Here is a 286,890-nt window from a genome sequence, read left to right on the forward strand (position 1 = left end):
CTTAATCACTCTGAGTGTAAAAGATGTTACTGAAGACCCATTTTAGTTTGTTTACATTTGCCTAAATGACTTTGGTAACGCTACAACAAACCAAAGATTATCACAAAGTACAAAGCTGGAGATTTGTTTCCTTTTTACAGTTAAAGAGAAAATCTGCTCTTTTGTAGCTCAAGTTTAAAAACACAGACACGCACAAGAACGAGGCATGAAGACAGTCGCAGGTATTTTTGTAAGGAAACTTTTTATGTGTGCTTTGTGAAACTCACTTATCATTAGAGACAGAAGGCGTTGCAGTTTCCAGTACAGCAGATAAGGTTTGATATTAAAGAGTACAAAAAAGGAAAAAAAAAAAAAAAGAAACAAAATCACAATTCCAGAGTTCATTTCTTTACAACCTCGCAGGGAAAAAAAGAATGAAAAAGAGAAACAAGCTTTTGGTCCGAGTCTTCTCTTCCCGCTTCCTTCCCGTCATCTCCCCCTCCTCTCCCACGAAGACGGGAGAAATCACTTGTCCTCCGTTTAATTTTGACAGGAAACTCAGGCGGGACCTGGTTTGATGACCACAGCTTTCCCCAGATATTGAGCGCACAATATGATTGCATAGTTCTTTTACATAACAATTTTCCTTTTTTTAAAAAGTTTTTCTTCGTTTTGCGTACAATGGAATGTTTACACAGAGTCTCCCCAAACGTTCCCCTCCCTCCTTCCTTAGCAGTGATTTTTTTGTACTTCTCTTCAGAAACAAGTGAGGGGAAGGAGGGGGGAGAAAGTGAGGGGGAGAGAGATAGAGGAGGGAACAGGGCTGTAGCCACCAACAGGCACGCTTATCTATTAAATACTTTCACCTTCCCCCTCACGAACCTTCATTCGGCCAATCAAACGGATCAGTGACATCCCGCGTATGTATGCCAGGTAGATGAAACTCGACTAACTTTGAGTAATACAGTATAAACTTTTATATAAATGTGAGGTTTTCGTACTTAAACAAGCACCCGATGCCTAACAGAGGAATAATTTCACAGAAGCAGATATTTGTAATTATTATGCTGTTGCTCATCATGGATTTTATACAGGAGAAGGCCTTTAGGTCAACTTTTCCATGGTTAGTTTGGCCAAAATTAAAAAGTAAAACCTGAAGAAAAGACTTCTGGAAGCTCAAACCTATCCACTGGTGAAACTGCTTTTAAATTTCTCTGTTTTCTTGTTTCATTTTCTTTATTATCTTTTTAATAATAAATGTCTACTTTGCCCTACTGAAAGGCCTGCGGTTGATTACTCTCAACGGCTGGGACTCTGTGTGTGTCATTCTTCAGACTGAAAAAATAAGTATGTACAGCGCTAAGCCCCGCCCACCCCCACCTCCCACCACCCACCTGGTCCAGAAAACGAATGAGAAAGGAGAAAAAAAAAAAAAAAAAAAAAAAGAGGGGAAAAAAAGAAACGCAGACAGGAAGAGGAAAAGAGCTGAGGTTAGACAGGTCACCTTATCCAGCAACGTGGGAATTATGGGTGAATAGGTCATTTTATCTGTGGTTGGTCAACTCCCCCGCCCCTCCATCCCACCCTTCTGACCCTTGACCCCGCAGCATAAATCTCTCCAGGATCTAATACATAAACTTGCCAGTCGCCACATCAAACCCCCCCCCCCCAACACACACGGCCTGGACCCCCGCCCGGCAAGAAGAAGAAAAATTATAATAAAATAAACAAAAATTAGCATAAGTATCAGATTAGCTTGTGCCCCCCCATAATCCTAACCCCCGTCCCTCCCCGTTTAAACCACATGAAGGCAGAGAGGGTGAAGCTAAGGACCCGCACTACAGAGCAACTCTGCCCCCCGTCCCACAGACGCCCCCAGATGTGCCCGTTCAAATAAACCTTTATGACAAACTGATGCTGAACATCCTTTTGTGACAGTGGGGCTGGAGGCCAAACCACGAGAACTACAGCTCAATCAGCAAGCTCTTAACGATTTCTAAACCGGCACTCGCAGGGGCACATCGTGACCACCACTCAAAATTCTTCCCAGCGCTCGACTCATGGCGTCTCCTCTACCTCCCTCTCCCTCCCCTCATCTGTCCAGCCCTCCTCCTCGTCTCGCCTCCTCTACAGGTCACTCTCTCCATACAGGGCGGTGGAGAAGGACATGTAGTCGAGGGCTCCGGGGACAGCGTCGGGCCCCGTGTAGGGTGCCATGCGGGCGATGCAGTACTCCGCCTGGTCTGGAGGGAGCTCCCGCCTCAGCTCATCAGCTGTGATGTAGTTCTGGTGGAAACAGGAGGCAAAGAGTTCACTGCTAAAGCACTAAATGACAGACGGCTTAATAGAGATGAAAAACTTATGTTATTGATCTTCTAAGACAACAGAGGATCGTATTATTGGCTGAATATCATTATTTTGTTCCAAACTCATGTTTGATGGATCATTTCAGATCACAAGTTCAAGTCTGGAGATTGAATATCTTGGGATCTTTAAACCGAGTTAGTTTGGACCTGTGCGTCCCAGTTACTCGTCCATTTTTCCTGAGGACACACTCTCACAGCAGACTGTTAAGAGGACACTTTTCCTCAGGGCTGCACAGCCCACTTTGAGGACCACTGCTCTAAAGCACCGTGCAGGTCCAAGATACAACTGAAGTCCTATAAAACTTCTCCAAATGTCAGGCTGTGTGCGCCTGAGGAGCTGATGTCATAGAAGTCACTAAGATTTTCCAAAGCTTTAATCACTCAGTGTTTTAGGGGCCAGTGCTTAAATGAACCATAACACAGACAATCTGGGCTGCTGATGCAGCTTAAAGCCAAAGTGCTCATGCTTGTTATTATTATTATAAATCCTAATATCAACCTGTGAGGCGTCTCTAACAAAAAGGAATATTCTGCACAGATTCAACCTCAAGCTTGTGTTGACTTGTAGTTGTGAACACAAATACTCCCTCTGCTGGTGGTCAGCGTCCTGCTGCACATTTCTTTCTCCAGTATTTTTCTTGTCCAATCAAAAATGAGCACTGATGTCGTTCTGCACTCACCTTATCAGCAGCCAGGATCTTGAAGGAGGCGATGACCTGGTCCGCGGTGTCCCTGTCGGTCGTTTCCGTGGACATGAAGTCGATAAAGGCCTGGAAGGTGACGGCGCCGCTGCCGTTGGGGTCCACTATACCCATGATGCGATTAAATTCGGCTTCGCCCTGGCATCAACAAATTACAGGTTAACCCAGAAGAGACTGCGCTTTGAACTCAGGGAACAGACGCACAGTTACAGGAGCAAACTGAAGAGGCATTAGCCACAGCCAGAGGTTAGTCTGTGGTCATTTTATTTCATATTTAAGTCAGTTTTTATTCAAATGGCCAAAAAGGGACAGAAAAGTGAATAGATTTCTGTAAAATGAGGGGACAGCCTCACCGTTTGGAATTGTCTGGGAATCAGAAAGAGTACTAAAACCCCTGCAGTTTGTAAGCATGTAAAATATAGGGACTACCATTAAGTCCTAATGGGAGTCCCAATATGTGGTTGGGATGGAGGGAAAAAAAACAGACAAATGATGACACGAAGAGAAAACAGTGAAGAGTAATTTGGATGGTCTACATGAAAAACATCAGCTTCCTTCAGTTAGTACTGATCATCAAGGATGTTAAAGTGACACATGTGACAAAAAAGGACAGGAAGTGAGAGCATCAGAGGGAGAGCACAGGGTGTCTGCAGGTATCAGGTCACATGCAAATCCACAAAATATCCAAACAGAAAATATTAGTAATAGTTAGAAATACTGAGCAATAATTTGCCTGCCTGGGTCCATTTGTTTGAATTAAGAGTTTCACTTCCTGGTTTAAATGTTATAAAAATATGAACAGGACTGATTTTGGCTAAACCTCCCGCAGGGGACAAAGCCCGACTTGGACGAGAATATAATGGAATAAATCAAAAAGTTCTAGCTTCCATATCCATATCCTGTCCCTCTGATTCAGGTAAAAGCAAAAACACAGAGCATCCTTAATTGCTTCTTTTGGGTGCTTCAAAGCTTGTGACTAATTAAACTGCATTAGGATATTTCTGGACCTGCAGACACCCTGAAAGAGCTTCATGCCAGCAGCAGTACCAGGCTGTTTCCTGTAGAAATGAGTAGAGCCCGGAAATCATCTGACATCATCTGTCCTGATCGCTTCTGCAGGCCGCCACAGCACAGGATAGGTCGGAGGGAGGAGGTGGTGAGTAGACAAAGACGGAGTCAGAGAGATACGAGGGACAGAGAGAAAGCAGCAGAGTGAAGGATGGACAGAAATATTGAGATCAAACAGTGAGTGAGTGAGAAAAAAGCCATAAAAAGCACAAACAGTTAACAGAAAGTCTCGCAGCAAAGTAAAAACCTGACGGGCAGACAGACAGCTGAGGGGTGGGGTCCGTTCAGAGAGTGAGCTGAAGCAGCACAAAACAACAGAGACCCCCGGTGGACAAACAGGGACGCAACACCTCCATGAACCTCCATGCCGATGGACGGAACCCTGCCTGAACACAGAGCACGGCAGCAGGCTCTGAGCAGGAGCACCGACTGATCACTGACCAGTTTCACTTCATCACGCCACAGAGTATCAAAAATAGAAACCTCATTTAGTTGACCTAATTATTAATACTGTAATTGTTCAACCTGCTTATCCAATTTTATTTTATGCAATTATGTCGAAATAGTTTCTTTTCATTTTTGTCTATTTCAGGCTGTTTCTGGTTACTTTTTTTTATTTGCAATGCAAATTTTTATGGCTTCAAAACATCAACCATTTGTAGCCGGTGTGGAAAAAATAAAATCAATTAAGCTACAAATGTTGCTAGATGCTGAATTGTCTGACTTCTATATGTCAGTGTATAAAATCAGTAAAAGAAACATCGATTGTGATTGGCTGAATGTGGCTGTGATCTCTGCGCTCCTGCTCAGAGGCCGATGACGCCGGCTCTCCCTCCGTCCAATCCTTGAGCTCCTACCTGCTTGTCCTTCTCCACATCGTAGCCCAGACTGATCAAACAGGCCTTGAACTCCTCGGCCATCAGGGCCCCGCTGTGGTCCTGAGATCAGCCAAACACCCAATGACAGAGCACCGCATCGTGAGGATGAACCAATCGTAACACAGGGATGGTGGCGGTGGAGGACAGTGACCATGAGATCCACAGCATGCAGGGAGACGATGAAGACATGGAGGACGAAGGGACACACATTTATGGATGTTTAGACAATGTCGCCACACACACACAAACCCCCACACCCACTCAAGAGCTGTGATGTTCACAAACTGTCACTTTTTAATCTCCACCAATCACGAGCGTGAGTGAATAACAAAGACAGATGATCCCGGTCCTCTTCAGTCCAGAGCAGCTTGCATTCATGGACACAGCAATGAACTGTTGTGGTTTCACAAAAGACTTTCACTCAGAGATCCACTGTTTTAATGCAGTTGTTACCTTTTTATGCTTATTTTTTATGCATTAAATTATGATACATGTTAAGGCCTCAAAAATTTAAAAATTAATCTATATTTAAGGGAGAACAAACCTCAGTTTCAAAAACTGTGGTGTCGTCTCTGCAGCATTTTTAAATGTATATAGTTCAGAATTTAAATAATTAGCAAATCACTGCATTCAGTTTTTATTGAAAACTGACACAATGTTCCCAAATTTAGAGAAAAGTATCCATGCAAAGACTGAAATGGGGTCAGAGGGTTGCTACAAGCGCTTTCTTTGTACTGAGTGCGAAGAATAGTTCCAGTGTTGTGTCGTCAAGAAATAAACACACTGATGTGACGAACAAAAAGACTGACGGGTGAGTGACCACCGTGTCAGATAGTGGCATGAATGAGTGACACACACAGAGCGGCATGAGATGGTGAACGATGGCGGTGTCGTCCTCCTCTCTGACAGCTGAGAGCTTTCAATCATCACGTTTAACCACCGCAAAACACAAAAAATGACATCTGGTAGGTTTAGTTTAGTTTTTTTAAATGCAGAAAACAGCGTTCCAAAGGGATGACAGACATCTGCAGGTTTGCATGTCCAGTGAGGGGAAAAAGACCAAGTGCAACCCAAAAATAACACATTTCAAACCAAATGTAGCATTTCTTAGCCGATTTAAAACAAGTAGCCTTTTGCTAACTGGATGTTTCCTCACTCTTCACCCTCCTGGTAAAAGCCAGTCACCATCCGTGCCTTTTTTTAAATTTCACCAACACCGCCTGTGCTTGCGAGTGAAACATCAGGATGAGTACTTACATGTCTGGCTCCTCTCTCACCCCCATTTAAGGTCTAAACATCCAGTCAGTCACATTATAAATAAACAGGAAAAACAGAGGCCAAATCCTCACACTGAAAACTGTTCAGGAAGTCCAATTAACCACAACTAACCCACTGCTAACGACTATACTCTACACAGACAAATACATAAGATGCTTGGTGCATCATAGCTGGTCTACACCATCATGTATTGTATATGTAATGGTAAAAATCATTAAACGCTTCATATTTATAATTTTTAGATCAACACATGAAACAAAAACAGGGTTTCTCCTCAGGTTTCACTGCCAACCTAAACGCCCAATACTCTGTAATACTGTGAGGTTTGATAACAGGGTAACAGAACAGGTGTAATAAATAACCCGTGAGCGCAGAGCTCGGGCCCTGACCTTGTCAAAGTGGTTGAAGGAGGCGCGGTACTCGTACAGCTGCTCCTGGCTGATGCCCTTGGCGTCACGCGTCAGGATCTGGTTCTCGACCTCGTTGATGGTTCTGGCGATGGTGGTGAGCAGCTGCTCCCAGCCCACCCGGAGGTGCTGCAGTGATGGGGCGGGGTTGACAGGAGAGGTTAAGAACTGAGATGCGAGAGAGGACTCGGGTTTGACAGTGTCCTCAAAGGTTAACACAAAGCATGAGCTCGTTTTGTTACAGAGCTCATGCACACATTATGTCAACACAGCTGTCCTACTTTCAAACATTTTCATTTGGGAAGTGAAAAAGACTTCATTCATTCATTGCTGAAGGTTTTGTGCGCGTTTGCGTTACCTCCATCGTGTAGGAAGTGTACTGGTTGTCGAAGATGAGCGCCTCCTGGATGTGTTGGTGGTATCCCTCCAGCTTGTTAATTTCGGGTGTGTATGATATGATGCTCTTCTGGTATTCCTTCAGGTTGGTCAGCTGGTCCTCCAGGGTGCCGTTCATTTCAATGGATATCCTGCCAATTTCCTGCCAACACAAACACACAAACACCTGAAACGCTGACACTCGAACATATTTATAAAAACAAAAAACACTTTTCTAAATAAACTTTTCCAAATGACTGTAAGATTTTTTTTTCTGTAAGGATGCTGAAGAGTTATCATTTACGGTTCCTGAACTATGAATAGACGAAGTACATTTCATTCCTCCTGCTCTCAGCAACGCAGTGTGCATGCACAGTGACGATCTAATCTAAACACAAAGCTCATGGATACAACATCTACAAACTGAAGAGCTCTTCAGGCTGTGGGTAAATCCTGCACCCTGTCTTACATTTGCTCTGTGAGTCCGTGTTTCACAAAGTGTCTGCAAAGTGACAAACTGCACACAGCTGAGCAAACGTGAAAATCTCGACATAATGCTGAGCACGTTGTGACTGTGGGGGCTGATCAGTTACCTCCATTTTGGCCTGGATGTAAGCGCCAACCGTGTTGGCCTGAGTGGCGAACGTGGCTCTCAGAGTGTCGTTGGAGTTCTGCTTGTTCAGCTCTTCCTGCAGGGCGTTGTCACGCAGTGGCACCATAGCCATCGCCTGCAAATGCACACAAAGAAGAATTAGAAACAACTGCACCCACACAAACGCACAAACATGAAGCACCAGCTGCAGAAAAACATTCAGTCACTCAGCCTGTAGAGGGCAGCGTTTTTAACACACTGGACAAAAGGTTCTTCTTCTATGTAGGGTTCACCGGGGAAAAAGCTTTTAAGAGGAAAAATCTGCGCTGCGTCATTAAAGCAGCAGACAGCATTAATAGTTTACTGCTCTGGCATGAATGAGCTACACGTTTATTGCCTTAAAACGATTAACGTCAGCCTTCGTTAAACAGCAGCTCACCTGTTCCCACTTGCTGTTGATGCTCTCAGGTGTGATGGAGGTGTACGGGTTTCCGCTGCTCAGCTTGATGCCGTTGCTCTGGGCGATCTTCTGCACCTCGGACTGGATGGACTGGATAGCCTCGCGCTCCTTGTTGGCCTCGGGCAGGGTGGACTTGAACTGCTCGTGGGCTGTGATCAGACCCTGAGAGAAGGAGGAAAGAAACACGTTTGCTGGGTTTTCCGTTTTTGTGGGATAAACGCAGCTCTGTGGCTTTAAATAGTAAACACTGGAACGTTTCTTTGGCTCAGTGCTGGACCTCCGCTGTATGTTTCATATGCTGCACTTGTTTATTCACCACTTGACTTCCCAGTTCCCAGATACCTGGATCTCCTCAATGTTGTGGACGATGAACATGTCCTGCAGGTCCTCCATAGCTCCCTCCATCCAGTTGTTGAAAGGTGCCGCTCTCTTGGCGTACTCCAGGTACAGCTCATCTATCGACTCCAGCTGCTTCTCTGTCCTCTGTCGGCAGGAAAACAGAAGACGGCCTTATTAAAATACATTTCAATACATTTTAAAATACATTTGATATTTCATTGTGTCAAATGATGATCCTGTCAAAATCCTTTTAAAGCTCAAAAGGTGCTGCACAAACAGGCCGAATCGTACCTCCAGTGACTCTTTGCGTTTGTGGGTGAGGGCTCCCAGGACGTCCCACTGATCGCAGATCTTCTGACAGCGAGCGTTGACACTGGCGGCATCGTAGTAGTCCAGTTCACTGGAAAAGGAAGAAAAGAAAAAGGGGTTTTCCTTTGTCGAGCACTTCTCATGATCAGATTCACTTTCAGACGCACTTCTTTCTGTTAATCGACACCATCTGACTGTGAGGTCAGATTTTGGACGTCAAGTCTGGTTTAAAATTTTAGAGAGGGGAAAGGCATCAGGCGACTGCTCTGAGTCTGTGTCGATCAAACCAAAGTGACCTGACAGAAGCCTCAAAGCTGCTTCTTTATTCTGAAAAAATGCACAGGCGTCTCCAAAGAACACCGGAGCTGCTTCTTCACCACTTTGCTCTGTAGTTTTGTCCATTTCTGACTGAAATGTGAATTTAATGCAACTCGAGACGATGTTAAAGGAAGTTGTGAAAATAATGTGAGTGTTGGAAGAAAAAGAAGAAAGAACTGAAGTTAAAGTTGTTTGCCCCACGGGCGGTACATCTAAGAATTCAAATGAGAACAAAACGAATAATACTCCAACTGTGAAAAATGATCTGCTGGAACAGATTATTACACACCAGCAGCTTCGGGCAGCAGCACAAACCATCAGTAAGTTTCAAAATTTAAACTTGTGCATATTTAGCAGCTTCATTACTCAGAATAAATGAACCCTGACGTGGAGACGAGAGCCATCGGGAGCTAGCAGCAAATGATGCTGCGTGTTTCACCTCACAGCGAGGCGCAGGTACTATGCTGACCACAAACCCACGTGAAAGGAAAGAATTATCACAAACTGTGAAGAATAGAGCTGCCCGACCTGCTTTGTGCGTTTATGCATGAAAGAAGCCACGAGGAACATTCAGGAACCGATGCTAATGAAGTCAGAGATGTTAGCGGCTCCACTCTTACTTGAGCTCCTGCGCGATGGCGGCGATCTGCTCCACTCTGTCCTGGTGGGCGGCCAGGTCGCTCTCAAAGGCCTCGTGTTTCCGGAGCAGCGCCTTGACTTCTGACAGGGTGCACGTCTCATAGTCTTTCTGGGTAAGCATGGCCTCCTTACCTGCATGCATAAAAGCCTCACTTATTCAGAGACGAGCATTCTGGCGTCGTGAAGACGTTTGCTTCACCGCGATGGAATTTACATACCGTCGGTCCAGGATTCATGGATGGCGCACTTCTGGTGGAACTTGACGGCCAGATGCTCCAGTCTCTCCAGACGCCTGATCTCGCTGAGGATCCACTCCTCGTAGCCTTTCTCTGCTCCTTCCAGATTGTGCCACGCTTTGTTGATGTCCTGAGAGCAAACAGCAAGAGTTACTGTAGAGCAGAAACTCCAAACACAGTAAAACATCTCATACGTGCAGAAAAGTGTGAAAGAGGTGGTGTGAAACTGCTGTAATATTTACAAGGGAACTTAAAGCTGGATTGTTTGTTAAAAAAACACAGAAAAGTAACTTAACACTGACTGTGTTAAACTCACTAAGCTATAACTGAATCAGTTTTTACACCAATCTTTAGAAATCCTCTGTTAGCGTGCGACAGGCTGCTTTGCGACTGATGATAATGAAGTTGTGTCGCGCAGCTTCAAGTGTGGTGTAACTTTTCCCATCGACTGTGTGCGAGTTTCATACCGACACCATGCGTCCTTCTGACGGCATGAAGGCAGGTCTGTTGCTGAGTCTCAGTTTAGTCTGCAGAGTGTTGAAGCTGATCTCCAGCTGGCATTTCTCTTGGACCTGCAGACAGGAACATCTCAGTGTCACTGGACACATTCAGCAGAGGAAAACCAACATTCATATGTGAGAGGGCACAGCGCTCTTATATGGCGATGCCACCAGGACAGATACAAAGGTTCCAGCGATTAAGAGCATAAACTCTTCAAAATGTTATCTGAAGTCAGAGCAAAGAAGCCGAAGAGCTGTTCATCTGTACGGGTTAAATGGACAAGACAACCCCTGCTGGTCACTGGAAAGAATGCAGGTTTAGAGAACCTGTGCATTTTCAGACATAAAATCAGAGCATTATAAGCTAAATGCATAGAATAAGGTCTTGGGAAAAGGGCTCGTGCTGCCACGCAGTGTGGGATTAACACACTATAATAACTGGTTCATGTGAATACACAGTATACAACTCTGCCTCAATTTAAATGCTTATAATAAAAGGCTGAAGAAGCTCTGTGCAGAGAGAGGTCAGAGTAACATGTGAGAAAATATTTGCAGAAACATTTTCCAGCAGACTCTGAGCCATTTCTCCTTGTTTCCTCTCCAGAGGGACACAATTATAACAAAAATGAACAAACACTGATGAACCTCAGTGGACCTCAGGGACACAAGCAACCACTCTGCAGAAGCTACACCATGAATGAGTTTAAAAAAACCCAGATTTTAAATGTCAAGAAGAATAATATTATTTTGGAAGAAAACAAATATTGAACACTGAGTAAGATTAATGAGATTAAACTTTCCACTACAAAGATTTGGGTCTGGCAGGCGATCCAGGAGTTTGTGAGCCTTTTTTCTTTGTTTAGAAATGCTGAGAACAGTTCACGCGAGGTTTTCTATACCTTGGGTGGTTTGTGCACACAGCGGTAGTCTCTGAAGTCCTCCTGTTTCACCTGCATGTCATTTACAGTCTTCTCTTGGGTTCGGTTCTCCAGCCAGGGGATGGTCCGACGGATCCACTCCAGGAGCTGGAGGCAGAGAGGACAGTGGTGAAAACAGGACAGACGAACGGGTCGTCCTCCTTTCTCCAAAGTCTGCCGTGCAAGTAAAAGATGGCATGTTTCGATACTCACATCACTGGCCAGTTTCTCGTAGTCCTCCATCATTTGCTCGTTCTCCTGGTTGACAGCCAGCACTTTGCAGATTCGATTTGCGGCTGTCTCAGCCTATTAGGAGGGAGAGTGATGAGTGGAGCTGGACATGACTGGATAAAACTCCATCAGAGTCTACTCTCTGAGCTCAAAGCTTCATAATAAAGTCACTAAACTGAGCTTCAAAATAAGTGTCTACCGCTGCTTATTAGTACCTCAGCCTGGCCTTTCATTGCAGCTGTGACAAACGCATTTTTGCTTTTCAAATCTGTGCGCACACTCCACACGCAGGCAGTGAGGGAGGAATGTCGAGCCAAGTTTAGGCACGTGTTATTTAAAATAAGGCAAAAACGCCAATGTAGGTCAAACCAGGGCTTAATATGACTGCTACAAACATGCTCCAGCTCTCGATGGTTAGTTCAATGTGCCAAAGTCATTCTGTGTGTATTTAAAACTTCATGCATCTCCCTTCAAAACCTGGGAATCAGTGCTTCTAGTTACAGTTCATGTAGCGCTGCAGTCCACGTCAGTGCGTCTGCCTAGGATATTACACTACTGTACCACTGAAATATAAAACACAGAATTTGATAAGCTGATTCAAGGTCATACCTACTGTACAACAAAACATCTGCATTTATGCTGCTCGTCCAATAAGCTTACAGGCTATGCTTTCACCAGAATATAAGACACAAGTCATATCATGTAAAACATTTAGAATAGTTTGAAAAGTGTTAATAGCTGAAAAGAAACTTGAGACATCAGCTAATGTTTCCCACAGTAATGAATCCAGACCGGTCTGGTTTCTCTAAACCACATCAGCAGCATGACCACCGGCGGTTTGCCGCTTTCCCGGAGGAAGAATCCTCGTCAATATAAAGTGTTTCATGTTCCAGCTGAGATATCCATAAATCGAAATCTGTGCATGATCTCAGTGGAAAAGAAGAAATTTAAACGTCAAAATCACCCACAGAAGCATGCATGGAAAGCAATCAGTGCAGGTGACCGCCGAGTTTAAGTCCAGCCCATAAAGTCTGGAGCATTTTGAGGGAAACAGCTGATGTCCAAAGAGCCGAGACAGAAGCACCAAAAGTTCCCATCATGCTCCTGCTCCGTTTCCTGTTCTGCAGATAATATTTGACTGAATTTGTATAAAACCATAAGTGCAGCTGAACTGTTGGATCGAGCGAGGAGAAACGCAAAGCAGCTCAAACTTCCATCTAATAAACGCTGGGCTGGAATTCCAGCATGTTGCTGTGATTTCACCTCTGATCTTTTCACACTCTAAAAACTTTAAATAACAAATGTGTTTTACCAACGATGGAAACTTTGGTGCATTTCAGGGTTTTTCTTCGCAGCGCTGAGTGTTAATGTGAGTCTGACGGGTGAGGAGCTCACCTTCTGTGCGCCAGAGAAGGCGTGATAGAAGCAGGAAACATAGGTCATTATGGCCTTCTCATCCGGCCTCAGCGTACCCACGATGTCTACGCATCACCCAGCAGAACAGAGGGAGAGAGAGAGACAGAGTGAAGCCAAAGCTACCCAAAGCTACACTTTGATTGCCCCCTGCAGGATGTGAGAGAACGCTGAGTCAGGTGGGGGCGACGTTGAGCGCCCCCTCGTTAGTGCCACAGCTTGGAGCGCCTCCTGTCACCAGGAAGTGAGGGCCACCAGAGGAGTCCTCTGGAAGGGAATCGTGGGACGCTGGAGCCACAAGTTCAAGTGTGGGACACAAACAGGCATGAACTGCTTAATCCAGTCACTCAAAGCGGTTCATTCACCATCTGATGGAGGTCACTGGGTTCACTCAGCAGGGCAATGATGTCAGCACACTGACTGACTAATTCTTCTTCATCTTCAGAGTTCTATTCTCGTACTCAACTACAGCGTCTTCATCAACTGCAGGTGGAAAAATATTCTCAAATAACCAAGTGAACAAAATGAGAACGCAACACAGCGACTGGTGAATGAAAACGCTTCCTGTGAACTGGAGCGGGCGCGATTTGTGTGACGTTGTTGAATAAATTACGATGCTGGCAAGAGCAGTAAATGTGGACGTTTCAGAGTTTGTGTTTGGTACAAACGCAGCGGTCAGAGAGCTAACGCACATAACTCACCAGCTAAAAACAAAACCTGAACTCGTGCCCATTTCTGACACACACACACACACACACACACACACACACACACACACACACACACACACACACACACACACCTCGTGAGACTGCAGAGGAACAAACAAGTTCTGAATGAGCCAGAAAATTAATTAGAGGAAGACGAGCAAACAAGAGACGCATCGATTGGCTTCCTGTCATGGGCCCAGAGGGAGGGGGGGGGAGGAGGAAAAACAGGAGGGTAACGAGAGGACAGGGACGAAGATGATTTAATAAAATTTATGACAGACCCACTATGAATCTTTAACATCATATTTACTTGACTTTATCAGAGACATGCATGATTTGAAACCAAACTTTCTCCACAATAAGAGTTTTTACTTATAGATTTGTCTCGTGCACATTATGTTAAAAGTCTAAATTTCACTTTGAGCTGCAGGAATTTGATTCTGGAATTTTGAATTTAGCAGTTTATGAAAGTGTACAGAGTAAAGTGGTTTCTGGTCTTTGTGTTTGTAAAGACTGAGCTCGTGAGCCTTCCTGTAACATCTAAAGTTTATCGACTGATATCATCCGACTAGCTCCTTTGATTTTTTGCACGTATATTTTTATCTCGGTACATATCGTTCATTTCATTCTGCACATAATGCAGATTTTATTCTGTCTGTGTTATTCATCGTTATTAGTTCCTGCCTTTGTTTCAGCCCCGACTCTGCAGGATGGTACTCCAGTTTTGCCGTACTATTGTACAGACGTGCTAAAGGTAAAGCAGAAAGCGATACGCATCTAAAGCTTTTCAAATAACAGTTCGATAAGGTCACAACCTGCAGTGCCAGATGGGCCAAAAAGCCCGAGAGCTGCTCTAAAAAGGAGGAACTCCATCATTTAACGGGGCGGGTTCACTTCTTTGCATGCCATGTTCTCTGAATATTAGGAAGTGACAGTTTTTCCAAGCCAAATCTTAACAATAGCAGCCAACATGAACTGGAACTACCTTTTCTTCCTACATGTACATGAAAAAAAAAAAATCTGCAAACAGTTATAATGAACAACAAATAGGAATGAAGTTGTGCTTCTGCATTTAGACGCTTTGTGGATGTAAAGGTTCGGTCTAACTTCCTCCCAGCAGTGAAAAACTGCCAAAAGCAGTCTGATGCTAAATGTGTTTAAATTTGGTATAAGAGAAGATGTTGCATAGATCCTAATATGCTTCAACTCAGTGAATACACAGCTCAGATTAAAGCAACGTAGCTGGTGCATAACTGAATATTCTCATTTTGAGTTTGGGTTTCATTTGGCTGAGGGAACTGTTCCCTCTGGATCTGTGGAGAAAGTTTTTGGATCATGGTCAGAGTGGCAGAAGAAAATGAACCCTGATGAACCTCAGTGTGATACATGCTAAAAAGCTAACAGGGTCTCCTTTAAGAGGAAGTGAAAGCAGTGAGATTATCCTGAGGAGAGCGCCTCAGACCTGGATGCTTTTAGTGGTGGGAGAAAACAGAAACGTCCTAACGGTGATCGTATATTTCAGCATTTTGTTTGCTGGCCTTGTCCTTTTGTTTCCTGGAAGGACTTTATTTTAAAGGATGGGGACTTCCACATGTTGAATCAGAGGTTTCTGTTCATTTTGTTTTGATTTTTAGTTTTTTTTTCAACCACAACTGTTCAAAAATGTAAAAATATCCATGGGAAAAGTTCCATCTGACAGATTTTAGCTAAAAATAAAACTAAACGCAGCTTTAGTCCACAAACTCATTTCTGTACGGCAAACATTTACCGCTTTCACCAGCATGCTAATGTTGAAATCGTTTGCGTGTTTGTGTCCCCACAAACCCAGCGTCCCAACAAACCCAGCGTCCTGGCTGTCGAGACAGAGCGTGGCCATGCTGGACAGGAAGCAGCACCTTGTTAGTAAAAGGAGGTTAAAGGTTGACGTTGGCTCAGAGGGTACCTTCTGTGCTCCAGAGAAGGCATGGTAGAAACTGGACACATAAGTCATTATGGCTTTCTCATCTGGGCGAGCAGTGTTCACAATGTCTACAAGTCGGGGGGAGACCATGGTTATGAAGACGCACACATACAGGCAAGACACAGGACAAGTGATTACACAATTACAACAAGACGCACACAAACTCATTTAACGAGCTGCTGTAGCTGCCAACAGCCTGACATGCAAACAACAAATACAACGACACACACACACACACACACGTAGACACACACAGCTCAGGTACAGTTAATACACAACTTGGATTTCTTTCTGTAGAGTTTGAAGCAAAAAGAAAAAGTGGCTTGTTATGACAAGAATGGATCCTGTGAAGGAAACGTGGATGTTCAACATGGTCACACATACAGATGAACACAGGAGGAGGAGCAACGTCGATCCTGAAGATGCCTCGCGTGTCCTGTCACCGAGAACCCGAACACGCTTTGGAGATCGGGCACATTTACATGCACACAACGCGGCGACAAACCCCGTGCAGGTCAGCGTGGAGCTACAGTCACATGTACGTGCTGCAAAGACGGACTCCCAGGAAAAGTCACGTAAACTCCTATTTGATGTTACAGACTGGTCAGAAATGACAAACTGTGTCACTGTTTTAAAAAAGAACACCTGGTTCACTTTTGTCACACCACTTCCACATCTTACGTTATGAACAGTCACTTTGTTCTGTGCACGTAAACAAGCCCGTGATGTTTTAACACACGCATTGACAGATCCGGCAGAGACGCACAGATCAACAGCCGACTTATTACCTTCTGCGTCCAACATCTTGGGGATGTCCAGGTGCTTCTCAGCCACCTCAAAGGCGTTGTTCAGGTTGGTTACAGGATCATCCTAAACAGCAAATCACAGACGGCAAACAAGCCAGTGAGTCGCTTCAGGCATTTGTAACACAACTTAACAACAGATATGAAAGCATTTCGATTCACCATGTTTGACCCAAAAACTGAAATATTTGAAGAGAGTGGAGGAGTGTGAAGCTGTTCACCTTTCTGAGGCTGTCGTAGTCGATGAGATCAGGTCTGTGTCTGTGGATCAGAGCGTTGAAGGCAAGACCGTCCTTCCAGCTGTTGGAGAGAAAAGACGAGTTCGGGGTGAGGGTGGAGGTGACGCTCACACATTTGCTGCATTACAAGTCGACATTATCGGCGCCGTGAACAAAAACTGTCCCGATCTGCCGCCGGGACCAAGATCCACATCTCCACTGTGACACTGAACTTAATTTATGAACTGATCTGAAACTAAATGAACTTCATTAACATTCTTTTCGAGCTGAATTTGGGTGAAAGATGGTTTGATTGATTATATCTGGACGTGTTGCATGTGATACATCATCATCAGCTGCTTCTGAATTCCTTCTCACAGTTTTTCATATTGAAACAGAGAGCAAATAATCACATTTGTCTATTTACAGCACAGTTGTGCCATGTTGCACTCTCTCCATCAGGGGGCGCCCTTTCTACACAACAGCAGCAGATTTGAGGTTTCATGTAAGCGTTGAACACCTGAGCTGAATCCAGAAAGGTTCAGGGAAGTATCTGCGTGCGCCTGTGTGTGCGCCAACTCAACTTTTATGCTGAGTTTAAGAAACTCTCAGATCAGTATTTTTCATATAAAGGAAAAAAAAAAAAAAAAAAGAACACTGGACAGCTGCTCACATACCACACTTAACCACAAACACATTTCATCAATGCCACTGGAGAGTTTCACTGTATCCGCAGGATTCCTCAACTGGATTCTCTCAAGGTTTTGTTGGTCTTTACAACACAATATTACTGTGTGTGAACTGCTTTCATCTGACAATAGAAGCCTTTAAAAACGAGTCCAACGTAAAGCCCTGTGTGTACGTTACCTAATGTGGAAGTTCTGCACATTGACATTCTTGTAGGGAGCCGTCTTCCTCTGGCACCACAAGAGTAGACCCTCTTTGGCAGAGGTCTCTGCAGAGAGAGGAGAGGAGGAGACAAGAGACGTGATCAGTCTGAGCACACGGGGGGAAATGTCTCTGCATCACATTCATTCAGCTGCTTTGACCGTTTGAGTCGATTAGCCTTGTGCAAGCAGACCAAGAAATACCCGAGGCCGTTTTCAGCGTGCTAAATATAAACGGCCACGGTGCTCATGAGCAGAATTGAAAATATGAGGATGTTTGTGTTTGCTTTAGATTCCTCCACACACACTGACAAAATATCCGCCGCTAATATGGAGAATTACTCCAATGACTTCTAGCAGCCCACACCCACCGCAGCTAATTCAACTCAGACTCTTTTAATTAGCCTGCAGAGTCAGTTGTGCTCAGAGAGGAGAAATGAACCTCACCTCCACATTTATCAACACAAAGCTAACGCACACGTTAATGCACAAATGAGTCATCGGCTGGTTTTACTGTCAGAAAGTTCATCAGGACAGATTTGGGCTGTTGGGTTGACTCTGTGGGACTAAACTCGAATAATTAACTCATCAGTATTTAAACTATTTACTTCTAAACCTGCTCTGATAACATGTAAACAGCACATAACCAGGCAGAGTTAGAACTGTGCTGCTAGCAATATGTAGTTTAACGTGATCGGTCTTGTTTCAGGCACACCCGTTTCATCTTGGCTTTATTTCATCGTGTGTGTGTGTGTGTGTGTGTGTGTGTGTGTGTGTGTGTGTGTTTCCACTTCCTACATGCATATCAAGCCCGTACATCTGTAACTGCAGCAACCTTCAGGGCTTAAAAATGAAGCCAGTGCAGAAGTGCCAGAATCTGCAGTTCCTCTAACTTTAGGTCGGCTCTGAAAGAGAGTCGATCCCCACAGACTCCCATGATGCTCGAGTCCAGCCATGAAAATAACATTTTTACAGCCTGCTACAAAAACACTTCTGTGCTCTTTAGCTCAATCTCCCCCTAAAAACAGATGCACAGCGGGTGAATTTTTAAACTGCTCGTTCTTAAAGTGTTTCTAGTGTAATAAAGCTCTGAGTCACAGGTGAATGCCAACAAAGGAGCCACTACCTTAGGCTAGGCCTCAGCCTTGCCAATGAAGTCCCTAAATTAGAGCTCTGGAACCTGATTTTGGATGTTGGTGCCTTTCTGAGAATTAAAACGATGAAATTATCTGGTAAATATAAACTGCTGCAGGTTTACTGCACTCAGGCTGCCCAAGATGTCGGTGCTCTACTTATTTGTAGGTAACTTGTAGCCTCAGTTGTCAGTTATCTGCATTTCTGGCTGCAGCCACAAGAAAGTGCAACTTTTCCAAGTGGTCTATAAAAGCCTGCTGCAGGTCTTTGTCAGTCAGCTGGCCTGAAAAACCTGGCTGGGAGCTGAACTTTAGAGAGTTTGATTTTTTTGGTTTTTATTTAAGTGATGGATAAAAAAAACGAAGAAAGAAGAGAGCGAGGTGCGACAGTTTTCATGGATATGAATAACAGGAAGCTGCACCTTCTACAGAGATGTCCTGGATGGCGAAGCGGAGGATGATGGTCCAGATCATTCCCAGGGTCATCTTGGCGTTTCCATCCACGATTTCTATGACACACAGACACACACACAACTTAATCAATCACTGTGTTTCTCTGTTACACCCCAAGAACCGTAGTTCTTGTCCATCACTGCTGTTTTTACAATCCTACATCTGCTGTTCCATTTAATAATGCCAGCACACCCACTCACAACTACGCTTAATGTGTAACGGCTGCTGAGTCTCTGCTAATTCCAGGGAAAGTGTGATGCTCAAACAAAGATTTCTTTCATAAAAATCAGTGAAATCTGGGGAAAGATGACTTTTTACTGGCAAAGGCACATAATGACTGTTTAACGTGTCGTGTTGGTTAAACAGGGAGGATTAAATTGATGAGGAGGGCAGATTATGTGAGTATTGTGTGGATAATTTACATCAGAACTTCATCTAACAAATAAATTCATTGTTAATGTGAATAAATGTAAATCCTGGCAGCATCGAAACTGGAACATTCTCCAATACGGTTTTCAGAGTTTGGCCGGTGAACGATGACGGTTACGTTAATGAGCAGATTCCACTCTTTGTTCTCAGACATTCTTAGAGGTTTTATCAGTCCTGTCATGCTTTCTCACAGACACACACTCAACTTGGAATTTGTGCTTTTATTGTAGGTTCACATTCTTTGTGGTTAATTTCGTATCCACCTTCAGCTGTCAGCAGATTTAAATAGTAAATTACAATTAAAGCGATGAGGCTCCGCCTTTTCCCTTCTTACAATAAAGGTGTATTCACACCTGCACTTCAGGTTCAGGTAAATCACACTTGGCTGGTTGTGATTCATTTGGCTGCTCAGGTGCAAAACAAACAGCAGCGGTGAAACCGTTCAGAGGAGGATCAGTCCGATCCTGGTGTGAACAGGGACGCGAGGCGCACTCAGAGTTTCAGCTAATCTTGTAGCAGCAGCAGCTAGCTAGAAAATGACGTGCTTCAAGTTTAAAACCCTGGGAAACAACTTTTCAATTTGAAGAATCTGACCAGGGAAAGTGTGCACTGAGCATCCTGACAGAGGGTTTTTCCCTCTTCCATCTGCTACGTTTGCATTTTCCTCTCAGTTTCCAGCCGACGACCTTTAACGGGCTGCTGCTTTCACAGAAGGCCGGAGTGTGTTTACAGCGCGCAGTGTGCGCGCCATACTTTGTGTTCAGTGGTCACCAGTATCAGCAGCGTCATGCTACAGGAATGTCATGGTTGCTCTGATAGTAGGAGAAAGGTCAGCGTCCTGCAGCCGACCGACACACACACACACACACACACCTCTACGCCGCCCTCAGTCAGCAGGATGAAGATCGGTTTGACACACATGTATCTTACCAGAGTTTCTTAGCAGAGGTTCTATCAGCAGAAGCTTAACGATGAAACGTCTCATTAGAAAAGCGTGTAAAGGAATCAGGGTGACATGTAGGAAATGAGAAGGAGTTGACACAATGCAGTGTGTGTGAAGTGACCCTGTAGTGTTATTGTGCCGACACTCACAACTTCAGCTGTGAACTGAAGCATGTTTTCAGCACTTTGTGGAATTAGCATTTGGGGGGAAAGACATGACCACTGAAGCCAGCCTTCAAGCCCCTCCCCCAGTTTAGCAGACAAAACAACTGCCAGGTGGTGTCACCAAGATGGCTGCTGAGTGGAAAGACCTGCTTCTGCGAGGACTTGGTAAAAGTGTCACTGCGCATCAAATCAATCGCATGTGAAAGTTCACAGCTGACCACGTCACCTGTTACGGAACGACTTAAATGTCTTATCAGGGAAATTATGGAGAGCCAGGAGTGACAAAATGAATTAACTAAATACACTTAAATACACCATTAAATAATTAATTAAATGCTCGTTCATTACATTTAAAACATTTAATAAATTATTTAACGGCATATTTAATTCATTTTGGCCCTCCTGGCCCTCCTTAGAAAATACAGTGTCTTTAAATAAATACAACTCAACTCTTTGGATTGAGGGAAATTTTGGAGCGTGAGTACCAACAAACCGTACCTACACCTCATAGTCTGAGCCCTGTTTGTCCGGAGCTCCCTGACACTGTTGCATACCACAGCACAGTGAGCACAGCTTTGATAGAAAATAAGGAAAAAAGGAAAATCTGCGTCTACATTAAAAGGCCTTATTAGTTTTAACGTCTTCCTGCTTTGAATCGCTTTCACTCACATTACAGCTGCAATTAGTGGCTCCCATTTAAGGACCATTAATGAGCCGAAGCTCACCACTAAGTATAAAATCACCACGAATGTTCACTTTCAGCCACGCTTTCAAACATTTAAGCGAACCGCTCCGATTAGATCTGCAGTTAGTGAGAGTTTTAACTTCACACTCGTGCCGGCAGTGACGTGAATGAAGGCTTACCCTCTGCTCCAATAGACACCAGCTTGACTCCCTTGCTGGCAATGAAGTCCAGGGCTTTGTTTACATTGTTGATCTTGTGGACCCTCATCTTGCCTCTTTCAGGTTTGGGTAACCGTTCGCCTGCAAACACACAGGAACAGAGAAAAGAGCCACTTAGCTGAGGTTGAGCATGTTTCCACGGGCAACATTCAGGGAGGTTTAAGTTACAGCAGCGACGCCGGCTTCACTTGAAACTGGAGTGAGTTTGAAAAGGAAGCCACATCTGAGCCCAAACGTCATTAGTGAATGACAGCAGCGCTAACACAAACAGCTCCACTGCTACAAACCCAAACCCACTGCTGTGTCTTTAAATGCCTGCGATTAATACTGATGTCGGAAACTGGGCGACGACACCCCGGAGATGCTGTGCATCGTCAACATCTGAAAATATTTTTCCCTCTCATTGAGACCCACAAGTTTTTCTGCGGCTTCTGTGTGACTCACTCCAGAAACACTTCATTATTGCAGACGTTTAATTAAAAACTTGTACACCCGCCCTAATTTTCTGACGACTCCGGCTCTCTGAGGTCGGACGGTGACTCACCGGAGATGACCTCGAGCAGCAGCATGAGTTTGAGCCCATCCCTGAAGTCCTCCTCGATGTTTTCGATCTGCGTGCCGGCCTTCCGCAGGTGGGAGTTGCACCACGCCGTGAACGTCTGCGCGAGAGCAAAGGAGGGAGAAAAAAAAAGACAATTGGGGTTATTTGCAGCCCGGGTCAAAATATTTGTGTAGCTTTTATAATAATAAACCACTTTGAATAGTGAATGAAAGAAAATGAAATTCAATGGGCAGGAAGGGAGGTCAGGGAGACACTTTGATAAGACAGGAAGTGCAGGGAGAAACACGACGTGAAAGTTTAACTACATGTCACACACGAAGATGTGGAGTTGGCATTTCAGTAGCAAAACACTTCATGCATAGTTACCCTACAAAGTCGTTTAAGCTAAAAAGACAGAAAACTAACCAACCCAGCCCCATCTTGGCTCTCAGTGTCTGACGCTGCTGTCATTAAAAGGTCAGCACACAATGCCAACGATCTACTTTATTATTTTTACTTGCAATCAGACGGACATCTGAGTAAATCAGCAAATCATGCACATCCACCGCTGCTTGGAAACCGTGTATTGGTTTTTCTGGTTAGCCGTCATTCTTTAAAAACACATTAGAGGTAGGCACGCGACTGCAGATCCTGCAGCACTTTTTTTAAACAAAATTTTGTCACATCACTCTCCAAACATCTCAATTGCAGCACAACATCAGACTGTCTAACACACTTGGACGCATTCATCTGTTACATGACTCATTATGCAAGTTGGGGAAAGTGCGTAAAAATGCCAAGAGACTAAAATACATGGAGGTCGAGCATGCACACTTTCAGCAATGGTGCAAGCAGAGATTGAGGTCAGTATTTTTTGTCATTGTTCAAAACAGAAAAACTGTAATTTATGTACTTGAGAGATTAAAGAGGCAGTTTTAAGCAACACGAAAGCTCTGGAGATGAAATGTAGGTGTAGCTTTACGAGGAACTGTCCAGTAGGAGAAGTGACGGTGACAGGGAAGACCTTCCAGCAGGAAGGGTTTGACAATAAAGACATAAGGTAAAACAAAAGGAAGCACAGCAACAACCTGTATGTTAGTGTTGAATAAAGTTTAACAATAAAAATAACTGAATCTAGCTTAAAGTCAACCCATCTCCAGAACAGGCCTCACTTAACTCATACTGACTCATACCTTCTTCTGATTGGCTGACACATGCAAACAGCAGGTTTTTTTAAAGTGGGTGGAGCTTCTATGCTCACAGTCAGAGTTGTGTGCCCACATGACCTACATGTTATCCCCCTTTACCAAGCAAGAGCCAAGACAGGCCATGTTTAGTGTGAGCACCCATCAGTCTAGCAGTGTTTGTATCTATGTGCAAGATCATTAAAATGGCAAGTGCTCGTTAAATGAGAAATATTGGGAAGTTTATTTTTGTAATATGCTGAAAATGTCCCAAAGCTCAGAGAAATAACTGGTGCACATGTTTGTTTAAAAACTAAATAACCTAAACATCTAAGCATGAAGCAGTCTAATCCAAGTATGTGCATCAGCGCACTTGGAAGGCAGCACAAAATCCAGAATGTAAACTGAGACTCAGACGGGACACACAACAGACACACAACAGACAACTTTGATAACTTCCCAGCTTTAAAAAGGGACTTGTGCTCATTTCCAGTATGTCTGTTTTCAGCCTTGTGTCTGTCTACAGTAGCTTTGCATGATTCACAGCACAAACTCATTCTGATTTGTCTCAGACCATCTTGCACTCTTCCTGAAATGAGCTGTTAAGCTCCTCCCCTCTGACGAGCCAGCTTTCTTCTGATTGGCTGCCCCTCGTACAAAGAGGGTTTAAACATCAGCTCACAAGGATTACGTCAACAAATGGTGATATCAATTTTCAATCTGTGGTCATATTTAATGAGCCTCCACCAGAGTTAACAGTTTGTATTTAAAGTCTATCAGCCCACTTCACCCACCCACACTTCCTTTACTCCACGTCTCCTGAGCTGTGTGTTCATAAACATTATGACAGGGTGCTGCTCGCCGCCCTGCCCCTTTACCCGCTATCCCACTGTGGATACTGGCACAAAGCACCCATTGAGCCTCTTGGATAATGGCACCCTTCAGCCCCCTGTACACTCCCTCAGCCCGCTCCCTCTGCCTCTCCCTGACCCTCCCCCAGACCGCCCGATACCAACCCCCTCCACCCGACACACACAATTACACAGAATGAGGCCGAGGACAGAGAGGAAGGAGGAGGAGGAGGAGATACATTTCACATAAACAAACGGACATACAAACAAGGTTGGTGGGCAGGAGGGGGAAGAGTGACAAAAGACAATGCCCTCGCTAACACACAATGCAGGAGGAAGTGGCACTGCAACGACAGGAAGTTACAGCTCGGTTTAACACAGAGCAGACAATCAGAGCAAAGATGCATTCATCACTGGACGCGGCTGTCAGCTGTCACCAAGACGCCGCACCGGAGCCACGAAGCCGGCAAACTGTCGTCATCCAAACATATCAACAGTTTACTCATTTTCTAATCTTTCTCTGCAACACAGTCCAGCTTTTGAGAGCATATTTCACCTCGCGCTCACTCAACGTTTCACAGTTTGAAAATACTTTACACAATGCGCCTTGCAAAGCCCATTTCCCATCATTCATACAGGGCTGATGTCTGGCATTCCTTACAGAGTCCAAGTGGTGCACACAACATCTACAAGCGCACACCTGTGCTTTGCAAAGTAAAAGAAAAAAAATGGAGAGTCTCCATTTTCAACCATTTCTACAAACGTATTATTCAGTCCACCTTAAACTTAACAAATGTACTTCTGGGCACCCGAGTAAGTGCAGTGCCATGTTAGAGGCCACATTCAGGCTACGAGCTGTTCTCTCTGCTCCACTCTGTAAAGTTACTGTATAGTTGACTGAAACTAAACCAAATCCAAGTGTAGAGAAAAAAATACACTTTTAAACCAAAACTAAAAGACTTTAGAAATAACAGAAATCGAGCTGCTGTGCATGTGTCGTGTGATGGTCTGAGACGCGTTTGTACTGAAATAACTGCTCTATGTTCTCACTGCGGACAAACAGCACCTATAACAGCAGTGAAAAGGAACAAGAATGCAATACCGAACTGAGCTTGTACTAAAAAGAAACCAGGAAGCCCATAAAAGACACTATATGATCTTTCTCAGTTCTAAATTTAAAATAAGAACTAATTAAAAACACCACACACACACACACACACACACACACACACACACACACACACGTCTGAATGGCTGATTCTGTGAGGACGTTTTACGTGAATGTGTTCTCTATTCTCAGTGCCTTAACGAAACCCGAATCTGAGCCTAAACTGAGTTCAAAACCTGAAACAGTTTTCTGAAAGAAGTTGAAAATAATAAAAAATAAGAGCTGTACAAACAGTTCAGACGTTTCTAAAGTTCATGACTGTCTAATGAGTTTCTCAAACACATCTGGGCACGCTGATGTTTCATTTGTTTTAATCGGCTTTGGTTTCCTGTTACAAATGACTTCCATCTCTAGTGAGTTGAGAAACGGTAACCCGGGACGTTTGATTCTCGTTTTTCATTGGTTAGCATGTGTGAGATGCACCTGGGCAGGTGGAGAAAAATGGCGTCTGTGTTGAAGCAAACTGAAAGGCAGTGATGGTCTTCTCCTCTATATGCACACTAAAAAAAAATAAAAGAGCTCCATTGACAGTAAAGTCTATTTTGCTGATGTCATCATTCTTGTGATAGCAATCACTCTACTGGCAAAGTAGCATTCGTGGCCTTCCTCCAGGGTCAAAGGTCAGACCTCAACAAAGCATTGAAGGACTCTTCAGCCTGCTTTATCTGAATTTAAAACAGCCCTCCAGGCTGGTCCATCAGGCTGTTGCGTGTCTGTCATAGTTCAGGTCTTGTTTTGTTTTTTTATAGTGGACACACAAAGCCTGCCTCTGGCTACGCGAGGCCATTCACTGACAGCAAGGAGTGGAGCTGCTGAGAGGATCTTACAGGCCGATGTGAACCACGCTGAGAGGACACTATGCAAGAAAAAGCAGCTACAAGAGCTTTGCCGTCCATTCACCAGCAGGCTGATGAAAGTCCACTGAACCTAACCAGACATGTATCGTCTAACTCTTGGATGACATTTAAATGAGCGTTTAAAATGCAAAATGTCAAAAGCGGCTTGCACATTTGCGTCTTTTATCCCCACAGTTGGGCGTCTTTCATGCCAGCGGAGCTGGGTGTAGTGTACTTGAAGGACTGGCTAAATTTAAAGGTAACAGAGTGCCAGCGAAGCCTGTTAAACCTGTCTGTGTTGCCACACACAGCAGATCAGATCAGAGGATTTCTGACCTGAGCCGAGGACACGGATAACCAGCTGACCGCCATGCAGGTCTGAGATGAGTAATGCTGGATCTCCGTGGTAAGACGGTTTACTTTTAAAGGCATGAGGGCTCTTATCCTCTACCATCTATTACATAACTTTAGCAGTATGTGTTGGCTTACTGCCACTCTCACCTTTACATGTTACCAGAGTAACAGAACTATGAAACTATGTAACAATATAGATTTTTCTTCGTCCCATTTATTCCGCATTTTAGCCCAGAAACAAAAATATCCGTTAGTGAGTGTTACCATCAGTCGTTTATCCTTCTACCACACCATCTTTAATGAACGGTAACTTCTTTATTCATTTAATTAAAACTGATGGGACATTGCAGACAAATACTGTCATCAGCTGTAGGGATTCATCGACCCCACTGAGTCGCCACTCTATTTTTCCTGAACCAACAACTCCAGTGTCTGATTTTGGTGTGTGTGTGCGTGCAGCCGAGTCATCAGTGTAACCCTCAACAGTCTCTCATGTGCGAGGCTACAGGGTCAGAGGACAAAGCAGAAATTCATGCATGTGAGACAAGTGAAAGCATGCAAGCTGTGCACAGCGATGCTGTCCATCACCCTCGTTTACATGCACCACTCCTTGGACAGGAATGTTTTTAAGAGACCAGAATTCAATATCCATCTGCATCACCTACACACACAAAAATTCCAGTTTTGCTGCCGACTTCAACTCAACTTCAAGCGTGCGCGCACACACACACACACAGCAATTATCTCCACACCCTTCTTCTAATGAACGTGCAACTTTCTGACTACATACCACACACACAGCAGTGTGTGTGTGTGTGTGTGTGTGTGTTCTCTATATCACACACCCTTTTTCTTCCCAAAACTGATGAGCTCACTATTAAAGCAACCACACACACACACACACACACACTCTCCATCAGTCTCGTACCTGCTGGGGTCTCATGATTCATGTATTTCACATCTCACACTCTCATGATTAAGACCCCTCCTCTCGAAACACACACACAGTTTATAAATATACACGGAGAGCCTATGCAGAGGTGGTGAAACCACACACACTCCATGTCAGTTAGATTTTCTCACACCCTCCTCCTGTACCGGCAGCAGTCAGCGAGTAAAACAGGCTTCCAGCCGGGCAGGCTCGGACATGCAGTGAGGTGAGCTCAGAGGAGGAAACAGAGCTGTTTGGTGGCAGAAACGCTGAGCTGATGTGCAGTTAACCATCCGATAACACGACTGTTACGTCTAGAGCCAAGCATGCGTTGAAGTGTGAGGCTCAAACATCAACAGATGGTTCTTTGCTTTCCGTGACTTCACAGATAGTTTTACACCTTTTGTAGCAGCGGCGTTCACCTGCTGCACCGTTTCTCCTGCACAAATCTATGCCCAAAATCAAAAATCACTATTATTTAACTCACTGATTTAATACAATACAAATCAACTTTTTAAATTAAAAAGGGGCTGAATTTAAAACCTGCTAAAGCCCGGGGAGGGTTTGGACTTCTAAGCCTGCGTTTGCAACCTAAAAGTCAAATAAATAATAATAATTATTATTTTTATTATTAGAATAATTCTCGTTTTAGTATGGATGGAGGCCAAAATGGTAACTAAATGTAACTGCTCATTGCTCATTTTTGCATCAACAGCTCTGTTCATTAAAACCCTGAAAAGAGGAAATGAAAAAAAGCCAGCACGACTTGGAGAGATGAGAAAGTGACTCAGCAGTACAGCGATCAGCTGTGTCAGCGTGAGAATTGCTAAAATATTGCATGCTGTTGCATCCGGTTTGCAATGATAGTTAAGGTAAAGATGCTCTTCCTTATTTTCTGAGTCATGTATAAACTGCAGCAACTGCAGATCTGAAATATGGAGCAAAGATTTAAGTAACGGGGGTGGGGGTATGTACGAGTATCCTCCTGAGCCACAAGCGCCGGCTTCAGGCTGCTCTAGATGTTTTTCTTCCAAACCGTTCAGCTCATCTCAGGCGGCGGCTGAACCGAGGGGCTGCACAAAGGCCCAGTGTGAGACAAACGGCGCTTATTTTTTAACTGCGAATCATGCAAAGTACTCCAGCAGAGTCCAAGAATAAAAATAAAGAGAAACGAGCAGAATAGGTCCACTTTAAAGGGGTTATACGTGGACCTGCTGGCAGGAGGTACGACCTCAAGGAACTTGGACGGCCCCATAGAAGTCTGGACCGGCTGTACCAGACTCTGCTGGGCCAAAACCATGCTGGCCTGGCCCTGTGAATAAAGCTCAGTAACTAGTCTGGCCTGGCCTGACACAAGGCCTCCTATTCTTAGATGCACACCAATTAAAAAAGGGCTGTGGCGTGTGACACAGCAGTGCTGCTACTGCTGCACACACTTCCTCCACTTTGTCCGTGTGACAGTTTGCTTTGTGTGTGAACTCAATGAGTAAACAATCTGAATGTACATGTTTATTCTGTCAACACATACGGACCAAAAACAACAAAGCCTTCATTTAAGAACATCAGGACAGCCGTGCTACAGTCAGAGTGGGAAACTGTGCCGTCCCACAGGAGCCACGGTCGGAGGAACCTGGGAGTGTTCCTAGTTTGAGGACTAAGACAAGTGAGAAGGAGGAACCAGCCTGAAGCTAAACGAGTGAACAGCTGTTTGCAGATCAACACTTTCCTGAGGCTGATAGAAACATTCAGACAACTGGCAGCATCTCCGACTGTGAAACAACAAACGATAAAGATCAAGTGGGATGCAGTGCCAAAGCCAGGTGTAACGCTTCTACAGGCAGAAGGAAAGCCGGCCGAGATGCTCGTAAATACGCGCGGTCATCGGACTTCTGCTAATCGTGACAGCGAAGCAGAGCAAGAACAGAAGGACGACGGAGCGGAGCCCTGCTGCAGAGGTTCCTCCGGTCTCATTATCCTCTCAAGTCTGGACAGGTGATCATTAACATGTGTGCACACACACAAACACACACAGACTGAGGCAGCCTCCCTCGTGTGCTGACAGGTAGTCAGTAATGTAAGGACAATCTTTCACCACGGCGCACACACACCTCCCAGAGGGAGACGACAAACATGTAATTGCCGTGCGCTTCTTGGCCGGCCTAATGCCCCCTCAGATATGCCATTATGTGAGTCAACAGCTCAACGCCAACTGTTTTCAACAAGCACCATCGCTTACGTTCAGTCAGACACACAGACTCTCTGGAGGGGCCTTAATATAGCAGCTAACAGAAACAAAGGAAAGGGAGGATTAAGGAGAGGAGGTTAGGAGGGGAGGGCAGAGGAAATGGAGAGGAGGGGGGTGCAGGCAAAGATCAAGAACGGGAGGAGGAATAAAGAGGCAATAAAAATGTGGGAAAAGATGGAAAAATGTTGCTAAAAAACAGAAGACAGACAATCTTTTATCTGATTTTGCCCACAAGAGGCTGAAACAAAACCAACTCAGAGCTTCAGATGGTGCCACTTTATCCATCCATCCCCAGATTTAAAAAAAGCACACAAAAAATAAATTAAAAAAAAAAACACCCTTAATTAAAAAGTAAAGTAACTTTACCATTACAGTGAGAAGCTAAATGAGGGTCACAGATGGGTGAATGTGGGATAAGAGGTTTTTAAAAAAAAAAAAAAAAAAAAAAAAAAGCAATCTGGTGGGATGAAAGCTGAAGAGGACGATCAACAGATATTTATGAGAAACAAATGAATAGAAAATTAAAGGATGCAAGAAAAGCAAATAAATGAATAAAACGTTTTATTTGAAGTTTCCCCCTCCTCTTCAGGAAGCACAAAAGTCCCGCCCGGGCCTTCGTGGACCTGAGATCTCTGCCGCCGCAGGACAGAGGCTGAGATCATCGTCATTAACCAACCGGAGCAGACTGAGGAGACTCTCCCTCCACAGGGAAATGCACACTTACAGTTTTAATCTCTTACATGGAACGAGCATGTTTCCCTGAAACAATCAGATGTGCCACGCACGCCAACAAACAATCTACTTCAAACGAATTTTGTTTTACACCAGACGACGTCTTCGATTTACAGGCCAGATTCCCCTCAGTCCTCCAGCAAGCTGTGCAGGAATCTGTCCACTTAAAAAACACGCTGCATTATTAATGACCACTTAGTCTGATTGGCTGGAAGTCTGGATGCGGGTTAATCTCATGGAAAAAAACCCAATAATAAGAAAAAGTAACAATGAGGAATTATTATTGGATCCTTTTTGGAAAGGATTTTCAAAAGCTGAATTTGTTTCTGCAAAGGTGCCACACAACTCCCTTCATAACGACTCTGCAGGGTCTTTGTGTGTGACTGGCTAATGTTAGCCGTCTGGCTCAGCTCGCTTTCACTAATTCAAGTCACAGGAGCAGGTCGTCTCCTCTTGTGCTTGTGCAGTTGGTGCAATTTGGAACATTTCTGGAGTCATTTGACAATAATATGACCTGCTGTCACAGCTGTGCTACAGTTTTTTGGAACGAAATTCTATTATTTTATTAGTATTTATCAGCCAAATCGGCATTAATTTGCAGGTGTTTCACGTCTAGCTAATAAGATAACTTTCTGGCCCAAATGCAGTCAGTGGTCCAAAGAACCAACATCTGGGCGACTGAAATGCTAAGCAGAGTCCTGAGATCCACAGATTGAGTCATGCATGCTCCATCAAAAGTGTGAGTGAAAAGAGTAAGATGCTGCTCGTCTCCCTGCAAATAACATTTTACCCCCCAACAAAAGCAAACCACATGTAAATGTCACTTCTTTGCAGCTATGTAAACAATGATGAGTAACACAGCTTGTGCTTGGCTGCAATGCAAACTCAAACTACACAAGTTGCATACAGCATAACGTATAGCAGGGTGCAGTCAAGCTTCTGAGTATGCATCATCTGACATTCTGTTATGCAACAGTTTCTTTTACAGTAAAGGGACTTAACGTCACTCTGATCCAAACTACAATTCCAGTTTAAATTCCAAGATAAATGACGACATGTTCATTTATCTGCAGCAGGAAGTTTTCCAGCAGCTGCGTGGAGGCTTTCAGTGTTCTGCTGCTGTTTTATGAGAGGAAACTTTCAAGGTAAAGAGAAAGGAAAGGAGACAGGAAATAAGGAAGAAAAGGGAGGGAAGGGGACAAAGTGTCAAACGATGTGGCTATTTATTCATTTATTACGTCTCTTCCTGTCTTTGTTACTCAGAGTCCTTCCACGGGTCAGGTTGCACTCACACACAGCCTCCCCGACCTATTTTAGGATCAGTTGGGTCCCCTTACGATAACAGGGCCGCATTTTTATACACAACAGGAACAACATTAAAATATTCATGCAGTAAATAACTGTAGCTCAGGATTTTCCAGCTGGTCTCTGACTCCATGTTGTGAAAGATGTTGGTTTTATTTCTCGCTGACAGAACGGAAAAAAAAGGAGAAGTTGATCAATCCAGAATTTTTATTTGCAGTCATTCCAACTTGAACCATCGCATCACTCGGCACACACATGGCATAATACCACACTCCCATTTTAATGGTCTCTTGCCCACTGCGTCTGCATATTTACACATTATATGAGGCAATACTGTCCAGCTGTGTGTCAATAAAGACTGCTGGTGACTTGGGCAACGAATCACACAGGCCATCGTTGCACAAAGACATGGTGACACAGCAGCGGCCTGCAAAGAGAATATGGGGCTGATGTGGTTGGCATTTACGTTTCAGGGCTTTGGCTGACGCATTAGGTCGCCATATAAAAGTTTGGGGTCTTAAAATGCTTTTGAGCCATGGAGACTTTTTCCAAACCTCCTGCGATTCTTTGAGCAACTCCTTCATTTTGTTCCGCCCACACTGCAGGAACTACAAACTACTCTGGAACCTGGTTTTTGGGGACTATTTCAGGTCCTACTTTAGGACCGTTACACTCTGGCACATTGGTCGAAATCGGATACTGCCAAAGACTTGATGGCCGAGTGCCAGTTTATTAACCTGACGTAACATTTAGGACCACAAATCCAGATATTAAAAAACACACTCCGTTAGCATTCATCAACATCAGCTGTGTAAGTAACAAGTAGATCTACTGAAGTCCATTAGGCCCATAAGCATCAGAGGAAACGCATCCTTTTGACTCCACATCAGTTTTTACATCATAGGAAAGTTAAGCTAAAGTCCACACCAACCTGTAGCTGCTTCACCTGGGCCACACAATTATCGCAATACTGTTACAGCGGGTGGAGCGAACATTCAATGTGAACCCGTCACAGCGTTGGGTTTAACCAGTCTTCTGGTTCAAACTCTGCTGTCAACATGAAACCCACAAGAAGCACCAAACCCTCAACGGTTAGCAGGCTGTCACATTAGTGATCGTACTGACAGTGTAAACGCACAATAGCAGAAGTTTAAAGCAAAAAAATTAAATATAAACGGCTTCTTAAAAAGACAGCAATTCGTTTTTTAGAGAACTTTTCTTCTTGTCTTCTAAATTTAAAACTAATAACAATCCAAAGTCTGTGCCATCACTGTGGCGCTTAAAAGGCTACGATAAAACAACTACTGGTACTTAGACGGAAACGGCTGAGTAACTTGCAGTGAAGCAATAAGCTGGTGGAGTAGTCGAGGGTAAACACCACCCAGTTTGTTAACAATAGGCATCAATGATTAACGGAAAAATGGAAAACCATTCGATTAATATCCAACTTCCATCCGGTCCAGAAAGTTACACATTATTAAGTTCCACCACGTAAGCAAGATTTTTCCAAGTTCATCCCACAAGGAGTGTCAACGGAGACGAGCTGAAGACGAGCGAGCAGAGAATCATGTTCTGTTTGTTCAAATAAACCAGTTTGTGTCACAGACTTTAATTCTTTGGTGACAGCTCATAGCAGGAGGCGGCCGCGCGGGGCGACATCTAATGAGGCTCTTCCTGGGTTTAAATGAAGGGACGAGCGGCGATGAGAGACAAAAGGCTCCCAGAGTGGGCTTTGATCTGCTCTCCAGAACAGGAGACCAACCAAACTGGATGAACCAAGCACACAAAGCACGAGTGTTTTATAGCAACTGAGCACACAAAGAAAACGAACAGATTTATTTGCACCAAATGTTGTGCGTTATTGCTTTCCAGATGTGTCTGACTTTTTCCCCCCGTTTGCAGCAGGAGATAAAATTATCCAGATAGGAGAGGGAGGAGGAAAAAAATACATTTTTGTTGTCTCAACTTTGCAGCACTCGCTCCAGCAACTCCACCCTCTTCAGCTGGCAAAACAAACCACAAGCATCTCTGCAAATTTGCTTTTTTTCATGCCTGAGACTGCAGAGTGGTGACAGGATGACGGGTAAAGGTAAGGAGCGGGCTGAGAGAGGCACGCTGAATCAAAGGCGACTGTCAGCTCTGCTGCACACGACAGATGTCAGGAATGCCTGCTATGTTCTTCCTCCCTCAAACTCCCTTTCTAACAAATCTTCACTCTCTCCCCGTCTCCTTCCTCCTTTCACCATCATTCTGGTTCATGTCAGCTTGTTCCTGTACACACAAATCACTTGACAGTGAGAAAAGCTCTTGTAATGCATCCTTAAGAAATCTCGGTTGTGCAAGTAGCTGTTTGGCAACACAGCATCGCTCAGATTTAAATGGAGGACATAAAAGTGGGCTATTAAACATGATCACATAAACAGTTCAGTCCAAACAGAGAGTCAGTGGCCGAGATGATCACAAGGTGGAGCTGGGGCTGCGGTTTCTTTACGTTCCTGTAATTATCAAAGTGAAGGACCTCTCCAGCAAGCAAACGAATGCAAACACTCCTTCACAAATACGTTAACAGAAACTCATGAATGGAAAACAAGATCAAGGCAGACCTTACAACCTAGGCGAAAAGTAACAATTTTTTTTTTTAATGTAACATTTTGGTTTTTTTATTAATGTTTTAATGATAAAAGATTCAGGCCAGTAATCGAAACATTTTTTGGTATTCATCCATTCTTACAGAAAATTAAGACGTGAAACTAAACCATGGATTTCTTACAGATCTTCATAAAAAGGATAAACGTGGAATAAACCCAAATGTGCAAAAGATGATCATCATCTTGAAACATTGTGCTTGTTTACACCGATTTAAGAGGACCTTCAGAGCTGCCACAACAAAATAAGAGCATCTGTGCTGAATCTGGCACAGAGCAATGACCACAGTGACACACACACACACACACACACACACACACACACACACACATCATGAGTCAGAGGATCTCTGCAGCTGAAAGGAACAACATGGACGTGTGTGATCAGCTCACAGAAGCGCTGAGAGGAGATAAATGGCATGAGACAACAATCAGATTCACAGAGAGCGACTCAGCCTTACTTGGCATCAGTATTTCCCCCTAATTGTGTGTCTGTTTTTCTCATATCACACCATCACTTCTTTTTCTCCTCAGCCAATCAGCAGCCAGCTAATCCACTTCCTGTCTTTAGAGGCGCAGCACAGGAAACGGGGGGTGGAGGATGTCCATGCTAATTCTCCAGGAATGCAGCAGAAGAATCCAAGCGTGCAAATGTAAAACATTAACCGGAGAGCTCGTCAAATCGAGCATCTGAAGTCGCGTCCTTCTGCCCACTGACGCATCTGAAGGAGGGTGAGCTCGATGAGAAGGACGCTCGGGAAGTTGTAAAGGCCGCGATGAGTCAAAAGGAGCGGCCCGGCTCACGTAGAGAGTGAACTCACTGAGAAAGAGGCGACTGGGCTGCATTCAACAGATCTCTGGGACGCTGAATCCCAGAATCCCTTAAAGAAAGTTAAAAGACGCCCAAGAGCTGCCACCGAATGACTCAGCCAACCTCTTTATCCTGCAGTGCATGACCTGAGGAAGTTTGACTTTATGATGTCAGGAAACATTTCAGAAGCGTGACACATCCAGCAAACACCTTGGCCAAAGTTTCTATAGTTTCCGTATCTTCAAGACTAAATACGCAGAGCTGAAAACGAGCACAATAGACTCAACGAGAGCTGCTTTCTTATCCTGTAGCAGATACGGATCCCGTTCAGGCGCCTGCTCAGACCAAGGCGGGGTTTGTGGATACACCTGAAATCTATCGTACCTCCACACGTTCAACTGGAACCTCGTGGAAAGGTGACCGAGAGGAGTTTAAACACTTTTATGCTCAAGGGAAGTGACCTTTACCCTTTCTTTCCACTAAATCTGACACCTTATGTTCCTCCTTCAAGTTTCAAGACAAATAATGACCCTTGTACAGCAACACGCTGCTCAACCTGGCTGCAGATCAACTAAAATTATCACAAGTCAATAGAAGGGAAGGGAAAGAAGAAAGCACTCAGGCCTGTAACTGTTTAACAAAAGTTTCCTTTGACCTTGGAGTTGATTTTTTTTGTCTTGTAGCGTAAACCTGTGGGTGCTCCCCCCCCCCCGCTATTTTCCACACGTCCAGCTGTTCTGCAGGAGCTGGTTTGAGCTGCCAAAGTGGTGTTCCCCTTCGTTCACCATTATAAAACCCGAGTGCTCCAATCACTGAATGAGCTGAGGTCATTATTATTACACACCCACTTTTCTCTTTGTGTGTCTGTGTGTTTTTACACAGTCCAAAATCAGGGGTTTGGCAGGCCTGACAGCAGTTGGCAGGGCGAAGCGTCAGCTGTTTGTGTCGGCCTTTTATTAAAACCGCTGGCTGAATCTTTCCAGAGCCCCTCTGACAGTTCTGCGGTTCTGTTGTTGATCAGTTCAGGCAGGAGGAAACTGAATCGGTCCACCAAACATGGCTTTGTTAGAAAGCATGCTGCACAGCCAAACTTACTCAGGTGTCAGTTTCTCCACATTTACAGTTTTGGAACATGTAAATGAGAAAATTAATCAGGCTAATACTTAAAAAATGCCTTCAAAGCAAAGAAAAAGCATTTTCTGAAAATCTATCTGCAGTTGTTACTCAGGAGGCAGAGCAGGTCATCCATTAGGCAGGCACTGAACACCACACTCCTGCTGGGGGACAATCTGAAGGCTCTTTGTTAAAGAAAGAAATATCACATTTATGTGACAGAGGCGTCTGCTGATAATGGTGGTGTGAGGTGCAGGAGAGCACACGTCTCACTCACATCGAGTCAGTGTTGATCAAATCATCAGCAAATACCAAATAATTTAACTCATTGGGGTTTTTACTAACGTGATGAGATGTTTATCGCCTCCTGGCTCTTACTGCCTGAAAGCTGAATTTCTAGGAACACATGGAAGTTATTTATTGTTTATATCTACAAGGGAAGGTGACTAATAGCCCATAATACTAGGTGTGTACCTATAAATCTGTGAGTAACTATAATGTGCCGCTCTTACAGCCGTGATAGGGAATGATGATCTGCCGGTTCATATAGCAGCGTTTACATTTGTACAACCACTCAGAGCAGCTTGGACGAGCACATAAGGAGTGTTCCCACATGCACGTGCAGCCAGGCACTGTTCTGCATGCAGTGCTCTTTATTGAAAGGTGTGCATTCACTGGTCAAAGTTTGCAACATTTGTCTGTCTGTCACACTAGCAACTATATTTTTTTGGAACTTGTCACACCTCTGACCACACATAACACCAAATTCTTCCTCATGCATCAACACTCTTCCTCCTATTAGCCGAACAAGCCCCGCCATGTAGCCAAAGACAGCAACCACAATGACTACGACCATCGTGAGTGCAAACACCTTCATTACCTGAAGGCACGAAAAGCACTCAGAAGCAAAAGTTAGGGAGTGCATGATTCGAAGCCCAGTGTTTGAATTATTGATAATATTTATTTATCCATCTTTTATCCAATTTAGGGTTGCTGGGTGGGGGCGGCTGCATGTCTGCATGTCTCAGGACTGTGAGAGGAAGTGACAGGACACAGGAAGCGCATGCAGGGAGAACAGTCCCAGGTGGATTCAAACCCAGGACCTTCTTGCTGTGCAGCAACAGTGCATATATACATGATATATACATGGAGCAATCATCAGCTGCCTTTCCAGGCAGTTCCTCGTGTCGTAGACTGACTCCAGCTCCACCGATGAATTGTAGGTCGCGACATAAACCAGCTTGTCAGTTGGAGAAACAGTCTGCAGAGCTGCTGAATGACATTCAACAATCATTGATGAGTTTAAAATCATCTTAAGAGTCTTAAAATATATATATTTAATTAGCTGTTAATGTACCTCAGCAGCTCATCCGAGTAAGTACGGGGCTGTGTGGGGAAACACTGAGTAACCAACAGCTTATTTCTCACTTGAAAAATGTTGACCAACATTGGTTGCATTAACGAGCGTGCAATCCGTTTTGTTTTTCTCTTCACACCACAGAACCTGCAGAGTGTAATTGTAACAATGACTGAAAAAAGACAACCTGAAACCAGCTGAAGCCTGTTAGAGGAAGTTATTGGTCAGAGAAGAGAAATAATATGTGTGAGAACCAAACTTCACCTTCCTGCTTTTAGAGCTCTTGGTAATGAACTTCAAACACAATTATGCCATCACAGTTATCTCACACTTCAGTTTTATTTCTTTTTTTGACACATGTGAAATGAGTAAGCTCTAAACTCTGTGACAAGACAGTTACTCAGTGCTGGGTTATTTTAATCATTAAGGCAGAAAAAAAAACTACAAAGCAGTCAGCTCCCTCCATCAGCTACAATCAGACAATCGAGCAATAAAGCAGAGGTCGTGGCAGGATAACCGCCCGGGACGTTGAGCAAACGGGGAGCAGAGCGATGAGCAAAGAAGGGAAATGATGGTGTGTGTGAGGAAAGTCTGCAGACGCTTGATGTCAGAGTGTAATCTGTGCATGTGTGGTATGAGAAGCATGGCATTTCCACACCTATAAATCTTCATAGTTAGCATTTTTATGTTGCTCGTGTGCTGCTGATCTCATCCAAAGACAACTCAGTGACGGCAGCCTTCACCTAAACACACACAAACACACCTCAGACGGGCAACGAACAGAAACGCAAATATTTCTTCTAGCAACAGAAGAAAATATTAAAAGGTGAATCATGTAGCTCGACAGAGATGAAGGACGAATAAAGGAACTTGTGTGTGTGTGTGTGTGTGTGTGTGTGTGTGTGTGTGTGTGTGTGAGAGAGAGAGTGAGAATGTGGCCAAACAGGAGTTTGAGGCCAGCCCAGTTGCCCAGCAGCAGACAGCATTGTCACACTAAAATGCTCTTCCTGCCCCTCCTCCTGCTCACTACATGCTGTGCGCTTTTACCTTATAAGGAAACGCATTTAACTGCCTGTCACCACGACAATGGTGATGTAAGAGGGCAGCAAGGTGCACCCCCCGCCGACACTCACAGGCAAAGAATGGACCTGCATGAAGAGATTTAAAATAAATGATATCACACACAGGCGTGCACTTTCCATTTGCAGCTACCTGTGTGTGTGTGTGTGTGTGTGTGTGTGTGTGTGTGTGTGTGTGTGTGTGTGTACGACTGCAGGAATGTGAAACATGGAGCCACAGTCCACCTTCTTGTCTCCTCCCTTTGCTTCCTAAGAAGCAACAGAAACAAACAGAAGATAACGAGCAGAAAGACGGGCGCTTAAAGCCGCGGGACGAGAACGAGTTTGGTTGGAGACGTTAAAAAGTTTGCTCCCAACATCCTACCAGTGACAGCAGGCCTGGGTCAACGAGCATGGGTGGCTAAGGGAGTGCACACATGTCCTTAAATAGCCTCGACTCCCACGAACGTTCCTGAGTTTAATATTTAACTTCTTGTTCACTTTTTTTGCTCCTCTGTTAGTTTCAATAAACCTCATCATGAAGAAACACTGAGCTTAGAAAGGAGATATCTGACTAATATGGCAGCCAACGGAACAAAAGAAAAAGCTGGTTACTCGTTAACAAAACAAGGAACACACTCACACTGTCAAACCTGAGCACAATCTAAAGGAAGCGATTAAACACTGTCCTCACAAACATCTGTTAATCAAAGCTAACGTGACAGTGTGTGTGTCATTAGCACCGCTAGAAGCAGTGGCCCTTGTTTCTTGGGAGGCTGATGTTCACACAGCTGTGGGAAATGTGATGATGTGTGGCGGCTGAATGCAAACTTTAAATGTGTCGTGGGCTGTGTTAATCTATGGCATCCAGTCAATCAGTGGCCGACATCACTCTAATCAATGACAGTTCTTTGTCTTCTTTCTACAGCGGCGCAGAGTCGACGCTCTGGTGTGGTTAAATCACTAACGCCATCTCACTGACGCTGATAGAGTTCAGCTGTGTTACTGCAGCAGGCAGGAAAAAGGATGTGACAGCTACTGATAACTTAATAACTTTAGCACTAACAAAGGAAGTGACGGTACCAAAGATGCAGGAAATACTGGAGCTGAAACCAACACATGGATCATTTGCTGTAAGAGCCATTTAGTGTTTATGTGAGGTGATATATAGTAAACTGAACTCTGACCAAACTGAAACCAAACAGAACAGCTCAAAGTTATAAAAGTCAGCGTGTTATAAAAGAGACGAAGAATGGAAACGTAGATTTGGGAGGCTGTTCTATAAGAAAAACCAAAATAAAACAGGAAATTCATTTTAATAAATTCAGAAAGAGTTAAATAAAAATCAGATCTCAAAATGTTCAACATGAAATGAGTTATTTTTATGCACCGTCCCCACAGACTGTAGGAACTTCCTGATGCTGAGCTCAGAGGGTCCAAACCTGCACCCAGAGCAGCACATTGTTTGTTCCTCCGAGTTTCCGCTTGTTGATGACCCTACAAGCCACCCACACACACACACACACACACACCCACACGGTCCCGCTCAGTCACACATTCCTGAGCTCACCCTGCCCTTTATAGCTTTGTGAATCACCAGCACTGTGACTCTGACACACACACACACACACACACACACACACACACACACACACACACACACACACACACACACACACACACACACACACACAAAGCTGATCCTGAAGCAAATCAGCATGTAAATGGACATTACTGTAAGGAGCCTTTGATCAGAAACACGTGCTTTAACTCGCACATTAAACAAATATGTCCGTCTGCCTTCTTTCATCTGCCTCCGAGTGATGCTGAAAACGAGTCTGTGCATCTGTTGCTTCTGGGCTCGGCTGCTGTATTATCAGGCCGCTCTAACAGCTCCCAGAAAAGCCTTCAGCTGAGCGTCAAAGGTGCTAACAGGGACTAGAAGGAGCGGCCATATTGCTTCCACAGCAATACAAAAACCCGAACGATCAGGCTCCTTCATGAGGTGACCTGAAACATCCCACAGTTCTGCTCCAAGGGTTTGATTTTGCTATAAAAATAAAACTATACACACAATTTAATTCGATCAGTCTCCACGTCAGACACAGAGGCAGCTTAAGAGACAACTGTGTGTGCAACCAGCAGTTAACTTGATAATTACCTATATTAACCGATTCATTTAAATCTAGAAACTATTGTGAGAGAAAGTTCGGCTCCTCCTTCTCTGGATTTATGTCTTTGCCCAGTTCAACATCTTGTAAACCCAAAATGGTTGCACAGTGGTGATCATGAATCCACACACACTCCTCCCACACTAACCTAAAACCTTAAGTTGATTTAATGCAGTGATCCTCATGCCCCAGATACACTCGTGAGGCTGAGCTCTTAAAAAACACACCAGCACACAGTAGACGCAGCACCCCCCTCTGAGCCCCTCAGGGTGCAGGGCTCAGTCAAGGCAGCTACCACTGTGCACAGGTCGGGTCTGTTGGGAGGGGGCTCCGAAAACTCAATGTAATCCTTTTAAAATGACTTTCATATTACAGCATCCCCCACTTGTCCTGCAGCTATGGAGCAGCCAGGATGTGCAGACAGTGAATCAGTGACAGTCTGATCCTCTCGACCACTTTCTCTGTCTGCAGACAAAAGCTGCTTGATTAGAACTGTGTACAAAATCAACACTCACTCATTCAAATTAGGATTATGTTGTATGCAAAAATCAGACGCCTCTTTTAAAACAAACTCAGTTTTTACAAAACGCATTTGAGTCAAATCTGTTAACAGTGGATTATTCTGTGGAGCCGGACACGAGCGACAACCTTCTGAGAAATGAATGATGTGCCAGAAACTGCAGTTCCTCTACTGTCCACTTGAGTCAGTCCCCAAAGACTCCCGTATTAAAACTTTACAGTGAAAATAAACACATTTACAGCCTGCTACAACAACCCGGTTTGGTTTCTATGGAGACCATCTTCCTAACAACAGTCAGCTGTTTAACTAGAATTAAAACTAAAAGATTATTATGGGTGTAGTTGCTTTGACTGAGAGGTGGTGCTGATAAGGCTGCTGGACATCTGCTAGGCTTCATCTTGGCAACTTCAAAGCACTGAACTGGAGCTCCGGGCTGTGTTTGTGGTGCTGGAGCCTTTGGAAACATGCAATGAAACAAACGATACGAAACGATTTGGTGACTGAAGTTCTATGATTTAAATTTTATGCAGCACAAATGTCTGTGGATGCAGCTTTCCAGCATTAGCTGATAATCTAAATGTGATCACGTCTGGCTTTATCAACACATACGCTGCTGAAAATCACAGCACCAAAAGATAAATAATAAAAAAAACAAAATCACAGTTCAAACTGACGACTACGCCCATCTTTCATATAGCCTCCATGGCCAGATCCTTCAGTTACACAGACATTCAAACTGTAACATCTCTTTAGCCTGTGGGGAAAATAGTATTTAACACAGCGTTCATATCAAAGCTCCGAGCAGGATGCTCCGATGGTGCTGCACGTCCAAGCTGCCTGGGATGAAAACGCTAGAAGAGCCAGATGCTGAACTTCCTCTTGAACGTTTGCACCTCAGCTGTGTTAGCGTTTATCTGGTTTCCTCCGCTTCACTTGTAAGAACTAAGCCTTGCGTCTCTCTGTGGCTTCTCAGATTTGAACGACCTTTGACACAGATCAAAAATAATCACATCTAAATTTTTGTACTTATGGGCGGCTGCAGCTGAAATCACAATTTACTCTTAATGTTGCCATATTTCATGGATTTTTTAGGTCTGCAACACATTTATTTGTACAGTAATGAAGTCTGAGTGTGTGGGAGGCTGAAGGTGAGAAAGCTGTTTGTAAGATGATGTAAGATTTTTATACTCGAGGTTTTTTTAGCCTTCGTGCCCCCTTTGGGAGTGAGATGCTGCTGGTGCAGACTAAGTGGCATCACAGCTGCTGATAAGCTAGTTTCTTTAAAACCTGTTATAAAATTCAATAAAGAAATCCTGATACATACTTTGGTCATGCAGCTTACCACGGTCGCCATATTAGCACCACAGCTCTGCTTAAGGGCTGTTGCTAAGCAACACAAGAGTACAGCATCTTATTTTTAGAAGGTTTAAAACGCATCTCAGGACCTGATGTCCAAAGAAAAACTATTCTGCTCTTTAAATATCTGCACTTCTGTCCTCCTGTCGTTTTACAAAGCAGAACATCTGGAAATTTGCACCGCTCCATGTTTGCATGGCTGCCAGACTGAAAGTAAAAATAACGCTTCAGCTTCAGAAAGGCGCTAAAATGTCAGCAGAGAAGCTGTGATACTGCGGTCGTGAGTTCAGCAGGAAATGCTGCGGCTTAAGAATCGAGCCCTCGTGTCTCCACAGCTCTCACACACACACACACACACACCAGATATAAAGCTATGCCACTATGAAGCTACTCCAGAGTATCCTGATGTGTGTTAACTGCACGTGCATGCTGCTGTGTGCTCCCACAGCACTGTGACTCAGAGGAGAGCCAACAGAGGGATCTTTGTTAACTGGGGGGGGAACGGTAGCTAAAATAATCCCCTGCAGGCCAGCTTTGATTGGATCAGACAGGATAGTAAGCTCGTGGCCGATGGCGCAGAGGACTTCCCTGACCCACATTGAGACCAGCGGCGAGTGGCGAGTGGTGTGACTGTGCACTGCAGCAGCTGGATTCATATGTTAACTGACAGCTGAAAATACTTTAAGAACAAAGTGATGAGAAAAAGACGGCCCCCTGCTGATTTAGCGTCGCTCTAACTACTTAATTGCTTCTGTTTTCTGTATGTAATAATTGTAAGCGTGCATGAAGACAAGTGTGCGTTATTCACAAACGTTTAACGCTGCTAATGTGACAGCTCAGATAAAAACTGGAGGCCAATTATTCCCTGTTGTGTGCTTCCATTCAGCGTACAGTCGGCCTGATCTGCAGGCATTCCCTCCGCTCTTTGCCCGCCATCTGGTCCATTAACGCAGGGGTGACACACAGACACAGTATCTGTCTGTCTCTCTGGCCTGACTCAGAGGACTCGTCTGACTGTTTGCGTGTGCAGTGACTTTATATTTAAAAACCACACAAACCTCAGAGCCTTCCTTCCCCTTTATTCACTACTACGACTCCCGAGAAGTGAACTCTGAGCTGCAGTTCCATCGTCTTTGCTCTTTACAGCTGAGGCCTTTACATCGATAACTGCATTTTTAAGTTCAATGAACAGATTATTTCTCCATGCTTATGCTATTAAAAGGAGACTTGGACTCTAGAGTAGCTTTGCATGATTCACAGATCAAAATAATCCTCATTTAGAACTCCAGTCTGAAACGAGGCATCTTAACTCCTTGTCTTTCAAGCAGGCTTCTTTCTGATTGGCTGTCCATCATAAAAAGGTTTAAACAGCAGGTGGGTGGGGTTTTAAGACTGCCTGAGATGACCATATAAGGATTTTCTGCAGTCTGTGACATCAGATGAAACTGACTGAAGTCTCACTATTTAATACGAGCATCGTCACCACAGAAACTGAGGAAAAAGACCATTTCTGAGCACATGTTGGGTCATATCTGACTGAAAAAAAATAATATTTCTTTCCAAAAATCGTCTTTATTAAGTTGCAGCAGAAAAAGTAAAGAAGATTAACCGTTTCCCACTTTTCAGTTCAGGCCCTGAGGCCCAAAGCAGCAGCATGTTTGGAGCCTCGACTTCTCAGCTGCATAAACTGACAATGAACCTGCAGTAGATGTTTATCAGCCATCTGTCTTTAGCTCTTTGCATTTCGCTGCCTGCGAGTCTAAATCCAGTCTTACACTAACAGGCTGACATAATCCTTTAAAATACATGATTTCCTGCTTCCATCTTCACTTCTGCTCCTGTTCTCTGCAGAACAATCAGGAACCAATTTAAAGCCTTCATTTCAGTTAAACCCCACTGCACAGACCACTTTTGTTCATTCCAGTCATCCAAAGCTTTAGCCTCAGATTCTCGGCGGGACCCTCCTCATGAACAGGCTGAAGCTGCGATCAGGCCCCGGGCTGGTCTTGAAGATGCCTGAGCAAAAGCATACCCCCACACTGCCCACTGCTACAATCACATCGATGCAAAATAACACATTTAGAAGAGCCATTGGCCAAAAGGCCTAAAAATAGCAGCAATGTCTCTCCTTTTGTCTGATTCTGTTGCCTTAACGACACTGGCTAAGACAGAAGGGGAAAAAAGAGAAATAAATTCAGAGAATCACAGTGCAGAGGAAAAGTGCTGCGCGGGATTATCAGGGGAACCGAGCACCCGCGCTTTAAATGAGCACACCACAACCTGAAGGCCAGGCACAATCAGTAAATATTTAATGCGCCTTTTATGTGCCCTGAAACCAACACAGGGTCCACTGATACCCCGCTGAAAGGTTTCTGCTTCAGGTGTACAAGCAGTCCCAAATTTACCTTAAAATTCTGCGCCAAGCATAACAAAGGCCTGACAGTCATTTCCATGTGCCTGTCTAATCGCTATGCATTCGCTACAATGAGAAATTAAAAACACTATATGGATGCTTTACGTGAGTCTGGGTGGACTGGCATGGCGGTTTGTCAGAATTAGCAGCAGAAAAATGATACTGATCCCAGCAGAGTCAACTCTTTGTACATTTCTTGGAAAGCAAGACACTTCTGTGTGTGTGTGTGTGTGTGTGTGTGTGTGTGTGTGTGTGTGTGTCCGTCCCTGCAGGGTTCTCCTCTTCACCTCTTCGCCCAGTGTCCCAGTTTGAAAGCTGTTAAATAAAACAACAGGAGCTCTCGGAGGAAATCGGAGACAAGCGCGCAGGAAACAAACACGCGCATGCACAATTAGATTGAATCATGCTCTGTTTGCCTCATCGTCACTCCTCTTACTGAGTTTTTAAAGTCATAGATCAAGGCACTGGTCTCGACACCACAACAAAGACTAACCGATGTCTGCAGAGCTTCATCGGGTGATTCCCCATCAGGGTCGAGTTCGGTTCAGAGTTTCCACAAAAAAAAGGCAACAAATACAAGAAAACATCCATGATTCAGTTCACTCATCACTGATTAGGATGCCTCAGGTGTATTAATGACTCTGCAAAAATATGTAACTTTTTTACCATTTCATTTTTTCATGTTTGACAATCTACTCTCTACAACTAACCAGGCTAGTGCCGAGCCTTCCTTGTGCTTCTATAATGGGACTCTAACAGAGCGTGGTGCAGGTGTGCCATGTCACTAAGATCAACGTCTAGCCCACAATCTCTCAGGTAGCCGAGCAGCACTGACCGATGTTGGCGAGGACAACAAAGGTTTAAATCAAAGTAAACAAAATTTCCCAGCTGCCCATCTCATCCAGCTTAACCGTGCTTAGTTTCTTAGTTTAAATCTCTGGATGCTTTATTGTCATTCATGTCCAGGTGACAGCAGCGGTTTCTTTAAAGCCGGTCTAATTGTGTCAGAGCTCTGCAGCCGTCAGACTGTGAGGCAGTGGAAACTCCAAATCCAGCTAAACATGCTATCCAGATGTGTGTCTAAGACCCAGATGTAGCGCGAGGCTTTACCATCCCAGCTCGCGTTCTGTTACTACACTAGTACTGTGTGTGTTTGTGTGCGTTTTCTTATCTCGCTCACACACCCAGACCGGAGGGAGAATAACCTGTTTAGGTGTGGCTAAACATTCAGCTCTCCATCAGGTATTATTCTACAGAACAAAAATATTATTGGAAGACCTGTTTTCTCTTTAAGGTTATGATCTGAAAGCAGCAAAGATGATCAGCTGTGCACAGCTGCTCTAGTTCAAGTCCCCATGAAATCCATCCGAGCGTAAACAAAGGTGATTGGAGCAGTTTAAAACGTATTTGTTAGCATTCTGTCTCATTTAAAACACCCTCGTTCATATTCGTTCAACCTAAATCACAGCCAATCTGGACTATCATGTGCCTATTAATCCCTCTCCCCACCTATCTGTCAGATTTGGGTATAAGCTTGTCATCGGAGCCTGGATGTAATCTCTGAGCGGGCAACAGCAGCTGCAAACAGATGTTGCCATACGACCACACGGGCCTCCAGGAGACGACCTGAAAAATACAAATTTAACCCATTTCCATACAAACATTTCGGACAATTTCAGGAGAATCTGGCTCGCATACTCTGCATAGTTTTCCCTTCTCACATGCAGTGAACAGCAGGAAATAATCTGCTTTAAACAGTCACATTACTGTCTGTGAAGGTTCTGTGTTCTGTGAAGTCACATTACTGGAAACTCTCCACCCAGCTCAGGTGAGTGAACACGAAGGAAGGCACCCAGTCGTTGACTTTCTGTACTGGGACCTAACCTCTGCTCTGACATTTGCACTTCCACGGGCACCTCAGTCAAGAAATGTGTAGAAAAGTTCAGAGCTGCAGTGCAAGTGCGAAAACTGCTTCAGCCAACACTTATGTCTGCAAGTGCTGACACGCTGAGGTCTGATCTGCACCGAAATATCACCCATTTCACAAGAATCACACCTACTCTTTAAAAACAACCTGCTAATTTGAGTCACGGGCAGGTGAGCGACACAGATCTCACCAATAAACAGACAAATAAAAAGAAGGCTGTTTTTTAGCTGATGACGCATCTGTAGAGTCCCTGCAATGTCAGGTTTGCTGAAATAAACTAATAGGAAGAAAAAGGAGGAAGCTTTTTAAGCATATTTGTTTAGTTCTGCAATTCTTTGCACTGACAAAGCAACACCAACCATATACACATGCATTGTTTCACACTGAAAATGGCACCTTAAAAGTGCCTCTTAAGACACATCCAACTATAGCCTCCAACGTAAGAAACAAAACCACGCGTCGGCCGCTCCGTGGCTGCAGACGGCAGTCTGAAATAGCAACAGTGAGAACAAGGTTTTGCTTCATGCTCCTCAATTTCTTTTATCAAATTTTCATCAAATTCCGACTCTCTCGCTCCCTCACCGGTGCAGGATGATGGCAGAGCTCTGAAGTGCTGTTTCCAAAAATAAAGAGGCTGCAGAGCGCTGTGCAGCCTCGCAGATACGGCAGCGTATGACTGCTTCCTGCACTCTGCAGCCATGGAGACAGGCGAGAGATGCTGGAGCAAGGGCAGGTATTGGAAGATACGTTTTCAGGGTCACCCAGCACCAACTAACTTGATCCTGCTGCTGTTTTGGTGATGCATGTTTGGTTTTTTATTATTAACTGCTGGCTTGACTGCAGATTTTGTCTGATGCCGAATCTCAATCAGGCGCATTCAGAGGTGATGCGAGCTAAGATTACTGTGGTCTTGAACACAGATGCAGTGTTTGAGGAACTTTTTCCAACACCACACTGTTCTCGGTTTGTTCCTCAGTTCATGCCCCCGGTTCCTGAACGCACCATGCAGAGCCGCTGTGCAGTGGGGGCGAGCACATCAGGAACTAGTGTTTAACTGTGCAGTGTTTACCAGCAGCCTCAAACAGACAAGCCCACAGCTATGGGGCTCTGCTGGTAATGGGGGGGGGGGGGGGGGGGGGGGGAACCTCACTTTTTAACTGCTCCCAACCCCCTGCACCAAGACCCACAATATAATGACGCCCCCACCCTTCACACACACACACCTAAACACACATTCCTTTCTTCTGCTGCTTTCCTCCAAACAACCCCCCCCCCCACCGGGTCTGCATTAGAACACACACATTGAAACAGAGGAAAGGCACATCCAGTGTTACTCTGTGCAAAACTTATGACATGAGGAGTGACGACCCTAAACCAAGGATCCGCTCAACATGAACCCCATTCATCAAAAATCATCAATTAATTGTTGCAGAATTGTTATTTGTACAAAAAGAACACGACTCATTTTGGTCGTGTCCCACCGTCAAATCACCGTCATCGACTGCAGATGATGAAATTAAGTGGGTTATGTGCATCTACATCAAGTTCATCAGACTGCAGAGAAAAAGGAGGACCACCACCAGCTGTAGTCCAAGATGGTGGAGTCTGAGTTCATCCACAGGACTGGAGACTTGAGATCGATTATCTTCAACAGTTTGGTTCACTAACAAAATGCAAGTTAAAAATCTAATTAAATCCACAGCCCTAATCAAAGTACTTCCCCAAAACAAATGTTCCAACTGGGTAGTATTTAATAATTCCACCATTTACACGCCCACAAGCTCAGTGATCTCCACCACTGAGGCTTTTCAGCTCCACTCTTTACTCAAATGAACTTTAGTCTTGCGAAATGAAACATTTAAGAGTGTTTTAACTAGACACCAACTGTCAGAAGCTAAATGAGCACAGGTCACATCGCAAGACAGTTGACATTTCTAGCACACATTTGGTTTGGGTTTCAGAAAGTCACACCCCGATCACAGCCTGAAGTTTCCATTAACTGATTCATTTAAAAAGGAAGAAAACGATAGTAGCACCCAAAGCTGAGGGGGGCTCGTCAAATACAGAACTGAAACAGCAAGGCTGAAATCTGCAGAGGTTTTGCATGTGCTCTTGATAAGTGGCTAAACAGCACCTCACAGCTATCAGATTGTAGTGTAGAGAAAACTTTACCATGATGCAAAGCATTAGATTCGATTAGATGTCAATAGAAATATTGGACCTTGAACTGCTAACAGCTTAACACAACGGAAAGTGGATAAAAGAACTTGCAGAGAACCAGTGCGTTCCCCTCAAATCCCATTGTAAAGGATGCACTTAAGGGGGTCCTAAGCTCCGAGTTAAAGACCATCAACATGCAAACTGGCAGGAAACCAAACGGAAATTCTTAGTCTCCATTGTTGCCAATTTCAATTCATCACTGGGAAATGCTATTTACTAATCCTCATAACTATGCGCAATAGCCAAGAAGCAAGCTTGTGAACAGCCACAATTAGTAAGAGAGCCGAGGTTATGTCAGCCAGAAACTGAACCCGGGGATTTGTGGTCTCCACAACATTCAGACAAACTCGAGTCCCGAAACACAAAGACTGTGGGAGGCAAACGGACCGTAAAGAGATCTCTTTGTAAGACAGACACATTAGGCTCCACCGCCTCTACACACAGGCCTACAGCTGACCAACATCAATAGCAGCCCTGGGCTTCACGGGTGCTATGATCTCACAGCTGATTGGATGATGTGACGGCCAATGACTGATCTGCACTTTGAACTTGACTGCTGCTCTAGAAAGAAACTAAATGGTTCCAAAGTGCAGCCAATGAAGTTAAAACAGTTTCTACAAAAAATATTTTTTGGCGCCATGACTTCCGCCACATCGTAACTGCCTTCAACCCCACCCCACCGAACCCCCACCCCCTCGAGCAAGTACCCTTTGCCCCCAAGGAAAGTTCTCTTTTCCACCACACCGACCACATCTGCAATCCCCCCCAATCCCAGGCAAAAACAGGCCACCCCGCCCCCCTTTAGTCCAAAACCCCCTCCCACTGGCCTAACAGGCTATAACAGGCCACCAAAGGAATGTTTCCCCCTGCGTGCTCTCTCACCGCCGCCAATGGCAGAACAGAGAGGAAGACAAAGGGGGAAACGGAGAGGGGTACATTCCTCGCTGCTCGCTCTGACTGTCTGCGTGACTGACTGGTTTGTTGTTCAGGTTCACAAGCTGATTCTGGGTCACGGTCAGCTGTGGCACAGGCCTTTCCCACAGCTGACCTGGAAGCAGCTGGTAGCAAGAGAATAACTGAAAACTGCATTTCCATCACCTCCCATCGAAAAGGTCAACTGGATGTACGATTAAAACAAGAGGGCACAAATTTACAGCCTCAACTAATCCATCTGCTTCAAGCACACGGAGCACTGAAACTACACCAGGACCATCACGACGAGGCCTCACTAATCATTATTTTATTGCTACCCACCTTAAGTGCTGCTTACTTTTACAGGCCAATGACTGTTTACGCTTTAAATAAGAAATAAATAAATTTTAAAAAAGATAAAGATGCCCTTTACAAGTCCGCAGAGCTCATAATCTCTTTAAATATTATAACGCGAATGGCAGCAAACTCCAGCCTGCTCTCATTCACAGGGCGTCGAATCCTGACATTTTGTAAAACCTGCTGCTGTTTCACTGATAAGCACAGAGTGGCCTTTGGTGCCACAATGCAAACTGTCATAAAAGGAGGGCGCAAAGGTTACCCTCTCATATAGTTAGTAAGTGCAGTTTTTAACATTCAAGGTTAATGATGATAATAATAAAAGTTAACCAGGAAACTTTTAATCCCTAAACTTTCCAGGTGACGGGAAGCAAATGTGAAAGCAAACAAACATAAAAAAAGTTGTAAACAACAACTTTCCAACGGGGACATGAACATGGACTCTTCTGATGCACCTACAGCGTGCCGTCTTTAAAAAGACCGCCAACATCTCTCTGGTCCAAAAGCAACGTAGTCATTTGTGAAGACACTGACGCCAAAAGACAGTTTCTATGCGTCTCTCTGCAAAGGGAACGTGTTGCCTAGTTTAAAGATTTTGTCCATTGAATGTGTGTTAACAATGAAATTCCAACAAAAACTGAAGTTCTGTCGGGCGCTGGGGGGGGTGGAACAGCGCCGTTTTAACTAGAGACCAAAACAAGGAAGAGGTTTTGTGCCACCAGAGACAAGCAACCTCACTAACCTGTGTCATCATGTCGAGCAAGATCATCCACTGAAATCTAAAGTCGTAGATTCATAAAACAGGCAGCAAACTATTGTATCAGCTCCTTCACACGTAAAGAAATGAGCTTTTCTACATTTACTGTGAGCAAATACGAGACGTCTAACATCCAAACCAGGCTGGACCTTCTTTGTTTTGTTTTTTGTAATAGTTTCCATTCTTGGCCAAAAAATATATATATAACAAAGGATTACTCTCAAGGGACTTCCTGATTAAACAAAAGCTTTAACAAATATTGACAGCTATGAACACTGTCCATATTTATGTTTTCTGCCAATATCCCACAGCTATAATTCAATCAATTCTTCCATGTAAGAAACATAATTGCACCCAGTGTCCAAAAACTTAGACTCGAAGACTCGGACTGGCCAATAAAATCCCTTCTTCCCTGATACCACACGTACAGCTACAGTGCATCTGTGTCAGATAAGATATTCCGCTCCTGATTGGTTCACTGTGGTTTTATAGTTGGACAGCGTAACCAGCTGCCCACCTCCAACATAGTAACAGAGACAACAACACAGTACAGTCTAATTGTTTTGGTTTCGTTTTTACTGCATAAGATCATGGTTTGATTTCAGATCAGAACACTTTCTGATCCCTGACCTACTTGATGGCACAGGGATAGCTCAGTAGGTAAGAGTGGTGACCCCATGATCGGAAGGTCGGGGGTTCGAATCCACTGAACGGCTACCCTGAGGTACCGTCCCTACACACTGATCCCCGGGGGCCCAATGGCTGCCCACTGCTTCACTGAGTGAATGGGTTAAATACAGAGAGGAATTTCCCAACAGTATACATAATTATACTTTATAATAAATTGGATCTTATATACACTTGGTTTATTCTGAACTCTGAAAACCCTAAACATGAAAAACACATTTTTGGTGGTGACATCTTATAAAGCAGCTTTAATTGATCTCTACTTGAACACACGAGCTTCCTCCGATATCCGCCACACCCCAGGCCGATGGTTCCTTTTATTGTCTCCATACTGAGACAATGGTCACCATACTAGTGACCACGGCTGTTTAACAAACAGGCTTTTTAGCCAGACTCCTTCAGACATTTTCAGCTCCCTTCATTCCTTTAAATGTTGTTTTGAAGCAGGAAGGCAGGCTGGGAGAGGGGGGGGGGGAAAAGCAGCCTGGCAGCCTTTGCATGCAGTGTGGTGCAGGATGCATTGTTCGGTCCATTTGTCCTGACAAAAATGCCACTCACAGTTTGTCCTGAGCCAAAACCGGGCCATCTGAACTTTCTTCTCCTTCTTCCAGCCACACAGTCTCCACAGAAAGCATGCGAAAGTGGGCGGCAAAAGAACAAACTATCATTGTGCCCAGCTGCCCACCTTGCCAGCAATGGAAGAAAACTCAGTGTGCGTTTTGTGTTGTTAATGTGAGCACTTGTGTGTGTGTGGCGGGGGGGGATGGCTCACTGTAAACAAATTGCACTGCAGAACACATCTGCACCGAAACACATCAACTCTGATTGTAAAGGACTGTTTGTCTAAGAAATAAAAAGCATAATTAACACAGGTATAAAATCACCCCAATGAGCCACCTGACAGGTACTGTAAAATGGAAATGATTCCCCATCTACTGCCCACAACCCTTCAGTCAGTTACAAAGTCTGCATCCATATCACAATCAGTTCAGTACAAATTGGCTGTGAGATTGAAACGGCTGTCAGTGTAGGAAAATAAGCTCCGATAACCATCAGAGTCGGTGACCACAGCTGATTTACGAGAGGAAACATTTCCCAATCACTGCTCCGAGCTCCTGACAGGAGATGAGGGAAGAAAGGAAACTCTGGCATGTAGGTTTCTTTATTTTTGTCTCTTTGCAAAGAAGAAATCTTCACCTCGGCTCTTTCACTTGAAAAACATTTATCAGCTGCTGTTGTCCTTTTTGTGTGAACTATCCCAAAGCTAGTGGTGGGGCAAGTTTCCATTAACCTCAAAGTAGTATCACTTCGATAAATAAGAACAGCCCCTCTCTGGTGATGCCAAGTACTTTACTACTTTCCTCGTTAGCTCATCCACCCACCTGGCCCTGCCTCCTCCCTGCCACGTGACACAAAAAAGTATGCGCAGCCTAACTGTCGCTGAGGAGCTGGATTTGCATGAGCAGTCTGCCACAGCGGCAATAAAAAAAGCCTTCGGTGGCGTCACTGCGTACTTTGGCGTGTTTGGACGTGCGACCGAGCAGCGAGAAAGACTTAATTGCACGTTTGTCAGGCGAGGAGCTTCGTCTGTAACAAACTGCAATTTACTGGACTTGCGTGGGCTCGGTCCAGCTACTCTGGGGTGTTGAGAAATGTACGAAACGGACAACTACAAGGACAAACGCTGCTTCTGCCAAAGAGCTGAAATGACTCTCACAGGAGTCCTGAAACAAGTTATTCTGGTGCAGCATAAAGCCAAATGTCTTCTTTTCAAGCACCTCCTGCATTCGTTTCTCTTTTCTGGATTACTGAAAAGTTTCAGTGTTTGAGTGTCCTCGTGACTCGATGAGGTAGAGCTGCTCTGTGTCCCCAAAATAAAATAAAAAAAGGCCAAACTAATAAAAACCCAGCTGATTTTCCATTCTTATATCACTCAACACTGTCAATGGGCTGCAGGCAGCAGGATGGAAAATGTTGCTTGTGACACACTGCTCCTGTTTTTGACCTTTCAGACTCACTCCTCACACACACAGGGAGGACAAGCCATTCCCACACTCATTATAGCCATTTGTCTCGATATGCTTGCGGGAGGCATATCTACATTTTTGAGTAGTAACTGGCACAGTGAGTTTGAATGAATACACCACAGGAATTTGCCCTTGTACCCCTCCCTACCTCCATCACTCTGGCTAAATGTTTGGCAAGGGGACGCGTCCCCAATCAACCAAATACCCATCAGCCTCCACTGCAGGACCCAACCTCAGCACAGGTCTGTACTGCAGGCCTCCGCTCTGTTAATGATTGTAGGAGAGGTTTTCCTTTACAAGAAACTTTGACCCGTGCGATGTGTGGGCAAACACGCAGAGCGCGCACAGAGTCGCCTAACCTCAGGTGGAGGGAGCGTGATGTCAGCAATGACTAAAATGCTGAGCGGCCTAACAGCAATGCAGGAGTCGAGGCTCGGCATGCCGTCACACCAACAAAAAGTATGTCAGTCATCCAGCCAGTCAATGAAAGAGATACTCTTAATCATTCCTCACTTCAAATTATCTTCCATTAGACCGCCTCGCCGCTCCCTTCTGAAGATTTAGAAGGTAAAGCATTTGATGTGGGAGCGGTTTAGTGGTGTGGTAAGAGCACGGGTGCATCACAGGGCGGGGTAATTAATCGGAAAGTATAAAGTGATTAGTTTGTCTGCATTCTTCTTCCCTACAAAGACCTAATTTGGGTTATTTTACACATCAAGTGCATCCGCTGAACTTCTTCACATCTGCTAGTCTGGACGCAGCAGCAGCTGTCACCCTCAACACCTTCTCATCTGAATTATATCCAAGTTTGGGAGGGCAATCGTACATCATTATAAGACTAAGTTTATGATTAATCATGTTACATAACCAAAATAATTGTATTTTTTCCATATTCAAGCAGCTCTAGTGTAACATCATTTATAACCACTTTGCAGAATATCAAGCAGTTCAAGAATAAAAAAGCTAGCTCAGCCATTGCTGAGGAGGAAGAAGAGAAAGATGAGTGGACAGGAAGGGGACCACGTTTCAGATTATTGAAAAGACTCAAAATGTTCTTATTGGGGTCAGAGTGTTGGTGATCTGTGAAGCTGAATAGCCAGATGCACTCACGGTGCCAACTGAGTGGTTTCATGTTATTTGGCTTCTCCACATTTTTGCTGAATAATCCTAAAGCTGGTTTAAATCTGCAGCTCAGGAAGTGGGCGTCCAGAGCTGAGAGAACCACTGTCACACCAGAGAGAAGTGCTCTGCTCGTACAGCATTACTGCTGACAGCTCATCTTTATTTCATTTTAACACCTTAGCACTGTGGCTTGGGATTAAATAACCTCGATCATCACGGGATCTACAAATCACTATGTAATCATTTGTAACCGATCTCAGAATAGCTGCAATGACCAAAGCACTCTGAAGGATAGAAGAGAAAAAGTTAACCGCGAAAGAATTTCAGTTGCCCGCATATCACCCGAAGCATCTCTCGAAATGCTTGAGAATCCTCAACTTGAAATTCTCTGAATATCGGCCTTTAACGCCACAGTATCGGTCGGATCTTCCAACAATTTTATCGGCCTCCAACCAACCACACAAGCAGGCGTGCCAGGGAGGCGAGCCGCCTGCACGAAGCCTTCGTAAAGTCCGCTGTGCGGTTATCGTGAGGCTGAGCTGTCTGCACAATCACAGCGTGGATTTTTCTGCAACAATGTGGCGCCTTGTTTCCACTCAGGAGGGGGGAAAAAAAATCACATCTGAAGGAGTGAAAGCTGCAGCTAATATCACACACACACACACTCAGGACTTTTCATTCAGTGATTTAGAGAGGAGGAAACCAGCTTATGTGGGGGGGCTTTGCACCGAGGAGTAGAGCTCGGAGGACCCCCGGGCTGAGGAGAGAGAAGGCGAATAGCACTGGGAGTAAATGCGGGGTTTGTGAAGCTACACCGAGGCCCACACTCGGTCTCTGACCTCCCCATCGCATCCTTCCTCCACTGCCATTTTTCTTTCTGCCCGCCTCCTCCGAGCCCGGCTCCACTCGGCCCAGCTGGGCCCCGAGACTTCGGCTGCCTTACCTTCCTCTGCTGCTTCTCCCAGGCCGGGTCCAGCAGCAGATCTCGGTCCCAGTCGTTCTCCTGCTCCATGTACGTTTGCGCCCCGCCGACGGTCGACTGGTTATTGGCAGCGTGATAATCTACCATGTCAGCAAAAGAAACCTGAGTGCGCCACGGAGAAACTGTCACAGGCAAAAATATACAAAAATAAAAAATAAAAATGGGGGGGGGGAGAGCAAAGACGACCCAAATCAGAGAGGCGGGACGGGGAGGGATAACCGAGCCAGGAAAGAGTCCTTCTTCTCTCGCCGCTTCCAGCCGTGAGTGTTTTTAATGAGATGAATATCCGGTGTGTGCCGCTGCTGCTGTGTGAAGAAAAGCTCTGCTTCTAAACGGTGTGGCTGCTGGGAGGAACCGGCCGCTCCTACACACCGACACCGGCAAGCACGACCCACCGAGAAGACGCACTTCCGGTGAAGCCTTTCAAAATAAATCAGATGCGCGTCACCGTTCCTCTGATTACTTTCTTTAAAATTAATTATACGTTATTACTATTTCCTGTTGCACTGATTGCAAATCAGGGGCGCCACCAATGGGGAAATAGTGGGGGCACTGGCCTCCCCACAAAATTTGTTGGCAAGACCACTCTATGTTGGTAATAATTTCAATACATTTAATAAAGAGAAAGACACCCTACAATGAGTTGAAACGTTACCTTGTTATTAATCCTGCAATTTCATTCATTTGTATTGTGTCCCTTTGTATGTCCCCTCACTATTTCCTGTCCTGGGCCACCTTGATATTTTTAGTGGTGCCACCCAAAATTCTGGAGGCGTTCATGTTGCAAATCCCTGTGTTTAAAAGTACTTCATATGCTTTTTGACTGAATTAAAGAGTAATCGTTTTTCTCCGGGGGGTTGTTGTTGTTGTTTAAGTGCACTAGGTAGATTTCCTCTTTCCCTAAAAGTCTAGTTATTCTTTTTAAATTAGTCTGTTAAGTCTGTGAAGGTTCTCACTCATCCAGGTCTTGGTAATCTGTGAAGCTTAGAAGGAAGAGCGACCGGACATCTTTAAGATTCTTTTCATTTCACCTCTCATTCCAGAAGCTTCATCAGTTCTAAGACCAAATGGTGAAGAGTCCCAGCTATATAAGCCCTAGTGGGAGTTGTCTCTTAAGAGAGTCGTCGACTCACTATTGAAGTCCAGTCGCTTTTCTTTCCAAGCTCCTTAGATTATTCCAGTTAACCAAAACAGCTTTTTTCTCCTATTTTTTGTAAGAATTCACTTTTAGTGTGCACCTTGCTCTAAACTTTTTCATTTGTAAATATAAAACACAGTTAAGTTATTTTTAAAGTTTTGAGTCAATTGAAAGTAATGAATGTGTTACTTGAAGATTCTGCAATCTTGTCTGTGAAGGTTTTCAGTCATCCAGGTCATCGTAGTCAAAGGAGCTTGCAAAGAAAAACGTCTGGACTTCTTTAAGTTACTTGAAGACGTTGCACCTCTCATCCGAGAAGCTTCTTCAGTTCTAAGGGCCAAATGGTGGAGAGTCCCAGATTTAAACCCAGTGGGAGTAACCCCCCACAGAGGGACAAAAGGACCCCCGATGATCCTCTAATCGCCTGAGCCAAGGTGTGAAACTGGGTGTGGGTCCCAATCAGCCAGAGTTTCGGGTGAGTTCATTGTGAAACCTGGCCCCACCTTATCATGCGAATTCCTGAGATCAGATGGCCCAGGATGTGATCTTGTAAATTTTGGAGATTTTCTTTGCTGAAAACTGTCAGGCCACTTTGGGACTTAAGGGTGCTAAAATGTATTTGCTGTGTTTAAAATGACTTAAAAACCTTCCAAGATTAGCTCAAGCTATTAAGATAATGTGAAGAAACAACTGCTATGACTTTATTTCATAAACATCTTTGTTTTGTGTTTTTGATATTAAAGGAAGTTGGTATAAGCTAGGCTACACATTAGTGTAATACAAATTGATACCACTAGGGGTGCAGAAAGTCAGCGTGACCTTTATTTAAGCAGGTAAGTCAAGTTTTGTTGTTAACAGACACTAAATCAGCACAGAAGCCAGAAATGTTTATATTTCAAATTAAGTTTCATTTGGCTTCACATTTATGCTGTAAAAAGCTCTCGATTTTGTTTTCCAAACAGGTTTAACTTCAATTTTTGAAGTGGTATATGTCAATAAAACCCCAAACCCTGTGAACTGTGTGTAACTGAGAAAACACATATAAATAGGGAATCTTACCAAAAACAGAAAAAAAAGTCTCACCTACTTTCCACTGGTAGTGAAGTATTACAGTAGTACAATCCCGTTAATGCAGGTAGAAAAACCCTCCAGTGTTCATTCAAACTTTTACAGCTAGAGATTAATTTAAATGGAATCTAAATAAAGTCCAAAAGCCAGCGTGATCTTTCTTTCTATAGCTATTTTATTTTATTTTGAAAGTACCATCGCCGGTTTCCCGCTATGAATCTGCAGAGACCTGACACACTTGTCCTCCAATAGGCCAAGACAACTCTCATGAATATTCAATACAGCATTTGAACGTGAGCTGCTGAAACAATGAAGCTTTATAAATTTGAAATATCCGAAGTATTTACAAGCGAAAGCAAAAAAAAAAAACAGATCCTCGCCATGATGGGATCTGTGACTGATGGTCCTTTATCACGACTGCTTCGCCCACATTTCGGATTCACAATATAAATTTAGACACTTTAAATTATTGGGTTTTGGGTGGGGTTTTTTTGTTTTGTTTGTTTGTTTGTTTGTTTGTTTGTTTGTTTGTTTTTTAAGAGCAGGAATAAGTGTGTGATTGTATTTGGATCACACAATCAAAATCAACAGGGTCACCACAGTCAGGACATTGCATTTTATTTGATTTTATTTAGAAGCCAAACTCATGCTCATGATACAGAATCCATCATTTCACAATCATACTGGGGGCTATGGGCACCCCTGGGGGTCCAGGGCTGTCACAGGTTCCCCTCAGGTGACTCCTACTGACTTTTACAACTGTAATTCAAATAAGTAATATTGTCCTGGCAATATATCACTGGGATCACAACCAAGCTCGGTGTAATGATACTGTTAGCAGTAACTTTGGGTATTCTTAGTATCAGAAGTAATTAGCATGACTGATGAGAACTCTGATGATACTGACGACTGCAACTGTCCCACATATGAGAAAGTATGTTACACTATTATATTATTGTTATTCCAAAAGTCTTTGATCCATAAAAAAGTAAATATTTCATTTTAGTCCTAAACTTCTGATCCACATATTTGGTCAGAAAGAATCAGAACACAAGGAAAAATAGAGATCTGCCTGTACAGGCCTCTCTGCAGGCTTGATGTCATCAGTGTGCCTGCTCAGCGGACAGATATTAAAGGTCTCGGATGACAGTGGCGATGCTGAAAACAGTGTTTGTGTTCTGAAGTTGCTGCTGTGATTGCAGCTGATGCAGAACTGCATCAGATTTAGGAGCTGGAATGAACAAAGTTTTAAAGAGCAGCGTAGAAGAAATCCTGTGACTCTGAGGTGGGCAAAGATCCACAAAAAAGCCTCACTCAAGATATGAACCTGATTAGTTTCAACATGGCATAGGGGTCTGTTGTATCTCTGTGCTATCTTTGCACTCTTCACCTTCATTGTTCAGATTTAAGGAAATGTGGAGTCACAGACAAAACACTGGCTATCAGGTCAGCTGGTGTGAGCTTCCTGCAGCTTCCAAAAAGCTAATTTTCAGTCTGGCTGAAAGCAAAAAAACAGGAACGAGCTGTCTGGGATGGACACGTTGGAACGGTTGTTAGAGATCACTGCTGGGGAATGGTGGCCAGCTGGCCTAATCACCGGAATATTCATCAACGCCTAATGGTTCATTCATTTATAGGTGGCCCTTGTATTTTGGAGAGCTCACACTTGTTGTGCAGCAGGAAGACACAGTAGACTGAAACAAGCTGTAATAATCCGTTAAATTAATAACATGGACAGACAACATAATGCTGCCTGGCCAGAGGATTCTTACTTGGAGACCAAGAAGGAATACTGCTATACAAGCCTATTGCTTATAAATGTAGTAAATTATGAAGCAATGACAGACGTCACAGCTTCCTCTGATAAAGAAACAGCTCAGAAAATGAAAGCAAATCTTTTGCTGCTGATTCTTGTGCAGCTTGTGATCATAAAGTGGTCATGATCCAACCCATCTGAGAAGCACTGACCCAGAGGACTGGCATCATAAAACAGGAAAGCCTGAGCTGCGGTATCATCGCCTCCATCTGGCAGGAGGCGGTTCAGGCTGTTTTCAGGGTGACTGTCCTGCCTGCAGGAGCCACCTACAGAAGTAGGTCACGCTCAGGCTGTCCTTCTTGATTAGTGTCACAGCGGTCCAGAGCAGCACATACAGCAGAGACTGCAGTGGGACAATGCTCCACCTCTGATGTTTTCATGTGGGGCATTATGGTGCTGCTCACAGCTCAGTGCTGCAAGTACAGTCTGTGTCTTCAGTCATCATCAGCAGGCCACTTGTGAAGTCCCGGATAGCCGGTGAGGCTAACGCATGAGTTGATGATGTAATGCTCTGCACATTCCCTGCTTGTGTATCTTCCAATAATATTTCTTTTGTCGTGTAAATATACAAATACTGACAACATTTTGCATTCAAATCTCAGTGAAACAGTTCAGATGCCAACTATCAAACATGAGCTATAGAAAAATAAAATTCATTTGTTTCCCCTCCATCTTTTCCAGAGAGATGTGCTGCATCTTGGGAAGCTGAGCCAAGACAGAGAATGCACTGCTTATTTAAATACACTTAAGGCGCCTGAGAACTTCGGTGATTCATGAAGATATAAACTTGTACCTGTCACTTTCTACATCTATTATATTGCACTTCACTGCATTTCTCTGACAGATTTAATTGCTGCTTACATTTAACAGTCATATTCCATAATAGCACTCCTGTCTAGGGAATAAAATCACACATTTTGAATATGAATGTTTCTGAAGGATAAATGAAAGTATTAAATGTTTCCTTTATGGGTAGAGAAAATTTGCCAGCTTGTTCTCTTAGATCATGTGGGAAATGCCACAATATCAAGAGGGAAAGCTGAAAAGGACAGGAAGTGAAACCGAGAGAGGAATAAAGAGAACAGAAAGTAGAAAATAAAATGGGAAATAACTTGAAAAAAAAGCCCCGAAAACCACAACTGTGGTCAATTAATAATAATAATAAAAAACTCTTTTGTCTTTTCCTGACCTAAGTAGAAAAAAAATCATGAGGTCAACAAAAAGCATGAAGGGCAGTTTAATGAAGACTATTTAATAATGTTGGTAACTGCAAGGACCTGAGGATGGACTACAACAAAAAGGTTTTACCATGTTGCTTCATGCAGGTCATACGAAGAAAACAGCAGATGGGAAATGCTCGTTCATTAGGTTGGAAATGTAAAGATAAAGTAAGACAAGATAGCCTTTATCAGTCCCATAGTTGGGAAATTCAAAGCATTACAGCAGCAAAAAGAGCAGGAATAAAAAATAACACACGACACACAAACAGAAGAAAAATGTACACTCTCTCTCTCTTCCTCCTGAAAGGTGGTTCAGTCTACATCCTGCCTTTATTTAGGATTTGTGTGACTTGATGCTATGTTCAGCTTTTTAATCTTTATTCACGGCGCATCAACATCATAACAATATGGTTTTTATACATTTTAATGCAGCAGTGTAATGTTGCAGAACAGAGCATCTGCTTGGAAAACTGTTATAACTATAGGATCACACTTCAATGGTTCATTGTCTTCATTGCTGAATGAGGTAATAAAGGGAATGCTGAATTCCACCAACTCTTATTTTGGATGCAGATACGTCAGGGTCACTTCTCTCAGTTGGGAAAGCTTCAACGCACATATTAAACAAATATGTAAGACTACGTTCTTCCATTTGTGCAACATCTCTAAAGTTAGAAATATCCTGTCTCAGAGTGACGCTGAAAAACTAGTTCATGCATTTATTACTTCCAGGCTGGACGACTGTAATTCATTATTATCAGGATGTCCAAAAAACTCACTGAAAAGCCTTCAGCTAATCCAAAATGCTGCAGCAAGAGTCCTGACAGGGACTAGAAAGAGAGAGCAGATTTCTCCTGTTTTGGCTTCCCTTCATTGGCTTCCTGTTAAATCCAGAATTGAATTCAAAATCCTGCTCCTCACATACAAGGTCTTAAATAATCAGGCCCCATCTTATCTTAATGACCTTGTAGTACCATATCACCCTATTAGAGCACTTGGCTCTCGCTCTGCAGGCCTACTTGTTGTTCCTAGAGTATTTAAAAGTAGAATGGGAGGCAGAGCCTTCAGTTTTCAGGCCCCTCTTCTGTGGAACCAGCTTCCAGTTTGGATTCAGGAGACAGACACTATCTCTACTTTCAAGATTAGGCTTAAAACTTTCCTTTTTGCTAAAGCATATAGTTAGGGCTGGACCAGGTGACCCTGAATCCTCCCTTGGTTATGCTGCAATAGACGTAGGCTGCCGGGGATTCCCATGATGCATTGAGGTTTTCCTTTCCAGTCACCTTTCTCACTCACTATGTGTTAACAGACCTCTCTGCATTGAATCATATATGTTATTAACCTCTGTCTCTCTTCCACAGCATGTCTTTATCCTGTCTTCCTTCTCTCACCCCAACCGGTCGCAGCAGATGGCCCCGCCCCTCCCTGAGCCTGGTTCTGCCGGAGGTTTCTTCCTGTTAAAAGGGAGTTTTTCCTTCCCACTGTTGCCAAAGTGCTTGCTCATAGGGGGTCATATGATTGTTGGGTTTTTCTCTGTATCTATGAAGCGCCTTGAGGCGACTTATGTTGTGATTTGGCGCTATATAAATAAAATTGAATTGAATTCAAGCATTCAGACATTTCTCATGCAGGAAGCCACACTTTTTTTTTAATGTTTTTATTTTTATTCATTTTCAGGCACAACAAATACCTATATTGAACATAAAATACACAAAACAAAAAACAAAACTTGCCTGAAAAAGGAGTGGGACGAAGAAAACTTATTAAATCCCACCCCTATACTCACTCATCAACAAAAAAAAAACAATAAACATGATCCAACCCAATTATCTCAGTGGAAAAAAACAACCAGAGTAGGACAGACTGGTTGGTCAAGGGTTCATCCAAAAAACATCAGGAGGAAAGAGCCAGAAACTGGAAACCACATCGAGCTAAAACAGAAAGCTGAACTAATGAGTCTCTTTAAAAAAACCTTTATTACTTCTACTGTCGGATTTCAGAGTGTAATAACAACTGAAAACTGAACCTTTTAAGCATATAGTGTTCTTGTTTCTTCAGGACATGTGTGGTGTTTTATGGAAAAACAAACACGGGGGAACACACGCACCTTTATTATGTTGAACTGATGATTGTTTTTATTTCCGTATAAATATGTTGCTGTGAAATCAGGCACAAAAGAAAAAAATCATTTGAGCAGCTTCCACTGAAGAGCGTGGATCTATGAGCGTGACATGCAGTTCTAAAAATGCAGGAAGCACACAAACACACACGCACAGACCCGCTGGTATGTGCATCTCTGACTGCTCTCACTTTGACGAATGATGCTGGAAGACGGATATTTACACATTCCAGCCATGAGCAGAGGACAGAGGGTCATTTCTCAGAAGATCTCCCATGGCTACGGTCACCGTACGGCACATTCACATAACCAGGCAACAAGGAGATAAGTCTGGTCTGGCTGAGGGAAAGACTTGCATAAAATTAAAAGACACCAGTAGAGTAGCTTTGCATGCCTTTATTCTTTTAAGATAGCTTTGCTCTGATTGACTGTCCATTGTGAACAGCAGATTTGAATGGCTGTGTACCTGAGATGACCATATTCTCTCTAGCTATCTTAAAGCTTGTAGTTACAGCTGGATCAGGTGACCCTGAACCCTCCATAGTTATGCTGCCGTAGGCTGCCGACGCACAGTGATGCACTGAGCTTCTTAACTCATCATGTACTTACATGTCACAACTGCATGTTATAAACATTGCCTTTTTCTTTCTTTTTTGGCTACAAAGTCATCTATCATGGGCTAAAAATGCAGCTCAGAGGAGGTGCAGGAGACCGGTTTCCTTGGAAACCACTTGAATTAGCACCTTGAGTCAACTGGTGTAAATAAAACTGATCTGAACGTAATTACAACACACTGAAATGTTTTAACAGATTTTTTTTGTCTAATCTCAAACCAAAACTTTTGTTTACTCCACATAAATTATGACAATTTTCTTAATATAGCACACATCAGTATACTCAAACTCACAAGATAAAAACCTAAAATTTTACAATGAAACACAAAAGACAAGTTAACAAACATACACACATACATGAATGCACGCACACACACTTAGATTTTGAGTGTAAATTAAATGAGTCTGAACAAAAATGCATGTTGATCAGGAGGACAGCATATTTTATTGATTATTTTAGGTATGATGATCGGTGTTGGGACACAGGCAAACAGTCTTCTGTGGTTTTGAACAAAGTAAAAGAGGCTCTGTGTTTATTGTCTCTCATTTAGAGGCATGTTGAGAAATGATGTCAGACTGAGAGGACAATGAAGGTGAAGTCACTGAAGTTTCATCATAAACTTCCTCACAGCAGCACATCCTGCCTTGACCTTTGACTTTGGCTGTTTGCACGACTCAGGAGAGTTCTTAAGGTCGTTTCCATTGCTATTGTTTGAGTGTGTGAGGAAAGAAAAACAGCTTCAGAAATATTCACTTTTCTGTTTGCCATATGTTTCTGTTTCTGCAATAAACATTTTTGGCACAGAACTACACAAACGTACAAAAATGAAAAAAGAGCAGGAAAAACGAAACTGAGGTGATCCAGGTGAGGGTGTCTGGGTAGAGCAGTTCAGTTCAGTTGTACATGGTCATGTGGAGCCACTGGAACCAATCAGAGGGCAGAAGAAGTGATATATCATTATTGACATTAAAGCTGCCATCATACTAACTGTGCGCTCTCTACTGTGTCCATTGCAAGAAGCACAAACCCAAACCTGTGCGTGACTCCACAGCAGCTCTGTGTGCACTGTTTATGAGACCTTTCTGAGATACTTCAGTCTGCCTTCTACAAGCAGCCCATTTAAGTTCAGCAAGCATCCTTTCACTTTATTCACAGTTTGTTTTGTTTTTTTGGTCAGGTTTGCATTTCTGATTTGGACGGACATGCTTGCTGACTCTCACACATTCACAGAGCTGAACATTTACGGCTGTACGTTTAAGACTTGATGAAGTGTTCTTTATGTGTTCTCTGGATCAAATGCTGCACATTTCTGTAGACGTGCAACAGGGTTTCCTTCTGATCACCCCTGCTTACAGAAACTGGCTCACAATTACTTGGGATGTCACTGCTCGACTGCTAGCTAAAGCTCCCTGCAGGTTCTCTACAGTTATGTGGGTGTTTATCTTTGCCTTCCTGCCCAGGAGACGTTCACTTTCATCTTGAAGTTTTCTTGCACTTCCAGATCTTCCACAATTCCCTTTAACTGTTACTTTTCATGGCATTTCATACAGTGAAAACTGCAAAGCTGAAAGCAGTTTCACACGTACTCGTAGCCTTAATATGCATTGGTTGCCTAAAGAAGCCTGAGGTTATGTTGTAATGATATTTGAAGAGTCAGACTTTACCAGATGACATTTCATGAGAACAACCTCTCACCCACTGTACAGGTCCAAACAAGTGAGTTTCAGCCTCACAAACCGCTGCGCGCCCCGAGATTCCTGTTTCATTTTGTTCTGTTTTTACAACCGTGAGACATGAAGTGACAGGACTCTCACATTTAAAGGATCGCTAAGTTCACTCTTCAGCTCTAACGTTACACTATATTCATACCTGTCTGTAGCTGATGGTTACTGCTCCCGTTCCCATCACGTCGTATGCCTGAAATTTGTCTGCAAGAGGACGAAAAGACGATATTGAGACACAGCTAATGTTTGTCGTCTGCATCAAAACAGTTCAGAGAATCACGAATGAGCTGCTGAGTTGGCTTATAGAGGCTTTCCAAACATTCCTGTCATGTGATGTTTTAACTTTGACTTTTAGTTCAAATTAAAACATCACATGACTGATTCTGGGCAAAACGAGCTTGTGTATAATGACACAACAAACAGGGTTATTATGGGCAATTTAAGCTAAACGTGAAAAGTAGACGTGAATTTTATTTTTTGGGGGAGTAAGTAACTGTTAATACGACAGGCTTGAACGGTTTTCCTGCTCAGTAATAAAAAGAATCAGTCTTTTCTGTTCCAGCTTATGAAAACATCTCTCTCCTCGTCGTCTCTCTTCCTCTTGTTTCTCCTCCCTTTTTTCCCACGCCTCCTCTGTCACCTCATCCGTTCTCTCTCTCGCTCCTCTGTCATCCTCTGCTTCTTTCTCTCGTGGCCTTGTGGTGTCATTTACCAGCAAATATGGTGATTAAAACCACTTGCTGTTTCTAATTTATACCATTCATCTCCTCTGAAAGACAGAAAGCTGTAACAATGCTTGCACCCCCACCCCGCCCCGCATCACCCCCTCTTACGGATCATGCTCTCCAGTTTCATCAGCAGGTACAGGAAGCCGGGGTAACTGATGGTCATGTCCGGCTCCGTGTATCTCAGTCCAACCAGCTGCATCACCAACTCGTCCACCCGGATGCCTGCAGCAGGGACAGATGGAGCAGAGGTGGGGGTAAAACGCAGGTGCAGAAGCACTGGGTGGGATACCTGTTTTTATTGCAATAAACTCCACATGTGCACAGGTGACATATATGACCGCACACTCGTTTCCCTGATCCCAGCCAGTCCATTAGGCAGCTCCCGTCTGAGTGACGTATGAGTGATGAACCAAAACGTTTGTGTTTTGTGATTTTAATGACTTCAGAAAAAAAAGTTCTCCACACAAACTGCACATCTTTTTCATTTCATGTAGTCAAAACGGTCTGCTTATTAATTAATTTAACTTCAATGGTGCAAAAATGTTTGACTAATGTGACGACTTGGGAAACACAGGACTTTAGTTACACATGTGACCAAACATGTGACCCTTTTAGGATCACACGTTGAGCGAAAAAGGTGTTTGGCTCCCTCTGCTGGTCGGATTTTTACCGACCGATGGAGACCCTCAGCGGTTAAATGACACAGGATGAAAAAGTGTTGTGAATGCTACCTGCTGCTTTCAGCGAGGGCATGACCTCCTGATATTCGAGGCGCTGAGTTTTGTCCTTGTCATGCATGAGGAAGATATCCTGAGGAGAGATTAAACACAGTAAAAATAAATGCCTGAAAAGCTGCATATACACAAACATTCTGTTATAATCTGATAAAACTGCGACAGCAGGTCCGGTAATGGCGGCTGGCTGAAAGGACGTGCCCACTTCTGCTCCGCTATCTTTCTGTAAAATCCTGAATAATACTCGTTTGTTAGACATTGAACGACACCTAGGACAGCTGTGATGCCTCTCTCGCAAAGGAAACCCGGGAAAAACATTGGTAGACCGACTCAATCGAAATTATCTGACTTCACTTCTAAGTTGAACTCTGAGGCTAGCTGTGAAGCTAGGGTTAGCCGTGAAGATAGCGAGACTAATATTAACGCTAGCCAGGCGGTGGAGGAGGGAAATGATGAGCCGACTGAGAGGGAAGAGACGGCCGAAGGCTCAGACGTAATACTGGCGGCTATTGCAAGCTTGAAATCCGATTTTTCCTCCAAACTTGATGGTATTTTGTCAGCAATAGAGACCGTGAGGAAGGATGTTAATGAGTGTGCCAAGCGGGTCAACGAGGCGGAGGCCCGGATATCTGCAGCGGAAGATAGCATTACCACCTTGGAAGCAAAGATACGGACTCTTGAAAATAACAACAAAAACCTCGAGGACAAAGTGCTGGATCTGGAGACCAGATCGCGACAATCTAACTTGAGACTTGTTAACCTGCCCGAGGACGCAGAAGGAGAAGACGCGTGCGCTTTTTTGGAAAGCTGGCTACCGGAGGCTCTGAACTTGGCGCCGCTACGAACCGCTCTGACGCTGGAGAGAGCGCATCGGGTCGGCCAGAAGAATATGTCAAATACCGCTGCACCAAGGACTATGATCATGAAGTTTCTAAATTACAAGGATAAAATGACCGTGATAAGAGCTGCCAGGGCAAAGGGACAGATTCTTTTCAAGAATCGCCCGGTGAGATTTTATGAGGACCTAGCGACCGGAGTGCACAAAAAACAGAGTTTGACGCCGTGAGACAACAGCTTCGCTCCATGGGTATCCGGTACGGCATGATTCCTCCTGCGCGACTGATAGTGACACACAACGGACAGTCCCGCATCTTTCACCTGCCAGGTGAAGCGGAGAACTTTGTGAAGGCTCTGGGGTCAGAAAGTGGACCGGGGTGAGATGATGTAATCATGGTCATACTACAGTGTGTTGGCATGGAGGGGTGATTACTGAGCTTTAAGTTTAAAAAGAAGTGAGAGGGAGAGAGAGAAAAGCCAGTTTGTTATATTTATTTGTTTATTGGTCCAGAGGCTCACAGCCACTATTAGTACCCTGATTTTCTTATCGTATTCAATAACCAGTTTTTTGTTTGCATAGCGGGGTGGGGTAAGGGAAAAGTGTTCAGGCACAGTCGGTTGATCCTCACTTTTGGGTGGAACAACCTTTAGCTGTTAGACAGGTGCCAATATGTATAGGGGGAGGGAAATGGGTGCCCAAGTTCAAGTTAAAGGGGCATATTCAGTATTCATTGTTATGGATGTAGTTTTTGACATTCAGGTATTATTTGTTTCTCTGTCCTTTAATATTTCAAATGTGTTGGGAAGCTCATTCAGTGTTATATGTTATGTCTGGTGGGATAAGAATTAAAATTTCTTCTTGGAACTGCAGAGGGCTACAAAAACTGGAGAAGGTAAAACAAGTAATGTCTAGGCTGAACTCTATGCACTCTGATATCATGCTGCTACAGGAAACGCACCTGTTGTCTAGTCAAGAGGCGAAGATTAGGAGGAGGTGGCAAGGCAGTATATATTCTGCGCCCTTCACTTCTCAGGCAAGAGGTGTTATGATCTTGATCCACAAATCTATACCATTTCAGGTGACAAGGGTTATTAAAGACAAGGCTGGGAGATATGTTATTTTACAGGGCACACTTATTACGGAAAAAATAATCCTGATAAATATCTATGCTCCAAACACTGACGACCCAAAGTTTTTTCATAATCTTTTTCTTACAGTATCATGTCTGTCTGGTAGCCTTATTATAGCAGGGGATTTTAATTGTACGTTGAACCCAGAATTGGATAGGAGCTCAGGTATTGATCTCTCTCATCCTAAAAGTAGGCAAACTATTCAACATTTTATGAAAGAACTTGATCTGAGGGATATTTGGAGGGATATGAACCCTAAGGTCTTAAAATACTCCTGCTATTCACATACACATAAATCATACTCGCGTATTGATTACTTTTTAGTTTCTGCCAATTTGAGTTATAAAATAAAGGACTGTCACTATGATAATATTTTAATATCTGACCATTCGCCAAACTCGTTAATATATGAAGATTTGAGACTGAAGAGAGATCCCCCTAGGTGGAGATTTAAACAAAAGTGGCTCCTAGACTCAGAATTTATATCTTTCATAGATAACCAAATAAACATTTTTTTTGATACTAATAGGGATGAAACATCACCCTGCTCAAGATGGGAAGCTTTTAAGGCCTACATAAGGGGTCAGATTATTAGCTTCACAAGTTATAGAGCAAAGCAAACTTATCAGAAAACAAAAAAGTTGGAGGCAGAGATTGAGATGCTTGAGGGAGAATATTTTCAAAGTTTTTGTCCAAGAATCCATCAAAAGCTTCTGTTACTAAGAACACAGTATAATGAACTTTCTGCTTCTAAGGCAGCCTCACATCTTTTGCGTCTTAAACAGACATTCTATGATCAAGGGGAAAAGCCCGGGAAATTATTAGCCTGGCGCCTCCGTCAATTACAGAATGAGAAAAACATTGCCTCAGTTGAAAACAGTGATGGACAGGTTATTGTTGACCCTCTAGGAATTAATGAAACTTTTAAGGTTTTTTTTGAAAAATTATATAACTCAGACATAACACACATGGGACAAGAGCAAGATCTCTTCTTAGATACCCTTCAGTTGCCCAGCATTTCAGGACTAATGAGCGCAGATCTTGATACACCTATAACAAAGGAGGAGATATCTATAGCAATAGACCATTTGAAAACAGGTAAAGCCCCAGGCCCAGATGGGCTGCCGACAGAAATTTATAGGGTATTTAAAACTAAACTGCTGTCCCCTCTTTTTGACATGTTTTTGGATTCATTTGAAAAGGGAATCCTTCCGGTCTCATTAAGAGGAGCCCTGATAACTTTATTGCCCAAACCTGGTAAACCGTGCAATAAATGTGGTAACCTAAGACCAATAAGTCTTCTTAATGTGGATCTAAAGATACTTTGCAAAATTTTGGCTCGAAGACTGGAGAGATTTTTACCTGATCTAATTACCTGTGATCAGAATGGGTTTATTGCGGGTAGACAGGGATTTCATAATGTGAGAAGAGTGTTGGATATTCTTCATAGTCAGGAGGGAAAACCGGACACTGCTCTACTATCATTAGATGCCGAAAAGGCCTTTGATAGAGTTGAGTGGCCCTATTTATTTGAAATATTAAAAAGATTTGGCTGTGGGGATAATTTCTGTCGGTGGATTAGACTTTTATATAATGAGCCATATGCTGAAATACTGACAAATGGAATTATATCTAAACCGTTTGAAATTAAACGGGGCTGTAGGCAAGGGTGCCCTTTGTCCCCTTTATTGTTTATTTTAGCAATCGAACCGTTTGTCATTGCGGTGCGGTCCCATAAGAGCATAACTGGTCTATCAGTAAACCAACAGGAACACAGAATTGCTTTATTTGCAGATGATGTTATTCTTTTCTTGGAAAAGCTGAAGGAGTCTATCCCAGCCTTGTTAGATCTACTACACATATTTGGACGGATATCAGGATATAAAGTGAACAAAGAAAAATCTTCATTAATGATACTTAACTCAGAAGAGAGAGAGGGTGCTGGAAATTCTTTCCAATTCAAAATGGTAGACTGTTTTACCTATCTGGGGATTAAGATAGTGCCATGTTTGAGAGACATTGTTGGAGCTAACTACACCCCTATGGTAGACTCAATCACCTCATCCCTAGATAGATGGAAGCCCTTGCCCTTGTCACTTATAGCGAGAATTAATGTTCTTAAATTAAACATAATGCCCAAACTTTTGTACCTGTTCCAGAACATCCCATTGTCACCCCCTGCTAACTTATTTTCACACCTGAAGACAATTTTTGTACGTTTTTTGTGGAATGATAGACGACCAAGGCTCCGTTTATCACTCTTGTACTTACCGTATGAAAGAGGAGGCCTCAAATGTCCCAATCCACTTTGGTACTATTGGGCAGCCCAATTGAGGACTATGATGTATTATTTTACAGATAACTCCTCCCCGCCTTGGACAAATATGGAAAACAGTTCAGTACCTCTTCCCCTTCCCCAGTACCTATACTCAGCAAAAGTCAAAATGTTGAAAAAAAAGACAAAAAATCCTATAGTCAGAAATATGATTATAATCTGGTATCAGGTTAAAAAATACCTGGGTGAACCCACCTCTTTCGCACGCTTTAGCCCAATATGGGGTAATCAATTTTTCCCTCCAGGCAGAGCAGACCCTGGTTTTAGGAAGTGGGCTGACAAAGGCTTAAAGACAATAGGGGATCTCGTGGGATCAGAGGGTGAGATTTTGATGTCATTTGAGGAGTTGATTTCCAAGTATGATATCCCATGCAAACATCGATTTAAATATCTACAAGTGAGAAACTTTATTAGATCATCTCAAAATCAGTGTTTGTCAATCCCTCCGTTTTCCACTTTGGAAAAAGGAAATGAAAAGAGATTGCTTTGGAAGGGGAATAATCTCCAAATTATATAATATGTTAGTAGAGGGTTCCCCTGAATCTTCTTTAGGAAAACTTAATGCCTGGAGGGAAGATTTACAGGAGGACTTATCCTCCGAAGACTGGGAGGAGGCATGTGCTGAAGCACAAACACAAACTACCAATACTCGTCTCAAAGTATTGCAATATAATTGGCTAATGAGGACGTATGTGACTCCAGAAAAGCTTAATAAGTATAATGGTGATATCCCAGACTTGTGTTTCAGGTGTGGAGAGGAGAAAGGGACGTTTTTCCACTGTGTCTGGGAATGCAATAAAGTACAACGGTTTTGGAAAGAGATTAAACAAGCTCTGGATATTATATTGGGTACACAACTAGCTCTTGACCCTAAACTTCTTATTTTAGGGTTATATCCTGATGGACATCTTATGTCTAGAAAGGTAATTACCGCCCTGGACTTATGTCTACTGCTGGCAAAAAGAGTCATAGCACTCTCATGGAGGAAGACCAGTAAACCAAAATACATTAACTGGATTAAGGAATTGTCCACAACTTTACCTATGGAAAAAATTACTTACATTATCAAGGGGAAACTACCACTTTTTCAAAACATCTGGGGTCCCTTTATGCAATATATGGGAAATATGGATCTTGGCAGTATGGTGGATGGGGCAGATGGGGTGTAAATGTTGGTGGTCCTCTGCAGTTTCCTAAATTAATCTCTTTTATACTTGATCTTTAATGCTGTGTGAATTGTACATTTGAGTTTGTAACTTTGAACCATGCACAATAGTGTAACCGAGTTGATGTTGAGCAACCCTTGGAAATAGAGAAGCTTAGTATATATATATATATATATATATATATATATATATATATATATATATATATATATATATATATATATATATATATATATATATATGTATATATATATATATATATATAAATATATATATATATATATTTTTTTTTTTTTTTTTTTTTTTTGGGGGGGGGGGGGGGGGTTGTGTTTTCCTCTTCCTTTGTTTGACTAAGTTATTATTTACAGGTGATATAGTTTGTACTTCCACTTAACTGTTGCTCTCTAACATCTTATAAGTGTCTGATTTGCAAGGGAGGGCGATTGACTGTTATACAATAATTTAGCTGCCCTGGATGTTTCCTTTGCTGTGGAAGTACTCCAATTTCTGTATGTAATTTTGAAACGCAATAAAGATATTGTTGGAAAAAAAAACTGCGACAGCAGCGAGCATCCATGGTCTACTCTGCATTCGCACAAACATACACTTTCCCTTTTAGTAATCCCACCCTGGAAGGCGTGGGGCACATTTTGTGTCACATAACTTGATGCTGCTGGTTGGACTTGTCCACCTTTTTGCTTGAATCATTTTATGTTTCTGTGGCAGTTTTCTGAGAGTAAAATATGTCCAGTGTTATCCGGTGCAACAAATATAGGCTTCAGATTGCATCACAGTGCTTCCTGATGTCATCACAACAGAATCAGAGCTGGAAAAGTTTTACAGATGTTATTTTATTTTCAGCATTGGTTTCTTTCAAATTAGTTGGTTTCCAGACTGAGTTTGTCTGTTATAATCGTTTTTATGTTTTAAATGTTTATTTTTAGTGTATTCTAGACTATATCTGGACATATGGTGTCGCAGAAATGTGCCTGATTATGCCTCAACGGTGACCTCCACAACCGTCTCTTTGGTAGTAATACAGTATTATGGAGTAAATGCAGTATATTGTCTGGCACATGGATAATACTGCAATTATTTGTACATTTACAGATACACAGTGCGCGGACGTCAGCTACTACAGCACGGGCTCTGCAGTGATTTGTATTATTTTAATATGGATATGTATTTTGAAGTTTGCATAACAAACACTAGAAGCTAGAAAAAAGTGTAGATTTGTTGGTTTTAATGTGAACAGCTGTGATGGTTTTACTTAATGATGAGTTATTTTCTCCCCAAAGTTCCTTTTGGACCATTTTCAAAAACTCATTAAATACATTTTGCAGCATTTTTCTATGCACTTATATATTTTTTAAAGTGTAATTCACACAGAACCAATGAAAACGTGTTCTGTGGCTCTAGTTCAGACACGTTCTTGCATTTATTTTGGTCTCTCCTGAAAAGAGGAGTTTAACAAGACTTAAAAATTGAGAGTTCGTGTAAGGAGTGAGATCGCCAGTTGCATTCAGCTTCTGCTACCACCACAATGTTAGCAGTGTTGTTGATGTTGCTGGTGATGATCTTACCGTCCACCTCCTGATCTTGTCCCAAAGACTCTGGAACTCGGGCCAGTTTAGCTGAGCGATGCCTTGGCTCTGGAGAAAATTCTCAGGTCAAAGAAATTAACCCAGAAATATCCCGACAGGCCTCGGAGGACACCGAGCTGACAGGCTGCTGAGAGTCTGCCGGTAACAGATGTGTGAAGGGTACGAATTTATCAGCAAACGACTTTGGATTCATCACAGATTAGACTTCTGCGCACAAAAACAATTTTTTGGGGGGGAAATTGTGACGATCTTGGTCTTATATTAATGCTCGACATTACCTGCAGCTCTCACAGTCATTCATTCATCTGTAGTTTTCTTATAGAAAATTTTGATTACATGATAAACTTTAAACAAATTTTCTTTTGAAATCCTTTTCTACAGGTTTGGCTGTGAGTGTGACTAAAAGCTGTGGCTCTCTACACATTATCTAAAGCTCTTATTTTCAGTTATGGACACCAGACGTTTTACTGGGGTCTCACGGCTCCTTGCCTATAACACACATGTGAAAGGATCATTAGAGCCTGGATAGCTCAGTTGGTAGAGCATCGGACTTTTAATCTGAGGGTCCAGGGTTCAAGTCCCTGTTCAGGTGTGGCTCTCTGAAATCAAGGTGCTCAATCACTACCAGCTGTAGTTAATGTCAATTAACTTCACTATATAAAAACTAGCTGGTGTCCTGCCATAAATAATTGCATATTATTAGAGCTGAAGTGTAAAACCAGCTCATGATACTCCAACAGGAGGCAGGCTTTTTGTGATAAAACAGCTTTTTTTTAGAATCAAAAACATTTTCATTTGATCAAAAGTCTCTTGTTGCAGTGCTCAGACAGCTGAGTTATTTTAATGGGGCAGGGAAAAAAACACATCTCCACCTCTCCCCCTCTTTCTTTTGCTTTTACCTGCCAATTGTAAATGGTTTATGCTCTTTTTAACTATGAACACTAATTTGGAATTGTTTGGAAATGTTCACAAAGAGAAAAACTGCATGCTGTGGTTATGACATATTACCGAGTACTCCAAACACTCTCATCACGCAGGTCGTCTGCCTGTGTCACACTCTTGTGTGTTTTTTAAGGATACATCCATGAGGACCACCAGGCTCTTGCACTGCTCCAAAGCCAAGTACTTCTCACTTCCTGCCAGCACTGAACACAGCAGAGGGAACATTTTAACACAGACATACAGACCTGATGTAAAAAGGCCAAAGCAGTGTGTGAGGCTGGGTGTTTTTCTTCACCGTAAATACCAACAGATGTTTAAGGCCATGTCCACACTAATACGTCTTCGTTTGAAAACGCAAACTGAGAAAATTGAAAACTGAGACGGCGTTTTTGGTCAAGGAAAACTTGAGCTTTTTGAAAACGCTGACAGCTCTCTTAAAGATTAATATCAGTCTGTACATGCTCCAGATTTCTTCACATTCTTGATTCTCACTCGCTTTTGCAACTTTGCTACTTTTGTGTTACTCGCAGCAACGACCACCTCATTGTTAGTCCATTTAAAAAACTTGGTGCTTCTCAACATTTTGCCGCGACGGAAAAGTAAATAAACAGCAGATGGAAATCACGCAGGTCAAACCATCTTACGTTTCACGCATGCGCAATACAGGAACGTAAGCGTTTTCAGTCGTTTCAGTGTGGATGAACAGCTGTTCAGAAACCATTGAAAACGATAGTGTGGAGCATTTTTAGACGAAAACACCATTTTCAAATTTATCCGGATTAGTGTAGACGCAGCCAAGTCTCGCTCCAATCATTGGTGTGAATGCTGATGTTGTTATGTTAATGAACCCTAAACAGGCAGTTCAGTAGTGGTGGGTGTGGGGCTCTGTAGGTGAGAAAACTCTAAAGTAGACATGCAGCAGTTCTGCAAAATGCAAAAATCACCCAAAACTTTGTTTTTGGCAGAAGCTCTGCGTGTTGTGGGGCGTACACAGACCAACTCTGACTTCCTCAGCTCCTGAGCCACCATCATTTCTAAATAGCCACGGGCTTTATATCAGGGTGTAATGCTCAATGTTACACCCTCAACCAGGTCACCCCACTAAAAATAAAATAGTCTATGTCCATCTTTTACATCCAGTCTATGCTTTTACCAGCACCTGTTGGAGTTCAGTAGCAGCATCACCTAACCTGGAGGCTAGTTAGCATAATGCTAGCTTTTTGAGGTTATTTACTTTTCTTTTTTGGACGGAGTTCAGATGACTGAAGTTTTGAAACAATCGTCTGCTGAAAGAGATATGACTGAACAAGCAGGATGAACAGCAGGATTACTGACCTCCACCCTGAATGGCCTCCGTCAGAAGTTTGTAGAGGTGCAGTGGTTTGCAAAATCCCTTCTTATGACACAAAAAAGACATAAAGGGGTCAGTGTTTCACTACTTCTGTTAAAACCTCTTATATCAACCAGTAATGGCAGGGCAAGAACAGGCAGCTGTGTGCTTCAATCTCACCTTGTTGCAGTGTTTCTGAAATAACTGTCTGATGGCCTGAGGTGAAGGGAGGGCAGCTTGGTGAGGAAATGAAAGCTGGCGGGAGAAACACAGAGTAAATGAACACGCTGCATATCTCATTATTTATTTCCATCCTCGTAAGTTGTCAATACTTTTATTAGATCAAAAATCTTCACCTGGCCACTACAAGACCACAGAAACGTCAAACAGCTGTCAGGCAGCTGGAAGGAGAGCCTGGATAGCTCAGTTGGTAGAGCATCAGACTTTTAATCTGAGGGTCCAGGGTTCAAGTCCCTGTTCAGGCGATGTGTGTTTTAAAACTCTAATCTCTAGCTCAGGTTTGGCCAACTCCGTCTGTCAATCTCTTGCTCCCCACTCCCCTCTCTCGTAAACAAGATCCGGAGATACTCCATTTCCTCCGCTTTCCCTTTTCCAGCTGAAATCTGAGGCCTCAGATTTTGAGGCGCTTATTCTCATTCCTACCGCTTCAAGCTCAGCTGTTCCAGTGCCAGCTGAAGGCCGCTACCTGAGCAAGCCAACAGAACCACCTTGTCTGCAAAAAGCATATGATGTGGTTCAAAGTGGAAGCTAATGCCATCTGGCTCGACACTCACTGGGAACGGGTCTCGTCAATGATTTCTATAATCAATTCGATTCCGATTCACAAGGTCCCGATTCGATTCAATTTTGACTCAGACAGTCAGAAATATTATAATTCTGATAATTTATCAGTACTGACACTTGTTAGACTTCATCAGATGTGTGAGCATCACAGCAGATGCTTTTATGTCAAAATAACTGAGAATAAAACTGGAAAACATGAAGGAGATTTTCCTGGCCTGGTTTTTTATAGCAGCTAACCTTAAAAATATTCTGCAGTAGATCAAAAACTGAAGAAAACCATGAATCAACATCTGAACATTACCTGATGCTGCAAAGTTACAGAGGTTTGATTACAGATGCAGCTACAAGTTTTGCAAATTGGCATCATTTTAAAAAGTTTACATTTCTTTGGTATTAAACAGCAGAAATGAGGCTTTCTTGTCAGAAGTCATTTTTGGAAAAACAAACAAACAAACAAACAAAACAAAAAGAACAAAAAAAAAAAACAATGACCAACTGCGGTGTACACGACGATAAGCTGGTGCGTAATAAGCAAGCAAATAATGCAGAATAATGTGCATTATCACGTTATTTTATCACGGTGGAAGCAAAACCGCAAAACTAAGGGAATTCATGACGATGTTTTTCAAACATGAAGGATAGTCTGGATCTTCATTTGCTGCTGGTTCTGTGAATTTTGGTTGGAGAGAGACAAAACCTGCAGCTTCCAAATCTGTGAGCTGTCGGCTTTCAGCCCCGACGGCGTGTCTGTGTACGTGCCGTCGGTGAGAAAGTTGACAAAACCCTAGATTAGACAGTCTTTTAGAAACCGTCAGCATTTCGTTACATTTCATTATCAGTCCAGCGTATTCACCACTTGTGAATATTCACATAGTTCTGAGTTCAGGCAGGGCCTGGATAGCTCAGTCGGTAGAGCATCAGACTTTTAATCTGAGGGTCCAGGGTTCAAGTCCCTGTTCAGGCGGACTAGCTTTAAGACAAATGTGCAGGTTTTCTGCACTTAACGCAGTCATTTTCAGTCCACTATAACAAAAAGCAGCGCCTGAAGTTGAAGCCTAACTGACAGAGGACCTATGTAATGCACTGTAGGAGCATTTGTTGTCCTAATGAGCACCAAAAAAAGCTTCTGCACTCTCCACATTTGGGTAGGCTTCAAAATGCACAACCAGACAGCTGCTAAGTTACTTCTAGATGGATTTATTCAAACATTTTTAAGACATTTAATACAAATATTTTCTTTTCTTTATTTTTATTTTTTGCTTATTCCAAGTAATGCAATTATGTGCTCCTCTGTTTCATAATCTTTAATCTAATAATCTGGATAAAAGTTTTTCTAAAGAGAAACCTTAAATTTAGCTTCCAAAATATTAAAGGCTCTACAGACACACTTCCATCAGAGTTCACATCTGCAGCTCGCACTGGTTTGAGTCTATTAAATTAACTGCTGATTGGTTTACCTCTGTTACTGATGTGATGTCTTCTGTTGATGGTCTTCGAGCTGGTCTGTAACAAAAACCAAAACAATCAAAGAAATATAGAGAAGTCAGCTTCCATTTAAACCTGCTTTTTATTCTGGTGACTTTCATTCAAAAGGACTAACGATGGGAAAACACCTCCCAGCTCCCTTCCTGTGTGACCACAGTAAAAATACATTTAAAGAAATTTCATATAAAATGAAGTTAAATTTGTAAATTCATTCTGTGTTTCAGAAAAGAGCATTATTCAGGGTGTGCTCATTTGCTAACGACTTGTCGATCACAGGCCGTTCATGAATGCTTTCACAGTCTGGTCCGCCCCTCGCTCTCCACATCCGGTTTTACACAACAACAAGACGGCAACAGAACTCCATGACTCACGTGGCATTGTTGCCCTGCTCCGCCAGCACCCGCAGGAGGAAGGCTCCCTGCTGATTAGGCTCGGCGGTGGAGGGGATGATGATGTAGCAACCCGGTGGGAGCGAGCCACGAAGAACAACCTCCCGCCGTGCGACATACTGGGGGCTGTGGAGGACTGGGCGGAGCACGCTCAGGTCCTCACGGGACAGGTACGTATTCTTAGGATGGGCCTGGAGAGACAGCACACACTCATTTACACCAGCCCTTCCTCATCCACAGTTACTGCTTCAAGTACAGTTTAGAAAGACTTTAACAGCTTTTCAGACGCTTTCTGATCTAAACAGTTTAACCAAATATGTTCAGCTTTTATTGACGTCCTTTTAGGGGCAAGTCTCAACACCTAGCAGTCACCTTGGTAACACGTTTTGATATAAACTACTGATCACTGGGTCCCTTAACTTCTTCAGGTGAACGTTTCCAACTTTTGTTTTTAGCTACATATGACCCAGGAGTTAAGCGTTTGCTTAGTTAGCTGTTTGATATCTTTTCTGTTCAACCATCTTCAGATAAACTCAGTAAATCCATTGGTACAACAGGCCCTTTGACAGTGTTATAACAGATTAAAAGCAACATCGCCTGAACAGGGACTTGAACCCTGGACCCTCAGATTAAAAGTCTGATGCTCTACCGACTGAGCTATCCAGGCTCCTGACAAAAAAAGACCTGCTTTCCAACATATGGCCATAAACTAAGCAAGAGACATTTCCTCAAAATATCTGCTTGCGCCTTCATACCGATGACATTTCAAATATAGTCAGTCTGACAGCCTCGCAGTCTGTAATCATTCTCCAAAGAAGCACCTTAATATGAATAAACAGCACATCGATTGAAATTTCAGAGGAATAAAACTATCTAATAAAACCGTCCATGTTCACTTTCTGCTCTGTGAAATAGCAGCTTCCAAGCTGAACTAAATATCGCAATAATACCTTCATATAGGAATAAAAATAATAGCAACTACTGCGCTATTCAGGAAGTCAGTCCAAAGAGAGAAGAGCCATTGGGCAGGACTTTTATCACGTTTATGCCTTTCATTTAAACACCAGACCCCGTGTGCGTGACTATACCGGGTATACGTGAAGGCCGATGGCTAGACTAATGCCTCTTCGTCTCTGGTGTTTCTGCATCAGAGCCAAAACGAAGGAGCAGGTCTTCTGAGCGCTGTCGGGGTTTTGGTCCGCCTTTGACAGAACAAAGTAGAACTGGGGGTTCTGATAGAACCAACCTGCACACACACAAACACACTGTTAGTTTTCCTATCGTGTGTAACTTTTAACATTTCTTTTCATAATTCATTTTTTTCATGTTCCAAGCTGGACCTGATTTAACTGCCTCCAAATGTGCAATTTATTGGTCCTCTGTCCAAAGATCTTTAAACAGAAGCTAACAGACCTAGAACAGGATCACGGGAAGCCCAGTTACCCAAAACCAGACTCCATGCGTGTGATCTGTGTGGCTATATTCCTAACTGTTTACCTGGCAGTGTCTGATATCAAAACTTGGTCTACCTGTAAAACTGCAGCTCTGTTATTAAAGACTGTACAAATAAGCTCGTCTCAGCTTGTTGAGTTACAGAATCCTTCATAAACATTATACAGTCAGAGATCTCAAACAAAAGCACAAGGATTATTTCTGAGTACTGCACGTCAAATGTAATATATCACATAATGTACAAGTGAAACAAAGACTGTCACATAAAATTAAAGAAAAAAAAACTGCATCTGGGAACAGACAGACAGGCGTGTCAGAGACCTGTGCTGCACAGAGGGATTAGAGGGGAAACTTCAGGTTTAACTCTCATTGTTCACAGTTACAAAGGTGCTTCACTTCTTACGTCTTGATAATTTATGCTCGAGACTGGAGCGAAATACACTGCCGGTCAAAAGTTTGAGAACACCCCGATTTTTCCAGCAATTATGCCGTTTAATGTCTGATTGCACTCTGAAATGAAAGCATAGTACAAATAAGCAATTGGAGTTCAAAAAGAAATCATGGAATCAATTCATAGACCAAAATGTATTCTAACCTTTAAGTAGCCACCAGATATAACAGCTGAACACACCCGTAGCTTTCTTTCTACAATAGAAATCAATCTGTTTGTTGCAGAAGTTCCCATAAATGTGGACCTTGTAGGTTGCTTTGCTTTCACTCTTCTGTCCAGTTCATCCCAAACCAGCTCGATGAGGTTTAAGTATGGAGGACTGTGCTGGACACTCCGTGTTTTCAAGTAGTTCTGGCATAGCTTGGATTATGTTTTGGGTCATTATCCCGCTGTAGGATGAACCCCTGACCAACTAGGTGCATACCAGAGGGTACTGCATGGCGCTGCAGAATGCTGTGGTAGCCGTTTTGGTTCAGGGTGCCTCTCACAGCGGTGTTTCATGGCCCAGGCAAGTCTCTTTGTCTTATTCTGTAAAAAGCCCTTTTTGTATAATTCTGAAATTCCTTTTTTTAGTTTTGGGTAACCTTACCTTTTTTAAATCTCTGGCAGTTCACCACTTACCTTTGTGCCATTTCAAGCTATTCGTTGGACTTGAACAACTTGAATTACAATAGATAACTGGAAAAATTGGGGTGTTCTAAAACTTTTGACTAGTATTGTATTTTCTAGACAACAAGAAAAAAAACTGCACCTACTGAAAAATTGTGCAGAAAAGAGTGTGACCATTTCTGGAAGATGCCTGAGGAATCTGTCCACAGGCAGCAGGAGGCGCTAAAGTTTTGGTCTTTCCCTGGTGAGCATCAGTTAAAATTGACTCTCAGGAGAGACTCCTTTGTGTCGGCTGCAAGAAATATTAAAACATTGTTCTTGTATTTTTCGTCATATTTGATGCTAAAATCAGAGTGCACTACACAACCTTCAGAGCCTGGATAGCTCAGTCGGTAGAGCATCAGACTTTTAATCTGAGGGTCCAGGGTTCAAGTCCCTGTTCAGGCGTGGCTCTTTTAAAGACTCTCTGTTCACTGCCAGCAAACGCAAAGATTAAGACTAATAGTGACTAATTAACACATGAAACTAACTGTTTGCCAATTGGCCCCTACTCTTAAATTCAGTTGTGATAGTTGAGGTGAACTTCTGTCTAGTTTTAAATATCCCAGCTTTATCTCCAGTTTTAAAACCAGCTGCTGGGCTTGTGAGGTTCAGAGTTAAGAGTGAGGCACAAAACATTTGACACACGTCATCACCCGTCTTACCTCCTTGAGGAGAGCCTCCTGCTGTGATATTCGGCGCCCAGTTGCCATGATGCATAATGCAGCTCAAAGGCAACATGCTGGAGCCTGGTTCACCGAGAGCCTCCGTCAGGTGACAGACCTCCATCACCTCGAAGTTCTGTCGGAAGTCCGACACCGACATCCTGACAGAGAGAGAGAGGAACAGAGCGAATGGCCAAACAGATTTCCTTCGTCTGTAAATACTTAATGTGTTTGAATAGCATTGGCACATCCAAGTTCAAAAACAAAGACACATTTGGTTTCTTCACTGCAATCATCTCATCTGCTCTGTGTGGAACTATTGGTGTCGTTTTAATCATCGTTGTCACCGTTTCATTCATCCCTGCTGAGTATCTACCCTGTAATGAGCAGGAACAGCCACAGGGGGGCCCCATAAAAGTTGTGTGACAGTCGCTGGTATGACATTACGATAAACTCACCAGAACTCTCCGTCCTCCTGTCTGACTCTGCCGAGTCGTTTCTGCTCCTCGATGCTCACCGTTTTCCACTCTTGACTGCAAACACAGAGGTTTGTAAACGTGCTGTAAATGTGTGAAGTATGTACTCAAGAAGGGGAGTTAGTAAGGTGAAATTTGGTTTGTATGTGACCTCATGGATTCAGATTAAAGAGGCAGTAAATTGAGCTATGAGATCAGTGCAAACGCAGCAATTATTTTAAGATTATTAAACTATTTTTTCCAATTTTCTCACAGCCTTAAGATGTTTTTATGTTATTTTCTGTGATTTTGTACTTCCCTTTGTTCAGTGTCTTTTTTTTCACAAGACACTCAATTTTAATCTCACATTTGACTTTAGACAACAGTAATAAAAACCACGAACCACAAGAAACTGTGATCTGTGCTCTGCACGATGGCCCACGATTACTGCGATTAGCCCATTCACTCCCCTCACTTCCTCCTATGCATTACCAGCTACTTCTTCTTCTGATGCCATTTTTGAGTTGACTGAAAGGATTTAAATTTAGAGTAAGTTTTATTCAGCACTGCTCATTGGATGATCTTCATACCCTTTGAAGTCACTCCAGGGCCCCTCCCACTCTGTGTTGCCCCAAGGGTTGAGGATTCGCACCAGATATTCAGTGCCGAGTGTCGTCCTCACCTGGCAGGAGAGGAGGCAAATCAGGTGAGAGTGCAGTGAAGAGCAGCTGTGAGTCATTTAGATTTCTACTTAAGATACAGAAACACTGCATTTAATTTGTCCTGCTTTTGAGATTCACATCTGTATTTATGTGTAATTAGGACTTATGAACATTTCTTGGCCGTGTTCAGTGACAGTTACCTTATCCACTGCAGTCAGAGCGTAGGCATGTCTAAACATGATTCCCAGTTCATTCCTGTGCTCCAGAGGACCCTGGAGGGGGGAAAAGCCAACCAACCACAGTGAGGACAGAAGGAAAACAAACAATATGACTCATAAATGAGTGCAGGAACGCCTCCGTGTTTCCCAACAGGTTCAGATCTAAATCATCCCTCACAGGTTCTTACGGTACCTGGCAGTTGGCACAGTTGATGAGTGCTCCTCTGACCAGCAGGTGTCTGAGGAAGGTCGGCAAGTCTCTGGGAAGTGAGGCCACCTGTAAAACCTCTGTCATCCCGCCCGTCATATCCACCATGGCCTCATGAGGGAAGCCCATGTCCAGAGCTCGGTAGCCACCCTTCAACCTGGGACAGAAAGGGAAATATCAGAGGTTTTCTGAACGGTTTTCTAAAGATCTCCTGAATTTGTCTTTCTAACTGAACTCTGACTAACAAATCTGCCCAGGAAAGGTTTGAACAATGGGACATTTAATGTTTGAGATATTATTATTATCCTTATCATTGTTATGCCCACTTTTTCACTCACTTATCAACTACTTGTTCTTAAAGTGTGAAGAACAGATGCTCAAATTATCCACAATACTCTGAGTAGGAACAGACGCTGAAATTTAGAATCTTTTAAAACACAGACACTGGATGTTAGTTACTATTTACCCATTTCAGCATGTTTACATGTTTATTTGTTGTATCATTTCTCTTGCTGCTATATAGTCATATTTATTTTTTTCCATATAAATGCAACAAAATCTGGAAAATGTTCACTCCGCATGGCACTATGTAAAAAAAACAACATATTTTTTATTTCCTCTAAATTCAGTTTTCAGCATCAGCAGCATGGGATATAACATCACACACAGGAACAGAAATAAGCACCTGTACCCTTCATGTTTTGTCTTGTATCTGATAATTCACTGGAGAAAACTTCAAAAAGTATATCTCCAAAAGTTGATTCTGTTCATCTGGACGTAGCGTACCTGTGATTGCAGCCATTCCCCAACTCTCTGTGAATGGGACTCATGGCCATTGATCAGTGGTTGTTGATCAATGGTCATGAGAATTTGCATAATTAAGATTAAGAAACTGACCTCCCAGCCCATTGTTCCTTCAGTGTGCTGGTTTCAGTCATTATGCAAATGCACTGTTTATAAGATTTGGGGAAACTTGCAGTCAGCTGAGACTGAAGACGTCACCTGGATGAGTGACGAAACGTTTCTCCCACAAAACGCTACGTCCACAGAATCAGCTTTTGGAGATTTACTTTCCTGGATGATTGAGAATGCATCAAGACGTTCAAAAAGTATAGTTTGGGTGATTCTTCAAGCGTCATATCTAGGGATGGGTATCGAAAACCGGTTCTTGTTGAGAACCGGTTCCCACTGTTTCAATTCCTTGGAATTGTTTGCCATTTTTGCAAACGATTCCCTTATCGATTCCAGTCGCCCCGAATGACGTCACCATGTTGCGGAGCGTCATTTACCTGGCAGGAAACACGGTGGCTCAAACGCTCAAAAGTTTGGTTATACTTTACGAGAACGGATGACAACAGGGCAACTTGCAATACTTGCAAAGTAGATACTTCATTTAAGGGAGGAAACACTACGAATATGCAAAAGCATTTGCTCACAAAACACGTGATAACCTTAAATGAATGTCGTGTTTTTAATTCCGCTCCGGACTCGTGAGTCTCAACCCAGCAGCAGCGGTAACGTTTGCACGTCCTCTCCCGTTAATGCGGCAGGTAAATAATCAACTAACAGTGCATATTATGTTAGCGCGATCTGCCTTATTACAAGACCTGCCATTACTGTACATGTAGGTGACCATGATGAGACAGACAGAGTCTGGCTCAGATGCTGCCAGTTCTCGCTGCAGTCGACTGGTAGCGTCTCCTTTCAGGCCAGGATAGACCAATGTCACCGAGGAGTGACTAAGTTTGTGGTCAAAGGCTTGAACCCATTTGCCACAGCAGATGATTTTCGGTAAGTGAATGTGTTTAATTGTAGGCAGGGACATTACTGGATATTCATGTGTAATTGCTACAGAAGAATATTTATTTTATTATTTTACATTTACAATTATTTTTCCTGGGGACCCCGTGACCCATTGAAGAGCCGTAGGCTGGATCTCTTAAGATCTCACTGTTGGGTTTGTAAGGCCATGTTACTCCTAAATTTCTTTCTTGTTCAAAGAGAAGATATAAAACAAAGTTCTAAGCTAATCGACCTTAGTGTTCTCCTTTTTTAAAAAGAATCGATAAGAGAATCGATAAAGAATCGAATCGTTAAACAGAATCGAAAATGGAATCGGAATCGTGAAGATCTTATCAATACCCATCCCTAGTCATATCACCGTGTGGGATAGGTGGCAGCTTACAGCATATGAACGCTCTCCCTTTTTATTAACATTACGACACCAGGCTGATCTTCTAGCAGTGATTCGTTCTGAGCAGAAAAACACATGCTGTCATGTCATTATCTCCTATACTTATGAAGGGCTCAGAAATGGTGGGAAAACTCGAACTTGAAAGACCTGGAATTCAGGAAAGATTCATAGTATGATGCTAAAATTTTGGATAAAATTAAGGGGTTTAGGTGAAACGTATGGATATGGAATATGGATTTGTGGTTATGTAACAGGCAAAAGAAGACCAAATGTCTATCAGAGAGGCTGAAATGTGCAGTGAGACATGAACACCTAGACAGCGGCTGACTGGGACTCACTTGGCGTAGGCTTTCTCCAGCAGGGCGCTCCAGAACTCTTGTCTTTCTGGGGAGCTGAGGAAGATCAGATTGTTGTCCACAGTGGGCAGCAGGTCATCGATCCGTACCTCCTCCCACTGACCGTACTGCCAGAACTACACAGCGAGAGAAAGAGAGAGAGAATATCATCTGATTTAGGCTGAGAATTCACTTGAAGAAGATAACTGCATATTAAACAGAGCTTTTGTACCCTGAAAGTGAAGCAACCACTGTATCCATCTTGGAAGCTCTGGCCCAGAGGCACAACCTTCTTGAGCAGCGATTGATTCATGGAGAGAGACGCTATAGCCGAAAGTAACCAGCAGTCACCTGGAAAAGAATGAAGTAGGTCATGACATCATTTAAAGCTTCAGTGCACAATGCTGGATGGTCCTCTTTCCATTTTAAATCACTTCCAGCCGTGCACCATCTTTCACCTACAGTCTCCATTAAACCTTTATGTGCTGGGTGTAACAGCTATTCAACGCTGACATACAGCATCTACAGAGAGCTGTTTGCACTGTTGTATTTGAGGAAGGAGGAACATGTTTAACCTGGTCTTCAGGGTGTGACACAGACCCACCTGTGTGGAAGGAACAGAAAAGACCTGAGGTTCTCAATCTGATGTAGCTACTGTATACGATTTGTTTTGTCCTTGATGCCACTCAGCTCAGTTAATTTTACCCAGTCACCAGTGCAAGTACTGCAACAGAGATATACACAGTTTCAATGGCCCTGAACTCTTTCCAGGGTGCACCCCTCCCACCCTCCAAAGTGACCCAGTGTCAGCTGGGAGAGGTTCCAGCATCTCTTTGATCTTCTCTACGTTTAAGACTAGTCTTAAAACTTGGTTTGAGGGTGTAGGCTGCTGGAGGATTTCTTTTTTTAGTCACATTTTCCACTTATTATGTGTTTATACACATAATCTTCCAGCAGAACAGCCTGGTTTTGCTGGAGGATTCTTCCTGCTAAAAGGGAGTTTTTCCTTCCCACTGTCGCCAAAGCTCTTGCTCATAGGGGGTCGAGTGTTTGTTGGAGTTCTCTGCTGTGTTATTGTAGTGAGTTTTTACCTTACAATATAAAGTGCCTTGAGGCAACTGTTATTGTGATTTGGTACTATATAAATAAAATTAAACTGAACTGAATTGAATCAGGACAATAGTATCAACATCAGCACGAGGTTGTTTATCCAGACTGGATCTGTGCTGTGTCTTTATCCGACTCCTGCCCTCCCTCCTGTCAAAAACAGACTTAGCATTTCTAGGAGGCCTGTAAAACACGCTGCAGGGCATTTCCTGGAATCAGTAGTGCTATGTTGAATGGGTGGGGCCAGCTCTGGTGACCACATCAGTGCACTCCTGGGGTTCAAGGGCTGTCAGAAATAAGCTATAGCAGCTTATTTTTGACGGTGGGCAACGCGAAGGATTAGACTGAACAGCAAATCATGCAAAGCTGCTCTGGTGGAGTCCAAGAATGAAAAGGTGGTGGAAATGAGCAGAATAGGTCCACTTGAACTGAAAATACTTAGCTTATACAACTAAGTAGTACAGGAGATCTCTACTTACTGAGTTTCCCCTGGCGAACATCCAGCCTCGTTGCGCCATCTACTATGAACTGAGGTGATGAACAGAGTTCCTGGAAACAGAGCAATGATTGGTTGAAACAAAGACAAGAAAGAGCAGGAAGATGAACGCAAATAAACTTGATCTGACTTGTCTGCAGAGCCAAAGGGAGAGGCAGATAAAAGTTCATCCATCAGAACATTGTGGCACAAACTTGGCACACTGCCGGATGTGTGACTCCGAGTCAGACAGGAAGACTGACATGAGTTTCACCAATGTTCAGTGTTTATCATGATAGAATTTTTGAAGGTGCATAAATAAAATGTATCAAATTTTTATAAATAATGATCATTCGTGTGACAATTACAAAGTAACTGAGATAAGATAAGAAGCAACTTTTATTATAACCTGAGATCTATGACGTCCCCACAACTTCCTCTAGTGGCGACTCGAGTCATTCCGCATACTTGGACTTGCTCAGATTGCAAAGAGTTATGACTTGTTATCAGTACAAACACTTTGAAAAACTGTCTGTGTATTCACCAGCATATGCAGTCTTCAAAAATGTGTGTGGCACCAACGTTTGCTACGTTTACACTTATCTAGGTTGCACATAGTTAACAGATATGAGAGAATCCCCCCTGATTATGACATTAATGGTGGAATCAGTGAAAAAAAACTATGGGCACCTTTTTATGAGTGAAAGCTATAGAGCACCGTGTTCTTGAAGTAACCTGTGTGGTACAACACAGCAAAGACAGCATACTTTACATTTTTAAACCCCAAAGCATGAACAGGAACTTGAACCCAGGATCAAAAGGCTGATGCTTTTCTACAGAGCTGCTCAGGCTCTAATGGTTAGTGGAACAGTTCAAATTCTTACCTAAAAATGTGGATATTAGCAGTTGAAATGATTAGCTGTTAATGTAACTACGTGTTGGCTTTGATATCAAGAGCTAACGATATGAGATAAATGTGTGGATAATATACTCATTTCTAATCCTGTCCATCCTGCTCACTCCCAGTCAAAATCTTAAAAGCTTCAGCTCAGCTTCTCGTTTCATGACCGTCACCTTCTTCAAACCATTCCTCACAGCAGGTCTCACTGGCATCTTTGAAACCTTCCCTTTGACTCTTGCTGCTATCATACTGTTACGAATCACCCCCACTCATCTTCTCCCACTCCACCCTGTCTGCACTCTCTTCTTGTGCTGTATGCATTGCTTTGGATGGCTGACTCATCTTCACTACCTCTGATCTTTGCAGCTTCACTCTTACATCTCATTCATACACAGGAATTCTGTTTTGTTTCTATTGAGCTTACCTCCATCTCCCATACACCTGCCCTCTACTCTTACTACATAGAATTTTTTTAAACACTTATAGCATTCATTTTTTTAATGTGCAAAACCTTCTAATCTTACATGCACTTGTATGTTGTATTTGTTTGTTTGTTTGTTTTTTACTTTTTGCATGATGGGAATAAAATTAAAAGTGCTTTAAAAGTAAACTTGACTTAATTGAGTAACATTATGTGTCTAATCCATATGTCTGTGGTAAAGAGTCCACAGTTACAGGATTTCTATGGATTTCCTGGACAGTGAGGTGTCAAACTACGATGGTGAACACACGAGTGACAAGCGTCTCTGAGGTAAGTACTCAGAGGTTCGATTTAGGAGGGAGCGATGCAGGATTTATGGCCTCATTCTGTCAACACTGGCTTAATGCAGCGTAAGAGGAAGGACAACTCTCTGTGTGATGGTGTTCCTGTGACATGTGTCCTTCTCCCTAAATCAGTGTGTGTTGTACTAATTCACAGCCTGCCCATTCAGAAATGTCTGCCTTTAACTGTCTTCTTTAGTTTGCATCAGTCTATACAGGTTATAGGATTTTGTAAACAGACACATCGAACTTCACACTGCTGAACAGTTTTCTTGGTATTTAGATGCAAACAGCGATAAATGAAAGAGACATGTTGCAGCTGTGGATGACGCACTCCAGGAAGTTTGCTAACATACCGTTTGCTGTTATATTAGCCTACACTTCAGGTTACACTGAATACATAGAATATGAAGATGAGTAATACCTGAAGGAAAAGTTCACTTTATATCCTATTTCAAATATTTAACATTTATGGATTCAGCTTTGTTTTATTCTTGCAAACACTGGATCAGACTTTAAACCTCTGTCCTTTTACCTCTGTGGTGCTTCCAGCTCTTCCTGTTTGGACCAAAGACAAAGAACTTCTGACATTTTTCTTTTCACTGCCATCTGAAGTCTTTTGAGTCAGCAGCAGCAGGAAGTTCTGTTTCTGATTCCATGTGAGGGAATTTACAGAAAGCAAGTTTGTGCCCACTGCATCCTGCGTGCTCCATTCAGGCAGTAAGCCTTGTGTAGATACAGTTTGTACAATAACAGTCAGTACAGACTCCGTGATCTATCTATAGGAACTCACTGACTCAATCTTAATGAATACTACACTGCTTTAAGCATGAAAACCTAAATAAAATCTATTTCTAGACATGGAACACACCCTGAAACTGGCCAAAGGGAATGTTTTTAGGTGAACAAGTTTTAATGTGTCAAGAGCGTTTCCATGATACTCTGAAAGAAGTGCCTCCAGTTAAGGCAAAGCTTGGTGTGATGCTATACACCTGAATTATACCTCTGTGTCAGATCTACTTTGTAACTTATGCCACAACCGGAACTCAATTTTAATGCAATGCTGCAAAAATGTAACTACGGGTCGATGTTTGTCCTAAAGACTTGAATGACACAGGAGTTAAGTGTTTGCTTAGTTAGCTGTTTGATATCTTTTCTGTTCAACAATCTTCAGATAAACTCAGTAAATCCATTGGTACAACAGGCCCTTTGACAGTGTTATAACAGATTAAAAGCAACATCGCCTGAACAGGGACTTGAACCCTGGACCCTCAGATTAAAAGTCTGATGCTCTACCGACTGAGCTATCCAGGCTCCCGCAAGGAGGGGAAATCTCTCTATCGTCAAACTGAACTTCAGCCAGCGTGGTACATGCAAAACCTCTCAATCAGTCACTGAGATGATGTGATTATCTCATCAGTGTCAATCATTAGAACCATGAAGCTCTACGATCTGAGTTATAAAACCATGAAACAAGAAGTTACATGCTCAAAATTTGTACTCTGCATGTGAAGACAGAAATGTGAGCCATCACTTTAACGAGCGCCTTAACCGGTGTAACGTGAACATGCGTGTTATTTTGTTTTATCTTACATATATTAGCAAATATAAAACAAACCTGCCAAACTATAGTATATACCGTACATTATATTCTATTAAAGCAAGTGAACAGAAAGGCTGCATTCTTTGTTTCCTGTTCAGATACCTTAGTTGCATATTTTACATATTTAGCCAACACAGAGTTTAGCAGCAGATTTAATCTCACCCACCCTGCATCCTGCCCAGCCCTCAAGTCAGAAAGAAGAGAAGCAAAGCGAGCGGATGCAGGATAATATAGAACTAAAGGACAACACTGAGCCTTGTCTTTGTTTCCCTCCTGTTGCCCTGCAGGGTTTGGGTTGCCTTCATTTTATCTCTGTGGAGCCTTTCTGAAACACACCCTTGCAAATATGACTCTGTCACGCACTGATTGTAACTCTCCAGTTGACCAACTCGGACACTACAGGGCAAAAAAACCACTGGTTCACATCTGGCACAAGGCTGTAACTGGTAACAGTGATTCACAGAGATCCACCAGAATTTTGATTTTTACCAGGTGAGTTTTTAATGTTAAAGGTAAAAGAAAGCCACAGAGACTCAGAGAAACAAAATAACGACTTAAATAAGTGTGAAATTAAGTGTAATTTGAAACTGCAATTCGACCCGCTGAGTGGAATCGTCCTGTTATAACATGTGGTGTTAGTTATTGTCCATCTGCCTTTACCTGGTATTTAAAAAACCATCCAGGTGTTCTCAAAGTGACCTCAGCTGCTCTTAAAAGTATTTTAATCAGTATAAATACAGCCTTTATTGTGTAAATGTGACTGTTACTCTGTAATGATAATTACAGCATCACACACAGTACTGGTCACAGGGGGAAATGAGGTCCTGAAGCTGGGTGCAGTAAACAACCTGGCACTTAACATCACCAAGACCAAGGAACTCATCCTGGACTTCAGGCGGAAGAGAGCTGCCCCTGCCCCTCTGCACATCAACGGTGAATTTGTAGAGCGAGTGGAATCCTTCAAACTCCTTGGTGTCCACATCTCTGCAGACCTCTCCTGGTCAGTCAACGCCACGGTGCTAGTCAAGAAGGCCCAAGCAGTGGCTACACTTCTAAGGGTGCTCAGGAAGGAGCAACTAAACACCCCACTGCTGGTGACCTTCTATAGATCCACCATCGAGAGCCTGCTGACCTATGCAGTGACAGTGTGGCACGCCAGCTGCACAGAGGCAGGCAGGAAGAGATTACAGAGGGTGGTAAACGTAGCAAAAAAAAAATCAGTGGCTGTCCCCTGCCCTCTTTGTCTGCCATCTATAACTCCCGTTGTCTCAGCAGGGCCAGAAACATCTTGAAGGACATCAGCCACCCCGGTTACCATCTTTTTAACCTACTCCCCTCTGGCAGGTGCTTCAGATCCATACGGGCCAGAACAAACAGACTCGGGGATAGCTTCTTCCCCAAAGCCATCACCATACTCAACTCAAAACATGCACAAAACTAATTTGCACTGACTGTATCATCATTCTCTGGCTGTCTGTCTGTGTCACCCAGTGCAGTGTATTTATATTACGTGTATAGTTATATTATTGTATTTTTTTTTATAATGTGTTAAGCACATGTGCACCTTTATGGAGCCGTTTTAAATCTCATTATACCAGTATAATGACAATAAAGGCTTTCACTTCACTTCCTAACTTAACCCATGGAGCTCTGTGGGAGTTTATTTTGAAGCTTTGTAATATTGTGTGTTTTACTGTATTTCAACTCTTTTATTCACAATATCGCATCAAAAACATGAAACTTTTTAACAGTCTAACAGATGTCTAGAAAAAAAGGAATAAATCATTACGTTCAGCTTTTTCATCCTCGCCAAAGGAGGAACGCTTTCTCAATATACCATTTTTTTTTTTTACTGTATGTATATATTTACATATTTAAAAGTTAATAAGTAAAACATTTGTGGTGCAGCACAACAGATAAAAATTCACATGCAAAACACGCGAAGATCCCAGATATGAAACTCTAAAGTCAAAATGTGCACAATGATGTAAAATGTTAAAAGATTATCCTTCTGTTTCTCTGTGGTGGCAGGAGCAAAGGAGTTTTACTACCAGACAACTTCAAGCACATAATGTAGACATACACAGAGATTACAACATTATTACCGAAGGAAGAAGAGAGCTGCTGGTTTTAAAGAACTCTGAACAACCAGCTACACGCATCACGCTGTACTAATACTTAATTGTAGGCAGCATGAAATTGAAATACAAGTAAAGCACTTCAAAACTGCATCGTGTACTGTTGTTGTGTCTGCGTGACACCTGAAAACACTCGGGCAGTGCAAACTAGCCTGTGTTTATCTATTATTTGAAATCCGTTACTATTTTATTAGAGCAGCTTACGCTACTTGTGTTGGTCTTTTACTGCCCTGCAGGATGGTGTCACTGTGCGTATGTGCAACATCTGTAATCTGCAAAGTGACTATTAGCTGTGGAGCAGAAAGCACACTTACCTTTTGAAATGTGCTGAAGAAGAATGCGCATACATATGTGTGTGTGTGTGATAGGTAAATGAAGAGAGCTCGATACTGCAGTATTTACTCTGTGGGAGTTTTTTATGCATTTACGTTACGCAGCTGTTACGGGTTTGTTCTCCCTTTCGTAGTTACCTTTGGTCGCTTCCACTTGACCCCGGGCTGCATCTCCAGCTCTCCCATGGGGAAGTTAAAGTCCACGAACAGCCCGCTCGCCGGGCTCACTTCGCCGCTCTCCGGCGGTATGCCCCCGCTCAGAATTTCCGCCAGCCAGCGGCGGGACTGCGAGCCCATTAGCTCGTCGGAGCACACCGAGTCCACATCGTCCTCCGGCGGCGGCAGGGAGCTGTCAGACGATACACTCAAAGACTTTCTCATGGCGAACATTAACCGTGCTCTACCTGACTTTCGGCGCTCTTTCCTGTTTATAAGGTGCACAGATAAGCCACGCCCCCTGATAAATCCGCCCAGGTAGATGCTCACCTGGGCGGGAAAAACAGTCCCGGAGGGTTTTTATTGCGTTGCGTGAGACAGTCCCAGATGTGTTCAGTCAGTAAAGGCGGAAAACCCGCTGAAGGTTTCCAGGATTTCCTCAGTGGAGAGGCCACAGGAGCATTACCAATACACACGCGTGTGAAAACTAGTGTCCAATTCCAGTAACTGTTACAAATCTTACAAATTTTGCCACAGACTGTGAAGTTAAAACTCAAGTGCCTTACACCTTATCTACCAGCAGGGGGCGCCTCCTGAAAGTGGGAAAAGAAGCCTAGACTGTTTAGATATCTGCAGAAAATGTGAAATTGTGCTCACTTAACCTTTGACCTTAGTTAACACTTTCCAGATATCTTTATGGGCCATTTACTCCTTGCAAATATTATTAACTGACACTGACTCTTATTTTGTAAATGACTTCTCACACCATGTTAAAGACTATTATTAAAGTTACTCACAATACTTGAAATGTGCAATTCCCTTGTATTCTTATTCCTATTTATCCCTTTTGTATACGCAGTATTTATATACGTCTCTGTAGTTACATATGTGTAACTTCTGTCGGTGCTGTGCTATTGGAAACCGAATTTCTTGGAGGAACCCACCCGAGGGATTAAAGTTTCATCTAATCTAAGATGGTGACATCAATAAAACCCCACTTGAGGCTTTATAACGGGAACTTTACAAACCAAAAGGTGACTGACATATTTTACAGACTGTAATGTTATCAGTGGTCCTTGATGCACTCTAACTTTAGACTAACAAATCGCATTTCTCACCCATGAATTTGAGATTTTAGTAGTGATGAGGAAACCTCTGTGTAGAACACAAAGCTGCTGAGCGGGTGAACAATAAGTCACCCAACTTCCTCTTACACCATCACACACTCAACACACAGCAAACCTAAAATTACAACACCTTCACCACAGGATGACTAAGTAGCAGCTTTAAGACTCCTTAAGGCTTCCCAACAGCTCTCAGCCAACGCCCTGATACCGTTTAGGAGAACAGATCAAAAATCAATCAATCAAGAAGCAAACGCAGACAGGCTGGAAATGATAAATTACTTTTATTGAGAAAACTTGTGATTATGAAAACTAATGACCTGTCTGACTCCATCCTAACTGCTGCGTGTGGTTGTTTGTGTGTGAGTGTATTTATGCGTTTCCATCACTGAGATGTGGCCATGATGCTGGATACACCTGCAAAAGGAAAACAAAGGGAGAGCAGGGAAAAGAGAAGGAAATGAGGCATGAATATGAAATCTCTGACTTCACTTCCAGTCACAGTGAAACAAATAAAACACAAAAGACCTGCAAGGACCCGGGTTTGCCAGGCCTACGAGGGGGTGGTGGCGTGCATTGTCTTACAGTAATGAGTCTTACTTAACAGAATAAACAAATGGATTTTATGCTGATACAAATGAGATCCCTCTCTAAAAAAAACATTTTTTTTAATTACAACCCCGGCGATTTTGCTTTTGTAAAACAACACAAGTAGTTAGAACAATGCGGCGTTCGAGTGGTTTGACTCTCGGTGGGTTTTTTTGATTAGCTGTGACTTCTCAGCACTAATACGCGCAGCAGCAACACTCACTCTCAAAGTCGATCTTCTCCACGATGTTCTTGGGCTTGACGCTCTCCTCCTGGTTGAAGATGAAGATCTGTCCATCCTCGTTCTCCGTCCAGCCGTACTTGTTCATCCACACCTTCACCTGCGTGTCTGCACACACAGAAAACAGAGGTTCACACAGATTTACCACCAACATGGAGTCCAATCGTCCGCTTTACTTTAAAGACGGCCGATTTATGTTGAGCTGTGCCCATTAGAAGCTTCTGTAGCTGCTGATTTAACAGATGCGCGTTGTTACGTGTCACACAGTCAAAACAACTTATAGTCTTTAAATATCAAAGGTTGATTGCACTGAGCCGTCTGCCAGGTTTTTACACGTGTGTGTCAAAGGTCTTACCCAGCGGGTCTCCGAGCATCTCGGCCAGTAAGCGGCGATCGATGGTCTGGTAGGTGATGCCCACAACATGGCAGATAACTAAACAGAAAACATTCGAGTTTTTATCATGTTCAAACAGTTTCATGTGGTTTATTCTCAGAATTTGCATCACTGCACTGTGTGGGCGTGTCTGTGTCTGAGGTTGTTCAATTAAACCAGCTGTTTGTGTTCAGTGTAGTGGCGTGCTGCCCAACGTGCTGAGTCAGAGGACGATACTCACACTTGCGCACAGAGTCCTCAAAACCAGTAATGCCATCGATGAGCTCTCTGTTCTCCTCTAGACTCGTCTGTCCAGGACGGGACGGGACAGAGAGGAGAGGAAACAAACATCAGCACGAGAAAACCAGAAAAATCGCAACACAGAAATCAGGAATGTCCTGAAAGGCAATTAGGATTAAAATGATAATAAAAATTGTTTTTAAATGTGCTTCAAAAGCATTTCGACAAATAGAAGCAGAATACTTCATTCAAAGAGCAAGTTGGGCCGAAAACAAACTACTTAAGAAAGATTAGGACACAATTCATTCATTCAGTTCACACTAAAACGAAGGGAACAGCAGCAGGCGAGGTTTGAGGGAAAGATGAGCACCGATGACTCCGGCAGGTCGGAGATCCGTTTTGGTGATTAATGTCAATTTTAAGTAGAAGCAGGAGGACGGGACACAATTTTTAATGTGTGTCCACATTTTTCATTCCATTTTTTTTTTAAATGCTAACATTGAGAGCTTGACAAAACAAATTTCCCACGTGTGGGACTAATAAAGGTTATCTTATCTTATCTTATCTTGTTTCTATGGTCAACCAATCAACACACGCTAGCGTCTGGACCAACCACTTTGACTTGCCCTTTGAACTCTGCTGCTCCTGCTGGGAAAGGAGACGCTAAAAAAAAAAAAAGAAAAGCAGAAAACAGCCTAAAAGCTGAATTCTACGAGCTACTTTGTTGCTTGAGAAAAAAGGCCATACTAATAGTTTCTGGAAACCATGTGTCCTCAGCACAGCCCTTCAGCTGATGGCCCTGTTGAGGTTTTATTGTGTTTCTCTTACATGGATGCAGAGTTATGTGCATGTGGTTTAGTGTGAGTTTCGTACCCAGAAGCTCTGGAAGTGGCACGTCTCCAGCAGGTTCCCCAGATAGAGGATCTGTCTGATGGGCCGCTCCTCCTGCTGCGACACAGTAGTCAAGGAAATGCCCCCCTGACCCCAACACAGAGCCAAGCTCCGCCACCAGCACCACCCTGATCTGTTTATACACAGCCCTGCACAAAGATTCTCTAACACCACCAATACAGCCTTAATCAGAGAATTTCTGATATAAGCAAGAACTGCCACTCGATAGACTTCCTGTTCCAAAGGGAGCGCTCTCGAGGTACTCCACCATGAACAGGGCCCCATGGAGCTGAATACTGTGTGTGTGTGTGTGTGTGTGTGTGTGTGTGTGTGTGGGGGGGGGGGGGGGGGGTTGCATCTAAAATAAATAATAACTCATAGTGCTTTTAATCTTTTTGGCACAGATATTTTTTTTCTTCCAGTAATTTATAACAACAAACATTTAACACCTACAGAAAATTCTGATTTCACATTGTTAATGACCTGCATGGACGTGGAATTCAGACAACATATCAATACTATTTCAACTTTGTCTAGAATGGGAGGAAATAATTATTTTAGCTGGTTAGCTCAATTCACTGAGGATTACATTGGGTATAACAGGAGGTGGACCTCCATCAGGCACAATGGAGATATTTCTACTGCAGCAGTGTAAAAGGATTAATATTCATACTCAGCAAAAAAAAAAGAAAAAAAAAAAGATGTCTGTCCAAAGTGGGACAGAAGTATGAACTTCTAATCAACTTCTTAAAGTTTCCATAACTCCAATCTGCACACACACACACACACACATTCAGAGAACCTGTCACATATAAATCTCCCAGAATGCAACGCACAGAGAAAAAGCACCAAAAGGATACATGTGTCTGGTCGATCATGCACTTGCAGAGTGTGAAGTCGGTGTGTGGCAGGTTGGTCAGCGCCTTCAGCAGAATCTGTGAGGTCACTTGAGTCTGGAAGTATGCTGGATTAAACTGGTACCTGCACAGATGTCAAGATTAGAGTCATCACCACTCAAACATCAAGGTATCCAACAGGTAAATCAAATAAAGACCATTCTGGTATATTCCTAAGAGCTGCCTCTGTCCCCAAATTATTTAGAGTCGGTAATATTTTTAGCAGTGTGTAAAAGTCGCTTTCTTTCCTACCGAAGGAAAATCTGCTGCTTCCTGGAGCCGACATCCAGCAGCAGAGGCAGGCTGGCAGAGACTGAGCTGCCTTTGTTTTATGATCAGAATCAGGCCATAGTCAGGGCTTGACTCCCCTATTGGATAAAACTTCCTCCACCTATTTTTTTTTCCCCCTATCATTACATTTTTCCCTTTATTTATAAATTTAAAAAAATCCAGTGTCTTAAAGTCGAATAGCTGCTGTTTGGGTAACTTATGTAACTTACAGCTTGAGCACAGCAAGGTTTGCTTCCAGGTCGTAGGCATTTTCTCTCGCTTGCGTCTCCACGTAGCGCTCCAGCGTTGCAAGGTTTTCTGGGTTGTACCTGTGAGGGGAGATGAGATTATTATCCATAAATAAAAGCAAATGTTTCAGTGCTTTTTTTTCCATTTATGTGCTTATAAGCTTAAAATATGTTTGTCGAGAGTTGCACTACATCTTCAGGATAACCCTGATTCTACATTGGGTTCCCATGCTGTGGAAGAGGTCATGCCATCCCAGTGGCCCTGATATTGTCTATTATGAATACTCTGGAGATATTCATCCTAGACCAGCCCCGGCACGTGATCAGCCCACGGATGGATCCCTCTGCAGTTTATCTACCAGCCCAGACGAGGACGCCAGTCTCTACCTGCTCAAACAGGTCTACAAAGCTAGCGAGCATTGTGAGAGTTTTTGTGTATTGTTTTTTTTTTTTTACTTTTTCAGTGCCTTCAAAACCATCAAACCAACCGTACTTGATATCAAACTAACTGGGCTCAGCTGCATGCTTCCCTGGATAGTTGAAACCACAGAGTGTGTGTCTGCAGCACTGTATGCCAGACAGCGTGTCTAGCGAAATTCAGACACTACTGGACAAATATTCGCAGGTCCTCCGTTCAAACTGGAAAGCAACAGGAGCACATTTAGCAAAAGATAATCCAGCACAGAACACCATGAGAAATCCTTCCCACCTGTGGCCAACAAACTTTACGTCTCCTCCTTATGACATCTGGGCTTTCTTAAATCGCCATATCTTATTTGCACCTTACTTTTTCCCTTGTTTTTTTTAAATATAGCATTTACAATTTCCTGTCTTTCACGTTTATATCTTAACTGGGCCTCTATAACAGGGGTCCCCAATCCCAGTCCACGAGGGCCGGTGTCCCTGCAGGTTTTACATGTGTCCTTGATCCATCACAGCTGATTTAAATGGATAAATGACCTCCTCAACATGTCTTGAAGTTCTCCAGAGGCCTGGTAATGAACTAATCATGTGATTCAGGTGTGTTGACCCAGGGTGAGATCTAAAACCTGCAGGGACACCGACCCCTGCTCTATAACAAAGCAATTGTCTTGGGTTAGTAAGGTATTATGATTACAAATTAGTGATCATTTCAAATCATAGACGGTGGAAAGGTCCACCAGTTGAGCCTCAGGTGACAACAGCTGCGTAAATGGTTAATTTTCTGTGTGAAAGCAGAAAATGAACCCTGGGCTGATGAAAACAATCCTATTCATGCAGTAAATGACTTCCTTTGTGTGAAATATCTTTGATCACCGCTTTTAACCTGAATGAACCGTTAATGTCCATCTAATGAAAATGAGTAAACAACAATATACCGCAGAAGCCAGGGTTTCTCACCAATACAAATTGTCTACAGTTCAATGGCGCAAACCCGGCTAATGCTAGCAGCTGTATAAATCCAACACGAACATTAAACATATTTTATCCAATATTTGTTAACTCTGACTTATTATTTCTTTAATATAATGTTGGTGTAATTAACCAACAATAAAACTCGTTTAATGAGGCATCAAGCTGCCCTGTATGGGCTAGCCACCACTGACTCACTGCACCAAACGTTAGCTTGCGATATTAGCAACCAGGCTAAGCTGTTAGCTCGGTCTGCTGTTGTTCTTTGTACCTGTCGATTCCTCTGAGAAGCTTCCCCACGTTCGCCCTCATCTGCTCGAAAGACGACGCCATTTGGTCCAAACTTTTACTTGGTTTTTTTTAAGCTAAAAACCCGAATTAACGCCGCACGTGGGCCGCAAAGTGAAACGGCACCGGGGCGGAGGGAGAAAAAGGTCGGACCGGAAGTGTTGATGGACCGGTACGCTAACCGTAATGCCGGAGCAAAGCCCTGTGGAAAGTCGTTCCGTGAACTTTGTCCGTCATAATTTTCATAAACGTTTCAAAAACATATGTTTGGTCCGATCGGTATTTTAGCAAAAGTAAAGCTAGTATCGGCACTCAGCAGGCGCCTCATCCAGGCGTTTTAAACATTGTCTAAATAAACAAATAAATAAATAACACATTAAAAAAAATAATTACATCACTAAAAAACTTCATTGATCGCCAAACAACAGAAAAAGACCTTTCCTGTTTGAAACTGAAACTACTACATGAACTGCGTGGTTCTTCTACTTTTGACTTTAATTTTCCGCATATACTTTTACATAACAAGTACAGTTAGGAAAACTTACTGCTCTCTACAGGGGCCGCTGCAGCATGGAGGTCTGCTGCCTTTTTAGGATCCTTCCTCTTTTCCTCTTGCCTGGCAGCTCCATCTTCAACATCTTTTGTCCAGTATATCCATTGTTCCTTCCCTACACAAGTCTAAATCTTCTCAGCCTTGCCTCTCTCAGAATCAGAAAACTTTATTAATCCCTAAAGAAATTATGTGGTTACATAATTTCCTTTTCAGGTGTCCCTCTGATTTAATTATCTTTCTGTCTATCTTCAGCGCAACCTCCTGTTTCTTTTTCATTTCCACTGTCTCCAAACTATACATACTTTGGTGTCTGAGGAGGATGTGCAGAAGTGCTTCAGACAGGGGAACGCACTGGTCCTGACGGGATTGTCGGTCGTGTCCTCAAGTTATCCGTGGCTCAGCTGGCTGGAGTGTTCACAAATATCTACTGCTCCCTCTCTCTGTCTGTGATCCCAGCCTGCTTCAAAATGGCCACCATCTTCCCTGTACCCATGCTTTGAGAGGCTGGTCAGGAACGTCATCTGCTCTGCACTACCCAAATCAATGGACCAATTTGCATACCACCACAACAGGTCCACTGATGACACCGTAGCCCTGACACTAAGTACTGCCCTCTTGCACCTGGAGAGAAGAGACACATTTGTGAGAATGCTGTTTGTAGATTACAGCTCAGCATTCAATACCATTCTTTCCTCAATGGAAACTGCAGGATCTAGGACTGAGCAGCTCTCTCTGCAGCTGGATCCTTAACTTCCTGTCTGACAGACACCAAGTAGTCAGACGTGGCAGCATTACCTCATCACCTGCCATAATGAACACTGGTGCTCCACTGGGGTGTGTACTGAGCCCTCTCCTGTACTCACTCTACACCTACAACTGCACGGCCACTAGCAACTCCAACATCATTGCAAAGTAATTGAAAAGTGAGCCCCAGCATCCTCAAAACCTTCTACTGTTGTACCATTGAGAGCATCCTCACTAGATGCATCACTTCTTGATATGGCAACAGCACTACCTACAACCTCAAAGCTCTCCACAGAGTGGTGCGCTGTCCTGAAAGGATAATTGGAGGTGAGCTTCCCTCCCTCTAGGACATCTACAAGAAGCAGTGCCTGACCACAGCAGGGAGGATCATCAAGGACTCCAGTCACTCCAGCCATAAACTGTTCAAACTACTTCCATCAGGCAGGAGGTTCTGGTCATGAACTGGCAGACTGAGAGACAGCTTTTTCCATCAGGCCACCAGACTGCTAAACACTGACCACTAACACTTCATAGACACTTCACTTTCACTTATCGAAACTTAAACTCCATAAACTCCATAAACATAAACTCCATATTGAAAAATATTCATCTGCTGACTTCTGCACATGTTATACATATGTATATACACGTGTATATATATGTATGTATATATATTTGGTATGAATATTTAGTAATGTGCACACATTCTCATATTTGTACATATATTTATGCTTATGTTTCTCATATTTATTATTCGTAGATTTTGTTTTTTATATTTCCTGGATTGTGCACACTGTTGCTTGTGAAGCTGCACACAAGAATTTAACTCACATGTGCTGAACCAGTGTACCAGCACACGTGATGTGACAATAAAATTGATTTGATCCACCCACCCACTCCACCCTGTCTGCACTCTCTTTACTGTCTGTTGCCCAGGTATTTAGACCGTCCCTGCTCCTTGCATCTTCACCTTCCCACCTGCCTCCCTCACATTCAAACACATGTAATCTGTCTTTCTTCTACTGATTTCCATTCCTCTTTATGTCCAGAGCATACTTCCACATCTTCAGACTGTCTTTCACTTGCTCCCTACTCTCACTACAGACTTTAGCCAGAATTCCGCCACTTTAAAATTCAGCACGTGTTGCTTGCTAGAACACCTTTAGTGATTTTTAACATCTAATTTAACTAATTTCACCTAAACAGTCTGATGTTACCATCAGAACTATTCATGCTCTGTGTCAGCTGAATACACGACTTTATCTGAGTGTTTTGGACCTGAATAAAATACCTTAATTCAAGGCAGGGGACCAGGAGTGTTATGGCTAATGAAACAAAGCTTTTAGGTCAATTGAGGCTCTTTTGGATAAAAATCATGCAGGTTTCTTTAAATAATTTTTCTCTTAATCCATCAAAAATAATGGCAAAGTCTCTCAGTAGTGACTAAACCTCTTTAGTCGTAGATATGAAAACCTAAGATTTAAAATTATTTAGAATTTCCGACATAATGATCGAACAAATTGAGAACAGCAGAGCATTATTTGAGAAGAGGCTGCATTAAGCATCTATATGCAGTCTTTTCGTTTGCTTTGTATTTTAGATAAACTGTTTACATGACAGACATACTAACAGCTATTATTGCTTATATGTCAGAACTGAGTATATTTTATATAACATATATTGATTAACCGTAACGGCTGATGTGTAGTTTGTAAAGTCAAAATCAGGACTAGTGCGCATGCTCAAACCCAGGTGCCGTTAGTTTGACTCGCTACAGTTTGACGCCACCTGAGCATCAATTAGCAGGTTGGAGGAGACTTTTAGTAAGTCAATTTCTACCTAATAACTTTATAATTTATAATTATTAATTCACATTGAGACCACTGTATCAATTAAAAAAACACCCTTTCTGTTTTTCGGGTAGTATTTAAAAGGTTTGTTTGGGTTTACCAACTCACGGCTCTTCATGGATTTGTGGGGTGAGGATAGGGTTGCCAACCGTCCCTTAAAATACGGAATCGTCCCGTATTTCGAAACAAAAGTACACGTTCCGTATTGAGCTAATAAGGGACGCACTTTGTCCCGTAATACAGTGAGAATCAAAAGTAGTCTATAACTTTTAATGGAATTAACGCTTTGTTGGAAAACATAATTCCCAGCCCCTCTCCTGCTTTGTGACCAATGAGCTGACAGCACACTTATGACAATTCGAGTATGACAATTCAGATTACCGCTCATCTCATTGGTCGAGGAAAGGTCGCTTGCGGAGAAAATACCGGAAGACAACAGATGACCACAACAAGAAGCATGGCCAACAGGGGAACAAACGCCGACTCTGCGGTGCAAGTCTCGGACGACAGTACACCTAAAGCTGGGCAGACACTGTGCGATTTTTTCAGTCACGTTATTCAGCTCCTGCTCAAACTGCACGATTGACTCGCAGGGGTTAGAAGTTCGTATGTCACGATGTACTCTCACACTATACCGCCCGATGCTCTGATGCGACCTGAGTGCTCACACTGTGCCTCCATAACATGAAGGTTATAACAGAAAATCTGTCGCTCGCTCTCTCCGTCTTACACTCACACAGACACACCACCACCATCAACTTTGCTAAATTGCTAATGAAAAACATGATCAGGCAGCTGTGAATGAGCAGCAGTGTAAATCCAACTATTTTCACGGTTGTTGTGGTCGTGATAATTTTGTGGGGCCACATCGAAAAGGCTCTGATGAGCTTTCCAAAGTTCTACAAGTTGTGCCTCCATCGCTTGTGTCCAGATCACACGCTGCACAGCCGCGCTGCTCCGTCTTTTTCACCGACGTTTACGTGTTTGCGCATGAGCAGTGTGAGCGGCTGTGGTGAGACCCTCACGAGCGATTGATGATCGGGAGCTGGTCGTGAGGTGTTAATCACTTCTCGTTACCCCACGTATACTACACGACGCACGATGAAGGCCAAAATCGGGCCGATCGCCAAAACCGTCGCACGACTCAAAAATCGTCTCAAAATGGGCCAAAAATCGCACAGTGTGAGCCCAGCGTTAGAGCAGCAATGTTTGTTCCCCTCAGAGAACGGGAAGAATGGGAAAAGGAAAACACCTGGCTGGAAAACGTTAATATGGGCATGTGCAGTGAATATCAGCGCTATGTGGCCAGAAGTGTGATAATATAATTTATTTTGTGTAATAAACAACTGCAAGGATAGATGATTACAACAAATTGATGACTAATACATAAAAGTAATACATAGATGAATAATGATGATGAGTTATGATGCGTAATCATGGGAACAAGCGGGTTTACAAACAGGAGCAGCTGATTAGCATTAGAAAAGCTGAAATAATACCTCAACTGAAGCCAATTGTACTAAATGCACTAAATGTGCACAGTTACAAGAATATTTTTCTTTCTATTGTTTTCTATTATTTTAAGTTAAGCAGGACAGAGTGCTTTTAAAGAAAGATTTACTTTTATTCTCAAAAGTTAAGCATGACAGGCTTCTGTTTAAGAAAGAGACCTGTTTTACTGTGTTAATGTTGTCATTTTGAGCTAAAAATAAATGGCTAAATGATCACTTGTTTCACATGTGTTCATATCACAAAGAATAGAATATGCATCTACTTAAATCAACTTCAAGTCAAATGGTTAAAAAAAATAATTTCACACACAAAAAAAGAGCTAGAAAATTCACCACACTGGGAAGGGTGAAGACAACTGGGTCGCCCGGCCCTGGCCACGAGGTGTCCCTTATTTATTTTTCAGGGAGTTGGCAACCCTAGGTGAGGAGGTCTCAACCACAGTCGCCATTTTCGTGATAATGACTTCTTCCTCACACCAGGCGCGCCTGCAGAATATTTATAGCGTGTTTAGTTCTCAGACAGATGGATTTACGGGAGACTTTTATGAAGTTTGTTGACTCAAAGTATGTGCTAACTTTACTTTGTCGCATGTTAGCGGTAGGATGTTGTCAGACTTTGACTGGTATCTGCTGCTGTCATGTAGAGGGTGTTCTGCAAGGAAAACTCGAGCCAGAACAAAAAGAGAAAGATTTGCGTTAATATTTGCGGTTTGTCACCGAGTGGTTAATTTTTTTCATAATAGCGGAGCATGTAACATAAAGAGTGTAGTTCGCCCTCCGCGCCACCAGAGACCGCTAGTAAAGTTTGTTTTTTCTTAACGAGAAACGTAAAAACATTAATTTACTTTACCAGAAATATATTACGTTTAATTAAGTTAAAATAACACTCATATTTAGCGTGATAAGCGTGAGTGTTGTCATGAATGTAAACTAAATTTATTATGTTTATTTCTTGTTTTTTGCTTTTCTGCTTCCTATTGGACTAAAGCGTACCACGTGTCTAAGAAGCCAGAAGAAGGTATATTTGCTAAAGCTAGCAGATTCAAATAACATACATCGACATTACACTGGTTATACGTTATCTAATGATCTCATGGTTGCTGTTTTATACGATGGCCTGAAATGGCGAGCGGTTTAGTTTCCGAACCGTGAGTGAGGGAGACTGTGCGGGGAGTGACTCCGTCTGCTCCGACGTATTCCCGGTATCGCTTCTCGGCCTTTTGGCTAAGATCAAGTGTAGTATCTGTTCTTATCAGTTTAATATCTGATACGTCCCCTACCCGGGGACCATATATTAAATTGATTTTTGGAACAGGGAGATGGAATAGGGGCTTGCTCCGTCCACTCCACGCATCGACCTGGTATTGCAGTATTTCCAGGAACGGTGCACCCCCCTAAACATGTGGAAAAACAACGAACGTTTTACTAGCTGGATTTATTAGCAGTGTAACTGCAACCAGTCACAATTTTTTGTAGCAAAATACTGGCGACGAGAATGGATATACTTCCTATCCTGCTACACCAGCTTGCATATTCGCCATGCATGAATTAGTTAGAAAAGAAATGACAAGGTCAATGTTTAGTTTGTTTTAGAGTGGTAATGAATATATTAAACAGGAAACTCTTTATCAATCTATAGAGAATGGCGGTAAAAGTATTCCACATATCCCTTTAAAGTTGGACGTGCTTTATTACAGCAACTTGTACACCTTAGTGTCTCAAAGATATATTCATAAATGTCAAGTGTTTCTCAGATTTTGACTTCCTATTCCTCTGAATTTTTTTAATTACTCACCTTTGGCTGAAGATAAGATCGTGGGATTGCCTGTTCGTTAGATCCCTTTGAAACCTACTGAAAAGACTATTTGCTTGCCTTACCTTATTTACTTATGAAGATTTTTTGACATGAATACATGTAAAGAAAGAATATCTGTTGCTAGTAGTGAATTTGATATCTTTGATTAAAGTTAAATTATGGTATACAAGACGGGCTACAACAAAGGATTTTCATAAGTGGGCCGAGAATGGACTCTTTAAGTGGGTTGAGATGGAAATTGCAGAAATATGGGGCTGGGATGCAATTAAGGACAGATGGCAATAGGGCTGGGCCATATTATACCGTTCATGGTAATACCGGTACAATGTTAGGCAACGATAAGAAAATGTAATATCACGATAGAATATGGATAAAACACGCATGCACAGTGCCTTTGTTTTCATACGCACATGGCCGAAAAAGCATGGCGGCAACAGAGAATGAGAAGGGAGAAAGCGGATCATTGAGTGAAACGGATGAACCAGAATTAGTTTGTAAAAATGGTGCCACTTCAGTGATGTGGAACTGGAATTTGTCCGTCAGACACATTTTTTTGTAGAACATGCAAGCAGCCCGTCATTATTGCCGTATTTGTCGGACTACCGCGCTCCTAAATCTGGGAGTAATCTGGGTCATAAATTCCGTCCTCTTCATGTCCCAAAGTCAAACGAACAACATCACCGAGAGTTAAAAACTGTCTAAATTCTTTCATCTTTAATAAAACGATCAGCATTGCTGCTTTACCAGGTGTAACTATGAAGTTTAACATCCAGGCATCCATGAAAACAGAATTTATTACACTTAACGAAGTTAGAAGCTAGCAGGAAGTTAGCTCGCTAGTTTCGCTAGTTACCTAAGCATGATATAGCATGTTCTGACTGAGAGATTTCTGAAAAAATTAAAACGTACAGCTCTGCTATCACTTCCAACATACATGAAGACAGGAAACTAAACAGCAGTGACGTTTGTAGGGTTACTGAAGTTGGGCTAGCTGGTTTATAATGATGTGCTACGTGATCGCTAGCGACACAGCTATGTTAGCATAACACACACAGTGAAGCTGGACGAATCAACACTAACACTTTTCCACTGATAAAAGTTAACGTGAAGGTTCCTGATGGTTAGAGACAAATGCAATCGCATGGCAGGATGCTGTAAACGGACCAAACTTCAGTCAGGAGAACAACTGAGATAATCCATGCACAATACAGGGTTAGTAAATAATATACTGCAACAACACAGGAATAGAGCAGCTGTGATAGAATACAGCATTAATGAATCAATGGTACAGAAGTGGAGGAAGCAAGATAAATAAAGTTGAATAAAGTTTGATTTATCTGAATGCTTTGTTTCGCTTAATGTGCCTTATAATCCCGTGCACCTTATGGTCCGAAAATTACATATTTAACTTTTTTATTTGGCACATCACAGTATAATGTAGCAAAGCACCTCTTTTTAACTTCAGTGGATATTATACATGGTTATGCTCAGGATATGTCAGCCCATTTCCACTGGAAATGCCTTTTCGTTAAACTTTCACTGTTACATTTTTATATAGCTGTAATGCACATAAAAAAAACAGCTGCTTGTTTGAGTGAAAATAAATGGATGGGGTTTTTTGCGCTAGTAAACTTGTGGAGTTGTATTTTGTCTCGCATCAATTACATCGTCAGTTATATCGTTATCGCAAATTTTCAAATATATATCGTGATAAATATTTTTGGCCATATCGCCCTGCTCTAGATGGAAAGTTATATTCCCAGATGCTCAAAAGAAATAAGATGTAAAATGAGATCCTTTAAGTGACTCGTTGACAATGTAAGGGATAACGGACAGAGACCTGTCAATATCAAAATATAATTAAAATCAGGGAAATACGTCAGCAGTGACCGTGGTCCACTTGATCCAGTGACTACAGTTCCAAGCAGATTACAGATACTGGGGTTTGTTACTCATCTTAAGACAAAATTCCGATAAGCATGCCAACTTTTGTAGGCCTTCATCTCGCTTCCAATATAATTTGAGGGGTTGTTGATATTATAACGATATGAATTGTGTGGCATATGTCAGGAAGAATGCCGGCGTTACACTTCGCACTCGGAAGGTGTAAGTAAACATCCATCTTCTCTTTAATAGATTTTAAAGAAACCAACAGGTCATCTAAAGTAATATTAGTTTCTAAGTCTTGTTTTGTTTTGTTTTTTTCAAATATCTGGTGGAACTTTTATGTCTAAAAAATCAGTCCAAAGGTCCTCTGACTATCAAAATCTACATCCTCCTCTTGAAGGAGTTGAGCACAGTGTGAAGGTGTCTCAAAATCTCAGATCTAACCCCATCACATCATAAAAGTGAGCGTTCCCACTCCAGGACAATAGGGGGCAGCAGGAGTAGGACAGTCAGCTGTCCAGCAGGAGAAGACAAAAGAACAGGAAGTGGTTGTGCTGTTAGCAGAAAACGTGTGTGTTTTGTGTGTTGTTGTTGATTTTTTTCTTCCTGAGCATCAAATGTGAATCAAACAGTTTTCAGCTGCAGTTTGATTTAACTTGGAGTTACTTGAACTTCCTGTTGGTTTGTTGGTGAATTTAAGGAGGTTAAATTGATTAACTATTGTGATCTTTCAGTTAGCTTTTGTTGTGCAGATGCAGCAATGCATGATGGGAAAGACTCCCCGTATAGTTTAAACTCAATAACCTGATGTGGCTCTGTTGGAAGCTCCTTCCTGTGTATATAAATAGTGTGTAGTCCCAGCCTCCTGCAGGCTGTGTTTGTGTTGATTGTGAGATTGTGAGCACCGTGAGTGTGCAGGGTTTGTGTGTGAAAGAGTCCCCCATGTGTGAGGTGAACAACTCATACTTACCTGGCAGGGGAGATACCATGATCAAGAAGGTGGTTCACCCAGGGCGAGGCTCAGCCATTGCACTCCGGTTGTGCTGACCCCTGCGAATTCCCCAAATGTGGGAATCTCGACTGCATAATTTCTGGTAGTGGGGGACTGCGTTCGCGCTCTCCCCTGATCACATGTTCAAAGAAAACAGAGGAAGCAGATACTGCGGCAGTGTCCTGCGTTTATTAAGGCTTAGAAGTCTCCGTTGTTGTGTTATTTGAGGAAGATGTTAGTGAAAGCTTTGTGCTGCACAGTCTTTTCACTGAAGTCCTTTGTGCACTGTGGAGCACACTGTCACCTCCCGAGTGTTCATCCACTTAACAAACAGCAGCTTCTTTTCTAATCCAGGGCAGCTCGTCCCTCTCAGTCGTGTTAGGAAAGTCATTTTTGTCCATGTGCAGAAAGACAGCCTGTTTTTTCCCTTTTCTTTCCTCTAATGGTTCCACAGCAGCCAGCATGTGTGTTATGCAGATTGTGGAAGAGGGCAGGGCTGGTAGAACAGTTAGCCAAAGTGTAGCCACCACCGAGCAAAGAAAATGGTTTAAAGATCTATGACAGACGAGCAGCTCAGACCATAACTTATGTTGACCTCACTCTTTCCTGTGTACACAAAAAACTGTCATGTGTGAGCCGGTGCCCAATCAGCTCGAACAAACCGTTTGTATTCACACTTTGTGGGCTTGTCCCTCATATACGACTTCATGCCACTGGTAGCCTTACATGCCACCATCCTCTAATCTGTGCAGATGTTTCTACAAGGCTGAAATGAGCTTTGCAGGTAGTGTAATGTGATCATAGAGTGGATGTTCAGTCTGATCATGACAGAAACTCATCTTATTCCTTCTTTGCTGTCGTTTACACACAAGGAAGCTCTTAGAATATGTGTGTGCAATAAACAGTGTTGTTCCTGCTCCGGGACAGTAGGGGGCAGCAGCAGGAGGAGAGTGAACTGTTCAGCAGCACATAACAAAGGAACAGGAAGTGGTTGTGCTGTTAGCAGAAAACGTGTGCGCTTTATGCGTTTTTTCCTTTTTTCTAAACATCAGACGTGAATCAAACAGTTTTCAGCTGCAGTTTGATTTAACTTGGAGTTACTTGAACTTCCTGTTGGTTTGTTGGTGAATTTAAGGAGGTTAAATTGATTAACTATTGTGATCTTTCAGTTAGCTTTTGTTGTGCAGCTGCAGCAATGCATGATGGGAAAGACTCCCCGTATATTTTAAACTAAATAACCTGATGTGGCTCTGTTGGAAGCTCCTTCCTGTGTATATAAATAGTGTGTAGTCCCAGCCTCCTGCAGGCTGTGTTTGTGTTGATTGTGAGATTGTGAGCACCGTGAGTGTGCAGGGTTTGTGTGTGAAAGAGTCCCCCATGTGTGAGGTGAACAACTCATACTTACCTGGCAGGGGAGATACCATGATCAAGAAGGTGGTTCACCCAGGGCGAGGCTCAGCCATTGCACTCCGGTTGTGCTGACCCCTGCGAATTCCCCAAATGTGGGAATCTCGACTGCATAATTTCTGGTAGTGGGGGACTGCGTTCGCGCTCTCCCCTGATCACATGTTCAAAGGAAATAGAAGAAACAAATATAATTAGGGCTGCTCGATTATGGCAAAAATGATAATCACGATTATTTCCAATGAAATTGAGATCACGATTATTTCACGATATTTATTTAACAATAACAATGCATTGAATAATTGCTTTAAAGATTGTCAAAAAATAATATAAAATAATGTGCAAATTCTGATAACCGTGCAAATGTTTGCAATATAAAAAAAAAATGTAAACATTAATGTTTAGTGAACTTCAAACTACTGCATAATATTTATGCATATAAATAACCAAACATCAAGGCAAGCTGTGTAGCCACACAATGCACAATTGCATCAAACTGACATTGAGGTATGTCAACTAAAGTTGCTGCCTGAACAAAAATAAAATTAAACACTGAAAGTAGTACCTTTTATAAGAAATAAATAAAAACTAGTAGGCCCGAGTCCCATACAATCTCAAAATGGCTCAACAAAACATGGTTCCTGCAACCTTTCAAAGGTTTTTAGCCAAAAACACCAGCCTATTGACATGATCAGGCTTCAGGGATGCACGCAGGCAGTTGACAACATTTCCACCAGTACTAAAGACCCTTTCTGATGAGGCACTTGTGGCTGGGATGCAAAGATATTTCTTTGCCAGGATGGAGAGTCGTGGGAAGAGGTTCTGTGATAGCTTCCACCACCCCAGTGGGTCTTCCTCTGTGTCCAGGGTCCCTGCCTGGAGGTAGGCCTGAAGCTCAAAAGCTATGGCCTGGTCCAGTTGAAGAGCATGTTCTGCACCTGGAGCTGTGCTGTGAGGGGCCTTAAAGAAGCTGCTTAGGCCCTTTTTTCTCTTCTTTTGGTTTGATGCACCATCATCAGCAACCTCCGTGTTACCAACGGGTGTCCCCATCACTGCAGCCTCCTTTAATGGGACAAATATAAAATGACAGCAACACAGAATGAGGAACCAGTTTTATCTGTCTCGGGTTTGGCATTCTAAAATACAATCCTTAAATAATTACTATAAATTCATAAAGTCATCATCTTGCTCAGCCAAGATTGAGTTGTTAATAGGTGGAGTGTTGGTTTTATTAAAGACACACTCACATATTTCTCTCCAGAAAGTGCATCAGTGAATTCAACCAGAGGTCCCAAGGTCTTGTTGATGGCCTCAAGGACATGAATGTCCTGCCATGAGGGGATGAGGTGCCTGGTTCCTTTGTCTTGGGAGAGGACATGGGCAATGGCCTTCTGCTGCTCAAGGACTCTGGAAACCATGGCCTGCCTAGATCCCCATCTGGTTGGACATTCAGTCTTTAAGGAGTGGTCTGGCAGTTTGAGGTCTATCTGTGCCCTTTTCAGCTCTCTCTTTTTTTTCCAACTGAATGAAAAGGTGCTGACCACTTTTTTGCAGACCCCCACTGCACGCTCAATCCTGTGATCTTTCATGGCTCTTTCTATAAAAACATAAAAAATATAAACAAGCATTATCAGGATGATGATTGTCATTTCCTTGAGTGTGAATGAATAAGAAAAAGTGATGGTAGCTTATTTATGTGTTTGTATAATTCATAGAAAATGTGTATGACTGTGAGAATGAATAAAAGTATCTCTGAATTTAAATTGTTTTTTATTTATTATATTCATTCGAAGCATTATGTTGTATACTTGTTGAAAGAAAATCACATTATGCATCATATTCAGTAGGAATTGGGCCTACTCACCTATGGCCAAATGTAATCTGTGCCCAAAGCACTGGAGCCTCATCCAGCCATTCAGTTCTGCAGCCAGTATGAGATTTGCAGCGTTGTCTGTGGTTATACAGACGAGTTTACGCTCCTCCAGATCCCACGTAGCCAGTGCTTGTTTCAGACCTGCAGCTATGTTCTGCCCCGTGTGGTCTTCTGGGAAAAATGATGTCTGGAGATATTTCGTTTTCATGTTGAAATCCATGTCAATGAAATGTACCGTGAGGCTCAAATACGGGTGCGGCTTGACCACAAGTCCATTGTGGTGGCAAAATATTGGGCTGTAGCCACTTCCTTTGCGACACCATCATGACACTCGTCATATAAAGCGGGAATCGCCACTCGACTAAAATAGTGACGAGATGGCAAGTTATACCGTTTGTCCAAAGTGTGGATTAGTTTCTTAAAGCCGGGGGTGTCCACTGTGTTAATTGAGCATTGGTCTTTGGCGAGGAAAAACGTTACCGCTTTTGTTATCTCCTTGTGTCTCTGGGAGCTGGTGGGATATTTAGTCGCGTTGTACATGGTAGCGTGAATGGAGGTCTGTGAGGATGAAGCATGTGTTGTTGAGGGTTTTTCTCTATGCTCCTTCATTGTTTGATCGTATGTCACTTTGTGAGCTGTCTTCAAATGATTGAATAAATTTGTAGTGTTGCCCTGTGGTGCAGCTACAACACCGTAGCAAAGTTTACACACTATATCGACTTGATCCACGTCGGACTCCGCGAACCCATAATGTTTCCACACCACTGAAGTAGTTTTACCTCGCTTTTCAACCAACGGCATTCTTTCTTTAGCAGCCATTATCCTCTCCTCTCCAAATAACGTCTGCTTAGCTCTCCTCCTGCAGGGCAGGGATAGCTCAGTAGGTAGAGTGGTGGCCCCATGATCGGAAGGTCGGGGGTTCGACTCCACTGAACGGCTACCCTGAGGTACCCCTGAGCAAGGTACCGTCCCTACACACTGCTCCCCGGGCGCTGCACTGGCGGCTGCCCACTGCTTCACTGGGTGAATGGGTTAAATGCAGAGGAACTATTACCCTATGGGGACTAACACGCACACTTTACTTTTACTTTTACTTTCAGGTACTCTTAATTGATGTGACGCGTGTTCGAAACGCAGAGAGGTGCGCTCGATTTGCCACCTCGCGAGAGTAAAGCACGAGGGAGGTGCTAATAATCGGCTCAGTCATTTTTAATGATCGTTGAAAGCTCAGATCGTAATCGTGATTAAAATTCGATTAATTGAGCAGCCCTAGATATAATAGTGTCCTGCTGTTTATCAAGTCTCTGAAAGCTCTGTTATTAGAGAAAAGGTTACTGAATGAATGAAGACTTTGTAGTAAAGTACTACAGTAAACAGGACTTTCTGTTGTTCAGTATAATCTTCCCACAGTATAAAGTTCCCACTAATCTCCACTAGAGGCTGATAGAGTTCTGTTAGGTGGTGTGTGGTTTGTCTCTGGACTGGAGGGAAGTGTTCACACTTTGTGCTTGTCACTACCCGATCCGTACAACGCATGTGCGAAAGGCCACTACTTCCGCTCAAAGCATTTTACGATAGTTACGGTCAGAGTATCTGTTAAGATGTTAGCAATGATAAGTATCTCTTAAAATGTTTGCAGTAATGAAACATTTCAATATAATGTAGACAAAAACGAAAAAGAACAACAGTCACAGTTCAGGGGATCAGATCTACCCGATCCCCCTACCTCTGTACCGTGCATGTGCAGATGGTCTCTGCTTCTGTTTCGTTTAATTCCAGTTTACTCCCCAGCAGTGTTGCCAATAGGGCTGCCACGATTAGTCCACTAGTCACGATTACGTCCACTATCAAAATCGTTTGAAGCTTTCTAAGATCATAAAAGACGCAGGAATAAGTAGCAGGATTTAAGAGTGTAATAACGGACTGAAACAGAAGATGGCAGCACAGCATGTACAAGGATGCCAGCTGTCGTTAAACCCCGAAGAAGAAGAAGCTGTGTCCCAGAATTCATAGCGCAGCCCTGCTCAGTTTCCAACGATGGTGGCAGCTAGTTAGTGTTAATATTACTCTTATTATTCTTTCTGGGTCACAAAATAGACGTTTAACATATTTTCAGGCGAGAATGTAGCTGTGTAAACTTCAAATATCTGCTCAGTTTATCAAGACACCACATATTTTCAAAAGCGCTCCGATGTTTTCGGAGACGTCTGTTACCCACTAGCTCGATAGCTAGCCGGGGGCAAGGTCACTAGAGGCGTGAGAACACCGGACTCCCAGCAAATTGTTTTCAAACCCACCGCCGTCTTTCACTACTCAGGTTAAACATATATAAGTCACTTAGATAACTTAAAACTGTTATTTTATTTGTTCCTGAGTAAATCGGTTTGGCTGAGATCAAAGTTATAGTTTTTACACAGCTGAATAAACGTCAAGCAGACAGCTGATTATCAGAAGTGTGAGATGCTGGAGAATTTACTCCGGTGTCCTGTTATATTTTAGATAGCAAGGAGTTTATTAAACTCCACCGAAACAATCTGCAAATTTAATAAACTATCATCTTGTCTTTATTTTTAGTTAGCACAGACCTGAAACACTTAAAGCTGTAAGCTAATGATAGTCATATAAGAGCAGATGCTGCTGGTGCAATAAGCTGTACGTTTTACGTCCAATGGATGATGATCTGATTAGTCGACTAATCGCAAAAAAAAAAATCTGTGACTAGTCGACTATCAAAATAATCGTTGGCGGTGGCTTACGACACCAACTGTCTGCCACAGACGTCTTAATGCCCACTCACATCCTGGGCCATCTGACCTCAGGAAATCACATGATAGGGTGGGGCCAGGTTTCACAATGAGCTCACCCGAAACCCTGGCTGATTGTGACCCACACCCGCTTTCACACCTTGGCTCATGTGATTAGGTAGAGGATCATCAGGGGGTCCTTTGTCCGTCTTTGGGGGGAAACTCCCACTGGGTTTAAATCTGGGACTCTCCACCATTTGACCCTTAGAACTGAAGAAACTTCTCGGATGAGAGGTGAAACGTCTTCAAGCAACTTAAACAAGTCCAGACGCTTTTCTTTCCAAGCTCCTTAGACTACGATGACCTGGATGACTGAGAACCTTCACAGACCCTTCTATAAAACCATGATTAACTCTATTAAAAGCCCCCTCTTGATCTAGTGTGATACAGATGGCAAATGTCTATCTTCTAAAAAGCCCAAACATGTATATGAAGTTGGATGTTCCATGAAATATTCTTTCCTTTAACCCCACTTGTTTGATCTTTATCAAATATATATGGCAGGGCTGCAGCTAATCGGTTTACAATTGTCTTACACAATATCTTGTATTTCACACATAATATTTTTATACAATAGAGAGATCACACGTGTGCATGCTCTTACTCGTTTCCTAACTGCTATAAATTTCATTTCAATTTCATTTCATTGATAATCTCTCCCAAATGGCTTCTCAGTAAATCCCAAAATGTCATGTAAATTTCTCATCTCAGTCTATCTATTCCAGGCACCTTCCTGTTTTTCATTGAATTCAAAGCAATGTATAGTTCTTCTTTAGTAATATCTGTTTCTAATTTTCCTTTTTTATCCAAGGGTAAAAAAAACCCCCCAAAACAAACAAAAAACAAAAAACAAATGTAAATATGTACTCCCCATTTCAAAAGTGACTTGAAAAAGTTGGGTGCAATGTGATGCAGCCTCCTCCAATAGTTCCTCCTGTTTTAGCCATGACCCCATCATTCCTTTGCAGTTCCTTTATTGATCTTCTTTTACAATGTATTTTGACTTTTCTGAAAAAATAGGCAGAGCATCTTTCATTTGCATATATTCCTGCTTCTGCACTTTAAATGTACAAGCTTTTTTCTAAAAAGTGTCCTGCAGTAATCTCTATCCATACTTACACCATTAGAATTGTCAGTAGAATATATATTGCCAATTTCTTTTTGTGTGGAATTTAACATCAATTTTGATTTATTTATTTTTTATCTTTCTTTGCAATATTTTATTATATAGCATTTTATTCTTTGTTTTGCATGTTTCCACCAATTCACAAGGTTGGAGTATAGATTCCTGGTCCTTTAAAAGGGGCTGAAAGCTGGACCTAAAATTGTTATCGCTAAGAATGAACAAAAAACGAAGAAATATTAGCAGACCGTATTTGCTTGTAGTAAAAATGTAATCTAACTGGGGTTTTATTCCTCTAATGTTTTCCCAAGTATCTCCAGGATCATCCTTACATATCTCCCTAAAATCGTCTAGTAAAGCAAATTCTTTATAAATAATTTTAGCAGCAAAAGATGTTTACCTCTGTCTACTGAGCCATTTAAATCACCCTCCACAACAAATCAAATCAAATCAAATCACTTTTATTGTCACATCACATGTGCAGGTACATTGGTACAGCACATGTGAGTGAAATTCTTGTGTGCAAGCTTCACAAGCAACAGAGTTGTGCAAAATACAATAATGTAAACAAGCAAAATACAAGAATGGCTACATCTGAAACTAATAAATATATGTACAATATATAATAGTATATGCATTTCTGGATGTGTATACTAAATATTTTTATGTGTGTGTGTGTGTGTGTGTGTGTGTGTACACATATTTTACAAATTAAATAGAGTAAACAATAAATAAAATATATAAAATAAAATATACAGAGTTGAGACATGTGCAAAACAGTGGCATTACTGTACAGTATGGAGTGCATAATGTTGAAGTTCCAGTAGTGAAGCTGAGGTGTCTATGACGTGTTCAGCAGTCTGATGGCCTGGTGGAAGAAGCTGTCTCTCAGTCTGCTGGTTCGGGACCGGATGCTGCAGAACCTCCTTCCTGATGGAAGCAGTCTGAACAGTTTATGGCTGGGGTGACTGGAGTCCTTGATGATCCTCCCCGCTTTCCTCAGGCAGCGCTTCCTGTAGATGTCTTGGAGGGAGGGAAGCTCACCTCCAATTATCCGTTCAGAGCACCGCACTACTCGCTGGAGAGCTTTGCAGTTGTAGGCGGTGCTGTTGCCATACCAGGTGGTGATGCATCCAGTGAGGATGCTCTCAATGGCACAGTGATAGAAGGTCCTGAGGATGCGGGGGCTCATGCCGAACAGCTTCATTTGTCATGAAACGTATGTCTAGATTGGCTAATAACTCCTTAGGAACTGGAGGTTCTGCATCTGCGTGTATGTTAATTATTCTATGTTCTTTACTGTCAATATCGACACACACTCTCACTCCAATCTGGATTCTCCCTTAACCCATTCTCTGGAAAACAGCAGTATATCACTATCATCTTTTAAATGTCCTTCTTGTAACAAACATATGTCAAAAACAAATGTTGCCAGGTAAGAAGAAACTACTGCTGTCTTTGTTGGGTTTTGTAATCTCCTGACATTCATGGTCATGATTTTAAAATCTGCCATGTATCTGAAGGATTGTGGGGGTTTTTGGGGGTTTTTTGTTTTCTTTTACCAGCTTCTTCTTTATCAATGAGTAACATAAACAGTTGGTGCTTCGTGCTGAGGAACGCCTGTGACAAAAGAGTGAGACATATTGATCCCTCTAGCACCTCCTCATTATTTTGTATTTGTCATTTCCTGTGGAGATGGAAATATTACATGCGGGAGGATTTGTTGTATTTCCAGATGACCGGCCAATAGTTACATTACTAGCAACGTCTTCATCCAAGGGAGGAAACCCACTGACAGTTTGTTTTGTCTGACGCAGCTCTTCTGAAGAATTGAGAGGTCTAGAACACGGCCTCTGCTAGCATTACCGTTAACAGCTGGATTTTCCTGTTTGAGTGCAGCTAGCTAAACCGCTAAACATGTTTTTAAAACTTGAACTTTAAGCGCTTATTTCTTAAATCCAGCTTCAGACCGTGTTCCATCTGTCTCGCTTCCTGAGGGCAGGGCTGAGTGGTGTAAATTAACCTGTATATGTGTAGCATTTAAAGTCCCTTTTAAGGTCAGTCTTTTTTTTTTCATATTTGGTTTAATGGGTTTTCTGTTAATGTTTGCTCAAGATTCCTGGAAACCAGTTCAAAGCCCTCCCCACACCCTCAACCAGTCTCTGGTTCTGGCTGAGGTTTCTTCCCGTTAAAAGGGAGTTTTTCCTTCTTACTGTAGCCAAATTCTTGTCGGGCTTTTCTCTGTATTATTGAGTACCTTACAATATAAAGTGCAATTGTTGTTGTGATTTGGTGCAATATAAATGAAAATGAATGTAATTGAAACGGGGTTTTAGGTCTTCGTTTGTTTGTTTAGTTGATTTATTTTGAAATATTTCAGTGCAAATTAGTCTTGTGCATGTTTGTGTTTTGTACAGCTAAACGTACATAACATGAAACGAGTTCTGCTACCAGCAGTTGTCTGTCCTTGCTATTGTTGATGGTTTGTGTCTAGCAGAGGTTGCTGGTACTTGATTTGTTCTTCAGAGCCGACTGGCCGCGGTTATATTTGCAGGTTTGTGACCTGATTGTTCTCCCACAGACACCGCTACGCGTTTAAAGAGTAAATCTTTGGCCTGTAGATGCAGTAGAAGTTCACAGGTGAAGATTTATCGTACCCAAAACGTATAAAACTTGATTTTATTATCAGTGTTCCCTCTGTTCAATCATTACCGGATGCAACTATTGCTGCTGTACTCTGCTTAGTTAACTCAGGCGAAGGAAAATCGCGCTACAAATGTTTAATTTCTTTGCTGACTTTTCAAATTTAAACGTGTAATTTTTGTTTTCTTTAAATTTTAATAATTTAAATGAACTACAAGTTAAATGTTGCATAATATATTTGTCTACACAAGCTCCTTTATTTTACTACGATATTTTGTTTTCTATGAAATGAATCGAGTTGAGGAGGCGCGGCTTCTCTGGACCAAAATGGCGGCAGCACTGGCTCCTCGCAGCCCGTAACAGAAACACGGACTACCCACGTGAATTTCACCTTCGGAGGACTCGGTAATAGTTATTCGACAGGTTTCAGGGATAACATCAGTAAATTCGGAATTTAATGTTAAATTTCGTAGCCTTTTTGCTCTGTTGCTGCTTCGGTTTGTGATTGGACAATTGCAGACTACGTAACCAGGAAGCCACCAGGAAGACGTAGTTGTTTCTTAAATAACTTTGTTTGTAGCGATTCTTCGACTCGTTCTTCTACTTCAGTTGAATGTTTTTGTGTTTATTTCATAAACTGTACGGTAAACGTTACTGTTGAATTTTAACTTCGGATTTCGGACCGCGAGTCAGGGAGAGGGTGCGGGGAGTGACTCCGTCTGCTCCGACATATTCCCGGCATCGCTTCTCGGCCTTTTGGCTAAGATCAAGTGTAGTATCTGTTCTTATCAGTTTAATATCTGATACGTCCCCTACCCGGGGACCATATATTAAATTGATTTTTGGAACAGGGAGATGGAATAGGGGCTTGCTCCGTCCACTCCACGCATCGACCTGGTATTGCAGTATCTCCAGGAACGGTGCACCCCCCTAAACATGTGGAAAAACAATGCAAGCTTAACTAGCTACGTTCATTAGCAGTGTTCGAGTGGATCTATTAGTATGGTGCACCGTACCGTAAACATCCCCTAAATGTGAGTTCACTGGATTTTGCGTATGGTAGGGTGTTTTTATGCACAGCACAGTATATCAGTGTAGTATTTGTAGTTTTTATTTCAGTCCCCTTAAAGAGTCCATGCTTAGTCCACTAGTTTAATTCATGAATAATAGTTTCTGGTATCATAATTTTTTGGGCATATAAGATTAAAGTCACAGTTGCTGCTTTTCATTCTTTCTTTCTTTCTTTCTTTCTTTTTACATTTTTCATGTTAACGTTCACAATACTTCTAACTTTGTGAATTAAGAAACTAGTTTTCAAAAGGGTGCAGACAGGTCACACAGGAGGACAGTTCCACATAAGGTGACATATTGTTGACGGTTTGTGTATTTAAAATGTTTCAGGTAATATTCCACTTTATTTGAGACTGAAACTGAACTGAAACCTACGAAACACACAAGTCTAAGGTCCACAGGTAAACTCAGGGTTGTGTGAGCTGTGCGGAAAACTTTATTACTAAGGCTGATGTTTCAGCTCCAGCACCCTTGATAATTAACAACCAATCATAGACTGACTGTTACAGCTCGCAGGTTAGTCCGTGTCCCTTTAATTACGGGAGGAAGAATGACTTGAGGGGTGTGTTCAGTGAGTTGACATCGAGACGGGTAAGCAGCAGCACAGACTTTAGCTTCATGTTTTCCTGTTACAGCCTAACAAACTGTTTTAAAAGGATTTCAGCTAGTTTGTGTAAATATTTTGTCTGGTACGGTTTGAATAGATGCAGTGAGTGAGTTTGACAGCAGGTTTATATTGGTTTGGAGTTAAAAGTGAGAAGTATAAAAATAGACCCAGTCAGCTCACGACTTACAGAAATGGCAGGACAAGGATTTTAGTTGCTGGCGATACTGAGTGTGTGTGTTAGTTAAACCCTGTGCAATCTATGTGTGCTAAAGTAAGCATCTAATTTGCCTGTGCTAAGTACACAGTTTGTACAGGGCAGCTTACATGTAATAATTTGATCTGATTGATCGAATTCTTGTATTTACACAAGTTATTGCTGTTAGGTGTTGTTATACACCTGTTCAGTATAAACCTCCTAATGAGTCAAACTTGATTGAATGCAAGTAAAAGAACTTTGGACCTGAAGTAGTAACTGAATTATCAGCAGCACGTTTCACGTAGGCCCTCTTGTTCTTGTAGTAGTCAGTTGTAGTTTTGTTATTGACCTGCAGGGGAACATTTTACAAGGGCACATAAATCACTCCTGCTGGTTGTGGCAAACTTGCATTAATGAGACCTTTCAGAGTATTTCGATGGCTTGTAAAAATCTTGTCACACTATTTCAGAAGCTGTGCTAACTGCTTATTTTGTCTTACAGCAGGTAGCCTCAAAGAAACATGTCATCTCCAGAGATCGCCTCGCTCTCCTGGGGCCACATGAAGGTGAAGGGATGCTCCTCCACCTACAAGGACTGTAAGGTCTGGCCTGGAGGGAGCCGAGCCTGGGACTGGAGAGAGACTGGGACTGACGTAAGTGAAACCAGAATCCAAATGAGGACGGACTGCTGTAAATTAGCTCTGAAGCAAATTTGTGATGTTGAGCTTTATGCTCCTCAGCATTACCCTGGAGTGCAACCTGCTGACCTAGATGAGGTGCTGAAGAAGGGAATCGACCTGCTGGTAATTGGCAGAGGCATGAGCGAGGCTCTGCAGGTAAAACAGACCAATTTATTCCTTTAAACATAATAAAGCCAAAATATAAACTATAGTTTGGTTGGAGTCTTAGCACCTTTGTTCTGTTTGTTTTAAAGAGTTTTTGCTTTCTGTTACTTTGATGTAATAAAACAGATCCCACGCTCAGCTGCTGTATGACCGAGTCATGTTGCACAAGCTGCTCCTATTAGATAAAGTATCACAAAAGAATGAGACTGCAGACTTGGTGGTTCATCCATTCAAATAATCTGGCTAATACGGTCGTTCTTTGGAGGCTGAAAGGCGATTTCCTGTGTGTGGATGTGGTTGGAGCGCTGATGGATCGATTAAGGAGCTGTGCTTGTCAGACTGTATTCACACCATCGTCTCCTCTAACAGGTTCCCTCCTCCACCCTGGACTTTGTGAAGCAGAAAGGCGTTGATGTAAAAGTCTTCCAGACGGAGAAGGCTGTCGCTGAATACAACAAACTGGCCGGCCAGGGTGCAAAGGTGGGCGGGGTTTTCCACTCCACCTGCTGATGTCACCCTTACCTTGCTGACATGGCCACCTGAGGAGGACTCTACAAGCTTTTTCACTGTAGAGAGAATATCCCACTGTGGTGCTGAAGCTTTGAGTTCACTGTGAAGATGCAAACAAGCTGCCGACTAAATTTTAGTCTCATTTGCATTTGTGACTTCCTGATTATGAAAACACAATAATGGGCATAGACTGATAGACTCTCCTGCTTTCTGTTGTGCTACAGGGCTCATTAGTTTTCCATGCTTTGCACATTAGAGAGCACTCTTTCCTTTACAGCCGTGTGCTTCCTGCCTGCCTTAAAAGCCCAAACTCATCTGCTGATGAATTCAGCACAAAAGAAGCCTTCAAACAACAAGAGCCACCGATAACAGTTGAAACAGAGTTTCTGTAGGTAAACGTGTGGAACGATTGTTGATCTTTGCCTGCAGCTGTTTCATGGCTTAGTCTCTGTCCACAGGCTCAGCAGGAGCCAATCACAGCATAGAAACTAGGTCCATTCACACCTGTGGCCATTTTAAAATCAGGTGGAGAGACCCGCACAGAGAGAACATCCAAACTGTGGTTAACACAGAGTCAAATCTTTAAGTAAATAAACATCTTAAACAAGAGAATTCACAAATCGAGTCACCTTCTCTCTGAGAAAAGTTATTTTAAAGGTGGTGGCAGAAAAGAATGTAGAGCATCTTAGAAAGCTCTTCTAGAGTTGACTTTAGATGCAGTCACATGTTATAAAAGCTGAAATGTATGGATGTTACCTGCTGTCTAAACAGGGAGGAGTTCAGTTTGATTCATCATGTGACAAAATAAAAGTGGAGAATGAAACTTGACCACCTGACTTCTTCTTTATAATTGAATACAAAAAGCTTTTTCCATAAAACCCCGTCTTGTGCTTCCTACAGCTTGACCGTTAATGAGAGTGGTTTCCTGTACAGTTATAATTAGAGATGAACAGAAGAAGAAAAGTCCTGCACGTTAAAGCTGAGGCGCTTTGTTAGCGTCGTGCGGGCTTGGGCATGATGAAGACTTTAACGGCTTTGCTAAACGGAATCGTTCCCTCGACGGCGGCCTCTGCTGGCGGGAGGCTCTCCAAGCTCTCGCTCCACCCCAGCTTGGAAGGGGAGGTCAGGGAGGTTGAGGAGGAGCTGTAGGCCAGCAGGAGACGCACCTCGATCTGAGACGGCTCTGAGGCAGAGACACGAGGGGAGGAAACAAAGTGACGATGGAGCGAGAGTTTTTACTAGTTTGGATGCTTTATAACTTTATATTCAAAGGACAAAAAAACATGTTATTAACTGACCTGTCCACGCTGTGTGTGAGAGGTAAACCTGCGTGATGAGTCTGTGTCTGTGGGGTCCGGGCTTTCTGAAGTCTCCAGGTTTAGGATGGATCACGTGACTCTGGCCGTCTGGATACAGAACCTGCAGAGGCAGCGAGTAGTAAACATTCATGTTGGGTGTAAAATACAAACCAATCAGTGCTTATAAGACTGGATGATAACCGGCACAGCCTGATTTAAGCTGCACTCGCTGGCAGGTTTGTAAGTAAGCCGAGCCTGATGTCAGTGGCTCTGCACTGTCGAGGCCTCGTTTACATCAGTGGGGAAACAAAAGCATGTCTAGCCACAACTGCTGGAAGCACTAGAATATACCCGCAGTGTGAGAGCAATTAATTTGTGGATGAATGGAAGACTGTGGCCATTGTTTTAAACAGGTAATGCAATATTTTTGTTAAATACCTTAAAGCTTAAAACCTACACGCTCAAAACTTTGTGTGTTTTGGTCTTTTATCCACACATGCACAGTGTTTTAGGACAGACTGACACTTTAGAGAAAGATTTTTGTCTTGCAGTGTCAAAGGTGTGCGCCTTGATCTCTTTCAGATTCGGGTTAATTTATTAATCCAACATGTTTACAGCTGACCCACACAATCTATAGTCTTTAAACACTAATCACAAACACTTACATGTCGAGACAGAGATCGACAACGAGGTCGAGAAAAAAAAATATTAAAAATAATTTGAATAACAAGGACAAATGCCTCAAAATCAACAATCAGAAAAACTCATCTGAATGACCCCCGTCACTGTTAAATAATCTTATTGCTGACAGACTGTTCGCTGTTTGCAGGCCAACACTTCTATAGTCAGATCACCACCTGTTGGTTTGGCACTTCACAGCAGTTTTGGGGGGGATTCAAGTAGATGAAGTGATTTTTTTCTGGCGTCACATCAAACTGACCTGAACTTTCACCGTGTTCTGGGGGTCCTGGACGTGCTCCAGCGTTGCATCAATGTCTAACGCCACCACCAGGCCAGACGTGAACCTCAGAGGGTTGTCAGACTCCCCCGTTGGTTCAATGATGGTCGCCGTCGCCCGATGGATCTGATGACCAGCAATAAATTAAACAAAACTCAAACCACACCACCGCTGCAGTCTCTGAGGCTCAAAGTTCAGGAACTCCGCCCATAAAAATGCAGAAATCTTTTATTTATAAATGGAAATATCAGGTGGAAAAGAACATTTAAATTAAAACAATGCATTCATGCAAATGAGATTTCAAGAACTAGTTTCAAATATAGAGTGGCTCCAGCTTTGATCGACCTTTATTCTGAAAGTTCACCTCTGTAATCTTATCGTGCCATCTGGAGTCTGCTGCTGTTTTTAGATCGCTCCATGTCTCAGTCTGACCTGTTACACATTTATAATTTATAGAGATGGCACCATACCACTTTTTAATGTCCGATTCCGATTCCGATATCATAAATTTGGATATCTGCCGATACCGATATGAATCCGATATAGTGTATTTTGTAATCAATAAAACAGTTTATTATAAATATCTTGCTGCATTTTGTATAAGTTCATACTCAAGTTTTAAAAAACAAGAAAACGAAGCTACTCTGTTATACCTGTATGCAAAAAATACTGTTCAGCAACACTGATCAATCTAATAAACGTAAACCTGCACCATCCCCCATTCTGGTATTTTAAAGAGTACTTACCTACCTCACTAATAGGGTTGCCAACTCCCAGCAAAAATATTAGGGAACCACCCCCCGCCCTTAATCGATGTAATCAACTTTAATTTAATGCAAGTGTAAAACAAATGCACAGAAATCGATTATTTTTCTACAATAATTAAATAGATTCATCATCTTTCTTCAACAGAATTGCAGACTGCACAGATGGTACTATGGCTTACTAGGGTGTATATTAGACTTATTAGTTACTATATACAATAATGGATTTCTATACATTTAATCAGATGACCACGTTTGTTGTAAGATTCAGATAATTATTTATTCAAAGTTTTTAAATGACATAACAAAGAAAAGTATTTCTTTGTGCCCCCCTCTCCCTGTTAATGCCCTACCTGCCCCCCTGACAAAACTTTGCTAGACCCGCCCCTGCACAGTTACCAGCTGTCAGCTACATAAAAAAGGATCCTGGTGTTATTTGTCTCTCAGAAACAGTTCATAACTTCAACTCATCCATGTCACCTAAAAGGTAAACCTGTTTCTCCATCACCTGTTCAGCTCTGATGATTCAGTAAGGACATCTCCTGGTTTCATCTTCATGTTTCCCTCTCACCACATATCCAAACCGACATCATGACCAGCAGCTTTACAGCTTTACAGCTGTGGCTCCAGCCAACATCAGCTGATACTAGAAATGAATATTAAATAAATTCTAACAACAGCTGATCACGCTTAAACGTGCTGCTGTTGTTTATCCGCTGGTCTCCTCTTTCTAGTGCAAAGTGGGCGATAAACAAACAAGAAAGATGGACTTGCGGCAGAAAAGCCGATCAGCTGATCATTGATCAGTTTCATGTTTGAAGTAATAACAGGAGAGGAAGGGGGAGTGAATGAGAGAAGTAGATGCAACTGCGCAGCAAAGACACAATAACTCCAGCTTCGTGTCTATATTTTAATTCTAGCTGAATTACGGGACAAATCGCTTCCTTTTCACCTCAATATGGAGCTCCGATGGCCAGTCCAGCTGTGGCTCAATATATCAGTTGTTAAGCTTAACGTGGAAATACTCTGCAAACATTCAGGGATGAACTTACACACTTGCTTTACTTCTCTGGGATAGTTTTCGCCGAGATGAAACGCCGCGGTTAGGAAGCATGTAGCGAGGCTCCAAATGCTCCAACAGACCGCCGACAGGTCTCGACAACAGCCGCTCTGTCACGTGACACATACTGCTCCGATGCGCCGAGCTGGGTTACGCCAAGTAGCGTGTTTTGTGTGTATCACACCGATACGTAATATCGGATCGCTCCATCTCTAATAATTTCATCACTTAAACTTAAAGATAAACTTTGAATGTGAGAGATTATAACTGGAGGTAACAGCTGGGTCTCCGGGTCAGGCGTGAAACCACGAGCGTGCTGATGTGAATTAGACAAATTCATAATTTGAGTTGTGCTTTGATGTTTGAGATTTCTGAGTGAGAGTTTGGTCAAGATGAATAAAATCACCCCAAATTAAGCTCAAGTTGAAGGGCCACTCTTATTTTGAAAGTTTAGTTGCTACCACAGCCCCAGGGTGGGCGGGTCACTGTTGTTCTTGGTTATAATCTGCTACTTCAGAGTCAACTCTATCATGTATGTAAGCACTTGGTTATGTGCATGCTTGAGAGCGCCTTATAAAGAGCGATGTGTAATAACTGGTTTAAGAAAGCCTTCCAAAGAGTCACTTAAACAGAAACACTGGGAGACGAGCTTGAAGGAGAGATGAGTGCTGTATGGATTTCAGTCATGAAAACTCGTGCTGTGATGCTTCAGTGTTTTCACCACACCTGTTCGGGCAGTCTGAGCTGCAGCAGGCCGCTCTGTCTCAGGGTCGTTTGCAGGATTTTCACCAGCTCCACTGGCTTACAGGACGACAGGCGCGGCATCAGCTCCAAGAGCTTATCCACAAAACTGTCCTGGAGGTGTGGCAGCTCGGTCAGAAACAGCCTGAGGGAGGCACGAAACACCGACAGCGAGTCAGGACAGTCCGACGCTGTCCTTTGCATCGATAACACACAGACCATCAACAGATTACATGAATCTCCAGCTGATATGGACTGAGCCGAGTTCAACTCTCACTGTCTGAAAAAGACAAAGAATGAAAAAACATACCTCTGAAAAGACTCGACATCCTGCAAAAACTTCTCGCAGCTGCCGATGAGGAGATCCAACCTGAGGAGAGACACAGGCTGGGAAGTATGTACAGAATGTGTGTGTGTGTATGTGCGTGCGCGCACACGTGTGTGTGTGTGTGTGTTTACCCCTGTCTGGTGCGAGCAGTCAGGACGAGCTGCAGAGCTTTGGCCTGGAGTCGAACATGATGTATGGTGGCCACCTGTCTGCTCTCCAAGCCGCTGTACAGAAACTCCAGCTTGTAGGTTTCCTCCAAGATCTACAAACACAGTCGCACACATCACATGATCTCACTGTTGCTGTTACAGTGTGTGTGTGTGTGTGTGTGTGTGTGTGTGTGTGTGAGAGACCTGCTGAGCCGCTGCTGTGGCCGTGACGTTTTGTTTGAGGCACAGAGGGACGGCCATGTTCCACAACTTCTCCTGCAGAGCCTGAAGAAACGAGGGACAGAGTTCTGAATCTGAAGAACAGGTCTGTTTGCAGACACTCAGAACCGCAGCAGAAACACACTCCTACCTTCATTAGCAGCAGCTGGCAGCGCAGGTATGTAGCACAGAAATCAGCAGCTCCAGCAAGCTCCGTCTGCAGCTCGCCGAGCCGCAGCAGGTCTCTGCAGACACCAGTTAACAACTCATTTATTCACAAATAACAATCACATCCCTACAGTTACTCATTCAGGATATCAGGAAGTCTCATGATCTGACGTTTGCAAGAAAAAAAATATCGAAGGGATTTCTGGCATTCATTCATAAAACATGTTCAAAATGTGACAGCACAAATCCTTCCTGCGTGCTTCGTGTGCACACTTCACTGTGTGCGTTTACCTTGTGGTCAAGTCCAGCAGGTCCTGGGCTCCAGGTGCCTCCAGGTTCTGGATGGTGCTGACCCTATTGAGACTTTGTTGAAGGAAGAGCTGAGCAGATTCCACAGAACCAGAACCCGGACCCGAGTCCACAGAGTCGAGACCGTACACCTGCTTCCTGCCGGGCAACTAAAAGACAGAAAGTGACAGGAAGGACCGTGAGTGTGACAACCGTGTTTTCCAGGTTGGACGGACATTTTTCTCAGAAACATGATTGAGAAAAAAAAAATCAAGCATCCCGACTGTGAAGCGGCTGTTAATGCTGCTAGTTTGTAATGTGATGCAGTATTTCAGTTCTCACTCTTAGCGGCGGGACGAGGTGGGAGAGGCTGTCCCTCAGGTAGGCGTAGTGTCTGAAGGTGTGGTCGGAGAACAGCGCCGGCATGGTGGGGCACGACTTGGCAGCATTGAACACCAACACCAGGACGGCGATATCTGAGATCAGCGGAGTCAAGGAAGAGGAAACGCAGCGCACAGCAGTAGAGGAGAGACAAAGCAGCCAAACTGCACCAACAGGTCATAATGGATGACCTGCGAAGCCCCTCGGTGGGTGGCGTTCCTCAGGTTCCTGCTCCTCTGTGTGTGTTTGAGATCTTTAGGTGTGTGAAGGATACAGGCCGGGTCGTCCATGTCTGGCTCTGGCGTGTCGAAATATGGATGTGTGCTGAGCAGTTCAGGAACGAGCGGTAACACCAGCGTAGGATGGCGGGATCCCAGGAACTTCAAACACCTGAAGGTAGAAAATTAAAAAAGAAATAAATAAACCATCAGCTTAACTCATGGCAGCTCTGCAGAGTTATTTATAGACTGGGCTGTAGACTCTTACTTCCAGACAGAGTTGCGGTCGGTGGGATACTTGTTCAGGTTCTTGAGCAGCTCCAGCAGAGCCAGCTGGATGCACTCTTTAGTGGAGACGTTGGTGTAACACAGTAATTCATGGAGAGCTTCTCTGATGTCTCGAGACGAGTCCTGTGCACAGACGGTGAAAAGTCAGACACAAAAACATCACTCGGGGTTTGTGATTCCAGATCGTTTCCCCGCTCTTATACCTCCAACACGGCCAGCACCGTGTCCAGCTGGTCCTCTCTGAGCGTGATGTGGGTGGAGATTTCTCTCAGCACGTGGATGGACTGCAGCCTCACTTCCTCGATCTCATCGTTGAACATGTCGACCAGGAAGTCGAGACATTTCTCGGCGAAGCTCGGAGATGACCGAGCGAGTTGGCACAACGCCTCCACCGCTGCAATACGAACCTCTGAAACAAAGTTTAAAACACCAGAAAATATTCAGCAAAAAGAGAAAAATGAATCCTCAACAGAGGCTGGAGACAGAAAACAGCATTTACTTCAGTCATTCAACTCTTTATATCTGCAGACACTCAGCTTCATTTTGTCCACTGCCACACCACACCATTTCTTTGGAGCCAGACGTGACCACATTTAGACGTGCGGGTGGAGTTACTAGTTAACGGTAGTAAGTGTAGTTAGCAAGCCACAAGTATGGAATCTATGGATGCAATGCACAGGCAGAGTTACCTGCTATATAGCAGTCTGTGCATCACAGCAGGTCTTATCATTTGGCAGAAAATTATTTAAAACAACATTTTAAAGTTCTCTGTAACCTCCTGAGACATTTATGAGAACATTTAGCTGTAGCAGCCTGAACTCAGTGAACGTATCATCCAAAACTCTGCTGGGTTTCCTTTACCAAACATCTCATCCTCCAGGCCGTGGACGAAGGCTCCGCAAGCCCCCGAGGCGATGAGGTTGACTGTGTTTGTGTCCAGTTTCTCCTTCGGGGCGTCATCGGCCCACTTCCTGCCAGAGGAGAACTCTCCGGAAGCAAAGAGCTCCTTGGCTCGTTCATGGGCTGTGCGCTTCCTCTGGATGGAAAAGAGGAATAAAGGAGAGTGAGCGGAGCTGTGCCGATAAACATCACTTTGCTACAGACTGTCAGATAAAAAAATTAACTCACCCTGAGGTCTGACATCAGCTTCTTATCCAAAGTTTGCTCCAGGAAGTGAGGACTGACCTGCAGCATCGAACCCTGACACACGAGAACATAAAAGCTTCACTTTAACACCATTTGCCTCACACACACACACAGTTTCTTTCCCATCATTAATCTGCAGGCATTTTTCCACTTAATGAGAGCAAACTCAGTAAAGATTGTAAATATGTGGATTAAGATTCCTGAGTGGTGGGTGAGCCATCCTCAGTGATGCATTACATCGTTTCTACAGTGATATGAGGACACATGGGTCCACCTGTGGATTCTTCATGTGAGGACTTCTTCTAGGTTTGTGTCCCGTATATCAAACTGACTTAATTGCTGATGATGTTGTTGTTGTCATGGAAGACTTTATTTACTCACCAATGTTTTCGCGGCCTGCACCCGAACCATCCAGGAACCATCGCTGACCATGTGACTGATCTTACCGAATGCGTCATCAACCAGCCGGATCTCCTCATTGGATGATGGGATGGGTACAATGCTGATTGGACGGAAACATCAACAAGCTACAAATCAGAAAAACTGGAGAAATGTTGCTTACAAGCAAAGTTTGTATCCAGAAGGAACATGAAAATATAAAAAAACAAACATTTATGAACGGCAGTTTTTCCAACAATACTGTTTTGTGAAAAAGTCAGAGTAAATGTTCTGGATAAACCATAACCAAACCTACCACTGGAAAGAATAACACATATACTGAAGGTTAAGGGACTTTTACTTTATTATTCATCTTTTAGCTGTAAATGATGTTTTTAAAGGGCTTGGACCTAACAACACTCTGCTGGAATTATCTGTTGCACAGAAAAGCTGGCAGCTTTCTGTTTTGTTTTATTTTACTTCTTCTTTCGAGAACATAAGTAGCCTTGGGCTAAATATAAAGTCGTCGCACATGGAAGTTTCATGAAGGTTTCTGCACTTCAGCAGAGACAGTGCTTACAGACAGCAGTTAGGATTTATCTTTTCAGACATCAGTCGTGGTTTCTGATCCAGAGAGCGGAACAAACTCAACAGCTACACTGACTGAAACTGAGTATGAGAATCCTGGTCTCCTCACCTCTCTGGGTACAGCTGACTGAGCACCCAAACCATCTGCACTGCTGCAGAACGGACCTGCTCGTAGTCATCTGTGAGCAGCCTGCAGGCCTGCAAACACACAAGAATACATACAGAAGGTTGGATTAAACATCTAAACTACAGTGGGAGTGCAGTAAGCTGTGAGGACGTATTCTGCTCGTACCTGATCATAAATAATCTGATGAATCTTCATCCCTCTCTCATGCAGCTGCAGCTGGAAAACAAACAACAGCACAGAGAGCAAGCAGAGTTATTGAAACCTGAAAATAGAGTGGGTTGTTTTCCTTAAAGCTCACTGTGCTTGGTTCCTAAACACATGAGTCTAGTGCTGGTTGCAGTGCAGGGGGGGTTACAGGGTTTTCCTACCATGGCTTTGAGGGCTGCAGTGCGGACTCTGGGGTCTTGGTCTCCAAAGTAGTCGCTGATAATGCTCTGGACATCCCTCAATCCTCCTGGAGGCAAAATAGCAGGCCGCCATAAAAACCATCACACAGCAACTCAAAGCACAATAAATAATGACACATAAATATGTTTTGAGGATTAAACTAAATCAGACATCAAATTTAGATACAGAAGGATGTATTGATGGATTTACCTCTCTGTATTTTTAACATTTTAAGCTTTAGGTAAAATAAATACAATAAGTATGTATACAAACCTAAGGATGTGCCCGCGCCCTCGTTTTCTTTTCCTAGGGGAGCGTCCACCATGCCGAGACATCCCAGGAGCTGCAGGCACTTATTCCTCACCCCAAAATACGTATCAGAGAGATGCTAAGAGGAGAGAAGAGAAACGAGGAGGACATTTACTGGTTTGTGCAGAAAGTCCTGTTGAATTTGTAATGACGACTTCTGTGTATGGACTCTGAATAAGTGTTTGTGTCACCTTGTAGGCCACCTCTACGAGCCTCAGTCTCAGTGCAGGACTCTCGGGCAGCTGTGTACCAATGACCAGCAGGGTCTCCAGCAGCTGGGCGAGAACTTGATGGGACTCTGAACACACAAAGAAACAAAACAGTTTGCTATGAAAGTTTCTCTGAGTGTTGGAGATGGATAAATGTTCAGATGTGTCGTACTCTCATTGCTGAGCGTGTTAATGGCATCGTCAACGATGCAGTCGGGGCTGAAGCCCTGCGTTTTAGAGAGCAGGCCGAGCAGAGAGGCAATCTTCAGCCTCACAGAGTTATCCGTCTCCTGGAAGAAAGAATCGTCATCATTAGCAGTTTGACTTTTTTTTAGGACACTGGGAATTCTGCTCTTATCAACTCTATTTTTAAAAAAAGGAGAAAAAAAATACCCACAACTCTTTACCTTGTAGTAGTGCTCCAGCAGGATCCTGACCACACCCTCCACGCTCTCTGCCTCCACAGGCTTGCGTGCAAACTGCAGCAGGTACTGCAGGGCATCGGTGGAGTTGGTGGCTTTACAAAGGTCAATGTGAAGAGCGGCAGACTTACTGGGTTTGGACAGACGCAGCTTTTTGGCTGGAGTTTCTTCATGTGGAATCTGTAAGTGTAAAAACACAGTTGCAACTACAAAAAGCATCTAATCTCTAATCTCCTGACATATAATCTTTTTTTCTCTAACTGGGCCATCTATTCTTTTTGACCATATATACTAAGAGCTACTGTCCATTTATCCATGTTCTCCTGTGTTGTTTTTGTTTTTTTAATCCAGGTCACAGGGGCAGCAGTCTAAGCTGGGATACCCAGACCTCTTTTTACTTTCACCTCCTTCAGGTCTTCTGGGGGGTACTGAGGTGTTTCCAAGCCTGGGTGTTCGCAGGGGTCTCCCCCCAGTGATACCTGCCTGAAACATCTCACCCAGAAGGCGTACTAAAGCTTTCCCAGTAAGAAGCTCAAACCATCAATTGTCTCATTTTTCTCTCAGTTCCTCGCTCCATCTCTAGAAACAGCTCATTTAGGCCACGTATATCTGCAATCCTACTGTTTTGGTCACCACCCAGGTGAGAGGTCATGCTGACAGGTGAGAGTAGGAACATAGTTCATCCAGTAAATCAGCTGCTCCTCTTTGATCACTACAGACCTTTGCGTTGTGACCATTACTGCAGACGCTGTTTAAATCTCCTGCTCTGCTCTCCTCTCACTCATCTCCAAGAAGCTGCGACGCTTAAACTTGTAGTTTACACTGGTAACCTCAAAGGCAAGTTAACCCTTTTCTGTCTGAGAACCGTAGCCTCGGACCGTGAGGTGCCAACTCTCGTCACACTAACAACAAACTGCCCCACTGCGAGCTGGATGTTGTTGCTTAATGAAGCCACAAGATCCACAAAAACGAATGACATGACGCATAAACGGCTAATAACAGCACTGCTTCGAACAGCTATTACAGTTTCCTCTTACTTTGGCTAAAAATCCTCTGTGAGAGGAGCCAAAAGTTCCTCTGTGCAGGAAAAACTCAGAACATGCGAACGAGCTCAGTTAGCGGATTAATGATTGACGTGAATGCTAAATCGGATGTAAACAACTCGGTTTCTTTTTGAGCTTCCAAAGCGTAAAACGCCACTGTCAGTGGATACTGTGCTATACTGTGTGTAAGAATAAAAGCACTAAACGGAATAAGTTGTGCTTTTCCTCTGCACTAAACTCTCAGAGGATCCATGTTGTGTTGTGACTGTGAGCGGCTATCTTTTAGCATTAGCTAACACGGTACTTGGCGCAGAATTGTAACATTTAGCTATTTCTTTAACGTTTAAACTCTAAGTTTACAACAGCTGACGAGACGGTTATAATGTGCTCACCTGTACAACTTTGGAAAATTCCTCATAAACTCGCTTTTTCAGATGTGCTGCCATGTTTATGAACACAGTTAGCTAAGCGTTTCCATTCAGCAGCAGGATAAATTGTCCCTTTACAGTTTCCGTAACTTCCTGATATTGTCCATGTCCGCGACATCGATCTTTTAATTATTATTTTGGATATTAATATTTATACATACTTTCATTTTGTTTATTTTTATAGCTTTATGTCAGATTTGATATGCAAAAAATATTTTCTTTCTTTTTCACTAAACACCTTTTCACCTCTTCAAGCATAAGACAGCCTCTAAGTCAAGGGAGAAACCAGTATTATGTCTACACGTAACAGGCAACTAGCAAAATAAGCTATTTTAAGTTGATTCTTTAGGCACTTAGCTACAATTAGGCACATTTCAACATAATGTGCAGTGTGTCTCTAACATTTGGAGGAAATTTGACATATGGAGGTCAAGAGAGAGGTACAGCAGAGGGTCTCTACAAGAGGCTCTGTTGTGGTTTGGATCCTGTGATGTTGGGGAACTTGGAATCCAATACCATCTGGAAAGACTCAGCATCACTGTAGCAGTGTGAGATCATCTTGATGGAGACCAGAAGAAATCCAAAGAAGAGCTTTAAAGAAGTCTGGAGGATTATTCCTGAAGACCACTTATAGAAATTACAAGACAGCTGTGCTGATGAATAAAGGTGATCATGCCAAATATGGACTTTTCAGACTTGTTAGAATTGTACTCTTGTTGTTCCTATTTGTTTTGTATATATGCATATTTCAGTGAATCACTGCACGTATTTACTATTTTTCTATTTAAGCAAATGTGAGTAATGATATTTGGATGATCTACTATTTGTTTTAGCTTTGTAATACTTTGTAGCTGTGTAATGCAGTGAAGCTATGACCTTGCATCTTCGCACACTTTTAGCGATTTCAGACAATTACAACCCCAATGTCAACAAAGTTTGTAAATAAAACACAATGCAATTATTTTCAGATCTCATAAACCAACATTTTATTCAACATACAACACCAAAACATTAAAAATGTTTAAAGTGAAATATTTTACTATAAAACATTAGCTCATTTTGAATTTGACGGCAGCAACACATCTGAGAAAAGTTGGGACAACAAAGGCTGGAAAAGTAAGTGGTACTAAAAAGCATCAACTGGAGGACATTTCACAGCTGTGTTAATTAACAACAGGTCAGTAACAGACCAGGTATAAAAAGAGAGGATGGACAGAGGTTCACCAAGCTCCAAAAAACTGTCTACAAATTGTGGAAACTTTTCAGAATAATGTTTACCAATGGGGGTCAAGATCTCTGTCTAAATAAATAAATAAATTTGGGTAAATTCCCAGATGATTAAACATGCAACTATTTTGCTGGTAATACCTGAAATCAGTAAAGAAAATCAACAGCCTATTTATGCAAGATAATTCATAATTTTATTGGGGGGTTATATTGGTTGGGTCTGATTATGCCCCTGGTCCGGCGGCTTGCACATCTGGAAATGTACCATCAGTGCTGAAAGATCTATACAGGCTTTAAAACAACGCAACATAGCAACAGATCGCATCCAGGCGACGTTTTTTACACATTTCAGCAGTAAAAACAAATCAAAAAAACCAAACAAACAAAGAACTAAAAAACAACAAGAACCTTTTTTTTGCATACATGCAAAATATGTCATTAATAATACAATACTGCAACATAACTGTAGTAGTATTCTCTTACAGGATCCATGAGGATGTGATGATTGAAAAGGGGCCAGAGAAGTGAAAATACTACAAAAATCCTGCAGTGATGGACGGTCAGTTGATCTCGTGGAGCATGAAGGATTCTGCTGATGCTTTGGCCCTCTCGCGGTCCGACTTCCATGTGAAGAATGCCACTATGGTCACCATGATCGGGAGGGCCACACAGAGCACGATGCGGCTGATGGGCAGCTTCACCTGACACATCGCCGTGACCGAAGGATTCAGGCTGTCATCATCATTATTTTGGAACAAAAAGGCAGACCTGAAGTCCAGAAACACGGCTCTGCTGTTCTCTGTGGTGTTCACCAGACACCTCCACCTCCTGTTGTTGTCGTCCTTCTGGAGTTTTGTCACCAGAGTGATGTTGCAGCGAGTGTGGCTGGTCAGGTTGTACCTGCACAGAGGTGAAACGGACAGAGAAACATCACACAGCTGTCGTTCATCACCAGGCAGTGTTCACCTGAACATTTCTGCTTTTAGTTTTGGTCTGAGACAATAATTTAATTTGACTTACATTTTCTTTTATAATGTAAAATATAAGTTTATAATTCTGGTTGTTTTTTTTTATTCAGTCTTTATCTCATATACTCATTTTGTGTATTTTGCTGTGTGTATGTGTCTGTATTAGAACCTCATCTATCTAAATTCAGCTCAGATACTCTCGCAATTTAGATTTTTTTAATAACAGGAAATATTTTCCTCCTTAGATAAAGAATAAATAAATCTTTTACTTTTTCTCATATTTTATATTTAATGGTACTAGCTGTTTTTAAACGATTAAAATAAAAAAAATTGTTATCTATTAAGATGATTGCAATAAAGAAAACATTTATTGCAATACAGCACAACATGTGTTATGGGTTATTTATGGTAATAGTCTTTATGATTAACAGAAATAAAATGACCTAAAAACCAACCTGCTGTTGTTGGGCAGCTTTCTCCCATCCTCATCCACCCAGCTCAGGCCGAACACGCTCTTTGAGTATGACTTGCAGCTCCCTGCGTCATAATAAGTGAAGAAGATGCAGGTCAGGGAGAGGATTCCTCCAGGCTGGAGGTCGGTGAAGGTGGAGAAAGACGAGATTGTGAGGAGGGAGAGGTAAACGTCAGTGACAGGCTGGTCGTTCCTCAGGCAGACGTAGGATCCAGCGTCCCGCACCCTGAGGTTGCGGAGGCTGATGGAGCAGTTGGATGTGAAGGTCATACGGCTGGATTTGTCTGAATCGGCCGTCACCTTCCCATTGACGACCTCATGGACGAACCGCACGTCCGTGCCTTTGTTAAAGAAGGTCCAGGAGATGGCGGAGCAGTCTGAGGACACCATGCATGGAAGAAGAACGTCTCCTCCAACTGTGCTGTACACAAACACGTCCTTTTTGCACCTCGCACCTGTCAACAAGAGATTTTTTATTTAAACAAATCTGATAAAACCTTCATGAAAGACATGAAAGATCTAAAAGGAGCAATTTAGTATGCAGTAATATTCAAACATCTGTGCTCTTTAATATTTTCTTACAGTACAGTCCAACTTTGTAGTCTGTAATTTTCATTTTAAGGAAAAAAAAAAGCAGTTTAAAGAAAGACTTTCCCTGCTTGTGCTGTTTGCACATTTTTAAGACTTAAAGACTAAAAGGTCAGAGAACTCCCTGCACGAGGCCAACATGACAAAAGGTCGAGGACCAAATTGCATACCAACGATTTTCCCCTGTGTCTATAATCACCTTTATACAGTCAGCCGCCCTGTTGAATGTATTTGAAATGAGAGATTAAAATTTTTTTATATATGACAAAAAAACAAAGAGGGAAAACACAACCCCCCCAAAAAAGCCAATAAATTGTTTGGCTACAGTTCAGAACTACAGATCTGCATCAAACATTAGGAACAGACATGGAAACCTAAAAGTCAGAGTTGTAAATAGGATAACAAATAACAGTGAATAAAATGACATTTTTAATCTTTTAAATGTAAATTTTAATTAAGTTACAGACTAAAAGTTCCCTCCACGTGTGAGTCTCTCGAAATGTTTTAATGTTAATGTTTGAAGTTTTTAATTTGAATTTTATTTTCATGAGAAAATTAAGACAATTTCTCACTTTCTCACAAGTTGGGAGACTTTTACACCTCCTGTAGATTTTTCATGCAAATCTATTTGTGAGTAAACCTGCAAACAATCAAACACATCCAACCAGTCACACAAAACCCTGTGTGGAGATAAAAGCTTTGCCTTCGTGAGGTCTGTGTTTCAGATTTCATTTTTAATCACAATCAGTTCTGAATATTAAAACGATTGGATAAATGGATCCTAAAAAAAAGATTAGATAAAAAAGTAAAAGTAATTCAAGTGAAGCAAAACTTCTTTCTGTGTGTCTTCATCAGACACGTGTTCATTTACATTTAAAAGAGCTTTTAAAGAATACAAATCTCAAAAAAAGGAGAAACCTCTGTAGCTAAGAATCAAACCAACAACAAACAATCTGTACCTGTCAGGAGAAGACTGGTGAGCAGCAGGACTCTCATCATGTTTGTGATTTCAACACCGCAGCGCGTTTTGTTCTCGTCGCTGCTGCCTCAGCTCTTTCTAGACTGCCGCCTTCATTTCCTGTGTTACCCCAAACTAAACAGGACGCTCACATCAGCCTTCAGCCTCACTGATACGAGCCTCACAGGTATTTAGCACGACGTGTTAAATGTTTTTCATCACAAACACATTCAGTAAAATGTGTTTATGTGTGAAAGCTCATTTCTGTGCTTATAACGAGCAGCTTTTTCCATTTCTTTAAACCACATCAAAGCTCCTGCTGTCCCTGCCCATCAGACCTGTGCTGCTTCTGCATTTTACTCCAAACTGCAAACATACATATTTGGATACCATGTGAAAGGATTTTCACAGTACCTTGTATGTTTTTAAGAGAATAAAATCTAAAATACTGTTACATACACTGGATACAGCTGTAGTGACACAGGCCTAGACTGGACAGCAACTCCCTGGTAATCTCCAGTAACCAGGGAAAAATGATGAGTGGTTGCAGGAGGTTGGTGGCTGTCTCAGTTACAAACAGGGTGCCACACCCAAAACTTCCTAGTGATCGTTTCACTTAGTGGCAGATTGCTGCGGCTATGCATTTGCAGTGTAGACGCAGATTTGTCCACGAACAACTTCAAAGTACAAGTTGTGCCTCACTGCCAAATCAACATGATTCAAGGGTGTCTGTTTCCAGTTTGTGCTGCAGTCACAGACTCGCTGCAGAGTGGCCTGTAGTCGGTGACTGTTTGCAGACAAGTCAGCGTCTTCCATACAAACTATGGGTGACTGTAGAAACCTGCAGTGCAAAGCTGTTCCAAAAAGGCTTTCGGTGCAGCAGCGTGCAGTAAAGCGTTTTACAAGGAGTTTTACTCAATGACAACAACCACCTGGTGCTTACTGGTGGGTCACTGACTGGTCTGCAGACCTGCATGAATTAAGCTTTAGCATTTGACATCACAGCAGTCTCCAGCAACCAGTCACATCCAGTTAGGATACTCATTTTCCCCTGATGACCGGTGGTTGTTAGGTGGTCACTAATCAATTTTTAGGAGCCAGACTGGCGTCACTAAACTGGACCTCTCCACCATGTTTATGGTGCTGGTTCATTCTGGAGCATTTTAATAGAATTATCTGACACATCATTTGGTTTCCTGTGAGACACAAATCATCCCAGACGTTTGTGTTTGCTTGAATCTTTTTTATGGTTTTATTTATATCTTATTATGTCGTATTTTTATTATTTTGTTTAGTTTCAATGCACAGCACTTTGTGTCAGCTGTAGTTGTTTTAAAGTGCTTTATAATCAAAGGTGGACGGACGGTGGACTGTAGCTTAAATTCTCTGCAGGGTCTGTGTGGTCACAAAAAACAGGAACGCAAAAGAGCACAAGGATCCTTATACTGAAAACCCAGCTGGGTCTTTGCACTCAAAGCTTCCATCTCAACATTGAAAAACGAACATGTCAGAAGGCAAAATGCAAACACTGAAGCTTCAGATGCACAGGCCAGACCAGTGGGTGATACAGCAGCTGTGTTCATCTCTTTTACAGTGTGTGGTTTCAATCAGTGGTTTTCAAACTTCTTCTGATATTTTCCACTTTAGACATCCAAAGTTTTAGTGAAATAAACGCCAACACAATAACATAATTCTAAATAATCGATCTTTATATTGATATCTATTTTTAATTTAGATTTGCTCAGTTCATTCCTGCTACTGGTGCCTGCCTGAAGGTGCCTGACCTGTGGCTTTAAAGCAAGATTAGAGGACTTGTTAACTGCACTCTTATGCTTTGCTCAAATGATCCAGTCAAACAGTGCTGCTGGGCTGATCACAGGTGGCACAGTTTTGTGAAACAGCAAAGAATAAAAAGATGTCTGCTCACGCTCAGAGCTGAGTAACGGCGTTTGTGTTAAACACAAACAAAAACGTTGTTTTTTGAGTTTTTTGAATTGTCACTTAGCAGCATCACTTTTCTTATAATGAGATCCAGGGTGTGAAATCTTGTGCAATATTTCATCCTCAGGGGCTTTTGTGAGGAAGTGCAATTGTGTCATTGTGGTGAAAATACTGTATGCTACGTGTCCACCTCTCCTCTTTCTTTGAACAAGGGAAGAAATCGTGCTTTGACCTAATACCTCAGCAAACCTTTTTTCTCTTTGCGCGTCATCCTGCACTTGAGCTAAAATTCGAAGAAATTCTTCAAGAAGAGCTTGTCAGCTGCTAACATTCTGCCATCTGACTTTTCAGCGACCAAACATTCACTCATGAATTCACCAAATATTTGTGGACCAACTTAGGTATTTATAGCTGTTGGGACTTTATTAAATGCTCCCTGTCAAGCTCACTGTGTGCAGCAGTGCTACTTGTTAGTTTTGTTTTTTCTTTTGAACGTCCTTTAGATGAAAACTGAAGATTGTCTGTAATTTTATCATGTTAACAAATCTAGGTTAATGTTGTGGAAGACACACCAGCAGGACACTCATGGGCTGCTTGTGGAAACGACCCCAGATTTTTTCTTATCTGTGGCCTCCGAGCTGCACAATCGGCCCCTGTAACCGCTGTTTGTTGCCGTTTAGTCACACTCTGATCACAAAGGATGTGGTCTGACATGAGACAGCTGATGGATGCTATGCCCTGCTCTGTGGCAAACACTGCTCTGCTTTCTGTCAGGACGCTTGTTCTTTTTTTTTAAATGACCTTTTTAGTTCTCTTAAACTGGGTTGTGAAATGCTTGGTTGTCGTGTGTGTGACGCTCTTTTTTTCGTCACTGACTTAACTTCCCCGGCTACAGTGTATGAAGTTTTATACTAAAGGACCAACCTTTGGTTAGAAAGTCTAACACAGCAACACGCTAAGGACTGAATGACCAGACAGTTAACGCCAAGGATCACTGGACATGTTGCTTTTTATGAAAGAAACCATCACTCTGGATTTGTATGAAATCATGTGGCCAAGTGACCAAATCCAAGATCTGTCTTAATTAGGCCCCTTGATCAATTTAGGTAAATAAAACCAAACACTGATTTCTCAATTAAATTGGAGAAACAAGAAACCCTTTGGTACACTTGGTCAACAAAAAAGAAAAACTGATTTTGTTTCTTTTGATCCAGTTCTACTACGGGGCTGATTTTCTGCAGGGCACGGACAAACCTGACCCGTCATAGACACTTCACAGCTGTTTGCCTTTCTAAACGTCTTTGTGTTCACTCGAAGATCATTTGTGCTGTAAATGTAGGAGACGTACGTGGCTGCTGTCCTGTGGATTGTTTTCGATCACACTACTTTTCTCTCTGTGATATTTAGGTTAGGTATTTAGGTTTGATTGAAAAAAGAAGAAAGAAATCTGACCAACAAAAACCGAGTTTTATTTAAATTCTTTAAATTTAAATGTCACATAACTGTTGAGTTATCATTTTCACATATTTCCAAATATTTAGGAAATATGTGAAAAACTAAATTCAGACATTTTGTTTGACTAAATGTTGTAATTGCTTTTTATTATTTGCATCAAATCGTATGCAAGAAGCTGTGTGGCTCGTGTTACAGTAACGACAGTAGGATGAGTTTCACGTGTGGACGATGCCATCTAATTAAACAAGTTACTACTGAGACCTGCGGGTGGACAAGAAGATTTAATAATAGAGTAGTTAGTGTTTGTTCAACACAGCACTGAATATGAACCAACATTTATATTTATAAGCATCTGAAATGAATTAAAAGATAGAAATCTTTGCTTGGCAACAGGCGCTTAAACCCACAGACTGTACATAAAACATTAACATAGCCATAATGCAACATCACACACTGATTATTCAGGTCCTGCTGTGAAGCCTTGAGCTGAACATTTATTGTTTAAATAAAAATATCAAGTTTGAAAAGGAAAAAACGGTGAGGCGTAGCTCTGACTGACAAACACAGACAGGCAGATGAAAATCACAAGGCTGCCCCAGCCTGAAGTCCTTCTGGACACTAACAGAGACAATGATTAAAACATATCATCATGTCCTAGTAAACAAGACTGAAAGCTAGAGAGTAAGACCCCAAACTCATCACTAAAGTGTCCCCTGAGGGCAGCTGGACTTCTGAAACCTGAGAAGTCGCCCCCTGCTGGCTACTAGGAAAGATGCACTTCACTCATCACAAGCAGAAGCTACAAGCCCTCTTTTTTTTTTTTTTCCATCTTTCAGGAAGTCAGTACCTTTGAAATTAATGATAGACCGATGCTTTACTGAGCCTTTGTTTTAGTGTGGCTCTATAACAAAAACATAACAAAGTGCAGTCTGTAATTTTTTTAAAGAAAGAGTATGCACGGTTTCAAGTTTTGTTCAGCCGTCTCATCACCACCAGGTGAATGTGAGTTGATAAAAGTAGTCATAGCTCCTGGACAGGAAGCTCTTCTCCACGGCGTGAGGCTGGATGCTCACCCTGTAGCCCTGGTTCTCGATGTCCATCTTTACACAGTCCAGCAGATCTTTGACCAACGGGGCGGCCTTCCACGGCCCGAACGTCACCACCGACTCCTTAGCCGCCTCCAAGCTGTTAATGGCATTATCATAGAAGCCCAAATCCTCCTCCGTCCTCAGCACGCAGATGATGATGTAGGAGTGGCGTGCGGCGATGGCCTCGGCCCTGGCGATACGAATCAGAACCTGGAGGAAAAATTCTAAATGATCATTCAAAAAGTGGAAATGTGAAGTTGCATGAATTCCAAAGTAGGAGTGTAAACTACAAACAGTCGTGGATTATTGGTGTGAGTGCAGCTCACCTCGATGTTTTCCTTGTAGTGTGGGACTCGGGAGAGGAACTGCTGCCTTCCCACCAGCTCTCCAAACAGCCGAGGAGTCTCCTCCAAGAGTTTGATCAGCGGTTTGATGTTGTAGTGGATCGCCTCCTTATGAACCTGCAGAAACACGAGTTGCAAACTTAAAATTCATTTTGGCAGCAGGGCACACCCCCTGTTTTTTAAACTGGTTTTATATTCATATCTTAAATACTTTAAAACGATTAAGAACTTCTTCGATGTAAACTTATGGCGGATGTTCATATTAAACATGGCCAAACAGTGTGAGGACAGTCCTAATAATCTTCCCTGTCTAACAGGTTTGCAGGCGCAACCAATCAGAAGAAAGCTTAATTAAAAGGAGGAGGAGTTAAAACAGTTTGTGCCAGTGGCGCCAAAGCCCAGTAAATACAAAAAAGGATTATTTTGAATTGTGAATCATCCAAAGCCAGTCTAGTAGAATCAGAAAGTAAAAATATGGAGCTTTATACGAGCAGAGCTACATCGTGATAAGTCGGACCTCCTGGATGTTCTCCTTGGGCAGCTGTTCTGATCTCAGGAACTCCAGGATGGCTCCAAAGTGTGACCCATCGCGGTCAATGAAGTAGCGTCCCTGTGTGTCAGTACGCAGTTTGGGCGGTCCGCTGAAGATCTCCGCCAGCTTGGAGTCGGAGTGCTTCCTGAGCGTGCTCAGAGTGGTGGTGTACAGGTGACCCCCGACATTTAACTGCACAACATGAAAGTTCTGAGGAAAAAGACGATATTTAGGTTTCTGCAGAGTGCACCAAATGACTGCAGGAACAGTTACAGTATTTAAACACTGGGCTTATGTGCAGCCTCATGCTCAAATACAGACGATTATAAATCAAAAGTTTAAGCAGCTTTTATCTTATTATTGTGAGTCAAAGTCATACATAACCAATAATAGATCAATTTAGTTTGCAAAATCTGCAACACAACTAATTAGTCTTAAAATTAATCATATTTATTAGAAGTGTTTGCATTTGAAGGAGGGTTCTAAGACATCTCCTGTGGATGATCCATATTCATCTTGTAGTTTTCCCTCCCCTTGTCTCGATGGAGCGTGCTCATTTTACTTTACATACAGTTTGAATGTTGATCATTCCTGACAACAAGGATTTTCACTTGAGTTTAAAGAGTATTTTCTGCACATAGAGAAAGCTAAATAAATACCTGAATGCACAGACTGTGTGTAGCTCTGCAAGGCTGTCAGGCAGCATGAATCACCCACTTAATGATTTGCACAGGTAGATAAGACTGCATTCCTTCATGGTCTGTCAACACTGAAGCAGCCTGTCAGGGCGGCCTCACAGGACTAACATTAAAATTATGGATAACGCCTTTCACATGTTTATTTGTTTATTATATATTCATTTAAAAAATATAAAATTAATGAAAACAGTGTAGATTTGAAATATATTGTAGTTTTTACCTGATGCCACTAAATTCAGAGGAAGGATTCACATATAAAAATTTCAGATTTCAACAGATTTTACAAAGATTATACAAAAAAAACCAAAAACCAAAAAAAAAAACAATCACCATGTACAAAAACATTGTCTCTTAACATTTTGCTGTTGTTTGTTTTCTTTAAATTATTTTAATTGTGCCACATAATATGCTTAAAAGTCCCATGTTACTATGGTTCATGAGCGCGGACATTTAGCCTGCATGTAAGCTCTTTGAGTACAAATAAACACCTATTTTATTATCACATGATCATAAAAGACAGGAAAATGCAGAAAATAGATGCATGGACATGCAGACATGTTAGATCAGCCCTACAGGCTCACCGCTGTGAGCCGGGACATACCCACAGTGTAAACAGCTTCAGCTGTAAAATGCTGCTTACCCAGCGATGCGTCACTTTTTACTCTCTTACCTGTGATACTTACACTACATTTCTCTGATACTGTACTCTAATTTGAGAAAAACTGGAAGGAAACATGCGCACCACACTTTAAATATTATAAAGAAGCGTTAAAACCAAACCAATGCACAGAGACAACATTTCATGGTCTTAAGCATCTAAATTAAAAATATTCTCTGGAAATATTCTCATTCCTGACTGCAGTATTCACAAACATTGCCTCTATAATTGGATGATTAGTGGCTGTTTTATGACCGAGCTGTGGCTGTAACAGTGCACTGCTTTGTATCAGCGCCTCATTTGCCCGTAAAGGAACCGACCGTAGCTGCCAATGAATGACAGCGTTTTCCTTGTTCCTCAAGTAAAGTACTACATATACTGCTAAACTGAAAGTACAGCAATACTTCAGTAAGTCGGTGAAATCCCACCGCTCACTGCGTCGGCTCCACCTTTACATGCACAGAGAAGTTAAACGGTGTTCCCATTAATCCTAAAACGGCAGGAAAGGTTTTGGGAACATTTCAGACGAAACTTCCTCGAAGTTGGAAGTTTGATTCCTGTGAACCAGAGCGCCCTTTAACGCGTCTCTGGAAAACTGTTAGAGATTAAAATGCCGTGAAACAGCAGCACAGCAAACATCTGCCCTGTTTCACTTTGGAAAAAGTTATAATTTGTTGTCTGGCTACACCTGCATCCACCTGTTCAGCCCCCGAGCAGGTGGAGGATTTCCTTCAGCTCCACCAAACTTCCAAACGATCGCACCGAGGGCTGCAGTCTTACCGGAGCCGCGGACGAAGGCGGTTTTTCTGTTGATTTGTAGTCCGGCAGACTCATCGTGTCTTCAGCGGTGGTCCGGGTGGGAGCTGGGAGTTCACCTGTTACATTTTTCTACAGGTAGCAACCAGGGGGCGTGGCCTAACCCGGACCTTCTTTAGTGCCGAGAAGATGGATCACTCGGCTGCAACACGATTCCCTTTCTTATCAAACTTTTTAATTTACCCTGAAACGGGGAAAGCGCGCATGCGCAGACTGATAACCGTTTATTTATACTCGTATATTTCTAAAATATATTTATTCAGTGTAAAGTTGTATGGATGGTGTGATATATTCACATTTACTGTAGGCTGCCACACTTACGTCACACGTGACGTTTGTTGCACCCGAAAATGGAGCAGTGACACATCTTTCCTTCTGACGTCACCCTAAAGGGGCATTTCACTCAGCTTACTCACTTTTCTCGTTAAACACTCCGTGAAGCTGTGAACATCAGTCTTGTACTCATTGGTTTCCACACTGACGCAGTTCTCTTTTCAATCAGTCATTGACACACAAAACAAAAGTCCTGATTTATTTACTTTCAAGGTGAGTATCAATTTCACCTTAATTCATATTTCTTACCTGGTGGTTCGTGTCCCACCAGCGGGGCCAGCACCACAGTTTGACAACCAGCTGTGCATTAAATGCAAAACTTAAAGCTGAAACGCATTTTAAAACCAACAATCTGCATGTACAATGTCCAAATTTTGAAGCTTACTTTACGTGTAAATTCCATCTTCCACCCACCAGGGGGCGCCATAGCAACTTTTAGATTTTCACTATTTTGAATAGAATATTAGATTTCACATCCTGTGTCCTCCACGGGGACATTACTTTGACTTTTCTCTACCATATACTTTCTTTATGCCCAACACTGGTTTCATACTTCAGCAGTGACTCTGCATTCTGCTGTGAAATAAACCTGCTGCTCCCACACACCAGGAAAAAAACATTACATTGTGTTTAAGAGGTCGGCTCATAATCTTCTGAGCACTTTGGCATGTTTTGAAGATGAGCTGGTTGGGAAAATTGTAAACTTTTCCCTCAGTTTTCCCACTCCACATGAAACCTACAGGCAGTTAAATAAATCCACTCATTGTTTTAAGTGTATTTTCCAAATTTTATTGTTTTTGTACACAAAAATCAAAGGGCCTTGCTTCCATCTGGTGCGACGACTGAAAACCTGCAAAGAGAAAAAAAAAGAGAATTAAACCCAGTTTCAGAAATCAGTAAACTGAATCCTGAGCTCAAATTGTTGACCTCAGTTTCTCTGAGTTCCTAAAAGACTGTTTTTGGTGTCCTGTAAAAGTGTCACGGTTCGTGTTTGTGAGCTGAAACCCTTCTCAGACAAATGCCTCGATGTCTTCAACTGAAAAGAACCCCCTGCTCTGAGGAACCGGAGCAGAACCACAGAACGTGATTCTGAACCAGCGACCAGCAGAACCAGAATGAGTCCTGTTCCGACTCGTCATCGTATCATCACCGAAGGGAGCCGTGTGAGACCGTCCAACACCACAGTCTGTGTTAAATCACTGGATCCAGATTATTTTGCGATATATTATCAGGACAGCAACAGTGTCACCCGAACGTACCCGAATGGCTAAAATGTCATAATTTAAACCTGTTGAAGCTCCACTGTAGCAAACAGAACATATCTACTTATCAGAATTCACAGGAACCTCCAATTTTACTGCAGAAGAACTAAAAGACTAATTTATTTTTTGTGTTTTCTCTCTTAGGTTAGCAGCAGGACAGGATCTATCATTAGTATACAGCCTTGTGAAGGCCCTGCAGCAGTCAAATAAAACCCTGTCTCTTACCCTCTTATGCAGTGGGTACAGGTGCTCCCTGGGGCATGACGGGCACCTCTGGCTTGGCCCCCTTCTGCTCAGACATTGGTGTGGTGGGCAGGGTCTCCTCCTTGGGCTCCACAATGCTGACATGGTCGGGCAGGGGCTTCTTGGGGCCGATCTTACCGCTGGGGTCCCAGGGCAGCATGATCTTCACCTTGATGCCCAGCACACCTGAGAGTATTAAATAAACACATCAGTGCCACCAAAACAACGCGATGGCAGTTTGATTTGGCTGCATGTGGCCGAGCTGCACTCACCCTGCCTCAGCAGGACGTGGCGGACGGCTGTGTCGACGTAGTAGTTGACGGGGTCTCCGCTGTGGATCATCAGACCGTCCACAAACTTCATGGACTTGGCCCTCTGACCCCTCAGCTTGCCGGACACGACGACTTCGCAGCCCTTGGCGCCACTCTCCATGATGAACCTCAGAACGCCATAGCAAGCCCTGAAAAAGCAGAGTGATAAAACAGTGTTAGCGGCTAATCGATCAGTGGATCCAAAGTACTGCAAGATTCTCTCAGGAAACTTTCACTGTGACTGAAATGATTCTGGTTGGTCGACTTCATAAAAAACATCAATTTTCTACATGGTGGGTTCAGCTGGAGGTCTTCAGGTTTTAAATCGGTAAAACATGCCACGAGGAGGAGACGCCTCCTTCATCAGTGAGCTTCATTAAAGCGTGCTTTGACCCTTCTCAGACAAATGCCTCAATGTCTTCACCTGGAAAGGACCCCCTGCTCTGAGGAACCGGAGCAGAACCACAGAACGTGATTCTGAACCGGCGACCAGCAGAACCAGGATGAGTCCTGTTCCGACTCGTCATCGTATCATCACCGAAGGGACAGAAGCTGACACACAGAACACAGGCTTCACCCTCAAAGTACACATGAGGTTTTTTATGACAGGGTGTTTCCTACTGACCATAATTTAACCTCTGTCAGCATTTTTACTGTTTACTCTTCTAGATTACGATCAAATTTCCTACTTTGGGTCGGGTCCAACATACTAAGAGATGTGCCACGAGCAGAATACACTCATAAATAATTGACTTGAGAAAAACATCCAAACATTAAACTGTGTGCAGAGATGTATTTAGAGCTTAAGATGTCATGTTAGGACGCATAACGTTAAGAAACGTTTAATAAATTATCTTTGTGTTAAAGGACAAAACACAATACACAGACGATTATAATAGTGAAACTAAAGTTAATATTCATTCATTCACAAGATTGTGTTGATGTAAAGAGCTTATGTGTAAACGTACATTACTTATTACTCAATGGCAGAAAACATTTCTAAGGTGGAAGTTAACCCTGTGGAGTCATTAACTGTTTAAATCACACCAGTCTGATGAAATTTGTAACAAAAATTATTTAGTTAAATTAAAGAAATCCAGACATGCTCACCTGCGCACAGCCAGGCCTCCCAGCAGTTTGTAGCGCAGAGACTCAGCCTGAGCGATGGCACACAGACCACGAGTGGCAACTTTCTCAGCATACAGCTAAAAGAAAGAGGAAGGACATTTCAGTATTACAGACAAACACCGGGATCAAACCAGCATGTGTAACGATGGACTGCAGGTTTCCTGCACCGTCTACAGCACAGTCCTGATGCCTCGACCCTTCTCAGACAAATGCCTCTGTGTCTTCACATGGAAAGGACTTCCTGCTCTGAGGTGCTGGAGCAGAACCACAGAACGTGGATCTGAACCAGCGACCAGCAGAGCGAGACCGAGTCCTGCTCCGTCTCGTCATCGTATCATCACTGAAGGGAAATCTGACTGTCTAACATCAGAAGCCTTTGCACTTTACTCACTGGGTTTCCTACCAGGATGAGATTACTGTAAACTGCTGTTGGCAAAGTGTTAATATTGTAAACAAACGACCTCTAAACAGTTTAAAATTCCATATTTTTACATTTTTGCAGCCAAATGCATTTATTTTTCAAACTCTGAAACCTTCAAACATTTGTTCAGATACACCTCACCACTGACGAATTACTTTCCGTACTAAAAACCATCCAACAGTGAGCTTAAAACACCGATTAGTCTTACGCATTTATAGCGAAAGGCTGGCTTCCGGTGACGGACCGTCCCTGGCATGCTCATGGAAATGTAGTTCTTTGAGCAGATATTCATTTTCAAAAAACGAGCACAAGACTGCAAAATAAATACAATTCAGGGGGTCAACCCGGAGGTCGATGTAACTGGCAAAACAATCTGGGGGCCGACCACAAGGTCAGCGATGGTGGCGAGGCTTGGCAGGGCCAGGTGTCGCAAAGTCCTCTGGCTGAGACGTGGCTGGACCTAGTGGCATGGACGTCGCAGGGAGCTGGGAGGGCTCGGCTGGGTCCCCAGCTGGCGGGGAAGTGGAGATCATGGCCATGACAAAGTACTCTGTCTCCTTCGGTCAATAGTCCAAGAATCCTTGGTCGAATGCCAAATTCAAAAATATTGTCAAAGAAATGCTGCTGGGTCATCATGGACCTGACCATGATGACCCAGCAGCATTTCTGTCACAGCTGGGAAGGCTGGTGCTTGGTGTGGGTCCAAATGCAGACACTTGAAGGCGTGGTGTGTTAGACAAAAGACGCGTCGCTTATTGTGACTGAATAAAAAAAACGTACCAAGCACTCAAAACAAAAGGAAGAAGGAAACTAGAACAATACTGATGATAACTAAACTGGCAGGAACTAAATTACTACACGCGGAAGACAAAGAACATGGAAACCTAGACGTGACAATCAACAACCTGGAAATATGGAAAACATGGAAAGAGGCACCAGCCTTGCTGCTCAGAGCCATGTTAGCCAGCCAAATGAAGCAGTCGCAGCACAGACAGGATCCGGACTCATCCGCTCAGTATTGAACCCAGACAGGCACAAATTACACCCCATCCAGTGTGAGCCCATTTTTAAAGGCTTCCACATGTTTGTGAGTAAAACGGGGATAAAACAGTGCTGACCTTCTTTCAGATTTGCACCGCCATCTTCCAACGGGCCTTAGACAGGAAAGGACCAGCAGAGGATGCGGAAATGGATTTATAGATATAGCTGGTTGCCGGTGACGGTCTGTCCCTGGCATGGTCACGGAAACGTAGTTCTCTGAGCAGATGCGACGAGCATGATTTTGCGGGTTCATTACCAAAGCAATTTTCCAAAAACCACCAGATTTATTTATGTGTTCATCTTCAATCATGGAAATATAAATCAGAACAAAACACACCAAACTTCAGGAGGTAGACAGGTCCACTCCCTCACATTATAAAGGCAGAGCAGGTGAAATCTGCAGCAGTGACACTAATTATATTTTTTATTAATTTATTTATATTTTTATTCCTCCAGCATCCACAATTTCACTGTACATGACCAATGACAATAAAAGGCTGTTCTGTTCCATTTTATTCTATAATTAATATAAATAATAACAATAATAAGAAACTTTAAGTTACTTTATGAGTTACAAATATGTTTTTGTAGTCTGTTGCTTTTTATTACTTGAAAGTTTTAGGAATAAAGATTTGAACTAAAGTAGTAAATGTTAGGACGAGTCCTGCTCCGTCTCATCACCTGACCGTTTAAAATCAGAAGCCTTTGCACTTTACTCACTGGGTTCCTACTAGGATGATATTATTGTCAAGTGCTGTTGGCAAAGTATTAATATTTTAAACCAAAAAAAAAAAAGGACTTAAAAAAATAATTTCAAATTCCATATGTTTACATTTTTGTGGCAAACCAGCAATTTCACCCCCCTCCCCCCCAAACCTTTAGATATTTGTTCCGATATGTCTCCACTGAGGGATTATTTAATACTAAAATACATCCGACAGTGAGCTTAAAACACTTCTTAGTCTTATTTCTTGGTTTCCTACCTCCACGCTGCCCTCGGGGAAGCCAAACCTCTTCTGGACCACAGCGGTCAGCTCTCTGATCCGACGACCCTTCTCTCCAAGAACATTCTGGGTCCTAAAGATGGTGAGATGATTAGAGTTAAACCACATGGGTAAAAATAACAAAACAAAACCCAGATCTTTACAAACACCGGCACAAAGCTGAGACAACATAGAGCTACACAGCTGAAGTAGTTATCTCTTTAGATAAGCACACCGAGTTTACATGGAAGGAAGATGAGCTATATAAACAAAACTGACACTGGATGTAATTTTACCAGTGATCTTAATGCCTATTTAAAAACCAACATTTGCATTATTAAAAGGAAATGATCAGGACTGACTTCTAGGATGTCTTTTAATGTAAGCTTTTATTTTCTCGAGCTTAAAATATGTTTGTCTTTAAAAATGGCCAAAAATAGCAAATGCTCAGACCACTGTTAACACACTGTGTCTTACAAATGGACCAACAGTGTTTACATGCATATGCGCACTGCCAAAGTAATGGCATATCCACTTTACAGTAGAGACTCATTTTAAGCTTCTATACTTGTTTAGTTTCTAAACTCAAAATCTTCTGGAGCGGTAACAACTTCTTGGATTGGGACTCATCACCCCTTTCCCATTAGCAGTTTGCAGGGTTTTCCATTAGGTTCATAGTACCTGTTACTTTTTTAGTACCTACTCGGCCGGGGTTCCAAACAGGTACTAAAATGTGACGTCCTCTGACTGCGTGCCACCAATTGGCTAATCAATAGCGTCAACTGAAGCATCAGAGCGTCTTGTTTTTTAAACTTGGGAACGAAAGAAATGGCTACAAAAACAACTGTGTTCCCACGAGTGCAACGAGATGCAACAGACCGAGCAGCAGGTATAGATTCGCTTCAACATCCACCTTTGCTGTAGCGTTCATGTGACATTAATTGCGTTGTGCTACATTGAGAGGCATTGCTATGACAGCAAGCAAGCATACAAGTCGATCGGTGGCGAGTCGACCCGAGTAGGTACTAATGAAAAAGGGGCGATGGGCAAGCAACCTAGCCGTGGATCAGAACCAGCGACCAGCAGAGCCAGACTGAGTCCTGCTCCGTCTCATCACTGGAGGAACACCTGACCATTTAAAATCAGAAGCCTTTGCACTTTACTCACTGGGTTCCTACTAGCCGACTGCTCACCTTGTGGCCAGGATGATGATCTCAGTCCTGGTTGGAGTCACGCGCACCTCCACACCGGAGTAACCATCCTCGGCAAGCTCACGAGTCAGGAACTCATTCAGCTCGGCCTTGAAGATACCGTCTGCGACGAACTGTGGACAGAGAACAGTTAAGCTTTATGTTTATGAAACACTCAAACATCCAGCACCAAGCAGACTTTCTGCCAGCATCTACAGGCTGCACACTCACACACCAACTGCCAATGCATCCTTCAAGTGCTGCAACAGGTACAACACTGATGCATCTGCTGTGGCCCCGAAACCACACAGATAATAAAATACAGCTACAGAAAATCAATGAATGGGTTTGACCCTTTAAAACGGGCTAACTTGAAGCTAACACACTGCTCACACTTATTTAACCCTCATAATGTCCTCCCGATTTGCATACAATGTGAGCCATCAGGGGTCAAAAGTGTCCCCACTTCATTTGACTGTTTTTTAAAGTATAAAGTATAAATTGTCAATCAATTCAGTGTTACACCTTAGTTTTACTTAAGACCAACACATTAACACAAAATTTACTCAACATTTTACATTTTAGGGCCACCAGACCTTCTTTACAAAAAATAAACCCTGTTTTTTTAGCGAAAACAAATTGAGAAAATTAAATATTTAATTGTTTAGATAATTTTGACTATCTGAATAACTAGAGAGTGCTGTATGTTGAACTTTAGCGAGAATTTTTTTTTTCAAGCGTTTATAAATTTTTAATGGCAGCAAATAATCACACTGGTGGTCCTCAGGGGTCAAAAATGTCCCCACTTCATTTGACTGTTTTTTAAAGTAAAAAGTATAAATTGTCAATCAATTCAGTGTTACACCTTAGTTTTACTTAAGACCAACACATTAACACAAAATTTACTCAACATTTTACATTTTAGGGCCACCAGACCTTCTTTACAAAAAATAAACCCTGTTTTTTAGCGAAAACAAATTGAGAAAATTAAATATTTAATTGTTTAGATAATTTTGACTATCTGAATAACTAGAGAGTGCTGTATGTTGAACTTTAGTGAGAAAGTTTTTTTTCAAGCGTTTGAAAATTTTTAATGGCAGCAAATAATCACACTGGTGGTCCTCAGGGGTCAAAAATGTCCCCACTTCATTTGACTGTTTTTTTTAAAGTAAAAAGTATAAATTGTCAATCAATTCAGTGTTACACCTTAGTTTTACTTAAGACCAACACATTAAAACAAAATTTACTCAACATTTTACATTTTAGGGCCACCAGACCTTGTTTACAAAAAATACACCCTGTTTTTTAGCGAAAATAAAACAAGAAAATTAAATATTTAATTAAATTAAATATTTAAAAAAAATTTTTTTTTTTAAAAAAATTCTCACTAAAGTTCAACATACAGAGTGCTGTATGTTGAACTTTAGTGAGAATTCTTTTTTTGAACCATTTATAAATTTTAAATGGCAGCACATAATCACACCTGTGGTCCTCAGGGCTCAAAAATGACCCCGTTTGCTTTGAAGCAACAAGTATAAAATATCATCCATCTCTGTGTTTCAAGGTTTTATTCAACTTTATTCCAACTCATTGCCTGACAGTTTTCTATATTTTGGCATGGTAGGAGGGCATGAGTCTGAGTGAAGGCAAACTTTCATGAGGACAAAGGCGTGTCCATATTTGACCCAAGTGCAGGAGGAAGCTCAGGTTTATTCCTCTGCACTGGTCCCATCATGGACAGCATTCTTTCTGCAGTTGCAGGCCAAGGGGCATATACAGTAAACAAGCTGTTACAGGTGATTGTTTTCTTTTGGAAACCTGCAATGTTAGGGACAACTCGTGTCCTGACTGCAGGACAGACGGTTTGCCATCGCACACGAGCATGTTCCATGTACAGCTGGACCTGCATCACATGCTGCCCATGTTTTTGTCTCAAAGTTCCCTGGTTTACTTGGATGTTCTGTTGGAGGGGACAGAGTCCTCTGAAGGGGACTTGGTGCTCATACAGTCACATCAGTACCAGGATCTTACATCACAGCAGGAGGAACACCCACTTGTGTTTCAAGTCAAGTCAACACCAACACACATCATACACCTCAAATGGGAGCACGTTTGTGTCATGAACGACGATCATCTATTGTGTCTTTATCAAGAAATTATGTCCTTTTTGTGCTTCTATGATTAATCTTGTGTCAGCATGAAAACTTCTCTACCAGACTCAGGATGTCATAAACTGGCCGTAGCGACTCTACTGGATGCACGGCAGTAAGAATCAACACACCCACATATGCCTACAGCTGCATTCGGTCCATTTTTCTTCCCCTCTTGTTGTCCCTCCTTGTTCATCATTGAGTTGGCTGTAGAGCAGGTCATCTGCTAATTGGATGGTTGTTGGTTCAATCTCTGTGTGCTCTAGTCTGGAGTTCTTACCAAGGTGTCCTTGGGCAAGTTACTGAACCCCAACTTGGTCTCTGATGCATCCATTGGCATGTGAACGTTAAAAAGCAGAATACAAGCAGAATACACTGTGTATAATGCTTTCAGTACTCGAGTAGAAAAGCCACTGAAGGAGTATGGGACCTGGCACATGTGCTTGGACTGTGGTAGATCATCTTTCTCTGAGGCACATGAGAGAGTCAGGCATCGTCTGTCACTGGGAAGGTTAGAAGACCAGATCAGTGTTTCCTCACGTTACTGCAAATATTCCTCTGTCTCAGCTGATTCCTCTTTCCTGCTTGATTCTTTGTCTTCATCATAATTGAAATGGATGATGTGTAGTCCTCTGACACATCTTCTATTTCAGTTTCACATTCTGAAAATTCAAGAAACTTCAAGAAGCCCAGTCACTTTCTCTCCAAGCTCCTCAGACTACCATGTCCTGGATGCCTGAGAACCTACTTGAACATAGTTCAGATTCTTCATCACTTTTCTTCACTTCATAGCCTTCTTCCACTTCTGCAGGTGGCTGATGTGCTTTTTCAGAGAAAGGGTAGCATGTGCTCTAAATATTGACAATATTTTCTATATCTTCTAACCCTGGATCTTCCTGAACATTGATTCTCCCTCCTCATTATACTAGAGGACAATATGTGCTTTGTCCTACTGGTCATTGCTTTGCACAACATGGTAAAAAAAAGTATGCTCATCAAAGTATGCAAATCTCCAGTGCAATGGAGGCTTTTGAGGATACTTTCTGTGTATGTATTATTGTAGAGTCTACCTTACAATACGAAACACTTTGATGCGGCTGTTGTTGTGATTTGGCGCTGTATAAATAAAATTTCATTGAATATAGAGCACCTGCCTCCTCATTGTGCTGCCTGTTGTGGTTGTTATGACCAGTGCTTGACCCCACACATCAGTGATCCAAGATCAAAGATGTTTGAAAACAGTATGGTGTGAAAATACGGCTCTTTGCAACACTTTGTACTTTGGGGTCATTTTTGTCCACGAGGGCCATCAACGTTATAAAATTCAATAAAAACCACATAAATAAATCAAATTACTTGAAACTTATTACAATCATTCATAGTATAGTAATGAATAACTTCTGTTATTTTCAGCCCATTTGATGAATAACAAATACATTTTTGATAGCAAAAGATTTCTTTAGAGGACAAAAATGACCCGTGGACCACACAAGGGTTAAAACATGTAAAGGATAATTTAAAGTTCCTAACTACCCATGATGGCATTCAAACCACAGCAGGATTCACTTCTACAGAGAGCACAGTCACATTCAGAGTGAGTGCTGAAGACAAAACGAGCAGAATCTCATCGCTCTGCAGTTTTTAAACAGGCTGTATTTGTATCATCCGCTTACTTCAGCTTGCCTGGCTTCAGTGCTTAAACGCAGGCTGCCACATGTCTCGTGCTTTACTGTGAAATTCCTCCCAATTCCAAATTAATGTCCTTGAACGATTCACTGAAATGAACCCCGTGCTGACTCCACATTTAACCCGAACAGTTCTAACTGTACATTAACCACATTTCTCAGTGAATTAGTAGCATTAAGGAGGCAGTTTGTGTCTCTGGCTCTATATTAATACGGCTGCGAAGCTAACACCTCCGAAAACCTGGACTCAGACACAAACAACCTTTAAATGAGAGTTCAGCTAAGTCTTTTCGCATATTAGGATTTAAAGCGGGCATTAAAGTCGTGTTTAAGTCAGACACTTCAACCAGTGTGTAACTGTGCCCGGCCTCGGTGCTCAGAGCCATGTTAGCTAGCCAAATGAGGAGGTCACAGCGCAGACAGCATCTGGATTCATCCGCTCAGGATTCAACCCAAGCGGGCACATCTGATACCAGGACGGCCACCAAATGACCATATCAAATCCAGCGTGAGTCCATTTTTAAACAAATGCAACGTGTTTGTGAGTAAAACGGGGGCTAACCTTCCTCTTCTTGGAGATTTGCACCGCCATCTTCCAATGGGCCGTAGACAGGAAAGGACCCGCACAGGATGCGGAAATGGATTTATAGCTAAAAGCTGACTTCCGGTGACGGTCCGTCCCTGGCATGCTCGGGGAAATGTAGTTCTTTGAGCAGATGCGATGAGCATGAGTTTGTGTGTTTCTTATGTTTATTACCAAAGGAATTTACACGGCGATATAAATCGGGTCGACGGCACTGGTGGAACACTTATAAAGGCCGACAGCGAGGCCAGCGAGGGCGGCCACGTGAGCTTAAAATACCAATTATTTGTATGTTTTTGTTTCCTACCACCACGCTGTCTTCGGGGAACCTCCTCTTGACCTCAGCGATCAGCTGTCTGATCCGACTACCCTTGTCTCCAAGAACAGTCTTCATCCTAAAGATGGTGAGACGGTTAGGCTTAAACTACATGGTTATAAAAAAAAAAGACAAAATATTTTTAATCTTTCCACACACAGACACAAAGCTGAGACGACATAGAGCTACACAGTTGAAGTTTCTCTTAAACTAACATTGGCATCAAAGGGAAATGATCAGGACTGATTTCTATGATGCCCTTTAATGTATGCTCTCTTTTGTCAAGCTTAAAATATGTTTGTCTTTAAAAATGGCCAAAAATAACAAATGCACAGACCACTGTTAACACACACTCTGTGTCTTACAAATGGACCAACAGTGTTTACATGCGTACTCGCCCTGCCAAAGTAATGGCATATCCACTTTACAGCAGAGACTCATTGTAAGCTTCCATACTTGTTTAGTTTCTAAACACTCAATCCGATCTTCTGGAGATGTAACAACTTCTTTAATTCTGAGTTGTTACTTTTTGGCAACCTAGCCGACTGCTCACCTTCTGGCCAGGATGATGATCTCAGTCCCGATTAAAGTCACACGCACCTCCACACCGGCATGACCATCCTTAGAAAGCTCATGAGTCAGGAACTCTTTTAGCTCAGCCCCTTTAATACCGTCTGCGACGAACTGCAGAGAGAGCAGGTCAGCTTTATGTTTATGTCACACGCTCAAACATCCAGCACCAAGCAGACTTTCTGCAAGCATCTACAGGCTGCACTGACTCAGACACCAACTGCCAATGCGTCCTCCAAGTGCTGCAACAAGTACTACACACTGATAAATCTGCTGTGGCCCTGAAACCACACAGATTATAAAATACATCCATCCATCCATTCGCTACCGCTTATCCTTTTCAGGGGCGCAGGGGGCGCTGGAGCCTATCCCAGCTGTCATAGGGCGAGAGGCGGGGTACACCCTGGACAGGTCGCCAGTCTGTCGCAGGGCTAACACACAAGGACAGACAACCATTCATACTCACATTCACTCGCACATTCACACCTAGTGGCAATTTAGATTATCCAATTAACCTATCCCCACAAACTGCATGTCTTTGGACAGTGGGAGGAAGCCGGAGTACCCAGAGGGAACCCACGCAAACACGGGGAGAACATGCAAACTCCACACAGAAAGACCCCGGCCTGATGGTGGAATTGAACTCAGGACCTTCTTGCTGTGCGGCAACAGTGCTAACCACCGTGCCACCATGCTGCCCATGCTTTACCATTATAAAATACAGCTACAGAAAATTAATGAATGAGTTTGACACTTTTAGCGGGCTAACTCACTGCTCACGCTTATTTAAAACATGTAAAGGATAATTCAAAGTTCTTAACTGGCTGAGATACACTGCATTCAAACCACAGCAGGATTCACTTCTACAGAGAGCACAGTCACATTCAGAGTGAGTGCTGAAGACAAAACGAGCAGAATCTCATCGCTCTGCAGTTTTTAAACAGGCTGTATTTGTATCATCCGCTTACTTCAGCTTGCCTGGCTTCAGTGCTTAAACGCAGGCTGTTTGATGCCACGTCTTACTGTGAAATTCCTCCCAGCTCAAAATTATTATTCCCTTGAACCATTCACTGAAATGAACCCCGTGCTGACTCCACGTTTAACCCGAACAGTTCTAACTGTACATACGTCTCATTAACCACATTTCTCAGTGAATTAGTAGCATTAAGGAGGCAGTTTGTGTCTCTGGTTCTTTATTAATATGGCTGTGAAGCTAACGCCTCCGAAAACCTGCATTAGGACAAAAACAGACTTTTAAAAAAAGTTCAGCCACATCTTTTCACATGTTAGAAAATAAACCGGGCATTAAAGTCGAGTTTAAGCCCAAGACTTCGACTGGTCTGTAACTGTGCCCGGCCTCGGTGCTCAGAGCCATGTTAGCTAGCCAAACGAGGAGGTCGCAGCGCAGACAGCATCTGGATTCATCCGCTCAGGATTCAACCCGGGCAGCACATCTGATACCGGGACAACCACAAAATGTTCATACCTCATCCACCGTGCAGAATTTTAAAAGAAATTACGACATGTTTGTGAGTACAACAAAGATAAAACGGGGGCTAACCTTCGTCTTTATGGAGATTTGCACCGCCATCTTCCAATGGGCCGTAGACAGGAAAGGACCCGGGGAATATGCGGAAATTCATTTATAGCGAAAGGCTGGCTTCGGTGACGTCAGATCCCTGGCATGCTTACGGAAATGTAGTTCTTTGAGCAGATGCGATGGGCATGAATTTGCACATTTATTACCAAAGCAATTTCCCACAAACAAGAAGGGTTTGTTGATTTAATTTTAAGCACAGATATATAAAGGAACTAAACTAAGAACTAAACACACTGAATATGGCTAAGGATTCAGAAGAATCAAGGTCATTGATTTCTGTAACCGATTTGATTCCTATTCACATGGTCCTAATGTGATTCAATCCCTGATTAGATTAAATTCAATTGTGACTCAGTCAGAAATATTATAATTCAGACCATTTATCATTACATGTACTTAAATCTCTGTACAATAACAAAGCTGTCACTTGTGAGACTTCATCAGAGGTGTAAGCATCACAGCAGATGTCTTTGTGTCAAATTAACTGAGGATAAAACAGAAAAACAGAAAAACATGAAGGAGATGTTCCTGGCCTGATTTTTCATAGCAGATGACTCCCTTTAAAATATTCTGCAGTAGATTTAAAAACTAAAGAAAACCATCAATCAACATCTGAACATTACCTGATGTTGCTGAAGTTAAGCAAAGTTACACAGGTTTTATTACAGACACAGCTAGGAGTTTTGTAATTTGGCATAATTTAAAAAGTTTACATTTCTTTGTTTTTTAACAGCAAAAATTAGTCTTTCTTGTCGGAGGTCATTTTTGGGAAAAAAAAAAAGAAACAAGAAAAAAACTGGGTGACAACACTGTACACAATGGTAGACTGGTACGTAATAAGCAAGCGAATAATGCAGAAAACTAAGATTTGTGATGGGAAACTGGTCTTTAACCACACTGAGAGAGAGAGCTGTGCAGGAAGTGTGATTTTTATTGTAGAGGAAGCAAGAATGCAAAAGTAAGAGAGAATCCATGATGATGCTTTTTAAATGTGCAGCTTCAGAATCTGTGAAATGTCGGCTACCAGCACCCAACGGCATGTATACGGAGAGAGATTCTGGTGTTTCTGGCAAAATACATTTATACTTAAAAATCGATTCAGGATTGAATGAATCAATATCACATTATTCAAACCAAAATTTATTGAATCGGAAAATACATTTTTTTAAACCCACCCCTAACACTGAACTTCATGAGGCAGATGGACCATAAGAAAACAAAAATTGGACCACAAAGTCACAAGGGTCTAAAACAAATACAGTTCAGGGGGTCAACCGGGAGGTTGAAGGCACTGGCAAAACAGTTCTGGGGGCCGACTGTGAGGTCAGTGTCGGTGGCGAGGCTTGGCAGGTGTGGGCTTGGCCAGTGGCAGCCCTTGGCGTGGCTTGGTAGGTGCAGGCTTCGCTGGTGGCAGCCATCAGCATGGCTTGGCAGGTGCGGGCCTAGCCAGTGGCAGCCGGCGGCATGGCTTGGCAGTTGGCGGTGTCGAGAAAGGAAATTATTTTACTGCTATAGTTAAATAATTGTCATCATTACCATTGCATTAATAATAAAATCTGGAGGTTCTTGATTCAGGGGTAGAACAGTGTGTGTCTCTTTCAGAAAGACTGAGTTGCAGGCTGACAGGAAGTTGTATGCAGAAGTGAAAGCAGGAAGTTATTTTGAGCCGCAGGCTAAGACGAGGCTTTAACAATGTAACAGATAGCTTTAAGAAGGCCTTAAGCAGTTATGACTATTTTATACACAATGCATATCTGTGCTTATTAAAGAGTTGGAGCTCGGTCAATTAATTGGGGGTCGGAAGCTTTGTTCGGCGCGATGTTCGGACAATCTATTGTGCAAGTGACTTGGAGCCATAGAAGGAATCGCAATACATGCTTACAAAACACTTATATCAGGTCATTTTATATTAAGGTTTTAGTAGAGGTTCTTGGTTAAAACATTTATTTAGTAGAAGACATACACATAGTTTCAGTGAGCTTCTGGTCTGGTAAAAGGTCAGAAGTGCAACAGGTGAATTGAGAAAGAGCATTTGAGGACGAGACACAGACAGTAGGTGAAGAGGTGACACAAAGAGCATGTGAGGTCAACACACACACACACACACACACACATTTTAAATTAGATTTATTTAGAGGAGAGGTTAGTTATGTTTGGCTGTAACTGCAAAATTGTCTTGGTAAAAGAGGAACCGTTTCTTGGTGTCTCGGCAAGAAAGAGGAACAAGACAAGAACTGAAAGGTAGACAGGAAGGGCTAGCCATGAAAATAGAAGATGATTTTCTGGGTGAAAAGTCATGATGATGTTGATCTGATCTATGTATAAAATGTACCGGTGACGCATGAAGGGGCGTCAGTAAACAAACCCTGATGCTATAAAATATCTGTTCATGCTTTGATTAAGTTGAAGACTACTTCCTGTCTGCGTACAGAGTTTTCTTCCCACGCGTGTATTCATTAAAATCTTCGTTTGACTTCACCCGGCCGGACCAGTGTGGTTATTCTTCGATCACCTCTTGTACCCTTCCTCAATACTGAATCTTAACATTCTCATCAAAATCAAAACAGACATCCACCAGTAACTTCAGTGAGTAGACTTAAATTTTATCATGTCCAATTTGGCACACTTTGGAAATAATTCAACAGGTAGTGCCTTACCTTTTGGATAAGCCGGCTTATGTCCACTCACTTAGACCACTGGAATTCATGTCTGCCCGTCAGACCACCTAAGACCCCGGATTTCTCCGTCTAAACCTCCAACTCTCCCTCCTCAATAACCGGACGAAGCCCCCAAATGTTAAGATTCAATATTGAGGAAGGGTACAAGAGGTGATCGAAGAATAACCACACTGGTCCGGCCGGGTGAAGTCAAACGAAGATTTTAATGAATACACGCGTGGGAAGAAAACTCTGTACGCAGACAGGAAGTAGTCTTCAACTTAATCAAAGCATGAACAGATATTTTATAGCATCAGGGTTTGTTTACTGACGCCCCTTCATGCGTCACCGGTACATTTTATACATAGATCAGATCAACATCATCATGACTTTTCACCCAGAAAATCATCTTCTATTTTCATGGCTAGCCCTTCCTGTCTACCTTTCAGTTCTTGTCTTGTTCCTCTTTCTTGCCGAGACACCAAGAAACGGTTCCTCTTTTACCAAGACAATTTTGCAGTTACAGCCAAACATAACTAACCTCTCCTCTAAATAAATCTAATTTAAAATGTGTGTGTGTGTGTGTGTGTGTGTTGACCTCACATGCTCTTTGTGTCACCTCTTCACCTACTGTCTGTGTCTCGTCCTCAAATGCTCTTTCTCAATTCACCTGTTGCACTTCTGACCTTTTACCAGACCAGAAGCTCACTGAAACTATGTGTATGTCTTCTACTAAATAAATGTTTTAACCAAGAACCTCTACTAAAACCTTAATATAAAATGACCTGATATAAGTGTTTTGTAAGCATGTATTGCGATTCCTTCTATGGCTCCAAGTCACTTGCACAATAGATTGTCCGAACATCGCGCCGAACAAAGCTTCCGACCCCCAATTAATTGACCGAGCTCCAACTCTTTAATAAGCACAGATATGCATTGTGTATAAAATAGTCATAACTGCTTAAGGCCTTCTTAAAGCTATCTGTTACATTGTTAAAGCCTCGTCTTAGCCTGCGGCTCAAAATAACTTCCTGCTTTCACTTCTGCATACAACTTCCTGTCAGCCTGCAACTCAGTCTTTCTGAAAGAGACACACACTGTTCTACCCCTGAATCAAGAACCTCCAGATTTTATTATTAATGCAATGGTAATGATGACAATTATTTAACTATAGCAGTAAAATAATTTCCTTTCTCGACCCAATTTAGCCCTGTCTGCACAAATTTTAGCCAACTTGTTTTTCAAATTTAGGTTCATCCTCCCTACCTCTTGCAAATCTTTATTCTTGAAGTGAGTACCATTGTCTGATCTAATTCTCTTGGGAAACCCATGCCTTGGAATGTAATGATTAAGCACTTAATCACGCTTTTCGCGTCTTCACATTCGGTCGCCCATGCTTCGGGCCATCCAGTCAAAACATCCACACACACCAACAAATACCTCACCCCACCTGGGCCTGTATCAATCATGTCGGTATAATCAATCACGACCTCTTCTCCTGGCCTTCCTGGCATGAGAAACTTACCAGCTTCAGGTTTTACTGCTGGCTTTGGGTTGTGTGCCCCACAAGTGCAGACCATGGGCTTGGCTGGTCCCGAAGGCTTGAAGTCCTCTGCCTGAGACGTGGCTGGATGAGACGATATCCTTTGGCCCTCCCAGCCGCAGGGGGCTGGTCAGGCTCGGCTGAGTCCCCAGCTGACAAAGGAGGAGGCTGGTCAGGCTCACCTGAGCGTTAAACAAAAGGCAAGCCGTTTATTGTGGCTGAATAAAAAAACATACCAAACATGCAAAACAAAGGGCAGAAGGAAACTAAGACAACACTAGTGATAACTAAATTTGGAGAAACTAAATTACTAAACACAGTAGAGAAAGAACATGGAAACTTAAACATGACAAACCCTGAACCTGGAATCTCAAAATATGGAAAACATGGAAACAGGCACTAGCCTCGGTGCTCAGAGCCGTGTTAGCTAGCCAAACGAGGAGGTCGCAGCGCAGACGGCATCTGGATGAATTCTCTCAGGATTTGTTTTGTCTCCTACCACCACACTGCCTTCAGGGAAGCCAAACCTCTTCTGAACCTCAGCAATCAGCTGTCTGATCTGATGACCCTTCTCTCCAAGAACAGTCTTGATCCTAAACATGGTGAGATGTTTAGGGTTAAACTACATGGTTAAAAAAGCTCCGAAACAAACAAACAGAAAAAAGATCTTTCCACACAACGACACAAAGCTGAGACATCATAGAGCTACACAGTTGAAGGTTTTATGTCTTTTGATAAGCACACCGAATTTACATGAAGGAAGATGTGCTATATAAACAAAACTAACACAGGATATAATAATGTTACAAATGTAATGGCAGGGATCCTAACGTTTGATTTTAAGAAGGAAGGAGATGATAGCAGCTTGGGTCACCACAAAAGATATATGACAAAAATGCTATAATTATATAATTTAAATAATGCATATTACAAGATGCATTCTTGGATAATATTTGGATTAATCCTGATGTAATCATGCTACACTTTTTTCTGTATTTCATGTTGTAGCTTTATGTGTACAATATAGGTGATGCTCATCAGCCTTTTGAACTGTACAACGTTATCTCAGAATCAAAGTGACAAATGTCACTTCCAGAGAACAACCAGTGTTACATCAGCATCCACCTTCTCCTTCAGATTTACAGGCACATTTTTTTCACCACTCATAGATCAGACAACCAGACTGGCTCAGGCTGTGCTTTAGGTGTGACCAGTGATTAATTTTTATTTATTTATTTTTTACCAGTGCACTATAAATAACCCACATTGCAAAAGGTAAGTTATGCCTTTATTCTCACATTGTGGCTAAATTTTTTAACTGATGTTTGCACAAATTACTACTTTGGAAACCAACCAATGTGTTTTCTTCTGTGGTTAAACAGTTTAACGCCTGGAATTTATTATTTATTTATTATTATCTTATATTATCTTACATTATATTATATTATATTATATTATATTTGTGAAAGTACACTCTGAGATAAAGAGAAAATAACGTTCTCTTTATCTCTTTACCTTTTGTAAAGTTGGACCAGCCACAGGGAGTGTGAGGGTGATTTTGGCCTCCTGTTGAGCGGTGATATTAGTAAAGACAAAATTAACAGATTGACCCCAAGAAGATTTCACTACAGCATTTCCGAAAAGCTTCATCTATTTTCTCACTCAAACATCGTGTGAAGTGAACCTGAAATAATCAATTCCTCTGCAGATGATTGGTTAGCTCTTTGACAACTACTCTTTCAAGAATTTATGAGATGAGAGGAAGGTTGGAGACTGGCCTGTAATTAGCTAATGATCTGTGCTAAGGCATTTTTAATGTTTGTTATTTTTTAGGCCTCAGTTATTTAGCAAGACAGGGGCTTGTTTAACATGTGTCTTTGGCCATTTCACTGGGGCCACATGGTTTTGTGAATAAATCTGCTGAGATCTAGATCCATTGCATGTGGGGAAACTGATTGTCATGGCAAGTATAGTAAGTGGTTTAGATTCACAACCATTTTAAATTGTTTATCAGAAGTGATGCTTCTTTTTGCAGAGATAATTAAAAAATTGTCAGTCTTCTGCTAGTCCTTCTCTGATGTTAAACAATGTAATGTCAAAAAGAGAAAGTCCACAATTAAGGCTTTAATTGCAGCAAGTTTTATTAAAGCAATTGAGCAGGAGAAAAGCAAAAGCAGAATTAAACAAGCCACTCAATAATAATAAAATCACATCAATTATACTTATCTACTTAACCTTTTTACTGTGATATATAATATACAATATAATATAGAAAATCTTTTTTTTTAACTTTTTCCACATTTTTACATAACACATCATCATTTTCTCAATACAACTTTTTCATTAAATCATAGATTTTTAAAGTCAGAGTGCACACACGCCGTTTCTACACTTCACTGGAAGGGCTGTTGTTAGAATCCCTATTATATTTTCAAACTCCCATCCTTTTTAATTAAGCTTACACATAATTACATTTTCCAGATTATATTCTGATCAATATTAAGCATAATTATCTGTCAGTTCAATCTCAAAAGAACTACAATTCTGTGTTTATTCGTGGCAACACAATGATGATGATGATAATGGGTCAGTGAAACAGCTCTTATCTTTTCAGTCACACCCAGGCATGAATATGAAAGATTGAAGCTGGATTGTGTCTCGGGACGCAGAATCTAGACATTAGAACAGATTTTCTCTCTACTCAACATATTCATCAGACTTTGATTCTATCTTTGATCCTATAAATCAAATGTAAGACTGGATGTTGAGCCCTTTTCTTCACTTCTGGTTGGAACTGAGCAAAGGCAATTCTCTACGGCAGATTAAATAAAGAATCGTCAAACTTCAACCTTAAAGTAAAGGACCTTTTAACATCAAACAAAAAGTAAAGGTAAAGTAAAGTATTTCTAAAAAATGTACAAGTTTGTAGAAAACATTTACTCTCATTTTCCAGCTACAATCACAGTAACAATCAGATGTTTCAGTCTTGTTCTTTCAGCATCATTTTATGGAAGGTGGTCCTCATTACCTTTCTGCTCAGGGAAAGTTAAACCTGCAGCAGCTTCAAGGTAAAAGTTAAAGAAATAGTATAGGGGCTGCAGCTGATAGATTGTGTGATTTGGCTTTTATAATGCCTCAAGATAGATTTTAGGATTGTTCAAGTGAGGGTTCTTCCAAGTAAAGTAAAGTCACCTGGGAAAATAAAAAATAATTAAATCTTTAGACAACATTTTATTATCATGTAGCACTTAGTTTGGAGAAAGTTATGCAATTTGTTTGAAGACATGTTAGTTTTTGTTAAGCTGTTCTTACAGCCGTAGAACAGATTTCATAATCAGCCGACCTCTTTGTTATCTCTGAAACTTAAACTTGATATCATCTGCCCACCTATGAAGTTTCATGAACTTATCTTGCAAAGTGATAATATCTGTCTGATATTAGGACCAACCAATCAGATTTCTGGGACCTACTGCTCAGAAAGGTGTTTTGGTGCTACAGGACTGGATCACGTACAAAAGACCAGCCCTGAGTCCACAAACCATCCCCAAGCCCCAAGTACGGAGTGCTAGAAGGCAGAAGAATAAACCAGCTCTACTCCATGTGTAAGCGTGTTGCAAACAACCCTCTGCACTCTACATCATTCCTACTATATATCAGTCCAGACAGTCACGCCGAACAAAGCTTTTGACCATCAAAAGACGGAGTGCCAACTCATATGAGCACATTTGCAGCGTGCATATAAAATAATTAAAACATCTTTATTTAGTAGAAAAATCAAAAATTTTCAACACATTACAGAGATCACACAAATCCACTATTCTTAAAATCAAAAGCACTAAAATTGACAGATCTGGTTCATTTTCTCACAGCACAAATTATATATAAAGCAATAAACAACCTACTTCCTGACAATATCATAAAGTTGTTTTCTAAAAGGGAACGGGATACAATTTGAGGGGGGAATTAAATTTAAAACATCCTTGTATCTGTACAACATTAAAAAGTTTTTGCATCTCTGTGTGTGGAGTGAAGCTGTGGAACAGACTTAATAAAGATATGAAGCAAAGTCCGAGCATGGCGCAGTTTAAAAAGCAGTTCAAGGAAATGATTTTTGCAGGGTACAGGGAGGAGGTAGAGATTTGATAGGGAGTTCTTGTCCAATATTTTCACAAGGCTGATGTGTGTGTGTGTGTGCAGGTGCACGGGTATGTTGGTATGGGTATATATATCTGTAGGTTGTGTATCCTTTGAGGTGTTACTGGGGTTATTGAATATTTGTATATGTATGTATATGTGTATGTACATATGTATATGTATATAGATAGATATACATATAATTAATACATTAAAAAACATTGATTACTAGATAGTGGAAAGGGGGTGGGATTGAATAAGCGCATGCTTCCTCCTGCTCCTTTTTGAACATGAAAGTTATTCGTAGTTGTGGGTGCTCGTTTTCCTTCTGTTTTGCTTTGTTCGTTTGTCTCTTTTTATTTTCATGTTGTTTAACTTCTTCAACATATTCAAAATAAAGATTCAATCAATCAATCAATCAATCAATCAATCAATCCTAGCAATGCTAGGTAAATCTTTATTCAATTCAATTCAATTCAATTCATCTATATAGCACTCTTCACAGGATAAAAGCCACAAAGTAGTTCACAGTAATATAAAAAAAGAAATACATAAAAAACAAACAAACAACAAACAAACAATCAACCCCCCCCAGCACAATCAAACATACAGCACAAATCTAATTAAAAGCCAATCTAAATAAATGAGTCTTAAGCTGCTTTTTAAAAGAATAAATACAATCAAGGCAACGTAATGATGGAGGGAGAGCATTCCACAACCTGGGGTCCACCGCTCTAAAAGATCTATCTCCTCTGGTTTTAAAACGTATTTGGGGGATTACCAAGAGCCTTTGATTAGATGATCTCAGGCTGCGAGAGGGAGCGTGGGGTTCTAAATGTAGGCAGGGGCATCACAATTCAAAGCTTTAAAAGTCAGTACCAAGATTTTAAAATGAATTCTAAAATGTACTGGAAGCCAGTGTAATGAATGTAAAACTGGTGTAATGTGCTCTCTTTTTCGTGTCTAAGTTAAAAGCCTTGCAGCAGCATTCTGGACTGACTGGAGACGGTCCAGATTCCTTTTGCTTAAACAAAGAAAAGGCTGTTACAATAATCTAAGCGAGATGATATAAAAGCATGAATAACCATTTCTAACGCAGATTTAGACAGCAAAGTTCGAAGTTTGGAGATGTTTCTTAGCTGAAAAAGGCAGTTCCTAATTAACTGTCGAGAGTATTGTTCTCGGGACATGGCAGAATCAAAGATCACACCAAGGTACCTGATGCTCAGGTGAACAGATGAGCCAAGAGAACCAAGATGCTGTTTGATTAGAGATATCAATGGTGTCAAAGGCAGATGTCAAGTCCAACAAAACCATGACTGAGGATGCTCCGGAGTCAGCTAACATGATAATGTCACTAGAGACTTTAAGTAATGTGGTTTCTGTTGAGTGACTTTTACAGAAACCTGACTGAAATTTGTCATAGATTTCATGTTTTTCTAAAATAGAAGTAAGTTGATCTGCAAATACTTTTTCCAGAATTTTCGACAGTAACGGGAGCTTAGAGATAGGCCTATAATTCTTAAGCTGAGTTGGATCCAAACTGCTCTTTTTTAATATCAGCTCAACAACAGCATGCTTACAGAACCTATGGACCACACCTGTTGAAAGAGAGGCATTGCATATCTCTACAATGACAGAGAGAGCATTTTTAAACAGCCCAGCAGGTAGAATGTCATTTGCACAAGTGGTAATTTTCATTTTATCCAGCAGGAGTGAAAGGTCATGTATGGTCATTGGGTTAAACACTGACAGTAAATGAGGGGGAGGTGGCCCAGAGACACAAACAGACAGTATTGAAGAACCAATGCTCATACGGACATTATCAACTTTATCCACAAAGAAATTCAGAAAGTCATCACTCTCAGATATGGAGGTCACGGGTACTGGGTGGACCACGGGGGAAACAATAGAGTTTATGGAGTTAAACAGTACCTTGAAATTTCTCTTGCTTGATGAGATTAACTGAGAAAACTATCCTGATCTGGCTGTTTTTATGGTTTCATGTAGGGAAACCCAAAGTTCCCTAAGGTGGAGCCTGTGAACTTCGAGTTTAGTTGATTTCCAAAGGCGTTCTACTTTCCTACAGATTATTTTGACCTTCCTTATGTCATCATTTATCCATGGATGAGCTCTTTTTGGGGCAGCAATGACAGATTTCATAGGTGCCACTGAATTTAAAATCTCCAAGCAGTGATTGTTAAAACACTGAGTAGCAACATCAGCATCAGTGCAGCCACTGATCACATAACGGTCCAACAAATTAGAAAACTTCAAAGCAACATCCTGATTCATGAACCGCTTATGGAACATGAGATTAGAAGGTGGTGTGTACAGAGGGAAGCTAAGATTAAAAATAACACAGGAATGGTCACTCACCTGTGTCCTTAACACAGACATTAGTTTTGTCTAAGCCAAGAGAAAACACAAGGTCCAAGGTGTGGCCTTTAACATGGGTGGGTCCAGAGACATGCTGAATAAAATTAAAAGAGTCTGTAATGGATAGAAAGTCAGAGGCCATGCTACAGCTAAGATCATCCACGTGCAGGTTGAAATCCCCAATCATTAAGACCTTCTCTAGTTTAATAATGCAAGCTCAGTAGGTAGTGTGGTCGCCCCATGATTGGAAGGTCAGGGGTTCGAATCCACTACCCTGAGGTATCCCTGAGCAAGGTACCGTCCCTACACACTGCTCCCTGGGTGCCTGATTTGTGGCTGCCCACTGCTTCACTAAGTAAATGGGAAAAGACTAATGCAGAAAGAGTAATTTCCCCACGGGGATCGATAAAGTACACATTATAATTATTATTCTAAAAAGTCTGTAAAATCTTGAATAAAAACACCAGCGGGGCCGGGAGGGCAGTAAATTAAAACATATCTGATGAACCAACTTTAAGAAGCCGTGACTCAAAGGAAGGAGGAGGAGTCCATAGCTCTGCAAGCAAAACTGTCCCGGTGAACAGCAGTGTTCAAAGCAAGTTACTTTGAAAAAGTAATTAATTATAGTTACTAGTTACTTTTCAAAAAAGTAACTGAGTTAGTAACTGAGTTACAAGATTCTAAAAGTAATTAATTACTTGAAGTAACTATTGCGTTACTTTAAAAAAAAAAACATTTAACCCTCTGGGGTCCAGGGTATAATCTGCCATTTTTAACTACTTTTGATGTTTCCTCCACATTTTACCTTTAAAAACTATTTATTTGCCTCGTTTGGTATCATCCTTTTCAGCACAACCTCACGTGTCTGAATTTACAGTTTTGTTTTCATTTTTACGGACTGTATTAACACAATTGATCTAAAATCAGACAAAAAACATAAAAATCAGAGTAGAAAAAGTTTTTTTTACTGTAACAACCACAAACATGTTTAATGAATCATATTTCATAACTTTAAATGTAAATATAAATTGTCAATTTTAAAATCATATGCACAAGTTTTGCAAACAACAAAGTTATTTGCATCCATTTACCTTTTACCTTGATTTTTTAAATAACCATTTCAAACTATTTACAGAACAATCAGCTGTTCTGCATTCAATAAGATGCCACACACATTATTTGTGCCACTCCAAAAGAAATAATTTCTGTCCACTATAAAGAAGAACATCACAGCCTGATACCTGCAGGTCTGACAGCAGCAGGTGTATCACTCCTGTTTCTACCTGGAGACAGCAGTCGCCTCATTGTTCTCACACACAACACAAAACTATCCACAACACTACACACTAACTACACAAGACACAACATTAACTACACACTCCAAACACGCTAAACGTCACGAATCTCTCACATCTCAAAACTCGCTCTCTCTCTCTCTCTCTCGCCGTCACTCCTAAAACTTCCCCTGTTTTTTTTTTTGTTTGTTTATTTTCTGTTTCTCAAAGGGAGTTAGCTATGCACCAAGCCTATTGTGTGCTGTGCTCTGGTAGGAATCCAGTCTCTCTGAGCACTTTGTTCACAGCTGGTGTGAAGTGGGCGCTGTAGCTCAGCAGTCTGCCATCATAAATCAGCTTGTCTTCTGCCAGGTTGGGTTGTCTCGGAAATCTGCAAAAAAAATTGTATGAAACAGGTTTGTATGTGCTTAATCCATTATAAGAGAGACAAAAGATTCAGAATAAAAATATCTAAAAATTACGTGCTAGCAAAGATGCTGTTGGAAGTATATCTTACAGGTAAAAACACAGTGATAAATAAGTAATCTTTATTTAGACAATTGTTTTGTATAAAGAAAAATTTCCAAGTTGTTTGTAATCAGATTTGACTGTAAATACATTCTTTACGATTTTCATCAAATCCTCCTGGAACTCGGTGAGTGTCCTTGTTTGGCTACCATTATAAATTCTTTCTGACCCCAGAAAGTCTAAAGAAACAATAGATCTTAATGCACAAGGGTGAAATCTGTAAAATGTATAAATAATATCCACAATATTCAGAACAAAAGGAACTAAGCGTTTAATAAATTAAAAGTCACTGCTCAGGAACAAAAACATGAATCTGTTGATAAAGAGAGGAAGGTGAAAGAAATATTAGTGTGGTAAACAAACAGATTTAATAATGGGTTTATCCAGTGAAGCACAGCAGAATAGCATTAAAAGGGAAACAGACTATCATGGGATTGAGCACAATTTTTGCTGGTTTTTGTAGCAACTAATGATGAGGAATTGTTTAACTAATTTACCTTGTGTGGTACATCCGTGCTATGTTCCTGTCAATCCAGGAGCAGCCATGCTGTGACTTCAGAACCCCATGAACAGTTGTGGAAAACACTGCTCGAGGGTTGACAATGATCTTGAAGTTATTGTAATGAGTCTCCTCAATGATTGGTTCTTGGTACAGGTGAGCCAAAATGTTCACACCAGTGACATTCTTCCAGTCAGTCTGTGGTGGCAGACTTTGGGATGCTGGAGGAGCCAACATGATATTGATGGGGAACACGTTATTTTCAAACATGTAGCACTTGTTGGCACCATATTTGTTCTCCAGCAGCGGCAACAACTCTACCCAGCTGGCAACAGAATAACAAGATAGTTATAACATGTAAAACCACTTGAACAGCACACAAGCAATTAAAAGATGACTAACCACAGCAGGAAAGTTGAAAACAATTTCAATAATGTGTTTTAAGTGATCTCTAAGTGATCTTAAGTGATCTCTCAAAGTTTTTCTTTGGATTTTCCCATATTTCAGGACCAAACCTTGGACTTGACCTTCTACTTTTAATGTTTGTTTGTTTGTTATTTCACTAACCTGGGAATCGTTTAGGCAAGTCTACTAACTTACTATTGGTGTCATGAATCCAAATTTTGGCTGACATTGTCATCAATACACACCAACAGGACACACCTTCTTATTTAATGGTTTTTCTTTGTTTTTACTCCTTTCTACATCGTATATGGGTCATTCTTACTATTCAGTGCCATTTGAGTCCTAGTGACATAATATGGTATATTTAGTGTAAAACTTGTCTAATGCTTATTTCTAAATCATTTTCTTGTATGTTTAACCCCCCTCTACCATAGAACACATTGATATATACACAGGATAAATACATTAAAAGTAAATTACTTTTATTTTAGCACAAGTCACTAAAGTACTATGTCCCCAGTCATGCTTGCTCGACTTCAGTTACAAATATAACTTAAAAATAAATAAATAAATCTAGATTTTTCATAATTTCTGGATTGGCTTATTTCTAATGTTCCTCATCAAATGTTCTTTTTTATTATTAATGCATGTTTAATACTTAAAATCTTTAAAAAATGTTGTGTCCCTGAATCAACTGTCACCCCTGTTACTCTGATAAGAATTCCATAGAACACATCACCTGATTATTCTTTTAGTCACATGACACTCCCGGATGTAACATATTTTGGAGGGAAAACTTTCAAGAAGAAGACGAGTAAGTACCACTCTTTAATCAACCCTTTTTTCAATGTTTTAGCAAGATTTTGTAATGTGGCAAAGCATAACACGTCCAACCTGTTACGCTTATTAATAGTGGAAACAAATTTTTTTTTGTAATTTTTATAATATGGCTAATAAACATGTTAAAAATGGTTCTTAGTGGTCACCATGTACTAGCTTGTTGTTCATCATACTAGTAGTAATGGCTAAGTTTAGCATAAAATCTCCCCCCTGTTACCGTCACCCCTGTTATTGCTATGCACTGTAACAGGTCTCTTTGGTCTCTTTGGTTATTGGGAGGGAATGAATCAGCAAAATTAAGTTACTTAAAAATGGAGCCAATTTTTTTTTATATTCCCTTTGAATCTAAAAACAATCTTTTGAAATTACACTGTGTCTTAAAACTGAACCTGTCTTCTTTCAATATAATGCTTGTTTAAAATACTTCCTTGAAATTTCCTTGCAGATTTTAAAAAGGGACATTGTAGCTTTTAGAAAATGTAAATATTACTATAACTGTGTATTCAAAACAGTTATTAATAGAAAATTGAATGTCCTGTAACAGGGTGGACATTTGGCACGTCATGGGTAAAGACTTTGATTTTAAAAAATATTATAATATAATATCCTTAGCTGGACCAATACATTTTTCTTATAGGTTGAAAATCCCTCTTTTAGATGAAATGTTAAAATAATTCAAAATTTTGTATTTTTTGATGAAGAGTGATCACACTGAAAGGGCACCGAATAGTAGGAATGACTCATATACATACTGCAGACTTCAAATTTATAAAGCAAGATATTTGTCATTCCTATCAAAGAAAAAAAAGATAAATAGCTGATCAAAGTGTTGTATAAAAGAAATATAAGAGAACACATTTTATTTATTTATTGTACTTTCAAAATAAAAATCACTTATTCCTAACTTTAATAAGCTGAAGTTCAAATGAAGAAAAATGTTCAACATTGACTGAACAACAAGAGAACTGGTTTTGAGATGACTGGATGTCTGATGCTGACTGATAAAGAATTGACGATTAAGGCAAAGCTTGATGAGGCATAAAAAGTCAAAGCCAGATCGTCAGGTTTCCGAATTTTTTTTCAATACATAAAATCGTTCAATAAGAATGTTTTATTAGTTAATGATCAGTTAATGATGGGAGCAGGTACAAAATAATAATATAAAGCAGGGGTAGGCAACTCCAGGCCTCGAGTGCCGGTATCCTGCAGGTTTTAGATCGCACCCTGGGTTAACACACCTGAATCCAATGATTAGTTCATTACCAGGCCTCTGGAGAACTTCAAGAAATGCTGAGGAGTCATTTAGCCCTTTAAATCAGCTGTGATGGATCATAGACACATCTTTTTTTTTTTTTTTGTCCCGTTTGGATCTATAGCCATCAGAATTGTTGTCTTAAGGCCAAGAAAGATGCCAAGCGGATTTATTTTACCAAGTGGATCATCATGGCCTTGCCATATTGGTCCATTTGATTGACCTTTATTATAATTATGAATTTATTTTATTTTCGGTTGCTACAAACGGGACAGACATGACTGGGGGAAAGAATGAAAGAAAGAGAGGGAGAGAAAGAAAACCAAAGGGGAGAAGAGACGGTGAGAAGGGGGGGAAGAGAGAAAAAAAACAAAAAAACAAACAAAAAAAACAAAACACCTGGGTCACCTGTATGGAGAAAAAAAAAACAGAAGAGAAAGCAAACAACAAAGAGCAACATAATAAGAAAAAAAAAGCACCATCACAATAAACTAGCTAGCAGTAGATATCAATAGATACTAAATAATAAACGATATTGTGCAGCACGCAAGATAGACAGCGCACAATGTGCTTTGAGGCAGCAGCCAAGAAAGCTGTAGTCCGCGTCTGTGAACACCCATGTGTACACCTGTGTGCATACCTGTGTGGATCAGCATGCTTGCATTCCAAAGGTTTCTCCATGTAATGATCTGCTAGGGAGTGTGGGGAGCCACAGCCCCGTCCTCTATGGTATGAAGCAGGTATGGAGGAGATCAAAACTCCAGACATCCAGAGGCCCCCAGAACACAAGAGACCAAGGAAGACACACAGAGGGGCAGCCGCGCCACTGTCCCAGTAAGAGCTGAGGAGAGTCCCAGATGAGGGCTCATTCAGCAGCCGCGGAGCAGAAGCCAGGGGGAGTTGCAGTGACACGCCCGTGAGCTCCGCCGGCAGCCAGCTGTGCCTGAGTGACCGAGCCCCAGGCCGAGAGGCCGGGGGCACCCCACCTCCGAAATGGCCCGAGCGAGCCCCAATAAGCGGCCGCCAAGGAGTGAGCCGGTGTGTACCCGGACGCCCACCCCCAGACACAAAGAACTACCAACGCACCGACACCTGAGGGAGTCCGCCACTGGCAGGGGAAGTGGTGGTGGGTGGAGATAGGCCCTCCAAGGTTTGGAGGCCTGAGATGTCCCCAGAGAGGTGGCGTCTGATACCCAACCTGACATATAGACACAGACATACAGGCACACACAGACACAAACATCCATTCCCACCCTCATGCTCTCATATGCACTCACTCCACACTCAACCGACGTGGAGACAGACATAAAGAGACGCTGTACACACGATCACACTCCCCAAGCGTACTCTACAAACCGGGTCTAGGTACCCTTGCCCCTGGAGGGGGGAACTGCACCCAGACCCAGGTGGTGTTACCCTTTTCCCTGCGGTGGGGAGAGGCAGACCGCCCCGACTCCGCAGCAGCAGGGAGGCCCCACACCCCAGTCGGACGGCCAACTCCTCCTAGCCCCCCCGCTCCAGCAGGCCGCAGAGAATGGGGGTGAGAGAAGACTCCAAACCTCCCTCCACCCGCTCATTGTAGTGTTGATGCATGTGTGTTCTAAGGTGCAATTAAAACCCAGGAGGGCATGGAACTACCTGCCAGAGAGCAGCAGGTAAGCGCATAGTCCCTCCTGCTAGCCCTCAATGACTACGTGTATTTAAAATTGAGAGGTGGGCAACCACGCCAGGGGTGAGGTGTACACCCTGATGGTAACTTGGACTCCGTGTATCGTGCCCACCCCCAAGATCCTATATGTATGTGTAATGAGGGTGTGAGTAATGTGAATGTCTAAGTTGTGGGATAAAATTGAGGCAGAGGCAGCCAGAAGGGGACAGAGGGGGGGGTAGCCTCCTCTGCACCCTGGTGACATACCCCTACTCCAAGGCCCTGCATGTGTGGGTGGTTGTGGTGGAGCGGGAAGAGGGAGGCAGCTGGAGATGGGGAGGGAAGGAAGGGAGGGGCAGGTGACCCCTCCCTGGGGCCAGCTCCCCCGCTGACCCCAGTAGGCACCCCCATACTCCGCGACCCACCAGGGAAAGGGGGCCCAGGCCCATCCAGACCGGGGCCCAGCGCAGCAGCGCCCCCCGGCCCCACAGAGCCCGGGACAGTCCAGTCAACCCCACCACAGAGAAAACTGCACCCCCCCCCCCATCCACTCATCTTCCAGATTACATGAGACGATAGACGCCCAGGCTGAGATCTTCCTCCACCTCTCCTGTATCTCCCCCTCCTGCAGAGAGTTCCTGAGGAGAGGAAAGCTCCTGCAAGGTGTGACAATCTCCCCCACCAGTTGAAGAGCCCCCCAGGTGGCTCGACACACCGGCGGCACCATGCGCCAGGGATGGGCCCCCAATCATGGACACATCTAAAACCTCCAGGACACCGGCACTCGAGGCCTGTAGTTGCCTACCCCTGATATAAAGGAACAAAAAGCCTGTGACTAGAAACCTGGAACATGAAACATAAAAACCTGAGACAGGGAAATACGGAAGCACCGCCGCAGTTGTGGATATCAGGGGGACCACCTCTGTTCACCGGGTGGTCCCATCAACCATGGACAAAAGGTATGTGAAACCCTGTGACTGCGGTAGAGGAACCACCAGATCAACATGCACATGATCAAAAACATTTGCCAGGGATGAGAAATGGTTCAAAGGGTGCCTTGGTGTGCCTATGGACCTTTGCATGCTGGCATGGAACGCACGCTGCAGTCCATTCACTAACAGACCTGCGAAGGCCTGGCCAAACAAACTTGAAGCTGACCAATTTAACAAAGGCCTGGAACCCCAGATGTAATAGAACGTGCACTGAGTCAAAAACGTGACGACGCTATGAAACGGGGACCACCAGGGTTAGGGGATTATCTTGACAGAGGACAAAACGAAAGGCAGCAAACATCCAAAGAAGAGCTTTGAATGTCCTTCAAGAAGCCTGGAGAACTATTACTAAAGACTACTAAAACATTATAAATATTGACTTTCAACCTCATTGACCTCTCTAATCATACAAACTGTTCTTGTTTTGTCTTATATTTTGTATTTCCATGTATGTTTGCAGCACATGTTTTAGTATATCACTGCACATATTTTCCATCTTCATAATAAACCATGAAAATACACACACATACCTGACGACTTTCTGGGGCAGTATGAGCTCATCTATATCATGTAGAGCCACATATCTGGACTGGTACATGTATCTGTAAAGGCAGTCATTGAGAGCAGGAATCTGACCAAAGTAGTGAAGTTCACCGGGACCATGTTCAGGCAGCCAGCCACGAGACACGTTCACATATCTGGACAGAGACCAAGGAATCACCTCCAGTAAACCTGAGAAAAAAACATTGGAAGCAGTTCAATGTCAGTAATTAAAACTAGACATTACAATTACTGCAACTCCAACCTCAAACTGAAATCATTGAACTGGTGAAATGCATTCTGGATCTTTATGGTGAAGCAGACACATGAAAACAAAACATTACCTGTTTTTTTTTGTCTCAGTGAATAAGACTAGAGTAATAAACAACCTGGAGCAGCAGCAGTGACATGGCTAAGAAACAACCCAACGCAAAAACTTAATGATCTCATTAAAACAACCTAAGGTTTTGGCTGCACTAAAAACAGACAAAACAGACTCTCATCTGTTGCTCTCAAACATGATCCAAGAATGAATGCTAGTTTTCATAAAGGTTTCCAATATTAGAACTGGACTGTGTGACTAAGTGAAAGGCTCTGTAGTTAATTGAAAGGAAGGTTGTGTATAGGAAATGAATTACTGCTGTACCATGTGTGAAACAAAAAAATAAAAAATACATAAATCCACAGAGAACTATCAGTTCTTTTAGGTACTTAGTTTTAGTCATTTTTAATGTTTCCATTAAACATTAGAGAAACCAATATTAAGTATAAATCCAGTTTGTGAGCATGGCCACGGAAGGATCCTGTGAGAGCTCATGCAGTCTTAATACTGAGACCACCAAACAGTTCCAGGTCTCTGTAATACACAGCAAGTCAAGATGACTCACTTGCATAAACAGTGGAAATCTGGAAACGTGGAAACATGAACATAAAGACACGGGAGAATCTGACAAAATGTGTAAGACAGTTTTAACTTTCACTCATTTCAGCTGCAGCCCTGATGGTGTTTGATGGTCTGAGAGCACATAAACAAGACAAACTTGCAAATTTGATAGATCTATAAGTACAAATTTGTATCCTGTTTTAGAATTATATATCAAGTTTTATAAAACAATACAATTGTTATGAAAATGTTTATAGCCAGCATTAGATAAATAAATACATAAATAAAATAAAATAAACATCAGGTGATACAGCTGCTTCTATTGATGTGTGTCAGACAAAGACCAAAACTTTAGATGGGGGGAATTTGTATATCTGTGTCTGAGTGCATGTGCATGTGTGTGTGTCCAACTCGAGAGAGAGTGCCCTTTCACCAGTTTTAAACAAAAGTCGACAATCCCCAAGCCGACGCAGGTGATCTTGAAGAAGTAGGAGGAAAGGGCAGAGAGTCATACACCGTCTTGTTATCTGGGAGAATTTGTTGTTCCAGCTTTGGCCCTGGAGCTTCCAGCTGGTTAGGGGAGGCCACATAAAGATAGTGGTTGTTCGGGTTTGGTTTCTGCATTCCAGTTCCATCATTGGTTCACAGATCTATCAATTTCCCGTTGCGGAGTCGCAAGCTTCTCTATGATTTTATCCATATTGCGTTCTACCCACGGCATCAATCCAGCCGGCCTTATGGGATTTTGAGCAGCTGTAACCGTTTCCATTAGTCGTCAGTAAACCAGGGCCGTGCCAGCTCCAATCAGCAAGAAACCCGTTATCATGGTTCCGAATAGGTAGATGTCTTCAACGCCCTCCATTCAGCCTGCCCCAAGCCCAGGCTTCTCATTGAGAAGAGGATGTCAATTGCATCAAGAGACCAATTGATCAAATCCGTAATTTCTTGGTTAGAGAACAAGACAGAGAGAGTCTCTTTGAGTTAGACAAGACTAGACAAGGACAAGAGAAGCCAAGCAGGAAAGATGAGGGAGAAAGACGCGACCACCTCTGCCAAGAGCCAAACGACCCAGGTTAACATGTTTAATATGATGTCATTTTCAAAAGAATTGATTGGTCAGTAATGATTTCACACTTAACCTCTTGTTGATCTCTTATCCTAAAAATGATCTGCCCCTGAGAAGGTTAGGTTTTCTGTCTATGATGCCATATTGATATTCCTTGTTTAAACATGAACCATTATCATAGTACTGAAAACTCCAGGCTAATCCTGAAGTTGCCTGGAGAAGTCCAAATCCAGTACAAACTGGAGTGATTTATAGAGGAAACTGTAGTAAACTAGTGTATGTTTTGATCACAAAACATTAGTTGTGATTAGCTGAAGGAAGGAAGTTCAGGGTGTTTGGCAACTTCACTCAGTGTTCACTGTGGGAAAATGCCTTTAGCTGGTGATGTGAGGTCATAAGGAAAGACACACTCAGACAGAAAACTATACCATACCCCACCTTTTTGTGTGTAGTAGTCCAGTATTCGTTGCGTTTCAGGACTACAGCTGGTTTTATAGACAACCACTCTGTTCACTCCCAGTAACTGCAGCATCTCAAGACTCTGTACCAGCTACAATCCAACACATTTGAACAACAAGTGTTAATATGCAAGGCAGGCAGAAATGTCTTGTTTCTTTATTATTATTATAACTGTAAGGAATACTGGGAAAAATATACCTTTTCTGGTTTTATTTCTTCCTGTCTTAGTCTGCATACTTTAGAGAATGAGTTTCAAAAATCTATTTTTTCTGTCTTCTGAAAGCAAGAAAGCAAATGTCACTGTACCTGCAGCACGTTGGTAAAATCAAACATGGTGGAGATGCAGACGGTGAAGTTGTAAGGAAAAGATTCTGTCTTCTCCTGCTGGTTCTTCACCTCTAAAAACTCTTGGTTGGGATCATCTTAAGAGACCACACAAACATACACTTTTACCATCTTATTTTTGTAACTGAACTCCAATTAGTAATACTTTTTGGGTCAAACAATCTTAAAGTCAAACTGACATATAAAAATGTTTCAGGTATCAGTTACTCCCTGAAGCTTTGTTTTACTGACAGGCTATAGAGTAGATATTGATATTTCACAAAATGAGTGGGAGTCTAAACCTGGTGGTGACATAGGACGCAAAATGAGAAAATCACTAATGTCAACATAATGTAAACCTGAATGGTCATCAAATAGTTCACTTAGAATGTAAAGTTTAGAAAAATTATTGTAGAACCTTTAAAAAATTAAGTAATTATTTACCTTATTATTTATTTACTTTGTACGTCGATATTTTGGTATTTAATTGATCTCATGCACACCATGAACTGGGACTAGATGTATTTTTGAAATCCATTCATTAATTGCTGAGATATTTCAACTTAAAGCAAACACCAAATTGACAAACAGACTGGCATTTACATTAACATGCCCCACAGCAAGGTTAACATTGTACTTGTACTTGTAGAGCTGGCATCAGCGGAGGTCACGGCAATAGAAGATGGTGTCTCACAGCCTGAGGGGAGGGGGCACATGATGTTTGCTGTCCCATAGGCAAAACCAAAGTGATCAGTGTGGATGTCGGCCACACCATTAGAGAGAAGCTGCTTTTCCTGGCAACGAAAGACACAGCGATAGGCCACCTTCTCACTCCGCAGCACCACTGCAATGGCACAAACCTGGAACAAGAAAAAGGCAGGAAGGAGGGTTTAATATAAGAGAAATTACAGGACAAGCATTATGTTTAACCACTGCCACCAAAGTGCTAATCAACAGCCTTATTGGACTCATACAAGCCAATCATGTTGTGTTACTCATCTGCATAGTAGATGTGCATGACAGAAAATATCCTTGTTCCTGTAAGTGAATATGTTGGTAAGTGCTTTTTTTTCTTGGTTTAATCTAAAATAAGGCAAATGTGATGGAAGGACAGGTAAGTGACGGAAGTGACGGACAAGGTAAGCGACTCATGTTGTAACTGACATCAGACGCCGGAGATTTTGGCGGAAAATTAAAGCAAATGATAGTTTAGATTTGAACAAATTCATTTAAGCTTCAGTATTACCAAATACACTTATCAATTGTCTTATAACTAACAATATTTGTCTAAATAATCTCCAACACCCTGGAGAACAACGGGGAGAGTTTAGAGACTCTCCAAGATTACATCGATCAGTGCTTTCAGGATCTCGTGATGAAGAAGGCCCAGTGTGCAGCTTCCCCGGCCAAATCTGAGACGCCGTCGTCGAAAAGACAACGCCCGGCAGATTCCCCCGGCTCAACATCGCCAGCCGGCAAAGATATTGCTGACATACTGGAGTCAATCGACAAGTGATTGTCCAGTTTCGACACAAGGCTGTCCTTGGTGGAGATTCTTCACCGGGAATTTAAATGCTTGCGAGAATCCCTGGAGTTCAGCCAGCAGCAGGTGGAAACGCTTGCTGCTGAAAATGCCACGCTAAGGGAGTCGGTGAAATGTCTCACAGAAAATGTTACCCAGCTCAATAGAGAAAATAAAAAAATTAAAGAAACAGTTATTGATCTACAAGCTCGTAGCATGCGTGATAATCTGGTATTTTCTGGTATTCCAGAAGCCGCTGGAGAGGACGCGGAGACCACGGTAAAAAGCTTCATCAAAACCCACCTGAAGCTGCCGGAGGACACGGTGAAGAACATCGTCTTCGATCGGGTGCATCGCCTCGGCCCCATTCGGACTACGGCCGGGAGACCACGTCCTATCGTGGCCAAATTCGGCCACTTGAAACAAAAGCAACATGTGAAAAGCCGCGGCAGGGAATTAAAAGGAACGGACTTCAGCGTGAACGACCAGTTCCACAAAGACATCTTGGAACGACGCAGGGTCCTCTTCCCAATCCGACGTGGCTTCATCCAGAAGGGCTCCCGCACTGTCATCGCTGTGGACCGGCTGTACGTGGACGGACAGCTCCACCGCGACCCCAACATCACTCCGTGGCTGTATTAACCTCACACCAGATAAGAATCAGCTACACCATTTCCCTATCCACTCACACTAACTTGCATTAACATCTGTTTAACTTACCAGTATCAAATCGCATCTTAAAGTGTGATTTCATAGCAGAATTAACACCGTCACTCTCCGTCAGTGATCTAATTGGAATGTTTACTTTTTTTTTTCTTCTCGTTTTTTTCTCTCTCTTTTCCCCCTCTTGTTTTTATGCTGCCCACCTTTCTTTCACTGCCTCGATCACCTGCTTCGACACTCATCCACAAACATCCTTTATTTCGACACATACGCACCATGCGCTCAACGGCAGCACATTTACTTCAGTCAGACAGCGCACACAGTCGTATAGGATACACACACTTAAGCCAAGCCTACTCAGATTAGTAAATATGCACACATATAGTCAGACTCAGGGAGCATCTCGCCACACATTTTTTCTCTCTCTCCTTCTCTTTATTTATGAAAAAGTGATGTATTCTCTCCACCTGTCTAAGCGACGCACACAGCATACATCTCTAGTTATACACAAACATCTATGGGTGCACTGAGGTTCGTTACATGGAATATAAATGGAGCTGGCTCCAGAGAAAAGAGGTTAAAAGTATTTAACCAACTCAAAAAACTACAGGCAGATGTTGTCCTTTTTCAAGAGACCCACAGACCTCTTAGAGGTTCGAATGAACTTAAAACACCTGAGTTTCCCAATGTGTTCTCAGCTTGTTATAATTCTAGACAAAGGGGAGCAGCAATTTTAATACATAAAAATATTAATTTCACAGTACTCGATACAGTTATAGATCCAGAGGGCAGATTCTTAATCATTAAACTATCTATACTTGATAAAAAGCTATGTATTGCAAGTGTATATGGTCCAAATGTTGATGATCCCTCATTCTTTCACGTTTTTTCAGTGCACTCTCTGAACACTTAGATGGCACACTTGTTCTTGGAGGCGACCTCAACCTTGGACTAAATAAAGAAATGGATAGGCTCAATACAGCGGGAACTCAGCGTAACTGGCAGTCCACAAATATAATCAAACAGTATATGAGCGACTTTGGTCTTTGCGATGCATGGCGCTCCCTTCACCCCACCAGTAAGAAATATACTTTTTTCCTCACATGTCCATCACTCCTACTCTCGTCTGGATTATTTTTTGGTCAGCAGCTCACTGCTGAACGACATTTCAGACACTGAGATTCATCCTATAGCTGTCAGCGATCATGGTCCTGTGTCACGGTCCTGGGTCTCCTGACCCAGCGTTTTTAGTTCTGTGGGATTTTTGTATTATTGTACTTGTTTGCGATTTATTCTATGGTTTCTAGTTTTGATCCCTTGCCCTTCATGTCTCTCTGTGTCCCCTCTGTTCTGTGTAATTGGGTGTCTTTGCATGTTTGAGTTTCTTGTTTTCTGTCACGCTGCATTGTGCATTATGTTCTCATGGTTGGTCTTTTGTTACTCCCTCTAGTCTAGTCTCTTGTGTTCCCAGCTGAGTATTTCCCTGTGTATTTTGGTTCTTAGACCTCTGCCTTATGGTTTATGTCTCTGTGTTTCTTAGTTGCTGTCTCCACTGTGTCAAGTTCGCGTCTCTGTGTGATACTTCCTGTTTTACTTTGATGGTCCGTGTCTTATGTGAATGCGTCCTGCTTTGCTTGTCCCGTCAGTCCTGATTTCTCCCAGCTGTGCCCTCCTTCTGTGTCTCATTCCCCTCGTTACTCCCCAGTGTATTTAAACCCTGTGTTTCTCTGAGTCAGTGTCGTGTCGTCCCTCATGCTGTGTGTGAGTCTCCCCGTGTCTTCTGGTATGTGTTACAATTAGCTCTTCCCAGTTTAGTTCTGTATTGCTTTTGTATCACTGCTATCGTTTGTCACCTGTCAGCAATAAAGCTGCATTTTGAGTTCAGTTCTGTTTTCCCGTGAGTTTGCGTTTGGGTCCTGTTTCCTGCCTGCCACACACCGATACATGACCGTCCTGTATCTTTAACACCAATGCACAAGAATAATACTACGCCAAGTAAAAACTGGAGATTTAATATATCACTACTTAAAGATGAAGACTTTATTAAATATTTTAAAAAAGAGTGGACTTCATATTTGGACTATAATGACACTCCCGAAACATCAGCTTCTGTTCTATGGGAAGCAGGGAAAGCTGTGATGAGAGGTAAAATAATTTCTTCCAAAATTATTAGACACTCAAGCAATGGCACTGGATTCACCACTGACACCAGGCGAACTCCAGGAAGCCCTGATAAGTATGCCCAATAATAAGGCTCCAGGTCCAGACGGCTTTCCTGCAGAATTCTACAAAGAATTCTGGTCGATTCTAGCACCAGTTTTTTACAGAACGTTGTTGGAAATCAAAGAAAAGGGCAGACTTCCATCAAATATGAATTCTGCAAACATTAATCTCCTGCTAAAACCAGGCAAAGACCCTGTATATCCCTCAAGCTATCGTCCAATATCCCTTATAAATGTAGACCTTAAAATAATCTGCAAAGCTCTCTCAAAGAGACTGGAGAAAATAACCCCCCTCTTAATTCATCCTGACCAAACTGGTTTCATAAAAGGTAGGCACTCATCAACAAATACACGTAGATTACTTAATTTGATAGACTACTGATAAAGTAAAAACCTAGAAACTACAATATTCTCTTTAGACGCAGAAAAAGCATTTGACAGAGTTAACTGGAAATTTCTATTTGCAACTTTACACAAATTTGGTTTTGGATCCTCTTTCATTAACTGGTTAAAAATATTATATAATTCCCCAACAGCTTGTGTCAGAACAAATGACCAGACATCCTCCAGCTTCTGTCTCTTGAGGGGCACCAGGCAGGGATGCCCACTCTCCCCTTCACTGTTTGCAATTTTTATTGAACCACTAGCAGCAGCATTTAGACAGAATTCAGTAATTAAGGGCATAAAATGCAAGAACGTGGAACATAAAATCAGCCTTTATGCAGATGATGTGTTACTCTTTCTCCAAAATTCACAAACCAATATCTCTGGGATGATTGAATTGATAAACTCTTTTGCAAGAATATCAGATTACTCAATTAACTGGTCAAAATCTACAGTCCTTCCGATTAATTGCTCCCTCCATAATTCCTCTTCTACACCACTGCAATCGGGAAATATAAAATATTGAGGTATTAATGTTTCTCCCAAGCTTGCAGATCTAACTAAATTAAACCATATCCCACTTTTAAAGAAGGTAGAAGGCGATCTGGCTAGGTGGAAATGTCTACCCATATCACTCATGGGAAGGGTTGCCGCTATAAAAATGATGGTCTTACCAAAAATAAATTAGTTATTCTCAATGATCCCAACTAAACCGCCACAAGATTGGTTCAGATCTCTAGATTCATGTATGTCCAAGCTCCTTTGCAAAAATAAACCCCCACGTATAAGCTTAAAAACACTACAAAAGACCAAGGATAGAGGAGGATTAGAACTACCTAACTTTCAGCACTACTTCTTAGCCAACAGGCTTCAGTTTATCTCAGGATGGCTAAAACATACCCTCTTAGATGAACCTTGGCTAGATCTAGAACAAGCACTTTGCAATAATCTAGAGATTTCAGATCTATCAGCTCAAACATCCAACGACATGAATGCTTCAAAAGCATCAGCATCAGCTCTTCTCTGACAGCATGGTGGGAGTTTCTAAAATTGACGGAGTCTTCATTAATCCCATGCAAACGTACACCTATCTGGAACAACCCTGACATATTACAAAACAATAATATGATAAACTTTTCAGATTGGAGTGGTAAAGGAATCAAATATTTAGAACATATACTAGAAGGAACAGAATTTATTTCATTTGACAGACTAGTTACACAATATGGGATCAACAAGAAAAGATTTTTAGAATATCAACAAATTAAATCCATAGTAAAAAAGAAATTTAAACCGGGTCAAGTTGAACTACAAACACCACCAAGTGTGGTTCAATTTCTTACTCTTAAAACCCCCAAATTACTATCCAAAATATACAGAATGCTTTCTAAAATAGATGAATCAATATCACTTCCTATTGCAAAATGGGAAGCGGATTTATCAGTTAACTTAGACCAAAACTTCTGGTCTCAGATTTGCTTAAAAACCTTTCATCTAATTAGAAATCCCAGTCTTCAATTAATTCAATACAAAATACTACATAGAGTGCACTATACAGGTCATCGGATGTTCAAGATGGGCTTTACGTCTACCAACAACTGCTCACACTGTCAAACCAATACACCGGACAATTATATCCACGCTCTTTGGTTCTGTCCACCAGTGCAGAAGTTTTGGCGCGAGATATGTGAAGACTTATCAAAGTGTCTGAACTGTAACGTTCCAACTTCCCCTTTAGTGTGTTTGTTGGGCAGCTTAGATAATGTCACTACAGAAAAGAATATAGTCCATATGGTTTTTACTGCCCTATGCATAGCCAAGAAAACAGTCCTCATGAACTGGAAAAATAAAAATAATCTTAATTCTAACCAATATAGAAATTATCTATTAGATTACATTAGTCTTGATACAGCCTCTGCCACCACATTAGATCAATTGCTCTGGGCTCCTTTGATTAGCTCCATCACCTAGTGGGGGTGGGGGGGTCATAGTTTGGTCCCGCCTTCGCTGTTGTGATTGGTGTGGGAGTAGGGACAGGCTTAGAGCGTCGGGGGGTTCCCCAGGAGCATCTTTCTTGGGGGGGCTCAACCCGGGGTAGCGGTCATGGCCTATTAGGAGCTCTGTTGGCTCTTAGGTGACTGTTTCCTCGTGGCTGCGTGCAGCGGGGCTAGGGGAGGGTCTGTGCTGACAGACGTGGGTTACTGACCTGGTAGCCTGGCTGCCCCTGGGTGGGTCCGGGACGGGCGTGAGGTTCTGGGGGCGCTCTGTCTCTGGGCTGGGGCCCTGGCTGGGCCTCGGGGGCTTGGGTCCTGGTTGGTATGTTGCTGGGGTTGTGGGCGGGTGGGTGTATGGGGGCCCGGCCCTGGCGCAGGGTGCCGCCAGTGCATCAAGCCACCTGGGGGGCTCTTCAACTGGTGGGGGAGGTTGTTACACCTTGCAGGAGCTCTCCTCTGTACAGGAACTCAATCTGCAGTAGGGGGAGCTCCATCTCCAGCTGCCTCCCTCTTCCCGCTCCACCACAATCACCCACACATGCAGGGCCTTGGGGTAAAGGTGTGTCACCAGGGTGCAGGGGAGGCATCCCCCCCTCTGTCCCCTTCTGGCTTCTTGTGCCTCAATTTTATCTCACAACTTAGACATTCACATTACTCACACTCTGCGAATGATTCGCTTCCTTATAAACCATTGAATCAGATACCGAAGCAGTTAGGTTCTAAATGAAGCTTCGGACGTCACTGATCACGTGACTCTGGCCAAACGAATCAAGCTTCGACACAGTGCTTCTGAAGCAGTGTGTTGATTTTTTTGACACACGCACCGGAGCTTCAGCTTCAAGCGGACCATCACTAGTAAATGGCCTGTATTTGTATAGCGCTTTACTAATAATAATAATAATAATAAACTTTATTTATAAAGCACACTTAAAAACCAAGGGTATGCCAAGGTGCTTAACAAGTAAAATAGAGTATAGGAGGAGGATAATAGAAATAGGACCAAAGCAAGTACTAAATATGCAAACAGATAACTGTCACTAATACATAGGAAAGCAACAGGTACAGAGCAAACAAGAATTTAAATGAGCATAGAAGTGCATGATATAAAATCATAAAAGAAATATTAACTAGAGGGAAAGGCAAGATTGAATAAGTGGGTTTTTAATCGTGATTTGAACAGTGCAATGGAGTCAGATGCGCGGAGGTCGAGAGGAAGGGTATTCCACAGTACCGGGGCAGCCAGAGCAAACGCACGGTCACCCCGGGACTTCAGTCGAGATCTGGGTTGGGTCAGAAGTAGTTGAGTGGCAGATCTGAGTGTTCTAGCAGGAGTATGTGGTTTGAGAAGTTCACTAAGATAACTTGGCGCTAATTTATTAATAGTTTTGAAAGTAAGGAGTAATATTTTAAATTGAATACGGTACTTTATGGGCAGCCAATGCAGGCTAGCTAGAACAGGGGTAATATGGCAAAATTTCCTGGTACCAGTCAAAAGGCGGGCTGCTGCATTTTGGACTGTTTGCAGTTTAAGAAGAAGAGAAGAGGGAAGACCATAGTACAAGGAGTTACAATAATCCAACCTGGAGGTCACAAAAGCGTGAATAAGCTTCTCCAGGTCCTCATGCGGAATATAATGCCTAGCCTTAGAGATAAGGCGCAGTTGGTGGAAGCTAGATCTCACTACAGCAGACACTTGCTTATCGAGTTTGAGCGAGCTATCCAGCAGTACACCCAAGTTACTGACATAGTCACAAGAAAAACTAGCAAAGGAACCCAGGGCAGCACAGAGTTGGGCACGAGGGATTTTACTGTTGAACACCACAATCTCAGTCTTCTTATCATTTAAAACGAGGGAATTACTCAGGAACCATTCTTTGACCTCCCGCATGCATTCTTGAAAGTAGTGCAGGGACACAGCAAGGTCGTCAGTAAGTTCAAAATAGATCTGTATGTCATCGGCATAACAGTGGAAGGCGATATTGTATTTTTCAAAGATTGTGCCTAGAGGGAGCAAATACAATGAGAGAGGGAGCAAATACTAGTCCCTAAGGACCCCAAAGCGCTTTACACCACCAGTCATCCACCCATTCACACACCGGTGATGGCAGCTACATTGTAGCCACAGCCACCCTGGGGCGCACTGACAGAGGCGAGGCTGCCGGACACTGGCACCAGCGGGCCCTCTGACCACCACCAGTAGGCAACGGGTGAAGTGACACAACGACTGAGACTGTCGGAGCTGGGGCCCGAACCGGCAACCTTCTGATTACAAGACAAACTGCCAACTCTTGAGCCATGATCGCCCAATTTTTGTCAATTTGCTGTTAAATCCTAGCATTTTCTGAATTTTATTGACTCTCAGATTTACATTTAGTATTGTAACCAACAGAGCGGTTTAAATAATGCAACGTTTATCTTTTCACTGACCTCCTTTTTGTCTGTGCGATGTTCCAGATAAGCTGATATCAGAACGGTCTTTGTCCCTTTAACTGCTGCAAGAAATGCGTATGGTCTCTGAGTGTATGGTCCCTGGGAACCTCATTGGTGGAAAAAAAAAAAGGTTATTATAAATTGTTTAATAATAATATCATAACTTTGGCACATAGGGATGTTTGGTCTAGATGCTGCACATCCAAAGTCATCATATTAACAGCTTTATTAGGAGCATTGTCAATGGCAGCTGCAAAGCTGTAGACTTAAAATTGAACATAGGCTTTTCTCCATAGAGATCTCTGGTTGTCACGGCCAGGCGGATCAGCTGCACGCTGATCAGCTCTCTCACTCTCTCTCGCCAGGGCAGAACTCATTGTGGGTTCACGCCCTCGACAGATGAGACACCTGGGTCTCATTAAGACGATCAGCATTTAAACCAGGAGGCGACTGCTGTTCATCGCTGGATCGTTGTCTACCACGCGTTAGTGAAGTCAAGCTACAGCAAGTCTAGTTAATAGTATTTTCCTTTGTGCGTTGTACTTAACCCTGTCTCCCTGTCTACAGAGCTTCCTGGATTTTCCCCCGTGTGATTCCCGTGTGGCAGTGTCGGAGTGTGAGCCTGTGATCGTGTGTGTGGATGATCTGAAGAATGCGTGCTTTCCCCCTGGACTTCCCTGGAGACCCCTTCTTAACTCACTCAGCTGTATATAGCACCCCCCGCACCTTCTTGTATATACACCTGGTGAATTGTAAATAAATCCTTCTTGTGAGCATCAGAACCGGAGTCCTGCGCTTGAGTCCTCCTCCAAACCGTAACACTGGTAGACCCCCACCAACTCCAACTTAAATTACAAATTTTAGGTTACAGTAAAGGTCAAAACTAACTAAAATAACTTCCAGTATCTTTTACTATAACTATATAACTTTTGGCAGTCATATTTTAATGCATGTATAGTCATATATATTTCATAGCAGTTCTGTATTTTCACTGAGGTAATCTTTATTTATTTTAGTTTTGCATCACCATGCATTGCATTGTATTTTTATGCAAATGAATAGATTTCAAATAGATTTATTGAAATTGAGCTAATAATTATGACACAATTTTTTAAAGTGTCATAATTAGTCTTTTGATGCTTCTTCTTCATTTATGTGCAGAAAACTTTCAGTTTATATCTCCTGAGCAACGGCCACCACAGTTGAGGTTTCCTCACTGACGTAACTCTTTTAATAGTTTGTGGTGATTGGCCTGATCAGCCAATCTACTAAAACACACCAATGATTGGACTGAACTACATCCAAAACACTGATAATAGGAATCTAAAGAATGATCAGTAATACGAGTGGGACCAATTACATTTTGTACCAAAAATCAAATATATCAAACAAAACATGAATTATAGTGAGATTTGAAACAAGAACAAATAAGTAAAAACATTATAATAATTGATAGCAATATCTAACAAGTAAAAAAAAACATTGTTTTATATTTTAAAAAAGAAAACCATTCTAAAAAGACACTTAAAATTTAAAATGTCACAATAGAGGGTTAAATAAAAATCAAAACAACAGAATTGCTGTAGAAAGATGAAATGATGATTTAGTGAGTGAGCAGGAAGAGGAAAGATTTCTTAAGAACATATAGAACAAATATCTTAAAATGTAAAAATATAAAATGCAATGTAAAATCTTTTACATTGAGAAGTATTCAATAACAGTAAGCTTACCAGCATGTTCTGGACTACTGTTGTGAGTCATATGTGGCTCATCTAGAATTGTTGGGACTGTTCCATTGTACTTCCAAAGCATCCGATGGTAGAATAGTCCTGTGCTACAGAGGTAAAAAATGACAGGGTAATGAAGACATCCAGAATAGCAGCAGCTACCACAGTGTTGTTTTAAGTACTTTAATGTTATATAGTACTTTATACTGTCTGTCTGCATGGTCTGCTTTTGAAACCTGTTTTTCTACAAAAACATTTTTCCCCATTGTTAAAGTGCATTAAAAAGTTCAAGGCTAAATAACTATAACTGCTAAGGTAGGATCGTTTTGTTAATGGAGATCTATTTATACAACTTTTTGTCCCACGTCCAAAATGATTGAACACTCAAAAAATGAAATCGGAAGTTCAACTTGTACTTTTTACAAAATATTTTCATGTTTCTATGGTGAACGTAAGTAAATCATGTAGTATCTGTATGAAATTCAACAACTTAATTTGTTCTTGTTGAGATGACATGATACAATCTAGTAAGAGTGGTTAGTTGCCTGCACTCATGAAATTCACCAGACCACACAAGATTTTAAACCACAGGAAAATCACCAGAGTTATAAGAGGCACACATCTATACACACACCGTGTGTATGCTATTGCTATTTATTGTGGTTTAACTGTCAAGGACAAAAACATACAGAAAATTCTGCAAGCTTTCCTACTTTTGTGAAGTCTGCATCAACAGCTTGGTGGTGCAGTAATTAGTACTGTTACCTCACAGCAAGAAGATCAAATCCACAGTCTGGCTAGTTTGCTGTAGGCCTTCTGGTTTCCCACAGTTAAAAATTATGCAGTTGTTAGAGCTAGGTTAATTGCTCATTGCTAAGAAGTAGGAGGCACATATACAAACTGTCGTAATTCCTACACCGTTCACCTGATTTGGATTTAAATACCCTCAAATAAAAGCTGACAGTCTGCAGTTAAAGCATATCTTGTTCGTTTCATTTGGAATCCATTGTGGTTGTGTATGGAGCCAAAAATGTTAGAATTGTGTCAATGTCCCAATATTTATGTCTCTGTGTTAGCCCTGTGATAGACTGGCGACCCCTTACCATGGTATAGGCCACAACAACCCTGATAAAGATAAGAGGATGGATGGAGTGGAAGTTGTTGTAACTCCATTGAAATTTTATGTTAACCAGAATCTAGACTTTGTTGAACATTATGTAATATGAAGACAACATGTGGTATTTAAGTGTTGGGGTGAAGGTTATTGAATAATATTGGAATACAGTGAATTAAAGAAAATTGTGAAGGACTGAAATATTTCAAGAGCTCAACTTACTCCATCTAAAAATGTTTCAATCATGTTTTATCAACACAAAATGCACAGATTTATTGAATATGAATAAATTGTGTTGATTTAACTCAGTTATTTAAGATGCTGCCAAAGCAAAACATTTGTGTGCAACTAATGTCCACTATTGAATTAAGCAAATCCAACATGTTCTTTTGTTTAGTGAAGGATGTCCACAACTTGTGTGTTTATATAGACAAGCCAAGCTCTAGCCTCTCTGAGAATCTGAAGTGTATAAATTCAAATGTGTCTCTCCATCGTAATGGAAGCATTAGCATTTGTAAACCTAAAACTGTAAGAGTGGCTCCAGTAGATTCTAGGGTTTCTGCACAGAGGTGTCTGTCTGTGCAGTATTAGGAACAACTACAGATACTGCACAGGACCTTCAAACTCTCAGGCCTCTGGTAGATAACATGAGTGGGGGTGAGAAGGAGATTTTTTGTCATAACACTTGTCATGGTCCTGGGTCGGTGACCCAGCGCTTTAAGTTTATTATTATCATTTTCTAGTTTATTATGATGATTATTATTGTTTGAGTTCTCTTCTGTCTGCCTCTGAGTCTGCGTCTGTATCTCTGTCTGTCTATGGTGTCACCCCGTCTGTTTGTGAATCTGTCTGTTTAGTTCAGCGTCTTGTCTGGTTCCCTGTGTCTGAGTTTCCTGTTTTATTGTGAAGGTCTGTGTCTTATGTGAGTGTGGTCAGTTTACTACTCCCTTGTCTCGTCAGTTCTGATTTCTCCCAGCTGTGCTCTCCTTCTGTGTCTCTTTCCCCTCGTTACTTTCCATTGTATTTAAACCCTGTGTTTCTCTGAGTCAGTGTTGTGTCGTCCCTCATGCTGTTCTGGACCTCCCTGTGAGTTTTGGTGTGTTGTTTCCCAGTTTAGATTAGTTTGTATGTTTTTTCCCTGCCAGCAAATAAAGCTGTGATTTTGAGTTCAGCCCCTGAGTCTGTGAGTCCTGCATTTTGGGTCCAACTCCTGCCTGCCGCGCAGCGATTCATGACAACACTTTTACGCAAGGAAACCAGTCAAATCACAAACAGATAAAAGTACTTTAAACTTCACAGGGTTTTAATGTGTTTTGTGTGCTACTACACATTAAGGTGGCACTGCTTTTTCAATTGTTATCAGTTTTTAAATGGATGAATATAGATCTGATTACAACTAAACACTGCTGCAACTCCTGCTGACTCCTGTAATTTCACTCACCTGTAGGTGTAATATATTAGAAAGATGACGGTGATGACATAAATGATCCACATGAACTGTTTGATCTTTGGCTTGTTGCCCATCGCAGAGATATTATTTGCTTTAGCTTAGATGCTTCTTTTCAGTCTGGATGGTGAAACCTGAACAAGCAAAAGACAATGAATGATTTTTTTTATCTTTTATCAACTTCTGCTTTAACTCATCTAACTCATACAGGAAGGTGCTGCACACAGAGCAAACGAAGACAAATAACAGCATTTCTAGAAAAAATGTTGAAGGAATAAGCATTTAAGGCATTTAACACACACATTGACTATACAAATAAATCCAAAATAAATGAGAAACACACACTGAGATGCAGACTGATTAAACACAGGGAACACAGAGAGACAACAGAGAGCAGACTAAAATAAACAGGCCATGAAAGGGAACAAAACTCAATGAAGGGCCATGGCTATCAATATAATATAAAAATAACTCCATAAAGAAAGAACAAGACCAAAAAATTCAAATCACATACAAATGTCACATGAACATTTTGTACCTTATAAAGATGAAAGCACAATGCATGACAGGAAAAGCAAGAATGACAAGTAAAACCTGATGTAACTCATTGATGGAATTTCTTGCCTTCTTAATGGGGTTCGGACCATCACAGTTGTGTTGTGCAGAAGTTAGGTTGGTACACAGCTGAAAGCCCTATTTTATGATGTTAGCATTAATATTATGGTTAGAACCAATCAGCTAAAAAGTGCACGCAAACCAGTAAACGAATTAAAACGAATAATTACTGTTGAGAAACTATAATTCAAAAATTACAATTAAAATCCTCAACAACAAAAACAACAACTGGTGAAAAATATAAACAATATGTAAACAACTTAACAACCTATCTCTCCAGGCTAGTATCAATCCGATACCGATGCTGACTTGTTATCGATACAATCGATATTTGGATTGATCCTTCCACCACTAAACGGCAGTCCATCATTACTAGGGCTGGGTATCGTCACTGATTTCTAGAATCGATTCAATTCCGATTCACAAGGTCCCAAATCGATTCGATCCACGATTCGATTTAAATCTGGGAAATTTTGACAGTCAGAAATATAATTCAGATCAGTACATTTACATATTTTTGTATCAATAAAAAGGAAGCTGACACACGCAAGACTTTATCAAAGGTGTGAGCATCACAGCAGATGCCTTTGTGTCAAAGTAGCTGAGGATAAAACACAGAAAAACATGAAGGTGATTTTCCTGGCCTGGGATTTTATAAAAATATTCTGCAGTACATCAAAAACGAAAGAAAACCATTAATCAACATATGAACATTACCTCTGACGTTACAGCGGTTTTATTAGAGTTTTGCATTTTGAATAATTTTAAAAAGTTTAAATTTGTTCAGTATTGAACAGCAGAAATGAGGTTTTCTTTTCGGAAGAATGTAAAAGGGAAAAAAACAGCGGCCGACAGCCTGTAAACAACGGTAGACTTGTGCGTAACAAGCAAGCGAATAATGAAGAAAGCGAAACTGTTCGAGAGAGAGAGAGGGGGGGGGGGGGGGAGGGAGGGAGAGAGGGAGAGAGAGAGAAAGAGAAAGAGAGAGCTGTGCATCGTGGTGGAAGCAAAACAGTAAAAGTCAGAGTGAATTCATGACGATGTTTATGTGAAGCGTAGTTTGGATCTTCTTTTGTTGCTGGTTCGGTCAACATTGTTTGGAGAGACATCAAACTAACAGCTTTAGAATCAGCGCATAAAGGGGGTGAACACAAAGCGCCGACCCGCTGACAGATCAGAATCAGCGAGCTGTCGGCTTTCAGCCCCGACTGTGAGAAAGGCGACATCTAACTGATTCTGATCCGCGGGTCGCGCTGTGTGTTTAAGTCTATGTGCAGAATCCCTGTACCTGCTCTCATTTACTGTCTTAACTGTTTGGTGGTTCTTGAAATTTTGTGAGATGTCACCAGAGATTCTGGCATTTCGGGCAAAATAAATTTATATTAAAAAATCGATTCAGGATTTTAATGAATCGATTTTACATTATCCAAGCCAGAATCGATTTTAATCGATTATAAAAACCCACCCCTAATCATTACTTTAAGAACTGAAGGTCAGGCAGTCAAGAAAAATTGCTAAAACTTTGAATGTGTCCACAAGTGAAGTCTCAAAAACCATCAAGCTCAACAGTGAAACTGGCTCACATGAGGACTGCGCCAGGAGAGGAATATGTCATGACAAGCATCACTGTGAAGTTGCAATTTTAATCAGATGGTTATTACCTCAATTATTCTAAAGAGTATACTGAAAGCTACATGAAAATATGAGCACTAATAATAATGATATCCATTAATCAAAGAATGAACATGTTACTTACATTTGTAATGCAATTATTTTTTGTACTTATTTAGAACCAGAAGAAAAAAATCTTCTTGTTCTGCTGGTGAAGCATAGATATGTCAAAAGTAAAACTGCAAAAGCATCTGACATTCAGAGCCGCATAAGATTTCCAAAGAGCAGTGGAGAAGCAAAATGGCAGTATGTCGCTCTGACAAACATTTATAACGTATGTCAGAGGCACTGGGCTACGCCCACTTTCACAGCAACCCGGACTCTCAGAGGCAGTTACTCGGTCAACAGTTTCAGCTTTATTGTTAGGACACACATTTTTCATTAGAAGGATGAATGTGATTTATAGATTAGCAGAACTCAATAAATTTGGCCTCAAGAGACATTTTGTCTGATCTGCGCAGAAATGTCACTGAAACCTTGAAATGAACAGAACTGGCATTTCCTCAATAATCAACTGAAGATTATTCAGTTGTTCTGATAAACTTTGAAAAAACCCTTTGTCAAGACACACCCAATTACACGAAGGAAAAGAATCTTCCTGGAAAAAGATTCTTTTTTTTTTTTCTAGGGATGATATTCATCAAAGAAAGAATGAAGACGTTACTTAAAAAAACATGATAAAATTTTCCAGTTCTGCTGGTGAAGCATGAATAACCAGTCAAAAGTCTCAAACAATGGTACATTCAGATTATAGTCTGCGTCAAAGCTGCTGCTGCTGATTTATAACTTACAATTTTTTGAGATGTTAGAGCTGGACATGCTGTGGTGGGCGAAAACACCAATTCTTGCTTCTGGACAGCAACCCACGCTCACGGTATAAGCTAATTTAGAAATTATTTACCCTAAATTTAGAACAATACAAAGTTAACTTTATTGTTATTTCATCATGTTGTCTGACTCTAAATTATTGCTATTAGTTTATAAAAAGAAATAAAAGTTCATCTGTGGTGCAGTGCTCTAAAAGACAAGAAAAATATGCAAAACATTTGTTTACTGATCTGTGAAGATATGTAACTGAAGGTTTAAAACTCACTGAACCAGTTGTGCCAACCAGTATTGCCACAACATGCCGCTCCCATGTCCCACTGTGCAATAGGTCGGCAGCCTTAACATGAAATTTCCCACTCGTGGGACTAACAAAGGTATCTTATCTTATATTATATTGATATAACAACAAATTATCATAGTAGAATAGAAGTCTGGAATGTGAACATAATCCAATCTGTTAGTGAGGATGTCTACATCAGTGTTCTTGATGTTGTGGAACGAGATGAGATGGGTTGGCTTGGTAAAAAAGCAGCAGAGAGTGAGGTTAAATGAAAGGAGTAAATGGTCAGTTATGGGGATTTCAGCAACGGAAAGATTTGAATATGAATGTTGAAATCTCTCAACATTTGGGGAGAGAGATGAAAGGTGGGTTAGTAAATTAGCAAAATCCCTGAAGAAGACTGAGTTAAGCTGGGGGGGGGGTTACAGTAGCTATGATGGTGTCAGTCAGCTCACATGCAAGGCACTCTAGGGAACTAAAGGTATCAATATTGAGTGGCAGGACTCTCAAGTGCTGTTGAAAAATGTTTGTGAGACCATCCCTTCGATCTGAGCAGCGAAGTTCCAAAAAGTAAATAAACCTAAAAGAAGTAGATTTATCCAGTTAATATAAGTCATCAGGTTGTTGCCAAGTTTCAGTTAAACAGAAAAAGTCAATGTAACAGTCAGATAGGAGGCTTTGGATGAGAGGTCCCTTATTTGTCAGTGAACAGATGTTTAAAAGGCCAAAGTTGAGTGGAGTATTTTCTTTTTTGCCAATTGCGGTGGGCGGCCTGGTCCGGTGGACTAGAGACCGGTGGTTGACAACATGATAAGGGTTCCTGCGAGGGAGGAGAGTAGCAGACCAAAACGATTTCATTCCACTGGAGTTGTGGAAAATCCTGCGGGACCCACGATAGATGTATCTCCGGCGAGGCTGGAAAGTGATGTCTGGGGTGGATGGGAGCGACAGCTAGCTGCGAAGGGGCAGGAGCTCAGCGCTTGTATAGCGGAGAAATCCAGGCGTGAGCTTTAGGAGAATCCAAAATAGTGCAGACCAGCTCAAGAACATATTGGCCCACATCTTAGAAGATGTGGAAGAAAAAGAGCCGAGGTGGCCGGAGCAACAAACAGTAGACTAAAGTTAGCTCAAACAGTTAAGCTAGTACAGCTCACTGGGAAGTAGATGTCAGAGCATTTAGCTGAATTAGCAGATGTTGAAGGCAAACGTTATAAATGAATCCCTGGAAGAGATTGACCTGGTGTTGTCCTGAAGTGTAAAATCTGGAATCCAAGTAACACCACTAGACCAAAACATGTCTATAAACAGGTATACACATATTGCGTGTATTCTCGGAATTTCCGGGAATACACGCTTCTTTTGCGGTGGCGGAACACCAAAGTAATTGCATACGGAGCTTGCTTCTTCGACATATTTAAAAGTTCTGAACAAATGTCAGTTCTTCTACAGAAAATCTTATGTACACAAATGCGCGTTCCAACTTCTTATCTGGTGCACATCTTTTATTTTGACAGCGAATGCGCACCTGCGGACCACTTATGTGCAGCCCTGTCTATAAATCATGGACAAGGCTGCTCTCTACTGCGCTGAGACCAAACTAGCACTAGAATTACTGAGCCTTTTTTTCCCTGGTGCAATTCACCATGGTAGTTTCTATGTGCAATATTTTTCATATGCAATATTAGTTCTTGTCAATCCTTGTCGATAGATATATACCGTAATTGTCGGGCTATAAGCCGCTACTTTTTGCACAAGCTTTGAACCCTGCGGCTTTTAGTCAGGTGCGGCTTTTCTATGGATTGTCCATGAGCGGATTTGTTTTGTTTGTTCCGCTGTTGTACGGCACTACGTTGCCTGGCGGAAGGATCAGGGTTCAAGAGTGGTATGTTGGTCACATGTCCATCCGCCAGGCAACGTAGTGCCGTACGAAGTAGCGCGAAAAACAAACTTCAAAGTAGCACTACGCGTTCAGCGGGAGGCGTGGATGATGAGCGGCGATAAACTTGCAAAAAGCAAGTTATGCCCAACTCCACCATTGGATTCTGACAGCGTGGAAAAGTGTGAAAACATCCAGGATCACCAACGGATTTCGAAGGGCTGGACTGCTGCATGATGGAGAGGAGGCTCTTCAGAGGGTGTTCGACTCTGACACTGACAACGAGGATTTCTTTGGTTTTGAAAGTGACAACGAAGGAGAGAAGCTGAGAGTGGATGATGAAGCCACCCTGAGCCTGTTCGTTTCCGACACTGGAGAAGAGGACTTTGGTGGTATTATTGCGCAGGAAGAAGAGAAAGATGGTGGTGAATGACTGACTTTTCTTCTTGTTAAAGCCGCGTGACTGCACCTGAGCCTAAAAGGTAGGCCGAATCAATTGTTCTGGTGTGCTGTAGGTTATTGTTATGTACCGTATTTTCACAACCATAAGGCGCACTTAAAAGTCTTAGATTTTCTTCAAAAAGTACGGCGCGCCCTATAGCGCAGTGCGCCCTTTGTGTTGTAAGGAGGACGTAGTAGAGAACACCATGAGAACGCTAAAGGGTGAAGTGTGTGCGTTGACTTTATTGCACATACCTGTATAAAAGAACAGGTATGTGCGTTATGCAGGACACCGTTGTTTTAACAACCCTGAAAATGGCAAAGAGACACGCTTACGAAGCACAGAGGAACATGGAAATCGAGCAGCGGCGAGAGAATTTAAGATTAATGAATCGATGGTTCGCAAATGGAGGAAGCTGGAAAACAAGCTCCGACAGGTCAAGAATACGCAGCTGAGTTTCCGCGGACATAAGGCGATCATCAAGCAAAGAACGAGCGGGAGAAGCGTTTCGACGGTCACCATTCAGCTAAAAGCAGTTTCACTTTCACTTTTTATGAAACTGTGCCATTTTTCCATCCGGACCAGGACTATGGTAGCGCAGCAACTTCCAGCGGATTATAAGGAAAAGCTGGCCATCTTCCGCTCCTACTGCAGCAAACACATCGGCGACAAACACATCCAGCGATGGATGACCGATGGAGACCACAGTTTCACCAAGAGTGGAAGGCAGCGCCGGGCGAGTTACGCCACAATTTGCCAATGGATTGTAGATGCTTGGGCTAACATGTCTGCTGGCACTGTTGTTCGAGCTTTCGGAAAAACGGCATCATTTCCGAGGAGCCACACGGCACGGAAAGTGACTCTGACAGTGAAGAAAGTGAACCTGGCATGTTTGATGGAGATTTAGCGCAGCTGTTCAATTCAGACACAGAGGATGAGGACTTCGATGGGTTTGATTGATGATAAAAATGTGAGTACCAAACTTTGTTTTGCTCCTGCTTTATTTTTAAATACGCACACTTGTATGCTTGTGTGTTGTTGATGATGACGATTACTGGTAATAAAAATGTGAGTAAGGTACCGAACTCAGGTTTGCTCCCGCTTTATTGTTAAATACGCATACGGTACTTGTATGCTCCCTATGATCCAGTGCGCCTTATGTGTGTGTTAAATACAGTAATGGCACACATAACTGAGACTGCGCCTTTTAGCACAGTGCGTCTTATGGTCGTGAAAATACGGTACTACATTTGTTACTCATTTATGAAGCACAGTACATGTTTTGTACTTGTAATTACCGCTACTTGTACATATACCCTAAAAGGTTATGCAAATATGTACCCATAACTTTTTTTTCAAAATATTAATAAAAGAGGTGTGTCTCCAAACAGCCATCTCTTTCCTGACAATTCGCTTTGTGCATATTCTCTTACATATGATAAGTCAACATTGAAACACCTGCGGCTTTTAGTCAGGTGTGGCTAATGTATGTACAAAACCGGATTTTCCCCTGATTTTAGCTTGTGCGGCTAATATTCAGGTGCGCTCTGTAGTCCGGGAAATACGGTACATGATATATACATGAGTGCAGGTGGTGATCAGTGCCAAACATGGAATGATGCAGTGAACACAGCGTAGGGTCATGTGTTAGTGGTGGGAACAGTCATACGGTTATTGTTCATGTGTCCGACAGCAGAGGGGAAGAAACTGTTCTTATGGCGAGAGGTTCTGGTGCGAATGGACCGGAGCCTCCTGCCTGAGGGGAGCAGGTCAAACAGACTGTGTCCAGGGTGAGAAGGGTCAGCTGAGATCCGAGCTGCACGCCCCAGTGTCCTGGAGGTGTACAGGTCCTGCAGAGATGGGAGTCTGCAGCCAATCACCTTCTCAGCAGAGCGCACAACACGCTGCAGTCTCTGTTTGTCCCTGATAGTGGCTCCAGCGTACCACACGGTGAAGGAGGAGGTGAGGATGGACTCGATGATTGCAGTGTAGAATTGCATCATTGTCCGTGTTGGCAGGTTGAATTTCTTCAGCTGCCTCAGGAAGTACATCCTCTGCTGGGCTTTCTTAATGATGGAGGTGATGGTGGGCTCCCACTTCAGGTCCTGGGTGATGGTGGTACCCAGGAAGCGGAATGAGTCCACAGAGGTGATGGGGGTGTCAGACAGGATGATGGGGGGGGGGGGGGGGGGGGGGGGAGTGGAGCTGTGTGCTTCCTGAAGTCCACAATAATCTCCACTGTCTTCTGGGCATTCAGCACCAGGTTGTTGTGGCTGCACCAGGACACCAGACGTTCAACCTCCCTTTTGTAGGCAGACTCATCCCCGTCCGAGATGAGTCCAATAACGCAAACTTGATTAGCTTGACAGACTGGTGGGTGGAGGTGCAGCAGTTGGTGTACAGGGAGAAGAGCAGAGGAGAAAGAACACAGCCCTGAGGTGAGCCGGTGCTGATTGTCCGGGAGTCCGAGACATTCTTTCCCAGCCTCACATGCTGCTTCCTGTCCGTCAGGAAGTCAGTGATCCACCGGCAGATGGGATCAGGCACATCTGGGAAAGCTTGCCTTGGAGATGGTCTGGAAGGATGGTGTTGAAGGCAGAGCTGAAGTCCACAAACAGGATCCTGGCGTAGGTTCCTGGGGAGTCCAGATGCTGCAGGATGAAGTGTAGGGCCATGTTGATTGCGTCATCTACAGACCTGTTGGCTCTGTATGCAAACCGCAGGGGATCCAGGAGGGGGGCCGTGAGGGTCTTGAGATAGGAGAGAACCAGGCGCTCAAATGACTTCATGACCACAGATGTCAGAGCCACGGGTCTGTAGTCATTTAGTCCAGTGATCCTAGGTTTCTTGGGGACAGGGATTATGGTGGAGGACTTGAAGCAGGCAGGCACATGACATGCCTGCAGTGAGGAGTTGAAAATGCCAGAAAACACTGGGGCCAGCTCGTTTGCACAGTGTCTGAGGGTGGCAGGAGACACACCGTCTGGGCCGGGAGCTTTTCGAGCATTCAGACTCTTAAACTGCTTCCTCACATCTGCTTCATGAATATGAAGAGTTGTGGTGGGAGGAGGTGACGCTTCAGCCGTCTCTTCCTGCTGGAGGGCCCGAGGAACCGCTTCAGCCACCTGTCTCTGCTGGAGGGTCCGAGGAACCGCTTCAGCCACCTGTCTCCGCTGGAGGGTCCGAGGAACCGCTTCAGCCACCTGTCTCCGCTGGAGGGTCCGAGGAATCGCTTCAGCCGTCTCTTCCTGCTGGAGGGCCCGAGGAGCCCGTTCAGCCTCACGCCTCGTCAGCTGGAGGGCCCGAGGAGCCCGTTCAGCCTCACGCCTCGTCAGCTGGAGGGCCCGAGGAGCCCGTCCAGCCGCCATTAGCTTCTGCCTCGGCTTCTGCTACGCCTGGTCCAGCTTCGGCTTCTGCTTCGCCTGGTCCGGCTTCAGCCTCGGCCTCTGTTTCTGCTTCGCCTCCGCCTGGTCCAGCTTCGGCCTCAGCCTGTGCTTCGCCTGGTCCGGCTTCGGCCTCCGAGTCTGCAGTTCCGTCTGGTCCGGCCTCCGAGTCTGCAGCTCCGCCTGGTCCTGCCTCCGAGTCTGCAGCTCCGCCTGGTCCTGCCTCCGAGTCTGCAGCTCCGCCTGGTCTGGCCTCCGTTCCTGCACATCCTGCCCGGCCTGTCCGGCCTGCTCGTCCTGTCCGGCCTGCTCGTCCTGCACGTCCTGTCCGGCCTGCTCATCCTGCTTGGCCTGCACGTCCTGTCCGGCCTGCTCGTCCTGCACGTCCAGTTCGGCCTGCACATCCTGTCCGGCCTGCTCGTCCTGCACGTTCTGTCCAGCCGATGACTGGACGTCGTTGCCGTCATGGACAGCCCTCGGAACTACGCCGCCGTCATGGACGGCCCCCTGAACTACTCCGCCACCAGTGCCTCCCGCCCGGCCGGCCTCCTGACCTGCTCGGTCGCCGTCGCTGCCTCCCGCCCAGCCGGCCTCCTAATCTGCTCCGTCGCCACCGGTGCCTTCTGCCTGGCTGGCCTCCTGAACTGTTTTCTGGGCTCTTGGACCATCAGCCTCCGGGCCGCCCCCCTGAACTGCCCGGGATTGGACTATCGTGCTGTCAGCCTCCGGGCCAGCCCCACTGAACTTTTTTGAGACTATTGCCTGAGCCTCTGCGCCTTTCGTGAGCTCTTTTGTTTGTTTGCTTTTGGACTTTGCCTGGGCCTTGGTGCTGTTGTTTTGGACTTTGTTTCTGTGTTTTGTTCTGTTGCTTTCCGGGCTCCAGTGTTTGCACTTTTTTTGTTTTGTTGTTTCTGGCTCCTTGTTTGGTTTGTTTCGAGCCCTCCATCCTGTTTCCCCCGCCGCCCACCCTGGTTGGGTTGTTTTTGTTTTTTTTGTTTTGGGCTGTCTGGAAGCCAGCCCTTAAGGGGGGGGGGGGGGGGGGGGGGGGGGTGTACTGTTAGGATGCCTGGGTTGTCGACCCAGGGTTTTTGGAGTTTATGATATTATTTATACTTTCTAGTTTTTGGTTTCTTTGAGTTCTGTCTTATGGCTTATGTCTCTGTCTTCTTTAGTTGCTCTGTCTCCCCTATCACCTGCATCCCCTTGTCTAGTTCGCGTCTATGTGTATCCTAAGTTCCTATTTCCCCGTGTTCAGTCAGTGTTTGTGTCTGCCCTGTTCCCACGTCTCTGTTCCCTTTGTAGTGCCTGCTTATGAGCCTATGTCTTTGTTCAGTCTGTGTTATGCATTTCCTGTTTTACTTTGAAGGTCTGTGTCTTATCTCAGTGTGTTCAGTTTACGCTTCTTTGGTCTCGTCAGTTCTGATTTGTCCCAGCTGTGTTTCCCTCCTGTTACCCATTCCCTGATTGCTCCCTCTGTGTATTTAAGCCCTGTGTTTCTCTGTGTCTGTGTCGCAATCTACCGTTTACTTTGCTGTGTGTTTTGTCAATCCGCTGGTGTTAGTTTGTTTTTTGACCTTTTTCCAGTTATGTTATGTTTGAGTTCAGCATTAAAGCTGTTTTTGGTTTAAGTTCTGTCTCCGGAGTCTGCACATTGGGTCCTATTCCTGCCTGCACACAGCCTCACCTAATACAATCAACTTTTGGAGGCAAATATAAATGGTCAATTTTAAAATCCTATGCGCAAGTTTTGCAAACAACAGTTATTTGCAGCCATTTACCTTTTACCTTGATTTTTTAAATAACCATTTCAAACTATTTACAGAACAATCAGCTGTTCTGCATTCAACAAGATGCCACACAAATTATTTGTGCCTCTCCAAAAAAATAATTTCTGTCCACTGATACCTGCAGGTCTGACAGCAGCAGGTGTATCACTCCTGTTTCTACCTGGAGACAGCAGTCGCCTCATTGTTCTGACACACAACACAAAACTATCCACAACACTACAACACATTGACTACACACGCCAAACACGCTAAATGTCAGGGACGTGCAGAGAGGTTTAAAGGGGCGGGTGCTCAAAGTTAAAAAGGGGCACATTGAACCAGGCTGAATAACAACAACACACATTCATCAAGAATCTAATATGGGAAGGGCGGGGCTGTGTTGATCTGAGACTGTAGACATTAAAAAGTCCACAGGCGAGATGGTAGCTGATTAAACAAGTGTCATGAGATAATAACAAAATGCAAAGATTGGTGACAGCGCTTGGAACCATAAGGCAACAAAAAACTGTGACATAAACTCGGCTCTGCCTGTGAATCACTCTTTGCTTCTCTTCTTCCTTCCTTCCCATCATTTCATATATCACTCTGCACTTGCTGTCTATCTGAGAACAAGGCACAACTTGCTATTGCAATAAACTATAATCTAATTATCCACACCTAACAACTCTTGCACTTAATCTATAATAAAATGATGACAGAAAAATGTTATAGCACTGCCTTTAGTAGCCTCATACAGTGCCTACTGTTTCCTCCTCATGTCCTTACCAGCCATGTCTGCACAATGTTATATCATGAGTAATATTTTTTTAAATCCAGCTAAATAAAACACACACATGCACACACAGTGACATTTTAGACCTTCTTCAGAATACTGTATATACTATGGGCATCATGGTGCTGATCCAGAATCCTTACATTATTATTCATTACTATTCTGCTGCCCTCAGGTGAATGTATGGCTATTCACCCTATGCAGCGAGCTTAACATAAGAGGAGATGGTTCCAGGAACGACAGGACACATCGCTTTGTCTTTGTGTCTTTAACTGAAGACCGTTTTTTCCTCTTTTAATTTGTAAGACTGTGAACATACAGTAAAATAATACGTAGCATCAGTATCAACATATTTTGTAAACAAAACAGAAGTTAGCAACATAGCTTTCCTTATGCTTTACATTCACCATTAACATCTTTCCTTATACGTTCAAATAACCTTTTAAGTAACATGAAAGTAACAATCTTACAGAAAATGAAGTTAGACATTGCTTACTTACAGATTATGGCTCAACAAACTCCCCAACGATGTAAACTGGGCTTAAAGCTGTAGCGCCCAGATTACTTATGTAGTCAGCTACTTCCGTGCAACTGATATAAGATGCGGTAAGCTGAACACAGCTTCAACCGTCTGTTTGTTGAAAAATAGTAACTGTAACGGCGTTGTAACGTTAGGAATAGTAATTAGTTAGAATACTTGTTACTGAAAAAAGTAACGCCGTTATTCCCATCACTGTTAATAACAAGTGTGTTTCAACAGAGAGGTGACTGAAAAGGAAAAACTCAATGCATCATCCCCCAGCAGCCTACACCTACTGCAGCATAACTAAGGGAGGATTCAGGGTCACCTGATCCAGCCCTAACTATATGCTTTAGCACAAAGGAAAGTCTCCTGAATCCAAACTGGAAGCTTGTTCCACAGAAGAGGGGCCTGAAAACCCAAAGTAAAATCTGTTTTTACTAGATTTTAGTAATTTTATACATTTTTCCTGCCATTACCTATCACTAATAGGTGCTTTGTTACATGATCCTTATCACATCGCTACCCTCAGCCAGCAAGATTGCATGCATTAGTTTCGCCAGCAGTAAAAGTTCTTGTTCCAAGAAATGCAACTTATCTTGATCTTTATCAGCCTTTTGCTCTACTGCATGTTTGAAGGCTCTTTCGAAAGCCTTAGACTGTAGTGCCTCACCTTTAAAAACAGGAATGTCCTTTGCTGGCAACTGAGCCAGCTGCTGCTGTTTCACAAGTAACTCAGTGATTACAATCTGTTTGTGCATGATTAATAATATATCATCACTTCTGTTAACTTGAGCATTAAATCCACACTGTAAAAAAATCTGTAAAAATACAGTACAATGTACTGTATTACTTCTGTATTAGTCATTTACAGGTATTTTCCTGTATTTCTCAACTACTGCAGTGCATTGTGGGAAAAAGAACCCCAAAAGGGGGGAAAGGTAAGAGCAAAGCAGCCATTACACTTGTTTCAGCTTTCATCAGGATTTTGCACTCTGGAGTTGGGGAAACTGCCTTCAAATTTCTGTGGTAAATATTAAAGCTCATGTTTTCTTTTATTAAAATAATTGTTTTTTAGGTTTAACATGACTTAAGCTTTCCACTTTTGTTAATATTATAATAATTTTTGCTATGATACCACATGGCTGGAACAGTTTTCATAAATACTGTCCAGTCTTTAAGTCCGACATCATTAGCCATGTCTGGGCCCAAACTCGATGCAGGGTCTCACACTATACGGCCGATGCTCTGATAAGACCTGAGTGCTCACACTGTGCGTCCATAACATGAAGTTTTATAAAAGCTCTCCCTCTTTCTCTGTCTTTCACTCACACAGACACGCACGCACGCACGCCACCACCACCACCACCACCACCACCACCAACAACAACTTTGCTAAATTGCTAATAAAAAACATTAACCAGGCAGCTGCAATCAAGCAGCAAATATGTGGCGAGCAATGTTCCCTCTAATTTTTCATGAGTCTGAGTGAACACACAAACTCCCTGAGTGGCCCCTTGGACCACTATGAGCAACAGCAGACGTGTGCACTGTGGTCATGCCAGCATCCAATCCATCACATGTCACATGGTTTATTAAAATAATCAAATTACAGCATTTGCATTTAAAGTAGACTAATTTTAATTACGTGCTTTATCCCACTTACAGTGAAAATTTAAAAAAATCTTGTTCATGACCTGTGTAGTATGTTAAATGGTAAATGGCCTGTATTTGTGTGTACATACACTATTGGAAGTAAAAATAACTTGGACTCCAATTTTGAAAACACGTGTTTAAAAACAAACAAACAAACAGAGTTGTACAACTTTGTTTTGTTTTGTTTTTATAAAGCTCTGACTTGTATTATGAGTCTGAGTCTGTGGTCTGGGAGAGAGTCTGTAACTCTCTGTCTGCAAAATACAGTATATAATGACCAATGTTGGGTAATCGATTATATAGTTACTTCTTCAAAAAAGTAACTGAGTTTTGCAAAAAACAAAGTTTTTTGCTGCTGTGTACCTAAAAAGGCGGCCAAGGCAGTTTTTAAATAATCATTTTAAACTATTTACAGAATAATCAGCTGTTCTGCATCAAATTTGATGTCACACAAACTCTCATATCCCGATGTAAGACATTTCTCATCCCGATAATGATATATATCACAAAATAGTGCATTTTCTGTAAATTCTGTGAATCTTGGGCAGCTCGACTTGTGTGAAGTGTTTTCAGCAGGGCATTGTGTGGCTGTCGAATGTCTTAAATGTTTTGGGGAACGGTTTACAGCATAATTTGCATTGTTCAGTTTCCTGGTCTGTGTAAGGCTTTTCATAACCAAATCATGTCCATGCTACAGAGTTTAGGAATTTAGTCCATGCTGCTCTTCGATAAGATCCTCAATTTGTTTGTCCTTCTGTTTGGAGCTAACTGGTTCTGCCTCATCCTCACTGGCCATACTGGTATTCTCTGTGCCTGCATCTACGTGGTGACTGTAAGCGCCATTTATAGTTCATGTTTTTATTTGAGGTAATTTGTTTGATGCATATTCTGAAATTTGATGTTTGAGAGTAATGTGTATCATTTCAGTTTATTCTGAAAAGTCTCAACAGGATCTTGAGCTTCATTGTGAAAGGTTTGTGTGGAAAATAAGCAAAGGGATGGTGGAGCCACATGATGGTTTTACTGTTGTTGTTGCTAACGGCAACTGGTAAAAACAGTCCGTCCATAGTGTGGTTATTTTAAACATAAGAGAAAGCGAGAACTTTAATAAATTACTATAGGCACTACAGTGACCATCAAAACGATTAAGAAATATTTCTGCAAACAGTGTATTTTGCGACACCACGAAACAAACAATAGTGTATAATATGAAATGATGTTTTCATATCATCATCTGATATATATATCGTCATATTGCACAGCCCTAATTCTTTTTGTTTTTATTCATTTTTCTACCTTAAACATAAACAACAGCAACAAAAAACCAACTTTTTAAAATGTCTTTTTGTTCCTCTTTTTTTCCTCAGAATAAATTCTGACTAAGTTCAATGGTTGAGATGGAGGAGCAAAACAGCGACGTGTTAACCTCGACTGCTGAAGTTCCTGTATGAACTGAACAACTCAGAGGAAAAGCTGAGTGTATTTTATTCAAAGCGCAGATGGGACTTGATGGACTAACATGCAGGCTGCATTCAGGACTTTATCAAACTGGTATATGAAGAGTGGTAATGAGAAAGTGTGCACACACAACGTGTCACTTTGTGCTTGCTCTTCCTCTAGCCTCTGTGTCGCTTTGTAGTCATTTGTCTTACGTGTTGTGATTTAGGGTCTGTGCGCACAGGCAGATTTCTTTTTGCTTGGGAAGTGATCTTGTTTTCAGAGGCTTCTCTAACATTTAATGGCTGTGATATTGTCACGGCGAGTGAGATGAGCCGTGTGGAAGTAATAAAGGAGGATCCAAACGCAGGCACTCGTAAAGGTGGTTTATTAAACACAAAATAAAAATAGACCGGAAAACGGAGAATGAACTAAACTATACTGGGAACAACTAACTACTGAACACGAACCTGAACATGAAGGAAGATAGACGATGGCATATGATGGTGACAGCAGGGAGAACACACGAATGGAACATGGTAGAAACACAGACGGACCAGCAACTACTACAGCTGAAGACACTCAGAGAAACACAGGGAGATTACACACAGGTGGGGGACACAGCTGGGAGTAATTAACGAGACGAGACAAGGGAGGTAAACTGAACACACCCACATGAGACGCAGACCTTCACAATAAAACAGGAACAAGACATCACTACACAAAGACGCAGACCAGACACAGAACTAAACCCACACAAAACATGAGAACACAAACCCTGTGAACAAAACCCTAAACCAGAACCACAGTAATATAATCTATTGTAAATAATCAAAACACCAGAGAACCCCAAAACACTCTATAATGCAAAAATAAACCCCCCCCAAAAAACTTAAAATGCTGGGTCGAACCGACCCAGAACCGTGACAGATATATGTCAAACTTTTTCCTCTATTTTAACAGCTAAGAGCATTTAGACACAGCAGGAAAAAAAGGTGTGCACTGAGGATTTTGAACTATGATGTTTGATGTTTGAACTATGATGTATGATGTCACTGCTGAGGATTTTTGGACACAGCTCCTTATTCACTTAGCTGCTGTTTGCAGTTTAAGTCTTCATCCAAACAAGCTCTCCTAATTGTATTTTGCTCCTTACTGTCTTTGAAAAGAAAGAGCTGACAAAACAAGTCTAGTAAATGCACTTTTATCTTTAAGTTTGGTATAGTCATCTGTCTTAAGCTGTTTTGTGTTTTATTTATCATATCGGGGAAAAGTCCTGTCGGCCCTGTGCTGAGAGGGCTGTGCTCATCCTGTTCTAATGAACCCGAATTTCAGGAACACCTTTAGGTCTGTTCAGTTTCATTCATGTAGCACCACTTAAACAGTCAACAAATCCTGACTCAATGTCTGTTATATTGTAAGGACAAATGTTCGCACAAATGTGAATTGCATTCACTTCATTGATGAAGTAAATGCAATTCAGTAATCAAAGGTGAGTGGCTTTAACGGACTACATGTGTATACTGTATCATAAGTGGACAGACATGGATGTAAACCACACCTTAACTGTTTGGCTGAGGTAAAACAACCACAAGGCAGTGATTCGAACTTGAAGGTACTCTGGATATTATTAACTGTGAACATATCGTTAACATTTTTCGTTTATATTGTGGGGCGATCGTGGCTCAAGAGTTGGGAGTTCGCCTTGTAATCGGAAGGTTGCCGGTTCGAGCCCCGGCTTGGACAGTCTCGGTCGTTGTGTCCTTGGGCAAGACACTTCACCCGTTGCCTACTAGTGGTGGCCAGAGGGCCCGGTGGCGCCAGTGTCCGGCAGCCTCGCCTCTGTCAGTGCGCCCCAGGGTGGCTGTGGCCACAATGTAGCTTGCCATCACCAGTGTGTGAATGGGTGGATGACTGGATGTGTAAAGCGCTTTGGGGTCCTTAGGGACTAGTAAAGCGCTATATAAATACAGACCATTTATCAGGTGTCCTGTTTGAAGAAAACACTTTGGAGCCACTTGAGTGAATGTATATAAACATCAGGGTAACCTGATTTCAAGGAAATGAAAATTTGAATGTTTGTGAGTTATTTTGTTCATGTATTAGATGTTTAGTTTTATGACGAGATGCATGCTGTCATTATTTTTTTTTTATTATTTTAGTACAGTTTTTGAGTTGACAAGAATGAAAGAATATTTAACATTATTTGTACTAATGCTGTTGTGTACTAAGCACAGATTAATTTACGAATTACGAATTTTTGAGCAAATGGTGTATTAGGTTGTAATCGTATAGAAATATACGTTTAAGGATATGAAGAAGTACATTTAATGAGTTACAGTGAAAATAAGTGCCTATAACCGTTGCAGATTTGAAACAAGTAAAAGCTAACAACCTGATTAGCCCACATACATATTTTATGAGACTGGATAAGACAGTTGTGGTATTAGTATTTATTTATTTATTTATTGTCATTGTCAAGAACAATGAAATTGCGTTTGCGGCTTCCATACAGCCCAAAAAAAGAAGAAATCTATGAGTTTTCCATTTGTGAATGAACGTAAATACTCACATCAGCTTGTTGTGGGAGCATCATGCCAACTCCTTTCTTCTTAACTCCTTGTGACCTTTGTATTGTGAAAGGGGATTTCTAAGAATCACCCCACAGTTCTTCCCTGTGACGAGATGGCGGATACAAGCGGCGGAAATGAGCTTCCTCCAAAGGGTAGCTGGCCTCTCCCTTAGAGATATGGTGAGAAGTTCGGCCATCTGGGATGAACTCAGAGTAGAGCCACTGCTTCTCCACGTCGAAAGGAGCCAGATGAGGTGGATTGAGCATCTGACAAGGATGCCTCCTGGGCGCATTCTGGTTGAGGTGTTCCAGGCATGTCCCACTGGGAGGAGGCCCCAGGGCAGACCCAGGACATGCTGGAGGAGATATCTCTCAGCTGGCCTTGGAACACCTTGGTGTTCCCCCGGAAAAGCTGGAGGAGGTGGCCGGGGAGAGGGAAGTCTGAGCTTCTCTGCTTGGGCTGCTGCCCCTGCGATCCAGCCCTTGATCTTAGCTTTTTCTAAGACTGCGCTCTTCTGAACAGAGATCTCTGATGTTGTTCCTGAGTCACTGCACCTAGTGCTCCGATTACCACTCTTACCGTCACCCTCCACATTTTCTCGAGCTCTTCTCTGAGCCCTTGGTATTTCTTGAGCTACTCATGTTCCTTCTTTCTGATGTTGCTGTCATTCGGAACCACTACATCTATCCCTACGGCCGTCTTCTTCTGTTTGTCTATCACCACTATGTCCGGTTGGTTAGCCATCACCATTTTGTCCGTCTGTATCTGGAAGTCCCACAGGATCTTAGCTCGGTCATTCTCCACCACCCTAGGGGGCCTTCCATGATGGTGCCTCCTCTTCCTCCTCATTCTTGGGTTTCTGCTTCCTGCGGTATTATCTGAGCACACGGTCGGTTGGGGCCATCTTCCTCATGTATTCATGCATGTCTGTTGTCTCATCCTGAACCGTGGTGCTGACACTCACCAGTCCCCGGCCCCCTTCCTTCCGCTTAGCGATCAGCCTCAGGGTGCTGGACTTGGGGTGAAACCCTCCATGCATGGTCAGGAGTCTTGATGTCAGTGGCTTCTATCTCCTCCTTTGACCAGCTTATTTTATTACCCCAGCTGGGTACCTGATCACGGGCAGGGCGTAGGTGTTGATTGTTCTTACCGTTCAGCTGACTTCTCAGGACTTGCCTGACCCTCTGCAGGTACTTGGTGGTTGCAGCTTTTCTAGTGACCTCTTCATAGACTTGTAGTCAAGACCGCCTAATCCGAGACCAAGACAAGACCAAGACCAGAGGGTATCGAGACCAAGACAAGACCAAGACCAGATGGTATCGAGACCAAGACAAGACCAAGACCAAGTTGAGACGAGACCGAGTCGAGACGAGACCAAGACCAAGACCGAGACCGAGACAAAAAAAGTCTTTAAACTGCAGCCAGATGCTATTCTATATACATATGCAGGACACCTTAAACTAGTTTTTTAATTAAGCAACAAGGCAGAACAAAGTCGGGCCTGTATCAAGACACAGGGACTAAACCCCAATTCAACCAGACCCAGAACTGATCCGGAATTAAAACAGGACTACAACAGTAACCAAGACAGAACCAGAATCAGAACTAGATGATAGTAGCACTAAAAAATCATCATAGACCTGCACTACACTTATTTTTTAATTCTACCAAAGTACAATATTTAGATTGAGAAAAGTTTATATAATTATTTAGCCTTGTTGTGCAAACAAGCCTGAATAACTTAATAAATATAGAATTTGAAAAGTAACAAATGGTATCTAAAAAGAAACACTAGGTACATGTTCTGATGAGTTTTGGCAAACAGCCATTTGACTAACATGTGTGTCTCACCTGCTCTTGTTCATCTCTGTTCTGTCGTCATTCTCTCTCTCCCTCTCTGCTCCTCTCTCTCCCTCTCTGCTCCTCTCTCTCTCCCTCTTTGTGCTGACAATCAAGCCAAACACCAACATCATCAAATATACAGTTGAAACCAGATATTTATGTACTCTTCAGATAAAAACACAAACACTTTTTAATTGTAACATCAAATCAGACTAAATGTTTATTTTTTTAGATTGATAAATATAAAAAACATATTTGTTAACTTTAAGAGTAAAGAGAGAAACTATCTGTATTTCTTAATTGCAAATGGCACCAAATTGTATTCAAACTGAGCCACACTTATGGAGCTCCACAGTTCTTTTCCTGGTGTTTTGGTTGACATCTCTTGATGTTCCCATGTCACAGAAACAGGCTCTGTGTTTTGCCTTATATGCATCCACAGGTGTGCCACCAATTTACTCACATGGACTCTACTAACCTATCAGAAGCTTCTTCAGCTCAGAATCGAATCGTCTGGAGTTTCTTATTAATTAACAATAAACTTAGTGTACATGTGCTCCTACATTTGATGAAAGTGATTAAAATAGACAGCTCCCTCTTTTTATTCTGACATTTAACTAATTCAAAAGATATTTCAACATTTATTTATCTAAAACAAAAGTTTACTCTAAATTGATGTTTAACAGTAAAAAAAAGTTTTTATGTTTTCTCCATAAATTGTATGTAAATATCTGGTTTCAACTGTGAATATCCTGCTGTGTATTGAAATTCCTCTTGTTTTGCATAGATATACTAAACAACATCCAAAGCATAATATATAAAATAACATCTACCTGAGTTTTTTCTTTGAAAGAAGCTCCTTATGTCCATTGTTGTGTACATCAGTACACAATTGAAACCGATTTAGAGAGTTTGTTTAGCCGTGGAGGGAAACAACTGAAAATATGAAATGTAAGCTAAGACTCTCTAAAAAATCAGCATTGCTGTTCGGCTTTTTATTTATCCATTTGTTGATTCACTCGAAGAGCAAGTAACGCAACCAAGTGATCAGTTTGATATCAATCTTTCGTGATACACCGTCATATTTACATTATTAGTTCAGTACGAATGATTTGCTTTGGTACCTGGTCAAACTTAAGCTCTCCTCTGTCTGCAGCAAACTCGCAGCCAGCTAGTGATGGGTCGTTCGCGAACGAAATGGCTCTTAGAGCCGACTCTTTGACGTGAACGACGCGAGCCGGCTCCTTATCGCGAGCCGTCACGTGGGTTTTTTTTTTTTTTTTTTTTCTCTCACCCTCTCTCTCTCGCACTTTTTTTCCGCTTCACTTCGCACCTGAGCCTTGTGCTTTATGCTGGGCAGAGGGGGGAGGGGCGGTAGTTACACTCAGTAGCACAGGAACAGAGCCAGAGAGAGAGAAAGAGAGCCAGGGACAACAACGTCACATTAGAAAGGTATAGTAATCATCCACAACTATTTTCGGTTGCAGATGATAAAGGATTCAGAAAGTTTATTCATGCAGGCCCATATGACAGAGAATATGAATGTTCTTTTTGTTTTCATATTATAATTTATATTTAATTGTGTTGTGGTTTGCAGTGTTTTGTGTTGTTTTCACTTTAAATTTGTAAAAGGAAAAAGCTGAAAATTTAAATAGTTAAAAGTTGAAATGTGAATAGTTGATTTTTGTATTATATGATTTATTTATTACATTTTATGTGGAGTGAAAAAATAAAAGTATATTTACAGTGGCCCCTACAGACAAAGCACATACAAACTTCAAATCACATACGAACTCTGAAGCATGTACAAACTCCAAAACACGTAAAAACTCCAAAACACGTAAAAACTCAAAACACGTACAAAAGACAACAGAAGTGCTCCAGGATGCTCGGGCGCAGTGTTGAGCTTTTGTTACCTAGTGGCTACACAAGCCAGCAAGTACCAACGACCGGATTTGGTGTGTGGTAGTAACATATATTCAAAATTATTTGAATATATATGAGTGCCTGTGTATAAATACACAAACAATACACACATGCTTTCAATTGTGTAATTTAAGTGATCTAGTAGCTCTGCTTTGGAAGTTCAGTTCATGCTAGAAATGTGTTTTGGAGTTTGTACGTGTTTTGTCTGTAGGGGCCACCGCATATATTTATATATAAACATATACAAATAAAACCACTTTTTTTACATTAGTAATTCCTTTTGTGCATAATTTTATATTATTGTTAATAATAAATTAATTAAAGCAACAAAACAACCTGAAGAGCCGGTTCGGAGCCGAAAGAGCCGGCTCTTTTTAGTGAGCCGAACCGAAAGAGCCGGATCTCTAAAAAGAGCCGGAAATCCCATCACTACAGCCAGCAGCTTCTCCCCCCTCGCTCACATGGGTGCTGTGCTCAGTCGCCTAGTGCCTGAGCTCGGATCATACCAAAATTAGGGGGAATTTACGACGGTGCGCTCTGTGCTTCGTGTGTTGTTTTTGTTTTATACAGTTGTCAGTCAGGCATCTAACTAAAAAATTACACTCCAAAAGACCCCATGCTTCTGAAAAAATGACCCGGGCTTAAGCCCAGTAAGCCACCCCCCCGCTCCGCTTATGGTTGACTCCAAATCTCCCGAACACTATGTCGATTTGAGAACGCAAGACAGAAACAGCGAGACCAAGACCGAGACCAAGACAAAAGTCCGTCGAGACCAAGACAAGACCAAGACAAATGTCCGTCGAGACCAAGACCGAGACCAAGACAAAAGTCTGTCGAGACCAAGACGAGACCAAGACCACGTAAAAGTGGTCTCAAGACCAAGACCAGTCTCGAGACATCCAACTCTACCTCTTCATGGTTCCCATTTGCCTGCGGGATGCCCAGGAGTAGTAATGTAATGGCACTTTTTTTGAGGGTCTGCTGAATTGTTTTTAATGGCACTTTTTGATGAACAGCAGATGATTAATTCCTCTTTATTGGAGAAAGTGTCCCTAAGCTATTGCTGCTCATACTTACTGAGTTCCCTAGCTACTTCTTTACTATGTCAGTAAACTTTTTGAAAAGGAAGGTGTTGTAGATTTAAAGAAACATCTTAATTGAAGCAAAGGCAAAAAATTGGAATGAATTTTATGTGACTGTTCATATTAAAGCCAACAAGTGAAAATCCAAAAAACCGGCTCCAATCCTTTGTATTAATGATCTCCCCCCTCTGTGTGTAGGGTTGCCAACCGTCCCTTAAAAAACGGAATCGTCCCGTATTTAGAAACAAAAGTACACGTCCCGTATTGAGCTAATAAGGGACGCACTTTGTCCCGTAATACAGTGAGAATCAAAAGTAGTCTATAAATGTTAATGGAATTAACGCTTTGTTTGAAAACATAATTCCCAGCCCCTCTCCTGCTTTGTGACCAATGAGCTGACAGCACACTTATGACAATTCGAGTATGACAATTCAGATTACTGCTCATCTCATTGGTCGAGGAAAGGTCGCTTGCGGAGAAAATACCGGAAGACAACAGATGACCACAACAAGAAGCATGGCCAACAGGGAAACAAACGCCGACACTGCGGTGCACGTCTCGGATGACAGTACACCTAAAGCTGGGCAGACACTGCGATTTTTTTCAGTCACGTTATTCAGCTCTTGCTCAAACTGCACGATTGACTCGCAGGGATTAGAAGTTTGCAGGTCACGATGCAGGTCTCACACTATACGGCCCGATGCTCTGATGCGACCTGAGTGCTCACACTGTGCCAACATAACATGAAGGTTATAACAGAAAATCTGTCGCTCTCTCTCTCTGTCTTTCACTCACACAGACACACCACTACCATCAACTTTGCTAAATTGCTAATGAAAAACATGATCAGGCAGCTGTGATTAAGCAGCAATGTAAATCCAACTATTTTCACGGTTGTTGTGGTCGTGATAATTTTGTGATGCCACATCGAAAAGGCTCGGATGAGCTTTCCAAAGTTCTACAAGTTGTGCCTCCATCACTTGTGTCCAGATCACACGCTGCACAGCCGTGCTGCGCCGTCTTTTTCACCGATGTTTACGTGTTTGTGCATGAGCAGTGTGAGCGGCTGTGGTGACACCCTCACGAGCGATTGATGATCGGGAGCTGGTCGTGAGGTGTTAATCGCTTCTCGTTACCCCACGTATACTACACGATGCACGATGAAGGCCAAAATCGGGCCGATCACCAAATCGGTCGCACGACTCAAAAATCGGCTCAAAATGGGCCAAAAATCGCACAGTGTAAGCCCAGCGTTAGAGCAGCAATGTTTGTTCCCCTCAGAGAAAGAAAAGAAAAAAGGCTGCAAAAGTACAGGGAGGACTGGGAAAAGGAAAACACCTGGCTGGGAAAGTGCACGATAACACCTATAAAGCGCACTGCACTGTGTGCCGGCGCACTTTTTCCATAGGCATGCTTCTAGTGGTGGGCACAAGAAGAACATGAGGGGCGTGAAAGCTCGGGGAACCCTTAACCAATTTTTTGTCCACCAGGCCACGGCAGAAGCAGATATGGTATGTAAACACTGGTTTGTTGTTTAAACCCTCTGGTTAAGGTTAATATGGGCATGTGCGGTGAATATCAGCGCTATGTGGCCAGAAGTGTGATAATATCATTTATTTTGTGTAATAAACAACTGCAAGGATGGATGATTACAACAAATAGATGAATAATACATAAAAGTAATACATAGATGAATAATGATGATGAGTTAAGGTGCGTAATCATGGGAACAAGCGGGTTTACAAACAGGAGCAGCTGATTAGCTTTAGAAAAGCTGAAATAATACCTCAACTGAAGCCAATTGTACTAAATGCACTATATGTGCACTGTTACAAGAATATTTTTCGTTCTATTGCTTTCTATTAATTTATATAATTTTAAGTTAAGCAGGACAGAGTGCTTTTAAAGAAAGATTTACTTATATTCTCAAAAGTTAAGCATGACAGGCTTCTGTTTAAGAAAGAGACCTGTTTTACTGTGTTAATGTTGTCATTGTGAGCTAAAAATAAATGGCTAAATGATCATTTGTTTCCCATATGGTCATATCACAAAGAATATGCATCTGCTTAAATCAAATTCAAGTCAAATGGTTAAAAAATAATTTCACACACACAAAAAAAGAGCTACCACACTGGGAAGGGTGAAGACAACTGGGTTGCCCGGCCCTGGCCACGAGGTGTCCCTTATTTATTTTTCAGGGAGTTGGCAACCCTATCTGTGTGTGAGTGTGTGTGTGTGTGTGTGTGTGAGAGTGTGTGTGCCACACAGAAGGAAGGTCACAGCAGGAGCTTTTCTCAAACGCATCAGTTTATTTTTTACAAGAAGTGTAGCTCATACAACGGTATAAATGTATTCTTTGCGGTAATTTAAAATTATGAAACTCTAAAGATTTTGAGTTCAGGCACATTGTGAATCAAGAATCTAAATATTTGTGTCACAATGAATTCTATAAAAGCATTTTATTTATGGGGATAATGCGACAAATCTTTTGTGCGTCCTATTAATGATCAATGGTAATTGAAGAGGAAGCTTGAACCCTGGCTCAGGACATTTTCATGACAAGTGACAGCGCAGACATCTGCTAATGAGAAAACAAGTTTTATCATCATAAAGACTGTGATATGAAGCATCGTTAAAGTGTCACTTCAGGAATGTTGACTCATGTTTTTAATAGGTGACTATAAAACACCAAACTCTAATTTCTGTGGTTTATTTTAAGTTTACAGAATATAACATGTGGTAAGACGACGAGTTTTACTTCTCACCGTCCGTGTTATGTGTATCTATTTATCATGTATGCTACTTTGCTCTGTGGACTGTAAAATGTTTCACTGTGTTCATGAAATAAACCAGACTTTCACTGTCTGCATCTTTTACTGTTTTTTCTGCTTTTGTTCACTCCAAGTTTGACAAACCTACAGATATCCAGAGTTAACTCACTAACAATGTGGAGCAGTCTCAGTGTATTTAGCTGCTTTTTCCCTGAACACAACCAACTGAGAGAAACGCTTGTAGTCCTCACTTTGGTCATTTGAACGCTGAAGGAGATTTGTTCCATAGACACCTTATACTAGTGTTTCCTGCACTTAATCCATCACTACTATGTTCTATTTAAATCCAGATTCCTTTTATAGTTTGCAGTGAAATTTGTTAAACCGTTGCTTAATGGGACAGAAGTACAAGGCACTCTTTACTAACACATTTGTAGATGAGTTTATTGCTGAACAACACAGCTAGTCTCACACACTCTTTAGGTTTTTCAAGTTTTGTGTGTAATGGTTTAGTCTATCAAACCTTACCCTTTTCTCCCCAGTATCACAACAGTATGACTCCCAAAGTACAGATCAGTAAACAACCTATGATTCTAAAGCCAGAACAGAAAGATACAGTTGGAAGATGAATGATTGCGTTTTTTTGCTATTTGCTGTTTGCTATTACTGCTGCATTTATTTATGACGCACACACAGAGGATCCCCAACTCCCTCATATAATTTTGTACCTCACTAACGCGTACACTAGATGGCACTGCCTCCCTACATCTCATCCAGTAAGTCTCTCCATTTCACTTTTGCAGACTTGAATGTGGAAATTAAGTATCTGCTGACAGCTGCCCTTTCTTCATTTTAAAACGCTACCAACAAAGATAACCATGGAAACCTTGAGATATATGATTTGTAATTCAGGACATTTTTTTTGTCTCGTGAATGCTGTTGTAGCTTTGAGTTTAAGAATAGTAAATGAATCCTAATTCCCGACTTCAAGCTCAGTATGTTTACCACAGTATAGGTACAGGTTTGATATTTGTTGGCTAAAACGATTTGTATTAAAATGCATTCACCAAAATATCTGTACTGGTTAGTAATGCCTACAGATACTGGCAGCAGGGATTAGAAAAAAAATCGAAATAAAAATTTAGATAATGTAATGAAAAGTGCAGTAGTAGAAACTGAAGGCATTTCTTAACCTCCTAACATCTTGAAAAAAGCAAGAGGACCTGTAGAGGGAGCTGCCAAAACACTCTTCTAGCTTAATGTTGTGTGTTGAGTTTATGTCTACGGGTAGAAATGAGTACTTGCTTCGAACATGTTCACTTAGTCATCATTTATTAGGCACATACAGATAAAATTAATAGAATCCGACTAAAGATGTTGTTTGTGATGCATTTAAACTATTGACTACTTGAGGAGGCTGTTCCAAAGTTTCCAATGTGCAACTTAATAAAAACTGGACAGTCCTGCAACTCTGAATCTTGGGGCCACTTAAAGCTGTTGGCCCACTGACCAGAGTGTGCCAGGTCTAACGGATAACCCGGGGCCAGCATTCAAGCATTTCTAAGTAAGCAGTAAAACTTTGCTTCTTCTCTGTGGAGGTCATGTGTGAGGAGGTATAACACAAACAGAAACAGGAACACTAGAGGATCGATTTCTCCGTTTGAGCTCCAGAGTCTGATGGCTCTGAGAACAAATGACTATGAACTTTGACATGCTTGGGGTTATAAAGGAACGTGGACACTAAAGCAGTGACCTTTTATTTGTCCCTTCTTATTTTCAGTGCCGTGGACTTCAGCATGTTTTGGTCGAACTTTTAGGGAAACTTTTGTTTAATATACTGAAAAGTAACAAATGCTATAAAAACACTTTTTGTTGTGTTTATTAAAGCTAATAGCTAGAAATGTTCCTCAGAGGTTTTGCATCTTAAATACTATTACTTAAGGATTTTTTGTTACAGAGGTACGAATCAGATGGAATCAAGGCAGGGCAACTGAAACAGGCTGCATGCCGGTTGTCATCATTTCTTTAGGGATTAATAAAGTATTTTGATTCTGATTCTGAAGAGGCTTTGAAATATAGGGACTCTGGGGATGAAAAATTGGAACTGGAATTGATGTGTGTTAAGTTTGTAGTCTGCAATCTTTTGTAACAGAAAAGAAGAGTCTGGTGAGAGCTGGTTCAAAAGACAGAGTATATTGCATAAGCTGAGATGATGGGAGGCAGGTGAGTGGGCTTGGAGCCAGGAGGAGAGACCATGTGTGCTCTTCTTATTTCTCAGATTGTACATCCTCAGTTCCTTTCCTCATCTCCTCTCCACATGTATTTGCCACTCCCCCATTGGATACAAATGGATGAGATAGGAAGGAGAGGAGTCAAGATAATGGGCGTGGACGCCAAAAGACATTCTCGCTTTGATGTCATGGACATTGTTTTATTCCAGTCCACTGCTACAGGGCTGGACTGGTAATCAAGAGAGAGAGAGACAGAGAGGGGTAATGATGGGTCACAAGGATAAAAAATAGATGATTTTTTGTCCTGACTGCATTTTGTGATGAAAAAATGATCATAACACAAATGGATGAAATAGTTGATTATTCTAAATATCTAACAGCCTACAACTTATGAATGGAAAAAGAATACTCATTAAAGACACCAGGAAGTCTTCCAGTGGCCAGTTTAGCAACAGCTTTTTATAGACTTGTTTTATGCCACATGAAATACAGTGTTAATTGTATCTTTTTACTATATCACTTTGGATTTTATCATATAGAAGTTATATTAAATCCAGTTTTTATGAGTTCAAGGAAACTTTCCCGTTTTAGAAGATAAATAGTGGACAGACAAACATCTTTAATGACAATGAATCTAATGTATCTAAAGAGAGTGAAAATGTAAGGAAAGTCTGCAGAATTGCATTTGTCACAGCTTTACAGGGTTACTACTACTACTACATGTGCAGTCTAAGTAAATACCGAGAACCATCGTCAACATACATTTCTCAGTGTTATGAAAGCACTTTAGTAACTGGTGTTTAAATGTCAGGTCTCAAGCAACTGAAGCAACATGACTTGAGCAAATCTACCTCCCACATGGATTTTTGACTTGAGCCATTTGTTTGCTTAATGAGACCCTCAGTTCCTCTGAACTCACAGTCCAGTTCCAGCAGCCAAATAACATTCTTAACTTAAAAATACACAGTTGTGCCTCAGCATCACAGGTGAAACGTATTTATGCTTCTAAGTTATCTAAGTTTGCTGTTTAATTTTTGTGAGCATTTCAGGATATTTGATGAGAGCCATCTGCTTATTAGGACACCTCCTTGAAACAGCCCAAGCCCATCCATTCCCTCCTAAGCTCCCCCGTTAACCAATAATTCTTCTTTTTCTCTCTAAGCTCAGCACAAACCCTTCCCTGCTGCTGAATTCTCCCAAATCACTTTATCCACCCATATCTGTCCACACACAGGGAAGCCACCCCTCACCCTCGCTCCCAGGCTGATTCCAGTTTATTCCCATTCAGCTGCATTAGCATACAGATGTTAGACTGAAAACGGAAAGCAGGGACACACAAAGGGGCTTCGTGACCAGGAGGGGCGGGAAGGATTGAGGGGCTGCACAGGGATGGCCCTTGGCCTTTTTAAGGTCTTGCAGATACAGTGGGGCAAAAAAGTATTTAGTCAGCCACCGATTGTGCAAGTTCCCCCACCTAAAATGATGACAGAGGTCAGTAATTTGCACCAGAGGTACACGTCAACTGTGAGAGACAGAATGTGAAAAAAAAATCCATGAATTCACATGGTAGGATTTGTAAAGAATTTATTCGTAAATCAGGGTGGCAAATAAGTATTTGGTCAATAACAAAAATACAACTCAATACTTTGTAACATAACCTTTGTTGGCAATAACAGAGGTCAAACATTTACTATAGGTCTTTACCAGGTTTGCACACACAGTAGCTGGTATTTTGGCCCATTCCTCCATGCAGATCTTCTCGAGAGCAGTGATGTTTTGGGGCTGTCGCCGAGCAACACGGACTTTCAACTCCCGCCACAGATTTTCTATGGGGTTGAGGTCTGGAGACTAGCTAGGCCACTCCAGGACTTTCAAATGCTTCTTACGGAGCCACTCCTTTGTTGCCCGGGTGGTGTGTTTTGGATCATTGTCATGCTGGAAGACCCAGCCTCGTTTCATCTTCAAAGTTCTCACTGATGGAAGGAGGTTTTGGCTCAAAATCTCACGATACATGGCCCCATTCATTCTGTCCTTAACACGGATCAGTCGTCCTGTCCCCTTGGCAGAAAAACAGCCCCATAGCATGATGTTTCCACCCCCATGCTTCACAGTAGGTATGGTGTTCTTGGGATGCAACTCAGTATTCTTCGTCCTCCAAACACGACGAGTTGAGTTTATACCAAAAAGTTCTACTTTGGTTTCATCTGACCACATGACATTCTCCCAATCCTCTGCTGTATCATCCATGTGCTCTCTGGCAAACTTCAGACGGGCCTGGACATGCACTGGCTTCAGCAGCGGAACACGTCTGGCACTGCGGGATTTGATTCCCTGCCGTTGTAGTGTGTTACTGATGGTGACCTTTGTTACTTTGGTCCCAGCTCTCTGCTGGTCATTCACCAGGTCCCCCCGTGTGGTTCTGGGATCTTTGCTCACCGTTCTCATGATCATTTTGACCCCACGGGATGAGATCTTGCGTGGAGCCCCAGATTGAGGGAGATTATCAGTGGTCTTGTATGTCTTCCATTTTTTGATGATTGCTCCCACAGTTGATTTTTTCACACCAAGCTGCCTGCCTATTGTAGATTCACTCTTCCCAGTCTGGTGCAGGTCTACAATACTTTTCCTGGTGTCCTTCGAAAGCTCTTTGGTCTTGGCCATGGCGGAGTTTGGAGTCTGACTGTTTGAGGCTGTGGACAGGTGTCTTTTATACAGATGATGAGTTCAAACAGGTGCCATTCATACAGGTAACGAGTGGGGGACAGAAAAGCTTCTTACAGAAGACGTTACAGGTCTGTGAGAGCCAGAGATTTTCCTTGTTTGAGGTGACCAAATACTTATTTTCCACCCTGATTTACGAATAAATTCTTTACAAATCCTACCATGTGGATTCATGGATTTTTTTTTCACATTCTGTCTCTCACAGTTGAAGTGTACCTCTGGTGCAAATTACTGACCTCTGTCATCATTGTAAGTGGGGGAACTTGCACAATCGGTGGCTGACTAAATACTTTTTTGCCCCACTGTATATGTATGTATATGTGTATGTACATATGTATATGTATATAGATAGATACACATATAATTAATACATTAAAAAACATATTGATTACTAGATAGTGGAAAGGGGGTGGGATTGAATAAGCGCATGCTTCCTCCTGCTCCTTTTTGAACATGGAAGTTATTCGTAGTTGTGGGTGCTCGTTTTCCTTCTGTTTTGCTTTGTTCGTTTGTCTCTTTTTATTTTCATGTTGTTTAACTTCTTCAACATATTCAAAATAAAGATTCAATCAATCAATCAATCAATCAATCAATCAATCAATCAATCAATCAATCTTAGCAATGCTAGGTAAATCTTTATTCAATTCAATTCAATTCAATTCATCTATATAGCACTCTTCACAGGATAAAAGCCACAAAGTGGTTCACAGTAATATAAAAAAAGAAATACATAAAAAACAAACAAACAAACAATCAACCCCCCCAAGCACAATCAAACATACAGCACAAATCTAATTAAAAGCCAATCTAAATAAATGAGTCTTAAGCTGCTTTTTAAAAGAATAAATACAATCAAGGCAACGTAATGATGGAGGGAGAGCATTCCACAACCTGGGGTCCACCGCTCTAAAAGATCTATCTCCTCTGGTTTTAAAACGTATTTGGGGGATTACCAAGAGCCTTTGATTAGATGATCTCAGGCTGCGAGAGGGAGCGTGGGGTTCTAAATGTAGGCAGGGGCATCACAATTCAAAGCTTTAAAAGTCAGTACCAAGATTTTAAAATGAATTCTAAAATGTACTGGAAGCCAGTGTAATGAATGTAAAACTGGTGTAATGTGCTCTCTTTTTCGTGTCTAAGTTAAAAGCCTTGCAGCAGCATTCTGGACTGACTGGAGACGGTCCAGATTCCTTTTGCTTAAACAAAGAAAAGGCTGTTACAATAATCTAAGCGAGATGATATAAAAGCATGAATAACCATTTCTAACGCAGATTTAGACAGCAAAGTTCGAAGTTTGGAGATGTTTCTTAGCTGAAAAAGGCAGTTCCTAATTAACTGTCGAGAGTATTGTTCTCGGGACATGGCAGAATCAAAGATCACACCAAGGTACCTGATGCTCAGGTGAACAGATGAGCCAAGAGAACCAAGATGCTGTTTGATTAGAGATATCAATGGTGTCAAAGGCAGATGTCAAGTCCAACAAAACCATGACTGAGGATGCTCCGGAGTAACATGATAATGTCACTAGAGACTTTAAGTAATGTGGTTTCTGTTGAGTGACTTTTACAGAAACCTGACTGAAATTTGTCATAGATTTCATGTTTTTCTAAAATAGAAGTAAGTTGATCTGCAAATACTTTTTCCAGAATTTTCGACAGTAATGGGAGCTTAGAGATAGGCCTATAATTCTTAAGCTGAGTTGGATCCAAACTGCTCTTTTTTAATATCAGCTCAACAACAGCATGCTTACAGAACCTATGGACCACACCTGTTGAAAGAGAGGCATTGCATATCTCTACAATGACAGAGAGAGCATTTTTAAACAGCCCAGCAGGTAGAATGTCATTTGCACAAGTGGTAATTTTCATTTTATCCAGCAGGAGTGAAAGGTCATGTATGGTCATTGGGTTAAACACTGACATTAAATGAGGGGGAGGTGGCCCAGAGACACAAACAGACAGTATTGAAGAACCAATGCTCATACGGACATTATCAACTTTATCCACAAAGAAATTCAGAAAGTCATCACTCTCAGATATGGAGGTCACGGGTACTGGGTGGACCACGGGGGAAACAATAGAGTTTATGGAGTTAAACAGTACCTTGAAATTTCTCTTGCTTGATGAGATTAACTGAGAAAACTATCCTGATCTGGCTGTTTTTATGGTTTCATGTAGGGAAACCCAAAGTTCCCTAAGGTGGAGCCTGTGAACTTCGAGTTTAGTTGATTTCCAAAGGCGTTCTACTTTCCTACAGATTATTTTGACCTTCCTTATGTCATCATTTATCCATGGATGAGCTCTTTTTGGGGCAGCAATGACAGATTTCATAGGTGCCACTGAATTTAAAATCTCCAAGCAGTGATTGTTAAAACACTGAGTAGCAACATCAGCATCAGTGCAGCCACTGATCACATAACGGTCCAACAAATTAGAAAACTTCAAAGCAACATCCTGATTCATGAACCGCTTATGGAACATGAGATTAGAAGGTGGTGTGTACAGAGGGAAGCTAAGATTAAAAATAACACAGGAATGGTCACTCACCTGTGTCCTTAACACAGACATTAGTTTTGTCTAAGCCAAGAGAAAACACAAGGTCCAAGGTGTGGCCTTTAACATGGGTGGGTCCAGAGACATGCTGAATAAAATTAAAAGAGTCTGTAATGGATAGAAAGTCAGAGGCCATGCTACAGCTAAGATCATCCACGTGCAGGTTGAAATCCCCAATCATTAAGACCTTCTCTAGTTTAATAATGCAAGCTCAGTAGGTAGTGTGGTCGCCCCATGATTGGAAGGTCAGGGGTTCGAATCCACTACCCTGAGGTATCCCTGAGCAAGGTACCGTCCCTACACACTGCTCCCCGGGTGTCTGATTTGTGGCTGCCCACTGCTTCACTAAGTAAATGGGAAAAGACTAATGCAGAAAGAGTAATTTCCCCACGGGGATCGATAAAGTACACATTATAATTATTATTCTAAAAAGTCTGTAAAATCTTGAATAAAAACACCAGCGGGGCCGGGAGGGCAGTAAATTAAAACATATCTGATGAACCAACTTTAAGAAGCCGTGACTCAAAGGAAGGAGGAGGAGTCCATAGCTCTGCAAGCAAAACTGTCCCGGTGAACAGCAGTGTTCAAAGCAAGTTACTTTGAAAAAGTAATTAATTATAGTTACTAGTTACTTTTTCAAAAAAGTAACTGAGTTAGTAACTGAGTTACAAGATTCTAAAAGTAATTAATTACTTGAAGTAACTATTGCGTTACTTTAAAAAAAAAAACATTTAACCCTCTGGGGTCCAGGGTATAATCGGCCATTTTTAACTACTTTTGATGTTTCCTCCACATTTCACCTTTAAAAACTATTTATTTGCCTCGTTTGGTATCATCCTTTTCAGCACAACCTCACGTGTCTGAATTTACAGTTTTGTTTTCATTTTTACGGACTGTATTAACACAATTGATCTAAAATCAGACAAAAAACATAAAAATCAGAGTAGAAAAAGTTTTTTTTACTGTAACAACCACAAACATGTTTAATGAATCATATTTCATAACTTTAAATGTAAATATAAATTGTCAATTTTAAAATCATATGCACAAGTTTTGCAAACAACAAAGTTATTTGCATCCATTTACCTTTTACCTTGATTTTTTAAATAACCATTTCAAACTATTTACAGAACAATCAGCTGTTCTGCATTCAATAAGATGCCACACACATTATTTGTGCCACTCCAAAAGAAATAATTTCTGTCCACTATAAAGAAGAACATCACAGCCTGATACCTGCAGGTCTGACAGCAGCAGGTGTATCACTCCTGTTTCTACCTGGAGACAGCAGTCGCCTCATTGTTCTCACACACAACACAAAGCTATCCACAACACTACACACTAACTACACAAGACACAACATTAACTACACACTCCAAACACGCTAAACGTCACGAATCTCTCACATCTCAAAACTCGCTCTCTCTCTCTCTCTCTCGCCGTCACTCCTAAAACTTCCCCTGTTTTTTTTTTGTTTGTTTATTTTCTGTTTCTCAAAGGGAGTTAGCTATGCACCAAGCCTATTGTGTGCTGTGCTCTGGTAGGAATCCAGTCTCTCTGAGCACTTTGTTCACAGCTGGTGTGAAGTGGGCGCTGTAGCTCAGCAGTCTGCCATCATAAATCAGCTTGTCTTCTGCCAGGTTGGGTTGTCTCGGAAATCTGCAAAAAAAATTGTATGAAACAGGTTTGTATGTGCTTAATACATTATAAGAGAGACAAAAGATTCAGAATAAAAATATCTAAAAATTACGTGCTAGCAAAGATGCTGTTGGAAGTATATCTTACAGGTAAAAACACAGTGATAAATAAGTAATCTTTATTTAGACAATTGTTTTGTATAAAGAAAAATTTCCAAGTTGTTTGTAATCAGATTTGACTGTAAATACATTCTTTACAATTTTCATCAAATCCTCCTGGAACTCGGTGAGTGTCCTTGTTTGGCTACCATTATAAATTCTTTCTGACCCCAGAAAGTCTAAAGAAACAATAGATCTTAATGCACAAGGGTGAAATCTGTAAAATGTATAAATAATATCCACAATATTCAGAACAAAAGGAACTAAGCGTTTAATAAATTAAAAGTCACTGCTCAGGAACAAAAACATGAATCTGTTGATAAAGAGAGGAAGGTGAAAGAAATATTAGTGTGGTAAACAAACAGATTTAATAATGGGTTTATCCAGTGAAGCACAGCAGAATAGCATTAAAAGGGAAACAGACTATCATGGGATTGAGCACAATTTTTGCTGGTTTTTGTAGCAACTAATGATGAGGAATTGTTTAACTAATTTACCTTGTGTGGTACATCCGTGCTATGTTCCTGTCAATCCAGGAGCAGCCATGCTGTGACTTCAGAACCCCATGAACAGTTGTGGAAAACACTGCTCGAGGGTTGACAATGATCTTGAAGTTACTGTAATGAGTCTCCTCAATGATTGGTTCTTGGTACAGGTGAGCCAAAATGTTCACACCAGTGACATTCTTCCAGTCAGTCTGTGGTGGCAGACTTTGGGATGCTGGAGGAGCCAACATGATATTGATGGGGAACACGTTATTTTCAAACATGTAGCACTTGTTGGCACCATATTTGTTCTCCAGCAGCGGCAACAACTCTACCCAGCTGGCAACAGAATAACAAGCTAGTTATAACATGTAAAACCACTTGAACAGCACACAAGCAATTAAAAGATGACTAACCACAGCAGGAAAGTTGAAAACAATTTCAATAATGTGTTTTAAGTGATCTCTAAGTGATCTTAAGTGATCTCTCAAAGTTTTTCTTTGGATTTTCCCATATTTCAGGACCAAACCTTGGACTTGACCTTCTACTTTTAATGTTTGTTTGTTTGTTATTTCACTAACCTGGGAATCGTTTAGGCAAGTCTACTAACTTACTATTGGTGTCATGAATCCAAATTTTGGCTGACATTGTCATCAATACACACCAACAGGACACACCTTCTTATTTAATGGTTTTTCTTTGTTTTTACTCCTTTCTACATCGTATATACATACTGCAGACTTCAAATTTATAAAGCAAGATATTTGTCATTCCTATCAAAGAAAAAAAAGATAAATAGCTGATCAAAGTGTTGTATAAAAGAAATATAAGAGAACACATTTTATTTATTTATTGTACTTTCAAAATAAAAATCACTTATTCCTAACTTTAATAAGCTGAAGTTCAAATGAAGAAAAATGTTCAACATTGACTGAACAACAAGAGAACTGGTTTTGAGATGACTGGATGTCTGATGCTGACTGATAAAGAATTGACGATTAAGGCAAAGCTTGATGAGGCATAAAAAGTCAAAGCCAGATCGTCAGGTTTCCGAATTTTTTTTCAATACATAAAATCGTTCAATAAGAATGTTTTATTAGTTAATGATCAGTTAATGATGGGAGCAGGTACAAAATAATAATATAAAGCAGGGGTAGGCAACTCCAGGCCTCGAGTGCCGGTATCCTGCAGGTTTTAGATCGCACCCTGGGTTAACACACCTGAATCTAATGATTAGTTCATTACCAGGCCTCTGGAGAACTTCAAGAAATGCTGAGGAGTCATTTAGCCCTTTAAATCAGCTGTGATGGATCATGGACACATCTAAAACCTCCAGGACACCGGCACTCGAGGCCTGTAGTTGCCTACCCCTGATATAAAGGAACAAAAAGCCTGTGACTAGAAACCTGGAACATGAAACATAAAAACCTGAGACAGGGAAATACGGAAGCACCGCCGCAGTTGTGGATATCAGGGGGACCACCTCTGTTCACCGGGTGGTCCCATCAACCATGGTCAAAAGGTATGTGAAACCCTGTGACTGCGGTAGAGGAACCACCAGATCAACATGCACATGATCAAAAACATTTGCCAGGGATGAGAAATGGTTCAAAGGGTGCCTTGGTGTGCCTATGGACCTTTGCATGCTGGCATGGAACGCACGCTGCAGTCCATTCACTAACAGACCTGCGAAGGACTGGACATTCAAAGCTCTTCCAAAGAAGAGCTTTGAATGTCCTTCAAGAAGCCTGGAGAACTATTACTAAAGACTACTAAAACATTATAAATATTGACTTTCAACCTCATTGACCTCTCTAATCATACAAACTGTTCTTGTTTTGTCTTATATTTTGTATTTCCATGTATGTTTGCAGCACATGTTTTAGTATATCACTGCACATATTTTCCATCTTCATAATAAACCATGAAAATACACACACATACCTGACGACTTTCTGGGGCAGTATGAGCTCATCTATATCATGTAGAGCCACATATCTGGACTGGTACATGTATCTGTAAAGGCAGTCATTGAGAGCAGGAATCTGACCAAAGTAGTGAAGTTCACCGGGACCATGTTCAGGCAGCCAGCCACGAGACACGTTCACATATCTGGACAGAGACCAAGGAATCACCTCCAGTAAACCTGAGAAAAAAACATTGGAAGCAGTTCAATGTCAGTAATTAAAACTAGACATTACAATTACTGCAACTCCAACCTCAAACTGAAATCATTGAACTGGTGAAATGCATTCTGGATCTTTATGGTGAAGCAGACACATGAAAACAAAACATTACCTGTTTTTTTTTGTCTCAGTGAATAAGACTAGAGTAATAAACAACCTGGAGCAGCAGCAGTGACATGGCTAAGAAACAACCCAACGCAAAAACTTAATGATCTCATTAAAACAACCTAAGGTTTTGGCTGCACTAAAAACAGACAAAACAGACTCTCATCTGTTGCTCTCAAACATGATCCAAGAATGAATGCTAGTTTTCATAAAGGTTTCCAATATTAGAACTGGACTGTGTGACTAAGTGAAAGGCTCTGTAGTTAATTGAAAGGAAGGTTGTGTATAGGAAATGAATTACTGCTGTACCATGTGTGAAACAAAAAAATAAAAAATACATAAATCCACAGAGAACTATCAGTTCTTTTAGGTACTTAGTTTTAGTCATTTTTAATGTTTCCATTAAACATTAGAGAAACCAATATTAAGTATAAATCCAGTTTGTGAGCATGGCCACGGAAGGATCCTGTGAGAGCTCATGCAGTCTTAATACTGAGACCACCAAACAGTTCCAGGTCTCTGTAATACACAGCAAGTCAAGATGACTCACTTGCATAAACAGTGGAAATCTGGAAACGTGGAAACATGAACATAAAGACACGGGAGAATCTGACAAAATGTGTAAGACAGTTTTAACTTTCACTCATTTCAGCTGCAGCCCTGATGGTGTTTGATGGTCTGAGAGCACATAAACAAGACAAACTTGCAAATTTGATAGATCTATAAGTACAAATTTGTATCCTGTTTTAGAATTATATATCAAGTTTTATAAAACAATACAATTGTTATGAAAATGTTTATAGCCAGCATTAGATAAATAAATACATAAATAAAATAAAATAAACATCAGGTGATACAGCTGCTTCTATTGATGTGTGTCAGACAAAGACCAAAACTTTAGATGGGGGGAATTTGTATATCTGTGTCTGAGTGCATGTGCATGTGTGTGTGTCCAACTCGAGAGAGTGCCCTTTCACCAGTTTTAAACAAAAGTCGACAATCCCCAAGCCGACGCAGGTGATCTTGAAGAAGTAGGAGGAAAGGGCAGAGAGTCATACACCGTCTTGTTATCTGGGAGAATTTGTTGTTCCAGCTTTGGCCCTGGAGCTTCCAGCTGGTTAGGGGAGGCCACATAAAGATAGTGGTTGTTCGGGTTTGGTTTCTGCATTCCAGTTCCATCATTGGTTCACAGATCTATCAATTTCCCGTTGCGGAGTCGCAAGCTTCTCTATGATTTTATCCATATTGCGTTCTACCCACGGCATCAATCCAGCCGGCCTTATGGGATTTTGAGCAGCTGTAACCGTTTCCATTAGTCGTCAGTAAACCAGGGCCGTGCCAGCTCCAATCAGCAAGAAACCCGTTATCATGGTTCCGAATAGGTAGATGTCTTCAACGCCCTCCATTCAGCCTGCCCCAAGCCCAGGCTTCTCATTGAGAAGAGGATGTCAATTGCATCAAGAGACCAATTGATCAAATCCGTAATTTCTTGGTTAGAGAACAAGACAGAGAGAGTCTCTTTGAGTTAGACAAGACTAGACAAGGACAAGAGAAGCCAAGCAGGAAAGATGAGGGAGAAAGACGCGACCACCTCTGCCAAGAGCCAAACGACCCAGGTTAACATGTTTAATATGATGTCATTTTCAAAAGAATTGATTGGTCAGTAATGATTTCACACTTAACCTCTTGTTGATCTCTTATCCTAAAAATGATCTGCCCCTGAGAAGGTTAGGTTTTCTGTCTATGATGCCATATTGATATTCCTTGTTTAAACATGAACCATTATCATAGTACTGAAAACTCCAGGCTAATCCTGAAGTTGCCTGGAGAAGTCCAAATCCAGTACAAACTGGAGTGATTTATAGAGGAAACTGTAGTAAACTAGTGTATGTTTTGATCACAAAACATTAGTTGTGATTAGCTGAAGGAAGGAAGTTCAGGGTGTTTGGCAACTTCACTCAGTGTTCACTGTGGGAAAATGCCTTTAGCTGGTGATGTGAGGTCATAAGGAAAGACACACTCAGACAGAAAACTATACCATACCCCACCTTTTTGTGTGTAGTAGTCCAGTATTCGTTGCGTTTCAGGACTACAGCTGGTTTTATAGACAACCACTCTGTTCACTCCCAGTAACTGCAGCATCTCAAGACTCTGTACCAGCTACAATCCAACACATTTGAACAACAAGTGTTAATATGCAAGGCAGGCAGAAATGTCTTGTTTCTTTATTATTATAACTGTAAGGAATACTGGGAAAAATATACCTTTTCTGGTTTTATTTCTTCCTGTCTTAGTCTGCATACTTTAGAGAATGAGTTTCAAAAATCTATTTTTTCTGTCTTCTGAAAGCAAGAAAGCAAATGTCACTGTACCTGCAGCACGTTGGTAAAATCAAACATGGTGGAGATGCAGACGGTGAAGTTGTAAGGAAAAGATTCTGTCTTCTCCTGCTGGTTCTTCACCTCTAAAAACTCTTGGTTGGGATCATCTTAAGAGACCACACAAACATACACTTTTACCATCTTATTTTTGTAACTGAACTCCAATTAGTAATACTTTTTGGGTCAAACAATCTTAAAGTCAAACTGACATATAAAAATGTTTCAGGTATCAGTTACTCCCTGAAGCTTTGTTTTACTGACAGGCTATAGAGTAGATATTGATATTTCACAAAATGAGTGGGAGTCTAAACCTGGTGGTGACATAGGACGCAAAATGAGAAAATCACTAATGTCAACATAATGTAAACCTGAATGGTCATCAAATAGTTCACTTAGAATGTAAAGTTTAGAAAAATTATTGTAGAACCTTTAAAAAATTAAGTAATTATTTACCTTATTATTTATTTACTTTGTACGTCGATATTTTGGTATTTAATTGATCTCATGCACACCATGAACTGGGACTAGATGTATTTTTGAAATCCATTCATTAATTGCTGAGATATTTCAACTTAAAGCAAACACCAAATTGACAAACAGACTGGCATTTACATTAACATGCCCCACAGCAAGGTTAACATTGTACTTGTACTTGTAGAGCTGGCATCAGCGGAGGTCACGGCAATAGAAGATGGTGTCTCACAGCCTGAGGGGAGGGGGCACATGATGTTTGCTGTCCCATAGGCAAAACCAAAGTGATCAGTGTGGATGTCGGCCACACCATTAGAGAGAAGCTGCTTTTCCTGGCAACGAAAGACACAGCGATAGGCCACCTTCTCACTCCGCAGCACCACTGCAATGGCACAAACCTGGAACAAGAAAAAGGCAGGAAGGAGGGTTTAATATAAGAGAAATTACAGGACAAGCATTATGTTTAACCACTGCCACCAAAGTGCTAATCAACAGCCTTATTGGACTCATACAAGCCAATCATGTTGTGTTACTCATCTGCATAGTAGATGTGCATGACAGAAAATATCCTTGTTCCTGTAAGTGAATATGTTGGTAAGTGCTTTTTTTTCTTGGTTTAATCTAAAATAAGGCAAATGTGATGGAAGGACAGGTAAGTGACGGAAGTGACGGACAAGGTAAGCGACTCATGTTGTAACTGACATCAGACGCCGGAGATTTTGGCGGAAAATTAAAGCAAATGATAGTTTAGATTTGAACAAATTCATTTAAGCTTCAGTATTACCAAATACACTTATCAATTGTCTTATAACTAACAATATTTGTCTAAATAATCTCCAACACCCTGGAGAACAACGGGGAGAGTTTAGAGACTCTCCAAGATTACATCGATCAGTGCTTTCAGGATCTCGTGATGAAGAAGGCCCAGTGTGCAGCTTCCCCGGCCAAATCTGAGACGCCGTCGTCGAAAAGACAACGCCCGGCAGATTCCCCCGGCTCAACATCGCCAGCCGGCAAAGATATTGCTGACATACTGGAGTCAATCGACAAGTGATTGTCCAGTTTCGACACAAGGCTGTCCTTGGTGGAGATTCTTCACCGGGAATTTAAATGCTTGCGAGAATCCCTGGAGTTCAGCCAGCAGCAGGTGGAAACGCTTGCTGCTGAAAATGCCACGCTAAGGGAGTCGGTGAAATGTCTCACAGAAAATGTTACCCAGCTCAATAGAGAAAATAAAAAAATTAAAGAAACAGTTATTGATCTACAAGCTCGTAGCATGCGTGATAATCTGGTATTTTCTGGTATTCCAGAAGCCGCTGGAGAGGACGCGGAGACCACGGTAAAAAGCTTCATCAAAACCCACCTGAAGCTGCCGGAGGACACGGTGAAGAACATCGTCTTCGATCGGGTGCATCGCCTCGGCCCCATTCGGACTACGGCCGGGAGACCACGTCCTATCGTGGCCAAATTCGGCCACTTGAAACAAAAGCAACATGTGAAAAGCCGCGGCAGGGAATTAAAAGGAACGGACTTCAGCGTGAACGACCAGTTCCACAAAGACATCTTGGAACGACGCAGGGTCCTCTTCCCAATCCGACGCGGCTTCATCCAGAAGGGCTCCCGCACTGTCATCGCTGTGGACCGGCTGTACGTGGACGGACAGCTCCACCGCGACCCCAACATCACTCCGTGGCTGTATTAACCTCACACCAGATAAGAATCAGCTACACCATTTCCCTATCCACTCACACTAACTTGCATTAACATCTGTTTAACTTACCAGTATCAAATCGCATCTTAAAGTGTGATTTCATAGCAGAATTAACACCGTCACTCTCCGTCAGTGATCTAATTGGAATGTTTACTTTTTTTTTTCTTCTCGTTTTTTTCTCTCTCTTTTCCCCCTCTTGTTTTTATGCTGCCCACCTTTCTTTCACTGCCTCGATCACCTGCTTCGACACTCATCCACAAACATCCTTTATTTCGACACATACGCACCATGCGCTCAACGGCAGCACATTTACTTCAGTCAGACAGCGCACACAGTCGTATAGGATACACACACTTAAGCCAAGCCTACTCAGATTAGTAAATATGCACACATATAGTCAGACTCAGGGAGCATCTCGCCACACATTTTTTCTCTCTCTCCTTCTCTTTATTTATGAAAAAGTGATGTATTCTCTCCACCTGTCTAAGCGACGCACACAGCATACATCTCTAGTTATACACAAACATCTATGGGTGCACTGAGGTTCGTTACATGGAATATAAATGGAGCTGGCTCCAGAGAAAAGAGGTTAAAAGTATTTAACCAACTCAAAAAACTACAGGCAGATGTTGTCCTTTTTCAAGAGACCCACAGACCTCTTAGAGGTTCGAATGAACTTAAAACACCTGAGTTTCCCAATGTGTTCTCAGCTTGTTATAATTCTAGACAAAGGGGAGTAGCAATTTTAATACATAAAAATATTAATTTCACAGTACTCGATACAGTTATAGATCCAGAGGGCAGATTCTTAATCATTAAACTATCTATACTTGATAAAAAGCTATGTATTGCAAGTGTATATGGTCCAAATGTTGATGATCCCTCATTCTTTCACGTTTTTTCAGTGCACTCTCTGAACACTTAGATGGCACACTTGTTCTTGGAGGCGACCTCAACCTTGGACTAAATAAAGAAATGGATAGGCTCAATACAGCGGGAACTCAGCGTAACTGGCAGTCCACAAATATAATCAAACAGTATATGAGCGACTTTGGTCTTTGCGATGCATGGCGCTCCCTTCACCCCACCAGTAAGAAATATACTTTTTTCCTCACATGTCCATCACTCCTACTCTCGTCTGGATTATTTTTTGGTCAGCAGCTCACTGCTGAACGACATTTCAGACACTGAGATTCATCCTATAGCTGTCAGCGATCATGGTCCTGTGTCACGGTCCTGGGTCTCCTGACCCAGCGTTTTTAGTTCTGTGGGATTTTTGTATTATTGTACTTGTTTGCGATTTATTCTATGGTTTCTAGTTTTGATCCCTTGCCCTTCATGTCTCTCTGTGTCCCCTCTGTTCTGTGTAATTGGGTGTCTTTGCATGTTTGAGTTTCTTGTTTTCTGTCACGCTGCATTGTGCATTATGTTCTCATGGTTGGTCTTTTGTTACTCCCTCTAGTCTAGTCTCTTGTGTTCCCAGCTGAGTATTTCCCTGTGTATTTTGGTTCTTAGACCTCTGCCTTATGGTTTATGTCTCTGTGTTTCTTAGTTGCTGTCTCCACTGTGTCAAGTTCGCGTCTCTGTGTGATACTTCCTGTTTTACTTTGATGGTCCGTGTCTTATGTGAATGCGTCCTGCTTTGCTTGTCCCGTCAGTCCTGATTTCTCCCAGCTGTGCCCTCCTTCTGTGTCTCATTCCCCTCGTTACTCCCCAGTGTATTTAAACCCTGTGTTTCTCTGAGTCAGTGTCGTGTCGTCCCTCATGCTGTGTGTGAGTCTCCCCGTGTCTTCTGGTATGTGTTACAATTAGCTCTTCCCAGTTTAGTTCTGTATTGCTTTTGTATCACTGCTATCGTTTGTCACCTGTCAGCAATAAAGCTGCATTTTGAGTTCAGTTCTGTTTTCCCGTGAGTTTGCGTTTGGGTCCTGTTTCCTGCCTGCCACACACCGATACATGACCGTCCTGTATCTTTAACACCAATGCACAAGAATAATACTACGCCAAGTAAAAACTGGAGATTTAATATATCACTACTTAAAGATGAAGACTTTATTAAATATTTTAAAAAAGAGTGGACTTCATATTTGGACTATAATGACACTCCCGAAACATCAGCTTCTGTTCTATGGGAAGCAGGGAAAGCTGTGATGAGAGGTAAAATAATTTCTTCCAAAATTATTAGACACTCAAGCAATGGCACTGGATTCACCACTGACACCAGGCGAACTCCAGGAAGCCCTGATAAGTATGCCCAATAATAAGGCTCCAGGTCCAGACGGCTTTCCTGCAGAATTCTACAAAGAATTCTGGTCGATTCTAGCACCAGTTTTTTACAGAACGTTGTTGGAAATCAAAGAAAAGGGCAGACTTCCATCAAATATGAATTCTGCAAACATTAATCTCCTGCTAAAACCAGGCAAAGACCCTGTATATCCCTCAAGCTATCGTCCAATATCCCTTATAAATGTAGACCTTAAAATAATCTGCAAAGCTCTCTCAAAGAGACTGGAGAAAATAACCCCCCTCTTAATTCATCCTGACCAAACTGGTTTCATAAAAGGTAGGCACTCATCAACAAATACACGTAGATTACTTAATTTGATAGACTACTGATAAAGTAAAAACCTAGAAACTACAATATTCTCTTTAGACGCAGAAAAAGCATTTGACAGAGTTAACTGGAAATTTCTATTTGCAACTTTACACAAATTTGGTTTTGGATCCTCTTTCATTAACTGGTTAAAAATATTATATAATTCCCCAACAGCTTGTGTCAGAACAAATGACCAGACATCCTCCAGCTTCTGTCTCTTGAGGGGCACCAGGCAGGGATGCCCACTCTCCCCTTCACTGTTTGCAATTTTTATTGAACCACTAGCAGCAGCATTTAGACAGAATTCAGTAATTAAGGGCATAAAATGCAAGAACGTGGAACATAAAATCAGCCTTTATGCAGATGATGTGTTACTCTTTCTCCAAAATTCACAAACCAATATCTCTGGGATGATTGAATTGATAAACTCTTTTGCAAGAATATCAGATTACTCAATTAACTGGTCAAAATCTACAGTCCTTCCGATTAATTGCTCCCTCCATAATTCCTCTTCTACACCACTGCAATCGGGAAATATAAAATATTGAGGTATTAATGTTTCTCCCAAGCTTGCAGATCTAACTAAATTAAACCATATCCCACTTTTAAAGAAGGTAGAAGGCGATCTGGCTAGGTGGAAATGTCTACCCATATCACTCATGGGAAGGGTTGCCGCTATAAAAATGATGGTCTTACCAAAAATAAATTAGTTATTCTCAATGATCCCAACTAAACCGCCACAAGATTGGTTCAGATCTCTAGATTCATGTATGTCCAAGCTCCTTTGCAAAAATAAACCCCCACGTATAAGCTTAAAAACACTACAAAAGACCAAGGATAGAGGAGGATTAGAACTACCTAACTTTCAGCACTACTTCTTAGCCAACAGGCTTCAGTTTATCTCAGGATGGCTAAAACATACCCTCTTAGATGAACCTTGGCTAGATCTAGAACAAGCACTTTGCAATAATCTAGAGATTTCAGATCTATCAGCTCAAACATCCAACGACATGAATGCTTCAAAAGCATCAGCATCAGCTCTTCTCTGACAGCATGGTGGGAGTTTCTAAAATTGACGGAGTCTTCATTAATCCCATGCAAACGTACACCTATCTGGAACAACCCTGACATATTACAAAACAATAATATGATAAACTTTTCAGATTGGAGTGGTAAAGGAATCAAATATTTAGAACATATACTAGAAGGAACAGAATTTATTTCATTTGACAGACTAGTTACACAATATGGGATCAACAAGAAAAGATTTTTAGAATATCAACAAATTAAATCCATAGTAAAAAAGAAATTTAAACCGGGTCAAGTTGAACTACAAACACCACCAAGTGTGGTTCAATTTCTTACTCTTAAAACCCCCAAATTACTATCCAAAATATACAGAATGCTTTCTAAAATAGATGAATCAATATCACTTCCTATTGCAAAATGGGAAGCGGATTTATCAGTTAACTTAGACCAAAACTTCTGGTCTCAGATTTGCTTAAAAACCTTTCATCTAATTAGAAATCCCAGTCTTCAATTAATTCAATACAAAATACTACATAGAGTGCACTATACAGGTCATCGGATGTTCAAGATGGGCTTTACGTCTACCAACAACTGCTCACACTGTCAAACCAATACACCGGACAATTATATCCACGCTCTTTGGTTCTGTCCACCAGTGCAGAAGTTTTGGCGCGAGATATGTGAAGACTTATCAAAGTGTCTGAACTGTAACGTTCCAACTTCCCCTTTAGTGTGTTTGTTGGGCAGCTTAGATAATGTCACTACAGAAAAGAATATAGTCCATATGGTTTTTACTGCCCTATGCATAGCCAAGAAAACAGTCCTCATGAACTGGAAAAATAAAAATAATCTTAATTCTAACCAATATAGAAATTATCTATTAGATTACATTAGTCTTGATACAGCCTCTGCCACCACATTAGATCAATTGCTCTGGGCTCCTTTGATTAGCTCCATCACCTAGTGGGGGTGGGGGGGTCATAGTTTGGTCCCGCCTTCGCTGTTGTGATTGGTGTGGGAGTAGGGACAGGCTTAGAGCGTCGGGGGGTTCCCCAGGAGCATCTTTCTTGGGGGGGCTCAACCCGGGGTAGCGGTCATGGCCTATTAGGAGCTCTGTTGGCTCTTAGGTGACTGTTTCCTCGTGGCTGCGTGCAGCGGGGCTAGGGGAGGGTCTGTGCTGACAGACGTGGGTTACTGACCTGGTAGCCTGGCTGCCCCTGGGTGGGTCCGGGACGGGCGTGAGGTTCTGGGGGCGCTCTGTCTCTGGGCTGGGGCCCTGGCTGGGCCTCGGGGGCTTGGGTCCTGGTTGGTATGTTGCTGGGGTTGTGGGCGGGTGGGTGTATGGGGGCCCGGCCCTGGCGCAGGGTGCCGCCAGTGCATCAAGCCACCTGGGGGGCTCTTCAACTGGTGGGGGAGGTTGTTACACCTTGCAGGAGCTCTCCTCTGTACAGGAACTCAATCTGCAGTAGGGGGAGCTCCATCTCCAGCTGCCTCCCTCTTCCCGCTCCACCACAATCACCCACACATGCAGGGCCTTGGGGTAAAGGTGTGTCACCAGGGTGCAGGGGAGGCATCCCCCCCTCTGTCCCCTTCTGGCTTCTTGTGCCTCAATTTTATCTCACAACTTAGACATTCACATTACTCACACTCTGCGAATGATTCGCTTCCTTATAAACCATTGAATCAGATACCGAAGCAGTTAGGTTCTAAATGAAGCTTCGGACGTCACTGATCACGTGACTCTGGCCAAACGAATCAAGCTTCGACACAGTGCTTCTGAAGCAGTGTGTTGATTTTTTTGACACACGCACCGGAGCTTCAGCTTCAAGCGGACCATCACTAGTAAATGGCCTGTATTTGTATAGCGCTTTACTAATAATAATAATAATAATAAACTTTATTTATAAAGCACACTTAAAAACCAAGGGTATGCCAAGGTGCTTAACAAGTAAAATAGAGTATAGGAGGAGGATAATAGAAATAGGACCAAAGCAAGTACTAAATATGCAAACAGATAACTGTCACTAATACATAGGAAAGCAACAGGTACAGAGCAAACAAGAATTTAAATGAGCATAGAAGTGCATGATATAAAATCATAAAAGAAATATTAACTAGAGGGAAAGGCAAGATTGAATAAGTGGGTTTTTAATCGTGATTTGAACAGTGCAATGGAGTCAGATGCGCGGAGGTCGAGAGGAAGGGTATTCCACAGTACCGGGGCAGCCAGAGCAAACGCACGGTCACCCCGGGACTTCAGTCGAGATCTGGGTTGGGTCAGAAGTAGTTGAGTGGCAGATCTGAGTGTTCTAGCAGGAGTATGTGGTTTGAGAAGTTCACTAAGATAACTTGGCGCTAATTTATTAATAGTTTTGAAAGTAAGGAGTAATATTTTAAATTGAATACGGTACTTTATGGGCAGCCAATGCAGGCTAGCTAGAACAGGGGTAATATGGCAAAATTTCCTGGTACCAGTCAAAAGGCGGGCTGCTGCATTTTGGACTGTTTGCAGTTTAAGAAGAAGAGAAGAGGGAAGACCATAGTACAAGGAGTTACAATAATCCAACCTGGAGGTCACAAAAGCGTGAATAAGCTTCTCCAGGTCCTCATGCGGAATATAATGCCTAGCCTTAGAGATAAGGCGCAGTTGGTGGAAGCTAGATCTCACTACAGCAGACACTTGCTTATCGAGTTTGAGCGAGCTATCCAGCAGTACACCCAAGTTACTGACATAGTCACAAGAAAAACTAGCAAAGGAACCCAGGGCAGCACAGAGTTGGGCACGAGGGATTTTACTGTTGAACACCACAATCTCAGTCTTCTTATCATTTAAAACGAGGGAATTACTCAGGAACCATTCTTTGACCTCCCGCATGCATTCTTGAAAGTAGTGCAGGGACACAGCAAGGTCGTCAGTAAGTTCAAAATAGATCTGTATGTCATCGGCATAACAGTGGAAGGCGATATTGTATTTTTCAAAGATTGTGCCTAGAGGGAGCAAATACAATGAGAGAGGGAGCAAATACTAGTCCCTAAGGACCCCAAAGCGCTTTACACCACCAGTCATCCACCCATTCACACACCGGTGATGGCAGCTACATTGTAGCCACAGCCACCCTGGGGCGCACTGACAGAGGCGAGGCTGCCGGACACTGGCACCAGCGGGCCCTCTGACCACCACCAGTAGGCAACGGGTGAAGTGACACAACGACTGAGACTGTCGGAGCTGGGGCCCGAACCGGCAACCTTCTGATTACAAGACAAACTGCCAACTCTTGAGCCATGATCGCCCAATTTTTGTCAATTTGCTGTTAAATCCTAGCATTTTCTGAATTTTATTGACTCTCAGATTTACATTTAGTATTGTAACCAACAGAGCGGTTTAAATAATGCAACGTTTATCTTTTCACTGACCTCCTTTTTGTCTGTGCGATGTTCCAGATAAGCTGATATCAGAACGGTCTTTGTCCCTTTAACTGCTGCAAGAAATGCGTATGGTCTCTGAGTGTATGGTCCCTGGGAACCTCATTGGTGGAAAAAAAAAAAGGTTATTATAAATTGTTTAATAATAATATCATAACTTTGGCACATAGGGATGTTTGGTCTAGATGCTGCACATCCAAAGTCATCATATTAACAGCTTTATTAGGAGCATTGTCAATGGCAGCTGCAAAGCTGTAGACTTAAAATTGAACATAGGCTTTTCTCCATAGAGATCTCTGGTTGTCACGGCCAGGCGGATCAGCTGCACGCTGATCAGCTCTCTCACTCTCTCTCGCCAGGGCAGAACTCATTGTGGGTTCACGCCCTCGACAGATGAGACACCTGGGTCTCATTAAGACGATCAGCATTTAAACCAGGAGGCGACTGCTGTTCATCGCTGGATCGTTGTCTACCACGCGTTAGTGAAGTCAAGCTACAGCAAGTCTAGTTAATAGTATTTTCCTTTGTGCGTTGTACTTAACCCTGTCTCCCTGTCTACAGAGCTTCCTGGATTTTCCCCCGTGTGATTCCCGTGTGGCAGTGTCGGAGTGTGAGCCTGTGATCGTGTGTGTGGATGATCTGAAGAACGCGTGCTTTCCCCCTGGACTTCCCTGGAGACCCCTTCTTAACTCACTCAGCTGTATATAGCACCCCCCGCACCTTCTTGTATATACACCTGGTGAATTGTAAATAAATCCTTCTTGTGAGCATCAGAACCGGAGTCCTGCGCTTGAGTCCTCCTCCAAACCGTAACACTGGTAGACCCCCACCAACTCCAACTTAAATTACAAATTTTAGGTTACAGTAAAGGTCAAAACTAACTAAAATAACTTCCAGTATCTTTTACTATAACTATAACTTTTGGCAGTCATATTTTAATGCATGTATAGTCATATATATTTCATAGCAGTTCTGTATTTTCACTGAGGTAATCTTTATTTATTTTAGTTTTGCATCACCATGCATTGCATTGTATTTTTATGCAAATGAATAGATTTCAAATAGATTTATTGAAATTGAGCTAATAATTATGACACAATTTTTTAAAGTGTCATAATTAGTCTTTTGATGCTTCTTCTTCATTTATGTGCAGAAAACTTTCAGTTTATATCTCCTGAGCAACGGCCACCACAGTTGAGGTTTCCTCACTGACGTAACTCTTTTAATAGTTTGTGGTGATTGGCCTGATCAGCCAATCTACTAAAACACACCAATGATTGGACTGAACTACATCCAAAACACTGATAATAGGAATCTAAAGAATGATCAGTAATACGAGTGGGACCAATTACATTTTGTACCAAAAATCAAATATATCAAACAAAACATGAATTATAGTGAGATTTGAAACAAGAACAAATAAGTAAAAACATTATAATAATTGATAGCAATATCTAACAAGTAAAAAAAAACATTGTTTTATATTTTAAAAAAGAAAACCATTCTAAAAAGACACTTAAAATTTAAAATGTCACAATAGAGGGTTAAATAAAAATCAAAACAACAGAATTGCTGTAGAAAGATGAAATGATGATTTAGTGAGTGAGCAGGAAGAGGAAAGATTTCTTAAGAACATATAGAACAAATATCTTAAAATGTAAAAATATAAAATGCAATGTAAAATCTTTTACATTGAGAAGTATTCAATAACAGTAAGCTTACCAGCATGTTCTGGACTACTGTTGTGAGTCATATGTGGCTCATCTAGAATTGTTGGGACTGTTCCATTGTACTTCCAAAGAATCCAATGGTAGAATATTCTTGTGCTACAGAGGTAAAAAATGACAGGGTAATGAAGACATCCAGAATAGCAGCAGCTACCACAGTGTTGTTTTAAGTACTTTAATGTTATATAGTACTTTATACTGTCTGTCTGCATGGTCTGCTTTTGAAACCTGTTTTTCTACAAAAACATTTTTCCCCATTGTTAAAGTGCATTAAAAAGTTCAAGGCTAAATAACTATAACTGCTAAGGTAGGATCGTTTTGTTAATGGAGATCTATTTATACAACTTTTTGTCCCACGTCCAAAATGATTGAACACTCAAAAAATGAAATCGGAAGTTCAACTTGTACTTTTTACAAAATATTTTCATGTTTCTATGGTGAACGTAAGTAAATCATGTAGTATCTGTATGAAATTCAACAACTTAATTTGTTCTTGTTGAGATGACATGATACAATCTAGTAAGAGTGGTTAGTTGCCTGCACTCATGAAATTCACCAGACCACACAAGATTTTAAACCACAGGAAAATCACCAGAGTTATAAGAGGCACACATCTATACACACACCGTGTGTATGCTATTGCTATTTATTGTGGTTTAACTGTCAAGGACAAAAACATACAGAAAATTCTGCAAGCTTTCCTACTTTTGTGAAGTCTGCATCAACAGCTTGGTGGTGCAGTAATTAGTACTGTTACCTCACAGCAAGAAGATCAAATCCACAGTCTGGCTAGTTTGCTGTAGGCCTTCTGGTTTCCCACAGTTAAAAATTATGCAGTTGTTAGAGCTAGGTTAATTGCTCATTGCTAAGAAGTAGGAGGCACATATACAAACTGTCGTAATTCCTACACCGTTCACCTGATTTGGATTTAAATACCCTCAAATAAAAGCTGACAGTCTGCAGTTAAAGCATATCTTGTTCGTTTCATTTGGAATCCATTGTGGTTGTGTATGGAGCCAAAAATGTTAGAATTGTGTCAATGTCCCAATATTTATGTCTCTGTGTTAGCCCTGTGATAGACTGGCGACCCCTTACCATGGTATAGGCCACAACAACCCTGATAAAGATAAGAGGATGGATGGAGTGGAAGTTGTTGTAACTCCATTGAAATTTTATGTTAACCAGAATCTAGACTTTGTTGAACATTATGTAATATGAAGACAACATGTGGTATTTAAGTGTTGGGGTGAAGGTTATTGAATAATATTGGAATACAGTGAATTAAAGAAAATTGTGAAGGACTGAAATATTTCAAGAGCTCAACTTACTCCATCTAAAAATGTTTCAATCATGTTTTATCAACACAAAATGCACAGATTTATTGAATATGAATAAATTGTGTTGATTTAACTCAGTTATTTAAGATGCTGCCAAAGCAAAACATTTGTGTGCAACTAATGTCCACTATTGAATTAAGCAAATCCAACATGTTCTTTTGTTTAGTGAAGGATGTCCACAACTTGTGTGTTTATATAGACAAGCCAAGCTCTAGCCTCTCTGAGAATCTGAAGTGTATAAATTCAAATGTGTCTCTCCATCGTAATGGAAGCATTAGCATTTGTAAACCTAAAACTGTAAGAGTGGCTCCAGTAGATTCTAGGGTTTCTGCACAGAGCTGTCTGTCTGTGCAGTATTAGGAACAACTACAGATACTGCACAGGACCTTCAAACTCTCAGGCCTCTGGTAGATAACATGAGTGGGGGTGAGAAGGAGATTTTTTGTCATAACACTTGTCATGGTCCTGGGTCGGTGACCCAGCGCTTTAAGTTTATTATTATCATTTTCTAGTTTATTATGATGATTATTATTGTTTGAGTTCTCTTCTGTCTGCCTCTGAGTCTGCGTCTGTATCTCTGTCTGTCTATGGTGTCACCCCGTCTGTTTGTGAATCTGTCTGTTTAGTTCAGCGTCTTGTCTGGTTCCCTGTGTCTGAGTTTCCTGTTTTATTGTGAAGGTCTGTGTCTTATGTGAGTGTGGTCAGTTTACTACTCCCTTGTCTCGTCAGTTCTGATTTCTCCCAGCTGTGCTCTCCTTCTGTGTCTCTTTCCCCTCGTTACTTTCCATTGTATTTAAACCCTGTGTTTCTCTGAGTCAGTGTTGTGTCGTCCCTCATGCTGTTCTGGACCTCCCTGTGAGTTTTAGTGTGTTGTTTCCCAGTTTAGATTAGTTTGTATGTTTTTTCCCTGCCAGCAAATAAAGCTGTGATTTTGAGTTCACCCCCTGAGTCTGTGAGTCCTGCATTTTGGGTCCAACTCCTGCCTGCCGCGCAGCGATTCATGACAACACTTTTACGCAAGGAAACCAGTCAAATCACAAACAGATAAAAGTACTTTAAACTTCACAGGGTTTTAATGTGTTTTGTGTGCTACTACACATTAAGGTGGCACTGCTTTTTCAATTGTTATCAGTTTTTAAATGGATGAATATAGATCTGATTACAACTAAACACTGCTGCAACTCCTGCTGACTCCTGTAATTTCACTCACCTGTAGGTGTAATATATTAGATAGATGACGGTGATGACATAAATGATCCACATGAACTGTTTGATCTTTGGATTGTGGCCCATCGCAGAGATATTATTTGCTTTAGCTTAGATGCTTCTTTTCAGTCTGGATGGTGAAACCTGAACAAGCAAAAGACAATGAATGATTTTTTTTATCTTTTATCAACTTCTGCTTTAACTCATCTAACTCATACAGGAAGGTGCTACACACAGAGCAAACGAAGACAAATAACAGCATTTCTAGAAAAAATGTTGAAGGAATAAGCATTTAAGGCATTTAACACACACATTGACTATACAAATAAATCCAAAATAAATGAGAAACACACACTGAGATGCAGTCTGATTAAACACAGGGAACACAGAGAGACAACAGAGAGCAGACTAAAATAAACAGGCCATGAAAGGGAACAAAACTCAATGAAGGGCCATGGCTATCAATATAATATAAAAATAACTCCATAAAGAAAGAACAAGACCAAAAAATTCAAATCACATACAAATGTCACATGAACATTTTGTACCTTATAAAGATGAAAGCACAATGCATGACAGGAAAAGCAAGAATGACAAGTAAAACCTGATGTAACTCATTGATGGAATTTCTTGCCTTCTTAATGGGGTTCGGACCATCACAGTTGTGTTGTGCAGAAGTTAGGTTGGTACACAGCTGAAAGCCCTATTTTATGATGTTAGCATTAATATTATGGTTAGAACCAATCAGCTAAAAAGTGCACGCAAACCAGTAAACGAATTAAAACGAATAATTACTGTTGAGAAACTATGATTCAAAAATTACAATTAAAATCCTCAACAACAAAAACAACAACTGGTGAAAAATATAAACAATATGTAAACAACTTAACAACCTATCTCTCCAGGCTAGTATCAATCCGATACCGATGCTGACTTGTTATCGATACAATCGATATTTGGATTGATCCTTCCACCACTAAACGGCAGTCCATCATTACTAGGGCTGGGTATCGTCACTGATTTCTAGAATCGATTCAATTCCGATTCACAAGGTCCCAAATCGATTCGATCCACGATTCGATTTAAATCTGGGAAATTTTGACAGTCAGAAATATAATTCAGATCAGTACATTTACATATTTTTGTATCAATAAAAAGGAAGCTGACACACGCAAGACTTTATCAAAGGTGTGAGCATCACAGCAGATGCCTTTGTGTCAAAGTAGCTGAGGATAAAACACAGAAAAACATGAAGGTGATTTTCCTGGCCTGGGATTTTATAAAAATATTCTGCAGTACATCAAAAACGAAAGAAAACCATTAATCAACATATGAACATTACCTCTGACGTTACAGCGGTTTTATTAGAGTTTTGCATTTTGAATAATTTTAAAAAGTTTAAATTTGTTCAGTATTGAACAGCAGAAATGAGGTTTTCTTTTCGGAAGAATGTAAAAGGGAAAAAAACAGCGGCCGACAGCCTGTAAACAACGGTAGACTTGTGCGTAACAAGCAAGCGAATAATGAAGAAAGCGAAACTGTTCGAGAGAGAGAGGGAGGGAGGGAGAGAGGGAGAGAAAGAGAAAGAGAAAGAGAGAGCTGTGCATCGTGGTGGAAGCAAAACAGTAAAAGTCAGAGTGAATTCATGACGATGTTTATGTGAAGCGTAGTTTGGATCTTCTTTTGTTGCTGGTTCGGTCAACATTGTTTGGAGAGACATCAAACTAACAGCTTTAGAATCAGCGCATAAAGGGGGTGAACACAAAGCGCCGACCCGCTGACAGATCAGAATCAGCGAGCTGTCGGCTTTCAGCCCCGACTGTGAGAAAGGCGACATCTAACTGATTCTGATCCGCGGGTCGCGCTGTGTGTTTAAGTCTATGTGCAGAATCCCTGTACCTGCTCTCATTTACTGTCTTAACTGTTTGGTGGTTCTTGAAATTTTGTGAGATGTCACCAGAGATTCTGGCATTTCGGGCAAAATAAATTTATATTAAAAAATCGATTCAGGATTTTAATGAATCGATTTTACGTTATCCAAGCCAGAATCGATTTTAATCGATGAATCGATTATAAAAACCCACCCCTAATCATTACTTTCAGAACTGAAGGTCAGGCAGTCAAGAAAAATTGCTAAAACTTTGAATGTGTCCACAAGTGAAGTCTCAAAAACCATCAAGCTCAACAGTGAAACTGGCTCACATAAGGACTGCGCCAGGAGAGGAATATGTCATGACAAGCATCACTGTGAAGTTGCAATTTTAATCAGATGGTTATTACCTCAATTATTCTAAAGAGTATACTGAAAGCTACATGAAAATATGAGCACTAATAATAATGATATCAATTAATCAAAGAATGAACATGTTACTTACATTTGTAATGCAATTATTTTTTGTACTTATTTAGAACCAGAAGAAAAAAATCTTCTTGTTCTGCTGGGGAAGCATAGATATGTCAAAAGTAAAACTGCAAAAGCATCTGACATTCAGAGCCGCATAAGATTTCCAAAGAGCAGTGGAGAAGCAAAATGGCAGTATGTCGCTCTGACAAACATTTATAACGTATGTCAGAGGCACTGGGCTACGCCCACTTTCACAGCAACCCGGACTCTCAGAGGCAGTTACTCGGTCAACAGTTTCAGCTTTATTGTTAGGACACACATTTTTCATTAGAAGGATGAATGTGATTTATAGATTAGCAGAACTCAATAAATTTGGCCTCAAGAGACATTTTGTCTGATCTGCGCAGAAATGTCACTGAAACCTTGAAATTAACAGAACTGGCATTTCCATACCCTCTAGCAGATCATTACATGAAGGAACCTTTTAAAAAAACAAGCGCGTCCATGCTCACAGGTGTACACACGGGTGATCACACCCACAAACTACACCCCTTTTGGCTCCTACCTCAAAGCACACTGTGTTCTGTTGATCTTACGTGCTGCACAATAATGTTTAATATTTAGTATTTACTGTCATATTCCCATTTTGTCTCACGGCAAAATGCCACAGATGCCACAAGCAATGAGGGAGCGTGCAATTGGCATGCTGACAGCAGGAATGTCAACCAGATCTGTCACCCGTGCATTGAATGTTCATTTCTCAACCATAAGCCGTCTCCACAGGCGTTTCAGAGAATATGGCAGCACATCCAACCGGCCTCACAACCGCAGACCTCGTGTAACCACACCAGCCCAGGACCTCCACATCCAGCAGGTTCACCTCCAAGATCGTCTGAGACCAGCCACCCAGACAGCTGCTGGAACAATTGGTTTGCACAACCAAACAGTTTCTGCACAAACTGTCAGAAACCGTCTCAGGGACGCTCAACTGCATGCCCGTCGTCCTCATCGGGGTCTTGACCTGACTCCAGCTCGTCGCCGTAACAAACTTGTGTGGGCAAATGCTCACATTCGATGGCGTCTGGCACGTTGGAGAGGTGTGCGCTTCACGGATGAATCATGGTTCACATTGTTCAGGGCAGATGGCAGCTGAGAATGTCCCAGTTCTTGCATGGCCAGCATACTCACCGGACATGTCACCCATTGAGCATGTTCGGGATGTGCTTGACCGGCGTATACGACAGCGTGTACCAGTTCCCACGAATATCCAACAACCTCGCACAGCCATTGAAGTGGAGTGGACCAACATTCCACAGGCCACAATTGACAATCTGATAGACTCCATGCGACGATGTGTTGCACTGCATGAGGCAAATGGTGGTCACACCAGATACTGACCGGTTCTGGGTCCCCAGACCCCCAATAGCGCAAAAAACTGCACATTCCAGGGTGGCCTTTTGTTGTGGGCAGTCTGAGGTACACCTGTGCACTACTCATGATGTCAGATCAGCATCCTGATGTGGCACACCTGTGAGGTGGGATGGATTATCTCAATATGGCAGATGTGCCCACTACCACACATTTGGACTGATTTGTGACCACTGTTTGGGAGGGATGGTTATATTGTGTATCTGGAATGAATTCTAGGTCTCTACGTCCATCCCATGGGGAATGGGAGCAGTAACAAAGGTGTTGCGTTTATATTTTTGTTGAGTGTATATTATATTGATATAACAACAAATTATCATAGTAGAATAGAAGTCTGGAATGTGAACATAATCCAATCTGTTAGTGAGGATGTCTACATCAGTGTTCTTGATGTTGTGGAACGAGATGAGATGGGTTGGCTTGGTAAAAAAGCAGCAGAGAGTGAGGTTAAATGAAAGGAGGAAATGGTCAGTTATGGGGATTTCAGCAACGGAAAGATTTGAATATGAATGTTGAAATCTCTCAACATTTGGGGAGAGAGATGAAAGGTGGGTTAGTAAGTTAGCAAAATCCCTGAAGAAGACTGAGTTAAGCTGGGGGGGGGGGGTTACAGTAGCTATGATGGTGTCAGTCAGCTCACATGCAAGGCACTCTAGGGAACTAAAGGTATCAATATTGAGTGGCAGGACTCTCAAGTGCTGTTGAAAAATGTTTGTGAGACCATCCCTTCGATCTGAGCAGCGAAGTTCCAAAAAGTAAATAAACCTAAAAGAAGTAGATTTATCCAGTTAATATAAGTCATCAGGTTGTTGCCAAGTTTCAGTTAAACAGAAAAAGTCAATGTAACAGTCAGATAGGAGGCTTTGGATGAGAGGTCCCTTATTTGTCAGTGAACAGATGTTTAAAAGGCCAAAGTTGAGTGGAGTATTTTCTTTTTTGCCAATTGCGGTGGGCGGCCTGGTCAGGTGGACTAGAGACCGGTGGTTGACAACATGATAAGGGTTCCTGCGAGGGAGGAGAGTAGCAGACCAAAACGATTTCATTCCACTGGAGTTGTGGAAAATCCTGCGGGACCCACGATAGATGTATCTCCGGCGAGGCTGGAAAGTGATGTCTGGGGTGGATGGGAGCGACAGCTAGCTGCGAAGGTGCAGGAGCTCAGCGCTTGTATAGCGGAGAAATCCAGGCGTGAGCTTTAGGAGAATCCAAAATAGTGCAGACCAGCTCAAGAACATATTGGCCCACATCTTAGAAGATGTGGAGGAAAAAGAGCCGAGGTGGCCGGAGCAACAAACAGTAGACTAAAGTTAGCTCAAACAGTTAAGCTAGTACAGCTCACTGGGAAGTAGATGTCAGAGCATTTAGCTGAATTAGCAGATGTTGAAGGCAAACGTTATAAATGAATCCCTGGAAGAGATTGATCTGGTCCTGAAGTGTAAAATCTGGAATCCAAGTAACACCACTAGACCAAAACATGTCTATAAACAGGTATACACATATTGCGTGTATTCTCGGAATTTCCGGGAATACACGCTTCTTTTGCGGTGGCGGAACACCAAAGTAATTGCATACGGAGCTTGCTTCTTCGACATATTTAAAAGTTCTGAACAAATGTCAGTTCTTCTACAGAAAATCTTATGTACACAAATGCGCGTTCCAACTTCTTATCTGGTGCACATCTTTTATTTTGACAGCGAATGCGCACCTGCGGACCACTTATGTGCAGCCCTGTCTATAAATCATGGACAAGGCTGCTCTCTACTGTGCTGAGACCAAACTAGCACTAGAATTACTGAGCCTTTTTTTCCCTGGTGCAATTCACCATGGTAGTTTCTATGTGCAATATTTTTCATATGCAATATTAGTTCTTGTCAATCCTTGTCACTACATTGCATGCCTGTCCATAAACATATATACACAGAGTTGTACATATATTTATATAGCCACACCTTACATAATATGCATAAAGATGGCGAAAGATGTACCCTTAATTTGCATAATTATGATTGAGGAACTGACCTCCCAGCCCAATGTCCCTTCAGTGGGCTGGTTTCAGTCATTATGCAACTGTACTGTTTATAAGATTTGGGGAAACCTGCAGTCAGCTGAGACTGAAGAAGTCACCTGGATGAGTGACGAAACATTTCTCCCACAAAACGCTACGTCCAGATGAACACAATCAACTTTTGGAGGCAAATATAAATGGTCAATTTTAAAATCCTATGCGCAAGTTTTGCAAACAACAAAGTTATTTGCAGCCATTTACCTTTTTACCTTGATTTTTTAAATAACCATTTCAAACTATTTACAGAACAATCAGCTGTTCTGCATTCAACAAGATGCCACACAAATTATTTGTGCCTCTCCAAAAAAATAATTTCTGTCCACTATAAAGAAGAACATCACAGCCTGATACCTGCAGGTCTGACAGCAGCAGGTGTATCACTCCTGTTTCTACCTGGAGACAGCAGTCGCCTCATTGTTCTGACACACAACACAAAACTATCCACAACACTACAACACATTGACTACACACGCCAAACACGCTAAACGTCACAAATCTGTCACATCTCAAAATTCGCTCTCTCTCTTTTTCTGCTGTCTCTCTCTCTCTCTCTCTCTCTCTCTCTCTGTCACTCCTAAAACTTCCCCTGTTTTTTGGGGGGGTTTTGGTCATAAGCAGAGAGTGCTTGCTAGCGCTGTCCTTAGACAGTAAACGTGACGAAACTATTGAGGAATAACACGCGTATATATTGTTTATCACGACTCTGGTTTTACGTGGCCTATCAACACAATTTAAAAACTGGTATATATCACCTTGTTGCTTTGTCATCTTAAAGTGGTCATGTGATTGGCTTACCACAACTACTTTATTCTTCCTCAGTCAAACAGCAGCACTCATGCGATTGTTTTGCCCCCTTAGCTCCAGGTGTTGTGCTAGACAGTGATCGTGATTACTGTCTGCGGGAGCGCGCGCAGCTGCTTAAGTAAATGTTTAACTACAGCCACCTTGAAGGCCTGTGGTACATAGCCGATTATTAGAGATAAGTTGATCATATTTAAGATTGAAGAATTAATTAATGGCAGGACTTCTTTGAGCAGTTTTGTGGGAATGGGGTCTAAAAGACATGTACTGTTCTCTCTATGTGTTAAACTCCCTGAGTGTGAACATAGATAAACAGCCAGCCAAACTCCTTTTCAAGAGCCAGGAAAGTGAGCGTACTTGCTCCTTTAATGACTCCAAACATAGCAATCATCTTGCACTGACATCATTGAACTGGAGTGAAACTAGAAAAACACATAATACAAAACTCTTAATCGATTGTCATATAATCAGCAGGTAAATATATTCAGGCACTTACACAGGAGACTATGAAATAAGTATACTGTAGATATGCAAACTGATATTACTACAAAGAAAAACAAGCAGGAAGTGGGTGAGCGTACACTTCTATCATTAGCTCAGAAGCTACACCCTATAACTGCACTTCAAAGAAGGTACAAAATAATATCTCAAAACACCCTATTATTAATTGCTTAATATACAAAGAACTGACAAAACTTACGACTATTGCTTTCTGAAGGACTCCTTTGAAGGATTGCTTTGAATTCCACATGAATGACTACAAAGGTGTGGCCTTGCTTTTCACATTGTTCTCTGCATTTCCTGCTTCTTGTCTATGCACATGTCAAAATAAAAGCCTTCCTGTCTGTGGAGCAGGGAAATTATTTTACTGCTATTGTTAAATAATTATCATCATTACCATTGCATTAATAATATAATCTGCAGTATGATCATTGCTCTAACAATGTAACAGATAGCTTTAAGATGGCCTTAAGATGTTTATGCATACAGTTATTATATTAACTTTGTATTCCAGGTGCAGTTATAACTATTTTATACACAATGCATATTTGTGCTTATTTGAGTTGATGTTCAGGTTTATTAAGGGTCTTAAGCTTCACTGGCGTGACTGTCCAGATGAGACATGTTGAGGGAAAACTAGAACATAGAAGGAATTGCAATACATGCTTACAAAACACTTATATCAGGTTATTTTTAATATCTTTTATATGTTCATATTCTTGTATTAAGCTTTTAGTAGAGGTTCCTGATTAAAACATTTATTTAGTAGATGACACATACATAGTTTCAGTTCGGTTATTACATATCTGAGAGTGGTTTCTGTCTCTCTGTCTGGTTAGAGGTCAGGAGCTAGTCGGCGAGGTGAGACAGGGTGCAATTGTGGTTAGCACACACACACACACACACACACACACACACACACACACACACACACACACACACACACACACACACACACACACACTCAGTTAGAGAGAATCATTTATAGATGAAAGTTTAATCATGTTTTGCTGGGGTTGCAAAAGAGCAGTTTGTCGCAGAACTGCTGCTGAGGTGTCAAGATGACAAGCGAGCATCCAGCAGTGACAGGATGTACCTGTCATGAAGATAGAAGACGATGTTCTTTTTAAACTGTGGTAAAAGTCATTGTGGTTTTGATTTGACGTATGTATATATCCTGTCTGTGACGTATGAAGGGGCGTCAGTAATTCAAACCCTGATGCTATAAAAATCTGTGTATGCTTTGATTAAGTTGAAGATCAATTGCTGTCTGCGTACAGAGTGTTCTTCCCACACGTGTGTATTCATTAAAATCATTGTTTGACCAAGATCTTATGGACCATGGTGGTTTGTACTCTCCTTCCTCAATTTTTGAACCTTAACACCAGATGTCAAAATAAAAGATTCAACATTTTTCAATATATAACAATAGAAATACACTTTACACTTATTTGTGTCATTAGCATATGAACATATTGAAAACAGAACAAGACACGTTGATGGTTTGGAGGAAGTAATTATTGAAGTTAACTCAGAAAGATCAATTGGAGAAAAAGAGTCTAAATGAATATCAATGGTACTAAGAGTAGCTGTAGATAATATTACATCTGTGGGATGATTGTTGGTAATTTTTTCTCAAATGATTAAAATTTTGCCTGTGAAGAAGTTCATGAAGTCATTACTAGTTAACGTTAAAGGGATGGTTGGCTCAAAAGAGCTCTGACTTTTTGTCAGCCTGGCTACAGAGCTGAAGAGAAACCTGGGGTTGTTCTTATTTTCTTCAATCAGTGATGACTAGTAAGATGTTCTGGCTTTGCGGGGGGCTTTCTTATAAAGCAGCAAACTATTTCTCCAGGCTAAATGATGATCCTCTAAATTTGTGACACGCCATTTCCTCTCCAGCTTACGAGTCATCTGCTTTAGGGTACGTGTTTGAGAATTATACCACGGAGTCAGGTACTTCTGATTTGAGGCCTTAGTTTTCACAGGAGCTACAGTATCCAGAGTTGTACGTAGTGAGGAGGTGAAATTATTAACAAGATAATCGACCTCTGTTGGGGTAGCGTTCAGATAGCTGCTCTGCTCTGTGTTGGTACAGGGCATTGAAGATGATAACAGTGGGTGGATTATATTCTTAAACTTAGTTACAGCGCTTTCAGAAAGACATCTACTGTGATAAAGTCTACTCTCCACTGCTGTGTAATCAATTATTGTAAATGTAAATGTTATCAGGAAATGATCAGACAGGAGAGGGTTTTCAGGAAACACTGTTAAATGTTCAGTTTCTATGCCATATGTTAAAACAAGATCTAGAAAGTGATTAAAGTGGTGGGTGGGTTCTTTTACATTTTGAGAGAAGCCAGTTGAGTCTAATAACAATTAATGCCATGTTGAGGCTGTCATTTTTAGCATCTACATGGGTGTTGAAATCACCCACAATAATTATTTTATCTGAGCTCAGAACTAAATCAGATAAAAAGTCGAGGCGAAGCATCAGGCTTTCAAATGAATTTAAAGTCTGTCTTGGTCTTTGGTTGATTAATAGGCTGGTGTGAAAAATTGCTGCCACACCGCCCCCTCGGCCTGTGCTTCGAGATTTCTAGTAGTTAGAATGACTCACGGGTGTTGATTCATTTACACTAACATAATCATCCTGCTGCAACCAGGTTTCTGTAAGGCAGAGTAAATCGATTTGTTGATCAATTATTAAGTCATGTACTAACAGAGACTTGGAGGAGAGAGACCTGATATTTAATAATCCACATTTCACTGTTTTACTCTTTGGTTCAGATGTGGATACTGTATTGTTCTTTCTTTGTGATTTTTTATGTTTAAGTTGTTTGTTGCTGGATTTTAGTTTGTTTTTTGTCTGTTTGGGAGCTGACAAAGTCTCAATGGAGATGGGTTTTTGGGGGTAACAGGAAGAGAGAAGCTGCAGAGAGGCATGTAAGACTGCAACTCTGCTTCCTGGTCCCAACTCTGGATAGTCATATTTTGGGAGATTTAATAAATTTGTCCATATTTCTAGAAATGAGAGCTGCTCCATCCAAAGTGGGATGGATGCCGTCTCTCCTAACAAGATCAGGTTTCCTCCAGAAGGTTTGCTAATTTTCTATGAAGCCCACATCGTTTTTTGGACACCACTCAGACAGCCAGCGATTTAAGGAGAACATGCGGCTAAACATGTCACTCCTGGTCTGATTGGGGAGGGGACCAGAGAAAACTACAGAGTCTCACATTGTTTTGGTAAAGTTACACACGATTCAGTATTGATTTTAGTGACCTCCGATTGGCGTAATCGGGTATTATTACTGCCAATGTGGAGGAGCACAGGACAGACTCAATGACTGCAGTGTAGAACTGGGTCAGCAGCTCCTGTGGAAGACTGTACTTCCCCAGTTGTCTCAGGAAGTACATCCTCTGCTAGGTCTTTTTGAGGATGGAGATGATGTTGGTCTCCCACTTCAGGTCCTGGGACATGGTGGTCCCCAGGAACCTGAAGATCTCCACAGTCGACACAGGACTGTCTGATGTGGTGAGGGGAAGCAGTGTTGAGGGATGTCTCCTGAAGTCCATTGTCATCTCTACAGTCTTAAGCATGTTCAGCTCCAGATTGTGCTGACTGCACCAGAGTACCAGCCGCTCAACTTCCTGCTGGTATGCAGACTCCTCACCATCCTTGATGAGTCCGGTTGTGTCATCTGCAAACTTAAGGAGTTTAACAGCCGAGTTCTTGGAGATGAAATCATTAGTGTAGAGGGAGAACAACAGTGCTGAGAGGACACATCATTGAGGGGCACCAGTACTGAGGGACCGAGTTTCAGAGGCAATGTCCCCCAGCCTCACTTGCTGCTTCCTGTCTGTCAGGAAGCTGGTGATCCACTGACAGATCGCTGGTGGCACGCTGAGCTGGGAGAGTTTGGAGGAGAGAAGTTCAGGCACGATGGTGTTAAAAGCCAAACTAAAGTCCACAAACAGGACCCTGGGATAAGTTTCCAGGTGGTCAAGGTGTTGCAGGATGTAATGCAGCCCCGTGTTCACTGCATCATCCACCTACCTGTTTGCCTGGTAGGCAAATTGCAGGGGGTCCAACTGGTGGCCCGTAATAGAATAGAATAGAATAGAATAGCCTTTATTGTCATTGTACAGAGTACAACGAAATTGGAGTGCCACTCCCTTGGTGCAAGTTTCAATAATAAATATAAATGTAAAATATAAAAGTACAAAAAAAAAAAACAATCGTAAGTACTCAAACAATAGTATGTACAATATATACAGGATAGCAGCATTAATATAATGACAGTATGAATAGCAGCATAATATAATGACAGTGACGGTATGGAATAGGTTCAATTGTTTTTGTGCTTATTTACTACGGTGATAGCTCTGGGAAAGAAGCTATCCCTGAATCTGTTTGTCCTGGTTTTATGTGACCTGTACCGTCGGCCTGACGGTAATAGTTCAAACAGTTGGTTGCTGGGGTGAGAGTGGTCCTTGATGATATTGCCAGCTCTGCTGAGGTACCGAGAGTTTGCAGTGACCTCCAGGCTGGGCAGAGAGCAGCCAGTGATCTTCTGGGCTGTGTTGATGACCCTCTGCAGTACTTTCCTGTCCGCAGCTGAGCACCCTGCATACCATGATATTATGCCGTACGTTAGGATGCTCTCTATGGTGGTTCTGTAAAATGTCACCAGCAGCCTCTCCTCCAGGTTATTCCTCCTGAGCACTCTCAGAAAGTGGAGACGCTGCTGGGCCTTTTTAACCACCGCCGTGGTATTTGCAGTCCAGGAGAGGTCATCAGATATCTGCACGCCCAGAAACCTCATGGAGTGTACCCTCTCCACACAGTTCCCGTGAATGTAAAGTGGGGCCGGGTCTGCTCTGCCCTTCCTGAAGTCCAAGATAAGTTCTTTAGTTTTCGTGGTGTTCAGTTGGAGGTTGTTAACTGAACACCACTCAGTCAGTCTGTTGACCTCATCTCTGTAGTCCGACTCATCCCCCCTTGAGATGAGTCCAACCACTGTGGTGTCATCCGCGAACTTTATGATGGTGTTTGAGAGATGGGTAGGGGAGCAGTCGGATGTGTAGAGCGTAAACAGGAGGGGACTCAAAACACATCCTTGTGGAGACCCGGTGCTGAGTGTGATGGTGCTGGACCGGTGGGGGCCGAGTCTGACAGACTGTGGTCTATTTGTCAGGAAGTCCTTGATCCAGAGGCAGATGGGGGTGGAGAGTCCCAGGTGAGACAGTTTCTGGACCAGGATCTCCGGGATGATATGATTGAATGCTGAGCTGAAGTCCAGAAAGAGCATTCTCACATAGCTTCCTCGGTGCTCCAGGTGACTCAGCGCAGTGTGGAGCGCTATGGTGATAGCGTCCTCGGTGGATCGATTTGTCCTGTAGGCAAATTGATGGGGGTCCAGAGTGGGAGGCAGACCGGCCCTGATGTGCTGACAGACCAGTCTCTCAAAGCACTTCATCACCACAGGCGTAAGTGCAACACGCCTGTAGTCATTTGGGCTGGCCACAGCTGTCTTCTTGGCGATGGGGATGATGGTGGAGGTTTTGAGGCAGGGCGGGATGGTGTTTGATGACAAGGAAAGGTTGAAGATTTTAGTGAAGACTCCGGTCAGTTCGTCAGCACATGCTCTGAAAACCTTTCCATGTATTCCATCAGGACCTGCCGCCTTCCTGGGATTCACTGACTTTAGAACACACCTCACTTGATGCTCCCTGAGTGTTAGTGTGCCAGTGCTGGGGGCGGGTGGAAGTGGTGTGGCAGCTGGGGGCCTGGTCGTCTCAAAGCGGGCGAAGAAACGGTTTAGATCCTCAGCCAGTGAGGCATCAGTCCTAGATGTTGCCTGGTTATTGCTTCTGTAGTTGGTAATGTGATTGATCCCCTGCCACATTTTTCTGGGGTCGTTGTCAGCTAAGTGATCTTCAATCCTCCTCCTATAGGCAGCCTTAGCTTTCCTGATGCCTCTACTCAGGTCTGCCCTGGCCGCCCTATACGCAGCCCTGTCCCCTGACTTGAATGCAGTGTTGCGGCTTTTTAGGAGGGATTGCATTTCGCTATTCATCCAGGGTTTTTGATTTGGAAACACCCTGACCCTTTTGTTGACGGTGACATTGTCAACACAGTTCCTGATGTACGAGAGTACAGTGTCCGTGTACTCCTGGAGGTTGTGGCTGGAGACTAAATCCCATACAGTTGTTGAGAAGCAGTCCTGCAGTTGAGAGAGGGCTCCTTCAGGCCAGGTTTTTATTGTCTTTGTCTGGGGCTTTGTTTTTCTCAGCAGGGGGGTGTAGGTGGGGGTGAGGGACATGCAGAGGTGGTCAGATCCAGCCAGGTGGGGGAGGGGTGTCGCTCTGAAAGCATGCCTGATGTTTGAATAGACATGGTCCAAAGTGTGTTCTCCTCTCGTAGCTGTCATGGTCCTGAGTCTGAGGACTCAGTGTTTTGTGTTTCCTTATGCTTTTGTTCATTCCGAGTGTGTATTCTGTTGTGATTTTGCCATTTGTTAGGTTTCTGTTCTTTGCCTGCCTGCTCCCACTTCTCTGTGTTCCCTCTGTCTGTCCATGGTGTTATTGTGTCTGCTCATGAGTCTGCCTGTCAAGTTCAGTGTCCTGTCTGGTTCTCTGTGTCTGTTAGTTTCCTGTTTTATTCTGAAAGTTCATGTCTCATGTCAGTGTGTTCAGTTTTACCTCTCCCCTGTCTCGTTAGCCTAATTGCTCCCAGCTGTGTCTCCCTCCTGTGGCCCATTCCCTGATTACTCCCCGTGTATTTAAGCCCTGTGTTTTCCTGTGCTCTCTGTCGCGTCGTCTGTTTAACGCCGTGCGTGCGTGTTTGGTTTAAGTTGAGTTCTTTAGTTTCCCCCAGTTTAGGTTTGTTTTCTCCCCGCACTGCTCCTCCTGTTTTTGTCACCTATGTAAATAAACTTTCACTCGCACCCCAGCCAGTGCCTGCATTTTGGATCCTTTTCTCAATTCACCACACGACTGCTGCGCAGCCGTGACAGTAGCAAAGTCCACAAACTGGACAAATTTAGGAAGCACAGTCTTTAGGCACGCTTTGTTAAAGTCGCCGGCGACAATAAAAACCCCATCGGGGTGGGCAAGCTGTTGTTTGTTTATGGTGTTGTTTGTTTATGTCCTTCAGATAGGCTAACACCAGTCTTTCAAAGGATTTTGAAAGACTGGTGTCTTTCAAAGGATTTCATGACCACAGACGTCAAGGCGACAGGTCTGTTATCATTCAATCCTGTAATGGTGGGTTTTTTGGGGACCAGGGTGACGGTGGAGCGTTTGAAGCAGGAGGGAACTTCGAACAGCTCCAGGGATCTGTTGAAGATGCGAGTAAAAATGGGAGCCAGCTGTACAGCACAGGTATTAAGGCAGGAGGGTGAAACACCGTCTGGTCCGGGGGCTTTCCTGGGCTTCTGTTTCTGAAACAGTCGGCTCACATCCTGAGTGTGTATTCTGAGTTTCAGGGAGGAGGAAAGGGGGGTGAGAGGTGTGATGGAGGTCGTTGAGTCTGGACTGGGGAGGGTGGTGGTGGTCTGCAAGTCTGCAATCCAGACTCAACGAATCTACCAGAGTGTTCTGGCATACCAAACATGTCCTAAGGTTATGAGAGAGGTCGTACCTTCTCTTTCTGATATATAGTATGGGAGGACACCTACTCTTTATCTGTTTGATATAAGAGCCCTTTGTTTAGGTGGACAACTGGACTCCTGGCGCCGGCTTTTAAGGAGGCGTTCACAGGGTCACCAGTGCTACAATGTTGGACTCCTGGCGCCGGCTTTTAGGGAGGCGTTCACAGGGACACCGGTGCTACAGTGTTTTCTGACGTGTGCTATACAGGCCTATAGAAAAAAGAACATATACTCATGACTCTCTCTCTCTTTGCTTTTACAGTGTGGTGTAGACGTGTTGGACCAAATGGCACGGATGTATTCCGTAAGAGCAGCAACACGCAGGTGGCCAGTAGCGGTTTTCTACAATATGCTGGACCTGGCGGCAGTGAATGCCTTCATTTTGTACAAGGCATGTATAGGGTGGACAGGCAAAAGAAGATTATTTCTGAGTCTTCTAGCCAAGGAACTTTGTTGCCGGCTCATGCAGCACAAGGAAATATTAGCACAGAGGCAGGCTGCTGAAGCTGCTGCGCCAGGGACTGTAAAGACAACGCAGTGCCAGGTGCAAGAGAGCTGCAACAGGAATTGCAGCAGATTTACCTGTGCAACATGGCAGAAATTCACCTGTGCTAAATGCAGGGACGATGGACACTGGATCTGCAAACGCTGTCAAGTGTGAAAAACTTTAAAATAAAACAGACTTGTGAATCCATATATTGTGAATGTGTGTCTTTTGTATAGATACGGCAGGAATTTCTGAAGGTTGTAACACATAGCTTTGGCCTGCCTTGGATCTGAGCAAAGTAAACAAATGTAAATGTTGCGCGCGCGTGCGTGCGTGCGTGCGTGCGCGTGCGTGTGTGTGTGTGTGTGTATATATATATATATATATGGGGCAGGGATAGCTCAGTAGGTAAAGTGGTCACCCCATGATCGGAAGGTCGGCGGTTCGAATCCACTTAACGGCTACCCTGAGGTACCCCTGAGCAAGGTACCGTCCCTACACATTGCTCCCCGGGCGCCTGCTTAGTGGGCTGCCCACTGCTTCACTGAGTGAATGGGTCAAATGCAGAGAAAAACAAGTAATTTCCCCATGGGGATCAATAAAGTATCCATTATTATCATCATTATTATTATTATGTATGTGTATATATATATATATACATACACACACACACACACACACACACACACACATATAGTCAAGCCCATAATTACTCATACCCCTGGCAAATTTTGACTTAACGCTACTTTTATTCAACCAGCAAGTTATTTTTTGACTGGAAATGACACAGGCGTCTCCCAAAAGATAATAAGATGATGTAGAAGAGGCATTATTGTGGGAAAAAATATTTCTGAGCTTTTATTTACATTTACAAAAAGTGTCATGTCGAGAATTATTCATACCCTTCACAAGCTGTCACAGTCTCTGGGAAAATCTAAAGTTCTATACCATTCGCAAATAGTCCAAGCTGTTCTAAAGCATCCTAATTACCCTGATTAATTGGGAACAGCTGTTTTAATCAACTCAACTGGTGAAAAACAGCAGCTCTCTGCAGGTGGTTTGTGGACAGTCATGGCTAAGACGAAGGAACTCAGTGAGGACCTGCGGCTGCTCACAAGTCAGGAAAGAGCTACGAGGCCATATCCAAATGTAGCCCTGGCTGTATAAGTAGCTCATTATTTAAATTTGTTCATTAATATTGATAGTTAATTGCAAATGTTTAATGTGTTCAAGAATGTATACAAATGCCTGCAAAGTATGTGATGTGTGTCAGTTAAATGCACAACCTTTTTATTTGTGTTTTGAGGTTTATGTCATTATTTTTGATATGGTATTGATATGTACTACAGCTCCAGTGAACCCTGAAGTAGTCTCAGGTAGAGGGGTGGGAATAAGTGGGGAGCCGTGTGCACTCTGCAGGAAGCGAGAGAGACGAGAGCTGAACAGTGTCGAGTGAACGCAGAGTTCATAGAAGGGCGAGAGACGCATTTTCGGGTTGACGGATAGTTAACTGGAGTCGAGAACTGTTGTACCCTACTGTGAGGTAAATGTGAATTTTGTCTGACACTTGTACCCAATGTTATTGTGTAAAACGGGCTAGCCGCTAACACAGCCGCTAGCACAACTGCTAACATAGCCGCTAGCGTAGCCTAGCATATTCGCTAAGTTCTTGTTCTGCTCTGTTTTTATTTATTAAGCTAATGCTAAGATTGAATGTTATCGCATGTGAACTGGCATTTAGCGGGGTTGTGTGATTCAGTAGGAGGAGACGGACGTCTTGCTGGCGTGCCAGAGAGGTCCCTTCTGCTAGTGTGCTGAAGTTATGTGTTCACGTGGGAGCACGTGGAAAGGATGACTGAGTGCTGCTGCCGCGGCCTGCTGGTAGCCGTGACCCAGTTTCCCCGCTATCCCCTTGAACTGCCTGGAGGTTTGAGTACTGTTGTTTGCACGTGCTTTTATTTTTACTGCTTGGCAACAAGTGAAGCGACCATATTGTTTTAGGTCCCAACGCACCCAAGCCACGACTCAGGCCTGCAACGAGGGGTTTGCTAGCAGAAAGACTGTAGCACTTGAGGTGTGTGTGTGTTTGGTGAGAGTGCGTGTGGGCCCACAATATTATTTGATTATTTTGTTTCTGTTGAGGTAGATACCTTACCATTGTTTAACAAACTTTGTTGATTTTACTTATTTTCTTTTGTGCTGTTAATTAAGCATTCACTAAAGTGGAGTTAACTTTATAATTGACCTGCTTGTGTGTGATTTATTTCCATATAGTATAGTTTTATTGCATATTTAATACCATAAGCATTAAAAAGGGAGTATCAATAGGAAAGTAACAACAGGAACCCAGGGCCCCTCTCAATAGAACGTGGGACGGGTGTTACACAAATGTTTTCAAGTTACAGTGGCTACAGTGCAAAGTATTATTAAAAAATACAAGATGTTCCACACTGTGGAAAATCTCAGAGGACGTGGTCGAAAGCCAAAAGTGACACCTGTGCTGGCCAGGAGGACTGTGAGAGAGGTGAAAGGAATCCGAGGATCATCACCAAGGCCATCTTGGTGAATCTGGGCTCTGCTGGTGGCAATGTCTCAACTGCTGGGTTCCACGGATGCAGACCAAGGACAACACCACTTCTCCAGATAAGGCACGCAAAAGCTTGCTTGGCCTTTGAAAATTCTCATCTGGAAAAAGAAGATTTCTGGTCTTCTGTGTTATGGTCAGATAAAACAAAATTTGAATTGTTTGGTCACAATGATGTTTCCTTCATTTGGCGTAAAAACGGAGAAGCCTTCAACCCAAAGTACACCGTCCCAACTGTCAAACATAGTGGTGGGAACCTAATGCTTTGGGGGTGTTTTTCAGCTAATGGACCAGAGAACCTAATCACAGTAAACAGCACCATGAAAAAAGAGCAATACATGAAGATTCTCAACAACAACACCAAGCAGTCTGCAGAGAAACTTGGCCTTGGGCACCAGTGGACATTTCAGCACAACAATGACCCAAAACATACAGCAAAAGTGGTGAAGAAATAGTTAGCAGACAACAACATTAATTTTTTGCAGTGGCCCAGCCAGAGTCCTGAATCCAATTGAGAATCTGTGGAGGGAGCTAAAGATCAGGCAAGAAGACCCTCCAACCTGAAAGATTTGGAGCCCCTTGCTAAAGATGAATGGGCAAAAATACCTGTGGGGACATGCAAAAAAGCTGGTCTGCAATTATAGGAAGCGTTTGATTGCTGTAATAGCCAATAAAGGCTTTTCGATTGATTATTGAGAAGGGTATGAATAATTCTGGACATGATACTTTTTGCTAAAATATAAATAAAGCTGAGAAATATTTTTTTTTCCACAATGAGGTCTCTTGTACATCGTCTTATTATCTTTTGGGAGACACCTGTGTCATTTCTGGTCAAAAAACAACTTGCTGGTTGAATAAAAGTAACTTTAAGTCATAATTTGCCAGGGGTATGAATAATTATGGGCTTATCTGTATATATGTATGTATAATTAGACTTTATGTATATTATGTAAGGTGTGGCTATATAAATTTATGTACAACTCTGTGTATATATCTTTATGGACAGGCATGCAATGCAGTCACAAGGCTTGACAAGAACTAATATTGCATATGAGAAATTACAGGGAGTGCAGAATTATTAGGCAAGTTGTATTTTTGAGGAATAATTTTGTTATTGAACAACAACCATGTTCTCAATGAACCCAAAAAACTCATTAATATCAAAGCTGAATGTTTTTGGAAGTAGTTTTTAGTTTGTTTTTAGTTTTAGCTATTTTAGGGGGATATCTGTGTGTGCAGGTGACTATTACTGTGCATAATTATTAGGCAACTTAACAAAAAACAAATGTATACCCATTTCAATTATTTATTTTTACCAGTGACACCAATATAACATCTCCACATTCACAAATATACATTTCTGACATTCAAAAACAAAACAAAAACAAATCAGCGACCAATATAGCCACCTTTCTTTGCAAGGACACTCAAAAGCCTGCCATCCATGGATTCTGTCAGTGTTTTGATCTGTTCACCATCAACACTGCGTGCAGCAGCAACCACAGCCTCCCAGACACTGTTCAGAGAGGTGTACTGTTTTCCCTCCTTGTAAATCTCACATTTGATGATGGACCACAGGTTCTCAATGGGGTTCAGATCAGGTGAACAAGGTGGCCATGTCATTAGTTTTTCTTCTTTTATACCCTTTCTTGCCAGCCACGCTGCGGAGTACTTGGACGCATGTGATGGAGCATTGTCCTGCATGAAAATCATGTTTTTCTTGAAGTATGCAGACTTCTTCCTGTACCACTGCTTGAAGAAGGTGTCTTCCAGAAACTGGCAGTAGGACTGGGAGTTGAGCTTGACTCCATCCTCAACCCGAAAAGGCCCCACAAGCTCATCTTTGATGATACCAGCCCAAACCAGTACTCCACCTCCACCTTGCTGGCGTCTGAGTCGGACTGGAGCTCTCTGCCCTTTACCAATCCAGCCACGGGCCCATCCATCTGGCCCATCAAGACTCACTCTCATTTCATCAGTCCATAAAACCTTAGAAAAACCAGTCTTGAGATATTTCTTGGCCCAGTCTTGACGTTTCAGCTTGTGTGTCTTGTTCAGTGGTGGTCGTCTTTCAGCCTTTCTTACCTTGGCCATGTCTCTGAGTATTGCACACCTTGTGCTTTTGGGCACTCCAGTGATGTTGCAGCTCTGAAATATGGCCAAACTGGTGGCAAGTGGCATCTTGGCAGCTGCACGCTTGACTTTTCTCAGTTCATGGGCAGTTATTTTGCGCCTTGGTTTTTCCACACGCTTCTTGCGACCCTGTTGACTATTTTGAATGAAACGCTTGATTGTTCGATGATCACGCTTCAGAAGCTTTGCAATTTTGAGACTGCTGCATCCCTCTGCAAGATATCTCACTATTTTTGACTTTTCTGAGCCTGTCAAGTCCTTCTTTTGACCCATTTTGCCAAAGGAAAGGACGTTGACTAATAATTATGCACACCTGATATAGGGTGTTGATGTCATTAGACCACACCCCTTCTCATTACAGAGATGCACATCACCTAATATGCTTAATTGGTAGTAGGCTTTCGAGTCTATACAGCTTGGAGTAAGACAACATGCATGAAGAGGATGATGTGGACAAAATAATGGTAAATGGCCTGTATTTATATAGCGCTTTACTAGTCCCTAAGGACCCCAAAGCGCTTTACATATTCAGTCATCCACCCATTCACACACTGGTGGTGGCAAGCTACATTGTAGCCACAGCCGCCCTGGGGTGCACTGACAGAGGCGAGGCTGCCGGACACTGGCGCCACCGGGCCCTCTGACCACCACCAGTAGGCAACGGGTGAAGTGTCTTGCCCAAGGACACAACGACCGAGACTGTCCAGGCCGGGGCTCGAACCGGCAACCTTCCGATTACAAGGCGAACTCCCAACTCTTGAGCCACGATCGCCTAAAATACTCATTTGCCTAATAATTCTGCACTCCCTGTACAATGGTGTACTGTAGGCTGCAGGTACTTTGTTGTCTGACAACAATTGGAACGAAAGACTTTCTGAATCTCTCCTGGTTAGGGGTTGGAGGAGGATGTGTTTGCACAACAAAAGCAGGAGAGCAATGAAGCTGAAGGCCTGTGAAAATCTCAGCAGGGTGCTAGGAGGTGTTAGGTTCAGGGAATTTACACAAATTTGTGCAGGGCTAGTAAATCTAGTAGTAGGGACTTGCACCAGAAAAAAAAAGTCAGTAGTTCTAGTGTTAAAGCTGTAGCGCCCAGATTACTTATGTAGTCAGCTACTTCCGTGCAACTGATATAAGATGCGGTAAGCTGAACACAGCTTCAACCGTCTGTTTGTTGAAAAATAGTAACTGTAACGGCGTTGTAACGTTAGGAATAGTAATTAGTTAGAATACTTGCTACTGAAAAAAGTAACGCCGTTATTCCCATCACTGTTAATTACAAGTGTGTTTCAACAGAGAGGTCTATTAATACATGTTGAGTGAGAAAGGTGACTGAAAAGGAAAAACTCAATGCATCATCCCCCAGCAGCCTACACCTACTGCAGCATAACTAAGGGAGGGTTCAGGGTCACCTGATCCAGCCCTAACTATTAGGGGTGCAACGATACTCGTATCGATATTGAACCGTTCGATACAGTGCTTTCGGTTCGGTACCCATATGTATCGAACAATACAAAATAAATTTTTTAATTATTTTATCAACTTTCCTTCTGACGATGCTGTCTGTGTTGAGCGCTCAGTGGATCTGCGCTCGACAGTGCAGCCTAGGCGGAGTAGTCGAACGCAGATTCACTGAGCGCAGGGCAAGCTAGCGAGACAGAAGTTAAGCTCTCCTTGCAACATGGCAAATTGAACCTCCCCCACCCTCATTCAGATCTGGCGTTTGGAACTATTTTGGTTTTCATGTGAGGTATGACCCTGAAGGTAAGCGCGTCATGGACTAAAGTAAAACAGTATGTTGGATGTGCCACGCAAAGCTCAATTACATGGGTGGGAGCTAGTGTGTTAGCGCAGTTAGCTCGTTAACGTGTTGGCCGTCCAGCCCCATGCACGGGCGATCCGTGGTAGCTCGTTAACGGAGATTTGCCAACGTCATTTCAACGAGATTTACGCTGACAGCACTAGTGGGAACACAACAAATATGACTGCATTTTTACACCGACATCATCCTAGTGCAAAGACAAGTGGAAGCAGACAAAAACAATAAGCACGCATGCTACAAACTTCACCCGAGTCATTTAGACAGCCGTTAGCACATGATTCTTCTTATGGGGACCTGATATGTTTAATATGCTGCTGAGAATATAGCCCAGAAGAAGCGTATAGTATAGCTTTTATTTTGGAAAGAGCCATTTCTCTGTAATAAACTCTCTTTTCCAAAGATGAGTGATTCCTCAATCAGATACAGGGCTCGCAAAATCGCATGCCCGACGTCCCGGGGCTAGCGATTTTTCCAGTCGGGCTACCAAAATCTATCTCTGCCCTGCCCGTCGGGCTATCGTAGGAAGGAAAAATATATGTCAATGGTTTTGCATTCTTTCAGAAATGTAGCTGGGTAATTTTGTCATTGGCATCGGTGAGCCACTGCCAATATGTGACATATTGAAATCGCGTTTGAATTTGCGCTTGTTTTTTTGCTTTCACTTTGCAATCGCGCGAACTGTGTATTGGTGAGTGATGATAATTTGCGCACCAATTCCTCTGACATCGTCTTATCAATCGTTAGCTTACTATGCAAACATGACAAGTGAAATCTCCTGCAGCAAGCTTAAACATGTGAGAGGTTGATCGCGCAGAGAATCGCTGAGCGTTATGTGAGTGCGTGTGTAAAAGCAGCAGGATATATATTGTAGCGGGTCAGGGCTGTTCGGGGTTCTGTTTGTACAGTTATGTTTTGTTTATGTTGTCATAGTGACGGGTGACGCCCTCTCGCTGCGACGGTGTGTCCTTCCGGGGTCAGAGAGCGCCAAGTGTGTTGTTGTTGCTGTGCTGTTGCCGCGCTGAGCAGTTGGCTAGCGGCAGTGTTCTTCTGCAGATGTCAATAAACGGCTGTGCTCCCTGGCTAGCTCACGGGAAGCAAGACCAAACGATACCTCCGTCTCCTCCTTGTCTGAGCTCGCCACAATATTTTAGTTCTGCTGAGCCAAGTAAGACAGGTCAGGGTGAAGAAGTGACAGCCAAAGAAAAGCTTACCACAAAACGGAAAAGTTATGACAAATCAGACTATAAGGCAAAAAGAAAGTGCAGCTTTATGGTTTCATGGACAAAAGAATTTCTGTGGCTGCAATATGACAAGTGAAATAACCAGGGCTGCACATAAGTGGTCCGCAGGTGCGCATTCGCTGTCAAAATAAAAAACGGGCACAAGATAAGAAGTTGCAACGCGTGTTTGCATACATAAGATTTTCAGGAGGAGGACAGACATTTGTTTAGAACTCTTAAAGATGTCGAAGAAGCTCCTTTAAGCAATTACTGTGATGTTCCTCCACCTCCAAAGAAATGTCAGAAGGAGTCCGAACCACAAAAGAAGCATGTATTCTCGGAAAAGTAGTTGCAGGAGGTGAGCTGGCTTCAAACAAATGATGAACGCACAGAGATGTGGTGCGGAATGTGCCGTGAAAATTTAATAAATGACAAATTAAAAAGGCATGAACATTTTTTTTTGTATCGAAAAAATATCGAACCGTGACACCAAAGTATCGAACCGAACCGTGAATTTTGTGTATTGTTGCACCCCTACTAACTATATGCTTTAGCACAAAGGAAAGTCTCCTGAATCCAAACTGGAAGCTTGTTCCACAGAAGAGGGGCCTGAAAACCCAAAGTAAAATCTGTTTTTACTAGATTTTAGTAATTTTATACATTTTTCCTGCCATTACCTATCACTAATAGGTGCTTTGTTACATGATCCTTATCACATCGCTACCCTCAGCCAGCAAGATTGCATGCATTAGTTTCGCCAGCAGTAAAAGTTCTTGTTCCAAGAAATGCAACTTATCTTGATCTTTATCAGCCTTTTGCTCTACTGCATGTTTGAAGGCTCTTTCGAAAGCCTTAGACTGTAGTGCCTCACCTTTAAAAACAGGAATGTCCTTTGCTGGCAACTGAGCCAGCTGCTGCTGTTTCACAAGTAACTCAGTGATTACAATCTGTTTGTGCATGATTAATAATATATCATCACTTCTGTTAACTTGAGCATTAAATAATAACTTGTTTCTACTATCTCCAGATAAGTCAGGAATATTGAACTGACTCATTTTTAAAATAATTGTTTTTTAGGTTTAACATGACTTAAGCTTTCCACTTTTGTTAATATTAAAATAATTTTTGCTATGATACCACATGGCTGGAAGAGTTTTCATAAATACTATCCAGTCTTTAAGTCCGATATCATTAGCCATGTCTGGGCCCAAACTCGATGCAGGGTCTCACACTATACGGCGGATGCTCTGATAAGACCTGAGTGCTCACACTGTGCGTCCATAACATGAAGTTTTATAAAAGCTCTCCCTCTTTCTGTCTTTCACTCACACAGACACGCACGCACACACACACACACGCACACACACACCACCACCACCACCAACTTTGCTAAATTGCTAATAAAAAACATTAACCAGGCAGCTGCAATCGAGCAGCAAATATGTGGCGAGCAATGTTCCCTCTAATTTTTCACGTGTCTGAGTGAACACACAAACTCCCTGAGTGGCCCCTTGGACCACTATGAGCAACAGCAGACGTGTGCACTGTGGTCATGCCAGCATCCAATCCATCACATGTCACATGGTTTATTAAAATAATCAAATTACAGCATTTGCATTTAAAGTAGACTACTTTTAATTACGTGCTTTATCCCACTTACAGTGAAAATTTAAAAAAATCTTGTTCATGACCTGTGTAGTATGTTAAATGGTAAATGGCCTGTATTTGTGTGTACATACACTATTGGAAGTAAAAATAACTTGGACTCCAATTTTGAAAACACGTGTTTAAAAACAAACAAACAGACAGAGTTGTACAACTTTGTTTTGTTTTGTTTTTATAAAGCTCTGACTTGTATTATGAGTCTGAGTCTGTGGTCTGGGAGAGAGTCTGTAACTCTCTGTCTGCAAAATACAGTATATAATGACCAATGTTGGGTAATCAATTATATAGTTACTTCTTCAAAAAAGTAACTGAGTTTTGCTGCTGCTGTGTACCTAAAAAGGCGGCCAAGGCAGTTTTTAAATAAACATTTTAAACTATTTACAGAACAATCAGCTGTTCTGCATCAAATTTGATGTCACACAAACTCTCATATCCCGATGTAAGACATTTCTCATCCCGATAATGATATATATCACAAAATAGTGCATTTTCTGTAAATTCTGTGAATCTTGGGCAGCTCGACTTGTGTGAAGTGTTTTCAGCAGGGCATTGTGTAGCTGTCGAATGTCTTAAATGTTTTGGGGAACGGTTTACAGCATAATTTGCATTGTTCAGTTTCCTGGTCTGTGTAAGGCTTTTCATAACCAAATCATGTCCATGCTACAGAGTTTAGGAATTTAGTCCATGCTGCTCTTCGATAAGATCCTCAATTTGTTTGTCCTTCTGTTTGGAGCTAACTGGTTCTGCCTCATCCTCACTGGCCATACTGGTATTCTCTGTGCCTGCATCTACGTGGTGACTGTAAGCGCCATTTATAGTTCATGTTTTTATTTGAGGTAATTTGTTTGATGCATATTCTGAAATTTGATGTTTGAGAGTAATGTGTATCATTTCAGTTTATTCTGAAAAGTCTCAACAGGATCTTGAGCTTCATTGTGAAAGGTTTGTGTGGAAAATAAGCAAAGGGATGGTGGAGCCACATGATGGTTTTACTGTTGTTGTTGCTAACGGCAACTGGTAAAAACAGTCCGTCCATCCATCCATCCATCCATCCATCTTCATCCGCTTATCCGAGGCCGGGTCGCGGGGGCAGCAGCCTAAGCAAAGAGGTCCAGACCTCCCTCTCCCCAGCCACCTCCTCCAGCTTATCCGGGGGAACACCAAGGCGTTCCCAGGCCAGCCGAGAGATATAATCTCTCCAGCGTGTCCTGGGTCTGCCCCGGGGCCTCCTCCCGGTGGGACATGCCTGGAACACCTCGCCCAGGAGGCGCCCAGGGGGCATCCTTGCCAGATGCCCGAACCACCTCAGCTGGCTCCTTTCGATGTGGAGCAGCAGCTGCTCTACTCTAAGCCCCTCCCGGATGGCCGAACTTCTCACCCTATCTCTAAGGGAGAGGCCAGCCACCCTTCGGAGGAAGCTCATTTCCGCCGCTTGTATCCGCGATCTCGTTCTTTCGGTCACTACCCACAGCTCGTGGCCATAGGTGAGGGTAGGGACGTAGATCGACCGGTAAATTGAGAGCTTCGCTTTTACACTCAGCTCCCTCTTCACCACGACTGACCGGTGCAGCGTCCGCATTACTGCAGCCGCAGCCCCAATCCGTCTGTCGATCTCCAGCTCCCTTCTCCCATCACTCGCGAACAAGACCCCGAGATACTTGAACTCCTCCACTTGGGGCAAGAACTCATCCCCGACCCGGAGTGGGCACTCCACCCTTTTCCGGCTGAGAACCATGGCCTCAGATTTGGAGGTGCTGATCCTCATTCCCGCTGCGTTACACTCGGCTGCGAACCGCTCCAGCTGGAGGCCCTCACCCGATGAAGCCAACAGAACCACATCATCCGCAAAAATCAGAGATGAGATTCTGAGGCCACCAAAGCGAAAGCCCTCCGCCACTTGGCTGCGCCTAGAAATCCTGTCCGTCCATAGTGTGGTTATTTTAAACATAAGAGAAAGCGAGAACTTTAATAAATTACTATAGGCACTACAGTGACCATCAAAACGATTAAGAAATATTTCTGCAAACAGTGTATTTTGCGACACCACGAAACAAACAATAGTGTATAATATGAAATGATAGATGTTTTCATATCATCATCCGATATATATATCGTCATATTACACAGCCCTAATTCTTTTTGTTTTTATTCATTTTTCTACCTTAAACATAAACAACAGCAACAAAAAACCAACTTTTTAAAATGTCTTTTTGTTCCTCTTTTTTTCCTCAGAATAAATTCTGACTAAGTTCAATGATTGAGATGGAGGAGCAAAACACCGACATGTTAACCTCGACTGTTGAAGTTCCTGTATGAACTGAACAACTCAGAGGAAAAGCTGAGTGTATTTTATTCAAAGCTCAGATGGGACTTGATGGACTAACATGCAGGCTGCATTCAGGACTTTATCAAACTGGTATATGAAGAGTGGTAATGAGAAAGTGTGCACACACAACGTGTCACTTTGTGCTTGCTCTTCCTCTAGCCTCTGTGTCGCTTTGTAGTCATTTGTCTTATTATTGTCTTACGTGTTGTGATTTAGGGTCTGTGCGCACAGGCAGATTTCTTTTTGCTTGGGAAGTGATCTTGTTTTCAGAGGCTTCTCTAACATTTAATGGCTGTGATATTGTCACAGCGAGTGAGATGAGCGGTGTGGAAGTAATAAAGGAGGATCCAAACGCAGGCACTCGTAGAGGTGGTTTATTAAACACAAAATAAAAATAGACCGGAAAACGGAGAATGAACTAAACTATACTGGGAACAACTAACTACTGAACACGAACATGAACATGAAGGAAGATAGACGATGGCATATGATGGTGACAGCAGGGAGAACACACGAATGGAACATGGTAGAAACACAGACGGACCAGCAACTACTACAGCTGAAGACACGACTTAAATACACTCAGAGAAACACAGGGAGATTACACACAGGTGGGGGACACAGCTGGGAGTAATTAACGAGACGAGACAAGGGAGGTAAACTGAACACACCCACATGAGACGCAGACCTTCACAATAAAACAGGAACAAGACATCACTACACAAAGACGCAGACCAGACACAGAACTAAACCCACACAAAACATGAGAACACAAACCCTGTGAACAAAACCCTAAACCAGAACCACAGTAATATAATCTATTGTAAATAATCAAAACACCAGAGAACCCCAAAACACTCTATAATGCAAAAATAAACCCCCCCCAAAAAACTTAAAATGCTGGGTCGAACCGACCCAGAACCGTGACAGATATATGTCAAACTTTTTCCTCTATTTTAACAGCTAAGAGCATTTAGACACAGCAGGAAAAAAAGCTGTGCACTGAGGATTTTGAACTATGATGTTTGATGTTTGAACTATGATGTATGATGTCACTGCTGAGGATTTTTGGACACAGCTCCTTATTCACTTAGCTGCTGTTTGCAGTTTAAGTCTTCATCCAAACAAGCTCTCCTAATTGTATTTTGCTCCTTACTGTCTTTGAAAAGAAAGAGCTGACAAAACAAGTCTAGTAAATGCACTTTTATCTTTAAGTTTGGTATAGTCATCTGTCTTAAGCTGTTTTGTGTTTTATTTATCATATCGGGGAAAAGTCCTGTCGGCCCTGTGCTGAGAGGGCTGTGCTCATCCTGTTCTAATAAACCTGAATTTCAGGAACACCTTCTTTAGGTCTGTTCAGTTTCATTCATGTAGCACCACTTAAACAGTCAACAAATCCTGACTCAATGTCTGTGATATTGTAAGGACAAATGTTCGCACAAATGTGAATTGCATTCACTTCATTGATGAAGTAAATGCAATTCAGTAATCAAAGGTGAGTGGCTTTAACGGACTACATGTGTATACTGTATCATAAGTGGACAGACATGGATGTAAACCACACCTTAATTGTTTGGCTGAGGTAAAACAACCACAAGGCAGTGATTCGAACTTGAAGGTACTCTGGATATTATTAACTGTGAACATATCATTAACATTTTTCGTTTATATTGTGGGGCGATCGTGGCTCAAGAGTTGGGAGTTCACCTTGTAATCGGAAGGTTGCCGGTTCGAGCCCCGGCTTGGACAGTCTCGGTCGTTGTGTCCTTGGGCAAGACACTTCACCCGTTGCCTACTGGTGGTGGTCAGAGGGCCCGGTGGCGCCAGTGTCCGGCAGCCTCGCCTCTGTCAGTGCGCCCCAGGGTGGCTGTGGCTACAATGTAGCTGCCATCACCAGTGTGTGAATGGGTGGATGACTGGATGTGTAAGTCCTTAGGGACTAGTAAAGCGCTATATAAATACAGGCCATTTACCATTTATCAGGTGTCCTGTTTGAAGAAAACACTTTGGAGCCACTTGAGTGAATGTATATAAACATCAGGGTAACCTGATTTCAAGGAAATGAAAATTTGAATGTTTGTGAGTTATTTTGTTCATGTATTAGATGTTTAGTTTTATGACGAGATGCATGCTGTCATTATTTATTTTTTTTATTTTAGTACAGTTTTTGAGTTGACAAGAATGAAAGAATATTTAACATTATTAGTACTAATGCTGTTGTGTACTAAGCACAGATTAATTTACGAATTACGAATTTTTGAGCAAATGGTGTATTAGGTTGTAATCGTATAGAAATATACGTTTAAGGATATGAAGAAGTACATTTAATGAGTTACAGTGAAAATAAGTGCCTATAACCGTTGCAGATTTGAAACAAGTAAAAGCTAACAACCTGATTAGCCCACATACATATTTTATGAGACTGGATAAGACAGTTGTGGTATTAGTATTTATTTATTTATTGTCATTGTCAAGAACAATGAAATTGCATTTGGGGCTTCCATACAGCCCAAAAAAAGAAGAAATCTATGAGTTTTCCATTTGTGAATGAACGTAAATACTCACATCAGCTTGTTGTGGGAGCATCATGCCAACTCCTTCCTTCTTAACTCCTTGTGACCTTTGTATTGTGAAAGGGGATTTCTAAGAATCACCCCACAGTTCTTCCCTATGACGAGATGGCGGATACAAGCGGCGGAAATGAGCTTCCTCCAAAGGGTAGCTGGCCTCTCCCTTAGAGATATGGTGAGAAGTTCGGCCATCTGGGATGAACTCAGAGTAGAGCCACTGCTCCTCCACGTCGAAAGGAGCCAGATGAGGTGGATTGAGCATCTGACAAGGATGCCTCCTGGGCGCATCCTGGTTGAGGTGTTCCAGGCATGTCCCACTGGGAGGAGGCCCCAGGGCAGACCCAGGACATGCTGGAGGAGATATCTCTCAGCTGGCCTTGGAACACCTTGGTGTTCCCCCGGAAAAGCTGGAGGAGGTGGCAGGGGAGAGGGAAGTCTGAGCTTCTCTGCTTGGGCTGCTGCCCCTGCGATCCAGCCCTTGATCTTAGCTTTTTCTAGGACTGCGCTCTTCTGAACAGAGATCTCTGATGTTGTTCCTGAGTCACTGCACCTAGTGCTCCGATTACCACTCTTACCGTCACCCTCCACATTTTCTCGAGCTCTTCTCTGAGCCCTTGGTATTTCTTGAGCTACTCATGTTCCTTCTTCCTGATATTGCTGTCATTCAGAACCACTACATCTATCCCTACGGCCGTCTTCTTCTGTTTGTCTATCACCACTATGTCCGGTTGGTTAGCCATCACCATTTTGTCCGTCTGTATCTGGATGTCCCACAGGATCTTAGCTCGGTCATTCTCCACCACCCTAGGGGGCCTTCCATGATGGTGCCTCCTCTTCCTCCTCATTCTTGGGTTTCTGCTTCCTGCGGTATTATCTGAGCACACGGTCGGTTGGGGCCATCTTCCTCATGTATTCATGCATGTCTGTTGTCTCATCCTGAACCGTGGTGCTGACACTCACCAGTCCCCGGCCCCCTTCCTTCCGCTTAGCGATCAGCCTCAGGGTGCTGGACTTGGGGTGAAACCCTCCATGCATGGTCAGGAGTCTTGATGTCAGTGGCTTCTATCTCCTCCTTTGACCAGCTTATTTTATTACCCCAGCTGGGTACCTGATCACGGGCAGGGCGTAGGTGTTGATGGCCCGGATCTTGTTCTTACCGTTCAGCTGACTTCTCAGGACTTGCCTGACCCTCTGCAGGTACTTGGTGGTTGCAGCTTTTCTAGTGACCTCTTCATAGACTTGTAGTCAAGACCGCCTAATCCGAGACCAAGACAAGACCAAGACCAGAGGGTATCGAGACCAAGACAAGACCAAGACCAGATGGTATCGAGACCAAGACAAGACCAAGACCAAGTTGAGACGAGACCGAGTCGAGACGAGACCAAGACCGAGACCGAGACAAAAAAAGTCTTTAAACTGCAGCCAGATGCTATTCTATATACATATGCAGGACACCTTAAACTAGTTTTTTAATTAAGCAACAAGGCAGAACAAAGTCGGGCCTGTATCAAGACACAGGGACTAAACCCCAATTCAACCATACCCAGAACTGATCCGGAATTAAAACAGGACTACAACAGTAACCAAGACAGAACCAGAATCAGAACTAGATGATAGTAGCACTAAAAAATCATCATAGACCTGCACTACACTTATTTTTTAATTCTACCAAAGTACAATATTTAGATTGAGAAAAGTTTATATAATTATGTAGCCTTGTTGTGCAAACAAGCCTGCATAACTTAATAAATATAGAATTTGAAAAGTAACAAATGGTATCTAAAAAGAAACACTAGGTACATGTTCTGATGAGTTTTGGCAAACAACCATTTGACTAACATGTGTGTCTCACCTGCTCTTGTTCATCTCTGTTCTGTCGTCATTCTCTCTCTCCCTCTCTGCTCCTCTCCCTCTCTGCTCCTCTCTCTCCCTCTTTGTGCTGACAATCAAGCCAAACACCAACATCATCAACTATACAGTTGAAACCAGATATTTACAGACTCTTCAGATAAAAACACAAACACTTTTTAATTGTAACATCAAATCAGACTAAATGTTTATTTTGTTAGATTGATAAATATAAAAAACATATTTGTTAACTTGTTAACCCCAAAACACTCTATAATGCAAAAATAAACCCCCCCCAAAAAAACCTTAAAATGCTGGGTCGAACCGACCCAGAACCGTGACAGATATATGTCAAACTTTTTCCTCTATTTTAACAGCTAAGAGCATTTAGACACAGCAGGAAAAAAAGCTGTGCACTGAGGATTTTGAACTATGATAAACCTGAATTTCAGGAACACGTTCTTTAGGTCTGTTCAGTTTCATTCATGTAGCACCACTTAAACAGTCAACAAATCCTGACTCAATGTCTGTGATATTGTAAGGACAAATGTTCGCACAAATGTGAATTGCATTCACTTCATTGATGAAGTAAATGCAATTCAGTAATCAAAGGTGAGTGGCTTTAACGGACTACATGTGTATACTGTATCATAAGTGGACAGACATGGATGTAAACCACACCTTAACTGTTTGGCTGAAGTAAAACAACCACAAGGCAGTGATTCGAACTTGAAGGTACTCTGGATATTATTAACTGTGAACATATCGTTAACATTTTTCATTTATATTGTGGGGCGATCGTGGCTCAAGAGTTGGGAGTTTGCCTTGTAATCGGAAGGTTGCCGGTTGCCGAGCCCCGGCTCGGACAGTCTCGGTCGTTGTGTCCTTGGGCAAGACACTTCACCCGTTGCCTACTGGTGATGTCAGAGGGCCCGGTGGCGCCAGTGTCTGGCAGCCTCGCCTCTGTCAGTGCGCCCCAGGGTGGCTGTGGCTACAATGTAGCTGCCATCACCAGTGTGTGAATGTGTGTGTGAATGGGTGGATGACTGGATATGTCAAGCGCTTTGGGGTCCTTAGGGACTAGTAAAGCGCTATACAAATACAGGCCATTTACCATTTATCAGGTGTCCTGTTTGAAGAAAACACTTTGGAGCCACTTGAGTGAATTTATCAGGGTAACCTGATTTCAAGGAAATAAAAATGTTGAATGTTTGTGAGTTCTTTTGTTCATGTATTAGATGTTTAGTTTTATGACGAGATGCATGCTGTCATTATTTATTTTTTTATTTTAGTACAGTTTTTGAGTTGACAAGAATGAAAGAATATTTAACATTATTTGTACTAATGCTGTTGTGTACTAAGCACAGATTAATTTACGAATTACGAATTTTTGAGCAAATGGTGTATTAGGTTGTAATCGTATAGAAATATACATTTAAGGATATGAAGAAGTACATTTAATCAGTTACAGTGAAAATAAGTGCCTGTAACCGTTGCAGATTTGCAACAAGTAAAAACTAACAACCTGATTAGCCCACATACATATTTTATGAGACTGGATAAGACAGTTGTGGTATCTATGAGTTTTCCATTTGTGAATGAACGTAAATACCCACATCAGCTTGTTGTGGGAGCATCATGCCAACTCCTTCCTTCTTAACTCCTCATCTGACAAGGATGCCTCCTGGGCGCATCCTGGGTGAGGTGTTCCGGGCATGTCCCACTGGGAGGAGGCCCAAGGGCAGACCCAGGACATGCTGGAGGAGATATCTCTCAGCTGGCCTTGGAACACCTTGGTGTTCCCCCGGAAAAGCTGGAGGAGGTGGCCGGGGAGAGGGGAGTCTGAGCTTCTCTGCTTGGGCTGCTGCCCCTGCGATCCAGCCCTTGATCTTAGCTTTTTCTAGGACTGCGCTCTTCTGAACAGAGATCTCCGATGTTGTTCCTGAGTCACTGCACCTAGTGCTCCGATTACCACTCTTACCGTCACCCTCCACATTTTCTCGAGCTCTTCTCTGAGCCCTTGGTATTTCTTGAGCTACTCATGTTCCTTCTTCCTGATATTGCTGTCATTCAGAACCACTACATCTATCCCTACGGCCGTCTTCTTCTGTTTGTCTATCACCACTATGTCCGGTTGGTTAGCCATCACCATTTTGTCCGTCTGTATCTGGATGTCCCACAGGATCTTAGCTCGGTCATTCTCCACCACCCTAGGGGGCCTTCCATGATGGTGCCTCCTCTTCCTCCTCATTCTTGGGTTTCTGCTTCCTGCGGTATTATCTGAGCACACGGTTGGTTGGGGCCATCTTCCTCATGTATTCATGCATGTCTGTTGTCTCATCCTGAACCGTGGTGCTGACACTCACCAGTCCCCGGCCTCCTTCCTTCCGCTTAGCGATCAGCCTCAGGGTGCTGGACTTGGGGTGAAACCCTCCATGCATGGCCAGGAGTCTTTATGTCAGTGGCTTCTATCTCCTCCTTTGACCAGCTTATTACCCCAGCTGGGTACCTGATCACGGGCAGGGCGTAGGCGTTGATGGCCCGGATCTTGTTCTTACCGTTCAGCTGACTTCTCAGGACTTGCCTGACCCTCTGCAGGTACTTGGCGGTTGCAGCTTTTCTAGTGACCTCTTCATGGTTCCCATTTGCCTGCGGGATCCCCAGGAGTAGTAATATAATGGCACTTTTTTTGAGGGTCTGCTGAATTGTTTTTAAATGGCACTTTTTGATGAACAGCAGATGATTAATTCCTCTTTATTGGAGAAAGTGTCCCTAAGATATTGTTGCTCATACTTACTGAGTTCCCTAGCTACTTCTTTACTATGTCAGTAAACCTTTTGAAAAGGAAGCTGTTGTAGATTTAAAGAAACATCTTAATTGAAGCAAAGGCAAAAAATTGGAATGAATTTTATGTGACTGTTCATATTAAAGCCAACAACAAGTGAAAATCCAAAAAAACGCCTCCAATCCTTTGTATTAATGATCTCCCCCCTCTGTGTGTGTGTGTGTGTGTGTGTGTGTGTGTGTGTGTGTGTGTGTGTGTGTGTGTGAGTGTGAGTATGTGTGCCACACAGAAGGAAGGTCACAGCAGGAGCTTTTCTCAAACGCATCAGTTTATTTTTTACAAGAAGTGTAGCTCATACAATGGTATAAATGTATTCTTTGCGGTACTTTAAAATTATGAAACTCTAAAGATTTTGAGTTCAGGCACATTGTGAATCAAGAATCTAAATATTTGTGTCACAATGAATTCTATACAAGCATTTTATTTATGGGGATAATGCGACAAATCTTTTGTGCGTCCTATTAATGATCAATGGTAATTGAAGAGGAAGCTTGAACCCTGGCTCAGGACATTTCATGACAAGTGACAGCGCAGACATCTGCTAATGAGAAAACAAGTTTTATCATCATAAAGACTGTGATATGAAGCATCGTTAAAGTGTCACTTCAGTAATGTTGACTCATGTTTTTAATAGGTGACTTTAAAACACTAAACTCTAATTTCTGTGGTTTATTTTAAGTTTACAGAATATAACATGTGGTAAGACGACGAGTTTTACTTCTCACTGTCCGTGTTATGTGTATCTATTTATCATGTGTGCTACTTTGCTCTGTGGACTGTAAAATGTTTCGCTGTGTTCATGAAATAAACCAGACTTTCACTGTCTGCATCTTTTACTGTTTTTTCTGCTTTTGTTCACTCCAAGTTCGACAAAACCTACAGATATCCAGAGTTAACTCACTAACAATGTGGAGCAGTCTCAGTGTATTTAGCTGCTTTTTCCCTGAACACAACTGTAAAATTATGATATTATTTTATGCCATGTTATACCCCTAATTAAAGACTGTGAATTATTATGTAGTTTTAGTTTGCATTATTCTCCTGAATTAGAAGAAGCTGATAACTATTGCATTAGTTAAACTGATTTGCATTACATTAAATTGCTGACTTGTTGTGAATGAATGATATTGTTTTATGATGCATTATATTGTTGAGTTATAAGAAATACTGTTCGCAGAAGGTTATTGTCTAATTTATCTGAGTAGAAGAGAACAGAGTGTGCTGGAGTTTTCTGCCCCATTTCAGCAGGAGCAGATAAACAGGGAGCCAAGGTCATAGCTCAGGCGCTGTGTGAGAGAAAGCATGTGAATGTTTAGGCTTTTTATGATAAGGTGGAGGCACCAGAGGCTATAAAAGTTTGAGCAATGCTCCACCATTTTGAGATTTTGAGGCTGTCTGCATCAGTGTCCATCTCCCACGTGTGTGATCATTAAATCATCGTTTGACTCAACCCGGCCGGACCAGTGTTGTTATTGTGGTTTTTTCTCTTGTCTCCATCCCCAATATTTTGAACCTTAACAGCTTGGGGGCTCGTCCTGTGGTATTGGGGTGGAATTTAAAAGTTTGGACGGTCCGAGGTTGTCGAACGGACAGGCACGAGCCAGTGGTCTGATGTGAGTGGACAAAAGCCGGCTTATCTAAAGGTAAGGCACTACCTGTTGAATTATTTCCAAAATGTGCCAAATTGGATATGACTAAATTAAAGTCTACTCACTGAAATTACTGGTAGAGTGTCTGTTTTGATTTTGATGAGAATCACCGTGTGTTATGCAGTTAAAGTTGCTTAAGAATGTTTAATGAAGTTGAAGAAATATGAAACTGTTCTGGAGGTAACAGATATAATGTTGGGTTTGAGTCCCTGGATATTGAGCTGAAGGCTCAGGTAGTTTGGTAGGGAAATTAGGACAGAAACTGTTCTGGAGGAAACAGAGACTGGTTAATAGTTTTACAAATTAGGTCAGAAACTGTTCTGGAGGTAACAGATACTGTTTAATTGATATGTTAAAATTTGTCAAAATTGTTTAGGTGAAAATTGTTATAGGACGGCACTGGAAGATGCTAAGAAGCACATAGCCCGGAGGTTACGCTCCCTCCTGGCCGTGGACGCGCGGTCTTGACCTGTCGGCGAACAGGGGTAGTTCAGTTTGGCTTTAACTGTGGGGTACAGGGCATCCCGAAATAAGCTAGGAGTTAGAATCTCCTCACTGTTTAAATGCTGTGATGTGCTTTTTTGGACACAGTTAAATTGAGTTAGGGATTTTAGAAATCAGGCCATAGGCTGTTCTGGAGGAAACAGATACTGGTTAATTGATTACAAAAAAGTGAAGCTTTCTTCGGTTGGACCCGTTAATTTAAATTTGTCGAAATTTGTTAGGTGCTGAATCTGTCAGGCCTGTCAGTGATTGTAAATATAAGACGTCTTTGTAATATAAAATAGAAGAGTTTTGTCTGAGCTTTGTGTGACCCTGTGTGTGACGACAGCGCACTGCAGCGCTGCGAGCTATTTTTAGACGGTGTGTGAACATGCAAATGAGCTGTGACGCGCACAGAGGACTTTGCTTCCTGTTTAGCGTGTTTTTGAGTTTTATAATTTTGATTTGCAAACAATGATACATGCCTGTAAGTAAAACGCTGATTTTGCTGATTATGATGCTACAAATAAGGTGTTGAATGACTAGGGTGTGAATGATGTTGGGTTTTAAAGCTGAAACTCAGAGAGGAGTGTGTTGGGAGACTGGCATGTAGTCTGCAGTGCAAAGGTGGGCGTCTTGCCTGCTAGTCTATTTAACAGTGATGAAAATGATATTAAATAAATCTCTCAGTGTGTTGATACAGGTGGCTATGGGGCTGGACCAACTGCCCCCACAAGCACGGCGGCCGAAGCAAAATTATAGTAATGGAAACCAAACTCAGCAAGAATCAGCAGCTGTGGAAAAGACAGCAGCTAGCAGAGAATTAAAGGAGAAATTAAGAGAAGTTTTACACATAAAATTGCGGCCAACAGACTTGTGGAGGTTGGGAAGGCGCCTGGAGCATCACAACAAGAAGGTGAAACAAAAACACACACAAGCAGAGAAATGTGAGAGAGAGGCACGTGCTAGAGAAATGCCTCGTTTGAGAAAAAACGTTAAATTAGCCCATCTACAAACGCACATACACGCAATGAAGAAACAGCTTACACCCATGAACACGTGAAGATTTTCCAGCAAGTTTAAAGCAGTGAAGCTTAACATACACCCGCCGTTACACAATAAAGATTATCCACTACTAACAAATAAACCCTCTGGGTTGCAGGACAACAACTTAACTTCAAAAAAAAAATCACAACCAGTGATAACACGACAAATTTAGTGGTTAATAAAAGTCAAATTGTGACATGTTTTCTTCTGATTGATTAATACAAGTGATTACTGAATGAAAGAAAATTCCATTTTTGTGCTTTAAACATGATCTTAAGAATTTTAACATGTACCTGTGTTGTCCTGTCAGCTTGGTGAGTTATGAGAGGATTATATGGTGAGAAAAAAAAAAAAAAAAGGGGGAGAGAAGGCTGACACAGGGCCTGGTCCCGTTGTTTTTCCCCTCTCTGAGTAACACAGCCAATACAACATGATTTTCCTGTTCGTTTGTTTTTGTTTTGTTTTGTTTTTTCTCTTTATGCTTGATTACAGGCTGCTTTGT

At 42.2% G+C, this 286,890-nt stretch overlaps 11 protein-coding genes and 13 non-coding genes across 40 annotated transcripts; 9 read left to right on the plus strand and 15 right to left on the minus strand.

Moving 5' to 3' along the window:
* Positions 1-222: 222 nt before the first annotated feature.
* LOC101467576 (alpha-actinin-4) lies at positions 223-56,561 on the minus strand. 8 transcript variants are annotated; one of them, XM_076873476.1, is made up of 23 exons: positions 56,153-56,561; positions 22,154-22,268; positions 21,571-21,690; positions 19,140-19,226; positions 17,565-17,652; positions 16,701-16,779; positions 16,465-16,546; positions 12,989-13,074; positions 11,576-11,668; positions 11,345-11,470; positions 10,413-10,517; positions 9,928-10,075; positions 9,691-9,841; positions 8,735-8,843; positions 8,447-8,587; positions 8,084-8,266; positions 7,646-7,780; positions 7,036-7,215; positions 6,660-6,806; positions 4,972-5,052; positions 4,094-4,159; positions 3,026-3,184; positions 223-2,265 (listed from the first exon to the last, which is right to left on the minus strand). In XM_076873476.1, exons 1-23 carry the CDS (start codon positions 56,276-56,278, stop codon positions 2,107-2,109), a joined length of 2,766 nt encoding a protein of 921 aa, XP_076729591.1. In that variant the 5' UTR covers positions 56,279-56,561; the 3' UTR covers positions 223-2,106. The 8 variants fall into 8 exon arrangements, with proteins under 8 accessions (XP_076729591.1, XP_012771132.1, XP_012771131.1 ...); XM_012915678.5 differs by lacking the exon at positions 12,989-13,074 and adding an exon at positions 15,659-15,744; XM_012915677.4 differs by lacking the exon at positions 4,094-4,159 and adding an exon at positions 6,250-6,282 and having other exon boundaries at positions 56,153-56,560.
* Positions 56,562-63,932: 7,371 nt separating this feature from the next.
* On the minus strand, positions 63,933-94,406 carry zgc:85932 (calpain-9). Of its 2 annotated transcripts, none has more exons than XM_024805001.2 (20): positions 94,121-94,406; positions 88,251-88,320; positions 86,897-87,015; positions 86,668-86,801; positions 84,121-84,292; positions 83,910-83,981; positions 83,638-83,729; positions 83,051-83,125; positions 82,593-82,753; positions 80,465-80,622; positions 79,359-79,567; positions 78,960-79,005; positions 76,879-76,953; positions 76,704-76,761; positions 75,507-75,571; positions 74,406-74,474; positions 67,351-67,429; positions 66,725-66,841; positions 66,037-66,095; positions 63,933-65,087 (listed from the first exon to the last, which is right to left on the minus strand). In XM_024805001.2, the coding sequence occupies exons 1-20, from the start codon at positions 94,370-94,372 to the stop codon at positions 65,061-65,063; spliced, it is 2,109 nt and encodes a 702-aa protein (XP_024660769.1). In that variant the 5' UTR covers positions 94,373-94,406; the 3' UTR covers positions 63,933-65,060. The 2 variants fall into 2 exon arrangements, with proteins under 2 accessions (XP_024660769.1, XP_024660768.1); XM_024805000.2 differs by having other exon boundaries at positions 76,704-76,764; positions 94,121-94,405.
* On the plus strand, positions 74,946-75,018 carry trnak-uuu (transfer RNA lysine (anticodon UUU)). The gene has a single exon. It is a non-coding gene; the product is annotated as a tRNA-Lys (tRNA).
* Positions 77,111-77,183, plus strand: trnak-uuu (transfer RNA lysine (anticodon UUU)). The gene has a single exon. It is a non-coding gene; the product is annotated as a tRNA-Lys (tRNA).
* On the plus strand, positions 78,394-78,466 carry trnak-uuu (transfer RNA lysine (anticodon UUU)). The gene has a single exon. It is a non-coding gene; the product is annotated as a tRNA-Lys (tRNA).
* On the minus strand, positions 79,971-80,043 carry trnak-uuu (transfer RNA lysine (anticodon UUU)). The gene has a single exon. It is a non-coding gene; the product is annotated as a tRNA-Lys (tRNA).
* Positions 82,263-82,335, plus strand: trnak-uuu (transfer RNA lysine (anticodon UUU)). The gene has a single exon. It is a non-coding gene; the product is annotated as a tRNA-Lys (tRNA).
* trnak-uuu (transfer RNA lysine (anticodon UUU)) lies at positions 91,151-91,223 on the minus strand. The gene has a single exon. It is a non-coding gene; the product is annotated as a tRNA-Lys (tRNA).
* Positions 94,407-95,527: 1,121 nt separating the features above from the next.
* On the minus strand, positions 95,528-100,862 carry eif3k (eukaryotic translation initiation factor 3, subunit K). 2 transcript variants are annotated; one of them, XM_004574112.4, is made up of 8 exons: positions 100,673-100,862; positions 98,992-99,090; positions 98,456-98,576; positions 97,578-97,652; positions 96,706-96,772; positions 96,447-96,524; positions 96,074-96,199; positions 95,528-95,679 (listed from the first exon to the last, which is right to left on the minus strand). In XM_004574112.4, the coding sequence occupies exons 1-8, from the start codon at positions 100,732-100,734 to the stop codon at positions 95,648-95,650; spliced, it is 660 nt and encodes a 219-aa protein (XP_004574169.1). In that variant the 5' UTR covers positions 100,735-100,862; the 3' UTR covers positions 95,528-95,647. The 2 variants fall into 2 exon arrangements, with proteins under 2 accessions (XP_004574169.1, XP_012771133.1); XM_012915679.4 differs by having other exon boundaries at positions 97,578-97,655.
* Positions 100,863-103,743: 2,881 nt separating this feature from the next.
* On the plus strand, positions 103,744-123,944 carry aamdc (adipogenesis associated, Mth938 domain containing). Of its 4 annotated transcripts, XM_004574117.6 has the most exons (4): positions 120,165-120,293; positions 122,264-122,414; positions 122,502-122,597; positions 122,976-123,944. In XM_004574117.6, the coding sequence occupies exons 2-4, from the start codon at positions 122,283-122,285 to the stop codon at positions 123,114-123,116; spliced, it is 369 nt and encodes a 122-aa protein (XP_004574174.1). In that variant the 5' UTR covers positions 120,165-120,293; positions 122,264-122,282; the 3' UTR covers positions 123,117-123,944. The 4 variants fall into 4 exon arrangements, with proteins under 4 accessions (XP_076729594.1, XP_076729592.1, XP_004574174.1 ...); XM_076873479.1 differs by lacking the exon at positions 120,165-120,293 and adding an exon at positions 103,744-103,809 and having other exon boundaries at positions 122,264-122,597; XM_076873477.1 differs by having other exon boundaries at positions 120,161-120,293; positions 122,264-122,597.
* Positions 106,552-106,742, plus strand: LOC111501438 (U2 spliceosomal RNA). Its single transcript, XR_002721495.3, has one exon. It is a non-coding gene; the product is annotated as a U2 spliceosomal RNA (small nuclear RNA).
* On the plus strand, positions 110,013-110,176 carry LOC111501446 (U1 spliceosomal RNA). The gene has a single exon (XR_002721501.1). It is a non-coding gene; the product is annotated as a U1 spliceosomal RNA (small nuclear RNA).
* On the plus strand, positions 111,439-111,602 carry LOC112435986 (U1 spliceosomal RNA). Its single transcript, XR_003024851.1, has one exon. It is a non-coding gene; the product is annotated as a U1 spliceosomal RNA (small nuclear RNA).
* On the minus strand, positions 111,816-113,553 carry LOC143421969 (E3 SUMO-protein ligase ZBED1-like). Its single transcript, XM_076892022.1, has 3 exons — positions 113,310-113,553; positions 112,693-113,042; positions 111,816-112,507 (listed from the first exon to the last, which is right to left on the minus strand). Exons 1-3 carry the CDS (start codon positions 113,536-113,538, stop codon positions 112,097-112,099), a joined length of 990 nt encoding a protein of 329 aa, XP_076748137.1. The 5' UTR covers positions 113,539-113,553; the 3' UTR covers positions 111,816-112,096.
* On the plus strand, positions 120,629-120,819 carry LOC111501437 (U2 spliceosomal RNA). Its single transcript, XR_002721494.1, has one exon. It is a non-coding gene; the product is annotated as a U2 spliceosomal RNA (small nuclear RNA).
* ints4 (integrator complex subunit 4) lies at positions 123,935-135,167 on the minus strand. Its single transcript, XM_004574113.4, has 24 exons — positions 134,978-135,167; positions 133,528-133,722; positions 133,293-133,410; positions 133,103-133,209; positions 132,876-132,990; positions 132,584-132,669; positions 132,381-132,431; positions 132,198-132,286; positions 131,504-131,624; positions 131,105-131,176; positions 130,838-131,012; positions 130,180-130,385; positions 129,957-130,099; positions 129,745-129,860; positions 129,432-129,565; positions 129,093-129,259; positions 128,785-128,878; positions 128,619-128,699; positions 128,397-128,527; positions 128,248-128,307; positions 127,923-128,082; positions 125,355-125,498; positions 124,415-124,535; positions 123,935-124,299 (listed from the first exon to the last, which is right to left on the minus strand). The coding sequence occupies exons 1-24, from the start codon at positions 135,029-135,031 to the stop codon at positions 124,109-124,111; spliced, it is 2,931 nt and encodes a 976-aa protein (XP_004574170.1). The 5' UTR covers positions 135,032-135,167; the 3' UTR covers positions 123,935-124,108.
* A 520-nt stretch (positions 135,168-135,687) lies between these two features.
* LOC101470306 (uncharacterized) lies at positions 135,688-139,311 on the minus strand. The gene is made up of 3 exons (XM_004574119.3): positions 139,228-139,311; positions 137,664-138,135; positions 135,688-137,140 (listed from the first exon to the last, which is right to left on the minus strand). Exons 1-3 carry the CDS (start codon positions 139,265-139,267, stop codon positions 136,801-136,803), a joined length of 852 nt encoding a protein of 283 aa, XP_004574176.1. The 5' UTR covers positions 139,268-139,311; the 3' UTR covers positions 135,688-136,800.
* A 3,573-nt stretch (positions 139,312-142,884) lies between these two features.
* Positions 142,885-146,913, minus strand: kctd14 (potassium channel tetramerization domain containing 14). Its single transcript, XM_004574120.6, has 4 exons — positions 146,723-146,913; positions 144,572-144,796; positions 144,037-144,171; positions 142,885-143,920 (listed from the first exon to the last, which is right to left on the minus strand). Exons 1-4 carry the CDS (start codon positions 146,774-146,776, stop codon positions 143,609-143,611), a joined length of 726 nt encoding a protein of 241 aa, XP_004574177.1. The 5' UTR covers positions 146,777-146,913; the 3' UTR covers positions 142,885-143,608.
* A 951-nt stretch (positions 146,914-147,864) lies between these two features.
* Positions 147,865-158,201, minus strand: rps3 (ribosomal protein S3). Its single transcript, XM_004574121.2, has 7 exons — positions 158,068-158,201; positions 153,674-153,804; positions 152,481-152,574; positions 150,018-150,112; positions 148,869-149,056; positions 148,579-148,782; positions 147,865-147,941 (listed from the first exon to the last, which is right to left on the minus strand). Exons 1-6 carry the CDS (start codon positions 158,191-158,193, stop codon positions 148,583-148,585), a joined length of 834 nt encoding a protein of 277 aa, XP_004574178.2. The 5' UTR covers positions 158,194-158,201; the 3' UTR covers positions 147,865-147,941; positions 148,579-148,582.
* LOC111501443 (small nucleolar RNA SNORD15) lies at positions 148,097-148,246 on the minus strand. Its single transcript, XR_002721498.1, has one exon. It is a non-coding gene; the product is annotated as a small nucleolar RNA SNORD15 (small nucleolar RNA).
* On the minus strand, positions 149,301-149,450 carry LOC111501444 (small nucleolar RNA SNORD15). Its single transcript, XR_002721499.1, has one exon. It is a non-coding gene; the product is annotated as a small nucleolar RNA SNORD15 (small nucleolar RNA).
* Positions 150,232-150,381, minus strand: LOC111501445 (small nucleolar RNA SNORD15). Its single transcript, XR_002721500.1, has one exon. It is a non-coding gene; the product is annotated as a small nucleolar RNA SNORD15 (small nucleolar RNA).
* Positions 158,202-169,329: 11,128 nt separating the features above from the next.
* On the minus strand, positions 169,330-198,268 carry LOC105940686 (uncharacterized). 2 transcript variants are annotated; one of them, XM_076873480.1, is made up of 10 exons: positions 197,872-198,268; positions 195,495-195,634; positions 192,943-193,046; positions 191,210-191,319; positions 182,635-182,857; positions 181,980-182,095; positions 181,653-181,764; positions 179,256-179,457; positions 173,587-173,913; positions 169,330-172,952 (listed from the first exon to the last, which is right to left on the minus strand). In XM_076873480.1, the coding sequence occupies exons 2-10, from the start codon at positions 195,575-195,577 to the stop codon at positions 172,814-172,816; spliced, it is 1,416 nt and encodes a 471-aa protein (XP_076729595.1). In that variant the 5' UTR covers positions 195,578-195,634; positions 197,872-198,268; the 3' UTR covers positions 169,330-172,813. The 2 variants fall into 2 exon arrangements, with proteins under 2 accessions (XP_076729595.1, XP_076729597.1); XM_076873482.1 differs by lacking the exons at positions 191,210-191,319; positions 195,495-195,634; positions 197,872-198,268 and having other exon boundaries at positions 192,943-193,018.
* A 28,254-nt stretch (positions 198,269-226,522) lies between these two features.
* LOC112429694 (uncharacterized) lies at positions 226,523-256,352 on the minus strand. Of its 4 annotated transcripts, none has more exons than XM_024801062.2 (10): positions 256,257-256,352; positions 248,923-249,062; positions 246,371-246,474; positions 244,640-244,749; positions 236,071-236,287; positions 235,410-235,525; positions 235,086-235,197; positions 232,691-232,892; positions 230,759-231,085; positions 226,523-230,124 (listed from the first exon to the last, which is right to left on the minus strand). In XM_024801062.2, exons 2-10 carry the CDS (start codon positions 249,003-249,005, stop codon positions 229,986-229,988), a joined length of 1,410 nt encoding a protein of 469 aa, XP_024656830.2. In that variant the 5' UTR covers positions 249,006-249,062; positions 256,257-256,352; the 3' UTR covers positions 226,523-229,985. The 4 variants fall into 4 exon arrangements, with proteins under 4 accessions (XP_024656830.2, XP_024656828.2, XP_024656829.2 ...); XM_024801060.2 differs by having other exon boundaries at positions 236,065-236,287; XM_024801061.2 differs by lacking the exon at positions 256,257-256,352 and adding an exon at positions 251,294-251,481 and having other exon boundaries at positions 236,065-236,287.
* Positions 256,353-286,890: the final 30,538 nt, after the last annotated feature.

Source organism: Maylandia zebra, linkage group LG14 (genome assembly GCF_041146795.1).
Source record: "Maylandia zebra isolate NMK-2024a linkage group LG14, Mzebra_GT3a, whole genome shotgun sequence".
Taxonomy (NCBI): Eukaryota; Metazoa; Chordata; class Actinopteri; order Cichliformes; family Cichlidae; genus Maylandia; species Maylandia zebra.

What these genes read in the sequence shown, in the direction of transcription:
- LOC101467576 (XM_076873476.1), bottom strand. Translation starts at nt 56,278, where the DNA reads ATGGTAGATTATCACGCTGCCAATAACCAGTCGACCGTCGGCGGGGCG. An exon ending in GGTGTCTATTGGAGCAGAGG is followed by an intron (nt 19,227 to 21,570) that starts GTAAGCCTTCAT and finishes TGTGTGTCATAG; the next exon opens with AAATCGTGGATGGAAACGCC. An exon ending in ACATCCAGGCCAAAATGGAG is followed by an intron (nt 7,216 to 7,645) that starts GTAACTGATCAG and finishes TTGTGTTGGCAG; the next exon opens with GAAATTGGCAGGATATCCAT.
- zgc:85932 (XM_024805000.2), bottom strand. Translation starts at nt 94,372, where the DNA reads ATGTTCGCCATGAGAAAGTCTTTGAGTGTATCGTCTGACAGCTCCCTG. An exon ending in TCGGCCTTCACGTATACCCG is followed by an intron (nt 79,568 to 80,464) that starts GTATAGTCACGC and finishes CTGTCTCTCCAG; the next exon opens with GCCCATCCTAAGAATACGTA. An exon ending in GCCCTCGCTGAAAGCAGCAG is followed by an intron (nt 66,842 to 67,350) that starts GTAGCATTCACA and finishes TCCCTGCTGCAG; the next exon opens with GCATCCGGGTGGACGAGTTG.
- eif3k (XM_012915679.4), bottom strand. Translation starts at nt 100,734, where the DNA reads ATGGCGTCGTCTTTCGAGCAGATGAGGGCGAACGTGGGGAAGCTTCTC. An exon ending in AACCTTGCTGTGCTCAAGCT is followed by an intron (nt 98,577 to 98,991) that starts GTAAGTTACATA and finishes ACATCTGTGCAG; the next exon opens with GTACCAGTTTAATCCAGCAT. An exon ending in TGAGGACTCTGTGCGCAAGT is followed by an intron (nt 96,525 to 96,705) that starts GTGAGTATCGTC and finishes TTTTCTGTTTAG; the next exon opens with TTATCTGCCATGTTGTGGGC.
- LOC143421969 (XM_076892022.1), bottom strand. Translation starts at nt 113,538, where the DNA reads ATGGATTTCAACATGAAAACGAAATATCTCCAGACATCATTTTTCCCA. An exon ending in CAGATTACATTTGGCCATAG is followed by an intron (nt 113,043 to 113,309) that starts GTGAGTAGGCCC and finishes ATGTTTTTATAG; the next exon opens with AAAGAGCCATGAAAGATCAC. An exon ending in CACTTTCTGGAGAGAAATAT is followed by an intron (nt 112,508 to 112,692) that starts GTGAGTGTGTCT and finishes GTCCCATTAAAG; the next exon opens with GAGGCTGCAGTGATGGGGAC.
- aamdc (XM_076873479.1), top strand. Translation starts at nt 122,283, where the DNA reads ATGTCATCTCCAGAGATCGCCTCGCTCTCCTGGGGCCACATGAAGGTG. An exon ending in GCATGAGCGAGGCTCTGCAG is followed by an intron (nt 122,598 to 122,975) that starts GTAAAACAGACC and finishes CTCCTCTAACAG; the next exon opens with GTTCCCTCCTCCACCCTGGA.
- ints4 (XM_004574113.4), bottom strand. Translation starts at nt 135,031, where the DNA reads ATGGCAGCACATCTGAAAAAGCGAGTTTATGAGGAATTTTCCAAAGTT. An exon ending in AATTTTCCAAAGTTGTACAG is followed by an intron (nt 133,723 to 134,977) that starts GTGAGCACATTA and finishes TTACACTTACAG; the next exon opens with ATTCCACATGAAGAAACTCC. An exon ending in TGCAGGCCGCGAAAACATTG is followed by an intron (nt 131,177 to 131,503) that starts GTGAGTAAATAA and finishes CTCGTGTGTCAG; the next exon opens with GGTTCGATGCTGCAGGTCAG.
- LOC101470306 (XM_004574119.3), bottom strand. Translation starts at nt 139,267, where the DNA reads ATGATGAGAGTCCTGCTGCTCACCAGTCTTCTCCTGACAG. An exon ending in CACCAGTCTTCTCCTGACAG is followed by an intron (nt 138,136 to 139,227) that starts GTACAGATTGTT and finishes TCTTGTTGACAG; the next exon opens with GTGCGAGGTGCAAAAAGGAC. An exon ending in AAGCTGCCCAACAACAGCAG is followed by an intron (nt 137,141 to 137,663) that starts GTTGGTTTTTAG and finishes ACCTCTGTGCAG; the next exon opens with GTACAACCTGACCAGCCACA.
- kctd14 (XM_004574120.6), bottom strand. Translation starts at nt 146,776, where the DNA reads ATGAGTCTGCCGGACTACAAATCAACAGAAAAACCGCCTTCGTCCGCG. An exon ending in CGCCTTCGTCCGCGGCTCCG is followed by an intron (nt 144,797 to 146,722) that starts GTAAGACTGCAG and finishes CTTTTTCCTCAG; the next exon opens with AACTTTCATGTTGTGCAGTT. An exon ending in ACTACAAGGAAAACATCGAG is followed by an intron (nt 143,921 to 144,036) that starts GTGAGCTGCACT and finishes TTTTTCCTCCAG; the next exon opens with GTTCTGATTCGTATCGCCAG.
- rps3 (XM_004574121.2), bottom strand. Translation starts at nt 158,193, where the DNA reads ATGCCAGGGACGGACCGTCACCGGAAGTCAGCTTTTAGCTATAAATCC. An exon ending in TCCCCGAGGGCAGCGTGGAG is followed by an intron (nt 150,113 to 152,480) that starts GTAGGAAACCAA and finishes TCTTTCTTTTAG; the next exon opens with CTGTATGCTGAGAAAGTTGC. An exon ending in CCACGTCCTGCTGAGGCAGG is followed by an intron (nt 148,783 to 148,868) that starts GTGAGTGCAGCT and finishes TAATACTCTCAG; the next exon opens with GTGTGCTGGGCATCAAGGTG.
- LOC105940686 (XM_076873480.1), bottom strand. Translation starts at nt 195,577, where the DNA reads ATGGGCAACAAGCCAAAGATCAAACAGTTCATGTGGATCATTTATGTC. An exon ending in CTAATATATTACACCTACAG is followed by an intron (nt 193,047 to 195,494) that starts GTGAGTGAAATT and finishes TTACCTCTGTAG; the next exon opens with CACAGGACTATTCTACCATC. An exon ending in GCACGGATGTACCACACAAG is followed by an intron (nt 172,953 to 173,586) that starts GTAAATTAGTTA and finishes TTTTTTTTGCAG; the next exon opens with ATTTCCGAGACAACCCAACC.
- LOC112429694 (XM_024801060.2), bottom strand. Translation starts at nt 249,005, where the DNA reads ATGGGCCACAATCCAAAGATCAAACAGTTCATGTGGATCATTTATGTC. An exon ending in CAGTAGTCCAGAACATGCTG is followed by an intron (nt 244,750 to 246,370) that starts GTAAGCTTACTG and finishes TCCACCAATGAG; the next exon opens with GTTCCCAGGGACCATACACT. An exon ending in CTGCCCCAGAAAGTCGTCAG is followed by an intron (nt 231,086 to 232,690) that starts GTATGTGTGTGT and finishes TTCTGTTGCCAG; the next exon opens with CTGGGTAGAGTTGTTGCCGC.